At 33.5% G+C, this 251,563-nt stretch overlaps 1 protein-coding gene across 1 annotated transcript; it reads left to right on the forward strand.

The window, feature by feature from the left end:
- The first annotated feature begins 118,789 nt into the window (after positions 1-118,789).
- Positions 118,790-241,147, forward strand: LOC129229495 (chondroitin proteoglycan-2-like). The gene is made up of 6 exons (XM_054863812.1): positions 118,790-118,921; positions 188,700-188,921; positions 199,156-199,443; positions 214,898-214,933; positions 224,700-224,865; positions 241,065-241,147. Exons 1-6 carry the CDS (start codon positions 118,867-118,869, stop codon positions 241,087-241,089), a joined length of 792 nt encoding a protein of 263 aa, XP_054719787.1. The 5' UTR covers positions 118,790-118,866; the 3' UTR covers positions 241,090-241,147.
- The last annotated feature ends 10,416 nt before the right edge of the window (positions 241,148-251,563 follow it).

Consider the following 251,563-nt stretch of genomic DNA (forward strand, 5'->3'; position numbering starts at 1 on the left):
GTAACAATTTCAGCTTCAATATGTTCATGGCTATTTTTTGTTCGTGAGGATGGACCACAGTCATATCGTAACTTCTACACAAATTTTTAATTTCGCTCCCACAATTCTTATGCGGGATTCAAAGTATTCAATCTGGTTTTTTTTTTCGATTTTTTTTTTTTTTTGGGGTTTAAAATGTTGGTTAAAACCCAATTAATAATGTGAAGCAGCATAAATCCCCCCTAGCATGTTTTTAAATTACTCTTTTATGGAATGAGTTATATTCTTTGGGAATAAAATTAATTTTTGAAACTAGTTCTTTTTGGGAAGCAGATATGTCTCACCGTTTCATTGGAAACTATTTGAATTTTATACCTATACGAAAAGCGAGAAGCATAAATGGCTAAATCTCAGTACGTGATAAGGGCATTGGTGATTAGTGATAGTCTCATTTTTATTAGCTGACACGTTACCGCGCATATTATCAAGCGTTTCTGTGTAGTTTGATTGATTTATTTATTTTTGAGCTAAAAGGGTAGCCATGATACCCAAAAAGCCCCCCTCCCCCCGGAACCCCCCCCCCCTCCAGAATTCACATTTGAATTTTGACATCTTGAATTCAAATAATCTTTTTCGCAATCACGAATTACAATAGGCCCCCTACTCGTTTAGTTTTTTTTCTCTACAAATTGAATGGAATGGAAGTGGCCCAAAATTTTGCACCCGTCATATTATGACCGGTGGTTTCCTAGAATAGGTAATACGAGGCATATCCATAAAAAACGAAATTGTGATTAGGAAGCGGCAATAAAGTTAAAATTTATCTGACCGATATACACCAGTACACTTACCATAAATATTATATATAGCGAATAGCGTTATGTTTTTTTATTTCTTATAAATCTTAAATGATGGGAATCAATTTTATGGAATTTTTGTATTCAGATGAAATTTTGCTTTTTGGGATCATCTATGTTGATGTTTTTCCTGAAAAAACGTAATTTTACAACCCTTCGCCCCCTTATATTTAAAGTAAAATTTGCTGAAGTTAAACCTTGAATAAACGCAAACGATTTGTAACCATGCCCATGAAAAATCAGAGTAACATCAACTTTGGCCAAGTTAGGCTAATAAGCAATTCATGATTGCTCAAAAAAAAAAAAAAAAAAAAAAAAAACATTCGTTTAGGACATTGAGTTTTGAGCGGCACTAGCAGTAGGAGTTTGTGGGGCCATTGTACAGTGTCGTCGGCAGATCCGCATTTTGAGAAAGTGCCCCGTGTGTGCAATTGAAAGAGGGGGGGGGGGGGGCAAGCCGAAATTCTTGCACCGGGAGGTAACTTTTTGGAGGAGGAAAATTCACCTCCATACCATTGAAACACGATGTAAAAACTTGTAGGAAGATCGATAGAGTGGCAGTTTTAAGTTTTTGCTCAGTGCAGAAGTTTTCAGAAAAATCGTTGATTCGGTTCTGCTAAACGGTCGCACAGTTTTGACTTGCCTGGGTCGCCATTAGCACTTGGCATAATTTGACGTAACTCAACGCTGCAAATAGCTGGCCCCTCAGGGATGGACTGACCCACCTGGACAAGTCCCAGAACGTCCTCCCAACTGGCGCCCTCAATCTCCTTTTAGTTTCTGCAGTTTTTTCTTTTTTTAGAAAACGCTGTTTTAAAAACATTAAAAAAAATTAATTTGAATTCTAATATTTTTTATTCAAATTAGGTTTTTCGCAATCACAAGTTGCGACAGGACCCTACTCATTGGAGTTGTTGTTTCTACAAACTGCTCCTGTCCCCCAAACCTGACACTTCTCCTGGGCGGTTATGTGTGTAGGCGCTTGTGCATGTGTAGGCTTGTGTGTGCGTAGACCTGTGCATGCACGTAGGCGTGTGTGTCTGTGTGTGTGTGTGTAGGCGCACGTGCATGTGTAGGCTTGTGTGTGCATAGACTTGTGTATGCACGTAGGCGTGTGTGCAGGACATGGACGCCACCGACCAGGAGAAGCAGATTTCAGGGGACATTGCTCAGGACTGGATGAGCCGCGCCTGCAGAGGGCGGTAGACGGGAGTGCTGCAGAGGGAGGCGGGGGAAAATAAAATCAGCGTAACGTCAAGGACAGTCAAATAAAAACACTAAGCAATCATAATTGCTCAAAAAAAAGTAAAATAAATAAATAAATAAAAATAAAAAATAAAATAAAAAATGAGTTAATTAAAATGTTACATTATTTATTTTCTCCTTCCGACATGGCTTACAATTTTCAGAGAGAAACTGCTTTTCAAAAAGAGAGATTCTTTCAAACGATATTCTACCCAAAAGGATGTAAGAAAAGCGGAGGTCAATAATAACCACCGGTTGCAGAGAAGTGACCATCTTCCCACCTGATGCATACAATGCTCCTTGGCTTCGTCTGTATCTACTTTTGGTCACAAGCTATTCTAACTCTTTACTCTCTCCCCCTCCCCCAGCTCATTTAATCTTCTAAAAACACTGTGCGGCAAAAAATGCTTCTGATATAATTATTGCATTCTTTAAAAAAAAAAAAATAACCCTCTGAATCCAAATATGGCCACCCCCTACACGTCCCTCTTTTTGGAAATGGCTCCCCCAAATTTTTTTCAGTTTTCAACAGTTTCATACAGTATTTTTTTCTTCCTCTAGTTGAAGCCTGATTGTTGAATATGCGTCACTTGACATAACTTTTATTTTCGTGGCAGACCGTGCAAAGCCGGGCAACGCAGCTAATAGATGAATAAATATAAATATCAAATGAATTACTTTCTGATAAATTAAAATTTTCACAAACAAGAATTTCTGTTTTGAAGAACTATTCTTTTTTTTTTTTTTTATAGATAAGATAAGATAAGATTTATTAACAAAACAAAATACACATACATAACAGTAAGCAAAATAAAATAAAGTAAAGTTAGAAAACTTACAAATTATAAAACATAAATTACAAACGTCATAAGAAAACATTAAGAAAATCTTGACATATGTTGTCTGTATCATGTTGACTATAGTTCAACATGAGTTAAAAGTAGTAAATTCAACCCTAAAGAGCGCCAAAGGCACTGTCCGCAGTGTTTTTTGATTGGTTTAGTATGGAGTACAAACACAAATATGTATTAACAGTAATATTTATAAATTAATTTTACACAGAACAATTATTGGACTGTTTGACTCCAGAAAAAAAAACACATTAACTCGCATTGAAACATTCAATAGTATAAAAAATACAATACAAAATACCCCACGGTTGGCAAATCAGTATATTTTATCAGCTAAAAGTTAATTATTGATAAAATGTCGTTATTTTGTATATATTCATTGACAACTTGTTTATATTTTTTGAAGTTCTTCTCGTAATAATTTTTTCCTTTATTTTTTATTCGTAATTATTTTTTCACTAGTTCTTTTTAATTATTCCAATATAATTTCACATTAGAAAAAAAAAATCCTTTTCATTAAACTTAGTCTCACATTCAATCAATGACAAAATCTTCAGGTTTTACCTTAATGCCTTAATCTATGACACTGGGATTCTTTTTATTGCTTCAAAATCATGTCGGCAACGTATCCCCCGTTCAAATCACTACTTTCAAAAGAATCTTGTGCCTTATAAAACATCGCAAAAGAAACAAATACCGAACGAAATAATGTGTTTTATATTCATCTATGAAGATTGACTCTTGTGTTCAAAAAAAAAAAAAAAAAAAATCACATTGATTTTAAAAAAAAAAGCAATTTCCGCTTCGAGGCTGTTTACAAATGATATCACACTTTTTTTTTGAGCAATCACGATTGCTTATTGCTTTCATTTGACTGTTTTGATGTGCTATCATTTTATTTTCCCGTCAGCACCCTCTGCAGCTTCACCGTCGGCCGGCTCCTCACGATGCTGCTCCTATAGCGAAAGCCGTCTCCAGGTTGCATCCATATCCTACACACGCACGCATACACAGGCCCGGACTGGCCAGGTCGGCTAGTCGGCGATCGCCGAGGGCCCCCAAGCTAGGAAGGGCCCCCAAATGAAGCGAAAAAAAAAAAAATCTGTAGCAAAAAATTATTTTACAATTCTTTGATTTCCTTGTAACTATTTCAATCTGTTTCCTTATACGTTTTTCCAGGATCAGGGCCTGAATACTGACCAACTAGGCTGTGGTATAGGGCCCTTGCCTTTTAGGGGCCCCCCAATGGCTAAAGTTGTCTTAGCTAATGACTAAAAGTAAGATTTGACTGCATAGTGGCCCAAAATATCTTTGCTTAGAACCTTCCTATATCTTAATCAGGTCCTGCCCGGGATACTTTTGATCACTCTTTCTAGTTTTATACAAATAGCACATTGGGCCTAATTAAAGCCAGGTAGGGCCCCGGGGTAAACATTAATTTTAGGTTAAGGACCCCTAGGGCTTTAATTTAGGAATCGCCTTCGGGCTCCAACAGAAATGTTCAGCCTCCCTGCAAAAAATCATCAGGGTCCCTAACCGCCCACTGAATTGCCCTCCCTTCCCCCGCCCCCTCTCAAAAAAAAGTTAAACGAGTGGTTGTTGTTTGTTTTTGTATGCTTCAATATTTCTACCTAAATTTTGAACTCATTTATTTAAATATTTTTACAAGTTTATTATTATTTTAAGGTTTTGAATAGTTATGTGGGACTTTAAATCCTGATTTTTTGGATGATCATTTTATTTATAAGTTATATAAGCAAGTAAACAAGTTTCTCATGACTTAACAGTATTCTAATTATAACTGTTCTCCTCTGTAAATCTTGGTTTTGAAAAAAGTATTCACGTTGTATGGAATTCATATTGGTTTGGTAAATAATTTCGCTTTTCGTTCTGTATTTCTTAAAAGTTTGAGACATGTTTTTTCGATTTGAGGGTTTTCTTTCAAATGTTTTATTTTCTGTTGTCTGCTTGAAATTTTCGTTGAATTCGTTTTTGTCTCATTAATTAGTTGTATTTCATTTATGTTGATTTTGGCGGTATTTAAAGTTCTGTTCTGTGGTGAACCGAAATTCACAGAATTTTTGTTAACCTGAACTGGTCAAAACATTTTTTCGTGAAAATACTTCGACCAGTTTTCAAGGCATTTTCAGTTAATTTTTGAATGCTTTGAAGCCGTTAAGCATTTCTTCGTTTTTTCACAGTATCACTTATTCACGGTTGTTACGAATAATATGAACAAATTCGTGAATTTTTGACATTTCGTATTAACCGAGTTCAACTGTATTAACAAAGATCTATTTTAAAGTGTGGAATTTCAGAAGGAATACATAAAGGTATTTTTGAATTTCATTTTATTCCTCTATTAACCGGGATTAGAGATGTTATGTGCCTTTTATATAAGTTGAGAAACAAAACATTAACATCAATCTTTTGATCAAGTTAAATTTTTGTTTTCATCCCTATAGAACTGATGAGACTATCATTAAGAGATTCAGGGGTGCCCAGCCCCCCCAAGAGCAAGGGCGCACCTCCCTAAATATCACAAAGACCACCCCCAAAGCAAGACCCACTCCCAGAACAGTGAAAAATACCTCTCAAAACACCCCCCCCCCCTAAAAAAAAACTTTTAGTGGCGCAGTCTGTGCCATGACCCCCCCCCCAGGTGGGCACCCCTGAAGAGAAATTTTAAAACTTTGCGGATATTTCATGCTTTCCGTACATATATTTTTTTATATTACAGACTGAATAGGATATAAAGTAAAAACTGAACGGGCATGAAGACAGCACTACATGATTGTAAGCTATAAGATACGAATTTGTAACTCAATAAAAAATTAAAATAGTTATTTACAAAACGATGCTAAAAAGTTTTGAGACAGTTTGGAGCGAAAGAAGCATCAGGGCACGTTTAGAAGCAAGCCACAGTTTAAGAACGTGCTTAAAGGTGCTCAGACGTCGACGCGTAAACTTGCTCCGTTGCCAAGCTTGGATTTATTTTTAACGTGCAAAAAAAGTTAATAACATTTCAGTTCGTACAAATACAATTCTCAAAAAAGGATAAAATTCTGCTAATTTTTATATATTTGTTCTTTCTTAACTAAATATTATTTATTCAATAAGTTTCAAAACGTTCAACTCAAAATTTTCTCGACTTGATAGAAAACCGATAATTCTTTCGGCATGCTAGATCGAAGCTCGATTGATGCACAAAACCTTGTGAGGATATTTGCTAGGGAGCAGCATCAATCTGTTATGACTGTTGGCTCTCCAGTTATATCAGGGCCGGATTACTAAATAGGCAAAGTAGGCAGTTGCCTATTGGCCCCGAGGTTCTGAAGGGTCCCGGAGAAATCTTAAAGTTGAAAATATGTAAGAAAAAAGTTCCCTCTTCGTCAAAACTATTAAAGTTACAAAAAGCAATTTAAGGATGCCTTATAGTCACCTTTTTAAAACTTCAATAGTTGAAAAAAGTTCTCTTTTCGAGATTCCAACAAATAAAATTTTAACCAACAATCAGGTCGCTAAGTGCCTTTCTCCAAGTTTTTGTAGAATCAATAAGATGAGATAAGACAAGAACTGTGGAATATGGGTATAAATGGCCGTGTGAAAAAAACTGGAACACAAGAGAAATGCAGGTGTAATAAAAATTAGAGTAATCAAACTTAATGACTTGTTCAAGACCCAATGAATTCATGTAGATTGCTTTAGTACCCCATCTCCTTTGGCTTAAATCAGTAAATAAATGGGAAAATACATAAATTTAACTTTAGTTTTATTACTTAACGTATCCAAAAAGAAAAAGCAAAAAGCAGTTTTTGAAACAATAATTTTCTTACATTTTCGGGGGAAGGGCCCCCAGAACCCCCACATCAGGGGGCCCCTTTCCAGTACCTAGCCGACAACCCCAAAAGGAGCCAGTCCGGGCCTGCGCATAAATACACAACTACACACACACATATACACACAAACACATATATCTACACATACATGCACAAACACATACACACACGCATAAATGCAGACACACACAAACACAAACACACAACTACCCACACATTCATGCCTGCACACAGACACAAACACACATGCCTACACACACATACACATCCCCTACACACAAACATATCCCCCCCCACACACAAACACACTCGTGATTGCGAAAAAACATAATTTGAATTAAAGATGACAAAATTCAAATTAATTTTTTCTTTTTAAATTTATGATCCTCTCCTCCCAGTGCCGGATTTAGACTTAACGGGGCCCTAAGCTATTTCAGGTATGGGGCCCCTTTTGTAGTTTGAACAACGTTTCTCTCGGTGGTGTAAGAGGCATTTTTCAAAATTCCCGCCCCACCCCCTTTACTATGTCTCTTTTCTCTGATACATAGAGAAATACTTTTAATTTGTTTATCGTGTTTTAATGTGTTTTCCCCTGATGGCCTATTTGAATTGACCTTAAGAAGAAAAATGGTATCAAGATAGGACTCCCCCTTTCAGTGGAGTAGAGAATGTTCCCAATTGTAGGGGGCCCGGGGGTCTCTCCCCCGAAGGAAATTTTGAAAAATAGAAATAAAATTAAGCATTTTGAAGCCGTATAAGATGTAGTTGGAACTGAAAAAACATCAGGACAGAAATATGCAAACAAAACTTTTTTAAAGTTACATACTCTTTCGAAAATTAAGAGAACGCGCAATAAAAAATGCTTTTGATTCGACAAATCAATGACAGCAGTTGACAGAGAGAAAGAGCGCTGGAAGAGAAAAGACAATGCATTATTACTTGCTCACATTGGCTTTCGATACAATTAGTTTTTAATCACCCCTCCAACCGACTGAAAAATACGATAATGAATAAAATATAAAATGATCAATAGTAAAAAATGCTTTCAAAAAAACGGCCCACAGTTGTAGAAAATATGAAACAAGAGAGTAACATACTGCCCATTTGAACAATTCATAATGTATACACCTGATAAGAAATAAAATTGGAGCCCATTTTGCTTAGGATTTTCAAAGACTTATCTAATTATCTTCAAGGACTCTAGAACAATAAAAATTATTTAAAGCACTTCATTTGTACGCTCCAATCTCTGATATTTTAGTACGTGAATGTAAATTTTTGCTGTCCAGTTCCAACATTGTAAGAAAAGCTATTTTAAATTTAAAAGAAAACGAGCTGTTGTGTGCATCACATGATTTCCTTTTACTCCAATTCAATGTAATCTCCCCAATACTGGCAATTTTAATGTGATTTAATAGTTTACTCTCTAAATATCACCAACAGTGGCCAAATTGAAATCAGATTATTAAAAAAATAATGATAAAAAAATAGTTTCAAAAAATCGCCAAATTAGTCTTCAAGTTGGCGAAAAAACTTAGCGACCAAATTACTGGCGATATATAGCCAAGTGTCCGCTAAATTATAACGCCACTTGAGTTTACATCAAAATTAACAATAATCCCCGTCCCCAAAGAAAGGGGCAAAAGATCGTTTCAGAACCACCCGAATGGAACCAAAAGGAGATGTGCACAACTAGACCCCACTAAAAGTTTACGTACCAAATTTCAACATTCTAGGACATACCGTTCTTGAGTTATGCGACATACATACGCACATACGTACATACAGACGTCACGAGAAAACTCGTTGCAATTAAGTCGGGAAACGTCAAAATGGATATTTCATGTGTCTATATGTTCTTAAGCACTTATCTACGTGTGGTCGAATCGAAAAAAAAAAAAAAAATTAACATTTTTTCGGGGGTGAGTAAAATGGAAATTATGGTCGATTTTAGACTGAAAATTTTTTTGCGAATACAATACTTCCTTTTTTGATCTTCACACTTCGTAAGTTGAAATTTTTGAAGTAATAACAATTTTTATTGTTGCATATGTTTAAGATAAGGTTATAATCTGCACCAATTCTTTCAAATACAATTTACTGATACAGTATGTGAAGTAAGCTACATTGATGTTGAATGCTAATGCTACACAAATATGGCTTAAGTACTCCAATAGTCCCAGGACCTTCCTGATGGCATCCCTGAATACTCAGGACATACATATCATACTTATACAGCTGAATTCGCTTATTACGAGCCCTGATTCTAACGATGGATGCTAAGTCTGTGGGATTATAACTCGCTTGTAACGAACAAACCCAGTTTTAAGTGAGTAATACTTTTGAGATTCATTAAATTTCTATTGACTTTCAGCTGAGTTTATCTTTAATTGAAAAATTCCTTTAACATTTCGACGTCAACCAAAAGTTAGTGATGAATTGTAGAGTAGAGAAGCATTTGAAAATTAATATTTGTTGCGCCCTGAAAAAACTTTTTGGGACGGCGTAAATTCTCAGTTGGTCGTATGAAGCTCCAAATTTTGCAGAATGATAAGATACGGGTATGCACACACAGGGGCGGATACAGAAAAATCTTTTGGATGGGGCTCGTGAAATTGAATAGCACCCTTTCCCATACAAGGTTTTCATGACTTTTATTTTTAAGTGTTTTTTTTTTTTTTGAGCAATCACACCGATTGCTTATTGTTCTCACTTGACTGTTTTTGATGTTCCTTTGATTTTTCCCACCGCCACCCTCCGCACCATCACCGTCGACGGGCTCCTCACGCTGCTGCTCCTATAGCGAAAGCCGTCTCCAGGTTGAATCCATGTCCTACACACACGCGCATATGTACACGCACCTACATACACATACACCTACACACATACACAAACACACATACAAACACATAACACACACGCATACATACAGACACCCACACATACACACACACACAAAACACACACACACACACAACTACCCACACATTCATGCCTGCACACAGACACAAACATATATGCCTACACACACATACACATACCCCCCACCACACACACAAACACACATGCCTACACACACATACACATAACCCGTACACACAAACACATATCCCCAGACACAAACACACACGCCTACATACACACACTCGTGATTGCGAGAAACATAATTTGAATTCAAGATGTCAAAATACAAATTAATTCTTTTTTTTAAAGAATCCCTTCAGGTCTATGAATCTACTTTTAAAAAAGGACATAAATATTAAGTACAAAGGGTTTCCACTCTTCCAGAAGATTAAAAAATAGGGCCTTTATATGCCTCTTTTCCGGAATGTTTTTACCGTTTTGGTCCACTTCACGCCAGGGGTGCAACAAGAAAATTTTCATGGTGGAAAGAGTTTCGCTTAAAAAACATACATAGACACATTTTTAGTCTTTGCCCGTTTATTAAGAGTCGAAGGGTTCGTCAAATCCTAAAAAGTAGAACCTTTTGTTAATTTTTAGGGATTTTGACTGCTAAATATGACTTTCAAAGGAGCCCCCTACAAACTACTTGAAAATAGGGCATTTAGTGTTTGACCGCGGATTGTATGTAATTTGGCAATCTGCCAAGTAAAGACTATTCCATCTGAATTAATATAGCAGGGGAGAAAGGAAAATAACGATGGGATTTTGATGCACGCTTTTTATAATGTAACTAGTGCCTTATTCATTTATTGCATTCTCTAAAATAAAATAAGGGAAAACAAAAATAGTTACCTTGGAAACAACAAAAAGAAAAGAAAATATTTTCACTTTGTTCAGGAACGTAAAAGCAAAATGGTAAGCTCAAAACTTTGTTGTGAATAAATAAATCAATTAATTTTTGCCTTGAGAATATACATCGAATATACTTTAGATTAAAAAAATGTTGCCTGTAAGCAAATTTTCATTTTTACAAAACTATGCCTTAATAATAGAAGGCAAAAGTGCACATCTGTAGCAAATCAACTAACACCCCTATAAACTAATATATATGTTCATTTCCGCCTGTAAACCGGATATCAGCCTTTCCATGTAATCGATGGTCAAACTGTATTACTTTTGAGGGCCCGTGATAACCCTGTAATATCACCGAGATGCTGTACAATGAGCGGTTTTAATTAGGAACATTATCATAATGATTATAACAGCGGGCAATGTTATTAAATAACCCATACCCCATTTCAGTTTTTATGAATTAATTTATATTTTAACTGTAAAATACTATATGACTCAGAAAATCATAGCTTCATAACATATAAGTTTTATTGAAGAATTCAGAAACTAGAAATACATGAAATACACCGCCAGCTCAGTCATTTCCAGCCGAGGACTGCAGTTTCGTGCTTATTAGCACTCATCAGCCCGGCATAGGAAAGTGACTGAGCTGGAGATGGAAAACCTCTTATGGAAGCCAAGAGGGCCAAACAAACTGGTAGCTAATGTAGAATTAGCACAGACCAGCCGAGTGACCGAAGCAATGGTTCGGTTCAACTCGAAAATTGATGGAAATGACTGAGCTGGAGGTGTATTTCATGTATTTCTGCTTTAGTCCTGGCTATTGGGCGATAATTTACTGAATAATTCAGAAACTACTTCTGTGTGAATTTCAAAGCAGTTGCCGATTTGTTTGTCAAGCCATGTTAAAGTTGAGGTAACATTTTGATACTACATGCCAATTCCATTAATATCATGGTTTTGACAAGAAACTACCATATGATTTCTTTCATTTTGCCTTTTTTATAAGCTGTAAAAAAAATCTATTATTTCGCAAATAGCTTCTTGGATTGAAATGAATCTCCTAGGCACACCTACATATTTAAAAATAAATGTTAATTATTGGGTGAATTCCAGGAAAAAGGGGACGTGACACTTGAATTTTAAAAATTAATATTCTGTCAGTTGCCATGTACCATTCCTTCAGAACTAAATGAGTTTCTTGAATCTTTATCAGTTTTTCCCAAATACTTTGATGACTTTTAGAAAACCAAGTGCAAAATCAAGATTTCTCTTTGTTTTTTTACAGAGCAAAGAATCTCTTTTTGTTACATAATGTAACTTCAATAAACTTCTTATCAGCATATAATATTTAGCTTAACTTTTATCTTTTGAAAATCTAGTTAAACCTTTTGGTAAGTAATTTAAAATTCTTTTTTTTTTCAACCATGAAATAGGTTTTTTACTAAGGTGACAATTTGATGTCCTTCCGTTACCTAAATACTACTTCTCAGCTAGTTCACAAAGAATCTACTGTGTATAGAAACTTTTTTATGCAAAGCAGAATTATGTCCCTTGTCAAGGAGGCATAGTTGGAATTTTAATATAGATTTAATTTATATGGTTTTTAATGGCAACGGAAGGACAAAAAAATACGGTAACTGAAGGACATTTAACTATAAGCTGGTGCAGGGTAAAATTTTAGAATGCTAGTACAAAACAAACTAGTCACATTTAAAACATATATAAGTAATATTTGTACAAAAATTATGTGTGCTTCATTTAAAAATTTAAATTTTATTTAATTAAAAAAAAAACTTTTGGTGATTTTATTTCTTCTATTGTATGAGATGAAAATCATAGAAACTACACTCAAAAGCTCCTGAGAATGTGAAAATCATTTTGGTATGACATGTTTGTGATATGAAAAGTCAATTCAAGCAGAAACATTTGCTTAAAAACTTGAAAATTATATTGGAACAGTACAATATTGACTGCTTTCATATTTGTTGCCACAAGTTGCAGGAAAGGACTGTTGAGAGCATTGATTTAACAGTTAAACGTACTGCGAAGAGATCAGTAAATTCATAGATCAACTTTCAAGAAGATAGAGAAAATCCAAAAATATCCATTTTTCATCCTGACACACAAAATATGCGCTATTTGAATTTAAGAACATTTTCCCGAGCAAAATTATCATAACATGGAAGAGTAAATTACCAAAGTATCATAGCGTGGAACCGTAACAGTTCGGCCGATTTTCATGAAATTTGGCAAAGTTAGTTTGTAGCATGAGAGTGTGCACCTCGAAGCGATTTTTTGAAAATTCGACGTGGTTCTTTTTCTATTTCAATTTTAAGAACAAAAATATCATAAGATGGACGAGTAAATTACAAAATTATCATAACGTGGAACCGTAACATGGGCACAAGCCAATTGACGAGATACGAAATTATCATAACGTGGAACCGTAACATGGATACAAGCAAATTGGCAAAAAATTCATCATACATTATTTGTAAACATACAGGCGAACCAAAGGACCTTTTAATTTTTTCTGCTACTGGCAAAGCCGTGCGGGTGCCACTAGTTATTGAATATAGTAAATACTTCAGCAAATTGAAGAGATTTCACTTCAAAGTCAACAGACAGAATTTGAAAGTCAATAAATAATGTTGAACATAATGATACAGCTGAATCAAAAACACCAAACCATAAGAATATGCCAAAGGATTGATTAACGTTTGGACAAGTTTTGCTAGTTGGATGGAAGGGAAAGAAATAAACAAAGAGCAATGTTGCACAGGTACTTCATATAGAAGATGAAGGAACAGAAGTATCTTGTTTGAGAATGCTTAATAATGTGGGAATGATCTTCGTGTTTACTGAGAAAGAAGATAAATTTTCGATGGATTATAATAAAATTATTGAGTATTTAAAGAATTCAGAATTGTCACAGTTGACTCAGGCATTAGATATCATTGTTTCAGACTGCTGTGTTAGCTGAATAAATGTTTGTAAATTGAAATTTATTAAGTTTGTTTTGGACTTCTTGTCCTTCCGTTACTGTCCTTCCGTTACCCTTAAAAAATACATAATTTATACGCTTAAAATAATTATTTTTTAAAACTGGAGGTGAAATTGTTATGATTGAACACTAATGTATGTGCTCTAATTTATACACAATTTTAATTTTTATAGTTTAGCTATTTTTTTGGGGAGAACATGGTGGCTTAAAAATCATGCCGTAAAAATGTCCTTTCGTTACCGTTTTTTTTTAAATTTGATTTTTTAAAAAAAATTACTAACAAAAACTTCTTAGCTTTGGCTTTTTTAGCAACTTACCATGATGTGTATAAAAGTCTATGCATCAGTTTTTGAGAAATAGGTATTTTTATATGCTGCATCGATTTTTTTGTAAAAACTTTTCATAGGTTAGCTGAACTTTTGGGGAGAATATGACAGCGTGAAAATCATGTCTCAAAAATGTCCCTCCGTTACTGTTTATTAAATTTGATTAAAAAAAAAAGTTACTGATAAAAAATTCTTGGCTTTGGCTCTTTTTAGCAACTTACCATGATGTGTATAAAAGTCTATGCATCAGTTTTTGAGAAATAGGTATTTTTATATGCTGCATCGATTTTTTTGTAAAAACTTTTCATAGGTTAGCTGAACTTTTGGGGAGAATATGACAGCGTGAAAATCATGTCTCAAAAATGTCCCTCCGTTATTGTTTATTAAATTTGATTAAAAAAAAAGTTACTGATAAAAAATTCTTGACTTTGGCTCTTTTTAGCAACTTACTATCATGTGTATAAAAGTCTATGCATCAGTTTTTGAAAAAATATGTATTTTGATATGCTCACACACAAAAATAAATCTTTTTTTTTTTTTGTGTAAAACTGTCCTTCCGTTACCGCTGGAATTCACCATTGGTTCTATCAAAGAATAATTAATGGACGAATCGCGATATTACGTTCTCTTGAATTCGAAACCAGTTAGTTATATAATGTGCTCTGCCACTCTGGCTTCTGATTTCAGTATTACTTCTTCAGCAAACAAAAATGCTGTCGTTTGTTAAAGAAGTTTTTTGTTTTGTGTTTTTTTTAAATAACTATAAAAAATATGCTATAGAGAAGTCAAATTAAAAATAGTTCATTATATAGTTAAATTAATTCATCCTTTTTTTAGGGGGGGGAGGCTGCCCCCCTTAAAATCTGTTACTGTGCACACACATACGTAAGTACATCTTATGAAAATGGGCATATGGGGATAAAATAATTGCAGTATTTCAATAATGTCCCCAAATTTGCCGAACCGTCAGATGTAAAGTTGTCAGATGTAAACTTGAACTATCCTCATCAGAATCGATAGCTTTTGATGTGCGGAAAAACTTCAAGCGTTTTTACTTTCTTCTATATCTAATATATAGAAGAAAGTATTGGATTCGTGCAAATTTTCGAATTTCGAATTTTGACGGATTCGAACGTTTTGAGGTGTGCTGAGTCCATTTCGACTATTTTTGGAAAATGTCTGTCTGTCTGTGTGTATGTGTGTGTGTATGTGTTATCTGCAAGTAGCCCTTAGTGGGTATAAGAGCTGATTTTATTTTGGTGTCAACAGCTAAAAAGGGGATAGCGCAATCGCCCGTTCTTTTTTTCCATTGTGAGTACCCTATCTCAAGAAGTAATGCTACGTTCTGGTTGAAATTTGGAATATATGTGAATCCATACGTAAACAGGCTTTGGTTCAATTTTGACGCCAATCGCTCCAAGAGGTGTAGATTTTTTTTTTTTTTTTTGCGAATAAAAATAGCTTTATTAATGCAACAATAAGAAAGATAAATCGAAATAGATTGTCGTCTGCGTATTTCTCGTGATTTTAATTGTATGGAAATGATCGGAAATATTATCTCAATGATTTAAAATTTTTAACTGTTGCCATCTTATGTTTGTTAATAAATAAAATATTTGTAATTAATTCAAGTAAGGCTTTTAAAGTAACTTTCCATTTTCGCTCTTTGTTTTGTTTTTACAATAATTCAGACATTGGGATGGTCGTCAAGTTTTTGCATGTGTAATTTTGTTTTTGTTAGGAATATTGTTTCCTCGTCAAGCATGGGGAGGGATCAGAAAAAGGAAAAATATAGAAGAAAGTTTCGTGATAGCCACAACATACTAGTTAGCTGTTGACACCAAAATAAAATCAGCTTTTATACCCACTAAGGGCTACTTGCCGATAAATTTTTCTTTCATTCCGTTCATTATTTCTTGAGATACAGCAGTCACAATTGACGACAAAAAACGTTCTATAGCTCAACCCCCGTTTGAGTTATTGACACCATAATTGAATCAGCACCTGTTTCTGTTACTGGCAACATATGGACCAAATTTTGTTTGATTCCGCCAGTTACTTCCTGAGGAATAGCAATCACGCGTAACTCAAAAAACGGCCCATTGCTCCACCCCCCTTGGAGGAATTCGCGCCAAAAACCAATGGGCACAAGTTCACATAGGGGCACATATGTGTACCAAGTTTCGTTCGATTTCATGCGGTAGTTTTTGCTGTAGAGCGGCCACAAAAAACTGGTCACACACAGACGTGACACACATACATACACACACACATACATATATACACACATACATACATACACACACACACACAGACAGACAGACATTTTCCAAAAATAGTCGAAATGAACTCAGCACACCTCAAAACGTTCGAATCCGTCAAAATTCGAAATTCGAAAATTTGCACGAATCCAATACTTTCTTCTATATATTAGATATAGAAGAAAGTAAAAAGGGGGTAGCGCAATCGCCCGTTCTTTTTTTCCATTGTGAGTGCTCTATCTCAAAAAGTAATGCTACCTTCTGGTTGAAATTTGGAATATATGTGAATCCATATGTAAACCGGCTTTGGTTCAATTTTGGCGCCAATCGCGTCAAGAGGTACTAATTTATTTTTATTATCATTATTTTTTAGCGAATAAAAATAGCTTTATTAGTGCAACAATAAGTAAGATAAATCGTAATAGATTGTCGTCTGCTTATTTCTCGTGATTTTAATTGTATGGAAATGATCGGAAATATTATTTCAATGATTTAAAATTTTTCACTGTTGCCATCTTATGTTTGTTAACAAATAAAATATTTGTAATTTATTCAAGCAAGGCTTTTAAAATAACTTTCAATTTTCGCTCTTTGCTTTGCTTTTGCAATAATGCAGACATTGGGATGGTCGTCAAGTTTTTTCATGTGTAATTTTGTTTTTGTTGGGAATATTGCTTCCTCGTCAAGCATGGGGAGGGATCAGAAAAAAAAAAAGAAAAATATAGAAGAAAGTTTCGTGATGGCCACAACATACTAGTTTGAAGCTGGGGATGCAAATCATGACGATGCTTTTTGGGTCGTGAGACACAAGAGAATAGAGATACCAGAATAGGGACAATAAGACAGTTCGAAGCAAATTATCCAATGTCTTTGATACTGTACAGAAATAAAGAAGCAAGTATGCCTGAACTTTTATGATTTTTTTCACCACCCCGTTGTTTTACGAGTACTCGATTATAACAAGCAAATATCGCGGTCTTTTTTCACTTCCTTTTACAAAAAGGGAAGTATTGTATTCGCGAAAAAATTTTCACTCAAAATTCGGCCTTAATTTCCATTTTGCTCACCCCCGAATGAATGTTGAGTTTATTTTTCAACCCAACCGCGGATAAGAGCCTTAGAACGTCTAAACACACGAAATAACCATTTTGACATTCCCCGAGTTAATTTCAGCGACTTTTCTCATGACGTCCATATGTACGTATGTATGTGCGTATATGCGCATGTATGTCGCATAACTCAAGAACGGTATGTCCTAGAAAGTTGAAATTTGGTACGTAGATTCCTAGTGGGGTCTAGTTGCGCACCTTCCTTTTTGGTTGCATTCGAATTCTCCGAAGGGGGGTCTTTTGCCCATTTTTTGGGGAAAATCATTGTTGATTTCGATGTAAAATCAAGTGGTGTTATAATTTGGTAGATACTTGGCGATACATCGCCAGTCTTTTGGTCGCCAAGTTTTGTCGCCAACTGAACGACAAATTTGGCGATTTTTTTTAAAAATCTGGTTTGAATTTGGCCACTGATGATGATATTTAGAGAGTAAACTATTGAACCACATTAAAATTGCTAATAATCGGAAAGTGACATTGAAATTGAAGTAAAAAGGAAGTCATGTGATGCACACATCAGCTCGTTCACACTTGTTACAGGTGACTTCGACTGTAATAAGTGAACTATTTTTAAGGGAAGAATAAATAGCTGCAAACCAGTATTCAGGGGCGGATACAAGGGGAGAATCATATAGTCCTCCTCTCTAAACAGTCGACGATATTACCCTTTCACCATAATTGCATATGATCATTAATTCAATAACTGCATACAACATGGATGAATGCAGGATATCGTGCAAATATATTATTTCACATCGTGTTCAAATACTTTATGAATGATATATGTAATCTTTTTTACTTACTAATTATTTGTTTTAGTAAATATTTGAAGTAAGATTTCCTTGCATTGCTTTTGAAATTACCTAATGCAGTCCAAATTAGGAGCTTTATTCCTGGCCGATTTAGTATTTCTTATTGACACCCAAACAGTTTCAGAAAATGTTCATACCCAAAACTCTATACTTTGCTGCATGCACCCCCCCCCCCCCCCCCCATAAAATGTTAGGCTTTATCAGGGGCGGACTGGCCCGCCAGTAAATCGCCCCGCAGGACAATGCGCCCTCCCACCTATGCACCCTTGCGCCTTCAAGCCTGAACGCCTTTTTATATTTTCATTTATTTATTTTTTTGGTGCAATTTTTTTTTTGCACGCTCACAAACCTGTAAGACTTCACTTTGATTTTTTCCCTTTTGTTTAAACTCGTAAACCTGAGTACCATCGGTTTATCTTTTTTTTGAGCAATCACGATTGCTTATTGTTCTCATTTGACTGTTTTTGGCGTGCTATCATTTTATTTTCCCACCGCCACCCTCCAAACCATCACCGTCGATCGGCTCCTCACGATGCTGCTCCTATAGCGAAAACCGTCTCCAGGTGGCATCCATGTCCTACATACACACGCATACATACACAACTACACACATACACACACGCACACACACAAACACATACACACATACACAAACACACACATACACAAATACATACACACACCTACCCACACATTCATGATTGCACACAGACACAAACACATATGCCTACACACACATACACATACCCCCCCACACACAAACACACATTCATACACACAACTACCCATACACTTATGTCAGCACACAGACACAAACACACATGCCTACACACACATACACATCCCCCTACACACAAATACACATACCCCCCACACACAAACACACGCGCCTACATAAACACACTCGTGATTGCGAAAAACATAACTTGAATTCAAGATGTCAAAATTCAAATTAATTTTTTCTTTTTTGTTTTTTGCTTTTCTTTTCTTTTTTTTCAATTGCACCTTTTTTTATTGCACCTTTTTTTGCGCCCTTAGAGGACAAGGTGGCACACTCTTGCGGATCCCAATTTGTCGCTGGGCCGTCCCAGCTAGCATGGCTGCCATATCATACATATTGTTTCAGTTGTGTAGAATCAATTGTGATCGTTGCAATATTTTTGACACTTGAAGATAAAATTTCTGCATTGCAATTAGTTGATAGACTAAATAACTCTCTAACTAACTAAAATAACTCTGACTATAACTAAAAATAATTCTCCTGAAACGTTATAACGATTAAAGTTTTGATATAAAAGAATTGTTTATCGTATAGACCTTGTATTCTATCCAAAAAGAAAAGAATTTGCCTTGAATAGAAAAATCCGTTCTTAACTATACTTTTTGTTAGACATTTTGTCCTTAGCTAGGGTAGTTATCTCTTTTAGTTCCAACTATTTTACTTTAATCAAACCTTATGGAAAACATAATGCTTGCCCCATTAATGAAGGAGACACATAATATCTGCAACCGAAGGATAACACGAAAATTATCGTTTTGTTTCCTTAATCGAAACAACTTCAACCGCAACTTCCTTTCCTAATAAAAATTCACGCCCGGGTTCGTCTGTTCCAAAAGAACGCCTTGAGACACTCGCATAAAATATCTACTGTAAAAGGCGCCTCAAGAACACGATTTTGAATTAAAAGTGATGAGCACTTGATTAGGTGTTCAACGTCCTTGCTTGTAAAGAAATTTTCAATCTAGATTCGCCCATAAGCGTCAAATCCCCCCCCCCCAATAGATCTGCAGATAATATGAAGTTCTGCTTTCTACCGTAAGAGGCGCTTTTGTTGCTGTTATTTTTTCAAGGCTTACCTTCGCGCTCGAATGCGTCTCTTTTAAATGGTTATAATCTTCTAAGTGCAAAACTCATGTTCTTCCCTTTGAATATTTCTATGTAACTGAATAAATCTAGAAGTCATGGCCCTGCTTTGTTCAGGTTACGCTCATGTGCTTGGTGCTGAATTTCTTGACTGCAAAGGAAAAGGGGATTTGCCTCCTGAGTCTACAATAATAAAAGAAGAAAAGGGAAAGAAAATGAAAAGATCTTTTATTCGAAAAAACTTGTTCCGACACCGTAAGTAGTTTAATTTGAGGGTGCATATCGCCTTTGAGAATCTTTTATTTTGTTCAGAGCCATTTCCACTATTAATTAATGTTATTTCAGTGAACTATGACGCTTTTGATCTTCTTGTTTTGGAGGGTTTAATTTATAACAGACTAGCTGCGTTGCCCGGCTTTGCCCGGTCTACCTTGAAAATAAAAATTGTGTCAAGTGACGTATATTCAACAATCAGGCGTAAAACATAAATTTAAAAAAACATCATGTTTTCCTTTCCAAACAATGACGACAGATATTAAAATACTTCTAAGAAATTAAATCCAGAAAGATGGATTTAAAATGCGTAACCATGGAAACACAACATAAAATAAGTTTAAGGAATTCAAATGCGAAAGAAAATGGTTCACAATTTGAATGGAATCGAGATTTCTTAAACTTGATTTAAAAAGGCTTGTAACTTTTTTTCCTTTCGAGATAAAAGCTTATTTCTTCGACCAAAGGTCGAGTTAGATCTGGAGTTAAAAAGGTCGCTTTTTCCAACGGCGTTAAAAAGAAAGCTGTGGGAAAAAATCCTTCACTTTTTGCACATTTGTTTAATGAAGAAAGAAGTTCCTAAATTTCAGCTAAGCCTAAAAAAATTCGAGCTAAAAACGCAAATAACTCCCGCCATAATAGAGTTAGAGCATTGAAACAAATTGCGTAGAACGCGGAAAATTCTGCCCTTTCTAACGATATGTAATATTACTATTTGCAAGTAATTTTTCACCCCCATATTCGGGAATTTATGTGAAAATTGGATGTAAATCGGAATAGAAAAATAACTATTCATGGAATTGTTTTCGAATTTGTCTGCAAACCTTCTCAGGACTTAAAGGAACAAACTGTGAAAATTTCAGTGCAATCGGCCGGGTAGTTCTCGAGTTTTGCGAGTTCAAACACACAGACGCTTTTTGGGGACTTCATTTTATACTATGTAGAGATGAGCGAGCACAAATTATAAAGGGGAGATATGTAAATGAAATTCGAGCAAAATGGTGTCTAACTGCTGTCTTTGGTGGTGTTGAGATGCTGAAAAGGTTGCTTAAGAAACTGAAAGATAAAACAGGGTCATTACACAATCATTATATGGGGGTTATATGCATAATGAAGGAGGTTAAAAGTGGTAAAGGGACAAGTGGATTTCTTGTGACCTATGTCAGATGTTCTGCTTGTTTAAGGGGAAGGATGAGTCTGAGAAGGATTTCATTTGCACTAACTGTGTTGAATTCTCAGAAATCAGAGTTAGGATGCTTACTTTGGAGGGTGAGTTAGCATTAGGCTGTAGGAGTGTAGATGGGGTAAACACTCCAGAGGGAAAGGGGGAAGTTAGTAAAAAGGAGGTGGGCATTAGCTGTGTGTTAGATAGTGGGAAAATTCCAGAGGTAAAGGGGAAAGCTATTGCTGAGGTGACAGACTGGGAAACTAAGGGTATAATTTTTTTTTGCTTACTTAAGGTTTTTTATACAAATGCTCGTAGTATTAGGAACAAGATGGAAGAATTGAAAAGCATAATTATAGATGAGAGGTTGGATATTATTGGAGTTACTGAGACATATGCTACCAAAAGTGATGATGATTTATTATCTATTGCTGGGTATAATTTGTTTAGACAAGATAGAGTAGGTAAAAGAGGTGGTGGGGTTTTATTTTATGTCAGAGACACTTTAACTTGCAATGAATTGGTAATTAATGATAAACCTAATGAGATTGATATGATTTGGCTGGAGTTGATGAGCAATAAGGGAAACAAACTACGTTTAGGGAACATTTATAGGCCACCCAACTTAAGCCAGGGTCAAGATGAACAGATGTTTAGTATTATTAGTGACATTTCAAGCAAGGGGTCAGTCATTATAATGGGAGATTTTAATTTTCCAGGAATTGATTGGAATAATTTTTACTATAGTAATAGCAGAGAAGAGGAATTTTTGAAAGTAATTGGTGACTGTTTTTTAGATCAAATTGTAACTCAGGGTACTCGACAAGACGTGATTTTGGATCTAGTTTTCTGTGATATGGAAGGTTCTGTTCAGGAGTTATGTGTAGGGGAACACATTGGAGACAGTGACCACAACAGTATTAGGTTTGGGATTAAATTTGATACGCACAAAGTAGAGAATTTTAGGTTTGTGCCCAATTTCAGAAATACTGATTTTGTGGCACTTAGGCAGAGTTTGAAAGCAGTTTTTTCTTCTGGATTGGACAATAGCGATGTGAATCTTCAGTGGGGAGAGTTTAAGGAAAAGCTAGAGAAAACGGTTGGGGATCATGTTCCTTTTAGGAGAAAGGGTGTCAACACTAAAATTTGGCCAATGTGGTTCTCCAGGGAAACTAAAGACGCTCTAAATTACAAGCAAGCTGCTTTTCATACGTTTAGAGAAACTGGTCACAGTGCAGATAGGCTCCAATATTGTAAGGCAAGGCGTAAATTTAAGTATTTGGTGCGGATTCAGAAAAGAGAGTTGGAGCAAAGACTGGCAGATAACATAAACAGGAATCCCAAGAGGTTTTTTGCATACGCTAATTCGGGGAAAGTTCGAAATAGTCATATTGGGCCACTGGTTGATGAGCACGGAATTTTAATTCAGGATGATAGTGATATTGCTAATATTCTTAATAACTTTTTTTCGAGTGCTTTTAACGATAACTGTATCTCAACAGTTGACACCAACAAGACACAAGCTATAGTACAGCTTGAGGACTTTGTATTTTCCATGGATGACGTTTTACTTCATTTGAAAAAAATTAAAGAGACTAAGGCTCCGGGACCTGATAATATTTATCCAAAAATTTTAGTTGAATGTGCAGAGGAATTAGCAGATGTAATCGTAAATATTTTCAATGCTTCTTATAACTCGGGGACAGTGCCAGAGGACTGGAAGCTGGCTAACATTACACCGCTCTTCAAGAAAGGGTCTAAAGGGAGTGTGGGAAACCTGTGAGTCTAACTTCGGTGGTTTGCAAAATTTTTGAAACATTGATAAAAATTAAGATAGTAAATTTTCTAGAGACTAATAATCTATTGACTAGTTTTCAGTACGGTTTCAGGAAAGGCAAATCTTGTGCAACTAATTTATTACATTTCTATGACAAAGTTACCATATGGCTTTGGACACTAAGAAGCCTGTTGATGTTGTTTACATCGATTTTCAAAAAGCTTTCGATAAGGTACCGCATGTTGCTCTACTAAGCAAATTAGCTGATATAGGAATAGGAGGGAAAACTTTCATTTGGGTAAAAAACTGGCTGACCGGAAGGAAACAAAGGGTAGTTGTAAGGGGAAATTATTCTAATTGGAGTGAGGTTTTAAGCGGGGTTCCTCAAGGATCAGTGTTAGGGCCTGTTTTGTTCATTGTTTTTATGAACGACTAGCAAAAATACCCGGCGTTGCCTGGGTCAGTAATAATTACGAGAAAAAATCGTTACTTGCTTTTTTTTCTGGTTTAAGTGAAAGAATTTAAAACACATTTTTTTGACATGATTAAAAGTAGAGTTTCTTCTTTACCCATAAAAGTAAAATAGCAATAAGTATAAAGAACAAAATAGTATTGATTTAGAAACGAAAGCACTATATTTAAGCATATACAAATTTCCAAAACATGAAATTATTCTTCTCATGTTTAAAAAGATTAATCTGTTGATACTTTTTTTTTTTAACATGGAGTCTAAAACCTTCTCTGTATTGCTATTGACGTTGCTCGTTATCCCCTTATACTTGCTTTAGTTATTTTGGGAAATTTCAATCATTGTGGGCTCTCGGTGCGATTTTACCGAATTTGCGGGAATCGTTTTGGGATATCTTCGATGATGCTCCCTCCTTCTTTCCTTACTTTGTAAAAACGATACATTAATTTTCGTTACAAAGATATTATCGCCAGGTGCTGAGATACTTTTGGTCACCATAAAATGGCGCTAAAGAGTTTCATTCGAAATGTTTCCAAAATAAGTAGCAAAATTTGGCGATTGTTTGAAATTGTGCAAAAAGGAAAAATTAATGGAAGTTTTTGTACTGTTTATGGATTTGCCTAATTTAGTTGCTGAATTATTTAACACAGTAAAAAAAGTTTTTTAAAGATTCTTTGATTGGCGATATTTTGTTTACATGGTGAAAACTGAGAAACATTATGACGTAGTCTTCGGCTTCAAAAACAGCGACATTGAAAAAAACTGCCAAATGCATCAGCTACGGAAATATTTCTGCAAAAATTTTGGCGATCTGCTGGTTGATTGGATAATGAGTAAGTGTTCAATCAGCATAAATGATAATAAAAACCATTAATTACACTAAAGTTCCGTTTAAATGGAAAATGATCAGCCAAATCATGTATTATTTGCCAATCTTGTGCAAAAATCTTACTTCAAGATTTGACTTGAGAAAAGCCTTGAACAGTCACGAAAAGCAAAGATAGTCAACAATACAACAATAGTCGCTATCGACAGGGAGTTGAGATGATACACTAAATACTGTATTGAGTTTAGGAAAGCCTTCGAACATGGAACTAAAAAGCTCATAACTCGCTTTTTATTCTACTTAGAAATTTCGAATAAGTGCCACCTTCAGCAGAAAAATCAGAGCTTTCAATGGACATATAATGTAAATATGTGCAAGTATTTTTTCATCCCTATATTACAGAATTTATACGAAAATTGTATTTTATTGCTCCCCTAAGGGGGGTTTTGCCCCCCATAAAGAGACGAAAACTACCCTATGTGTTATTCTGATGCATAAGCTATATTATTGTAAAGTTTCATCAAAATCCGTTCAGTAGTTTTTGCGTGAAAGAGTAACAAACATCCATACATCCAAACATCCATACATCCATACATCCATACATCCATATAGACAAACTTCCGCATATATAATAGTAGTAAGATATTCACAAAAATATTTCTGGGAACATGAATTGTTTTGCTGATGATGTCAAAGTTATGGGGACTGTAGATAATGAAGAACAAGCAAAACAGCTGCAACAGGATCTAGATCATATTACGGAGTGGGCTGATAAATGGGGTATGGCTGTAATGTTGGGAAATGTCAAGTGCTACATTTAGGGCATGGAAATAAGTGTACAAGTTATTATTTGCAAGGTTCAGTCATTAGTCAGGCAGACAAAGTTACTGATCTGGGGGTCTTAATAAGTCAGGATTTAAAGTTTAGCCAACAGTGCAGCATTGCTAGTAACAAGGCCAATAAGATGCTTGGGTTTATCAATAGATCTATTTCAAATAAATCTAAAAAAGTTCTTCTGCCCTTATAAAGAAGTTTGGTAAGATTTCATTTGGAGTATGCTGTTCAGTTTTGGTCTCCTTATTTTAAGAAAGATATTAATGCATTGGAAAGGGTGCAAAGGCGGGCTACAAGGCTAATAAATGGACTTTCTCATTTAGAATACGATTCCAGGCTTAGAAGGCTAAAAATGTACAGTCTTGTGCAAAGAAGAGACCGAGAGGACATCATTCAGTTGTTTAAATCTTATACATATAAAATCTGAGTATCTATCTATCTATCTATCTATGTCCAAGCTTCTTCTCCCGAACGACAGTGAACTGGCCATCGAACCAGGTATCGATGGATTCGTAATCCTCCCGTCTTCATGTTTGGCTATTTAACATAATCCTCCGATAATAATTAGCGGAGATATCAATTAAAAACTTTTAATTATGACTCTCAGATTTCAAAATCAAATCCCTATTTTTCGAAGGCTTTCCTCCATTTAAATTATTATTCAGTGCTTCATCTCAACTTTCCGCAACAATGCTTTTATTAAAATGTATGTGAGCGTGAAGAAAATCATTGAGATGAAAGATCTGTTGCCATTTTTTTTTTTTTTGCTCAGGTAAAATTCTTGTTTTTGTTTTGAGGCTTTTCCTGTAATCAGGGGATTTAAAATGTTTACTTTATGGGGGTTTTCCGCAATCTGCCACAAAATTTCACTGACTTTTTTTTTTTTTTTGGTTCAAGCCTGAGTGTTGAACTCGCGTCACTTGACATAACTTTTATTTTCGAGGTGGACCGTGCAAAGCCGGGCGACGCAGCTATCATACTTAAACATAATTCAATTACAATAACGTTGATGAGGTGTTTTGGCAAAAATATGTTTTACTGGTGTTTTGCAAACCTTGCTTTACGCGCATTTATTTATTCCTTAACGCGTTAGAAACTAGTGTCAGTGTACTACAAAAGCATCAACTGGACTGCTCTTACATTTTTTAGGTAGCCCGTGCAACGCCGGGCACGCAGCTAGTATATTAAATGAAAGGCGTTACGGGGCTGAAGTTTAGCACTGAAAACAGGATAAGGGGTCATTGTTTTAAGCTATTTAAATCTCAGGCTAACATGGGTATTAGGAAAAAATATTATTTTAGTAGGGTAGTGGAACTTTGGAACAGCTTACCGGAAGAGGTGGTAATGAGCAAGGGAGTAGATAGTTTTAAGAGGGCAATTGATCTTCACTGGGGATTGTATATTGACTAGGACCAGCCTAGCTGGACCCAGAGCCTGTTGCTGGTCGTCACTTTTGTATTTGTATTTGTATTATTGAACTGAATCCGACAGTAATATAAGTGCGCTAAATACGTTTCACCCTAAGGTTCATGGTCTGCTGTCGCTCATTTATGATTCAATTGGCCCTAGGGATTGCAATACCGGACCCAAAATGCAACACCGGCATTCGGTATTTTTTCAACGTGATACCGGAATACTGGTATTGATACCAGTATTAGAAATTTCCCAAAAAAAGACATTCAAAAACATGTTCCGTTGCCGTATTTCATTGTTTTTTTCTTTTTTTTGCAAAAAGCGCATTACTTACTTATTGTGAACAAATATGAAATGAAAGAACAAATATTATGTAATAAAAAATCAACAATAGTAAGAAACATAACGCATCTATTTAACTGTCACTAAACCTTGTATTTCTTTTAGTGAAACTATTAATAATGCGCGATACACCTCATGTAGCTGACTGGAAGTCCTACATCTTCAAATAATTCGGTCTTTAACTTGTTGGTTTGAAGAAATCATTTTTGTGAGTGTGGGTGATGCTTTTTTTGTATTATAGATTGTTTTTTCTAGTCATTATTATTTACAGCTGAACAATTACTATTTTATATATATGGTAACTGTTCTGAGAACGACAATTCTTTCCCAGTATTAACATCATCTTGAACGATTTCCTCTTGTTCAAAATAGGTTTGGGTTTGCTTTTTATTAACCATTTGGTTAGAAATTTACGTTGCTACAAATTACTGTTTGTTATACTAACATGAAAATTTTTTCTCAAAATTTAGTACAATTGAGACAAATATTAAAAAAATCTATGATAAAGAATTGCTGCAATTGATGGTTGGAATAAATTGTTCATAGCAAACGCATGCGTAATTACACTTCAAACTAGTTTTCACTTGAGGGAAAGTCAAGGAAATGGAGAAAATAAAAACGTGGTTCACATTAAACCATAGACTAATAATAAGAGTAGACCGAGCTATGGCAACCCTTTTGCTGCTCATAAACCAAACCATGTGACTGGTGGATATCCTAGCAACAGCGGGCGTGGATCGTAGCAGACGATCCACGCCCGCGAGAAATAAAATAAATAGAATTGATGGAACACGGAAGAATGATCTTTTATGGAGTCCGATTTGTAAATTTGTTATTCTAAATTGTAAATATTTTGTTAATATAGTGAGTTTTTCGTTTAGATAGTACTGTGCAATTTTTTAGTCAATTTTAATAACTCTCTAAGCAGTTAAAGATACAAGCGCTCAAAAAGAATCGGCAAACGGTAAGATTTTTAACTACATATTCAATTTAAGATACCGATTAGTACATTTTTGCGTTAACGCAAAATGTTTAAGCCATTACGTTCACGCCAACGCTGACGTAGCAGTTCCGAATGAAATAAAAGTTACTGAAAACTGTGATCAAAAACTAATTACTAATATCAAAATAATGCATAACTAAAAAAAAAAAACAGTTCAATCTCTGCACCTGGGAAAAAAATTATAATGAAAACAGATTACGTCTTAAAATACATTCCGAGTGCCAAACTATAGATAATGTTGCCATCTAGCAACCATGCTGCCAAAGTTTTCGCCAAGTCTTCCACCAGTCACATGATGTATCCATGAACCAATTTTTTCATCAGCAAATCTGAGAAAGCTCGGTCTACTCTTATTATTAATCTCTGCATTAAACTCACGAAAGTGCGATTCATCACACCATCTGATGATGAAAATATCCTTTTGCAATATTTCCGCTACTTTTATTCATTGATATGAAGCCAAATTTTTACTTCAGTAAATTGATTTTGGAAATGCCTCATCTAAAATGAAATTTATGTTTAAAATAACAGTAGATATCTGATTACTTACATTGAAAACTCTTTAATTAAAAACTATTTATTATTTTTAGTTAATACAGAAAATACCGGTATTCTACCCCATTTAATACCGGCATTACGAAATTGCAAAATAGCTCCAAATACCGGTATTTCGATCACTAATAAGCACAAACATTTGCACATTCATGAGCTGACTCATTAAAAATTACAAAAATATAATTTTAATTGAAAATTTAAGTATCAATTATGTTTGTCAGCCGTTTCAACAAAGAAAGACAGTTTGGTCTTATTACGAAGATGGCTCCTCAATAAGTCCAACTCTGGGAAATGATAGCTTCAGGCAAGGTTGAAGAAAAAAAAAAAGCCCAATAGTTTATTTAAATTAAAAAAACTGAAACATTCTTTTAATATAAATATAAAAACATATGAAATCACATTTGCTAAACTCAAAGTCAAAAATTTCATGTTTATACTTTAATGGAAAGGAGAAAGATCAGTCGTCACATTTGCGGCACTGATAATTCTTTATTTTCTGTGTTTTTTTTTTTTTTTTTCACTCATGCGCACAGTTCATGCACATACGCGCAGCACAGGACCGTAGTCTCTGCCTGGAGTGCTCCGGTGTCCAATTAATTATTGGACACCGGATTATACATCGGATTTTGTCCAATGAAAATTAAAATTTTAAAATAAAATTATTATTTCGGTTAGGATGTAAAACATTAAATTTCATGTAATTTCCCCTTTAAATGATGAATATAAAAAACATTGTTACAAATAATCGTTGCCAGTACTATTAATAGTAATCATAATGAAAATTTTGTGATAGTGGCTTCTCTGGAGCAAGCACGAAATATGTTCCCTATCATTGTTCTTATCTATGCCTATAATTGATTACGGGGCTAAGTAAAGTGACATATTAGGTTCTTTATCACGGGTGACTTGTATGTTTTGAAACATAAATTAGTTTAGGAAATCTTCAATATTTAAATGGTTGTAGTTAAATTAGCAAACAAATAAATCTCAGAGAGGAACAAGGATTAATTTTTAGTGCCAACTGCTTAAAGTTTTAGACACGTACATATATAGTTTTTTTTCCTTTTTATACGGAGCATTTATAAGAAAAAAAAAGGGGTTAAGTTTCGTGATAGTAACATTATTCTATTTCTGAAATACATTTACACTAAAAAGAATAAAATAATAGAGTTTAAAAAAAAAAACTAAGCACTTTTCATAATTCACTCAAAAGGACAAAATAATTTTTCCAGGTCAGGAAGGACAATGTAGGGCCCCGGAGAGGTAATATGGCGAATTATGGCCATAACTGGCTACAATCTACTTTTCTAAGTTATCAAATAGTAATAAAAAGAACAGTAAGGGAAGGTCGTTTAGTATCGGACAGCGGGTAGTATCGGACAAGGCTGCTTCTTAATTCTGCCGCCAGGGGCAGCACGTACTGGATCAACATAGTGTGCCATATTGGGGAAGGAAGCCACAGACGCCATATTGGTTCAAATCAACCGTTCGTTCTGGTGTGCTAAGCTAGTTGTTTGTTTGTTGAGAGAATTGCAGTGCACGAACTTAACTTCTGGGGCATATATTTACACATAGAGTACGTTATATTGTTTCATTGTTATACCTTTTGACTAATAGTATATTAATCTAAGTATTATGGGCTACAAAAGTTTCTAGCTTAAGTAATAACCTAGTGGTGGTTAAACAACTGTAGCTTTACAGTCGGGTTGTATCTTTCAAACCAATTTCGGGTTGTATTGGACAAAGTTACTGGCACCAAAATAAAATACTGACGGTGTTTTTTCTTAGTCCAACAGGTTGAAATGGAAAAATCACGGCATAAATGGGATGAAACAAATATGAAAGAAGCCATTGAAAAAATTGGACTTAATAAAATGACAATAAGCCATCCATAGGCTATATTTTTCAACTTTGATAAAAAATTATTACTTATTTTAATTTTTAGACTTGTATACTATTCTAAGTAACCAACTAACCAACTACTTTGTTCGTTTCATTTTTTTTGCACATTAAAATGTTATTTCTGCACTATTTGTTTTTATTTCACCATTTTTATGTTTTGTCCGATACAACCCTCCCAAATTTAAAATTGGCCATAGAGTTTGACAAAAATTTGTTTAAAAAATACGACTCCATGTTTTTTTTAACCAAAGTTTACAATTTATGTTAGGTAACTTAGTACAGCATAATTTAGTGTAAAAACTAATTGCTTACAAATAAAACAAAAAGTGTTATGATTGAAATGGCTTAGGTGTCCGATACTACCCGACCTTCCCCTACTTAGCATGTTTTTTTTAAAAAATAAATCGATTAATTCTATAGAAAGTTATGGGGAGACAAACAAAATCCCAAACTTTTGAACGAGAAAAAGGAGCTCAAAAGTTTGCCAAGTGACAAATCGGTCGAAACGTTCTTGACTGCGATAGAATTTCCCCGGCCATATTCGCCAGGCGTATTGAAACGCAGTCAAACAGCCGAAACGTTGCCGTTGATCGGAGCTTTCTATAACCAATCAGAAAGCTTCAAAGCGGTTCAGGTGTCTAACTGAAGTTCTACTCCGCTGGTGAACATGGCCGTTGTAGAGATCCACGTATTTGTCGTTTTTGTGAGCTGTAACGCTATGAAGAACACGTTCCGTACTTACGATGCTATTCGTTTATAAATATGGTTACCGACTATTTTTTATTATCATGTTTTTATTACCTTGGTTTGATTCTTGTCTATTCTTGCCGTGCGGGTGCCACTAGTTACTAATAATTAAGCTGAAAGTCTGGATCTCAATCTGGATGTATCGATGTTTGGATGTCTGTGACCCGCATAGCTCCTAGACCATTCGGCCGATTTTCATGAAGTTTGGCACAGAATTAATTTATAACATGGGGGTGTGCACTGGAAGCGATTTTTTGAAAATTCGATTTTGTATTTTCTCTATTTTAATTTTAAGAAAATTTTACCGAACAAATTATCATAACGTGGAGAAGTAAATTACCAAATTATCATAATGTTGAACCGTAACATGGACGAGCAAAATTAACATAGCAAATTGGCGAGAAATTCATCATCCATTATTTGCAAATATACAGGCGAACCAAATGACCTTTTATTTTTCTACTACGGGCAAAGCCGTGCGGGTACCGCTAGTTTTGAATAAAATGTTACATTGAACTGCATCCTTTTAGAAAATACGTGTTTTTATTAACACGCTTTTATTAGATTCACCTGTATGTATGTATGTATATATGTATGTATGTATCTTGTAACGGAATCTTGCAGCTCAAATTTCGCCCACTTCCTGCGATCGGATTCTTTTGAAATTTGGCACGCGACCTCAGACCCGATGACAATGCAATATTCGATAATCAAATTAATTAATTAACTCATATAATTGTTAGTTTCCTCCAATTTTAATCAATATTTTGGCATAAATCCAACAATGTGAAAAAGGAAAAATTTTAAAAAATACATTAGAAAATGCTCGCAAAAAATATTTAAAAATACCTAGAGAAACCTTTAATTTTTCTGCATCAGACAAAATTTGTTCCAATGTTCGAAGGTAACTAGAACATGAAATATAATTGTTTTTAACTAATTTCATGCCAAAATTTAGGTGAGCCTTCAATTGGAAATTCATTGCTCATGAGACCATTGTTGAACAAAACTTTTATTCAAATGCATCTCAAATTTTCAAAGTAACTAGCTGCGTGCCCGGCGTTGCACGGGCTACCTAAAAAATGTAAGAGCAGTCCAGTTGATGCTTTTGTAGTACACTGACACTAGTTTCTAACGCGTTAAGGAATAAATAAATGCGCGTAAAGCAAGGTTTGCAAAACACCAGTAAAACATATTTTTGCCAAAACACCTCATCAACGTTAATAATCGTTATCAATGATACAAGTTATGAGTACATTTTCAGTCAGCACAAAAGGGGAAAATATATGCATTATCAACTATAATCTTTACTCACGTTAAACTGAATTACATCTGATAGACTATATCGGAAATATTTATGCACAATAACAATCCGCTTTTTACATAAAATAGTCTACTACCCGGCGTTGCCCGGGTGTTTATTAATGCAACATACCACTCAGATAAATATTTGGATGGATTCTATCCACATGGTCGTACAAGAGTTACATCAATCCGTTTTCCAGGTACAAACCCTCAAAGAACTCAAATAACTTGTAAATCACTCATTTACTTTACGACGTGCACGGTCCTCCTCGAAAATGAAAGTTATGTCATGTGACGCGTATTTAACAATCAGGCTTGAACAAAAAAAAAAAAAAAAAACAGCAAAATTTTGCTGCAGATTACGGCAGAATAATCGAAAAGTAAACAACTTAAACACCCTGATTACAGGAAAAGCCTTAAAACAAAAGCCTAATTTTATTTCTTTATATTCGAGAAAAAGAAATGGCAACAGATGTTTCATCTCAATGATTTTCTTCACGCTGTAAATTTTAATAAAAGCGTTCATCCGGAAAGTTGAGTTGAAGCACTGAATAATAATTTGAATGGAGGAAAGCCTTCGAAAAATATGGATTTTATTTTGAAATCTAAGAGTCATAATTAATAATTTTTAATTGATATCTCCGCTAATTATTATCGGAGGATTATGTTAAATAGCCAAACATGAAGACGGGAAGATGACGAATCCATCGATACCTGGTTCGATGGTCAGTTCACTGTCGTTCGGGAGAAGAAGCTTGGACATAGATAGATAGATAGATAGATACTCAGATTTTATATGTATAAGATAAATATGATTTCCGCAAACCTACATCGATGACTCACAGTAGCTTCCCATCGGGGTGCCCTTGTCTTAACTTTAAGATATTACCTCGCACTCGTTTTATAAATAATTTCGTCGCCTGATAATTCCCCAAGAAAAGGCTAAAAAACAGAAAAATAAAATAAAATAGTTTAAAAACTAAAAAAAAAAAAACACGCTTTCGTAGCAAAATGAACTAAAAAGTGAAAAATAACCTTTGGATGATAGTAGTTGACCAATCACTTAATTTTAATCTTAATATATAAAAATCCATGTCCTGAGATAACATATATATATATATATCAACGCACAGCCAATACTGCTGAAGCCTCAGATTTGAAATTTGGTTGGCATGTCCACATGATTATGAAAGTATCCACTAAGAAAGGATTTTTCGAAATCTCAATTAGTTCGAGAGAAATTAATTAAAACCCCTTAATTTCTGTGAAATTAAAACCTGTCATTGAAATTCAAATCCCTTATTTTCGAAGGCTTTCCTCCATTCAAATCATTATTCAGTACTTCATCTCAACTTTTGGTCGATAGCGAATTTTAAATTTGATATTGTTTTTGTTTCTCACGTGGTTCTTCGAGACTTTTCTGAATTCAAATAATAATGTTTCTGGCTTTTGCTTTCATTTTTTCAAAACTAGAAACGAAGTTTTTAAGAACATCATCACAGGTGGACAATCCTTTTGAATTTAGAAGAGTGCAGTTTCCTGCAAAAGTTTGCTTTGCAATAACCGTTAAGAAGTCACAAGGACAGACATTAAAAATAGCATTGATCGATTTAAGAGAAGACTTTTTTTCACACTGCCAATTTTATGTAGCTTGCTCCAAAGTCAGTTCATCAAGCAGCTTAATAATTTTAGCACCAGAAAAAAAAAAAAAAAAAAAAAAACTAAAAATGTTGTATACAAAGAAGCTTTTGCTTAAACATAGGTATAACAATAAAATGTGGATGGCCTGTGTTTGCAAACATAATCAATACTTTATAAGGATCGTTAATAACAGTTAAAGATCTGTTAAGGACAAGGGCATATATATATATATATATATAAGGAGTCCAGGGGCCCCGGGATCCTCCCAAAATTAAAAAAATATATAGGTAATAAGTAATTATTATAGAGGATTTTCGAAACTAGGTGCACCAAGCATTGTTAACCCCTGCTAATTCCATTACCCGAGCAATGCCGGGTACGGGAATGCTAGTGTAATACAAAAAAGCGTGGGGGCTTCTTATCAGTTGTCTTGAATTTCTTCCATTTGTTGTCCAAGCAAAAATGTAAATAGACAGCACCCCACGCTTTTTTGTATCACATTAAAATTAAGTGATTGATCAACTACTATCATCCAAAGGTTATTTTTCACTTTTTGGTTCATTTTGCTACGAAAGCGTGTTTTTTTTTAGTTTTTTAAACTATTTTATTTTCTGCTTAGTTCGTCTCTGGTATACATTTGTAAACATCTATATGTTTCCAGTAAACTCGCACAGAAATAAATGTATGATATTTTTTTTTTAGATTTCCACATAAAAATATTCTACTTGCATTGAACTTATGTTGTACATAGAAATTAAAACGAAGATAAATATTTTTTAGGGTTACAATGCTATTTATGGTGCAGTTTATTGTTTAAACTTATTTTATCGACTGAATAAATTTACTGAACTTCGTCATCGTCAATTTAACTGTCTCAGTTATTCTCTGATCGAAATATGTAAAATCAAATGTGCACAATATTGAAAAACAGAAAATAATTAATGAAGTAAAAAAGTTTTGAAGTACCATGTTTTTAAAACGAACTAAAAAGTATGGAATAATTTATCTAAGCTTCATGTAGATTTGAAACCCCACACAGTTTCAGAATTTCTTATAAATTGTCTGGAATATTTGAGATTATGAGTTTTTAATAGTTATCAAAATACTTGTAAGCTTTAAAAGGAAAAACATAGGACGCATGTACAATAAATAACTTTAAGTGTAAAGAAAAGCTATCAATGAGAAAACTTACAACTCCGTTTATACTATTGGCATTGGCAGACAGATTAGAATGGGGTGGTTTCCTTCAGTCAAAAGTACTACTTTTAGTCATTAAAATGGATAGAATGAGCAAAAAAAAAAAAAAAAAAAAAAAAAAAAAAAAAATGGACCCAGAAAATACTTTTATTTTCCCAACAGTTTTTTTCAATTAATTTATTAAGATGTCCGATTTTTCAAACAAGGCGTGGTCTTGATGACTTCACAAATGATGCAATTTGGCGCATCTTTCTATTACGTTTCCACGTTATGATAACCAAGCAGCGAATTAAAATTGCGCTCTACGCTTGCTATAAACCCTATCGTTGCCAATACACGTGAATAAAGATGCAAATTAAATATTTTGTTCTGTAAATGGCAACATTGAATGGCATTTCATCATTTGTGATGTCATACGACAGAAGTGTAAACACTGAAAGCGCAACGATTTAAGTAATTTTTTTAAAATATTCAACTTAAACAAATTATTTAAAAAATGGTCAGTTCCTATGTTTCTAAGCATGCTCTTTCAGAAAAAAATACTTTTAAAATATTGGAAATGACCCCATTGTTAGTTAAATTATAAATGCATTAATTTTGTGTTGCGCGTGCTCCCCATATTTTTCCTTTTAACGCTTACAACAGAAGTATTTTAATAGCTATTTAAAACTCACAATCACTAATTTTCCAGATAATCTGTAGGAAATTCTGAAACTGTACGAGGCTTTAAATTTACATGAAGCTTGGAGAAATTATTTTATACTTTTTAGTTCATTTTAAAAGCAAGATACTTGAAAACTTTTTAATTTTACTCATTTTTAGCGTTCCGTTTTCAGTGATATAAGACAAAACTGCAGCAAAATTTTCGTGGTCATTTATTTTCTCTAACTTTCAATGTAATTTCATCAATACACTGCAAACGATTATTGATGAACATAATAAACGCAGCTTAAAAATCAGGGGGGTGTTAATAAAGATAATTTTCACTAATGACGATGGCACAGCGGTTTGGGTCTTATTGTTTCACTCATTTGTAATAGGAATTGACAAAGAAGTTATCATTTTTCAAGCAGAATTAGATGACTAACTGAACGAAAATGGTTTCAGTTCAATTTTTCTTACTACCATCGATTTAACAGCCTTATGTAACAGAATTAATAAAGACGGGAACGCTCTGTATCCACTATACATCTTACATGAAACATGTTCCACACCGTAAATAACTTCAACAAGGTAATAAAGCTGCTTGGCGAAACCCAACATTAAAGGATTACAGTTCGGGGTTTTCAGAATTTTCTTCGAAACAATGGACTTTTCTTACCAAGGATAATATGTGAATGCATCAGTGCTACGCTGTTAGCTTACAAAATTCCATCTAAAGATACAAGTTGTGTTTTTATTGTTTGATTTCCTACACTTTTAAACGGAAACATTTTACAACATGTGATTGAAAAAGTTTCATTTATTATTAGAATTATGAATTAGAGTTATGTTTTTAAATAATAACCTTTGAAAGCACGAAACTTAGGAATGTCTGGTTTTAATTCGCAACTCCAATACACTACAGGGGGCGCTGCAGTCACTGCCTAATGGCGGATGAAAAAGGTAAAACAAACACACGCCGTAACTTATAGCTTGCTTTGACACTTAGTGAATGACAGTAATTTTTCATCGTGTGTGGGAAGCTTAATTCTTTTCTATTCTCCTGAAATTACATTACATCACAAATTGTCTGAATCCTGTAATTTACCCCAAAGGAAACACGTGGAATGAAATGTTTTACCTTTTTCTCTAGTATTGTTAATGATCGCAAGGTAGCGTATTCGAGCTCTGGAGTTGTGAATCAGAGAAGAACAATTTCTTAAGTCACTGGGACGATGTAATTCCAAAATCAAGAGGCACGGTGCAAATTTTGGAAATTTAACCCACATAAAAATGCACTTCCGTTATAAATGAGAAATTCTTTTTAGATAAAAATTAACAACTCTAAAACTAAAAATTAAAAAAAAAGACCCTGACTGAGTTGCAACTGTGGAATCAAGAGTGAAATGTGAAAATCCTTTTAAAAAGCCTTATATTATTAAAAATCAATGTCAAGTATTTTATTTGCTATTAAATAGAAACTGGCAATATTGCGTTTTATTTCCTTGTTGGCAAACAATGAATTCGGTTATCCATTGCGTGAATAAAGGCTTAGCCGTTATTAAAATCTGCTTTAAAAAATTCTAAGTCGAATTCTATGAAACATGGAAGTTCCAAACACATTCTATCAGACGCGGAAAAAAATTCTCTTTATTTTGGTATTAAATTTAAAAAATAAAAAATAAAATAACTATGTTTTTAATGCAAAAATCGCGAAAAATCTTTTAGAGGTTTTTAATTAATATCTTCGTTAATTAATGTCATCCAAAGATGCAACCTAGCTAAGAGCACTCTCGATCAACTCTCTTTTCGAGCAAATTTTTTTTTTTCAAAATCGGTCCATCCGTTTAGGCGCTAGAGTGACACAGACAGACACACATATACACAGACACGTCCAACTTAAACCCCTTTCCTTTGTGTGTCGGGGGTAAAAAAATAACAACATTATTGCTTCATCAGACTCTTTATTGACGACAAGGAATCAAAGATCATTCACTTAAAAGTTAATATTTTGAAATTAGTAGTTATCAAAAATTACAGGAATAAAATGGCGGTACACAATGACATTTTTCTTTTTGAACGCCGTCAACTACACAAATTAAGCATCAAGAACAATTAAAAACTTTTTTTTCTACTAGTAAGCTTCAGTGAGTCATGATAGAAACATGAATTTCAGTAAAATAAGACGAGGTTACTTTGACAACACTCTTTTGGTATAAGTTTTGTTGTACTGTTGCCTGGTGATTTAAAACTGCTTGTTGATGACGCGTTATCATCAGTTAGGCTTTGTGACGACGATGAAGTTACGATGTAGCGGATTTTTGTAATACTTCATCAAAAAGGGGATGTTATTTTCATTAGTATTTCTCATTAAAAAAACACCAGCAGTACATTTTCACTGGGTTAAATTTCAAAACTCTTTTGGGTAGAATTACGGTAACTGGGTCGCGGCGATAAATATTTCATTCTGGCAATCCGCTGCCTCACCTTGGCGACGGAGCAATTTTGGTAACCCTACACCAAAACTGATTTGCTATTCATTTGGCCAATCAACCATTTCAGAATTCACCTTTACAAAATTGTGATTTATTTGTTCATTATTTTTTATTATTATTATTCCATAGAATAATATTTTTAATTTTCTCAAAGGTGATTTTTTTCTGAAAATTGGCAACATATTCTGTTTTTTCATTTTTAAATCTTCGAAACATTTTATGAAATTTTATATCGCAATAGGTCTCACTTTTAACTTTTTTAAGTTATAGGTTTAAAAATTAATTATTCATACTCTTTTTGGATTCTTTTTTTAATGTGTTCGCAGTAAGTTGTTTGATCTATGTTTTATTGTTCTATCTTAAATTTAAAATTTATTAATTATCGTAATAACTTATTCAGTAAATTAGAATTATAATCTTAGTTATGATAAAGTTCTCTGAAAGGATCTTTTGAGGTGATTTAGCTTATTTAGTAGATCGTTTTAAGTCTTAATTAAGCAGTAAGTATTTTTAATGGCTTTTTCTCAGATTATTTCAGACTAATGTAGTATTCTATCCAACTTTTACTGTTGTTAGAAATTTATGTTTCATTTTAATGTTCCTTAGGAAATTAAACATGTTGATAAAAAGTGTAACACCATATACGTCATGAACCTTTTCGTTCACATACATCATGATATTTTATTTATTTTCCTAGACCTCCGCTTCTAAATATTTTTTTATTTAAAAAATTCATCAAATTAAAGGAAAAAATGAGTCTAATATTACACTGCAATGGGAACGTAAAGAACAGTATCGGCAAATTTTTATTTAATTTTTTTTCTCAGTTTTGTCAGCCGTTGTACTTTAGCTTTTTTGTACAAACTTGCTTATTTGCATTCCACTGAAGAAAAAAAATGGTCAAATTCCATCATTTTGCTATTGTTCGTATCGAATCCAAAACACGTTTCATTTAATGTCTCAAAAATTCATCTCTGTAGATACTGCGCTTTATCTTCTCACGTTTATGTTACCATCTTAAAAAAAAGTTACCTCTCATTTGTCTTTTCTGCAAACTTAATTTCAAAGTTAAAAAAATAACAGAGTTCTATATAAAGAAAAATTAGGCTTAATCATCTGTTTCTTTCCATATTTTACAATATTTTAAAAAGGAGAAAAGAATTTTAATGCTTTTTTCTTTCTTTCTTTACGGTTGCGATTAGAGAAAGAAACGGTTAATAAACAGTTACCAAGGTGATAGTTTGAGCAATTCGAAGCTCCGCCCCTTTTCCTTGGGTCAACTCTCATTGGATGATTTCCTTTGTTTACATTGTAGTACTTTGTTTACATTGAGTAGTAAGTGCCAAATTTGGCAGTTTTTGAAAACATACGCCAACGCGACCCGGTTACCGTAATTCTACCCTCTTTTGGATCCATCATTCCCCCATTTGCAGTTGAGCTTCAAAACCGAGACTGCCATTGATTTTCAAAACACGTACCACTGGTGCTGTTTCAACATCTAAGTATAATGCTGTGGCAAAAACTTCAAAACCGTGAAACATAATAGCTGAAACAATTTACTTTTAGTATTCATTATCATATTTCCTTATTATATCTGCTTACCGATCAATTAAAGCTGGAATTTAGCATGAAAGAACACAGGCTATTTTTAATTCCGCGTAAAGATATTCGGTTGCAGTTACACCCAATCGTTTTCTGAAAAACACACAATGATACAAATCGCCACGATTATCTTAAAATGAGACTGCCACAAGTTAATCCATTTATTGCTTCGCGAATTGCTCAATTAATTCTCACACCAAGCCGTTTGCAGTGCCATTTTCATGCCCAGATGGCTTTTATCAGATGCGCCCACCTTTCTCTAAGACGGCAGCAAGAGCGCACGATAATTTCTTGGCTATTACGCTTCCATCCAACATTATTATTCCTTTCTTTATCGTTTGACGCAGCATTTGGTTTGGGGTTTTTATTTTCTTATTCTCATTATAAAAGGGCTTGCCTCTTTGTGTGGAACAAGGACCTTAGAACTGTGGTATTTTTCTACATGGCTAATGGCAGCAAGCATTATCTTGATTTATTTTAGCAGGTGTACATGAAGGAGACGTTGGCGCAAAAAAAAAAAAAAAAAAAACTAGTGGCGACAGTATGATGTATAACAAATTTCTATCTTAATTGATAAATATACAAATGTATCAAATAACAATTAAAAAACTAGGAAATTATATTTCCCTCGAGAAAAAAATAACATAAAAGATTAAAATATTTCTCGAATTAACCTTATAATCGTATCCCACGTTTGAACGGTGATCCTAAATCTGCTGACCCCTCCGCCTCCCCATCAAACTGTCGATTCATAGGCAAAAACTGTTATTCAAGTTTTGAAGCTTCATAGGCATTGAATATACAATGGCACAACATTTGACACAATTGTTGACAACATTTGGCACACAAGGCATTGAATATACAATGCCTTGCCATCAATCTTCGAGTTGAACCGAACCATTGCTTCGGTCACTCGTCTGGTCTGTGCTAATTTTATTTTAGCTACCAATTTGTTTGGCACTCTTGGCTTCCTTAAGAGGTTTTCCATCTCCAGCACAGTCACTTTCCTATGCCGGGCTGATGAGTGCTAATAAGCACGAAACTGCAGTCCTCGGCTGGAAATGACTGAGTTGGCGGTGTATTTCATGTGTTATTCAAGTTGTCAGAAATCGAATGCTGATGCGTAAATATTTTTTTAATAAACAATTTTCACATTACATTTATTCATGTTCTACTCAACTACAGAAAGGGATCATTTTCTCCTGTAAGTATGTTTCCTACGCTGCTAATCATATTTTAGTCGTATACATATTGAAATCACATAATGATAATAATAAGCGTAAGTCATTTAAATACTGATTCTGGATTCTGCCGTGGGCGAGTAAAGGGCAGTAACTGCAGATTTTTTTTTTTTCTTTTTACATTTTTGTCATCTCATGAACGTTAGTTTTATTGTACAAGCTTGGTTTTTTGGTTTCCGCTGGAAGAAAAAAAGTCTAACTCCAACATTTTCCTATTGTTAGTACTGAATCTAAAACGCGTTTCTTCATATGTCTCGAAAACTCATTTATGCAGATACTGCCGTTTACCTGCACACGGTAGCAAGGGCGCCCATATGCAAAATTGTAAGGGGGGGCTCAGATATTTTCTCCCATAGGTTAGGAGGGTATTTTCTTCATGGAAACCGATTTCAGCTCAGATTAGAGTGATTAAAATATTTCATTTTTAATAACCTATTCATTAATGACTGGAGAATAAATGTTTTTACATTTTTGCAAAGAAAAAAGTATCAAAAGCAAGGAAGTTCTAATTTCAAAGAGAGGGAAGGGGGGGGGGCTCGAGCCCCTTAATTGCCCACCTATATGGGCGCCCTTGCACGGTAGCGTCGAAGATTTTGGTTTAAATATTTTCCCAGTTATTATATAGAGAACATTCCTTTACAACAGTTTTCACGGAAGAACTTTCGTTTTTTTTCTTCTCTCTTCATTAAGATACGGATCCACCTTGACGGATGATGACAAGGTCATGGTTCGCTATATCTTTGCTTTTCAGTATCTAATCAGTGCATCAATGATTTTCAGTGATTTTCTCCAGTGAACAAAAGAGTTAATGGTCTTAAACCAAGACTTCTCTAAGCTCTGATGTTTCTTAACTTGCTGGAGTCAGTTTTATTCTGTTTTAAGAAATATTTCTTTTGAGTTTGTTTACATCTGGATACATAAGATGACCATTTATATTCCCCCCCCCTAAATTAATACACAGTTTATCAAGAACTGAAACAGAAATGATCATTTAAAAGCGAAGAATCATGTAATTTTTGAATGAACAAAATTGTTGAGTTCATTTGGGGGGGGGGGGGTATTCCGGTGTCCCGGTTGAACATTTTCAGAAATCTGGCAAGTGTATTCATGACATGCAGAAATAAATCTGACACAGCTTATGTAAATAAAGCAATAATGCTCAACCCGTGGACATATCCAGAACGGGGAAGGGAGGGAAGCTGCCCCCTTCCAAAATATAAATTTAAGAAAAAAATAAAAAATAAATAAAAATTAATTTGAATTTTGACATCTTGACTTCAAATTATGTTTTTCGCAATCACGAGTGTGCGTGTGTGTGTGTGGGGAAGGGGGTGTGTGTGTGTGGGGAAGGGGGTGTGTGTGTAGGCATGTGTGTTTGTGTCTGCGTGCAGGTATGAGTGTGTGAGTAGTTGTGTGTATGAGTGTTTGTGCGTGGGGGGGGGGGGAATGTGTATGTGTCTGGGGGGGAATGTGTATGTGTGTGTAGGCATATGTGTTTGTGTCTGTATGCAGACATGAGTGTGTGGGTAGTTGTGTGTAGGTGTGTGTGTAGGTGTCTGTATGTGTGCGTATGTGTTTGAGTGTGTGTGTACGTGCGTGTATGTATGCGCGTGTGCGTAGGATATGAAGGTAACCTGGAGACGGTTTTCGCTATAGGAGCAGCATCGTGCTGAGCCGGTCGACGGTGATGTGCGGAGGGTGCTGGCGGGAAAATAAAATGATAGGACATCAAAACAGTCAAATAAAAGCAATAAGCAATCGTGATTGCTCAAAAAATAAATAATAATAATAATAATAATAAAACACACACGAAGAAGGAATTTCAAGAGAGTGACAAATTGACAGTTGTTACTTCTGCTCGTAGATCTTAGCCAAGTTTTCTCGATCCAGTCGAAAAAAGGTAACATTAGCTTGCAATTCCTTACGTGAAATTTCCTAACTCCCACCTAATTTCCAACAACGCCATTTTAGATATCATTTCGTCTCGCAAATTTATGACTTAGAAATTATAATGATGAAAAAAGATAGATTTTTTTTGAAGAAGACGACAACAAGCGTAATTAATCTCTTCGTGGCAAAATTGATTAAATACCGAACAGCGAATATCACGAGTACGAAGCCAAATAAAATTAAGAAGATATTTCCCTTTTTATTAGTACTTTATTTCTGAATGATGGATCACATTAGTTAGCTATATCGGAAATAATTAATCAATATCGATAAGTAAATCAATTGATCAAGATGTTCATCAATCTCCGTCATCAGCTACGTGATCTAATTTACATATTTTCGCTATTTAATGAAATGGACGAACCGCGTCTACGGAAATATGTTGGAAATGAAGAGCTGAAGAAAAAGATCTTTATTAACTAGTAGAGAATTCCAAGGGGTGCGTCGTTTCAAACATTTTTTTCTCATCTTTTGGAATTCGGTGAGAACAATTAAGTTTTTTTTTTTTTAATATCAAGGTGTGGTGTTGAATTGTTTACGAAATCACATGAAATCTACTGACACTGACGGGAGAAACAATTTGGTTTTGAGCATTGCAAAATACAAAGCTTGAATGGTAGCTTGATGAAAAAGCATTTCAGTTTTGATTGGAGCAAAAAAATTGTGCTTGCAATCAGTTTTATAAGTATTTTCATCGTAAAAAAGTATATTTTTCCCTTTTTTACAAAAGTTCACTCAATCAGATTCTACCTTTGAATTTTTTAAAAGCTACAAATGCAATCGATTCTCAAAGCATGTTAGTATTTTTAAAAATTGAACATGTTTTAATCTACTGGCAAAAGGAAAAAAATTATGAACCTAGAAGCAAAGGGGTGTAAGAGCCAAAAATGAAAATTTGGAGATAACTACAGTACAAAAGATTGGAGAAACTCTCCTCTCTTACGGAGCAAGAGATGGTAATAGTCCTGGAGGTGCTTCTATACAGCATAACTAAAAAAAATAATAGTTTGAATTTTGTCATCTTGAATTCAAAATATGTTTTTCGCAATCACAAGTGTGTGTATGTGTATGTAGGCGTGTGTATTTGTGTGTGCGGGGTATGTGTGTTTGTGTATAGGGGTATGTGTATGTGTGTGTAGGCATGTGTGTTTGTGTCTGTGTGCAGGCATGAGTGTGTGGGTAGTTGTGTGTGTATGTGTAGGTGTCTGTATGTATGTATACGCATATGTGTTTGTGTCTGTGTGCAGGCATGAGTGTGTGGGTAGTTATGTGTGTGTGTAGGTGTATGTATGTGTGTGTATGTGCATATATGTATATGTGTAGATGTGTGTATGTGGTTGTGTATGTGTGTAGGTGTATGTATGTGTGTGTATGTGTTTGTGTGTGTAGGTGTATATATGTGTGTGTGTGTACGTGCGTGTATGTATGTTAGTAGGTGTATGTATGCGTGTGTGTAGGTGTATGTATGTGTGTGTGTAGGTGTATGTATGTGTGTGTGTGTACGTGCGTGTATGTATGTGTGTGTGTGTACGTGCGTGTATGTATGCGTATAAGTGTGGGATATTGACGCAACGTGGAGACGGCTTTCGCTATAGGAGCAGTGTCGTGAGGAGGTGGTCGACGGTGGTGCTGCAGAGGGTGCTGGTGGGAAAATAAAATGATAGCACGCCAAAAACAGTCGAATGAAAGCAATAAGCAATCGTGATTGCTCAAAAAAAAAAAAAAAAAAAAAAGCCTATGAAGTTTTCCTAAGGTTTGAACGCTGCATTCCTTTAACTCATGACTTTCATCTATCCCTTACGTCCTTTTGCTTCACTTCATCAATATAGTTACATTGTTTCCTTTTATATTCAAATTAATGACTAAGAAACTCAAATTTATGAATAAAATAGCGAAAGAATTATCAACAAATATGGAAACCAAACAACCTGTTATGAATTGTTAATAGTCGTAGAATAGGAATTGTGTTCTGGAGTGGGAAGTGATTAGTGCATTAACATTCCTTTATACGTACAACTGTATAAGAATTTTTGGCATAGCTATAGGCCTTGGGCTCTTGGGGAAGAGCGGAGATTGACCCTAAATCACATCACTGGTGGCCTATGTGGCACCATAAAGTAGTGAGAGTAGTTGATCGTCGAAAAATGCCTTCGAATATTTCGGATAGTATGGTATTATACTCGTCAAATAAGGTAAATTTAAATGAATCAGGTCTTGGGTTTTTATTATTGTAAACTGGAAGTAGTTAGGAAATTCTTGTAAGATTACAACAAAGATTTATACTCTGATTGCGCCCATCATTACTGGTGATATTGCTGCTTTGAAGATGCTTCAAAAATTAGGGGCTCACTATTTCAAATCGATTTATATAAATGAACGGAAATTGTTTCAGTTACAGTTAGCAACACTGTTTGTACCGTGCCATATCATCCCAGACATCCAGTGTTGCCAGATTGGGGGAAATGTCCCCATTTTGGGGAAATCTGGTGCTCTTTGGGGAAATTTTTGGGAAATGGGTTTTGAGGGGATTTCTTAGGGGAAAAATTTTTTCTTGGGGAAAACCAGGGGAAAAAAACCTCGGGAAAAAAGAATTTTTTTCGTATTTAGATTTGCGTCAAGAAGTAGTAGTTACATTGTTTGTATCAAACAGCGTTGGTTTAGCTTTGCTCAACTTTATGGCATTCGCATTTCGCATTATGTGGAATATTATGCTACGGAATTCGCATTAATGTTCTGCGTGAGTAACTAGTTGATACGTGAAACGGGTAAAAATAAGTGTGATGAAGAATGTTCTTGGATAAATATATACAAAAATCATAGTTTAAATGTACATACAGAAGCAGAGTAGTAAATGCAAGTAGAAAAAAAACCATTTGGCTATTTCTTATACTTCGGTGAGGCGCTTGTATTTATGACTAGTGGCACCCGCGCGGCTTTGCCCGTAGTAGAAAATTAAAAGGTCTTTTGGTTCTCCTGTGTATTTACAAATAATGCATGATGAATTTATCGCCAATTGGCTTGCCCACGTTACGGTTCCACGTTATGATAGCTTGGCAATTTACTCGTCCATCTTATGATAATTTTGCTCGTGAAAATGTTCTTAAAATTGGAATAAAAAAGAACAAAATCGAATTTTCGAAAAATCGCTTAAAGGTGCACCCCCCATGCTACAAACAGCAGCAGCTACATGCAACAGAGAGATATCCAGACAGAGAGACTTTCAGCTTTATTATTAGTACAGATAAAGAAAGATAAAGATGAAGACCAAAAAAAAAAAAGCGAAAATGGGAAGAAAAAAAAGTTGGGGAATTTGGATTTTTGGGGGAAATTTTTTTTTTTTCAAGCGACAAAAATATTAGAGGAAGTCGATTCATTTTCTGAAAATATTAGTGGAAAAATAATTTTTGAATTTGGGGAATTTCGGTAGAAAACATCGCATTTTGGGGAAAAATTGGAAGAGAATTGGGGAAATCTGGATTTGACCATCTGGCAACACTGCAGACATCCCCCGGTCCTATCTTTTATATGATCTACTATGGATGGGGGAAAGGATGCATAAGGAAGTCCTAGGAAAGTATACATATTTTATCACAATTTTAAAATTATTTACAATAGAAAAAAATTTACATAATTCGCAACTTAAAATGTTGCAAAAATATACTACTTCGCAAGGTAGTTGAAAGACAATAGGTAAAATAACACTGTTTATAGTGAAACAGACAACCTGAGTAGCCTTAAAAGAAGATAAAAGCATTTTAGTTTTTCTACAAATACTAAATCATGAACAGAGCACGACACCCAACTAGTTTATAATTTTCTCATAAGAAATAAACTCTTATATGCTTCGTTACTTGTTTACGTTTCACCATATCCAAAATAATGTAATATTTCCGGAAGATACATTTTTATCGAAAATTTGCTTTAGAAACTTAGTTTCTGTGAAGGTAAATCAGGTATTACCTTGAGTACATGGTCATCGATACTTTTAAAAATGTTTTTTGATGTCTATTAAGAAACAACACTGCAAAAAATTCGAAAAAAAAAAAATCGTTTGGATCATTTTATCGAGGTGGACGATAAAAAGAAGGGGGCCATGCCCCGCCAAAGCTGTGGAGACAACTTGGTCCTTGATGTTTTAAAACTTTTGATTACATTCCTTGTTTAATTAACCGTATGCATAGGGGAGGGTGGCCCAAAGTGGGTAGGCCTTCGTATGCCCCCCCCCCTCCATGGCGTGTAAGTGGCGATGCATACGTATGTCGTGTGAACATGAACATCCCGGAGTTTTCATCAGTTCCAGCGAAGCAGCAGTGGTAGCGGCACGGCACAACCAGGTTTTAAAAAAAAATGATACATTTCTAAAAAAAAAAAAATGAAGTTTTGTAACTTGTGATTAGTCGAATTTATTTTCAAAAATATTACTTTATTCTGACACCGTTCACCTACAAACTACGATTTTTTAAATTTAAGGTTATAATTATTAAAATATAAGATGCGCTTTTACGCAGAGCGGGTCAGGCAAAGCGGGTATAGGATTTAATCATATATTTATTTATAATTTCTTGCCTCGTGTGCTGATTTATATTTTATATTTCAATAGGATAAGTATAACTTTAAAAAAATATTTTTTAGGATGGCAATTAATTAGTCTATTAATTAAATCAGTCCTTTATGTTTAAAAAAAATTGCTGACTTTAAGTTGGATAAGTTCAACTGTTTTATATGTTTTCATAATGGCAGGTAGCTAGTTAACTATTTTAATCATTTATAATTTCATACTTGATCGTCAAATGTACCAAATCACAATTAGTTAAGTTTACCCGCTTTGGGCTCCCTGGTAGGGCAAAGTTGATTTTCAATGGTTGTAAAGTTTGATAATAAATAAATATTGGGTTTGAAATAATACAAAAGTCACTTTCTATTTTGAAGTATAAGAACCCTGCTAGGAAATAAAACCAAAATTGTTGCGATAAAAGTTCAAAAACTACAATTTTCGAGCGTTCATCGAAAACCTACCTGCTTTGGGCCACCCTCTCCTATACATTCATTTGAATGATCAAATGAAATTGCTAGCTACAGAGAAATTGCAGAATATCAATTTCTCCTGAAAAGACTGAGGGCACAATAGTGGCTTATCCTCTTTCAGTTGGTCCCCGGACACTGAGGAATATTCGGCAATGAGTAAAAAAAAGGCACACAGATAGAGCAGTAGATAAGCACCGAGAACTGTTTTCATTTTACGAAACTTTACATAAACGAGCTGATGTGTGCATCACATGACTTCCTTTTACACCAATTTAATGTCATTTCCCCATTACTGGCAATTTTAATGTGATTCAATTGTTTACTTTCTAAATATCACCAACAGTGGGCAAATTGAAACCAAATTTTTAAATTTAAAACAAAATCGCCAAATCTGTTGCCAAGTTGGCGAAAAAACTTGGCGACCAAAAGACTGGCGAAACACCGCAAGGAGTCCGCCAAATTATAACACCACTTGAGTTTACATCGAAATTAACAATGATTTCCCCCCAAAAAGGGGCAAAAGACTCCTTTAAGAACACTCGAATGCAACCAAAAGGGAAGGTGTACAACTAGGCCCCACTAGGAGTGTACGTAACAAATTTCAACATTCTACGACATATCGTTTTTGAATTATGCGAGATACATACGCACACACGCACCTACATACGGACGTCACGAGAAAATTCGTTGTAATTAACTCGGGGGTCGTCAAAATGGATATTTCGGGTGTCTGTAGGTTCCTGGGCATATATCCACGTGTGGTCGGGTCGGAAAAAAACTCAACATTCATTTGTGGGTGAGAAAAATAGAAATTAAGGCCGATTTTTGAGTGAAAATTTTTCGCGAATACAATACTTCCTTTTTTGTAAAAGGAAGTAAAAATCATTTCAGTCTGAAATGGAAAATAAAACTCAATCTCTGTTAGCTGTAAGTCCCCCAAGAGTAGGAATGGCATTTCTGAACAAAAAGATGCAGATAAATCTCGTGAAATGGCTATCTCGGAATTCTCACTTGCAGTGACCACTACTGACTGGGCAGTCACCTACACCGCATTGGCATTTATGACAGCCTATTTTGCCATGTCTGTCAGAAAGACGAGATAATGAACCGACAACCAGGTTCGTCATTTCTAAATTTTCCCGGGGGGGGGGACAAAGGGTTTGTGTTCAATACAATTAATAGGGTAAAAAGTACAAAATGTTTTCAAAGTTGCCTAATTTCATTATGTTTCTAAAATCCAGGCGGTAAGAGGGTCAATTGACTACTCTTCTGATCAGGGGCGTGCACAGAAATTTTAGGGCCCGTCGCAAATGACCTTTCCGAGCCCCCCTCCATATTGTTTGCCTCTATACTCCCCCCCCCTAGTTTTAAAAATATTGGGCCTCCTTCAGGCTCGGTCCCGGGCCAACAGGTGTCCCTTCTCTCCCCCCTATGCACGCCCCTGCTCCTGATTGCTCAAATGACGGGCCTGCTCAAGAAGTGCTCGATTCTGTGTAGTGGTTCCAAAGTTCAGCAATATTGGACTGCCAGACGCCCACAGAGAAATTGATTTTTCTCTTCCTCTTTTCTTTTTTAATGAGATGTTTGTCTTTTTCTCCAACCCTTTGAAAAAAAAAGAAAAAAACTATTTATTTGAATTAATAAAAAGAACAGTAAATACTTACCATATTTTCGAATAAGCTAATCATCGAAGTGCTTAACTTATTTCTAGACAGAGGGGTTGTATTTTGTCGTTGCTTGGTTTTGCAGAAGAAGAACATTTTGTCATTGATATTAAAAAAAATTTCTCAGCAGGGCCTGAAAAAGCCAAAGTGATGCCCAGGGCCTGGTAAAATTTGATGCCCTTCTCAGAAGAACATGAGTGCATTTTCCAAGTGGTAGTGCCAAAAAAAAAAAAAAAAAAGGACAGGACGAAAGAAATTTACTTTAATTCGGTTCCCCTATACTAATGTTGCCCAGGTACATGAACCCGCAGGACCATGCATTAATCAGGCCCAGGGCATCAGGTATTCATTTCACTTTCGGAACTGGATAAAATGCACTTGCTACTCACGTGTGTAGTCATCAGTCATGGGTCAACGCAACTTTACCGAACCATAAACGCTTCAAAACAGAATTCCCTTTTCACCTTGGCGTTGAAACAAAAGCATAACTGCAGCGGTTAACGAACCAATCTAATGTTAGCAACATCACCCTTATTTCCATCAATGCTTTTTTTTTCATTATATCACTTGAAATCGTATACAACTTCGGAATGATCCCTTTTACGCTCCATGGCGCCATTTTTTCTCGTCTCGAAACATCCTGCCCTAATGTCTCAATTTCGGACAAGTGGAACGAAATCTTTATGATGATGGTCAGGAAGTTTGTTTGTGTAGTCGCTGAGGTTGTCACAAATGTCACTCAGGTAATAGTTTGAGAAGATGCTTTTCGGGTGCAAGATTTGGCTTTTAGAAAGTATTTGCGCCTTGTCGCGCTTGATGTGAAATAGGTAGTTTTTGCTGCGTGGGAAATTCGCAGGATTCTTTGGCTACAAGTACGTTTAAACAAAATGCTGTCGATTCCTTTCAAGTTATTGCCCTATCTGGTGAAATGCATGACATATGGCCAAAATAAAGTTTTTCTTTCAGATTTAATCTTAAGTCAATTAGCCAGAAGACATTCGTGTAATTCCAAGCTAATGTTCTCTTTGCTGGACTAGATAAAAAAACTTGGTGGCCCACATGCCCGTCTGGTCCTATGTGCCGCAGTTTGAACACTGCTGCTTTCTATAGCACATAAGCTGTGTCCATTTTGTTTCATCTCAGTGACTTGAAATTAAAAAAAAAAACAAAATAACATAATTTCTTAAACAATATTAAGAGATAGAGATAGATAGATAGAGATAGATAGATAGATAGATAGATAGAGAGAGAGAGAGAAAGAGAGAGCATCTAAATTGTTGTACTAACAATCGTCAAGGCATCTGCTAGATTGCGATTCTCTTATTTATATTGATGTGCTGAAGAATATATCTATGCACATTTAGTGAAATGTTTTGCAAAAAAAGTTCAAGAAAATCAAAACACTTCGTCGAGCAATTGGAGGAATTTAATCCAAGGATTTTTTTTTATTTATTTATTTTTTTTAACAGCTAACGCATGTCTCTCTCTCTCTCTTTTTTCAAACATTCAGGGCAGTGCACAGTAACATGTAAAACTGCTCTTATATTTGTTCAACCTATTATTGTAGTCAAGCAGCAATATATATGAGAATGTCTCTAGCTAATCATTGTACGTTTAGACGCTTTTGTAGGTGCGGATCTTAATGGCTTCGGAGAATGCCCTTGAACATAGAGTCAGAATTATAACACTCCATAATTTTTGGCTCCTTGTTCTCTACTCCTTGATGACAAGAATAAATATGTTTTTATGACACCGTATTAATTTTATTGCTGAACAGTGTTACGCCAAATGATATATACGAGTATATAAAGAAGAAAAAATGAGCATTAGGAATTAAAAGAAAAAGAAAAGCCAGCATTTAAACATGATAGTATGGGAGAAAAAAAGGCACATTTAGCTTCTCAAGAGGTGAAAGAAAACTAGAATATATCATCACAATGGTTAAGATTTGCAGCCATTTTTATCAAAAGTGGATGAAGGTTTTTGATTTGTCTGAAATGCAACAAATGGTTGCTTTTAATTTGAAAAACTAAAAACAAATCCAGAGAGAAGGCAAATCAGAAAATATTGCTTTAAAAAAATATTCTGAACTAATAAATTTTCCTAAGTTGTTTGCATTTCAAAACCTTTGCCAATCTTGCTTCACTAATGACAGAATTTACCGAAAATATTACTAACTTTTTCATTCACACTTACATGCGTATAATTATATTTTTAACCTGATAAAAGCCACCTGAAAAGAATCATTTGGTTGTATTCCACTAGAAAAAGAATACTTGACGCAATTAACTTTTAGATAAAGGTATTGAATTCAAATAATCTGTTCTTGGAGTTTTCAAAAATAAATCTTCAACTTAACCAACAAACTACAGAAAATGGGCCTTTCCGAGGAAAATCAAACAATTTGTCAGGCACATAACTGCTATTATCTTTCAGAAGTAATACTTAAAATGTGTAATAAACAAAAAAGGAATAAGAAATCACACATACATGTGATTTCACAGGCAAAATGTTTTTTGCCAATTTACCTTTTTAACTAATACCATGCAAATGAAATATGGAACATTCATGTGTAGGAAAAAATGTCTGATTTTCGGCGGAATGGACAACTATTTATTTCTTTTTGAAACTAACACTAACAAATAACTAACAAGAAACCACAGTGTATATTTAAAAAAGTTTGCAACAATTCATTTATAGGATTTTTTGCTAGAGTTGAGAATCCTAAAACGGGTGTCCAAAAGTGTGTCTCACACGTAGCAGCTATTATGGTTCATTAAAAAAAATAACATTTAAAGAAGATACTGGAAACAATTGTTTTGCTAAACAAATCATGCAAGTAAAATACTTTTTTTTTGAGCAGCAAATTTTTAAAATTTATTCCTAAATAATGTGTAGATTAAAATCAAAAATCAATGAGAATTCAGTCAAATACTTCCACACATGATGGTGGAATCATCCAAATATGAAATTGAAAGATAATAACGCCATAAACCCCCCTTTTTTTTGAACCAGAGAAAGTGGCAGCACATTTTCAAAGCAAAAAAAAAAAAAAAAGTTTATTATTTTTATATTAGAAAGTCGCCCGTCTCTTCTTCTACATTTTAACGAAGCCATTGCCTGTTTGGTGATATTTTGATAGCTGACACTGTAACCCTAACTCCAGTGGATGAAACCTAAACTAGGGAAGTTACAACCTATTAAGTGTTCATATTTTGGCTATTGGATATTGTTAATTGACCCTCAAAACTAAAAAATTCACCATCGCCGAATTTTAAAACACCGTGGTTGATTTTTAATGAATTTTTAAAAATCCACGCGCAAAAGTGCGCTCTTCTGAAACGTCACAGGGCGCGATGGGCGTCAATGGGCAGTCTTCCACCGAAGATCCCTCGTTTTCGCTACGGAGATTTTGAGTGCGCTGATATTTTTATTTTTTAGAAATTCAATAATCCTTTTGAACACTATGGAGATCGGATTCGTTAAAGCACAATCTAAATAATCTTCCTCATGTAACATCAATGATGATATTCGAATATTTCCGAGAGGATAAGAGGTTTAATGTTCCAGAAACGCGAGGAGTTAAATGCGAGGATATAAGCCTTTTACGTTTCGTCTTCGAAGTCGAATGCGTGACCTTCGGCTTCTCCCCTATCGAAGAGCGCATGACGTCACTTCCTATGCCATTTGACGTCACAAGCGCTTGAACTTTAAAAATTAATTTAAAAAAATAAAACTACTTATCGTATCGCAAAAACTTTTTCACCTATGACGTTCATGCATGTTACTCTATCATATAAAAATAAAATTGAAAAATCGAAAACGGATCGAATTCAGCCTGGTCACAATAAAGCCTTTCCCTGCATGTTGAACATTACCAAAACACATTAGCAAATTATTATGCTGTGGCGCGAGTTTCATTATTAAAACATGCGGGTAACTCGATCATCGGCTATTATATATATGAGAATTGTTCTTTTTAAAAAAACGTCTTACCTTGAAAACTACGAGTACTGAAGATAGTCAAAACCAAAAACTGTAAACGCACTTATTTTCGCGAAAGTGATGATATCGGTGATTTCGCGACCTGAACATTTGAGTATTTTATCTGAACAAAACCAAAAATTGAAGAAAAAATATTTCGCGAGGCTTAAATTTTCGTAATATAGATGGACTTGCGAAAATCGCGAAAGTATTCTCAACTGGCATAACATCCTAATGAAATAAAATAAAAAAAAAATCAGCGTCTAATTTCAAAGCACTCTTTTTCTTTCTCGGCACGAAAATCGGTAAACTTTTCATTTAAACATTATAATAGCATAAATTTACTATCATTTTTTTATTAATATTTGTTACTAATGCTCCTAAAAAGAATATGATTATGATGATATGCATCAATGAACCTCCAAACTACGAACTAATTTCAGTAAAACAAGATCATATCAGGCCTAAATACACAAATACTAAAAATTTGATGCATATCTTATTACTAAACTGCAATTAATGCATAAAAAATGAAGGCGTGACGGCTTGAATGCTTTCTTCGTCGCTTAATCGTCCATAATTATTCTGAATGATAATCGAACAACGGAACATCTGAACACCATGTAAGTGCAATACATTATTCGCCATAATTTAAGCAAATAAATATTTGGGATGCGAAAAAAATCTGGGTTTTGACAAAGATTCCATTGAACAGGTTCGCTGCAAAGTGTAATCTTTAGCCATAAACCAACCTACGCGTAATCACAGCTTCCCCTTAATTATACAGCACCCATTCTACACACAAGATTACGGTTAGGGTTACTGAACAGCACCACCGTCGGCAAATGCCTATAAATTACGATCGGGAGAAAATTCGATTTCTTACTTTTTTTTGTTTATCAGTGACTAATGAATATGTCCTTGACGTTCTACACCCCCCGTTCCTTTTTCACTCCCCTTACCTGAAGGATCGAACCTTATTAGGTGCTATAAATCACTTTTCGGAACCGATGGAACGCGATTTAAGGGCGGCAAGCGTTCGAGGAGAACGTGAACAAATGTTCACCTCACGTGATCTTATAACTGCCAGTTTAACTCCAATTAAAATGATGGAACGATGATTTTATGTGTTTTCTAGCATTGTATGTTTTATGTAAACGGGAATCAATACTACCCGTTGAGTATCAGTACAAGCAATAGCAATAACTTTAACTCTTATTCAACTTAATTCCTGTGGTCCAGTCACGTATGAATGGCCATTCCGTGGCAAAATACGTGAAAAAAATGTGCAGATACTATTCAGTCCAGACTACCAATCTATGGAATTGAAGAGAAGCTCAAGAACACTGTAGGAACTTACCAGGTTTGTGGAGTCGGAGAGAAAGTGGTTGACTCTGACTCCGACTCTCAAAATTTTGTTCAGTTCCGACTCCTTTACCTCCAAATCAGTCCGATTCTGACTCACGGCTTCAACTCTTTATCCGTTACCCTGGTAGATTTAAGGGCTCGGAAGGAAAATGACAGTAAAATAAAAATATTCGTCAGTGGAATCAAAACATATCTGAAAGTTATATCGTGTTGCTATATACTCACATTTGCAAGGGCTAAACGTTAATTTAAAACCTATGCAAAAAAAAAAATAATAATAATAATTTGAACTTGGACATCTTGAATTCAAATTGTTTTTCGCAATCACGAGTGTGTGTGTGTGTGTGTATGTAGGCGTGTGTGTTTCTGTGTGTGTGGGGGCGGGATATGTTTGTTTGTGTGTGGGGGGGTATGTTTATGTGTGGGTATTTGTGTGTATGTGTAGGTGTCCGTATGTATTTGTGTGTATAGGTGTTATGTGTAAGTGTAGGCAAGTAAGTGACGCAACTTGGAGACGGTTTTCGCTAGAGGAGCAGCATCGTGAGGCGGCCGGTCGACGGTGGTGCTGCAGAAGGGGGCGGGGGGAAATAAAATCATAGGAATTCAAAACTGTCAAGTGAAAACAATAAGCAATCGTGATTGCTCAAAAGAAAAAAAAACTGTCTGGAGGAATGTAAGCCACTCTACTATATCTGCAGTGTAAAAATAACAGTATATGGTATTTTAAGGCGAGTAGTTTAATAAATATGTTTACATTGTCTAAATAGTATCGAAATTTTTTGATAAATACTTAAGGGGTGTTCAAATGAAAGGTACCAAACGAGACTGTGGGCCTAAATGAAAACTTTATTCAATGTATGCACCATGGGCCTAAGCACCACGATCCCACTGATTAACTAACTGAAAGATTCCTTGCTCCAGAACTTCTGTGGCTGTGACGAGACCCAGTCCCTTACAGTGTCCTCCAGGTTGTCGTCCGAGTTGAAGTTCTTCTCTTTCAGATGCTTTTTATGGGAACCAAATACTTAGAAATCGCAGGGCGACATGCCCGGGCTGTAGGGTGGTCAGGGTGGATGGTCAAACTGCTCCCAATTGAATGGCCATTGCCGCCTGAATGACCCTGGATAGAGCCGCTATACATATAGGCCGACGGGCCGTGGTGGCCTGATCGGAAAGGCCAGAGGGTCAGACTTGGAGACGGAGGGTCTCGGGTTCGATCCTCGCTGGTCGAAGATCCACCGTCGTCATTAATGGTGACTGGGCGACGTTAAATATGCTCGTGGTCACAATGTCCTCCAAGTGAAACGATACCTCTGGGGGTACCAGACCAGAAAGTTATTCGGCTCCTGGCCTGGTTCTAAATTATCGAACTGTCCATAGATGGCACCACCATCTATTGTGTTGTCTTCTGAAGGCAAGGCGACTGGCACGCAGTCCTTCATAGTTTGAGGGCCAGAGGTCCCTTTGATAGTTGATAAATAGGCCGACGCATCAGCTTTAGTTTAGCCATTTTGGATCGGATTTTTCGTTGTTGTGCTGTTAGGGTTACCAAAGCAAAGTTTTGGATTTCGCTAAATTTGCTAAAAATAATATTTTATTTAATAAACAATCCACGTGCCGCTATTAATTGCTCGCTGGGAAAAATCACCAAACGCGATAACTTACCAGAAAAGACAACCACTCAAAAACGCGCTCCCCTCCTATCATCCAAAATGGCTGATCTTAAGCTCATGCGTCGGCTCGTATATATAGTGGCCTTAAGGGGTTACAGTACCTCAAAAATGATGAAATGATCAAAAAATTTTTTATCGCTTATTTCAAAACTAAAAACTATTCTGAACACGGGAAAAGTTTCATTGCTTTAGTTCAAATATTTAAAAAGTTATGCGTGGTTTTAGGCTATGCTCGCTATGTGTTCTTATGCCAAAGAACAACTTCAAACTGCTTTTTCTCGATGATGTTTTTTTTTTTTTTGTGTTTTCATGTCATTCGAATCCTTAAGGATTTTTTTCTATTAAAGATACAGCTTTAAAGCAATACTTTTTGCCATTGGGATAACATATTTGACAAAATCGTGCATTTGGATAAGCATTTTATAAATTACTCAAATGTTTAGAGCATGTTAAACCTTTAAAAACAAATTTAAAAAAAAAAAAAAAACTTTGATTTTTTTCATAATTAATCACAGAAAATTTTCTAATGAGCTCACAAGCAAATGAATGCACAGATTTTTAGAGATGATTATAGTGGTCATTTATCAGAAAACTTTTGTTAAATTAGTGCAAAAATAAAAAAAGCCTTAGAGATTTTAAAAAATTGAAATTTTCCTCAATTTTTTGAATTTTTTAAAAAAGTAGGCAATATTTTTAAATTTTGAAAATAAATTATTGATTAAGAAATAAATATGCATGTTATGGTTTCAAAGAAATATAAAATTTACTTAAGTTTAAAAAAAAAATGTTTGGAAGGTACTGTGATCCTTTAACCCTGGAGACGTGTGGACGCGCGTCATCACGATGCAAAACCACTCTTCGTGAGCAACCCTGGTCTTTTCTTCTTGATGAACCTACGTCGGCTTTGGAGTGTCTCACAGTCACATCGGAGTTAATGATTCTCTTGTGCTCAAGGAATTCAACAAGGAGCGGACTTCGTACGTCGAAAAAGGCAGTCAATTTGACGGCGCTCTTTGTAAAATTCTCTGATTATCTCCTGTGCTTGTTAGCGTCCACGTATGTTTCGATCCACGCTGGATACTCAAATAGCATCTCTAGTCTCGCTACATTTTCCCACAGCTGCATACGCAAATATATAAATGGTTGCATTGTTGTGACGTTTAGTACCTCTTTATTTGAAGGTCTCTAATAGAAAAAAATGTATTACAGTTTATCTTTTGGGGTTTTATTTTAGTTCTTATATGGGAAAAGAATACGTAATTTATAATGTTTGCGATCTAAAAATTAATCTTCTATTTCCTAAACCAGACGTTATGCTCCTTTTTTTTTGTATGGAAAATATGTGTATTAATTCTCGTTTTTGCAAATTAGTATTATTATTTCTTAAACTAGCAAAAATACCCGGCGTTGCCTGGGTCAGTAATAATTATGAGGAACAACCGTTACTTGCCCTTGTTTTCTGTTTTAAGCGAAAGAATTTAAAACAAACCTTTTTGACGTGATTAAAAATCGAGCTTCTTATTCCTTACTCATTAAACTAAAATAGCAATAAGTATAAAGAACAAAATATTATTCAATTAGAAACGAAAGCACGACATTTAAGCATATACAAATTTTAAGAATTTCCGAAATATGAAATTAAACTTTACATGTTTAAAAAGATTTATCTGTTAGTACTTTTTTTAAATCTAAAACCTTCTCTGTATGGCTATTGATGTACGAACTGTTTTAAAAAATGTAGTCGCCCGTGTTCCCCTTACACTTGCTTTAGTTATTTTGGGAAATTTCAATTTTTGTGGGCACTTGGTGCGGTTTAAAATCTTACCAAATTTGCGAGAATCATTTTGGGACACTTTCGATAACACTCCCCCTCCTTACTAATTTTTATTATAGAAATATTGTTGCCAGATGCTGAGATACTTTTGGTCAAAATAAAATGGCGCTAAACGGTTTCGTCCGAAATGTTTCCAAAATAAATAGTAAAATTTGGCGATTGTTTGAAATCGTGCAAAAAGAAAAATTAATGGAAGTTTTTGTGTGGTTTATGGATTTGCCTAATTTAGTTGTTGAATTATTTTACACAGTATTTTTTTTTAAGTATCTTTGATTGGCGATATTTTGTTTATATGGTGAAAGCTGAGAAACATTATTACGTAGTCTTTGGGCTCAAAAACAGCGACAGTGGAAAAAACTGCCAAATGCATCAGCTACTGAAATCTTTCTGAAAAAATTCTGGCGATATTTCTGCTGGTTGGTTGAATATAGTGAGCAAGTGTCCAATCAGCATAAATAATAATAATAAACCATTAATTACATAAGTTCCGTTTAAAAGTAAAATGATCAGCCAAATCCATTTATTTTTAGCCAATCTTGTGGAAAAACGTTACTTTAAGATTTGACTTGAGAAAAGCCTCAAAAAGTCAGACGAAACGCAAAAATATTCAACAACTAGCAAAAATACCCGGCGTTGCCTGGGTCAGTAATAATTATTAGAAAAAATCGTTACTTGCTTTTGTTTTCTGCTTTAAGTGAAAGAATTTAAAACACACCTTTTTGACGTGATTAAAAATCGAGTTTCTTCCTTACCCATAAAACTAAAATAGCAATAAGTATAAAAAACAAAGTAGTATTGATTTAGAAACGAAAGCACTATATTTAAGCATATACAAATTTAAAAAACATGAAATTAATCTTCTCATGTTTAAAAAGATTAATCTGTTGATACTTTTTTTTTAAACATGGTGTCTAAAACCTTCTCTGTATGGCTAATGAAGTACGAAGTGATTAAAAAAAAGTAGCTGCGCTCGTAATCCCCTTATACTTGCTTTAGTTATTTCGGGAAATTTCAATCATTGTGGCTCTTGGTGTGATTTTACCGAATTTGCGAAAGTCGTTTCGGGGTACCTTCGATGATGCTCCCCCATTCTTTCCTTACTTTGTAAAACGATATGATATTAATTTTCGTTACAGAGATATCGTCGCCAGATGCTGAGATAATTTTGGTCACCATAAAATGGCGCTAAACAGTTTCATCCGAAATGTTACCAAAATAAGTAATAAAATTTGGTGATTGTTTGAAATTGTGCAAAAAGGAAAATTAATGGAAGTTTTTGTGCTGTTTATGGATTTGCCTAATTTAGTTGCTGGATTATTTAACACAGTAAAAAAAGTCTTTTGAAAATTCTTTGATTGGCGATATTTTGTTTACATGGTGAAAGCTGAGAAACATTATGACGTAGTCTTCGGCTTCAAAAACAGCAACGTTGAAAAAACTGCTAAATGCATCAGCTACGGAAATCTTTCTGCAAAAATTTTGGCGATCTGCTGGTTGTTTGGATAATGAGTAAGTGTTCAATCAGCATAAATAATAATAAAAATCATTAATTACATTAAAGTTCCGTTTAAATGGAAAATCATCAGCCAAATCATGTATTATTTGCCAATTTTGTGCAAAAATCTTACTTCAAGATTTGACTTGAGAAAAGCCTTGAACAATCACGAAAAGCAAAGAAAGTCAACAATACAACAATTGTCGCTATCGACAGGGAGTTGAGATGATACACTAAATACTGTATTGAGTTGAGGAAAGCCTTCGAACATGGATCTAAAAAGCTCATAACTCGTTTTTTATTCTACTTAGAAATTTCGAACAGGTGCCATCTTCAGCAGAAAAATCAGAGCTTTCGATGGACATATAATGTAAATATGTGCAAGTATTTTTTCATCCCAATATTAAAGAATTTATACAAAAATTGTGTTTTATTGCCCCCTAACGGGGTTTTCCCCCCATAACGGGACGAAAACAACCCTATGTGTTATTCTGATGCATAAGCTATATTATTGTAAAGTTTCATCAAAATCCGTTCAGTAGTTTTTGCGTGAAAGAGTAACAAACATCCATACATCCATACATCCATACATCCATACAGACAAACTTGCGCATATATAATATTAGTAAGATTGTTACTTAATTTCTAAAATTGTTCGTTTTTTCAAAAGAACACATCAATGTATTCAATATTAATTTTACCATATGGCGTAGAGTAAGTTGAGATATCATGCCCCAACAGGTAAAACGCCCCAGTAACTGCATTTCACTATTTTAGCAACAGAGTGCGCCCGTGTCCATTTTTCAAGAGCATTTGTGAAAAAGAAGTTTTACGCATACACTACAGCCAGTGGCGCACACAAGGGAGGGGTCCAGGGGGTCCGGACCCTTCCCATAGGTTTTGTTTTTTCCCCGATTGATTACGGTTCTATGTATTTTGTACGTAAAATATTTTCAAACAAAAATAACAATAATTTCAGTTCTAATAAATGAAAAAATAAAATGGTTATGCTAAAAGATTTTCAAAAATATTGTGCACTTTTCCTACAACAAATGACCTAAAAGAAGTAGAAAGGTGATTATAAATGAACACACTATAATAACGATGTTTTTAGTTTTGTTTTTATAGATTAAAATGAGAATCTATGAACTTCTATAACCATATGGTGCTTCTACAACGATGAATTTGCTTTGCTGAATCCATTTCTTAACTATAAGAAAAGTAAAAGCGTAAAATTATTTTGCTTTCTGGTAATTTGTTTGAGTATGTTTCATTACAAAATGCTAATTATTTATTCAATAGTTTATTTTTTACTGTTTTCCGTTCTCGCGAATCGACAAAATCAAGTCAATATGTTTAACGACGTATTGGGTCATAATATGAAAATGAGGCTTTCGATCTTGGACCCTCCCCTTGCAAAATTCCTGTGTGCGCCACTGACTACAGCCATTTTCAGAAATTTTTTTAGAGGTAATTACAGCTTTATAGCAAAGTGAAAGGTAAGAGTGACCCTTCTTAACGCGGTTTAAAACCTTTTACATTTTCATTTTCCTGAATTTTCATTTTTCCAGAATAAAATTCATTTAGATTTTTCAATTCGTTGCTCATTTCATGATATGTATTGACTTGCACTAATTTTGTTAATTTTAAATACTTCTTGCTTATTATAGCAAGCTTGATAATGTTATCTGAAGTGGAGCATTTTTGACAGAATGGGACGATTGCCTGACTGTCAGGGCAATATGCGCCAAAGCTGCAATTTCTTTTTACTATAAGAAATAAAGAAATTTAATTCGTAGTTTTTGATCATGATAGATTCTGATCGGGGCAGAGTGATCTTTTATTTTTCGTTAACATAAAATTAAAAAAAAAAGTAATTTGAATTTTGTCATCTTGAATTCAAATTATGTTTTTCGCAATCACGAGTGTGTGTATGTAGGCATGTGTGTTTGTGTGTGTGTGGGGGGGGGTTTGTGTGTACGGGTTATGTGTATGTGTGTTTGTGTCTGTGTGCTGGCATAAGTGTGTGGGTAGTTGTGTGTATGAATGTGTGTGTGGGGGGGGGGTATGTGTATGTGTGTGTGTGTGGGGGGGGTATGTGTATGTGTGTGTGTGGGGGGGGTATGAGTATGTGTCTGTAGGCATATGTGTTTGTGTCTGTGTGCAGGCATGAATGTGTGGGTAGTGGTGTGTATGTGTGTGTATGAATGCGTGTGTGTATGTGTTTGTGTGTGTATGTATGCGTGTGTGTATGTGTTTGTGTGTGTAGGTGCATGTGTGTGTAGGTGTATGTGTGTGTAGGTGTATGTGTGTGTATGTGTTTGTGTGTGTGTGTGTGTGTGTGCGCGTATGTGTGTGTAGTTGTGTATGTATACGCTTGTGTGTAGGACATGGACGCAACCTGGAGACGGCTTTCGCTATTGGAGCAGCATCGTGAGGAGCCAGCCGGTCCACGGTGATGATGCGGAGGGTGGCGGTGGGAAAATAAAATGATAGGACATCAAAAACAGTCAAATGAAAGCAATAAGCAATCGTGATTGCTCAAAAAAAAAAATTTTTTTTTGCTTCGGTTGGGTGTGATACCCTAATTTAATCTATTAAACGTGCCGTATTACGACCTACACAGACGATCTTGATAAAGTCGTTAAAATGTAGGTCTACTACAATTTATTTTAGAATGGAGTATTGTATCATATTCAACTTTTTTCTGTGTTATTTGTAAGTTATTATATTTAATGTATTGTACCCAGTACCCAGTTTTCAGAAAAAAAATCAATATCACACCACTGATTTCAAATGAGTTGGAAAAGAGTTTCCACGCGAACTACGTATTTTAAACCACGATGATCATTTACTGCATCTTCAAGAGAAAAAAAAAGTCCTTTTAGAAAACCGCAAAATCGTAGGAAAACTTGTGGCCTGTTATGATCGAAAAATTGTGCAAAGCCTTTCGATCACATTTATTTGACTTTGGCTATTGAGATCTAACTACATAGTAAAATATTAGGTGTCAGAAAAATTTTTTTAAAGTAAGAAAAAAAAAGAAGAAGAAAGAAAGAAAGGAGGGTAGAAAGAAAGAAAACTCGAATAAATGAATTCACCCCTGAAAAAATTTCAATAGTAAAATTTTCTCTGTGTTACTTATATTGAATATAATCTTCTGAATTTGTTGTTGGAAAAATAAAATACAAATCGTCCAATTAATTTAAGCAACCAGTTTTTTTCTTACCTTATGCTAAAACAAACCACTTTATTGAATATGCCAAATGCCACTGCGAAAATTATAGAATCTTACAAGTGGACAAAAATGACCACAGTATGTTCCAACCCAATTAAAAATTTTGTATCGTAAAATTGTGATAATTATTTTTGGAATAAAAAACAAACCTTCCTATTGATTATGAACTGCTCCGTCATTTCAACTTTTTCCAAGAGGGGGGAGGGGGGCGGAAAATGGTGTGTATTCAATGAAAATTTTATCGGGAAACTTTAAAAAGCCCACTCTTTCAGGAAAAACATTAATTTTTCAAAGGAATCAATTGACCACTCCTGATCATCCTAATGACGGGCCTTAACAACTTGCCAACGTACCACGAACAAGTTCTGGAACTTTTTGGTACTCAATGGCAATCGAATAGTGTTTATTTAACCATGGTGGAAGATTTACCAAATTTTAATTGTTGTAACTATATTCAAACAGAAAAAACGGTCCCTTTCCGCAAACTGATTTTCGTTCACTTATTAATAAATACTCTGTATGCTAGAAACTAAGAGTGTAAGAATTTACACAAATTGATCAATTTTTAATTTTCCTTTATTTTTCAGAAGCAAAACTAGTCATGGCGAAACTTTCATGGTGTGTCAGTAATCCTTGCGCCTCCAAATATCTTTATGGCTGTTCTGCTCATTAGCTTTGATAAACAAGCTTAAAGAAAATGGTGATGAATAGATTTCATAATTCATTGGGCACCTCCCATTTCCCGCCCCCCGAGCCGATTATATCTATGATTTTCTGATAAACATTTAATTAGAGAATATGTATCAGGGCGTTGGGCCTTGACTTCTTTTTCTTCTCTCCACATTGCGTATGATAATTACACTAGCTACCAATTTTTGAAGTCTGAAAATTCGAAATATATCACTCAGGAGGGCTCCAGTCTACAGGTGGAAGGAGGGGAAAGTGCTTTGAGCTGTAGTTAGTCTGCAGAAGCCGCCTGCAGAAAATTGGAAGGCCTGGGTGCAAAGAGGTGGTAGCTCTACGAATAAACTTTTAGGAATTACAAACAACGTATTAAAATGTATTTGTAAAGATTTTGTCTTTGTATTTTTTATTACGCTTGATATTGCCTATACAGTAGAGTCCCGTCTATCCGGCCCCCGTTTATAAGGAACGAACTTGTAGAGTTTAAAAAAGTTTTATGTTCAAACAAGAAGGTATTAATCTTAAATTGTGATAGCTAAACGATAAGTGCGTTAAACACCCGATTTTTATGTTGATTAAATGTACAACCCCTGCATAGAACACGCAATACTGCTCCGTGGGCAGGTAAACGGCAGTATCTGCAGAAATGAGCTTACGGAATATTTGCAGAAACGCATTTTGGATTCCATACAGACAATAGGGAAATGTTGGACTTTGATTTTTTTCCCGAGCTTTTTTTTTCAGCGAAAGCCAAAAAGTGAAAGGTTGTACAATAAAGCTAACATATGCAATCGATGACAAAAATTAAAAAAAAAAAGAAAGAAATATCCAACTTTCAACATTTATTTGAATTTTCACGTCTTGGATTCAAATTAGTTTTTTTGCAATCACGAATTGTTATAGGCCCCTATTCGTTGGGTTTCTTTTTTCTTCAAATGAAACGGCATGGAACGCCAAGGAATTTGCAACCGTCATATTATGACTGGCGATTTTTTAGAATAGGTAATACGAGGTATATCTGAAAATTTCGCTCTCTAAATAAACATTAAAAGCAACCGTTATCATATCAATCTGAAAAATCAGAGCAACATCAACTATGGTCAAGTGCGGTAATAAGCAATTCGTGATGTCTCAAAAAAAAAAAAAAAAAAATGCTGTTTTTTCCATTTATCTGCCCCCAGCAGTATAACAATCTAATCACTGTAGTGTTCTTTTGGTGCCCCAGTTTGACACCACTGCGGCTGAACTATAAATAATAAAGTGTTTGATTGAATAATATAAAGTGTGAATTGTGCGAAACAATCCTAAGTAACTTTGTTAGCTGCCCCCGGCAGTATAGATATTAAATCATCATGGCGTGCTTTTGACGCATCAGTCTAATACCACTGCAGCCTGGCGTAACCAGAGGAAGACAGGGTAACTGCCCTTCCCTAGAAGTGAACCTATAACTCCCATGCTCTTTTCAAATGTCACCATAGATAATTTAAAATTGCAATTTGAAGACTTCAATTTCGAAAAAATTTCGGGGTAAAGACCGCTTTTTCTGCTCTCATCTAATCAAAAATAGCATAAAATGTTTTATTAGGGGGAGACGAGGGCTACATACTTAAACGATTTCCGAGATCCGTACTTGGGGGGGGGGGGGGGGCTACTAAAAACCACTATCATGTTGCGCCTATGCTTGCCTCTTCCTTACGTGAATCCTGGCTACTTCCATGACTGCAGCTCAACTTCAAATAAAAAGTATTTGATTAAATAATATAAAGGATGGATTGTGCGAAACAATCCTACGTAATTTTGTTACAAAGCAATGTTTTTTCGCTGTAATAAAAGGTATATCTGTTTAGTTAAGGATTTGTTTTGCTTGTTTTCCATACTAACCGGATTATGCTCATTTTCGTTTATCTGGATTGCCTTTGGTTTCAGTTAATCCAGATAAACGAGGCACTACTGAATTTATTAAAAAAATGCGTTCTGTATATTTTTGTGTTACGAGATTCATTATTCTACTGGCAAATTGATGACAAAGATTACTCTGAAGTCCGTCGTTTTAGTTCGGTTTGCTTCATTTCGTGAGAGATATTTCTTTCTTTCTGACAGGTCTGATATTCTGTTCTAGAAGGCTAAGATTAGAGCGTATTTGTCCTGTTTTTATCAAGTTGAACTTGAATCATTTTATTTTCATGATGGAAAAATAACTTTTCATAAAAAATGCCCATTTATTGCTTCTCGAAAACGGACTTTGGGAACAGATGACGGTTTCATGCTGCGCAAAAAACGAGCAGTGTTCGACAAGTAAAAAATAAATTGAAAGTACATAATTACATGCTGAAAAGATTCACACGCTTTGGTGGTATGATTACAATGCTGCAGAGAGTACATTATTTTCCCGTTACACTTCGAGCATCCAGGATGCTTTTCTTAAAACACCATCATTATTTCATGTGAGAAGCCATCAGAAGAAGCTACAAACAAAGCATCATTTAAACTAACGGAGAAGAAGAAACCGAGAACACGTTTCTGATTGCTTCTATAACAATCTTTGCACTTCGTCACTGGATGCAATTACGGGATTTTATGTAAGATATTTATGAAAATGATAATCGAAGGAACACAGAGATCTTTGTATTCGAAAGAGTTGAAGAACTGAATGGAAATGAAATCGCTTGCACGAAAAGAGTTTCGCTAACTCGCTCCATGGCTATAATATTTTCATTGGTACTTCGAAATTGCTTCAAATTAGCGATATTTCGTTCAACGTGAGATGCTAACGATTGTAAATGATAAAAATTATTAAGAGTGAAGTACAATTTTCTTGCAATCAGAATTGCTGTTATGAGTTTTCAATCAGCAATAAACATTTTATTTTTACCTTAAGTGAACATAAAAAATTTTCATTGAAATATGCAATAAAATTATGCTATACTGCCGTGATAAGCACAAAAGTCGTATCTGCTCTTTTTATCAAAATTGAATTACGGTCACCGGAACGTTCTTTGCCACATATTTCATCAAAGGACAAAGTTTTATGGTCATTTCTGTACCTTAGAGTCAGATGGACGTAATGTCCCACTATGGTAATTTTACACGAGAGAGGAAAAACTTTTTTCTGACGCATGGAAAGGATGGGACGCGTGCTGTTTTTACTCTAGTAAAAATTGAAAACGATTTTAAAAAAAAATTAGATTCACATAGTTCGATGCGAAATACGCTAAACATACATACAATAAACGAAAAATCTCAATTTTTGGATTTACGTTAGTCTGGCTCACAGGTACAGATTTGTCAGTGGAAAATATTCAAAAAAAAAAAAAACCATTCTGAAATAGTTGCATCTGATAAATTGCAACTAAATAATACTTTTAACTAAATAAATACTTCACCAAACAGTAGAAGGCCTCAATTAATATTTAAAATGTTAATAACAATTACTTTATCATTTAATGATAACAAAAGTAGTTTTTGAATGACAGCAAAATATTACAGTATGAGTACCAATTTTTGAAAATTGGTACTCATACTGTATGCATATATAAAGCATGTTTCTATATTGAAACATGCTTTATATTTCGGCCCTGATTTGAGTAAACTACATGTGCTTCTACATAGTTAAAATATTACCAGATAGGTGGAGTTAAAAGCAGAGTAAATATTTCAACATTTCACTTTGCCCCGCTATTTCGCTTTGCCCCACACTCCCCTACTTCTGTTTTCAAAAAGTACGCCAATGATCTTAGTTTGGAATTTTTCTTTAAAAGAAGAAAGAGAAAGTATAAAAGTCACTTTTATTTATTTATTTTAAATTGTTCAAGAGGGATTAAATCGCTTCATTGCATACATTTTACGTCAAATAAAAACCATGCATTTATATTTTCAACAATATCCATGTTCACTAAAGACAACTTATGATTTTTTTCAAGGAAGAAGGGGGGGGGGGGACGATATGTGTCTGTCAATCTCTAGAGGAAGCAATGGGTTCAAAATGGCTGGGAAACACTGTACTAGAGCCATTGAATGCAAAAGAAGAAAATAAATAAATAAATAAACCTTGAAATATTTTATTCTTCTTTCTTTGGAACAGATTAAAAAACAAAAATAGCGGCACGACACGTAATTGTGACGAACGCATTAAGCTTTCATTCTGTGATGCGAGCTAAATTGAATTAACAAGGGCAAACAGCAGTTGATTCCTGACCTAAAGAATTTTCGATTCTTTTATGCCATTGTCAAGTTGAAGCGACTCTTAAAAAAATAATAAAAACATTCTCCTGGTATGATGGAATTTTAACCACTGCACTCCTCATTTCTGAAGTGACATCAGGTTCATTAGCCCTATGCACTGAAAGGATCAAGAAATAAAAACGAGTTTAGTAATGCCAGGTTCGGAGAGCATTGTAACTAAATAAATCAGCAAAGAAGTAGAATATAAAGCGAAAATAGCTGGAAGCTACCCCCGTGTCTGTCCTGCTGCATAACACACGACCGCCGCCCTCCCAGGCCATGCGTAATTAAAGATCTTTCTGCTAGTCGTTCTTTACGCCTGGATTCTGCTAACATACGTGATTGGAATGAGCTGGCGATTTTTGGCGATTTCTTTATTAGTTTTGAGATGAAATGCAAATAGCGGAATTGAGTTGCTGAAGATTACTCCTCTATTAACTGGATATTAGTACTAGTCAGCACTTAGGAAGATAAAATAGGAAATAACATTGTTTATAATTAAGCAAAAAATTGCACATTACTGCATACACGTGTTTCGGGTTGCAAGGAACACCTTTTTCAATACAAAATAAGTGATCCTGTGGATAAAAAGACTTTGTATAAACAACATAAATATTTTAAATTAAATCGTTCATTTATATCAGGGGTCTCCAACTTTTTTCTCTCGCGGGCCACATTGCAAATTTTTGAAGGTGAGGCGGGCCAGTTCAACAGTATTTTAGTTCAGATGGTCTATTTAGCGCTACCCCCCTCCCCATCCTCCGCCCATACATCGCGAATATATATATATTAATTAAGCGCTCAGCAGTGGGTTTTGAAAATTTCTGGGCTTGCTCCTATGTTGCTATATATCCTTATACATATTTGCTGTTAGCAGGGTTGGCTTTCTGCCGGCAGAAACTCGTTTTTGCCGTGCCAGTGGCAGAAACTGGTTATAACCGGTAAAAACCGGCAGAAACTGGCAAAAACTTAAAAGTGTCTTTAAGACCTTTAACTTTACTTAACTTTTGAAGTAATTACTAAATGATATTCGTTTAAATAAACTGAGATATCAAACATCATTTCATCATTGTAAAAAATAAAATACTATACTAGTGCCCTTGATTTAGTTCAAAAAGGGAACTTTTCTATTGCTGATGCTTGTAATAAAGGACAAAAATTAGATGGGTTCTTGGGAAAGAGGAGTGACATACAGAACTAAAAACAGGAAATTACTGATTGTAATTTGCTCGCTTTATATGCTTCATCTAAATTGCTTGTGATTGAAATTATCACATGCTTCAAGAAGAAAGTGTCAGAATTTTACTTGCCAATATTAACCTAGATTTTGTATGTACCTAATGTCACAGCTTTACAAAATAAATTGGCTCCATTTCTCCAAACTTATTTTTTCAGTCAAATTCCAACCAGTTTGAAAAAAATATACAACAGATGAAAGTTTCACGAATATTGCTTGTTCTTTGATGCATTGCCTGCTAGCTCTTGTGTTGCAAGAATGGTCCTAAGTTCCTCATTTGGGCACATTAAATTGAGAAAACTGTTTGGATTTTCGAAACCACCTTTTCTAAGAGGCAACTGCAGGGTCCAAACAATGTAACATTTGTTGCAAAGTAACAATTGATTGTGCTTTAGTTAACAAATTTATTATTTTTCCCATGTATTTTCTACTGTGTGTCAATTATTAATTTTTTGTCATTTTGTGAGTTTTTGCCAGTTTCAGCCATGCCGGTTTTAACCGGTTTCTACCAGTGGTTTTAACCGCCTTGGCAGAAACTTGCAAACCCTGGCTGTTAGCTAAATTAAATTATATTTTAATTGCCCATAAACCGCTAATAATATAACGGTAGGGAGTCTTGTAAAATTTAGAATAGTTCAGGAAACTGAAATAAAAAGTTTTCTGTGTCACAAAATCAAGTGAAGTTTTTCTTTTTTTTTTTCTTTTTAAAGGCTAATGAGTGAGTGATACAAGACAAAATTATTGCAATGTACTACAAATTTATTTTATTCAATTAATGACGATGACAACGTTGGAAAAGAATACAACACGTGTAAAGCTTTTACAAAAATTTTAAAAAATAATGAGAAGATTGCATTTGTTTGATAAAATTTCAGTCCATTCAGAACAAACTTCGTAGTTCCGATCAGTAAGAGTGATTTTAAATGTTCGTCTAATAAAGAAGATATACACTTAGATTCAATATGCTTCATTTTTCAAAACGTCTGTTTACACTTGTAAGTGGATGTAAAAAGAGGAAACATAGTTTTAACATGAATTTTTAAGTTCTTTAATTTTTTTTCTGGTAGAGAACTGTAAAATGGAACGCATGTTATCACTGGGGCCAGGAAATGCCCAGTGCCAGGAGACTAACTGGAGAATGGGGCATGGAGAAAAGAGATTTGTTCTCGGAAAGAGCAAAAAGAGAGATGGGTGCTGCACTCGTAGTTAATGGTAAAAAATAATTGGAAAACGATTTAAATTAACGGTAAAAAGATTTTAAATAATCATTTGTATTTAAACATTACCTGTACCCGACGCGCTTTGCTACGCCAACAAAAAAATACATTATTATACTGATTTTCATGACAATCGGTTGAACGGGGCAGAAGTTGCTACTCTGCAGTGCCACCTGGTGGCGAGCGGCTTCAATGAGCACCTTCTCCGTGGAAAAATACATTTATATAGCAATTTTCATAATAATCGGTCCAGGTATCAAGTGAAGCCGTGACTCTACTCAAATTTTGTACTCACGCAGTTTGCAAGATCAATCCATCGCTAAAAATATCAAATAGAAAAAGTTTTAAATCCCTCCGTTGCATGAAAAGCCATAAAACAATAAAGAAAGAATTTATCTGTTCAAACTCAAGAAAAATGGCAACAGCTAACTTCTTATCAATGAGATCTTTCACGCGAATTAATTTTATTCGTATTTATCCAATGGATTGTGACTTAAATTGGAATAAAAAAGGAACTATCGATCGGATTTTTTTCGAACTGGTCTATAAACATTCCCAACACCAAAAATAACAAACGGTGAAAGTTTCAGCCAAATCTGCCGGGTAGTTTTTGAGTTCATGGATGACATACAGACAAACCTTCATTTTTATATATATAGATAATATCTCAATTAAATTTCCAACGAGACTGTCTCTGTTCCTAAAAAAAAAAAGTTTGCAAACTTCCCGCGCGCCGGACAAAATCTATTCGCAGGCCGGATCCGGCCCGCGAGCCGTAGGTTGGAGAGCCCTGATTTAGATAAAAACATCCATAGAAATAGTAATTAATTTTACTTTCGTGCAGGTGCACCCAGTCGACGATGTTCCCTAGCCGGGGGAAAAATTGGAACTGCCGCCCTTACTCATTTCTCTTCAAGTTTTTATATCGAGTTTCAAAGAAAAAAAGCACAGAAATGGGGTGAATTTGCCGCCCCTAGAAATTGCGACCCGAGACACGTGTGAAGCTTTTCTCCCCCTAGATTCGATACCCTAATATCTACAACCTGTTAAATTTTCTATAATTTCTTCAAATGAAATGAATGTTCTCCCAGTCAAACTTCTAATTTTCATTCCTAGTATAGTTCGCTTTTACAGCAGTTTACAGTTATTTATTGAATTTATGAACATTTAAGACACTGAGAAGGGATTGCATTTCGAAATTTAGCCTTCCAGTTTGATATATTTTAAAACAAAGCACTTTATTTTGTAATGTAGTTGACATTTTGTCTTTATTTTTTTCCTTTCCTGTCTCTACTTCGGTGCCATTTCTTTTTCAAATTTCGTACATAATATGAGTTATTTTAATTTACATAAAAAGGCATGTACTTTAAACACTTTTAGGCAGGGGCGGCAAATAAGGGGTGCGAGAGGGGGCGGTTGCACCCCCAAATTTTTCACTAAGAATAATATAAAATGGTAAAATTCAATTTAGATAACTTAGAAAATCATTTGCCTGAATTTTCAGAACAGAAAAAACTGATGGAGGATAAGTGTTTGCCTTAACTAAAGAAGTAATCTCTTCATTCATATGGGTTAAATATTTCAAAATTGAGTAATCTATGTTATGATGGTGCATCTTTTATGAGATACCCGTACAGTGTAGAGACTGTGCAATTTTTACGCGTAAATTCCATGTCATTTTACATAAATTTTTATGCTCACATTATAACTTAATGTTCAGCTAGTAAGTGTTTATTGATGTCATGTACTAGAAACACATTTTAGCAACTCGGTGTATCATATGCTTTCATGGAAACATTTTGTAAAGATATGCTATTTTTGAAAAACATCTCACATCAAAAAATACTTTCACATCAACAACTGTATCTTGAGGCTCTTTACTTGACAATCTCTGAGTGACACAAGATGGTCTTCAAGAGTTATAAAAGCACCCTGGATACTGGAAAGCGACCTTTTCATTGATAAAAAATTTGATGTCATTTTAATATGTATGCCTGTCTGAATTTTTTGTTTACTTTATTTATACTGCGGAGCGTTTTTTTGATAAATGCTACACTCTATCATAAAAATTTTAATTCGCTAATTTTAATTCTTGGACTGACAATTGAAACTCTTAGTAATTTTCGCATTAATGCATACTTGAACCAGGTGTGGAACTTTGTGACAGAACTTTTCGTAACAGTTTTTAATGTATGCCAATGTGGAAGAGGTGACAAAACCCAGATGAAGTTTTAGTCGAAATATTAAATCAATATTTTGAATAAACTGATCAATTCAGTTTCTCAAGAAATTGAGACAGGATTTAATGAGATATATTTATTATTGGTCTTAACTTCAATATTATGTAGGTCGGTTATAGAAAGCGAAAAAGAAAATATTACACTTATAAGTAATAGCATGAGGGAAGAGGAATTGTTTTATGAATTGTGACTATACTTTTTAACGACACAAAATAAATACTAGCCTATTTAAAAAGCTTTCTTGGTTATTTTAAAGAGAGGAATCTAAAGGAAATGTGCTTTTTTTGACATAACTTTCTTGCTTCCATTGTTTTTTGACTGTTTTAATCAGGTCAGTCATTTGAAAGATGACTTTCGTGATTAAATTGAAAAACCGACGTAAATAAAGCACAAATTTACACGAAAATACAGCATATAGCTATTTCAAGGTTACAATAATGGAGCCTCTTCATCGGTGTAAAAAACTACGCACACAACCAGAAAGTTGTAGGTAAGTTGTAGTAACGTCAATCAATTTTGACTTTCGTGTCTCAGGAGGTTAGAGAATTGCCTTCGAAGCGCAATGAGGCAAAGCAAGACCTTCCTCTTTAGCTATACTGGCAATAAATTAAGTCATTGGATATTGATTAACTATAGTTACAAAATTTTCTGTTTTTCCTGACTCCAAAAATAGCAGATTAAAACTTTACTAAAAAATAAAAACTATTACCGAGATATTTTGTGAGATAACTTATAACAAAATAAATTTAAAGCTTCGGCCGAAAAATTTTTAATTGTTCTTTACAAACCTAATTATTCTTAACATTAAAACCATTTAATTATCAGTTCTTGTTAACCAATATGTATTTTATACCGTTCTGAGGAAATTCATGTTCAAGAAACTCGACCCCCCAAACGAAATGCTGAAATGCCGCCCCTGCTTTTAGGCACTGTCTACTTGTTTGAAAGTTTTTAGGCAGCGCTTTTAAACAGTTGATATAATTGCTTCGCTTCATGATATTTCGACAAAAATCAGATCCATAGTTGCAATCTGAGCTATCTCAATTTTTTAACACAAATAGATCGTTTTGTTTTTTCTCTGTTCCTTATGATGTAGTAATATTCTTTCCATCCTCTATGCTCTCGTTCTAGCCATTATCAATAATTGAGGCAGTTAGAAGCAAAGGGATGTAAGTGCCAGAATTAAAATTTTCAAGGTAACCTGTACAAATGGTGAGAGCTTCTGCGTTGATGCAAGGGATAGTACTAGTAGCCCTGGTAGATTCTGCTATACAGCATGATTTAAGAAAAAAATTCAATGAAACCCTACCTAGGATCTGAACTTCAAATGCGTTTTTCTCGTAACTTAAAAAAGTCCACTTATATCCCTTTGCTTCTCGCTGCCACAATTTTATATTTAAGTAATTAAAATGTAAAGAAATTCATCCATGCATATTGCAGTTTCTGAGAATTTGCTAAATATTTAGACAAGAAACTTACAGTAAAATTTGGTGAAAAGGGCTTGAAGACCTTTGGAAACCGGTCTTCACTCCATATTAGAAATGTATGGGAAAAATTGACGAAGCCAAACTCTATAAAATAAACCCAGAACTTAATTTTTAATAGAAAGAAGAATTCAGCGAAGGTATTGCATTTAGCTAGCCAGAAAAGTTAATACTGAAAGCAAATGTTCTAAATAGGAATGGCTCTGATCTCTTGATGTCTTAAAAGCTTTCTATGTGTATCTTATCCAAATTTATCCATTTGCGTCTCATTTCTGAAGTTCCGTTTCAAAGTATTTATTTAGTTCTACTGCTACAGAAAGAGATTTTGCTGATACTTCTTCTTCAAGAAGCAAAAAGGAGCAATGTTTTGATGAAAAAACAATTGGGGCTTATTTAAAAAAAAAAAGAAAAAAAAAAAAAAAACAAGAACTGTGTTAAAGTTTGTCCCTTTTTAAAAGTTATTACAACTTTAAAAACACACACAAAAGGCAGGCTTTAAATGAGGGTAGTTTCAACGAAAACACAACAGATATTCCCGAACACAGCTTATTTTTCTTTTTTCTTTCGAAAAGAAAAGGCATTCTTCCCTTTAATGAGTGGGCGTCTCCCCAGTTTCGATGACAGTTTCCCGAGGTTCCCCATCTGGTATGTCACGTCAGTGACAGGAACAGGGGATCCTCGGGGGTAATGCGTAATGAGTTTCGATGACATGAAATTTTATCCACCCTGTTTTTTAGTTTCAATCATACCTTTTAATATATTAAAGGGGGAAAGAAATTTCAAAGTCATCGAAACTAGGGATAAATCAAGGAGCAAAAGATAAATTTAGATGCAAAATTTACAAAAAAAAAAAAAAAAAAAAAAAAAAAAAAAAAAAAAAAAGAAAGAAAGAAAGAAAGAAGAAAGGAAAAAATAAATAAATAAAATGCATTACAGTTTCAAAAAATGATTAAATTTCCTGTCTTAATTTAAGTCACACCAACTTTATTATATACTAGTGGTACACGCACGGCTTTGCCCGTAATAGAAAACTTAAAAGGTCTTTTGGTTCGGCTGTATATTTTCAAATAATGTATGGTGAATTTTCTCGCCAATTGGCTTGTATCCATGTTACGGTTCCATGTTATGATAATTTCGTATCTCGTCAATTGGCTTGTGCCCATGTTACGGTTCCACGTTATGATAATTTCGTAATTTACTCGTCCATCTTATGATATTTTTGTTCTTAAAATTGGAATAGAAAAAGAATTACATCGAATTTTCAAAAAATCGCTTCGAGGTGCACACTCTCATGCTACAAACTAACTTTGTGCTAAATTTGATGAAAATCGGCCGAACGGTGTAGGCGCTATGCGCGTCACAGAGCTCCTGACATACAGAGGGATTTTCAGTTTTATTATTAGTAACTAGTGGTACCCGCACGGCTTTGCCCGTAGTAGAAAATTAAAAGGTCATTTGGTTCGCCTGTATGTTTACAAATAATGGATGATGAATTTCTCGCCAATTGGCTAAGTTCATTCGCTCTCCCATTCCACGTCATGATAATTCCGTAATGTTCTTAAAATTGAAATAGAAAAAGAACAAAATCGAATTTTCGAAAAATCGCTTCGAGATGCTCACTCCCATGCTACAAACTAACTTTGTGCCAAATTTCATGAAAATCGGTCGAACGGTCTAGGCGCTATGCGCGTCACAGACATCATACAGACATCCTCCGGACAGAGAGACTTTCAGCTTTATTATTAGTAAAGAAGAAAAAAAGAACAAAAAAATCGTTTTTTAAGGCACTAAACGAGGCTAGCTTCGACAAAAGAAATCCAAAACCAAAACAGAAACCGAAACAATGCAGACTTGTTTCCAGCCCGTTATTGGGTAAGCAGTAAAAATCTATAATGATTTTCCAACGATCCACAGATCCGTTGTTATATTTATCTCTCGAAAAATCAGCAATTTGCTTTGAGGATTTTGCTAACGGATGTCAAAAGTCGTGTTAAGGGTCATCGTCATCTGTCCGAAATTGCCCACCAGCGGATGTGCCACTTGTTTCCTAGTTGGGCTGGTGGGCTCTTCGACGGACACTCAAGGTTTCAAGCACCAATCATATTGTTTGCCGTTATCGTGCTGAGGTAATGGAAACAAACAATGCGTAACATTGAATGGATTAAAATTTTTTCGATGTGGTTTCATAAAAGAAGAAGTATATGATACAAGTGTATGATACTCTTCATGATCCTATCTCATACCTGATTATTTATTTAAACATAAAAATTCACTTAGGGGCTACAATTTGTCGGTATGTGAATGGCAACAAAGATGTAAGCATAAGCTCTGATTGAAATCTTTTGAAATATTTAGCGATTAGATAAACAATATTTTGCAAAATTTCACAATAAATTAAATAAAAAGGGATTGTTTTTTTAACTATGTTTTAACTATAAATTCTGTAATTATGAGTAAGAACGTTTCTCTGTTCATTTTTTCTCATATTAATTTTGTATTCTTTCAGATACAAAAATGTTTGTAAAAATATAAACATGAAAAAGAACTAACCTCTTTGGTGTTTATTATACATGCCAAAAATATAAAAAGGAATAATTGTGCATTTTAAATTGAAAAAAAAAATCACTTTGACATTATTTCTTAGTTGCAAAAACTCTTATTTTAAGGTAAAATATTCCCTTATACATATTCAAACACGTGCAATGCACATATTCATATCTTTAATTGTACTTGAAAAAAAAAAAGTTTTTTTTTTAAAAATAATTATTACCGTGATTAAAATTTTAACAAATGTAAGAGCAAATTTAAAATGCTCATTTGAACAAGATGTATTTCCACGTTAGGGCAAGAAGCAATGATATATTTGCGCGTTCCCTAGATTTTACGTCAAGCGACTTAGAACGAATTAACTTACGTTCATAGATGCTTGAAAGAACACAGTAAAAGAACACATTTTAATGTATAAAAGAACATAATATTTGATTTTTGTAAATACATTTGGTTGTTTGTATCTTTTAAGTGCATAAACTTTATTCAAACATTGAATGGTTAAAAAACATTAGACACATTTCAGTTATATAGAAGTCAATGCCGTGTGTAGTAAAATAGTGAACGAAAAAAAAAAAAATCTGCGGAACTAGTAAAATCGCTTGAGAAAAGATGGCAACGAATTGTTAAAACATGGTTTTTAGGCAGTTTAGAGTTAAGTTTATTCACCAAGCGAGAACTTAAAAGTTTAAGGGGTTACAGTACCTCAAAAATGATGAAATGATCAAAAAATATTTTATCGCTTATTTCAAAACTAAAAACTATTCTTAACACAGGGGAAAAGTTTCATTGCTTTAGTTCAAATATTCAAAAAGTTATGAGTGGTTTTAGGCCATGTTCCCTATGTGTTCTTATGCAAAAGAAAAACTGCTTTTTCTCGATGATGGTATTTTTGTGTTTTCATGTCATTAGAATCCCTAAGGATTTTTTTCCATTAAAGATACAGCTTTAAAGTAATACTTTTTGCAATTTTGATAACATATTTGACAAAACTGTGCATTGGATAAGCATTTTATAAATTACTCAAATGTTTAAAGCATATTAAACTTTAAAAAACCAATTTTTTTTTAAAAAAACCTTGATTTTTTACATAATTAATCACAGAAGATTTTCTAATAAACTCATAAGCAAATGAATGCACAGAGATTTTTAGAGATGATTATAGTGTTCGTTTAGCAAAAAAAAAACTTTTTAATTAGTGCAAAAATAAAAAAACCTTAGGGATTTCAAAAAATTGCAATTTTCTTTATTTTTTTGAATTTTTAAAAAAAGTAGGCAATATTTTTAAATTTTGAAAATAAATTATTGATTAAGAAATAAGTATGCATGTTATCATTTCAAAAAAATATAAAATTTGCTTAAATTTTAAAAAAATGTTTGAAAGGTACTGTGACCCCTTAAGTACATAACTAAAAAAGTACAATGACCATTTCGGGAAGTCGTCTAAATATCTCAACAATAATTTTACCCAAGCATAGTAAAAAAAATTGTAGCAACTAAATCAACTAGAAGACATGCAGTCGTCAGAAACACAAAACTCATTGAATGCTTCAGTGAGAATTTAAATGGACGCTTTGGCATGTTTCCGAAATGGATTTTTCTCCCTACTTCGTTGTCTTCAGAATGAAAATTCCAAGCACAAGTTTCGACAATGACCGTAAAGTTGAAAATTATTTTTAACGTGAATTAGTTTTTCTTCTTTTTCTGTTCAACACTGCATTCTTGCTTCCTATTGTGAGGTTTAAAGGCCGATGACATTTTTAAGAACACCACAAAGTGAGAAGAGAGCTACTTGGGGATTTTCGGCTACATGAAATAATGTAATGTTCTATGTTATATTACATAGCTGGACAGTGTGTGGTTTTGGTTTCTTTAATGCCCGCAGAATTTCGAAGCATGTATTATTCTTAAAATTCGGATAATGATTGATGCTTGTCGGTAACAACTATACTTAAGTTGAATTATGGCGATCGAGCGCCACTTTCATGGTTTTAAAGCTCACACAAATTTGCTTATTAGAAAATGTAAATTTCAAAAGTTATTGTAGAAAGTATCCATGTGCACTCCCTTATTATGTAGCACAACTTTGAAATTGAGGACGAAAGAGAGAGAGAGAGAGAGAGAAAAAAAAAGAAAAATCAATTTGAATTTTGACATCTTGCATTTAAATTATGTTTTTCGCAATCACGAGTGAGTGTATGTAGGCGTGTGTGTTTCTGTGTGGGGGGTTGTATGTTTGTGTGTAGGGGGCATGTGTATGGGTGTGTAGGCATGTGTGTTTGTGTCTGTGTGTTGGCATAAGTGTGTGGGCAGTTGTGTATATGAATGTGTGGGTGTGGGGGGGGGGGGGGTATGTGAATGTGTGTGTAGGCACATGTGTTTGTGTCTGTGTGCAGGCATGAATGTGTGGGTAGTTGTGTGTATGTGTGTGTGTTTGTGTGTGTGTTTGTGTGTGTGTGTGCGTGCGTATGTGTGTAGTTGTGTATGTATGCGCGTGTGTGTAGGACATGGATGCAGCCTGGAGACGACTTTCGCCATAGGAGCAGCATCGTGAGGAGCCGGTCGACGGTGATGCTGCGGAGGGTGGCGGTGGGAAAATAAAAAGGACATCAAAACAGTCAAATGAGAACAATAAGCAATCGTGATTGCTCAAAAAAAAAAGAAGCTTGACTTCTGGTTTTCAGGCTGCCAGAACTTTGCTTAGGGTAGGATTAAACAAAAGCAATGTTTTACATGAGTAATCTAAAAATGTCAAATTACAGGCTTTGAAGAGGCAAAATACACAGCAGCCTTTTTCTCCCAGGAATATCGTTAAAGATTTTGTAGTTAAAACTGGTACTATTTAGTTACTCAAGTAAAAAAAAAAGTTAAACCAAGAAAGTAAATTGAATACTGCAGCATGAATTTCAAAAATTAAAAAAAAAAAAAAATAATAATGAAAACAATGAAAGTAAATAAACAAATAAATAAAAAACTGCATACGCGTACACACACACACATAATATGAAATAAACAAAATTGAAAACAATGAGTAGCCAAGAAAATAAAATATTAATTATTGTAAAAAGAATAAGAGTGAGAAAAAAGTTCGTTGGTATTTGTAACTAAAGTAGACATTTTTACTTCTTTATTTCAAAGATCAACTACAAAAGTTAAGTAAAACCTGGGAAAAAAAGAAAAAAAAAAAAGAAAGAAAGAAAGAAAGTGAAACCCAATAACGTCTGAAAAACGAGCTGATGTGTGCATCACATGACTTCCTTTTACTCCAATTTAATGTCATTTTCTCATTATCGGCAGTTTTAAAATGATTCAGTAGTTTACTCTAAATATCACCAACAGTGGCCAAATTGAAACCAGATTTAAAAAAAAAAAAAAAACGCCAAATTTGTCGCCAAGTTGGCGACAAAACTTGTTCCGCCAAATTATAACATCACGTGAGTTCACATCGAAACTAACAATGATTTCCCCCCAAAAAGGAGCAAAAGACCCCCTTTGGAGCATACGAATGCAACCAAAAAAGAAGGTGCGCAATTAGACCCCACTAGGAGTCTACGTACCAAATTTCAACTTTCTAGGACATTTCGGTCTTGAGTTATGCGACATACATACACACATACGCACATACATAGGTACATACAGACATCACGAGAAAACTCGTTGTAATTAACTCGGGGATCGTCAAAATGGATGTTTCGGGTGTCCGTACGTTCCTAGGCACATATCCACGTGTGGTCGGGTTGAAAAAAAAAAAAAAAAAAAACTCAACATTCATTTGAGGGTGAGCAAAATGGAAATTAAGGTCGTTTTTTGGATGAAATTTTATTCGCGAATACAATACTTCCTTTTTTGTTAAAGGAAGTAAAAAAGAAAAAAGTAACAAAGTAACGTGAGTTAGACATTATAAATTAAATTATAAGAAATGAACATATGATTTTCTCATCAGCTGAGCAGAACATTTCTGTTTTGCATTAAAAAAATAGTCTCAATTGTCATTTTACAAAAAAAAAAAAAAAAAAAAAAAAAAAACTATAACGGTATAATGAAATAATACTCAAGAAGTCACGTTTTCTGGTACCAAGTTTTACCTGTCAGCTACTGCGTGGCCAGTTTGCAAGAAAATAACACTTATTAAAATACAAAAAACAGCAGTTTTCCCTCAAGATCAATCGACACGAGGAGAAAACCTGTTTTTTAAACTTTCGTATTCGGTTCCATCACCTTGTATTGTAAACGGTAAACTTACTGTATTGATGTTCGGGTAAACTTATTTCAAAATTTCACGAAAAAACATTTCAAATCCTGTAATAACCACATTTAGGAAGTCAACAGAGATATGAATGTTTGATAGCTAATCCGTTAAAAACATATTATATGTTAATTCTATCTACTTTGAGAAGTAAGAGAAGATAGCAAACCACTGCTCTGTTTGCGTCGACTTGATACCATGTTTGTTAAACTGCTTCCAACTTCTTACTTTTTGATAAGAATGGACGAAAATCTTCACGGAAAACAATTTTTGTTTTTCCCACTCATTATGTATTTGATAATATTTATGGGTTTTCTGCATGCTTAAGTCAATAAGTCGAAGGAAATTGTGATACGCGTCAGTTGGGTGGATCAAAAAGAAAAATGCAATTTGTTTTAAAATTTATTATTTCTTTGATTCCACATCAGTGCACTGTAAAATGATGTGAGCATTTGAAAAATATATAATGAAGGAGGTTTTTTTTTTTCAGTGTCCTATAAATATCAAGTACCATCACTGTAAGCCGTATGAAGATAACTTAAAATGCTACCTAAAATTTTGCAGAAGTTGGTAAAAGTTAATTATTTTTAGATCTCATTGGTGAAAAAAGATAAAAATTGATATATGCTCAATTTCAATAGCAAAACCTTCTGCATTATTCTACGAGTTCAGAGGATATATAAATGTTTTCTTTGTTTCAGGACGAAGGGGTGGATTGACTCTAAAAATTTTATTGATAAAACATTTATTTGGTGGTGATAAGGTCTGAACACATAAATTACTTACAATAAAAGATCAGCAACGGCATTGATCAAGTTTTGCTTTCAATCGGAGTATTTTTTAAATAAAGTTTTCTTCTTATAATTGTTTTCTTTATGGTATAAAACAGAAAAAGAAACAGCGGAAATGATCAACTCTAAAATAATAAAAATAATTTCAAAGAGAGTTTTGGTTTATTCGAGTAAAGGTATGCTTCTTAGTAATAAAATTATATTTCTTTCATTTTCTTTTTTGAAACTTTCTTTTTTTTCGATCAGAATTCTCATGCTGTATATTTGATTATTTCACGTTTCTTAAGAGTTGTAACTTTGTATGAATTTCAAATGATCTTTTCAAGTTTTTTATTCGAACTAAAATAAATAATGAAATAGATAAATCTTACTATTTTAAAAACCACTCAATAAATTATCTACACCGTATGCAATGTGGGCAGTTGCAGTTGTAATATCAAACAAAAAGTACCGCAAAAAATATAATGTTGAAAAACATACTTTTTTGTTTTAAAACGACAAAAGAAAATGAAAAACATATTTTGAAAGAGTTCCTTATCACTGGAAAACTGCCGTACTTAGCACAGAAGTCGTATCTGCATTTTTGGACCAAACTGAGTTATTGTCACCGGGTGGTCTTACCTAAATGAAATGTTCTGCGGTCATTCTAAAATGGAAAATATTTTAAAAAATTCTGAAAAAGTGGCACCCCTGAATCAAATATATAGAGGTGTAATACTTTAAAAAGAAATTTCTCAGTTTAAGCTCTACTTCAGATACCACTTTTGTGTTTAGCGTGGCAGTAATAAGCAATTCTTAAGCTAGATGTGCTTCAAAGGATAATCAGGGTTGCCAGGAGCCCAGGTGGGCCCCTTGTCAGTGTGGTCGTCGAATCCCCTCCTTCCATAAAACAATTAAAATTTATACTAACCCGATTCCGAGCCGGGCCCTCCCAAGGACCGGACCCTTAATTTCCGACTTGGCTGACGTGGCCTCTCGTCGGCCCTGAGAATAATCACCCAAAGTTACCTTATCTAATCGTTGAAAATTAAATAATATTGCGAAAACATACAGAAATAATTGGAAGTACATAGAATATCTACTTCGAAAGAAATTTCCTAAAAACACAATAACAAATATAAATAATAAATAATACTGTTACAAATTCTGTAAATAGTAATTATTGTAGGAACGTAACCTGTAAATAGTTTCCCGTAATGAATATACAACCCCTTTTTCATTCGGCTAAAGTATACGACCCCTATTTTCTTTCTTTTCATTGATAACGGTCTACTACTTTACAGAAGCGTGTGGAATATTTGAGAAATTTCTTTTCGGTGTATTTAAGCCGTTAGCGATGGATGAACAGTTTAGTTTCGATTGATATTTCGAACTGAGAAGATTTTCGCTTTGTTTATAGCGAGGCATTTCGCTGTGTTGTTTTCGTATTTGGAAGTAAATACGTGTGTAAACGTTGAGTTTACGGTGTTGTGTGATAATTGCTTAATTGCTGATGAATAATTTAGCAGTTGTTGAAGATCTTTCCTGTACATAGTGTAAATAAATGTCCTGTGCTTTTATCAAGAACTGTGTCTTCATTTCAAGAAAGTGGAAGTCGCACCGAATCCGTTACAATTTGGCGCCCAACGTGGGGCTACTTCAGGACTTTCTTGCAGTAAGTGTGACTTTGGAAATTTTTTTTCATAAAGACTTTTTAAATTTGGACTTTATTTTTATGGTGATTACTCGCGCAATGGATGAACAATTAAAACAACTTCTGGAAGCAATTAATGCTGTGAAAAGTGACTTGACCGAAAGTATGGCGGCTAATCAAGAACAATTAAAAAGTGATCTGACTGCAAGTATGTTGGCAAACCAAGACCAGTTAAAAAGCGATTTAACGGTGCTGAAAAAGGACTTAACGTCTAACCAAGAAGAAATTAAAAACGACCTTATTTCGGTAAAGACTGTGATGGAAAATAAATTTAATGACATAGAGCATCGAGTTGATGCTATTGAAGAAAAATTTGATACCGTTGAAAGCCGATTCAATGCTGTAGAAAATAAATTTGAAGATGAAGATAGAAGATTTCATCTACTTAAAGAAGAGATCTTTAAGGACGTGGAAAGGAGATTGGCGACCGCGGAAAGCAGCTCTGTACAGTTTGGCGCTCCCACATCGGTTGCTCGACCGTCCATTAAACTTGCCACATTTGATGGGAAAACTTCGTGGCAGGTTTACAAAACTCAATTCATGATAGTGGCGGAAGCGAACGGATGGGACTCTGCTACCAAGGCCTGTCATCTTGCAGCATCCCTGAGGGGTGACGCAGCGGACATTCTCCAGACCCTTCCGGACAGCCAGCGCCTGGATTTCGCCGCCCTCACATCTGCGTTGGAGCTTCGCTTCGGTGAGAAGTGCCAGAAAGATTTCAGCCGACTCCAATTGAAGTCCCGTTTCCAGAAAACCGGGGAAACCCTGCAAGAGCTAGCGGCGGACGTCGAGAGATTGTCTCATCTTGCTTTTTGTGACTGTCCTGCGGACGTTCGAGACAACCTGGCACTCAACTACTACATCGACGGGGTTCGAGATCCGGAAATCCAGAAAGCTCTACGGATGGCGGATGTCAAAGACCTGAATTCTGCTGTTGTGTATGCGATGAGATACGAGGCCGCCCAAGAAGCAACCCGTATGGATCGCCATCCAATCCGGACTCAGGAAGCTGATGAGTCGGATTCCAGGTCGTCCCACCTCGCTGAACTTGAGAGACAACTCGGTGACCTGACAAGACATCTGAGCAGCATAACAGCCCAAAAGAAACAAGAGCAGAAGTGCTGGAAATGCGGTAGTGAAGGACACCTGCGAAGGAGTTGTCCGGCTCGCCAAGCTACGCGAGGGAAGGAAATCACCACCACCAGAGCTCTGCAGATTTCCTCTTCTAGTAGTGGCAGTGATGGACTTTTCATTTACGCACATGTAAATGGGAACCCCTGCAGACTGATTGTCGACACTGGAGCCAATGTGACAATCATTAGGACAGATGTGGCTCGTGAATTTGGATTGAAACTGCTGTGGACATCGCCACGCGTAAGTCTCCAGACTGTGACAGGTGACAAAATCGAGATTGATGGTAAAGTGGACTTGGAAATAGTGTTTGGGAATGCCACCTACCATCATACGGCATTCGTCGCTAATATCACGGACCCCTTCATTCTCGGATTGGACTTTTTGAAGAAATATGACTTCACTCTCGACTTCAAGACTAATGAGCTGCACTCGATGAGAGAAGACATAGCCGTTTTCCCCGCAGAAAGTGATGTAAAATCCGCTCATCAAATAATAGCCCAAACAGATTTATCGATTCCCTCAAGGTCAGAATCATTAATACCTGGCTCCCTTGAAGAAAGCAATAGTTTTTGATTTGGACTCATTGAATACCCTAACCTAAGCAATAACCTAAAAGGAGTGCTGGTAGCATCTACGCTTGTGGACCTTTCGAAGGATGTAATTCCTGTGAGAGTCGCCAACGTGAGTGAAAGGCCAAGGAATATCCGGAAAGGTGAAGTGTTGGCAACTTGTACTCCAGTAAACTGCATCATTAGAAGAATCAATTCCCCCGAGACTGTGTCTTCTGCGTCCTTGACATCGAAGTTACTTGGGAGTGCGCCATTATCGAAAGATCAAAGAACTGCTGCGGAACAATTGGTGGAGGACTTCAAGCATCTGTTTTCATCTACATCGGAGGATGTGGGCAGGACGAATTTAACGCAGCATAGGATCTACACTGGAGAACACCTCCCTATTAAACAGCATCCAAGACGACTACCGTTCGCTAAGAAGGAAGAGGTTGAGACCCTCCTGAAAGAGATGAAGGAGAATGATGTAATCGAACCGTGTTCCAGTCCTTGGGCCTCTCCCATCGTCTTAGTCCGAAAGAAAGATGGCTCCACCAGATTTTGTGTCGATTACCGACGGCTGAATGAAATCACCAAGAAAGACAGTTACCCTCTTCCACGGATAGACGATACCTTGGACACTCTTTCCGGACACAAGTGGTTTTCGACCCTGGACTTGAAGAGCGGCTACTGGCAGGTTGAGATACACCCTGAGGACCGAGAGAAGACAGCGTTTACAACTGGACAAGGCTTATGGCAGTTTAAAGTGATGCCCTTCGGCCTCTGCAATGCACCAGCTACGTTCGAGCGTCTTATGGAGACAGTGTTAAGAGGACTCTCTTACGAATCCTGTCTGGTCTACTTAGACGATATCATCATCGTGGGACGCAGCTTCGAAGAACATCTGGCAAATCTTAGGAAGGTGCTGCAAAAGCTTAAGGAAGCCAATCTGAAGTTAAGCCCGTCCAAATGTAATTTGTTCCGCCGGGAAGTGAACTACCTTGGTCACATCATCTCTTCTGAGGGTGTACAAACCGATCCAGAGAAGGTATCTGCGGTCAGGAGTTGGAGTCGTCCCGAAAACATCCATCAGTTGCGAAGTTTCCTGGGGCTCTGCACGTACTACAGGAAGTTTGTGAAGGGTTTTTCCAACATTGCACGACCTTTGCATAAGCTGACGGAGAGCAAGCAAAAGTTTGAATGGTCCAAAGAATGCGAAGATGCATTTCTACGACTGAAGGAGGCTTTAACATCAACGCCTATCCTCGCCTATCCTCAGCCTGAAAAATCCTTCATCCTGGACACTGATGCGAGCAACGAGGGAATTGGAGCTGTTTTATCCCAAGAAATTGACGGAAATGAACATGTCATCGCTTACTGGAGCAAATGCTTATCAAAGTCGGAGCGAAATTACTGCGTCACCAGAAAGGAGTTACTGGCCATAGTGAAAGCTGTAGAACACTTCCATCATTACCTCTACGGCCGAAAATTTCTGCTTCGGACAGATCATGCCTCGTTAACTTGGCTTTTGAACTTCAAGAATCCAGAAGGCCAGATAGCCAGATGGATACAGCGGCTCCAGGAATATGACATGGAGATCAAGCATCGAAAAGGGTTATCTCACGGTAATGCTGACGCTTTATCAAGGAGACCCTGTCCCGAGAACTGCCACTATTGTTCCCGAATCGAGAAACAGTATGGAACGACTAGCCCTACCGCCTATCAGGTGACAGTGACTCCAACATCATCAGAACCTGATCCATGGAGTGATGACCAAGTTCGAAAAGATCAACTTGAAGACCCCGACATAAAACCAATTTTAGAGTTCATGGAAAGTGACAGTCGACGCCCTAGCTGGCAGGACGTTTCCATCTTCAGTCCTGCAACAAAAAGATACTGGGCTTTATGGAACTCACTCCATTTACGGAACGGCGTGCTACACCGGAAATGGGAATCTGACGACGGCAAAACATCTAGGTGGCAGTTACTACTTCCCCGATCAAGGATTTCAGATGTTCTGAAAGAAATACATAGTAGTTCGACTGGAGGACATTTTGGTGTCTTGAAAACCCTCAATAAAGTTCGGGAGCGCTTCTTCTGGAGCAAGGCGAAGGATGACGTGGAGAAGTGGTGCCATCCTTGTGACGCCTGTGCTGCTCGTAAAGGACCGAAGAAGAGAAGCAGAGGGAAGCTACATCTGTACAACGTTGGAGCTCCTTTCGAACGAATTGGGATCGACATCCTGGGTCCTCTACCAAGAACTGCTGATGGGAACAAATACATTCTTGTTTCCATCGACTACTTCACCAAATGGCCGGAAGCATATCCCATTCCAGATCAAGAGGCTACCACCGTAGCAGAGACTCTAGTCCAACATTGGATCTCGAGATACGGAACACCTTTGCAGATTCATTCCGATCAAGGGAGGAATTTCATCTCTGCTGTGTTTAAGGGCCTATGTCAAATTCTCGGAATTGAGAAAACTAGGACAACACCACTACACCCACAATCGGACGGCATGGTGGAGAGATTTAACCGCACAATCCTGAATAATCTCTCTCTTATGGTATCCAGAAATCAACAGGATTGGGACAAGAAGCTACCTTTGTTCCTGCTGGCATACCGCAGTGCTGTCCACGAGACTACCGGATTTGCCCCATCTCAGATGCTCTTCGGACGAGAGCTTCGGCTACCATGTGATCTCGTCTTCGGTCGTCCTCCGGATGCGCCTTCATCGCCTGAGGAGTACATCCAGGATCTCCAGGCCCGATTGGAAGACGTTCATAACTTCGCACGAGAGCGAATCAACATCGCGGCGGAGAAGATGAAGACCCGATACGACACAAGGTCTACTGGACATGAATTCAACGAAGGCGACAAGGTTTGGTTATGGAATCCCATCCGACGGAAAGGTCTGTCACCCAAATTGCAGTCGCATTGGGATGGACCCTACAAAGTCCTTAACCGACTAAATGACGTCGTAGTGAGGATCCAAAAATCACCTAATGCAAAACCTAGGGTTGTACATTATGATCGGTTAGCCCCATACTATGGCCATAGTTCATGAGTATTACGTAAACAACCATGGTTGATAACATAAAAGTTGTAGATAATTTTTGCTTTTAATGTTTAGTAATATTTCTTGTTATTATTGTGTTTTCTGTATCTGTTAGTTATTAATTAATGTGTATATTTGTAAACTTGTGATAGAAGTTTGGCACCCTTTCTGGGGATTGTACTGCCCGGGACGTGCAGTCCTTGGGAAGGGGGCAATGTTACAAATTCTGTAAATGGTAATTATTGTAGGAACGTAACCTGTAAATAGTTTCCCGTAATGAATATACAACCCCTTTTTCATTCGGCTAAAGTATACGACCCCTATTTTCTTTCTTTTCATTGATAACGGTCTACTACTTTACAGAAGCGTGTGGAATATTTGAGAAATTTCTTTTCGGTGTATTTAAGCCGTTAGCGATGGATGAACAGTTTAGTTTCGATTGATATTTCGAACTGAGAAGATTTTCGCTCTGTTTATAGCGAGGCATTTCGCTGTGTTGTTTTCGTATTTGGAAGTAAATACGTGTGTAAACGTTGAGTTTACGGTGTTGTGTGATAATTGCTTAATTGCTGATGAATAATTTAGCAGTTGTTGAAGATCTTTCCTGTACATAGTGTAAATAAATTTCCTGTGCTTTTATCAAGAACTGTGTCTTCATTTCAAGAAAGTGGAAGTCGCACCGAATCCGTTACAATACTATTTTTTTACATGTGCGATAAATGTAGGTGGGAAGATTTATTACTAAAGTAGGTTACCACCTCAATAATTTAGCTTTCATGAATTTCATTCGTCATGAGTGGGAAAAAGCAGTGGATCACTATTAACGAATCATAAAGGGAACAGAAAGAGCGAACGCCCGCCGAGGGTTTAGAAACCATCAATTCTCATAGCTTGAGTTTAAAAAAAAAAAAAAAAAAAAAAAGAAGAAAGCTGAAGAAGACGAAAAGGAGCAGAAAAAACGAAGCGAGAAGAAACGAAAACTATTTGCATTTTAAAGACACATAATTCATGAGATTAAAAGATTTGCGGACATTACTCAGTTGAGGTACTCTAGGTGAGTTACACTGGACCATTGCGGGCCAGCGAGCTGACAGACATGCAATTTTCACCAGTGAAAACGACGCGACGTTTCGTTAAAATTCCTGCAACTTGACGCTAGCTTTGAATAATAACAATGCTCGATTCATCTTCGCTGGAGCATTTTGTTACGTTGAGATAGCTTCGTTATGCTATTCGAGTTTCAAAACCTGAGCTCAATTTACAAAATAAAATAACTCAAGTTTAAGATTTTATGCAGTGTTAAATCTTACCACGGCGACATTTCCAAGCTTTTTTTTTCTTTTGCTTTTCAATCCGTAAATAAATGAAACATAAGTCAGCTGTTAGAAAAGTTTTTCGCTTTTATTTATTTATTTTTGTTTTGGAGAATCGACTCCTTTTACTAAACTATTCTACGGTATACTTAGTGCAGTTTTTCTTTTACGAGAAGAACATTCTAAGTAAAGTTTCGTTTGGTATCAAAATCAGCTTAATCTATTTTCAAAAATTTCACTGGCGAGATTAAAACAAAAACCCTTTCACTTTTTTTGCCCACTTGATTTTTTTGAAGGAATTCATTTTTGTTTGAATAACCTTTTGTGTACAATTGAACTGATTTTAGAACTAAACCTACCCTTTTCATTTATTTTTTCTTAAATATCAATTAATTTCACGTGGTATATCTCAATTTTATTCCGTGTAGTATCCTGTAAAATTATAAAAATGCGAGTATAGTAAGCCGGGGTTTCCAAACATTTCGGATTCCCAGTACTCTTTTAAGAATCAGAATTTTCTCATGTCACCTTAGTCTATATAAAGGGTGTCCCAAAATTAACGCAAAATTTGAATTTGCCACAATTTTTGCTGTGAATTGTTGGCAGTCACGGAAAAAGAACAATTTGACAGCTGGGAGTTTAGGGTTAGTAAAAATGGAGTGTTGTGCTATTATACAGTCAGCGAAACAATTCAATCACTGCATGAGGAATTTCCTGTTCGTGTACTCTCTTGTTTCGGTGATATGAATTGTACCCTAGATCGTGTGATTTTACATCACTAGACTTCTTCCTATGGGGTTATTTGAAGTCAAACGTCTATGTCAGCAATCCCACAACCACCCGCGCATTACCTAATTGCGATATCGAGCGCCAATAGCAGTAAACTGCTTGACCCGCCCAAACTTTCATTATTTTTCAAATAATTGTTCGATAATGAAAACGCATTATGGAATCGAAAACGCTCCATTTGTAATCACCCTAGACCCTCAGCTGCCAAATTGTCCTTTTTTCAAGATTGCCCACAGTTTATTGCAAAAATGGCGGCAAATTCAAATCTTGCGTTAATTTTGGGACACCCTTTACATATATACATAAATATCTAGGACAGTTCGTGGCACTCCTTGCTTCTTCTTGCGGCACCCCAAAGTGCCACGCCACGAAGTTTGAGAACCCCTGTATTAAGCAATCTTTACTAATAATAAAGCTGAAAATCTCTCTGTCTGGATATCTGGATCTCTGTGAAACGCATAGCGCCTAAACCATTCGGCCAATTTTTATGAAATTGGCACAAAATTAGTTTGTAGCATGGGGGTGTGCACCTCGCAGCGATTTTTCAAGAAATCGATTCTGTTCTTTTCCTATTCCAATTTTAAGAACATTTTCCCCAGCAAAATTATCATAAGATGGACGAGTAAATTACCAAGATATCATAACGTGAAACCGTAACAAGGGCAATCCAATTGGCGAGAAATTCAGCATACATTATTTGTAAATATACAGGCGAACCAAAAGACCTTTTAATTTTTCTACTACTGTCAAAGCCGTGCGAGTACCACTAGTTAATAATAATGATTTTGTTGATGTTACGCGTGCATTTTTGCAATGTCTGCTCAATAGAAGCATAGACTGAGCTGGTTTTGAAACAAAACGGGGTTTTGACAGTGGTTTTCGACCTGATTAAAAGGGATTCCTTCCAAATCGCTTCGCGGTTTGAAAGTATCAACCAAGTATCAAATTAAAAAAGCAAAATATGTTTCGAAAATCCTTAAATTGAGTATAAATGCCTCATATAAAACATTATAAATGCTTCTGTAACTTACTTCCCATACTATTAGTCAGTCTCATAAATTTGTGGGATTTTATTTTTATTTTTTACATTAGATATTTAACGTTAAGAAACATTTCTCAATAAATTTATTGTGAAATTTTCCTTGTACAACCACAGGCAAAAGTATAAATATTTTCCTGTGTTATTCATACTTACGTCTTCGGTTAACTGAAAGTTAACATTAGTTAGACAAACATATAACATAATTTTAACTTCTTTGCTAGAAACACAGGGTACAAGGTGAAACGATTTACGCATTAGGCGAATATCGCGGATATAGAAGTTTCAAGGCAATCAATATCTACTGCACACTTAAACCAATACTTCTAGACCAGTGGTGCCCAATTTGCAGCCCATATGCCAAATCCGGTCCATGGAAGTTGATCCGTGTGGCCCATTTTGTTTAACGTTAGAAAATGGATAGGCACGATTATGACAATGCTGGAATGCAAATTTGGAGGCAAATAGTCAGAAATTGGTTTCTAATGAACAGATGCATTTAATGAAAGAAGCATAGTAATGATAACAATTATTACTGTTTTTTATGTTTTCCCCTTTTTCCGTATTTTCCCAAATTGCTTAGAAACATTTTAAATATTTTGAAATTTTATATGAGTTCTGGCCCGCTAGAATGGGATCGTTTTCAAAATTTTAAAAGTATTTTTTTCTGAAAGAGCATGCTTAAAAACATAGGATCTGACCATTTTTTAAATAATTTGTTCAAGTTTAATATTTTTAAAAAATTACTTAAATAGGTGCGCTTTCATTTTTTATGTTTTCTGCCGATGACATCACAAAAGATGAAATGCCATTCAGTGTTGCCAATATCACAGAGCAAAATATTTAATTCGTATCTTTACTCACGTGTATTGGCAACGTGATAGCAAGCGTAGAGCGCAATTTTAATTCGCTTCTTGATTAATATAACGTGGAAACTCGATAGAAAGATGCGCCAAAGAGCATCATTTGTGACGTCATCAAAACCACGCCTTGTTTGAAAAATCGGACATTTAAAAAAAATAATTAAAAAATAACTGTTTTGAAAATGAAGGTATTTTCTGGGTTCATGTTTTTTTTTTTTTTTTTGGCTTATTCTATCAATTTCAGTGACAAAAAGTACTACTTTTGACTGAAGGAAACATCTCCATTTTTTTAATATGAGGTTCTGCCCTCGAGTAGAAAACTGTTGTACTGTTAAAAATTCAGAAAACGTTTATGGTAAATATTACTGTAAAATTGAGTGCTTACAGTACAGAAAAAAAATACAGTAAATTGGACCGAAAAAAATAAACGATTGCAGCGCCAGTTGATACATTACGTGACTCAGAGTGCGAAGCACATAAGACCGTATTTCCTCCCACTCGCTGTGTCCTAACTTGTATGGTGGGCAACAAAGCCGCCTTTCTGTCCGAGGGTCTCGGGATCAAACCTGGGTGGCAGTAGTTTTCGTTTATTCTACCGTAAAATCTTAGAGTAAAATAAGATTTTACTGGAAAAGTTACCGACAACATGGATGTCCGTAACTTTTACCGTAAAATTTCAGGATTTTTTTTTTTTTTTTTTAAACAGTGTATGCTCCACTGATCTAGACTATCGAAAAGAATAAGTTCACCTTAAAAATTGGAGTGAGTTTCTCTGTGTTTAATAGTGTCTGGATTCCAAGAACTGTCAGAACTGAATGTCAGAAGCAAATATGATGCGGTATCTTAGACACATGACATTTCTCGCTATTATTTCTATGCTTTAAATAAATGGACTATCAAAAATATGTTAATGAAGTTTCTTTCAAAATTTATCGCAATTAGTAAATCTTTATTGCATATGAAAAGCAAAATACTTAATTTTTTTTTACTAGTTACAATTTTATTCTTTTTTAGAGAAAGGAACTTTTTAAGTGCCATTAATGGGGAAACTCCTTAAGGACGCCGACTTTTTTGTTTTGTCTCAAAAAGTCGTCCTTGTTCATTGTTGCTTGGAGACGGAAGGTGAAAAGACATTTATGAGTGAAAAGTTGAAAATCCGCTTGTCAATGACACATTTTTAGCACTTTTGAGGAAGACATTTAGAGCGATGATTCAGTTATGATTAGAGCAATTATGGGAAAATGTTAAAAAAAAAAAAAAAAAAAAATGGTGGCCTTTGTTCGATGCAAGAAAGCCTGAATGACACTGAAAACGGAAATTGAAGTTTGCAGATGAGTTTGAATAATGATTTTCTGTCCGAAACTAATTCTTTTAGCTAAACTATACGATTTCACCTTCAGATTTAAGCTGCATTTAAGAAACATTCTGAAAAATATGCAATTACATATTATACATTTAAGAAGCATTTTGAGACATTTGTAATTAAAAATTACATTTACGAAGCATTCTGAAGCAAATATAACTGAAGATTATCACGCTTGTAAATAGTTTTATGGTGTTTTATGCTCTAAAATTATGAATTTCGGTATCAAGAAATGAAAACAAACAAAAGACGAACAATAAAGTAAACAAAAGGAAAATGATTGCTATTGCAAAAGAGACGAAAATATTATTTCTGAAATTTATATTAGCTAATAAAATATATCAATGGAACTTGAATAAATAAAATGTACTAATAGAGAGCTGAAAGTAAATTTAAAAAAAAATTCTGAAAATAAATAATGATAATATGATAATAATAAAAATACTGAAAGAGCTGAAATTTTTTAAAATACATACTAAAAAGTCTGAAAATAACCAAATTAATTGTTCTAATAGTTAAAAATTAACTTAGTATACCAATAAATTTATTTAAAAAATATACTAATAGAGCTGAAAATAAATAAATAAAATTTCGTAATAGAGAGCTGAGGGAAAAAAAGCCCACTGAAAACTGAAAATAAATAAATTTAATATAGTAATAACTTTTTTTAGCATCTTTTTAGATGAATGTTGATCGAGGAGCTACTATAAAAACGAAAGTTATTGTCAGAGACAATATATCCAATAACATATATTTAGATATTGCAACTGCTGCCATAATACACTATCAATCGGTGCTCACCAAAAGGGGGGGGGGCATGATACAGACTGCCATTATTATTTTTTTTTGGGGGGGGGGCTATTTTTAGGGGTGTTTCACTTTTTTTTTGGAAGGTAAAAAAAAGAGTATTTCTAGTGTTTGCCCCCTCCCCCAAATATCACGCACCTCCCAGTGCGCCATTGCTCTTGGGCGTGGAGGGTAGGAGACATTTCTACAGAATCTGTTTCAATAGCAGTTAAGAATGACAGCAAGATCTAGAAAGAATAAAAATGAAAACAATTTCTTGCTAATTGCAAAATGTCTGTTATTACACAAACAAGAATAATAATCAATTCTAATTTCATCCAGATACAAAAATAAATGCACAAAACTATAAAAATAAAAAGCCGAAACTTCTTTTTGTTCTATTTTCTCTCGGAAACATATTTATTATTTAATCGAAGCGTACTATCCGATTTCATGTGTCATTTCATCTTCCTACTTTTGCGGAAGAAAACCTACACTTATGGTATTAAGGCGTAATCCGAAAATAGAGATATGATATTCCTTATAATTATTTTCTTATGCTACTGCTATTGTCAGTTTTTTTTCCAAACGTTAGCCATCGCGGCTTGTTTCATTTTACTACGAGGCATGTTTTTAAAGTAAGGTCCGTTTTGAAATAAAAAAAGAACGAGTACAGGTAGAGCACAGAATTTTTATTGCACAAAAATTTACCATCCTTACGCTATTTTCCAAGCATTTGTCATAGCGTGGTACAGGTTTTTGTATACCTATTCGTACAAAGTTTCCGCCGGTGTAGTCAACCATGAGGACTCTTCAGGGATTTTACTGGGACGTTTTTGAACATCATCTGGTCTGCCCCCACCTTGCTCGCAGCAACTTCAGGGTTGCCACTCAATTTTGGAAAAAAAATTCCCTGTGTTTTCCCTGTATGAAAATAAAACATTACAAACGAACGAGCACTGATTATTTGGAAAAGAACATTAATATCTTGATAATTTCACCACAGGGTAAAAAAACGAAAAACAAATTTCTAAATAAATAAGGGAAAATAAATAAGAATTCATAATAACTGAAATAATAGCATGGTGGTTGAATATATTCAACTTTTTATTCAAAAAAAAAAAAAACTTCTCTTAGCCATCTACCTAAAAGTGTATAAGTGACCCAGAACAATGATTATTGAAGACTAATTTCATACACTCTAAATTATCATGAAATTCAAGATTCTATTTTTATGATAAATATTTTAATATTTACTTTTAAAAAAAATCTTTCAAGCAAAATTACCATTTTTTATTTTATTTTATTTCTGAACTTTATTAATATTCTCATTATAATGATTACCATTTATTTAATTTTTGGTAGTTTATATATTTGGGAACTGATTTTTGCGACTTTAATTTAAGAAGGAAAAAAAATCCCTGTATTTTTCAGGTTTTTGAGGAAAATTTCGAAATTCCCTGGATTTTCCCTGTTTTTTTTGTTGATTTTTGAATTTCCTGTGTTTTCCCTGTTTCTTCAGGTTTCCCTGTGGCGTGGCAACCCTGAACTTTCATTTGTTTCGGCATTTAGTCTTTCCTAGGTGGTCTGTGGCGCAACAGCAATAATGAGCTCAGAGAACATGTTACCCCATGGTCGTACAGACGGCAAATTTCTACGAATAGGTATACAAAAACCAGTACCACGCTATGACAAATGCTTGGAAAATCACGGGAGCAGTGTCGAAATATAGCTTAAGGGTGGTAGATTTTTGTGCAATAAATGTCTTTGCACCGTCGTCATTAAAGGGGACTGGGCGACGTTAAATATGCTCGTGGTCTCAATGTCCTCCAAGTGAAACGGTACCTCTGGGGGTGCTAGCACCAGGTAGCTATTAGCCCCTGGACTAGTTCTAAATTCTCATTAACTGTTCGATCCGGTGATGGTGCTGCCATCTATCGGTATATAAAATAATGGAGGCAAGGCACTTAGTATGCAGTCCTCGACATAAATACAGTTGTAGTCAGTTGCGACTCTGAATAGGAATAGGAATGTGTTTGCTCTATCTGTACTCGCTCTTTTTTTTTATTTCAAAACAGACCTTACTTTAAAAACGTCCCTCGTATTTCAGTATCACAAAGTTGTTCTCATTCATTTCACTAATTTCAAAACAACTATTGCAAACGGTAGAAACCGCCTTCTGTTTTCTTGCAAATGCGACAAAAAATTTTGAGATTTGAGCATCGTCTTGTGCAAAGAGGTTTTAGTGAAGCCTTGACGCGTACAGCGTGGTTTTAAAAAATACATACTATGAAAGTTTCAGTCTGTTTGCCGGATGCAATTGCACTTGCACCCTTTTTCCCCTGAGCAATTTTCCGAAACTGAAAACTGCAACGAGAAGAGCTTCTTACGAGTATGTTCCAGCCGTTCAAGCAGCTGTAGCACTCGTGCTAAAGAACAATCCCAAAACCAACTTCGAAAAGTCGGTAGTTTAATCGGTTGAACGTTCGAAACGTTGCATTGAGTTAAATGGATCCGATTTTGAATAAATGTTAGCTTTAAAGCATATTACCACGATTATTTTAGTCGATCACAAAAAAGTTCGGTTATTTTTTTATCGTACTGAACTTGGCACACGTTTTGTACAAAATGTTACTTTTGTTATTTGCAAACCCTTTCTTCTCGGCCTCATTTTTGCATTCGTTGGAAGTTAAAAGTGCCTTATTCAAAAAAAAAATAATAATAATAATTTGAATTCTGAAATTTTGAATTCAAATTATGTTTTTCGCAATCACGAACTGAGACAAGACCCTACTCTTTGGAGTTATTGTTTCTAGAAACGGCTCCTGTCCCCCCCCCCCAAGCCTGCCTCTCCTCCTGGGCAGTTACGTGTGCATAGTTGTGTGTGTAAGTTTGTAGGCTTGTGTGTATGCGTAGACCTGTGTGTACGCACGTAGGCGTGTGTGTGTGTGTGTGTGTGTGAGTGTGTGAGCGTTCGTGTGTGTAGGACATGGACGCCTCCGACCAGGAGAAGCGGATAGCTCAGGACCGGAGCAGCCGCGCCGCGCCGCCAGCAGAGGACGGTGGGCGGTGGTGCTGCAGCGGCTTCTGGTCCAAGCTGAAAAAAGCACGGAACATCAAAAACGGTCAAATAAGAACAATAAGCAATCGTGATTGCTCAAAAAAAAAAAAAAAAAACCAGTTGATTCGAAAATTTGAAGTCATAAAAGCACGAAATGCATATCATGATAAATAGATAAATCAACACATTTTCTCATGCAGTTTGCTAAGTGCACTGTTGGACTTCTCTTTTTTTGAAAGAGAAACGTATTTTGACGGTAACTGCACTACTTTTTTTTAATTGGATTTTCATATCCCACTTCGGCGAAAAAAAAAAAAAAAAAACCATAGGAGAAAATTAAAGTTTTAAGCAAGAGTAGTTTTAAGCGATTGAGTCTCAAGCATTACAGTACGCGCAAGAAAATTATAATGTAATGTTTATTGGTTAGTTTTTGCTGTCTAAATTAACAATGCGTACTTAAAATTCCAAAATATTTCTTCTAAGTTATGAAATTCTAATGATGTGTCACTATTGATTATATTGTTTTTGTGCCCCCACGCAGTTATGTAAGCTAACTTTGTGCGAGTTTTGGGATCGACAAGATATATAGGCTGACGTTAACCATATTATCATTATGCTCTTAATTAATTAAATTCCAAAATATTTCTTCGAAGTTTTGAAATTCTTATGATGTGTCACTATTGATTATATTGTTTTTATGCCCCCACGCACCATTTATGTAAGCTAACTTTGTGCGAGTTTTGGGATCGACAAGATATATAGGCTGATGTTAACCACATTAACATTATGCTCTTACTTATATCTGCATACTTCCTCGAATAAATAAATAAATAAACAAGTTCATTTCTTAAAAAACTTTTTAAGTAGTTTCTTAGATAATGCAGTTTTCTTTTTTCTAGAAATCATAATATTAAAATTAAGATGGATTGAACAAAAAAAATTGACATTGATAAGATCAGCATCATCATCATCTTCTTCAAGGATTAGGCATATAGTCTGTTCCGGCTTCTTGGTCGCACCACAGCTTCCTGGGCCTACCACGGTCTCGTCTGCCCCTTGGTCTGTAATAAAAGGCAGCTCTTGGAAGTCTCCCTCGTGCCATACGTCGAACATGGGTTTTCGAATCGTTACGGTATTCCGTAATTTTTTCATTGAGGCTGAATATCTGTAATTCCCTTCGAATAGATTCATTCCTTATTTTGTCAAGGATAGTGCAGTTCTTCAGTGATCACAAATACTTCTCTGCTGCTTGAATTCTACTAGTTTCTTGGCTGTTCAAAGTCCATGTTTCAGAGCCGTATAGTAAGGTTGGCACTGCCATAACCTTATAGAACTTCAGCTGTGTTTCCTTTCTCGTTTTTCCCTTTAGGGTTCTTGTAAAGGTTCCACATAAGTGTTGAAACCTATGTAGTTTGTTTTGGACATCATTGTCGTGGTCAAAGGTGATATCACATCCTAGGTAGTTGAAGTGCTTCACCTGTTCAATAATTCTATTATCAATAACAATTTTACTTCTAATTGGCTCTTTACCCCTAAATGCCATTGTTTTAGTTTTCGGGATTGAGATCTTCGTATTATATTCTTGGCATATCTTGTGGAGTATGTATAGGTGGATCTTTGAAGATCGTCTTCATTTGATTGGATAATAATCTGGTCGTCAGCAAAGAGTAATGTATTAACATAGGTTGACATATTTAGGTTAATACCAGCATTAACTAATGCTTTCCAAGTACGCAGGATATCATCACTATAAATATTGAAAAGGGTTGGGGATAAACTACTCCTTGATTAGTTTTGATTTTCTCTGTATCAGGGGCATTCCACGGTATTTTTGACATTTACGTAGAGTCCGTAACGTGATATTTTTTGCCATAACTTTTTAATTTACTGTTTGATTAGCATATTATTTTATTTTGATCTTTTCCTACCAGCACACCAGCTCAAATTAAAATAATTTGCAAATCAAACGGTAAATTAAAAAGTTATGGCAAAAAAAAAGGTCACGTTACGGACTCTACATAATGTCCAAAATACCGTGGAATGCCCCATCAATCAGTATGTCTGTATTTTGATAAAGAGACTGACAGGTCTAGGAATGCCTCTTTTTTCCATTATAGACCACAGTTTCTCTCTATCTACACGATCAAAAGCCTTTTCATAGTCAATAAAAATCATATGTGTTAACGAGATTAAATTCTCGACGTTTCTCAATTATTTGTTTTACTACAAACACATCATCCATGCATGATCTGCCTTTCCTGAATCCAGATTGTTCCTCTAGAAGTAATGGATCCATAATCGTCCGTAGCCTATTGTTAATTATCTTACTGTATAATTTATAGGTGCTATTAAGTACGCTAATACCTCTGTAGTTCCCACAGCAATTTCTATCTCCTTTTTTGAAGATAGACATAATTTTACTAGTTTTCCAGTCCGTGTGAATCTCAAAAATTTTCCAGCAAATATTAAACAGATGGAGCAGTTTCTCATGCAGTAAGCTTCCTCCTTTGAAGCTTACAAGTGTTTAACTTTTTTACATGAGTAAGTTACCGGCCTATTGCATAACCCCCAACCTGGAGGACCAACATCGATTAGATATATCGGCTAGTGTTAATCATATTAATATTGCTTTGATTCATCTCTGTGCACATTCCTCGAATAAATAAATAAATGCAAAAATTCAAACATTTAAAATTATTCGTTCTTAACTTTTTTAGTTTCTTCGTCAAACTTCTTCTTTTCATACGAAGTACATAATTCAGTTTTTTTCTTCTTCTACAAATCATTATACTAAAATTAAGATGGATAGAACAAAAAAATTTGACATCGACAAAATATATCCAGCTGATATCAACCATATTAATATTGCTCTCATTATCTCTGTGTACATTCATCGAATACATAAATGAATAAACAAATTCAATTTTTTATGAGCAATCACGAACTGCTTATTGTTTTCATTTGACCGTTGAATGAAGTCTGTCCTTTGATTTTATTTTTCTATGCTTATAATGCAGGCGCCGATGTGCCTCGGAATATGATTATTTATAAACGACTCCACACAATCCTTTTTAATCGAAAACAGTATCCAGCACACAACATCCAGCATCTAGCCTCTGGCATCTATTTGAATTTTGACGTCTTGAATTCAAATTATGGTTGCGAAATGCCATCTTAGTTTTAATGCTATCAAAATTAAGATGGACAAAGCAAAACAGATTGACATTGACAAGATATATCGACTGATGTTTATCATACTAATTCGGCTTTTATCAAGTGTGAACTCCTGTCTTAGGCCTTTCATCGCACGAAGGTGGCCATCGGGACATCAATCCAGGCATGCCCGTAATGGAATCTCTAAAAGCATCCCCCCGCTTGTTAGCATATGATTCAGCTCAAGCCAGGGTCGGATGAAATTGATTATCGGTCCGTACGAGATTAGAATTTTGATTCGGTCGCACCTGTTTCTGATAGCAAAAAATTTTCATTTTACGATTCATCCCATGACGAGATAATGTAAATTTGCATGGCTAAGTAAATGCTGCCACGGGTTTATGAATTCATTTCGTACCCGGAGTTATTATTTGTTTGAAATAATGTATGCAATTTTATCGTGAGATCTTTTTTCCACGACGTTTAAATTTTTATGACGTCTGGAGTCAGAGAAGAGATTATCGCCAGCTAAAAAGTGGTTTCAGACGTCATAAAATATTTTTTATGCAAAATTTAAGAGAGAGGTTAACCTGAAAAAGTAATTTAACCATGACTTATAGGACAACATTTGGTCTTCGGAGTACCTTTAATAAAAAATTTGAGGAGGCGTACTCTTCTCTTTTTCATGTTTCATCATTTTCTCTAACGAGGACGTGGTTCTATGCTTTTCAACCCACAGAAAAAGTCATAACGGAGAAAGAGCTAAAACTCAAGCATGATAAAGTTAGAATAATCCTTTATGAAGTTCAATGCATAACCACTTTTCGTTCTATACGAGGTAAAACTATAGGAACTTAAAAAATTCTTTAAATTTCAATCTAAGAACAGCATTTGATGACTCAAAATTATAGAAAACTTTCATTTAAAAAACTTCAAAATCATTCAATGAAAATGATTTATCTAAAAATAAAATAAAGAAACAAATAAAAATTGATGCATGTGTAAACTGTATTTCACTCACTGTCTCAAAAGCATAGCCTTCTTTACATAAGTGCATCCTGCTATTTGTGCCTCAGATCCAGACTAACGTAAGTCACATAATCACTACTTTACAGGAGAGAGGGAAAACGTTTGAGTGATGCACATGAAGTATGGGATCTGTGCTCTTTTAACCCTGGTAAAAATTTCAAACGGAGCTTTTTCTTTTCAGAATTACGTTCATATGGCTCGATGCGGAATAGGATTCTACTTACAATGCACTAATAAACGGAAAATCACAATTTTTGGACTTACGGTAATTTTATTCTGAGGTACAGATGTAACGAAAACGCTTAAATCTCCTCATAGTTATCAATGAGGTCGTTTCCAAAAATTTAAAAGTATTTTTTTCTGAAAGAGCATGCTTAAAAACATAGGATCTGATTTTTTTTTAAAGAATTTGTTTAAGTTTAATATTTTTAAAAAATTACTTAAATCGGCATGCTTTCATTGTTTATATTTCTGCCGATGACATCACAAATGATGAAATGCCATTCACAGAACAAAGTATTTAATTCGCATCTTTACTCACGTGTACTGGAAACGATATGGTTGATAGCAAGCATAGAGCGCAATTTTAATTCGCTTCTTGATTATCATAACGTGGAAACGCGGTACAAAATGCGCCAAAGAGCATCATTTGTGACGTCATAAAGACCACGCCCTGTTTGCAAAATCGGACATTTCAAAAAATTAATTCAAAAATAACTGTTGGGAAAAGGAAAGTATTTTCTGGGTCCATGTAATTTTTATTTATTTATTTATTCTTTTTTTTTTTTGTTTATTCTATTCATTTCAGTGACAAAAAGTACTACTTTTGACAGAAGGAAGCAACCCCATTCCATAAAGAACTACTTTTATAAGGATTGAGGCAGGGAAAGAAGAGATGCTCACCAGTTCTTTTATTTCATTTGGAACTGCTACGTCAGCGTTGGCGTTAACGTAATGGCGTAAACGTTTTGCGTTAACGCAAAAATGTACTAATCGGTATCTTAAATTGAAATTGTAGGTAAAAGTCTTATCGTTTGCAGATTCTTTTAGGGCGCTTGCATTTTTAATTGCTTAGAGAGTTATTGAAATTGACTAAAGAAAATGCACAATACTATCTAAACGAAAAACTCACTATATTAACAAAATATTTACAACTAAGAATAACAAATTTACAAATCGGACTCCATAAAAGATCATTCTTCCGTGTTCCATCAATTCTATTTATTTTATTTCTCACTGACGTTGATCGTCTGCAACGATCAACGCCCGCTGTTGCTAGGATATCCACCAGTCACATGGTTTGGTTTATGAACAGCAAAAGGGTTGCCATAGCTCGGTCTATTCTTATCATTAGTCTATGAAATCAGCAGAACCGAGGCCCGACTATAAGATTTTTGAGGACACTGGGTACGAAATTTATTTGGTGCTCCTCCCCTCCCTCCCCTGAGCGTATTTTATATAGATAAGCAATAAAATATCTGGCAACTTTCGTATTAACATATCTGTATTAAATTTGGTGGTATTCTATACTGCAAAATATATGCATTATAAAAAATATAAGTGACATAGTATTACGATAATTAAACATGATAATATTAGATGTCAGTAGTGTAAAAAGGCCGGTTTCGCTGCAGCAGGCGCAGCTGCGCAGCCGGCTGCGCCTGTGACCTCGCCTGGTTGCGCCTGCCGATCCCCCTCCCGACCTTGGGGTTGACCTTGGGGTTGCGCCTGAATCTTGAAGAAGATGACCACCGCGTTTTCGCCCTTCCTCGTTTTCGCTCGCGAAAGGTTACGAATAGTTTTCGCGCGTTTTTGAATATTTTCCCGCGTTTTCGGACTTAGAATATTTTGAACTTGTTGTCATGACAACCAGAGTTTTTAGTTTTCGGTTGGCAACACCTGTTGCTATGCTTTAACTTATGCGGTGTTTAACGTTCATGGCGCCATCTATTGAGAGGTTTATTTTTATTTTTTTATTTCTTCGAATTTAATTATTTTTATTTTTACAGAGTGTTGAAGTTGGGAATCGAACACCCAAACTTTGAGTTAGCAAAAACGTATGCTAACCACTATGCTATATTTTTCATTACTCTTTCAGTCTTAATGTGAATCTGTACCATGACAACGAATATTACAATTAAATTAATTTTAAAACCATCAGTTAATTTACTCTTTAGTACTAATCATGGCATATCATTAACTGAATTTCAGCTCATAATTGAAACTATCATCATTATTATTATTATTTTTCATAATAACAAAGTTTTCACTTAAGTAAAGATTTATTTAAATACAACCCATTCGAGATTTTAGATTTATTTCAATGCTTTGTGGACTTGAAATATATTTTAAACTTTGATTTTCTTTTTCATGCATTTCAAACTTTATCCTTTTTATTTTTTCTAACTTGTTAAATTTTCTTAACTAATTTCTTTTTTCTTTGTCAAATTTACAAATAATTTTTCTAACTTGTAAAAATTTCGAAGAAATAATTTTCTTAACTAATTTTTTTTTTTTTTTTTGACTTTCATACAACAAAATATTTTTTCTTATTTGTTAAATTTTCTAAGAAATAATTAACTTAAATATTCTTTCATACATTTTGAACTTTAACGTTTTTTCCTGTCATTTAGCACTTTGATTTTTTTTTCACTATTTTAGCGTTTTTCAATTATTTTCAGTCTTTAACTATTTTCTTAGCTTTTTAGTCTTTAACTAATTTCAAGCATTTCAGACTTAGATTATTTTTTCGTGATTTCGATTTTTTTAGTATATTTTAGAGTTTGATCATTTTCTCGCTTGTTTTTACTTTATCGTTTTTTTTTTTTTTTTCCCGATATTTTTAAACTTAGAAATTTTTCACAAGTAGTGACAGGAATCGAACCTTCAAATTTTTCAAAACGTTATCATGTCTTCAATTTTTGCAATCATGTCAAACTTGCAATCAATTTACTCGTAGTAGTAATTAACACTTATCATTAACAAATTTTCTCAGATTTTAAAAAATCAACTTAATTAATTTTTTCCAGTAAGCAAATTGCGCACTCAAGTTACATTCCAACACTGCATATATGTTTCAAGAGTTTCATTGAATTTATCACATTCCATTTAATTAACTCTAATAATTACTTTTTCATTAATACTTAACTTAATCATTTTATCATACATTTATTCCAGTTACAAAATTATGCTTAAAAGTTATTTATTTTTCTTAGCACAAGAGATTATAACATGTTCCTACTAAAATGCTTTTCACTCTAGTTTGAGTTTACTAAAATAGCAACTCATTTACGATTTAGATTCATTTAATCGTCTTTGATTCTTTTTTCATTGTTAATATTTTAAATTATCACATACGTTATTATTTTTATACATTTATCCATTTAATTTTCGAAAATCTACAATCAATTTACTTTTCGTATTAATTAACACTTATCACTATCAAATATTTTCATGAATTTTAAAAAATTATCTTCTTAAATAATTTTTTACTGTAACCAAATTTCCCACTCAAGTTATATTTTATCACTACATATGCTTTTCATGAGTTTCACTTAATTTATCGCATTTCATTTAATTAACTCTAATAATTATTTTTTATCATCGATATTTAAGTTAATCATATTTTCCTTTCTTTATTTTTTTTTTCATGCAAACACTCTTGATGGAATAAAACAAAATTTTCAACTTTCATGAATTAAATCCCCTCTGAATATTTTATTTTACTTTACCATACTTTACTATTTTACTTACTGCGTTTTACTATTTATCATTCATTACAGCTTTTCCAAAATATTACTTTACAACCAACCAATTTCATTAACAGAATTTTCATTACAATTTATAAATTTCACTTTTATTTAATTATTTTTACCTACGGTAAAATAAAACACATAACACAAAAATGTTAAACATCAATGAAGTACCCAAGAAATGTTAAAATTATAAGTCGAGTATCAAAACTTCATGTCAGCAAATTTTAAAAATAGACTTACCGAAAAATAACTTCTACTGAAATTCATTTTTAAACTTAGAAATTTTTCACAATTAGTAACAGGAATCGAACCCACAAATTTTTCGAAACATTATCAGGTCTACAATTTTCATCCAACTAATTTATTTTAAAAACTTGCAATCAATTTACTCTTAGTAGTAATTAACACTTATCATTAATAAACTTTCACGATTTTAAAAAAATCAACTTATTTAATTTTTTTCCAGTAAGCAAATTTCGCACTCAAGTTACATTTCATCACTTTATATGCTTTTCAAGAGTTTCACTTAATTTATCACATTTTATTTAATCAACTCTATTAATTATTTTTTTGATTAGTATTTAACTTAGTCATTTTATCGCATAGTGTTTTACTTTATTATTTTTTTTTTTTTTTCATACAAGCACTCTTGTTAGAATAAAACAAAATTTTCAACCTTCATGAATTAGAATCACTTTGGCTATTTCATTTTCCCAATAATATTTTACTTTAACAACTAATTTCTTTAACAAAATCGATATCATTTATTTTAGTCTTTATCCTTTTCGAACGATACATTCAAATGGACAGCTATACGTTAAATTAAGAAACTTAATCTAAATGTTGACAAATTAAGTTATAGCTAAATACTGACTAAAATTAAGTACAAAAGACTAACCTTTTTGGGGTGAAATCCCTCAAGTACCAGCTATCGCGAAGTTATTTAAAAACAGTGAATGAAATTGTAATAAGTGGATTGTTAATTATAACTCAATCTCACAAAATTACAATTACATGCATGTTTTATTTGAAATCGCTGCATACGGCTGGCTGCCCATCGTCGATCTGCAGAACGCATGCCGTGATATCGCAAATCAACTCGGTTGTTGAAAGAAACTACCGTAATCCCACAGCACTTCGGATCGTCCACACACACACATCGAGGCGAATTGAGAAAATGACTTTATCAATATTGCTATCTACCCCTTTACCGATAACAGATAACAAACCCCACGTGCTAGTATTATTCACCACCTGGCCTACGTCTTTCAAGTGATGTCACTGTTTCTGACCAATTAAAATTAGTTCACGTTTCTCAAATATCAAGCACATAGATCGGCAATAGCCTGATGTCAGGTTTTCCAAACAAAATTTTAGATTTTAATTCGTAGTTTCGAATTAATTTCTTTTTCATTTCAAACTTATAAAAAAAATTTCCAGCTTGTAAGAATATTTCTTTCAAAAACAGATTTTTGATTCAAAACAGTATTTTTCAAACTTGTAATATTTTTCTACTTAGGAAATGAAATCAAAAATTTTTGTTTTCTTTAATCATATAAAATGTTTTTAAGAAATAATTTCTCAAACTTGTAATATTTTTCCACTAATTAAAAAAAAAATCAATTTTTTTTTTTCAATCATATAAAAATAAATTTTTAATCTTACAACAGTAAATTTTTCCGCAAAAATATTTTTTTCAAATCAAAATAATAATAATATTTTTGTAACATATTGTTTTTTTTCCTTTCAATCTTTTTTTTTTTTTTCAAAAATTTTCAAACTTACAAAATAAAATTTTTTCAACTGAATCTTCAAACGAAATGCTTTAATTAAATTTAAAACTCAATATCACTTTACTCTTAGTATTAATAACCAATAGCACTTAACCATTTACTCTTTGCACTCTAAGTATTAATTAACACACACGCATTAGAAATAATAATAATAATGTTTAAGATACTTACAAATCATCTACTCAAGCTTTCAAATATCCATCTAGCATGTTATTGTTCATTCGTGTGAGGGAACTTGTAATAAAACTTTACTTATCAACCGAAATTATAAGCGAAAATATCGCATTTTTTAGCACTTAATATAATCCTACAATTAACAAATTGGTTTTAACTTTGAATTTAAGAAAAATAAAAACTATTACACACTTAGTAACATATCTATCGATGTATATTATTTCATGACAAATCACAAATAGGTGAGGATCTTTTATCGATCATGTGACCAACTAAGTTAAGAAAGAGCGTTCTTATCTCATATGAGAATTTATAAGTCTTTAATATTTCTCTTTAATGTAAGTGAATTGATACGTACGAGTTTGTGTATGTGAATATAACTGTGTATTGTTTTCAAACCATTGTCATGTTTAAGCTTTACGGTTCTAATTTTGACTTTCCACTTAGCATTATTTGAAGTCCTTCGCATGCATTAAACTATAGAAATATTACAAAAATTATATTTTCATTCAGTCTTAATTACAAAACCATACAATAAGATGAAGACAACACCGATAGTATAAAGATTACTTACAATAAAGTGCATATAAAAAATATATGTAAGAGTGATTTCAAAGTATAATCCATCAACCATATTCAACAACTCAATCAAAACACAAGTCTCTTTTAAAATGATAAACACAATTTATTCACACACACAGTAAAAGACAATTAAAAAAACTTTCATCTTTAAGTAAAACTCTTCAAAACTTTCAAGCGTATTTTTAACATCGATTGCATCAAATAAATCAGACACATGACATTTTAAACATGGACTATCAACATTCAAAGTAACGAAGTCACGAGTCAAGTTTTCCCAATTAACATTAAAAAGAGCCCGTTCGAAAAAAGTGTCGAACTTTCGACCCCTTGTTAATGATTCACATTCATGCACTCTCATGTAAAAAATGAATCCATTTTTACAATCCACACATTCTTTTTTAGAAAGGTAGTTTATGTTGCATATGAGCTCATCAAATAGTCACTTACGTAGAGAATCAGCCAGTTTACGAACTTCTTGTGATGTATATGTGCTGATTTTATCACATCGACAATCACAGGGATATTTTTTCTCAATTTCCGAAAGGATGTACTCTTTTAGAGTATAAGTCATAAGTTTGTCTTTGACACTACGTGAGATACAAGGGGACGCGTAGCACAATTTGTCAATCTGGCTTTCCAAAAGTAGAACTCTATCAGGCATCAACTGGAACACTTCTCGTTTCAGTTTGAACAATCTTTGCACACTAACACAGATGTTACCATTCGCACTCGACTCTCCTTTTTTATAACAAAAGCGAAATCACGGTCTTCGATTAATTTTTGATTTACATTTTTACGTAGGCTTGAAATAAGTGATCTCCACACATCTGGTTCTAAGGAAATACCATCCATAGTTGGTCGAAAAATACCATCTTTCCCACACGTATATCTTCTAATATGCACGCGTGTACGTTTCCGAAAAGTATTCACCTAAAGTGAAAATACAATCACCCAAGTGTATCATATCATCAGGCTGTGGAGAAGCCTCAATGTTCATTTTCATGTTCGTTGCATCCCATCTGTTCATCTTCAGGCTTCAAAGTTTCAGAATGATTTTCACCAGCGTTAGTCATTCTTAACTCTCATAGGATTAGGAGTCACAATACTAAAACAACTTCCTGTGAACTTAAAAAATAAATCAAACTAGGTTTTAACACTAGCTGGTGAAGAAAAATCCTAAGTACATAGAATAAAATTTCACGATCTCTTTCAAAGCTCAGAATCACCCTGAAAATGATTCTCCAAACATCCACTATAAACCAATGAATATTCACTTTAACCAATGAGAAGTGTACATAAATCTCTTGCTACTGACGTCATAGAATATCACATGAACTTTTGAGCAGAATTGAGTTGTTTTACACAGTATTCAGATTTTTAGAAAATGCCAACACTTTGACTTCCAAATTCATCCTGACCTACTACGAGTAATTTTAAGATGGTAGCAGGTTTTCACATCACATCGAATGCCGATGACGTTTTCGCATCTCACGCATGACATGATCAATCACGTGTAATTGATCATGTCAATTTGCATGAGATGCGAAACCGTCATCGGCATTCGATGTGATGTGAAAACCTGCTACCATCTTAAAATTACTCGTAGTAGGTCAGGATGAATTTGGAAGTCAAAGTGTTGGCATTTTCTAAAAATCTGAATACTGTGTAAAACAACTCAATTCTGCTCAAAAGTTCATGTGATATTCTATGACGTCAGTAGCAAGATATTTATGTACACTTCTCATTGGTTAAAGTGAATATTCATTGGTTTATAGTGGATGTTTGGAGAATCATTTTCAGGGTGATTCTGAGCTTTGAAAGAGATCGTGAAATTTTATTCTATGTACTTAGGATTTTTCTTCACCAGCTAGTGTTAAAACCTAGTTTGATTTATTTTTTAAGTTCACAGGAAGTTGTTTTAGTATTGTGACTCCTAATCCTATGAGAGTTAAGAATGACTAACGCTGGTGAAAATCATTCTGAAACTTTGAAGCCTGAAGATGAACAGATGGGATGCAACGAACATGAAAATGAACATTGAGGCTTCTCCACAGCCTGATGATATGATACACTTGGGTGATTGTATTTTCACTTTAGGTGAATACTTTTCGGAAACGTACACGCGTGCATATTAGAAGATATACGTGTGGGAAAGATGGTATTTTTCGACCAACTATGGATGGTATTTCCTTAGAACCAGATGTGTGGAGATCACTTATTTCAAGCCTACGTAAAAATGTAAATCAAAAATTAATCGAAGACCGTGATTTCGCTTTTGTTATAAAAAAGGAGAGTCGAGTGCGAATGGTAACATCTGTGTTAGTGTGCAAAGATTGTTCAAACTGAAACGAGAAGTGTTCCAGTTGATGCCTGATAGAGTTCTACTTTTGGAAAGCCAGATTGACAAATTGTGCTACGCGTCCCCTTGTATCTCACGTAGTGTCAAAGACAAACTTATGACTTATACTCTAAAAGAGTACATCCTTTCGGAAATTGAGAAAAAATATCCCTGTGATTGTCGATGTGATAAAATCAGCACATATACATCACAAGAAGTTCGTAAACTGGCTGATTCTCTACGTAAGTGACTATTTGATGAGCTCATATGCAACATAAACTACCTTTCTAAAAAAGAATGTGTGGATTGTAAAAATGGATTCATTTTTTACATGAGAGTGCATGAATGTGAATCATTAACAAGGGGTCGAAAGTTCGACACTTTTTTCGAACGGGCTCTTTTTAATGTTAATTGGGAAAACTTGACTCGTGACTTCGTTACTTTGAATGTTGATAGTCCATGTTTAAAATGTCATGTGTCTGATTTATTTGATGCAATCGATGTTAAAAATACGCTTGAAAGTTTTGAAGAGTTTTACTTAAAGATGAAAGTTTTTTTAATTGTCTTTTACTGTGTGTGTGAATAAATTGTGTTTATCATTTTAAAAGAGACTTGTGTTTTGATTGAGTTGTTGAATATGGTTGATGGATTATACTTTGAAATCACTCTTACATATATTTTTTATATGCACTTTATTGTAAGTAATCTTTATACTATCGGTGTTGTCTTCATCTTATTGTATGGTTTTGTAATTAAGACTGAATGAAAATATAATTTTTGTAATATTTCTATAGTTTAATGCATGCGAAGGACTTCAAATAATGCTAAGTGGAAAGTCAAAATTAGAACCGTAAAGCTTAAACATGACAATGGTTTGAAAACAATACACAGTTATATTCACATACACAAACTCGTACGTATCAATACACTTACATTAAAGAGAAATATTAAAGACTTATAAATTCTCATATGAGATAAGAACGCTCTTTCTTAACTTAGTTGGTCACATGATCGATAAAAGATCCTCACCTATTTGTGATTTGTCATGAAATAATATACATCGATAGATATGTTACTAAGTGTGTAATAGTTTTTATTTTTCTTAAATTCAAAGTTAAAACCAATTTGTTAATTGTAGGATTATATTAAGTGCTAAAAAATGCGATATTTTCGCTTATAATTTCGGTTGATAAGTAAAGTTTTATTACAAGTTCCCTCACACGAATGAACAATAACATGCTAGATGGATATTTGAAAGCTTGAGTAGATGATTTGTAAGTATCTTAAACATTATTATTATTATTTCTAATGCGTGTGTGTTAATTAATACTTAGAGTGCAAAGAGTAAATGGTTAAGTGCTATTGGTTATTAATACTAAGAGTAAAGTGATATTGAGTTTTAAATTTAATTAAAGCATTTCGTTTGAAGATTCAGTTGAAAAAATTTTATTTTGTAAGTTTGAAAATTTTTGAAAAAAAAAAAAAGATTGAAAGGAAAAAAAACAATATGTTACAAAAATATTATTATTATTTTGATTTGAAAAAAATATTTTTGCGGAAAAATTTACTGTTGTAAGATTAAAAATTTATTTTTATATGATTGAAAAAAAAAAAATTGATTTTTTTTTTAATTAGTGGAAAAATATTACAAGTTTGAGAAATTATTTCTTAAAAACATTTTATATGATTAAAGAAAACAAAAATTTTTGATTTCATTTCCTAAGTAGAAAAATATTACAAGTTTGAAAAATACTGTTTTGAATCAAAAATCTGTTTTTGAAAGAAATATTCTTACAAGCTGGAAATTTTTTTTATAAGTTTGAAATGAAAAAGAAATTAATTCGAAACTACGAATTAAAATCTAAAATTTTGTTTGGAAAACCTGACATCAGGCTATTGCCGATCTATGTGCTTGATATTTGAGAAACGTGAACTAATTTTAATTGGTCAGAAACAGTGACATCACTTGAAAGACGTAGGCCAGGTGGTGAATAATACTAGCACGTGGGGTTTGTTATCTGTTATCGGTAAAGGGGTAGATAGCAATATTGATAAAGTCATTTTCTCAATTCGCCTCGATGTGTGTGTGTGGACGATCCGAAGTGCTGTGGGATTACGGTAGTTTCTTTCAACAACCGAGTTGATTTGCGATATCACGGCATGCGTTCTGCAGATCGACGATGGGCAGCCAGCCGTATGCAGCGATTTCAAATAAAACATGCATGTAATTGTAATTTTGTGAGATTGAGTTATAATTAACAATCCACTTATTACAATTTCATTCACTGTTTTTAAATAACTTCGCGATAGCTGGTACTTGAGGGATTTCACCCCAAAAAGGTTAGTCTTTTGTACTTAATTTTAGGCAGTATTTAGCTATAACTTAATTTGTCAACATTTAGATTAAGTTTCTTAATTTAACGTATAGCTGTCCATTTGAATGTATCGTTCGAAAAGGATAAAGACTAAAATAAATGATATCGATTTTGTTAAAGAAATTAGTTGTTAAAGTAAAATATTATTGGGAAAATGAAATAGCCAAAGTGATTCTAATTCATGAAGGTTGAAAATTTTGTTTTATTCTAACAAGAGTGCTTGTATGAAAAAAAAAAATAATAAAGTAAAACACTATGCGATAAAATGACTAAGTTAAATACTAATCAAAAAAATAATTAATAGAGTTGATTAAATAAAATGTGATAAATTAAGTGAAACTCTTGAAAAGCATATAAAGTGATGAAATGTAACTTGAGTGCGAAATTTGCTTACTGGAAAAAAATTAAATAAGTTGATTTTTTTAAAATCGTGAAAGTTTATTTATGATAAGTGTTAATTACTACTAAGAGTAAATTGATTGCAAGTTTTTAAAATAAATTAGTTGGATGAAAATTGTAGACCTGATAATGTTTCGAAAAATTTGTGGGTTCGATTCCTGTTACTAATTGTGAAAAATTTCTAAGTTTAAAAATGAATTTCAGTAGAAGTTATTTTTCGGTAAGTCTATTTTTAAAATTTGCTGACATGAAGTTTTGATACTCGACTTATAATTTTAACATTTCTTGGGTACTTCATTGATGTTTAACATTTTTGTGTTATGTGTTTTATTTTACCGTAGGTAAAAATAATTAAATAAAAGTGAAATTTATAAATTGTAATGAAAATTCTGTTAATGAAATTGGTTTGTTGTAAAGTAATATTTTGGAAAAGCTGTAATGAATGATAAATAGTAAAACGCAGTAAGTAAAATAGTAAAGTATGGTAAAGTAAAATAAAATATTCAGAGGGGATTTAATTCATGAAAGTTGAAAATTTTGTTTTATTCCATCAAGAGTGTTTGCATGAAAAAAAAAAATAAAGAAAGGAAAATATGATTAACTTAAATATCGATGATAAAAAATAATTATTAGAGTTAATTAAATGAAATGCGATAAATTAAGTGAAACTCATGAAAAGCATATGTAGTGATAAAATATAACTTGAGTGGGAAATTTGGTTACAGTAAAAAATTATTTAAGAAGATAATTTTTTAAAATTCATGAAAATATTTGATAGTGATAAGTGTTAATTAATACGAAAAGTAAATTGATTGTAGATTTTCGAAAATTAAATGGATAAATGTATAAAAATAATAACGTATGTGATAATTTAAAATATTAACAATGAAAAAAGAATCAAAGACGATTAAATGAATCTAAATCGTAAATGAGTTGCTATTTTAGTAAACTCAAACTAGAGTGAAAAGCATTTTAGTAGGAACATGTTAAAATCTCTTGTGCTAAGAAAAATAAATAACTTTTAAGCATAATTTTGTAACTGGAATAAATGTATGATAAAATGATTAAGTTAAGTATTAATGAAAAAGTAATTATTAGAGTTAATTAAATGGAATGTGATAAATTCAATGAAACTCTTGAAACATATATGCAGTGTTGGAATGTAACTTGAGTGCGCAATTTTCTTACTGGAAAAAATTAATTAAGTTGATTTTTTAAAATCTGAGAAAATTTGTTAATGATAAGTGTTAATTACTACTACGAGTAAATTGATTGCAAGTTTGACATGATTGCAAAAATTGAAGACATGATAACGTTTTGAAAAATTTGAAGGTTCGATTCCTATCACTACTTGTGAAAAATTTCTAAGTTTAAAAATATCGGGAAAAAAAAAAAAAAAACGATAAAGTAAAAACAAGCGAGAAAATGATCAAACTCTAAAATATACTAAAAAAATCGAAATCACGAAAAAATAATCTAAGTCTGAAATGCTTGAAATTAGTTAAAGACTAAAAAGCTAAGAAAATAGTTAAAGACTGAAAATAATTGAAAAACGCTAAAATAGTGAAAAAAAAATCAAAGTGCTAAATGACAGGAAAAAACGTTAAAGTTCAAAATGTATGAAAGAATATTTAAGTTAATTATTTCTTAGAAAATTTAACAAATAAGAAAAAATATTTTGTTGTATGAAAGTCAAAAAAAAAAAAAAAAAAAAAAATTAGTTAAGAAAATTATTTCTTCGAAATTTTTACAAGTTAGAAAAATTATTTGTAAATTTGACAAAGAAAAAAGAAATTAGTTAAGAAAATTTAACAAGTTAGAAAAAATAAAAAGGATAAAGTTTGAAATGCATGAAAAAGAAAATCAAAGTTTAAAATATATTTCAAGTCCACAAAGCATTGAAATAAATCTAAAATCTCGAATGGGTTGTATTTAAATAAATCTTTACTTTAGTGAAAACTTTGTTATTATGAAAAATAATAATAATAATGATGATAGTTTCAATTATGAGCTGAAATTCAGTTAATGATATGCCATGATTAGTACTAAAGAGTAAATTAACTGATGGTTTTAAAATTAATTTAATTGTAATATTCGTTGTCATGGTACAGATTCACATTAAGACTGAAAGAGTAATGAAAAATATAGCATAGTGGTTAGCATACGTTTTTGCTAACTCAAAGTTTGGGTGTTCGATTCCCAACTTCAACACTCTGTAAAAATAAAAATAATTAAATTCGTAGAAATAAAAAAATAAAAATAAACCTCTCAATAGATGGCGCCATGAACGTTAAACACCGCATAAGTTAAAGCATAGCAACAGGTGTTGCCAACCGAAAACTAAAAACTCTGGTTGTCATGACAACAAGTTCAAAATATTCTAAGTCCGAAAACGCGGGAAAATATTCAAAAACGCGCGAAAACTATTCGTAACCTTTCGCGAGCGAAAACGAGGAAGGGCGAAAACGCGGTGGTCATCTTCTTCAAGATTCAGGCGCAACCCCAAGGTCAACCCCAAGGTCGGGAGGGGGATCGGCAGGCGCAACCAGGCGAGGTCACAGGCGCAGCCGGCTGCGCAGCTGCGCCTGCTGCAGCGAAACCGGCCTTTTTACACTACTGATGTCGTCAAACTTTGGCAGTTACAGTAAGCCATTAATATCAAAATTATATGTGGTGTAACTTTTAATAGTGTTGGAAATATAGAACAAACTTGGAGTGGTTTTTTGGAATTTGCGAAAGAGATTAAATTGTTTAATGGATTTTTTTTTCGGGATTTAATATTTACATCTTGCTATAGTGCGATATGGAATGAGTCTAAAATCAAAACTTTACCTACAGATTTTGTGCCCCCCTAGTGTTGGTACCCTGGGCCCGTGGCCTATGTGCCCATGCCTTAATATGGCCCTGAACAGGACTCTTGGCGATACCGTTGTCTTCTTAAGGCTGGGATGATCGAAAACAGCGCCAATCAGATAGGCGAAATCGTCAATCCAACAAGTAATTCATGAAAACGGCAAACTCTGGCGACAATCACGCTTTGTTTACTTCTGCTATCACTTCCGTCTGAATGCAGCACAGCATGATTTTTAGCATTTAAGATGATTAACATTTTTCATTAAAAAAATAAACATTCAAGTGTAATACTTTTCAAATTCCTTTAGTTCTCAATGATGCTAAACTTTTTTTAAAAATTCAAAGCGTGAGAATACGCTCGACTCAATTTCTGAGGGATGTTTCCACTAGTCCCATGAAATATGGTTCTTCAGGCGTTTAAAATATCTTTGCATATGTATCTCACCCCGGTAAGGAAAGTGACACAATTCAAAGGGAAAAAAAAAAAAAAAAACGCAGCATTGGGGGAAAATCAAGGTTTTAGACAACAGTATCAAGCGATTTAGTTCAAACATTACAATACGTGTAAAAAATTTGTAATTTGATGTTTGCTGGTTAGTGTTTGTTGTCTATATTTATAATGCATGCTTGAAGTTCCAAAATATTCCTTCTAAATTATGAAATTTTAATGATGTGTCGCAATCGATTATATACATGTAGTTTTTAGCCCCCACTCTCCAGTTATTTATCCTAACTTTGTGCGAGTTTTGTGGCGAGAAAGAGCATGAAATTTAGCAGTGGCGACGCTACGAAGGACAGGAGGGGAGGGGGGGGGGGTGCACACCACTGGGTGTCACCCGTCTGAGGAGTGACATTCAAAGTGGAATTTTATGTTTTTGAAAAATTTGAAGCTAAAATGCATTTTCAAGGCTACAAATATAAAAATTGTCTGGGGGGGGGGGAACCCCGGATACCCTTCCTCCCATCCCACATCATGGTGTGAATACTATACTCAGGATTGGGTTCATATTATCAATACCTAAACCAAATAGTAACTTTCTCGTATACCAAAAAACTAAACCCCATTTCCTTTCCCTGTGTTTGGGACACGTTTGAAATAGATAAATTGTCATCCATTTCATACACCCCTTACTTTTTTGACCTCTCGAAGGCCTGCAGATTTGCGTCTAAGGCAAGTTACATAAAAAGCTTTCATAATTTTTATTTGTCTTTTGTGCATTATCCCACCTAAAACTTCGTTATTACACATATGTAGTTGTTTCTGAAATTTGTATGAATTTCATGTTTTCATGTTTACATAGATTATTAAAACCTTCTTTTTTTAATGTTTGTACGGGGGGGGGGGGGGCGACACCACACATTACTGCCCCAGGTGTCCCCCATGCTCACTACGCCACTGAATTTAGATTTTAAATCAATAGCTAGTACGCTTTTCCCGCTCTTTGAGTTGTGTCACTTTCCTCGCCGGTATGCGATAGGCTATTTTTAGAAATTACGAAAACGAGAGATAGAGACAGAGATAGATAGATAGATGGATAGAGAGTTAGATAGAGATATAGATAGAAATAGATAGAGATAGACAGATAGATAGATAGATAGAGAGAGAGAGAAAATTTTCTTTTTTGCACCGAATTAATACTCTCATTTCCAAAAACTTCACACAATGGTGTGTTAGTAAAATTATATTAAGATTAAAACTCCTCCCAGAGACCTTGGTTTTATTATCACTGCCAATCCCAATCCAATAATTTATTTTCATGTAAGAATTTTTTGGATCAATTCACCCCCCCCCCCCCCAAGAAGTTCACTTCTGAATGCTCTAGTGGTGTCTCTACCTGCAAAGACAACATCTCGCTTTTATAAATGAGATTTTAAGAGATGAATATAGTTGTGCCACTTTCGCATTGATGCCACGTTCCTTTGAAACACTCAACAGATGAAAAATACCATCCTCAAACTATGAATGAGCTCGGCTCACAAGTGAACGTTTTTTTCCCATTCCGATAATTGTTATCGATGCGATGGTCGATCAAAAGTAAAGAAACAAATCTACATCCATTCTCAACGCTTCAGAAAATCGAATTCTTTACTCGGTAGTGAAAGCGTGATTCGAAAGCTAATAGATTTCGAACGTTGCGCCTGCTCGAGAGAAGACAGCAACCCTTCGTTTGTCATCGGAAAACTTTCCCTTTCAGAACCAGCCAGACCTTCACAAGGTCCTCCGCGCACCGCTGCCTCGCGCACTGGCCACGCCCCCCGGCAAACGACAGACAGCGAAAGTGCGGCCGCGTCACGTGACCGGGTGGCCATCCCATCGCTTGACCTCCAGCGATTGGGACCCCTTCCAGCCCCGAGTTTCGAAGAGCTGCTGTTGTGTTTTCCCGCTCTTCACTTTCACCCGTTCTCCCTTCGAGAGGAAGTCACTTGGTCACTCGGTCTTTAGAAGATTTGAGGAAAAGTAGCTTTTTTTTTGGACGCAGTGCTCCTGCGCCACTGACATTGCGAGTGGCGTTTTCAGTGGCGTTATATGAAAAAATGAAGATGCTGATAATCATCGGAATATTTATAGTTGGAATAGTTTATCATGTCGGTGAGTACTCTAGGTCATTTATTTATTTTATTGTCTTCATAGATTTAACATTGCGTTGTTGGTCTCTGTGTTTTGTTTTTCAATTTTCAAGTCCATGTTAGTAGAAAAATAGGAAGAACAGTATTTGTGTTTAATAATTCATTGGCAAAATTTCATGCCTCGACATTATGACAATAAATAATACATAACTTATGTAAAACTAGTGGTACCGCACGGCTTTGCTCGTAGTAGAAACTATATTTACAAATAATTTATAGTGCATTTCTCGCCAATTCACTTTTCCATGTTACGGTTCCACGTTATGGTAACTTGGTAATTTACTCGTCCATCTTATGATAATTTTGCTTGAGAAAATGTTCTTAAAATTGGAATAGAAAAAGAACAAAATCGAATTTTCGAAAAATCGCTTCGAGGTGCACACCCCCATGCTACAAACTAACTTTGCCAAATTTCATGAGAATCGATCGTACGGTCTAGGCGCTATGCGCGTCACAGAGATCCAGACAGCCGGACAGAGAGACTTTGAGCTGTATTATGAGTAAAGATAATATTTTGTGTAGTTTATTAATCATAGAGAGCTTTAGTATGTTATGATGAAACAATCATTTTAATTTTCTACCTACAAAGCTAATTTTAATGGCCTTGCTTCTACACTCCTTTTGCAATTCATTAAAAGTTTTACATTTTATTAGACGGAACTCAAATTTTTTTATTAATGGATATAAGTGTAGAAGGCCTGAGATATTGCACGTTTTTTTTAAGGCGTGAAAGAACTCCTTGATATATTTTTGGGGGAATGAAAGTCATTTTGGAGGAGTAAAATATACGAAAACGGGGAGGACTATAAAAGTGATCAATTCCATGAAAAAGTTACATTCTAAAGATGAAGGTGGCTGGGAAAGAATAAAAGCGTGCTGTTTTGTTTTTTGACATCAAGAATTTTAGACATTTTGAATTTTAAAAAAGTAACAAAATATTAAATTGTAAAATTTTAAAATGTTATATTGCTTTGTACATTATGCTAAACTTTAACTTATACAAAGCGTAAAAAATAATTGATTAAGTTTTTGAGCAGAATTTCCGATTTTCAATGTGCGAAGCAATCTACTTTTAAAAGTGTTTAAAATTTTTCTGGTGAAGACTGTAGCGGTCCCGCATTTAACTCCGAAATTAAATTCTGGTTACGTACAAACTTTTGTGCGTGCCGATCACTACCGTTTGAGATAGAGTAAAAAATATGTACAGCAACGTTAAAAAGGCTGAAATTTGCAAAACACTGCATGCATGTGCTTTTATGGTTACATACAGTGCTGGCCAAATTATTAGACTAAGACTGTTTTAAAAGCAAATTCTTTATTGATTACATAACTATAGACACATTAACGAACAGTGAAATAATTATCTAATATTTAGTATGCATTCCCTTGTTCTTGATGAGCATTTTAAGTTTTTTTGGCATACTTTTCACAAGGTTTACACCATTTCTTAACTTTTTAAAAAAAGGAGGTAAAAATTGTTTATACTCACTATTATATATGCTCACATACACATACTAACTAATTACCTGAAACTAACTTTAAATATAACAGAACACACCAGAGCCGTGTCCAAGGGGAGGGTTTTAGGGGTTAAACCCCTCCCATTGGGGAAAAAATCTTTTGTCAAATGAAGAAAATTATTGACTTAAATTAACTTTAATGTGAAAGTCTGCGTTTAGCGTTTTTTCCCCCCTTTTTCTGTGAAGTTTTTCTGTAATTTAACTCAGTAATTCTGTAATTTTTTTTCTCTAATTCAACTTAGTTGGACTTAAACGCTTGCATTTCTTTCTTCTTTTTTAACTTAAAAAGTTTTACATAACATTCAAATGTTATGTAATTTACAATTGTTAAAACTTTACCGACTGAAATAATATTTTGAAAAAACTGTAGTGGTAGAACCGCTGAATGATCTACCAATACAAATCATTAATATTGCTTATTGTACGGAGGTAATGATAAATTTGGCATATGTTACAGCTATGAACATGTATTAGTAATTGTGTTTAGTAATGTAATTTGCATCTACAATAAGCTCGTTCTTGTTTAGTTTACGACGAATTAAGTATTATTTCAAAACATAAAATCTGATAAACAGTCTACATTATAAAAGAATTTGTGGAGAGTTTTTAATACTTGTTGCAATAAACCGCATAGTAAACAGATTTAATTAAAAATAACAAACAAGGTTTGAAAAAAGTGAACTTGCAAAATGAAGGAATACTTTGGTCACTTGTGCAGCCAGAATTATCCTTCTAGGGGAAGAGGGAGGGGGAGGTACAGCAGTACTTACAGGTTCATAAACGCTATACTGGGATCGACAATTTGTCGTAAAACTAAAGGTTGTGTTGAGGTTTGAATCCCCCCCCCCCACAGGTAAGATTAAAACCCCTCCCTTTATGTAAATCTGGACACGGGCCTGGAACACACTAATAAAAAGAACTAGTGAACTGTTTAAGCTGATTGAGGTTATGTTCCTGGTAAGTAGATAAACAAGGAACATAAACAAAGCAGACAGTGCTGCCACCTGCAAACATTAAATTATGCTAAAATAACGTAATAATCAGTGTACACTATGTACTGTACTTTAACAGTAAAATAAATAGTATTTTAGTACAAATAGTGTACAAAAAAAAAACAAAACAAAAAATCTCTTTAGTTTAATAATTTGGCCAGCACTGTAGAACGCCTTTTTCGAAGCAAAAATATGTGAGCTAATGGATGTCAAGACATCTGACAAAAGAGTCGGAAATCTCATGCTGGATGCCTTTACACCAGTAGACTCACATCTCTTTCATGCTTTGTAACCCCAAAACATGTCTTCATTTTTTTTCAAAAAGCTGCTGTACATGTATTTTTAACTATTAGGTATACTGTCGTGCTATGCGCGGAAGTCGTATCTGCATCTGAGTTAAAAATGAGAAATTGCCGTTTAAAGTTGTGTGACTCCATGCATTTGATATGGACGCAACTTTTCAGAATTTTCAACCGACTTCAAAAAGGAGGCGCTTATCAGTTCATACCGTATGTATGTTTTTTTTTTTTGTTTGTCCACTCACAGCGTCTCACCTAGTGAACGGATTTTGATGATTCTTTTTTTAATGGATAGGGGCTGGCTCAACTTAGGTCCCATTACTTTGTTTGACCATATTTGTTCCTAAGACAAAAAGTTATGGGCAAAAAAAAAGGAAATTTCATGTAATTTCCCTATTAAATGATATCTTCTTAATATATAAAAATGGAGTTTGGTAAATTTGTTCCCTAAGATCTCAGAAACTACCCGGCAGATTTGGCTGAAACTTTCACCGTTTGTTCTTTTTGGTACTGGGGAGGTTTGTAGACCAGTTCAAAAAAAATCCGATTGTTAGTTCCTTTTTTTATTCTAATATGTCCAAATTTTCGCATAAATGCCCCAATATGACGGTGAAAAAATATGTGCACATGTTAAAATTATGTGTCCATTGAAAGCGCTTATTTTTCTGCTGAAGATGGCATCTGTTAGAAAGTTCTAAGTTGTATGAAAAACGAGATATGATTTTTTTTTGTTCCATGTTCGAAGGCTCTCCTCAACCCAATTAATTATTTAGTGTATCATCTCAACTCTCAGTTGATAGCTAGAATTGTTGAATATTTTTATGTTTCGTCTGACTGCCTCACATGTGAGGCTTTTCTCAAGTCAAATCTTAAAGTAACGTTTTTTCCCCAAGATTGGCTAATAATAACTAGATTTGGCTGATTATTTTCCATTTAAACGGAACTTTAGTGTAACTAATGGTTTTTTTTATTATTTGTGCTGATTGGACACTTAATCATTATCCAATCTAACAGCAGGAACCTCGCCAAAATTTATGCAGAAAGATTTCAGTAGCGAATGCATTTGGCAGTTTCTTCAACTGTTCGCGGTTTTTGAATTCAAAGACTACGTAATAATGTTTGTCAGCTTTCACCATGTAAACAAAATATCGTCAATCAAAGAATCTTTAAAAACTTTTTTTACTGTAAAATAATCCAGCAACTAAATTAGACAAATCCATAAACAGAACAAAAGCTTCCATTAATGTGACTTTGCGCACAAATTCAAACCATCGCCAAATTTTACTACTTATTTTGGAAACATTTCGGATGAAATTGTTTAGAGCCATTTTATGGTGACTAAAAGTATCTTAGCATATGGCGACAGTATCTCTTTAACAAAAATTAGTAACATACCGTTTTACAAAGTAAGGAGGGGGAGCGTTATCCAAGGCATCCCAAAACGATTCCCGCAAAGTCGGTAACATTTTATATCGCACCAAGAACCCACAATAATTGAAATTTTCCAAAATAACTAAAGCAAGTTAAAGGGGATCACGGGCACGCAGCTACATTTTTTAATCATTCGTCCTTCAATAGACATACAGAGAAGGTAAAAAAAAAATAAGTATTAACTGATAAATCTTTTTAAACATGTGAAGTTTAATTTCATGTTTCGGAAATTTTTCAAATTTGTATACGCTTAAATTTCGTGTTTTCGTTTCTAAATGAATACTATTTTGCTCTTTTTACTTACTGCTACTTTAGTTTTATGAGTAAGGAAGAAGTTAGATTTCAACTAACGTCGAAAAGGTATGTTTTAAGTTCTTTCACTTAAAACAGAAAACAAATGCAAGTAACGATTATTTCTCATAATTATTGCTAACCCAGGCAACGCCGGGTATTTTTGCTAGTTAAATATAAAACCTATTGTTATAAAAGTTTGGTGCCATATAACAGTAACATTAATAGTAATTGTAATGATGATTTTGAATGAAGGCTTCTCTGAAGCAAAACAGTGATATAGAGACGAACTTCTTACTAGGTAACTTCTTACTTTTACTGAAACATCTACATTTACACTAAAAAGAATGAAATAAAAAAATTTTGAAAAAAAAAGAACCGACTTTAAAATTGCTCTAAAAAGTTAAAAATAATTTTATTCTTTAAACACCATCGACAATACTTTTAAACAAAATTTTTGAAGTTGGCGCAAAAACGATAGATAAGATCATTCACAGCCATAACTCAACTACAACTATAAATTTAACCAGCCCTAGTTTCTTCACTACCACATACATTATGCATTGATAACAGCATATTTGAGTAACGATATAAATGTTTCGTTCCTAACTTTGGATGATTTTGTGAAAAAAGTATGAACGAAGCATCGTTACACTGGATTTCACTTTTTGTTTTTGCGCCAACTTCAAAAAAATTTGTTTAAAAGTATTATAGATGGTGTTTAAAGAATAAAATTATTTTTCACTTTTTAGAGCAATTTTGAAGTCGGTTCTATTTCTTTTTTTTTCAAAATTTCTTAAAAAATATTTCTCATTCACAAATAACCATAAAACATTGTATTTAGGTAAAATATGTGACAAAGAATCACATGGTGACAGCAACTGAATTTTGAAAAGAAGACTGCTTGACTTAATTACGACTTTTGTGCTTAGCCCGGCAGTTCTTTTTCGACTAAATAAATGAAGAAGGATAACAACGTACAGGGAAATGATAATTTCCACTTCTCTTTATTCTAATCAAAAGTATCGATAATGTAACCTCAATCGCTACAGATATTTACAACGTCAACACATAAATTCCTGAAGAAAAAAAGTGTGAAAGGCTCATTCTCTAAAAAAGGACAAAATTTATCGGAAAGCACCAAAAATTAACCCCCTTATATGTAAAATAAGTTTTTTCCCAAGCCTCTGCCAAGGCTGTATTGGTCCTCCTTGATTCCTCTAAATGAATTGCCTGTATAAATTTTTTATAACTACAATAATGTTTAGTTTAGTCTCTCTTAGCTCTATTTATCTGCCTCCCTTCCATGAATAATAACAGTAACTTAGGCGAGAGTAATGTATGTGAGAATATTCTAATAGTGCATATTTTGGAAAGATGTGAACTATTGTTAGTGTCACTTTTACATCACGTATATATGTTGCTACGTGAGTAACATTTAAAGTAGAATCTTTACTAATAATAAAGCTGAAAGTCTCTCTGTCCGGAGGATGTCTGGATGTCTGTAGGATGTCTGTGACGCGCATAGCGCCTAGACCGTTCGGCCGATTTTCATGAAATTTGGCACAAAGTTAGTATGTAGCATAGGGGTGTGCACCTCGAAGCGATTTTTCGAAAATTCGATGTGGTTCTTCTTCTATTCCAATTTTAAGAAAAGAAATATCATAAGATGGACGAGTAAATTACGAAATTATCATATCGTGGAACCGTAACATGGGCACAAGCCAATTGGCGAGATACGAAATTATCATAACGTGGAACCGTAAGATGGGTACAAGCCAACTGGCGAGAAAATTCACCATAAATTATTTGCAAATATACAGGCGAACCAAAAGACCTTATGATTTTTCTATTACGGGCAAAGCCGTGCGGGTATCACTAGTAAGTAAATAAAATATTTTATTGCCCTTATGAAAGCGGTAATGGATGGGAATATCTCGAATAGCCCAACATACTTCAATTTTGTTTGAAAAGTTTATTTGGTGATTCTTGACCCTTTCAAACCGAGGAGACTTGATTCAGGGTAAAGTCTCCTTTAATATGACTTTACACAGAAGCGTATGATATTGATTTTACTTATTGTTTATGCCGCTGCACTAAAACATATGGCTTTTAGCTATAAAGTAAGCCAATTATTAATAACGAAAGTTTAAGAAAAAATGACTTGGGAGAAGTGTTACGTTCCCACATTATAAAAAAAAATGCCCACACAAACTTTTAAAACTACTATTGAGCTTATTGGACGCTTTTCTTTTCCAAAAACACTGTTGAAATTCGAAAATTAATGTTCTTTTTTTTGTTTGTTTCTTTTCTTTACAAACCAGTAATTTCAGCTAATTAGTGGAGTCAATTTTGAAATATTTTTACAGTTTATAATTCGGAAACACCAATTTTGTTCCTCATTTGAAGCATATTCGTTAAATTTTAAATGTGTTTTTAATTTATTTTCTTAGTTTTCACTGAATTCTTTATCAAGACCGATTCAAAAGCATAAGTTTCTTCAGCAATGTTAGATATTTCCTATTAAACAGTGGTTTTGTTTGTTGAATAGTAGTTTCAATCTCCACTGTTTTTGCTTTGTTTCATTCTGAAATTTGACATGAACAATTTTTTTTCTTAAGAATAAATTAGAACTCGGATCAGAACCGGGGAACAAGTCGCATGAGGTCAATACTTCACCACTACTCCACCCAGCCGACAAATTTAGCATAATAGAAAATGGGGAAAAAAGTGTAATGGGATATTTTAAAATATTATATTTGAATATTTTGTTGTTTTTTAAAATAAAACATTTCAAACATTCTGCATGTTAAAATAATCAAAATAGTACACTTATCTACTTTTCCTGCAATCTTTGATTTCATCCTCAGAGAACTAGTTTTTTTTTTTTTTTCACATGGCATTGCTCACTATAATATATACTAGAAAACAGCCCGTCAAGGTATGACGGGTGAAAATTTCTTTTACATTTGAACGAAGCAATTGCCTGTTTGATGGTATTTTGATAGTTGAAATTTTAACCATAACTCCAGTGAATTAACCTTAAACTCCAGTAGATAGCTTTCATTGCTTTCGTTTCTTCATTCCTCTGAAATGAAAGTTTTACGAGTAAAACAGTTAAGTTACCGGATCGAGTACTTCCTTGTCACAATAAAGCCTTTCCCTGCATGTCATACATTACCAAAACACATTATCAAATTATCATGCACGAGTTTAATTGTTGAAACACGTGGGTTACTCAGTCATCGGCTTAAAAAAAAAAATGTTGAAAAGAAACAAATGTACTTTGGTACAAACTGTAAAATAAGGATTTTGAAGATAATCCAATAAATGATTTTATCTATTTTAATAAAGTACAAAGGTATCATGAAAAACATTATGCATGCAAGGTTGCAAATATCCAACCCCTATAGCTCTGATCTTCTCATGTAAAGTTATTGCAGTGATAAGCGTAAAGGTAAAAAGGTTGGGAAAATTCTAGCGCTTTCGGAACTAAATATATGTTGAAATAAACTTATAAGACGCTAATCCGAGTATTTGTTGTTGCAGTGAATATTTATAACTGTAGATCTCAGACCAGATCGTTATTTATATGAGTTTATATATTTTTTACATACTAAGTTTTTGCTTGTTATATTAAAAAGAAAAAGAAACTTGACGCCCTGAAATCTGTAGTTTAGGCACGTTTGAAAATTAAGTTATGTCAGATCGTGCGAACTCTTACTTCTGCTCTGTTTATGTAAATCTATTGCAGTGATAAGAGATAATATTTAAGGCGCACAATCGAATTTTAAGTGAATATATGAGCTTATAAGAACGGGTACGAAACAAAAGTTGGTACAGAAAAGGAAGCCTTTTTGTAGACAATAGGTCATTACCTGCATAAAAGAATTATGTATCCGAAGAAAATTTATAATTACGTTGTAACCTGCAGTACCAGGGTTTTTTTTGAGATAAAAACATATTTTGTGCTCTGTATTCTATAATTATGTCACGTCTAAAAAAAAATATCCAACGCCTAAGCCTTAGTTCTGATCTTCTCATGTAAAGTTATTGCAGTGATAAGCGTAAGTATTTAAGACGTACAATCAAAATTTAAGTGAAAATATAAACTTAAAAAAGTGATATTACACAAAAAATGGTTTAAAAAATGCTTTTTTGAGGACAATAGATTGTGATCCAAATGATTAAATTGGTGTAACTGAAAAAAATTATAATTATGTAGTAACCTGCAATACCAGGGCTTTTTTTTTAAATTAAAAAAAGTATTGAAGATCTGTATTCTATAATTATGCCACGTTTAAAAAATAACTACGATTTAGTTCTGATCTTCTTATGTAAAGTTATTGCAGTGATAAAGCGTAAATAATTAAAATATACAATCAAAATTTAAGTGAAAATATGAACTATAAAGACTGACATGGCAGAGGGCTATTTAAAAGTTGATTAGGTACTGTAAAGCATTAATTTTCGCGAGCCGTAATTTTCGTGAAAATGAAGAAATCGGTGATTTTGCGAGCTGAAAATTTCACGAATTTTATATGAACATAAAGAACTAATGATGAAAAATATTTCGGGAGGGTTAAATGTTCGCGATTACAACTGGTTCATGAAAATCGGGAAAATTGGAGACTCGCGAAAATAATAGTGATTTTTACAGTATTTAATAGTTCGTTTTTGGTAGGCGATTGATTACGAAATACCGCTCTGTTGATAGGAAAGTGGCACATTTAAAAATTATATTTTGCCGGTTACAGCAATTTAGAAACTTTGTAATGGAACAGCGTGTAGATCAGGACAGCGAATATGAATAAAATACTTTTTTTTCCTGTTATGCTTTCAATTATAATGTATTCTTAAAAAAAGTACTTTAATGAAAGGGCTTTACGAGACTTTTCATTATGCTAACTATAAAATGACAATTTTTAGCCTACTTTCCCAGTAAAAGTCAGAAAAAGAAGAAAAAAGCATGAAAGAAGGCTTAATGCATCTCAAAAATGTCGCGAAAAACAAAACAAAACAAAAAAAAAAAAAAAAAAAAAAATCAAAAATAAATAAAATAATTAAATAAATATCGAAAAATTAAAAATTGGAAAGTAGGGTATTGAGATGGGGAAAAATGTCTGTCGGTCTGTCTGTCTGTCGGTCTGTCTGTCTGTCCCCCCCCCCCCTAATAACTTTCGAATGAATAGTCCGATTCGAACAAACTTTTTTTTTGTTCAAAAGATCTCGGCGAGAACACCTCATTCCCATATTTCACTTTTTTATTTGAACTATTTTTTGTTCAAGTTTGAACAGTTCAAAAAAAACTTAACATTAGCGCCTACGGGGGAACTGAAAGTCAATGTAGATTCCGTACTTGAAGGCGGATTTATTTCAAACACATTTTGTTGGAAATATCTCTTGACGACAAGCTCCAGACTCCAACTCCGAGAATTTAGAGGCACCTGACTCCGACTCCGATTCCTGTGCCCGACAATTAATCGGACTCCGACTCCCCGACTTCGACTCTGACTTCGTAGCTTTGGCAAAAATTTATACACGGAGGACAAATGACTGACTCCGATACTTGGATATTCGTCTCCGACTCCTTTATCCCAAAATGAGATTGACTCCGACTCCTACTCCGCAGCTATGGTTTTCACTGTGAAATAATTATTGTTGATATGATTTGTTTTTATTTTCACGCTAAAGTTTTAATTTAGGTATTCAGTTTTCTACATAATAATATGCGCAGACGATTTTTTTTTTTTTTTTTTTTTGACAATGAAAAGTATTCGCAACTCCAACGAACTATAGGGGGCTCTGCAGTCACTGTCTAATGGCCGACTTAAAAACTAAAACAAACGCATGTGGTAACGAAGAAAATGCTAAAAGTGTTGTGATTTTTGTTCGTATGTATGATTTTTTCGCATTATTCATTTGAAAAGATTTTTCAAAGTCTTTTGGTTATTCTGACCCATATAGAAAGAGATTAGAAACCAAAAAGTATTACGAAAGTAAACAATTAATGCAGAACACACAGTAAGTTGTTCTGAAGGAGCCATTTTCACGATGTTGAATTCGGAATTCATAAATTTTTGGTTCGCTTCGAACGGCATTTTCATTTTGTACCGTTTTTTCTATACATTAGTACATATTAAGTTCAGTTTTGGGACATTTCCGGCATTTGTTGTCATTTTTGTCACATAGTGCACATACGTGGCAGACTGTCAAGAGTAACGTTTAACACTAGATAATTTATTTCTATGACTATATGATTGGATATCCAATGAAATCATGCATTTAATTCATTCGTCATGGAAATGATTTACCTGATATGCGAAATCTTGTCAAGATACATTATTCTTTCACACAATTTTAAAACCATAACCCTATAAACAGATTTTTGGCGAACTTTTATTTTTTATTGTTCAAATTCTTAACGCTCTTTCTGGATTTTTCAATCTGTTCTGCGATAAATATTTTCAATAAAATTTATTTGCATACTGTCTATTTCAGTAGGATACTGTAGTAACAAAGGTTATTTAAATCATTTATGTGGAATTAGGTTACGGAAAAGTGTCCAGTCAATGTTGTTAAGTTCGTTTTTTTTTTTTTTTCATCGAACTGAAAAACTGATATTTATTCAAATTCACTCAGAACAAAATAAATAAAATGTGTACTCACAGTTTATATATGGTGGTAGTTTTCTTTTCAGTTGATTGACCATTATTTCTTTTTACTTATCGAATTCTGTAATCTTACTATCATTTTATTCCACTCATGATAAAAATTAAAAATGGTTTAACTAAAAACGCGAAATCTCGTCAAGGCTACTTTGCTCGCACAATACTAAAACTATAACCCTAAACAAATTTGGCGAAACCTTTCAGCTGTAAATAAAAGGAATAAAGTAAATTCTTTCTCGGTTAAACATTTTTCATTTTGTTCTACGATAATAAATTCAAGAAAATATTTTGCATACTATCCATTCCAACTAAATGCTGCTGTAAAATATGATTAGTTAAATTAATTTAAGATTAAAAAAAACTCATATTCTTACAAATTCATACAAAACAATAAAAAAATTTACCTGGTATAACGTTATTCAATTTTGTTAATCCAGAGTTTTCTTGTTTACGCTTCCACCATTTAATACTTTTTTGAAAGAAATAAAGAAAACTAACATTATTTTGAGAAGCTCGAGAATACTACTAAGGGACGAATTAATTTCTGTAGCTGAAAGCAAACTAAGACACATCGATTGCGTTAATAAATACTCAGAACAAACTGCCTGTGTTTACATCAACAGACACACGTGGAACGCAACGTGGCAATGTTTTAGTTTCAGCAGCTGTTTTGTAAATCACCGCAAGGTAGCGTATTCGAGCGCTGGAGTTCCGAATTTCTTTGGGATAACATTTTATTGTTTTTATTTATTTTGGTAATTGCATTAATTCATTTAAAAAATTATTTTTGGCAACAGGGGAAAAAAACGAATTTTTTTTGATATGATGTATTTATTTTAATAAGCTTATTAATTTTAATTATTATTTTTTCGTTTTGAAAGCTGTTAAAGAATTTTTTTAAAATGAAAAATGTGTATTAGCTGCTTTGTTTAAAAAGTGCTGTTTTTTTTTCTTCTTTTTTTTTTCTTCTTCATTTTTTTTTACGCATCTAATTTTTTTAGATGTGTGAGGAATACTTTATTCCTAGAAATTAGCAAAAATATGTTTGAAACAACTTGTGATTTTAGCTATTTTTGAGAATATTGATCAGGTACTAGAAAGTAGTATGGGTATACGGGAAAGTAGGCTCGTCTAGTTCTAGACAGAACTTCTTGTTTTTTTTAATGTAGTTAGCGGAGCTTGGGTTATATGTTAGAAATATCATGATGTTTTCCAAAAGATCAAAAATACCCGTATTTTGATATGTATCGGATGTTTTTGCATATATGGTGAATGATTATTTACGGGCACGCAACCAGTAATGGTCATGTATTGCCGATATCAAGTTCGTCACCGATATTCCAGGAACACCAATAGTGTGTTCTCAAAATAGAATCTTTCAAGAACACCCCGACCACATTTTTTCAAAACATAAGTTTTTTTTTTAAATCTTGAGTGTAATTTATTGTTGTAAGGCTTCTCAGTCACCAATAGTGATTTTTCTAAGTTTTTAAAGGGTTTCTTTCTTAAGGACCTGAGATTGTTGCTGTTTTTTTTTTAAATAACAGATTGTAGTTACATCTGTACGTGCTCATTCTTTAGCTTTTTTGTATCATATAGGTACATTTTAACCCAAAGTAAGGATGCTAAAAAATCTTTTCAAGGTACTGTGTCCATAACTAGGGAAGTAGAAATAAGTACGGGAACGAGAAACATGTGGTAATTTTTTTAATTTCTTTATTTTTAAAAGAAATAATATCAAATTTTGGAAGCAAAAATTAATGCGTGATTCAATGTCTTTTCGTTGTGTCATAGAATTTTTTGAAATTCAAAAAAAAAAAAAAAAAAAAGTTTTTACTCTATGTTATTTTGAAAAGTTATTTTCAACTGTACAAATGTTCTCCAAAGGGGGGGGGGAGGAGGAACGTATCTGAGCAAACCTGGATCACATATCAACACTATTAAAAATGCAGGACAAGCATAATATTTCAAAAAAAAAAAAAAAAAGTATTTAATATGAAAAATTTACGTATATACTACCACGTAAATTGGTATATATACTTACGTATATATACCAATTACATTGAACACTTTGTAACCTATATTCTGTCAGTTTACTTTTTATAGTAATAATGTCATCCAGTAAATTTTTTCCCCAAATATGTAAACCTATCACTGTTAAATTTTAGAGGTTTGGTCTATGTTCCGATCATTCGGTAGACAAGGAAAAAAACTTAACTGTTGATCAGCTATTTAGTAAAAAAAAACTAAAAGTAATAAAATAAATAAATCAATATTTATTTTATTACTTTAAAATAAAGTAATAATAATAATTAACTAAAATTTTAGAAACTGATTATAGAAAAATAATAATTTTATGAATATTTACTAATATTGAAACACTTATCATATCCTACACTAATATTAATATTACAGAAAGTATATTTAAACAACTCACATGTTCTCCTATAGATGTTGTGTTCACAAGTGCCCCATCATCTACCTTAGAAATAGCTTAAAAAATAAACAAATCTCAATTTAATGAAGAAATGTAAACATAGTCATAAATTAACTTGAATATTCTTATAATGGTTTGTAATAATTAATTTTAGCTCATTAGTTAATTTAAAATATGTTTTTTTCACAAAAAAGGCAGTAATATATGTACTTGCTATAATAAAGAAGTTGCCGCAGCAGAAGTATAAGCATTCATAGCTCTAAAAGTTTTGCCAAAAGGTAAAACTAGTACTGCCGTTACTTGAGAATTTTTCAAGGTTTTTTGCTTGAAGTTATCTTAGTAAAACATACCATACTCACCTGTTATTTTCTCTTATTCGTGTTTTGGGCACATATGACAAATAAAATTTTTGGCCATTGTTGCTTAAAATTATTATTTAGGATGGATGATAAAACAAAAGCTAAATTGGGCAAATGATAAATAAAAATGCAGGAGTAGAATAGTTTTATTTATTTATTTATATAGTAAACTGAATTTATCCAGAGAATATCACCTTTTAAAATTCTAAGGGATCGTGACTATCCCGAACATGTGGAGCATAATTCATTTAAGCCGTTTTAAGCTCATCTCATTCTACAGTATTTAAAAACAATGATTTGTACATGTACTAAAACGACGTATTTTTACGTATGTATGTTTTAAGCAAAAGTTTTTCTTTAGAATGACTTATACAAATAGTTTCTTACATGTAAATGTATTTTTTTTTAAGGCCGAAGTTTAAAATTCTCGGAATAAAGTACAAATAAAATTCGAATAAAATGACCCACCAGCGCATCTTTTAAAAATATAAAGATACTAGCAAAAATACCCGGCGTTGCCTGGGTCAGTAATAATTATTAGAAAAAATCGTTACTTGCTTTTGTTTTCTGTTTTAAGTGAAAGAATTTAAAACACATCTTTTTGACGTGATTAAAAATCGAGTTTCTTCCTTACCCATAAAACTAAAATAGCAATAAGTATAAAGAACAAAGTAGTATTGATTTAGAAACGAAAGCACAATATTTAAGCATATACAAATTTAAAAAACATGAAATTAATCTTCTCATGTTTAAAAAGATTAATCTGTTGATACTTTTTTTTAACATGGAGTCTAAAACCTTCTCTGTATGGCTAATGAAGTATGAAGTGATTAAAAAAAAGTAGCTGCGCTCGTAATCCCCATATACTTGCTTTAGTTATTTCGGTAAATTTCAATTATTGTGGCTCTTGGTGCGATTTTACCGAATTTGCGGGAATCGTTTTCGGATACCTTCGATGATGCTCCCTTCTTCTTTCCTTACTTTGTAAAACGATATGATATTAATGATATATCAGATCGATACGATATGATGTAATATGATATTTCGTTACAGAGATATTATCGCCAGGTGCTGAGATACTTTTGGTCAATATTTAATTTATTAAATTATGCCTAATTTAGTTGTTGGATCATTTAACACAGTAAAAAAAGTCTTTTGAAAATTCTTTGATTGGCAATATTTTGTTTACATGGTGAAAGCTGAGAAACATTATGACGTAGTCTTCGGCTTCAAAAACAGCAACGTTGAAAAAACTGCCAAATGCATCAGCTACGGAAATCTTTCTGCAAAAATTTTGGCGATCTGCTGGTTGTTTGGATAATGAGTAAGTGTTCAATCAGCATAAATAATAATAAAAACCATTAATTACATTAAAGTTCCGTTTAAATGGAAAATCATCAGCCAAATCATGTATTAATTGCCAATCTTGTGCAAAAATCTTACTTCAAGATTTGACTTGAGAAAAGCCTTGAACAATCACAAAAAGCAAAGAAAATCAACAATACAACAATTGTCGCTATCGACAGGGAGTTGAGATGATACACTAAATACTGTATTGAGTTGAGGAAAGCCTTCGAACATGGATCTAAAAAGCTCATAAATCGTTTTTTATTCTACTTAGAAATTTCGAACAGGTGCCATCTTCAGCAGAAAAATCAGAGCTTTCGATGGACATGTAATGTAAATATGTGCAAGTATTTTTTCATCCCAATATTAGAGAATTTATACAAAAATTGTGTTTATTGCCCCCAAAGGGGGTTTTGCCCCCCATAATGGGACGAAAACTACCCTATGTGTTATTCTGATGCATAAGCTATATTATTGTAAAGTTTCATCAAAATCCGTTCAGTAGTTTTTGCGTGAAAGAGTAACAAACATCCATACATCCATGCATCCATACAGACAAACTTTCGCATTTATAATATTAGTAAGATTTTGAAGAAAAATCTCAAAAAATTTCATGACAAAAAAAAAAAAAAAAAAACTATTCAATCGTGCAGGTACTTGATAATAATTTTTGAAAAAATGAAGAAATGAAAAAAAAAAAAAAACTTTCACATGCGCTTCCCTTTCACCTCCATACTTTCACATGACCATCTATGAACACATTAGTTTAAGTTAATTTTAATTATGTGGCAAAATATACCCATATGATACAAAAAAGCTAAGGAATAAGCACGCACCAATATAATTGCGTTTTATTATTTTTTTTTAAACAGCAATGTCAGGTTCATGAGGAAGAAACCCTTCAAAAACTCCTATGCAATGAAAAATCACTATTAGTGACTGAGAAGCTTTAAAATAACAAACACAGGCAATGGGGTTGTTTCCTTCAGTCAAAAGTAGTAATTTTAGTCACTAAAATGGATAGAATAAGCAAAAAAAAAAAAAAAAAAAAACATGGACCCAGAAAAATTCTTTCCTTTTCTCAACAGTTATTTTTTAATTAATTTTTTAAAACGTCCAATTTTTCAAACAAGGCGTGGTCTTGATGACGTCACAAATGATGTTATTTGGCGCATCTTTCTTCCGCGTTTCCACGTTATGATAATCAAGAAACGAATTAAAATTGCACTCTACGCTTGCTATCAAACATATCGTTGCCAATACACCGTGAGTAAAGATGCGAATTAAATATTTTGCACGGTGAATGGCAACATTGAATGGCATTTCATCATTTGTGATGTCATCGGCGGAAGCATAAAATACGAAGGCGCGCCGATGTAAGTAATTTTTTGAAATTTTTAAACTTAAACAAATTTTTCAAAAAACGGTCAGATCCTATGTAATCAAGCATGCTCTTTCAGAAAAAAACATACTTTTCAAATTTTGGAAACGACCCCATTGAGCATATGCCTACATGCCAGCTTCATTACAAATAGTGACCTTGAATTAAGCTGTAGTATATGTAGCAGTGTTATCACGTCATAGTTAAATATTATTATGTTTCTTAGTTTTTATATAGTTGGCGCGTGTCCTCCAGGGTTAAAAGCTAATATGCTGGCAAGTTTCAATGACACGCGGCGAGAGTTCGCACTTTCTCTTCGGAATGTGACAAGATCAGAAAGAAGCAAAATTAGAATCTTGTGGCATCTGCTCGTGAGCCATTCCACGAGTCGCCATTATCCCGAAGTCATTTGGAGATCCAAACGTGACCAGGGTGCCTACAAGCTACTTATGTCCCTCCTGTTTTCCCCGCTATTAATACACACAACCCGAGCACGTTGGAGAGCGGCTTAGTTTGGTTTGGAGAAATGATTTCAGAATAATGAACTGTAATCTTGGCATTATCTTAATCCGTAAATGGATTAAGTAGTGTCTATGGATATTACTCGGAGATAAACACCATTCCTCGGGTTAAATCCTTTTTTGTGTTTTGTAATTTGTATTGTTGGGAGACTGTGGTGAGTGACAGCATAAAGCGATTTTTTGAAATAAATGTGTTATTTAATACCTTCTGGATATCGTAATATTCCATTCTTTCAGGATAAAAACGAACCTTGTTTTGTATTGATTAAATCTTTTACTTTCAAATAAAGGTCATTTTTGATAGTTATCAGATTGTGGGATCACGTTCAGTGTGAGGAAGTATGATTGTGCACAGAAGTAAAAACAAACAAGTATACTTCAAAATGCAATTTGTAATGTTTATTGCCAATGTTATCGACAGACGCTTTTTAAAGGCCGTAATCCGTTGAAGTTTTTATCTAAAAGTAATATATTTATTGATTAATATTCAAAACTGACAGTATAATAACGCATTTCAAAGTCTTTTGTCTTTGAAATGTGTTATTACGTATCTGTTTTTCAAGGTATAAAGTAATCAATATGCAGCATACTGACTAAACTATAATCACGGAATGTTTAAAGCAATTGAAAATTGTATGTTTAATTCCGAACTCGGTTAAAACTCAGAACAAAGTTCCTGCAAAATCTTTATTATGTTGGCATGCGTTTTACATGGAATATAAGGCACAAAATTTTTGCTATTTTGCATTCGAACGAAACAAGGAAAACATTTGATTCCTGATTACTATAGGAAGCGTTTTTCATACTCACCAAACACATTCGTAATCTATGTATTTCGATAACAACACGAATACTTATGTGCCGCACAATTCCTTATGTGCCACTTCTTTATTTTACCGTATGAAATTATTAAAGATTGCTTGTCATCTTAGATAAGTTTCGGAATTTCTTTACCCTACAAATAACTATCACTTAATGCAAATGTCACTAATAACTTTGACTTATCAAAAATAGTACTAACGGAGTCAAAAAAGTTAATAAATAAATGAATGAGTAAATAGTAGTTTATGGAATAATTAGCTCAAAATTTGTACACAGATTGCTCTTTTGAAATAAATGATATCTGACAAACATTAATAAGAAATGAAACCACTTTAAATGTTTTATCGCTGATAATATTAAACAAGCACCAATATTTTTTGCTCATTAAAAATAAAAACGTAAATCAATTCTAAAGTATTAATCGATTTTTAATACATCAATGTTTAAAATTAAAACATCGATGGTATCGATACATCGGCCCAAAAACATCGATGTTCTGATTGGTAGAGTTGCTTGACCAGTTTAATACCGAAATTCCTCTTTATGTTTACAATCTATGAGTCGATTTAGAGATGTGACACGGAGTAGAATCTTGCTGAAAGATAAAATGTGTCACTAAATGTGTAACTGCTGTGCCTCAGATGAAGTATCATGCAGTATTACTGATAAAGAGCGGAAGTCACGCATTGTATTATTTTAAGATTTATATAACTTCTCAGTTCCAGCAGCCCTCATGCACCCACAAACCAAGAAAGATGTGTCAAAGTGGAGAGAACGTCTGACACAAGATTTCTCATACGCTTTTCTTTTTAAACGTCAAACCTGAAGACTTTTTTTGTTCACAGATTTTTCAAAAAAAGATTCATCACTGAATATAATACTTTTCTAACTTTGGTGGCCCTGTTTGAGCTTCTCTTTACTCCAGGAGAGTCGTGCACGTTTTTGCTTCATGTTTATCTTTGGTCTTACTTCGTAGATCCGCAATTAAAACTGCAGTTTATGCAACCGCCCAAGTGTAGTTGGCGTGGATGAGATAACTATATATTCTGTCCAACACTTATGGACGTAAGAAGCATTTTTCAACGATTATTTTGGACAATTTACTTTAATATGGGTTCATCTCTGCCAGGTGTTACAATTTTTCTACCTCGTTTACTTCGATTACTTTTTAATTGGCCAGTCCTTCTATATGCCTTTCAAATCTTACATACCATAGATTGTAAAACGTTCATTTGAATTGAGTTGGATAGTTGTATTTAAAAATTTAAGAAATGATACAATATGTAACTTCGTTTTTTTCCTATTTATCACCTTGACGACTCATTTTGAGCAATAAAAGACTTAAAAGAGCGTAAAATTATCCAGGTGCCAAGCTCCATACTTGTGACAAACTATACGGTAACATTTATGCAAATATCTTCGCTACTTTTAAAAATCACATTGAGTGAATAGATTATTCTAATTTTTTAACCCATAAAAAAATCTATATATTTTTTCAATGTGTTTATGATCCATAAATTGTTAAAATAATATCTGATAAGTTATTTAAATTGATTTACCCATTCATGAATAATGAGTTTCAGTCTTTTAAATTTGCATGCGTTCAATTTTCCCGACTCAGAGACAAGTTTTGTTCAAACAGTTCTGATATTCTATTATTTTGAATTTGGGTTGTAATATTAAAACGTAACAAAGTGCTTTTTTTTTTAATGTTTTTTACTAATCATTAAGGAATAAATGTGATGAAGATGCATTAATATGAAAGCATTTTGCGCCATTTTGTGAAACACCTTTTATATCATTTCGTTCATTAAAACCAAATGCTACCCTAGGCGTTAAGGAACTCCATAAAAAGCATTGTAAAAATAGAGTAAAATGCGAGTTTTAAATTTAAAATATATACATGAAAATTCAGAAAAAATATTAAAATGTGGAAGTTGTTTAAAAATGCCAGAAAACTAGATATTCACTTCGCGTTGCCTTTTACCCACTTTGCGGCCTTCTGTAACTAAATGGCTCTTTTATTTGTACCTTTAATTACTAATGTTTATTTTATACCCTTTCTGTATCAAAATATGTATGACAAAAACTAAATTTATTTATCTTAAAAATTAAAATCAAAAACATCATTCTAGCAAACGCTGACTGCTGGAATTCTTAAAAAACAATATTAAAAAAAAAAAAAGTAATAAAGTATGAGAACTAAGTGTCATAGCCAAGATTTTTCGGCTATTTTTCTTTTTTTCAAATTGAACTGTTCCCTCAGAACTTACTGGGAGAGATATGATCAGGGGTGGAAACAGGCCACTATTTCAGGGGGGGGGGGGGGGGGGTCATGTGGAAGAACCCCCCCCCCCCCCCATGAATGAACCTACGGTTTTAGGTACGAAACATTTCTGAAGCTGCTTGAGTGTCAATTAAAAACACCAAATCAGCCAGGAATAAGGCACAAACGTTACTAATTAATTTTATCAGCAATGAAAAGAAATAGTACGTAATTCAAATAGCTACAAAAAAAAAAAAAAACATCAGTTAAAACGATTACTGTCTGACCACGGATTGTATGGAAAGACAAACATCCGTTTTACAGCCGGAAATGGACGAATCCATTATTTTTTAGCGATGTCAGCTTTTGTAGAAGCAGAGTCTCATTCATAAGAGCGGAATACGCGCATCGAATTTTTACTTTTCTCCCTTATTCATAGATTCGTCTTATCTGAACATTTGGAAATTCCACGCAATCCGTGGTTGGACAGTACTGAATTCGTTTGCATTTTATTCATAAACTTTTTGAACACAATGTGGACTGATAATATTGTCGACTGTTAAGGGAGGGGGGGGGGGCATGATCCCCATGCCCTCTTCTTGTATTCGTCCCTGAATACGATAGAGTAGACCGAGAAATCGATAGACACTCATTTCTTCATTTAATAAACGGTAATTCTAATTTCCATATTAAAAAAAATCAATATTTGTCAAACCAATATTTATTAAATTTATTTAATCAATTCTTCAATATTTATTTTGATATTTCTTTGCTTTTAAAGGTATTTTTACAATACAGTCAACCTTTCTTAATGTTACCCACCTCCAAAACTTTTACCGGAAAGTAGGGTTAGAAGAACCGTATTAACAAGGGAGGGGGGGGATGAAACAAAAAATGACTGACAAAATAAGTGAATACAAAAACAATTAGGTACTCAAATTAAGGGAGAAAAAAATCACTTCGCCGACATTTGCTACAAAAATCGTTATTAAAAAACAACAAATCATATTTTTGAACGTAGCCGTTGAAAATTTGTTTTATTAATTTCGGCCAGTACAACTGAAATTGAACGAGCATTACATCATTATGACTATAAGCAAGAGTTACAGATTTTGCTTTTTGAATTAAACGAAGACTCTTGATTGCTGCGAAGAAAAGATCCACTTTCTTGAACTTATAATTACTCGTAACTCTGACCAGTTTCGTTTTTTTCCTTCTTGATGATGCGTGTCAAAGGGGGCGGACTTCATTCACAACGAACGTCAGCAGATGTATTCACCGTTGAAATATTTTGCCATTTTCTTCTATTATTTTTCATCTCATGAAAATTTCATTTTAAGAGTATGTTGACACTTTAATTGAACTTAAGACGAAGATATATTGACAGGTAACTCTTGGAATGTGGTTAATGACTAATATTAAAAGCTTTAACGTCGAAGTTCATTTTTCGGGATTATCTACGTCTTAATACGAATAAAGCATTACCTTGATACAAAACTGTAAGTATAGGGTATCACGTGACGCAGTGTCGACGAACTAACTATAATTAAATAATGAAGGATCAAAGTGCAGCATTTAGAAATATGAGTTTTGATTTTGTAAAAATCAGAGTAATCAAGAACAAACTTCACTACGATTGTGATGTTTTTTTCAATAATGAAATACCCTATTATAGCATGTTGTGTAATTTCAATAAAACCACGAAGTTTTGTTACTGTTTATAAAGACTAGCGGATTTCAAAATTTGTCTACTCGGAAAAAGTTTCATTCAGGCGGGGGGGAGAGAAACCCTTATTATCTTTGAAAATGTATTTAAAAAGAATATTTGAAGTAAATATATTTTGGTATTTAATGCAAAACGATTTTTTTGAGTGAAAAACTCGAAGTTTACTATTACTGTTGCTTTCAGTTGCATTTTTTATTCAACACGAGTAGACGTTTTCTTTATCTTCTTTACTAATAATAAAGCAGAAAGTCTCTCTGTCCGGAGGATGTCTAGATGTCTGGATGTCTGTAGGATGTCTGTAGGATATCTGTAGGATGTCTGTGACGCGCATAGCGCCTAAACCGTTCGGCCGATTTTCATGAAATTTGGCACAAAGTTAGTATGTAGCATGGGGGTGTGCACCTCGAAGCGATTTTTCGAAAATTCGATGTGGTTCTTTTTTTATTCCAATTTTAAGAAAAAAACTATCATAAATTACGAAATTATCATAACGTGGAACCGTAACATGAGCACAAGCCAATTGGCAAGAAATTTCACCATACATTATTTGTAAATATACAGGCGAACCAAAAGACCTTTAATTTTTCTATTACGGGCGAAGCCGTGCGGGTGCCACTAGTTACAAATAATAAAGCTGAAAGTCTCTCTGTCCGGAGGATGTCTGGATGTCTGTAGGATGTCTGTGACGCGCATAGCGCCTAGACCGTTTGGCCGATTTTCATGAAATTTGGCACAAAGTTAAGTTTGTAGCATGAGGGTGTGCACCTCGAAGCGATTTTTCGAAAATTCGATGTGGTTCTTTTTTTTTCCAATTTAAAGAAAAAAACTATCATAAATTACGAAATTATCATAACGTGGAACCGTAACATGGGCACAAGCCAATTGGCGAGATACGAAATTATCATAACGTGGAACTGTAACGTCGGTACAAGCCAATTGGCGAGAAAATTCACCATACATTATTTGTAAATATACAGGCAAACCAAAAGACGTTTACTTTTTCTGTTTCGGGCGAAGCCGTGCGGGTGCCACTAGTAGTAAATTAACTCAAAGATTCTCATCTCTGAAGAGCGATTGCGCATCTTACACGAATGCTGCGGATCCCTCACTCAAGAACAAGAACACCTCTAAAAAAACACTGGGCTCCCTTATGACAATCCCCTAAAAATTTAAGTCACAGTCTGAGTTCAGCTCATCCCCCTGACAAACATTATTGAAGCTGGACCACGGAGAGATGGCGTATGACCTTGAAGCGGAAACCTCATTTGAATCATTTGTAATAGGTTGGTTGTTGAATTCACTGACCGAGTGACGCTCTGATGTCCTCAGTATTGAAACTCGCGCCACGACATGATAGTTTGCTAATATTTTTTTTAAACAATGTTTGACATGCAGGGAAAGGCTTTATTTTGACAAGGCTGAACTGGATCCGGTAACTTAACTGTTTTACTGGTAAGACTGTCATTTTAGGAGAATGAAGAAACGAGAAGTATAAAAAAGAATAATGGAGGCAAGGCACTTAGTATGCAGTCCTCGACATAAATACAGTTGTAGTCAGTTGTGACTCGGAATCGAAATCGAAATCGAAAAGAAACGAGAAAGTGGTCAACAATGAACGCTATCTACTGGAGTTCAGGGAAAATCCACTGGATTTAAGGTTAAAATTTCAACTATAAAAATATCATAAAAACGGGCAATGGCTTCTTTCAAATGTAGAAGCAATATTCACCCGACCATACCTTGACATGCGATTTTCTAGTTTTGTAATAGTAATAAATAGGATTAGCGAGAACTAGCCTCTTACTACTGGGTGCTTTCTGGCTGATTCTGCGTACTTCAAATGATACAATTTGTACCAAATGCATGGTACAATTTGACTTTGAAGCGGAAACATTATTTATATCATACAAACAATTCAAGGTCATCCACCATTTCTCGATGATCAAACTTCAGTATTATAGGGTTAGTACTTATAGTTTCCGGTTTCGATTTTGTATTTTGATGAGGTTTCTTTTTTACTCTTATTAATGTTGCATTTTTTGAGCAATCACGATTGCTTATTGCTTTCATTTGACTGTTTTTGGCGTGCTATCATTTTATTTTCCCACCGCCACCCTCCACACCATCACCGTCGACCGGCTCCTCACGATGCTGCTCCTCTAGCGAAAACCGTCTCCAGGTTGCATCCATGTCCTACACACACGCGCATACATACACAACTGCACACACACAAAAACATGCACACACATGCATACATACAGATACACATACACGCACACCTACACACAACTACCCACACACTCATCACACTCATGCCTACACACAGACACAAACACATATGCCTACCCACACACATACATTCCCCACCACAACCAAACACTCATTCACACAACTACCCACACACTCATGCCTGCACACAGACACAAGCACACATGCCTACACACACATACATACCCCTCTACACACAAACACACGTACCCCATACACCCATAAACACACATGCCTACATACACGCACACACTCTCGTGATTGCGAGAAACATAATTTGAATTCAAGAGGTCAAAATTCAAATTAATTTTTTTTTTGTATATTTTACTATGTTACGCTCAAATTAAACTTTATATAATTAGCATTGCAGTAATTCCAATGGTTTGAAACACAAAACTAGATGAAGGGGGAAAGAATGAAGATAACCATTATAACACAATTAGACAATGAAAATACATTAGTAGTTTTACAGCCCATTTCATCAATTACTAAGAGAACTTTCTCTACATAAAATGCTTTATGGGCACTTCCAATGGAAAGAAAAAATCTTACAGCCAAAGTTTTACTTCTTTGCGAACATGGATAATAAAAGATAGTTGATTTTTTAAGACTAAACGCTGACTTTAAGTCATCAGCGAGAATTCGTTTCAACGGTGATCAAATTTTAACTGACGTCGTGGAGACAAATGTACAAGAAAAAAGAAAGAATTAGAGAGCGGGAGAGAGAGAAGGAGAGGGAAAAAGAAATCAATTTTCCCATACAAACGGTAACTTTAAGGGAAGGTTTAACCGTTCCAGTTCTTTATGTGAGCTATAAGAACAGAGATATAATTAACTATTGTCATGACCTTTTTAAATTGTGCTATTAAATACCCTAAATGTAGTAATAAATTAGCCTCACAAAAGGATCTTTAATAACGTTTCTTCCTCCTATTAGTATTTTTGGATGATAAATTGGCAAGGTCTCTTACAAAAAGGATTTTTTGTTTTGCTTCTCAAAACTTGTTTTTGCGCATATAAATAGCATAACTTCCTTCGGATATTTAACCATTATTATCACGATGCGAATCTTCTTCAATTTCCTTCGAATTTATTGTCTTGATTTCAGTATTAACTCCAGATTTACTGTTTTACTACAACAGACTACCTTATATTGCTAGTTATTTACTGAACTGCATTACATTTTGATGAAACATATAAAATAACTTAGGAAATAGATAATCCAAATATTTTTCACAAATTCTCTGCTGAGCATTGCAATTGATTGAAGCATTTATTTTCCGAATTCTTCTTACTATAAACATCGTTTCGAAAAGCATCGAACCGCCAAGCTTTATCAATTTCTTATGTGAATAGAACAACCCAGCCAACCGTTTCCTGTCAAAATATCATCATCATTTACTTTGTAATCCTCTTTCAAGTGACTGCGAACAAGAGTAATTTCAAAGTTATGTTTTTTTTATATTTTTATATATAATAATCAATGTGTATAAATAAATATTTCATAGGATTACACTATTGTACGCCATAAAAAAATTCCCAGAAAAAAATGCTTGCTTAAATAATCCACCAAGTTAAGCCTGATTATCCTATTATTCTTTCGGTACATTAAGAACTCAAAATCATCATTTAGTCTGATATTCTAAGCTGAATGATGATAGTTTAACATTCTTGAGTGAGCATAACGAGAATGTTGAACTATTTTCAAATGTTAAATTATAGTTGGCATTTCTTGGGAAATACATTCTTAATAGTCACGTTCTCATCATACTGTGAAAACTTCGGAGAATTTTGATCGTTTTACATATGAGCGGATTGGAATAATAGTGAGCGTAAGCAGGGCCGACGAGAGGCCATGTCAGAAGAGGCGGAAACTGGAGAGACCCTTGACTGAACCCGGCTTGGAATTGGATGAGTATAAGTTTTATGGGGAGAGGGGAGCTCTCAACTAAATTTGACGAGGGGCCCGTATTAGCTTTTGGCAGCACTGGGCGTTTGTCAAAATTAGTCAAAAGTTGACATTTGGGTTAAGCATGGATTTGAGTTCCTCGGGTCATCTATTATGTGTATGGTCTGTAGGGCGGTTCAAAAATACATATATAAAAAAGTTTATCCTAGACAACAAGACACCTCTCAATATTTTTAGACTTGTGGATAGTAATATACTGGAAGAATTTTAACTTCCTGTTTCAACTGAAAGGGGGTGCTCAACCCCCTTCCACAAACTTCAGAAGTATGGGGAAGGGGATTAAAAAAATACATTGAACTGAAAAAACAGTGCTACGTATTATAATATACGCTAGTACTGTCTAACCATCGATTATATGGAAAGGCTAATATCCGGTTTATTGCGGAAATGGACGTATCTATTAGTTTACAGGGATGGTAGTTTGTTCGTTACAGATGTGCACTTTTGCCTCTTAATTATTTAGACCCACTTTTGTACAAATGAGAATTCGTTCACGGCAAGCATTCTTTTAAATCTAAACTATATTCGATCTATATTCTTGGTAAGCTTAAAATTATGTAATAATTTTTGTATATTCTTACTACAAAAATTATTACATAATTTTAAGCTTACCATTTTGATTTTACATTTCCTGACGAAAAGAAAACATTTTCTTTTCTTTTGTTGTTCCCATAGAAACTCTGATTCCACTCTTTTTCAACTTGGAAAATGCAATAAATTAATTAGGCACTAGTGACATTATAAAACGCGTGCATCAAAATCCCATCGCTATTTTCCCTTCTCCCCTGGTAGATTTATTCAGATGGAATCCACTTAATTTGGCCGATTGCCAAATTACATACAATCCGTGATCAAACAGTAATATGCATATACATTGCAATGAAATAATTATTTACAAAAAAATCAGCTGGGAAAATTAATAAATAACACATTTCTAAAAAAAAAGTGGAGTTTTGTTTCTTGTACTTGACCAGCTTATTCTTTTGATTGTCAATAATATTGCGTTATTCTGACGTGATCCACCTACAAATTACGGTAGTCATTTCGTTTTTTTAATTAATTTTATTTATTTATTTTTTTAATTTTTAATTCAAAGTTATAACTGTTGAAATAAAACACACGCCTTCGAGTACAGTGGGTCGGGCAAAGCAGGTATAGGATTTAATCATATATTTATTCATAATTTCTTGACTCGTTTGCTGACTTAGATTTTCTATTTCAATAGCATAAGTATATTTTTAAAAAGTTATTTTTAGGATGGCAATTAATTAGTCTATTAATTTAATTAGTTTTTTATGTTTTATAAACAAATGACTTTAAATGGGATAAGTGCATCTGCTTTATACATTTTTTTTAAAATAATGACAGTAGGTAACTAGTCAACTATTTTAATCCTTTATAACTTCATATTTGATTGGCAAATGTACCAAATCACAATTAGTTAAGTTTACCCGCTTTGTGCCCCCTTGAAACGCAAGTGGGTTTTCAAGTGTTTGCAATGTTTGATAATAAATAAATATTGGTAGTTTGAAATGATACAAGAATCACTTTTTATTTTGAAGTTCAAGAACCCTGCTAGGAAATAAAACCGAAATTGTTGCGATAAAAATCCTAAAACTGCATTTTTCGAGCGTTCTTTGAAAACCAACCCGCTTTGGGCCACCCTTTCCTATAGAAGCGATTTTAATTTTATCATAATCTCTACATAGTATAAAATGAAGTCCCCAAAAAGCGTCTGTGTGTTTGAACTCGCAAAACCCGAGAACTACCCGGCCGATTTCGACGAAATGTTCACAGTTTGTTCCTTTAAGTCCTGAAAAGGTTTGCAGACCAGTTCGAAAAAAATTCGATGAATAAATCTTTTTTTATTCCAATTTAGGCCCATTTTTTTCATAAATTCTCACATATGGGGGTGAAAAATTACTTGCACATATTAATATTACATATCGATAGAAAGGGTAGAATTTTCCGCGTTCTACGCAATTTGTTTCAATGTTCTAACTTTATTACGGCGGGAGTTATTTGCGTTTTTAGCTCGAATTTTTTTAGGCTTAGCTGAAATTTAGGCATTACTTTCTGCATTAAATAAATTAATAAAAAGTGAAGGAATTGTCCCACAGCTTTCTTTTTGACGCCATCGGAAAAATCGACCTTTTTTACTCCAGATATAACTTGACCTATGGTCGAAAAAATAAGCTTTCATCTCGAAAGGAAAAAAAGTTACAAGCCTTTTTAAATCAAGTTTAAGAAATCTCGATTCCACTCAAATTGTGAACCATTTTCTTTCGCATTTTAATTCCTTAAACTTATTTTATTTTGCGTTTCCATGGTTACGTATTTTAAATCCATCTTTCTGGATTTAATTTCTTAAAAGTATTTTAATATCTGTCGTCATTGTTTGGAAGGGAAATCATGATGTTTTTTTATTTCTTTTTTACGCCTGATTGTTGAATATACGTCACTTGACACAATTTTTATCTTCAAGGTGGACTGGGCAAAGCCGGGCAACGCAGCTAGTTCCTCATAAACTATAAAAAATTAAGGTGAATAATCTTATTGAAACTCTCTTACTAATTTATATGCAAATCGCGTTTCACGAAAGAATATAAATTAATAAGAAAAATAACTTTCGAATGTCTTTCTGAACACCCAGTTTTACAGAGAGTTCAAGAAGGAATTATTCTTATGTATTCAACCCACTAAAAACCTCATAAGGAACATTTTCTGTGAACTAAAGTTCAGGACATATTGTTTCAAATGCGTTTTGCTACAGGACAGTGCACAACCGTATCTGAAAATTACTTACATAAATTTATGAATTCCAGAAGGAAATAACCGCTTATTTATACACTCCTCAATCCCAGTTGACTTGAGGGATTTCATAGTGACCTGAACTGAGTTACCTTTTCCTGCTTACTTTAATTTTTATGAGGAAATCTGTCTAAAGTGGAATAAAATCTCAATGAACATGGAGATTTGCTTAAAGTTCGATACACAGAAAACTTCGATATGAGGAAGTTCCGATACATGGAGGTCCGTTGCATCACTTATATTAACATGCAGAATGACAGTGATGTAAGCCATATAAAGTTACTTTTAAAGTTACCAGGAAAAATAAGAAAGAAAAATACTTATGTTAAAATACAAATCCTTCTATTGGAATTAAAATTTACAAAGTCCTGATATTTTTGCAGATATTTTTTACAAAACTTTTAATTACTCAAAAATGCATTAACGTTCCCCAGTCTCTCTCTCTCTCTCTAATCACGACCAACAACTATGTAAAATCATTAATGATATCATAATTTATAATATCGCACCGCGGCAAGGAAAGAAGTGACACAACTAAAAAAAAAAAAAAAAAAAAACCAGCATTGGAGAAAATCAAGGTATCAAGGTTTTACGCAATAGTAGCTTTCAGTGATTTAGTCTCAAATATTACAATGTTCGGCAAAAAATTATGATGTGATTTTTGTTGGTTAGTTTTGTTGAATAAATTAATAACGCGCACTTAAGGTTCGAATTTTGTTCTTCTAAATTATGAAATTTTAAAATGGAATGTCATTATCGATTATATCGTTTTACGCCTCCACGCACCAATAATGTAAGCTACCTTTTTTAGCAAGAATGAGCATAGACTTTTGATTATTAATCAATGGTTAGTACGTTTTTTCAAAATTTTAGAGTTGGGGTCTTCAGCCTTGCCTGGTTTAATGCGTAGATATAATTAGTACTTGTTGAATTTTAGATGGAGGGGGAGTGACGTTGGTGGAGGTAATATTCCAACATTAACTCAAATTTTTAAATTGTTCCCAACAACATACAACGGAATTCGTTTTTTTTCTGTTAAAAAATGTGTTCCTTACTTTAGCAACAAAATTATTTTGGCCACAACGGGATTCTTTATTGGTTTGCACAATATTAAACTTTTTATGCATACATAATCAGCTATTTAAGACATTGCATAAATTCCTTACCCCCACACATTACGCAACGAAAACCAGACCTTTTGTTTAGTAAGGTATCGAGGGAAAAACTGTAGCCAATTAAAATGCAGCATTGACATTTTTTTTGTCACTAGAATATTCTGCAACGTTAAAAAAGTTCTGAGTATCAATTCTTAGTGCTCTTTTTCTTTCAGTGTTCATAGAAGCGTAAAAAGACAATTATTTCCATTTCTGTCTGCTAACTTAACGTTTAACCGCAACAATAAAATCTGAAACGCACTAAAATGGCCATTTGTCAGCAGTCCGCGTAAAAAAGCGATAAAAAGACTCTGTTCGAAATCTATCTATACATCTAAATCATTGTAAATGGCTCATATCCCGTGCTGCGTAAATGATGGTCTACTAAAAGAACTTTCAATACCAATAATAAAACCTCTTCATTCGTTCCAGAGGGCTACCTCAGGCGATTTACGCTGACAAAAAGCGGATCGAACTGATAGTTCGGGCACCATATTAGTTCAAAAAGAAATGTTGCTGAAAGAAAAAATGGCGTAATAAAATGCTGCATTTTAGGAAATGTATTAAAATATATTTTCCCCGTATAGATATGATTTTATTGATTCTAATTATAAGGGTTATTGCTATATGTCTTGAACTAAATTAGTTACTTGCATTCTATTCATGATTTGGCCTTGGTACATAATTCAATAATGTATTATTAATAACATAGACTGCCTGTACCCCGTTTCTACCTACTGATTCTTTTCAATTAATGTTCTTGTCAGAACATTTATTATAACTAATTAGTCTATCATTAGGAAATATAATTCTTGTAATTACATTGAAAGTTTCACTTATTTAGTACAGTGAAATATTAAATGCTAGGTACCTACAAATATTCGAGGCATTTCTATTTATCACATTTTCCACATGGTTACTTATGACAACCAATTTCTCTTCACAGCTATCATAGCTGTATAAATTGTTTTTTTGACTTTTTTTTTTTAAACAAGAGGCATGTAAAGTTATGACACTCTGGTACTTTGATTCTAACCCAAAGGTAAATCTGGTCAATCTGGACTATCTGGTAAATTTATATCTGACTAAACTAGCCTCGAAAACTTGAAGTGCTCCTAACTACCGCTAGAGGGACATACATAGCTTAACGCGGATTACGAATTACAAGGGCATGATCAGAAAAACACAACAGCGATCGAAATCATCCATCAAAAACGTATTCAAGGAGATCGCTTTCAATTACTTGTATAGTTTTAGACGCTTCAAATTCCAATTTGAGCTTCATAGTTTTTGTTTATTTTATGTTTACCGTGTAAAAAATGGGCGGGGGGGGGGATGTTGCAAGTCTAATCGTTACTCGTCTGTCGTCGTAACTGTTGCATGTCTAATCGTCGCTTTTCGATTTCTGTCCGTAGATGAATGATAAAAACTGTTGACGAAAGTAATACAATTGGGTTCAAAACCTCGAAAGTGTTCCTTGTTTCATTTACCTACTAGCAGGGTAATTCAATTACAGATATTTAATAAAAACCAGATTTTGAAAACAGACAAACAAACAGTTAGACCGACAGAAAAAAAAAACCTTTCACACTTCATATGTGTGTAGAAATAACCGATTTGAGTTTCTTAGTTTCAAATGCCCGAAATGCTGGAGTTGTTAGCTCTCGCTACTGAGTAATTGATTCCTTCCAACCCCCAAATCAATCACAATATACCCCCCCCCCACCCCCAACTATAGATAAATACTGGAATTTTGAGTTTTTTTCCGTGCTATATTTTCAGCGGAAACCGATTAAGCAAGCTTGTGCAATAAATTTAAAGTACAATTGATGACAAAAATGCAATAAATAAATAAATAACAAATTTCAGATACTGCGCTTTCCCTTCCCACGACAGTATTATGCTTCAGCTTTACTGCGCAAGCTTGTTTATCAGATTTCCGTTGAAAATAAAGGACGAAAAAACGCCCAAGTACAATACTTCCCACTGGGTTCGTTTCTGAAATTTTAAAATTATCTGAAAGAGCATGCTTAAAAAATTAGGATTTAACCATTTTTAAAATAAATTGACAAAGTTTAATTTTTTGAACAATTATTTTAATCGGTACGCAGATTGAAATTCATTTTTTTACGCTTCTGCACATGACATCACAAGGTATGAAATGCCATTCACTGATGCCATTAACGCACAGCGCAAATTATCATAACCTGGCAACGTGGTTTACAGCAAAGCTTAAACATATAGTGCGGCACTGGAGTAGCTCGCTTAAGTACATCAATTGGGACTTCATAAAGACCACGCCTTATTTCCAAAATAGGATGTTTAAAAAGATTAAATAAAAAATAACTGTTGGGGGAAAAAATTCTGGCTCCATGTTTTCTTTATTATTATTATTTTAATTCCATTGATTTCAGTGTAAAAGTAGTACTTTTGACTGAAGGAAACAACTCCATTGTTAGTATGGAATCCGAAACGTGGTTCTGCTAATATCTCAAAAACTTCTTTCTGCACATACTACCTTTTGCTTGCTCACGGCAGTTTTTCAGTTTTATGTAGCAGCGAGAAGTAAAGGGATGTAAATGAACTTCTTTAAGTTTCGAGTATAACGCGAGCAAAGTTCCAAATCCTAGGTAGGCCTTCATTCGTTTTTCTAAATCACGCTGTATAGCAGAACCTATTTGGGCTTCTATTATCATTTTTTGCCCCTGAACAGATGAGAGTTTCTTGTAAAATTTGTAACAGTTATTTCCAAAATTTTAATCTTGGTACTTACAATCCTTTTGCATCTAGGTGCTTCATTTGTACTTCCTTGGGCAGGTAAAGGGCAGTAACCGCAAATTTTGCATTTTTATTATTTTTATTTTTTGTCATTTATTGTACTTTAGCTTTATTGTACAAACTTGCTTATTTGGTTTCGCTGAAAAAAAAAGGGGCGAAAAAAAGTTTAATGGGGTTGTTTCCTTCAGTCAAAAGTACTACTTTTATCACTGAAATTGATAGAATGAGCAGAATGAGCAAAGGAAAAAAAAATGACATAGACCCAGAAAATATTTTCATTTTCACAACAGTTATTTTTTAATTATTTTTTTTTAAATGTCCGATTTTGAAAACAAGGCGTGGTCTTTATACGGTCACAAATGATGCATTTTGGCGCATCTTTCTACCACGTTCCACGTTATGATAATCAACAAGCGAATCAAATATTGCGCTCTACGCTTGCTATCAACCATATCGTTGCCAATACACGTGAGTAAAGATGCGAATTAAATATTTTTCTCCGTGAATGGCAACACTGAATGACATTTCATCATTTGTGATGTCACACGACAGAAATGTAAACAATGAAATCTCACCAATTTAAGTAATTTTTTAAAAATTACTTAAATTTTTAAAAACTTAAAAACTTTTTAAGTTTTTAAAAACTAATTTTTTTTAAGAACTTGAACAAATTATTTAAAAAATGGTCAGATCCTATATTTTTAAGCATGCTCTTTCAGAAAAAAATACTTTTAAAATTTTGGAAACGACTCCATTCCAGCGTCTTCCTGTTGTTAGTATTGAATCCAAAACGTGTTTTTTTTTTTTTGAGCAATCACGATTGCTTATTGCTTTCATTTGACTGTTTTGATGTCCAATCATTTTATTTTCCCACCGCCACCCTCCGCACCATCACCGTCGACCGGGTCCTCACGATGCTGCTCCTACAGCGAAAGCCGTCTACACACATACACATGCATACATACAGGCACCTACACATTCACACACAAAAACATACACACATACATACACACAACTACTCACACATTCATGCATACATACAGACACCTACACACACACAAAATATACACACAACTACCCACACATTCATTATCAGCACACAGACACAAACACACATGCCTACACACACATACACATACCCTCTACACACAAACACACATACCCTCCACACACAAACACACACGCCTACATACACACACTCGTGATTGCGAAAAACATAATTTGAATTCAATATGTCAAAATTCAAATTAATTTTTCTTTTTTTTTTTCAAATATCTCGAAAAGTCATTTACACAGATGTTGAAGTTTACCTGCCCACGACAATGCAAGCAAGCCTAAAACACCAGAAAAAAAACCCTCCATACCGTTAATTATGACAGCAATGTAGTGGCAATCGAAGAAGTTTCCTTGGTGCAATAGTTGTGACAGATCTGCTTTATAAAACAATGCTTCACCACCAATAAAAAGTATAAAATTCGGCTTGTTAAAGTGCAACAACCTAGCGCCCAAACTGAATCCTTGACCAGCCACCAAATTGAAGCGTATCTCTCTAAGAATAATCCATCTTCCCCAAGTGTCTAATGAGAGCATCTTCAACACGCGAGGCGCCTGATCGAGAATGACATGCTTTAAGCTCCTACGATTGATCACAATGAGGCAAACCATTCTTGTTTGTTTCGAATCGCGTGACAGAGTTACAAAAAAGTGGAGAAGTATTTCCTCTTGTCACCTAATGCGGATTCTCCCGACACAACAGAACGCATTTGATACTGCCAACTCGAGTGGAAATGAATGGTTCGTCTGCAGAGGGGAACTGATTTGACTTCTGGTGTGAAATGCGCAAATCAGCCATTTTCTTTTTTGTTAACCTCTTCAGGGTCATTATCAAATAAGAAATAACTAATTGTAAATTAAGAACTTTAAAAGAAATCCAATCCCCAGGGCCGCCCCTTATATTAAAGAGAATTCATGGATCAAAACGTATATGGAATTTAAATACATTTATTTATTTTTTCTAGATAGCATGGAAAGAATAGGAGAAAGTGCACGGCGTATTCAACAGCAAATGTAATGCATTAGAATTGAATTTTTGCACAGATTGTGTTATGTGATCTTTCAGGTAATTGAGGTTTGCAACACCTTCAGAGTACACACTAAAGTACCCCCAAAACCAAAAAATCACATAGCGTCATATCAGGATATCAAAGTAACGCTATATGAAAATACCGGCATACATATTACTCTATCGTTAGTAAAATGCTGCCGTTACAACTCTTATCAATCTTGCGTAAAAAGTCTCTGAATAAGGACTAAGAGTGAATTTGGAAATGAGGATCAGGAAAAATTTCTGCTTCCCAACTTCTATCATGATTAAAAGTGTTTGAACTGGCAGCACAATCTGTTGTAGACTGCAGAACCACCTGTTGGCGATTGTGGCAACTTCTTTTTATTTATTATTATTCCATTCTTTTTAACCTTTCCTGATTAGTAAATGTACCAATTTTTGTTTCATTCGGATTATTTCTTCAAGCTTCAGTTAGCTCCAAATAGAGATACTTATTTTCTTACCACCCTGTATACTTATATCAATAAAAGTTACTGTAGTTACTGTTTAGAGCTTTGAATTGGAACACTTCGCTAAAAATACTCTGCCTGAATTAGTATCTGTATAAATAATACAAGATTAAAAAACAACTTTTCAGAATACATTAAAAAATCTTTACTACTAATAAAGCTGAAAGTCTCTCTGTCAGTCCCGATCTCTGTCAGGATCTCTCTGACGCGCATAGCGCCTAGACCGTTCGGCCAAATTTCTTCATGAAATTTGGCACAAAGTTAGTTTGTAGCATGGGGGTGTGCACCTCGAAGCGAATTTTCGAAAATTAAATGTGGTTCTTTTTCTATTCCTATTTTAAGAAGAAAAGTATCATAAGGTGGACGAGTAAATTACAAAATTATCATAACGTGGAACCGTAACATGGGCACAAGCCAATTGGCGAGAAAATTCACCATACATTATTTGTAAATATACAGGCGAACCAAAAGACCTTTTAATTTTCTATTACGGGCAAAGCCGTACGGGTACCACTAGAGCATAATAAAACGAAAAAAGGTTCAACAATTTTTTCGTTAAAGGAAATAAATATGCGAGTCCCAAACTTAACTATCTTAACTTTCTGCAGAATATGAAGGCCATCAATTTTAAGAAATCGACAAGAAAAGTAAAATTTTACGCTATAAAATGCATATTTGGGCCATTCCACGAAAAAGTGAACCCTTTGTCCCGTACATGACGGTTCATATATTTCACCTAAAAGTAATAATTTTAAAGGGTAATGACGCAATTTTTCGCTTAAGATATCAGACATAAGTTTGTAATTTGTTAAGCAGAAAATACTTGTTCAGTAATATTTTAAGTATTTTTGAATGACATATATGAGGCGTCACTTGCGGAACAAAGTAACCGTTTTCCGTGGAATGTCCCACTTCCAAATTACAAACCTTGCTTGATTGCTGTTGAAGGGATGCTTTGAAACTGTGAAAATGGAGCAGTTTTCTCCTACATGTTTTTACACCTAGCGTTACAGCAAAGATAATTGTCAATAATTTATGTATATTAGTGTTCATATCTTGTCATATCTTCAATTATTAATGCACCCAATAAATTTCGTATCGTAGTACAATTCCGCAAACGAACCCATCAAAGTAACTGAAGTTATATCTTTTTATTTTTACTTCCTTTTACAAAAAAGGAAGTATTGTATTCGCGAAAAAAATTTCACTCAAAAATCGACCTTAATTTTCATTTTACTCATCCCCGAATGAATACTGAGTTTTTTTTTCGACTCGACCACACGTGGATAAGTGTCTAAGAACGTTCAGACACGCGAAATATCCATAATGACGTTTCCCGAGTTCATTACAACGAATTTTCTCGTGACGTCTGTATGTAAGTATGTATGTATGTGCGGATGTATATCGTATAACTAAAAAACGGTTTGTTCTAGAAAGTTGAAATTTGGTACGTAGACTCCTAATGGGTTCTAGTTGTGCACCTCCCCTTTTGGTTGCATTCGGGTATTTTTAAAGGGGTCTTTTGCCCCTTTTTGGGGGGAAATCATTGTTAATTTCGATGTAAACTCAAGTGGTGTTATAATTTGGCGGAGACTTGCCGATATATCGCCAGTCTTTTGGTCACCAAGTTTTGTCGCCAACTTGGTGACAAACTTGGCGATTTTTTTTATTTTTTTAATCTGTTTCAATTTGGCCACTGTTGGTGATATTTAGAGAGTAAACTATTGAATCACATTAAAATTGCCAGTAATGGGGAAATGACATTAAATTGGAGTAAAAGGAAGTCATGTGATGCACACATCAGCTCGTTATTAAAAATATTTCGGAGTATTAATTTTTTCTTCAGACACTTTGTAACATCTTTTACTCACACGTCATCACTTTTCTTTTTAAATGTTGCTAAGCTTTGTTACATCAATTCCGTGACGGTTCTTACACTGGACAAGCGGTCGTTTGGAAAAGTACGCAACGACCTGTTGCACTTGAAAGCACGATGAGTGAGCGCCGTCCCGCATATCAATGAGCTCTTCTTTCTAATAGCCTTAGAAACAATTCCACATTGTAGTTTAACGTATCACACTTACGTCATAAAATCTATTACGTTTCTCATTGCGTTTTAATCTATTTGTTCAAATAATGCGTTGTTCACGCGCGTGATTAGCAGTTTCTTAGGTGTTGTCGGATTGGAACTTGTAAATGAACTTCGTTTTCTTCAATAATTATTTGTTCTGTGAGGGGTGTTTCGCATGCAAATTGGTTTCAAAGCTTTCTATTTCGGTGTGCGTTTAGAGAAAAACCTATTTAACACTTTTCAAGAGTGTCTCCAAGCTTTGTAGCGTAAATAAAAATTTAGCTTGGTGGAAATTATGAGGGAAAAAGCAATTGGAATTTTTTAAATTCTTCATATGAATAGTTTTTCTAAGAGTCAAAAGTCAAGTATTTTAAATGTCAAAACTCTAAATAGTTCACCTTTTCTCTTCTCCTGCAAGTCTAAAACTTCATCCTTAGAAGTCAGTTTTTTTTAATCACTTCTATGGTCTGTTTCATTCCTCTAAAATAAATTTGACTCATGGAACAAATTACAAGGAGTATTTTCACGCTATGAAAAAAAATAAAATAATAATAATAATTTGAATTTTGACCTCTTGAATTCAAATTATATTTTTCGCAATCACGAGTGTGTGTGTATATGTAAGCGTGTGTGTTTCTGTGTGGGGGGTATGTGTGTGTGTGTAGGCATGTGTGTTTGTGTCTGTGTGCAGGCATGAGTGTGTGGGTAGTTGTGTGTATGCGTGTAGGTGTGTGTACGCATATGTGTTTGTGTCTGTGTGCAGGCATGAGTGTGTGGGTAGTTGTGTGTATGTAAGTGTGTAGGTGTGTGTGTATGTGTGTAGGTGTATGTGTTTGTGTGTGTATAGATGTGCGTGTGTGTAGTTGTGTATGTATGCGCGTGTGTGTAGGACATGGGCGCAACCTGGAGACGGCTTTCGCTATAGGAGCAGCATCGTGAGGAGCCGGTCGACGGTGATGCTGCGGAGGGTACTGGCGGGAAAATAAAATGATAGCACATCAAAACAGTCAAATGAAAGCAATAAGCAATAGTGATTGCTCAAAAAAAAAAAAAAAATCTTGCTGTATCTTTCTACTACATTTAAATGACATTTCACTTGTATGGCCATCACTGTTTTTGCATGCTTCACTCCTTCGAAATAAATTTTACTCCTCGAACAAATTGCGAGGAGTATTTTCAGGCCTTGAAAGAAAAAAAAAACTTCCCAGCTATATCTCTGTGCTACATGTACATGATATTTCACCAAATGTTACTAACAACTGAAGGGCTACGGGGAAGAACGATCCCCGTAGCTGAACGATCAAAGTCCATACAGTTCTGAAAACTTCTGGTTAACCAATGGGAACACGTAGATTATTACAGACAGTATTTAAGAGAAGTATTATTCAGCCAAGAATCATCATAGTGAGTGAGTTTTAACTGGGAAGAACGAGGCTAACTCGGAAAAGATTCGAGGTTTCAAGCTTAAAAACGCACTGAGGAAAATTTGTGTATGGTGGCCTACGATCCTTCTTCCCTGCGGCCCTTCAACTGCTTAAGTTCTCTTTCATGGTGTGTTTTAACATTTTCGAACGTGACTTCTTTTTTTTCTTTCTCAAAAATATTGTTCGCCTTTTGTGGTTCCCTTCTGATTTTCTTGGTTTCACACTGTGCTAAACGCAGTAATGGTAAATTCATAGTTTGGGAAGGATTTTCTCCGAAATGTTTTCCTGAATCAAGTTTTATAGCAGCAACTACTTGGGCTGATACAGTGAAATCCCGTTACAACGAACTTCAAGGGACAGCAAATGTTGTTCGTTGTAACGGGAATTTCGTTGTAAAGGAATTCAAATAATGGAACGGCAGTTATATAGGGACTAAAAGTGTAGTTCGTTGGAACGGAAATTTCGTTGTATTAGTATTCGTTGTAACGGAATTTCACTGTATTACAATCTCTTGAACCAAAACTGAGGGGACTTTTTCCTACCAATTGTTCTTGTTTCTCCAAGATCTTATTCTTTTTTTTTTTTTTTTTTTTGGCACTTACCGCTTTACTTCTAGGTGCTTCAAATAGGGATTGAAAGTAGTTTTTTCCTCCGTTTAAAGACCATATATTTCTGTCTAACTCCCCGAAAAACTACCTTTTGTTATAAGGGGCTGGAAATATTGCCGTAAAGAAGTTTCCACATTTACTTCTTTCCAGCAAGTCAAAGAGGCCGAACCTAGTTTCTATTTCAAGTGAGTAATTCTTACTAGATATAACACAAAAGTAAATAATTTGTTTTAAGCAATCAAAGAACACGTTAAAAGAAAGTTTATGAATCATGGATTATTCAAATTGCTGTAACTTTAATCAATCCTTCTTTTAAAGCTGCATGAAAATGAAATATATTAAGTTAATTTAATAATAATATTCTGTGGTACGAACTGCATGAAACTTAGTTTTACATATCACCTCTATTCATAGACCACCCCTCTAAGAACAATTTTTTCGTAGTCCAGTGGATAATCTATGTTAAAAAAAAAGGTGTCGCTGTAATTTGATCACTTCCATCAACTAAAGAAGAAGTTTTTATTAACTACGTGTATACAATTTTCATTTCAAATATACGTCCTACTAACTGCGTTGTCGGGTGTTGTACGGTCTACCTCGAAACTAAATATTGTGTCAAGCGATGCATTTTTAGCAATCAGACTTAAATAAATGGAAAAATAGTGTAAAAATTCCCGTCAATGTCAAAAGAGCAATTTTATGATTCAAGATTTAAATTTGTGCCTCTTTGGATTTTATCTAAAATTTCACAAGTTCGGTCAAAAAAGCGTAAATTTTCAATTTCACGGATTTTCTGGTGACAACCCCCTGTGTAAATTCCTGGGCATCAAAGAATCTCCGTGCCGAATTTGATAAAGATCCGACATAAACTGGATTTGTATAACCCCCCCCCCCCCATGTGAATTCTGGAGCATCAAAGGACCTATGCGCCAAATTTAACAAATATCCGACATTAATTGTGGATTTATATAAGGAACTATACACACACACATGCAATCATTTTTATACATATAGATTACTCTGCCTTTCCTCATCCTATCACAAATACTGCCGTGTGCAGGTAAACGGCAGTATCTGCAGAAATAAGTTTTCGAGATATTTGAAGAAACACATTTTAAATTCCATACTAATAATAGGGAAATGTTGGAATTATAGACGTCTTTTTCGCGCCTTTTTTTGAGCGGAAACCAAATAAGCGAGCTTGTACGATAAAACGTACTGTAGATGACAAAAATGCAAAAAAATGAAAAATGAAAAATGAAAATTTTGCAGTTACTGCCCTTTACCTGCACACGGCAGAATACCTCACTGCAATTACGTCAACGCAGGCTCTGTTCAGATTTTTTTTAATGAATTGATGGGTATTGTGTCCAGCAATGACACGAGTATCACGCAGAGGTCATATAGCACCACTTTCCCTTGACAGCTCCAGCTAGACGGTCGAACGCTTTGAAGCGTATTAACGAAAACGTTTAATAAAGCCATGACACGCCAGACCTTACACGACCTTATTGTGCTCCACTAGCAACAGTGGGTTCAACCCAGCGGAACTGCATCGCGAACCTCCTACCTTCAAGAGCAGTCTTTGATGGATCAAGGATGAGTTATTTCATACATTGTGTGCATTTCCAAAGTTTGGGTGAAGATCTATCTTTTCGTTAGGGCTCATAACCTCTGTTATAGGTCAGCGTAATCGCATCATTATACGTCCGCATAATCGGGTGAATTTGAGCCTTGGTTAAAAAAAAATGTCGGAATTAATTACTGCGGAAAAAGATAGTAACTGGTTGTATTGCATTTCCGATGTGTGTATCATGAATAAAACAGCCATTCCGGATATGTAAGCGATTATAGAATCGCCTTCCGGGTAATTGATTATTATTTTGTAACTGTTATTTCCGAGACTCGGACGGGAAAAAAATGTCTAGTCTCATTTAAAGTTATCTTTCACTTTAGCATATTTAATTTCATTTTGTGTATATTTCTTTGGAGCTTCAAAAAATAAATAAATAAATAAATAAATAAAAATAAAAAAAAATAAATAAATAAATAAATAAATAAATAAAGAAAAAAAATAAAAAATAATAATAAAAAGAAAATATTTTCGAATTTTCAAAATTAATTTGAATTCTGAAATTTTGAATTCAAATTATGTTTTTCGCAATCACGAGTTGCGACAGTGCCCTACTCATGGGGGGCTACTGTTTCTAGAAACAGCTCCTGTCCCCCCAAGCCTACCCCTCCTCCTAGGCGGTTACGTGTGTATAGTTGTGTGTGTGTGTGCAGGCGCGTGTGTATATGTAGGCACACGTGCGTGCATGTGTAGGCATGTGTGTGTGCGTAGACCTGTGTGTATGCACTTAGGCGTGTGTGTGTATGTGTGTGTGTATGAGCGCGCATGTGTGTAAGACATGGACGCCTCCGACCAGGAGAAGCGTATAGCTCAGGACCGGAGCAGCCGCGCCGCGCCGCCTACAGAGGCCGGTGGGCGGTGGTGCTGGTGTCCCTGGTCCAAGCTGAAAAAGGAACCAGACGCCAAGGAAAATGAAAGCAATAAGCAATCGTGATTGCTCAAAAACACACTCAGATGATAGCTTTCAGCAAACTTGTTGAACTCTGGTCTTTCTTGAGGTGTAAAACGTCATTTTCCTCTTCTACATTGAAATTTCAGCATTAAAATGCCTGAACTTTGTCAAGCAAGCGCCCAACTTTAAATTAAGCTTAAAAAAGTGCATATACAGGTTTTATTTTTGTGTATTTTGTTTTGAAATATAAACAATAACGTTTTTTAAAAACATAAAAAATTATTTTTTCCAATTTATTTTTCTGTTACTGGAGTTACAGGATAATTCTCTGTGAGGAAATAAGATTTTTTAACGGTGGTTTTCATCCGGTCTGAATAGGTTATTTCTCAAACACTAGTTTTATTACTGATGGATTAAAATTCGTAAGATTTGATAATATAGGTAAGAACTTCTTTATCACATTTAAGTTGATTTTTTCCTTAAAATTAGAACATCCATACTGCTACTTTTAAGCCTGAAGTAGGTATGTTTAAATACATAATATTACGAAATGTGTAGTCAAAATTACAACCATCGCCAATAATTCTAAAGCAAATTTAATATACATGTTATTTGAAAAATAACTCCTCTATTTTGAAATGACATAACAGCAAAAAGTGTGAACTAGAAAGTTGAAATAAGTTGTATGTTGCACCAGCGCTCTGGTATTTCTTATATTCCCGTTTTTAAAAATATTCCAAAAACTCAGAGACCGCTGTAGTCAAATGTTTTTTAATTGATAGTATCTGGACGACCGAGCCTTGCTCGGCTTTAAAAGAATTATTCTCTGTCAACTCGTGTTTTTCTAAGGTTCGATGCTTTTTCAAATATACTCGAAAAGCATCACGTTAACGAAATATTAAGGTTTTCGATGCTTCCTAGAAACGAGAGATATACATGTAAACACTTCATCAACATTATAATCATTTCAGCTATAAGAAGCCAAAATAAAATAAGACGGCCAAGCAATAGTTTTGATTTTAAAAAAAGTCTTACATCCACTTACATAGTGCGTTTGAATTTGTTTTTATTCAAGTGTGATTGAAATGAGCCAAAGTGGCTAATATCAGCCAAGCCTGGCAACCCTAAGCAAGTTTAAAATTTTACAGCTAGAAGAAACAAATTTTCATTGTTATGGTTGCAAATCGTCTGCCTTATGTGTCATTTCACCATTTTTTTTCAAGGCTTAACTCAATTAGACTTTATATTAAAAACCTCTTTTTTGTAAAAAAATCGCGTTTTTACAGAAAAATCGCTGATGTAGATGAACTTAAAATGCTAAACTACAATTAAATCCAAAATTCCATCCAAATCGTTAGAGCCGTTTCCGAGATAAGAAATATATATATATCCACAAGAATTGCTCGTTTGAAGATATAAGATAAGATATGAGAAAGGACTCCCCTACTTTGAAATGACTTCACATAAAAACCATGGGATATAGAAAGATGAAACAAAAGGTATACTGCAGCAGCAGGTCTGGAATTTTTTGTACACTAGTTTAAAGGTACTAGTTCGAAAATTGGACATCAGAGAGCGCTGTAGTCAAATGTTGTTTTCTTAGTACATGAAAGTGTGCGTGAACAGAGGTCAAATCTCATTGCCCACATCGAACCCATTGGTTCTACTGGCTACTTTTCACAGTGGCAACATTAAGCAATCTAATGGTCTTATTACTGCTGTGAAAGGTGGCCATATCAAACAGATCACAATTAGATTTGACCTCTGTTCAAAAATCATTTTCATACACTAATTAAGGAGTCACAGTACCTTTCAAACATTTTTTTAAATTTAAATAAATTTTATATTTCTTTGAAACCATAACATGCATACTTATTAATCGATAATTTATTTTCAAAATTTAAAAATATTGTCTATTTTTTAAAAAAATTCAAAAAATTGAAGAAATTTTCAATTTTAATTTTTCAATTTTTCAAATGAAAAAATTTTCAATTTTTTGAAATCCCTAATTTTTTTTTAAATTATTTAATTTTTTTTTGCTAAACGATCACTATAATCATCTCTAAAAATCTGTGCATTCATTTGCTTATGAGTTTATTAGAAAATTTTAGTGATTAATTATGTAAAAAATCAAAGTTTTTTTTAAAATTTGGTTTTAAAGGTTTAATATGCTCTAAACATTTGAGTAATTTATAAAATGCTTATCCAATGCACAGTTTTGTCAAGTATTATCCCAATTGCAAAAAGTATTACTTTAAAGCTGTATCTTTAATAGAAAAATATCCTTAGGGATTGACATGAAAACTCAAAAATACCATCATCGAGAAAAAGCAGTTTAAAAATTTTTCTTTTGCATAAGAACACATAGCGAGCATGGCCTAAAACCACTCATAACTTTTTAAATATTTGAACTAAAGCAATGAAACTTTCTCCCTGTGTTCTGAATAGGTCTTAGTTTTGAAATATGCAATAACATTTTTTTGATCGTTTCATCATTTTTGAGGTAATGTGACCCCTCAAAAAACATTTGACTACAGCGTTCTCTGAATTTTTGAACTATTTTTGAAAACTGGTGTAAAAACATTTCAGAGCCCTGGTTGAGCATACAACTTGCTTTTTAAATTTCTATCTCACACGGTTTTGCTGTTATGTCATTTCAAAATAGGGGAGCTCTTTCTCATACACCCTGTATTAACTAGATAAAATATATCTAAATCTTTATCATAAAAACACTCATAATCTGAGCGAATAGTTTTCAAGACATTTTTTATTTTAGTTGCGAAGTCATTAACCTATTATCATATTTGTACATCTTAAACAACACCTTTAATCCACTCTCGAAAATTACTCACATGCGAGGAAAAAAAAGATTGATTACGGTGAAGAAAAATAATGATTAATCTACAGATATCGATTAAATACTGATCTAAAATGCGATATAATGCATCTTAGAAAATGAAACCCAAATATTTTTATACAAAGCAAATTGATTACTTTAAAAGAAAAAGCAATTTATCAAAATGCGAAGATAATCTGTATGTAGACGTAGTAAATGAAGAAGTGTTAATTAAAAGGTGTTATTTAGGAATGCCTTTTTCAGTTTCTCAGAAATTGGCAAACACGATAATTATCTTCTTTTTCACACCGATAACTTTTGCATGATAGTTTATTTTATTTATTTTTTTTTCGTTTAAATATCAGATAATAAAGTCTTTTTAGATTAGCAGTATTAAATTTAATGAGGCGAAAACTTTTATGAAAATAAAGAATAAAAATAAATAGAGGGTAAGACCTTCTTTAAAAAAAATGTAAATTTCTTATTAATAATCTACTTGTGTGTAACTGTGTTTTTAACATGTTTGATCAAGTCTCATGTTCGAATTTTTTTCCTTGACGTATTTTACCAAGTGCCGGATGTAATAGACATTTATCTGTGTAAATATTAATAACATAACGATATAAAGAGGTTAGAAATGGATTGCCTTTTCTTGGAAAATGTTATCGAATTTTTAAAAGTAATATGCAAAATTAAATGCAGTCCAGAAGAGGAGCTCAATAATGACTGAGAGAGAGGAGGGTTTTACACAACTAAAGAATCCTTAGCAAGCTTTTTAGAATTAAAAAAGTTTGGTAGCCATGTCATAACTTTGTCAAATTACTACAAGAGCTATAACGGCGGAAAAAGACAGGCACACATTTTCGCCTTTTCAAATACACATTTTAAACTAGATATTTTACCAAAGCTCCAGTCTCTAAGTTTTCTTACGTAATGGAACATTTTTTGCGAATTTTCAAAAAAAAAAAAAAAAAAAAACTATATTTATTCTGAAAGATTAGATGTTGGACCAATAAAATTTGACTGTTCTTTTTAGATATATCATAAAATAAGTATTTTAATTAGGTTATTTCACTGAAAATATTTGCGTTACATTAGTCATGAAAATGTACTATTTTCTCTTTAAAAACTAAACCAGATAATTGTACCAGTCAACACTTTTTATTTTCTGACATGTGCATCATATCTACTTTAAAATTGCAAAATATTTATTTTAGATACAGAAGATATAAAATAATTAGTGTGGCTAACGTAACATTTAAGCTGTGACTAACGTAACATTTAAAAAATGACTGCTATTATTTAAAAATTATTTAACTTAATGTACATTATCATTAACCATTTTGAATAAATAGACATTATACATTGATTAAAAATATTTGGGGTGAAAAATACCCCTAGAAACGTTACAATGTAGAACTTTTGTCTACTCAAAAAATACTTTTTTAAAAATGTTCTTTAAAAAGAAATATTTCCAATTTAAAGAAGAATTATCTTTTTTTTTTTTTTTGAAAAAGAAGGGTGAGTAAAGCAAAATGAGTACTCTGCTGAATAAGCTTTCAACACAAGAATCCAAGCTAAAGAATTAAGAAAATAGAAAGACACTCTTAAAAAAAGGGGAACATTTATTATTTTTTTAGAAAATATCTTCGCTGATTATTAAAAGGAATAAATGGCAGCTCGTTGGAAAAACATTTGAAGATGTTATATTATACAGTGAAACAACAAACACTGCTGCAGCATACTACAGAAAATGCATAAACGATAATTTAGAAATTTAAACACTTGCGGTGATATCTGGAATTAAAATGCAATCTGCAGAACTTATTGAACATTTTTTTTTTTCAATATTACATTTTAAATCAAGGTATTATACAACACTATTCGGTCGATGAATCAGTAAACCTTGCAGAATAATATGTCGTTGAAAAGTACTAAGGAGTTTCTTATAAAGTGTATTGACAGAATAGAACTTAGTGAAACTATCAACTTGTATAAAGTTATTTTTTTAAAGAGGTATTTAGGATTGAATTTGCTCAAAAATGAAGTTATAAAGTTATAGTTATGATAGTCAGTAATAGTCAGTAATAGTTATGAGAAACAATCGTTACTTGCCCTTGCTTTCTGTTTTAAGCGAAAGAATTCAAAACAAACCTTTTTGACGTGATTAAAAATCGAGCTTCTTCCTTGCTCATAAAACTAAAATAGCAATAAGTATAAAGAACAAAATAGTATTCATTTAGAAACGAAAGCACGACATTTAAGCATACACAAATTTGAAGAATTTCCGAAATATGAAATTAAACTTGACATGTTTAAAAAGATTTATCAGTTAGTACTTTTTTTTTAACATCTTAAACCTTCTCTGTATGGCTATTGATGTACGAACTGTTTTAAAAAATGTAGTCGCCCGTGTTCTCCTTACACTTGCTTTAGTTATTTTGGGAAATTTCAATTATTGTGGGCACTTGGTGCGGTTTAAAATGTTACCAAATTTGCGAGAATCATTTTGGGACAATTTCGATAATACTCCTCCTTCTTACTAATTTTTATTACAGAAATATTGTCGCCAGATGCTGAGATACTTTTGGTCAAAATAAAATGGCGCTAAACGGTTTCATCCGAAATATTTCCAAAATAAGTAGTAAAATTTGGCGATTGTTTAAAATTGTGCAAAACTAAAAATTTATGAAAGTTTTTTTGCTCTTTATGGATTTGCCTAATTTAGTTGCTAGATTATTTTACACAGTAAAAAAGTTTTTTTTAAAAGATTCTTTGATTGGCGATATTTTGTTTACATGGTGTAAGCTGAGAAACATTATTACGTAGCCTTTGGCTTCAAAAACAGCGATAGTTGGAAAAAACTACCAAATGCATCAGCTACTGAAATCTTTCTGCAAAAATTTTGGCGATATTTCTGCTGGTTGATTGGATAGTGAGTAAGTGTCCAATCCGCATAAATAATAATAAGAAAACCGTTAATTACATTTAAGTTCCGTTTAAATGGAAAATGATCAGTCAAATCCATTTATTTTTAGCCAATCTTGCGGGAAAACGTTACTTTGCGATTTGACTTGAAAAAAGCCTCAAAAAATCAGACGAAACGCAAAAATATTCAACAATACAACAATTCTAGCTATCGACTGGGAGTTGAGATGATACACTAAATAATGAATTGGATTGATGAAAGAGTTCGAACAGGGAACAAAAAAAGCTCATAACTCGTTTTTTATACATCTTAGAAACTTCGAACAGATGCTATCTTCAGCAGAAAAATTAGCGCTTTCGATGAACACATAATGTTAATATGTGCACGTTTTTTTCCACCCCCATATTGGGGCATTTATGCGAAATTAGGACTAAATTTGGAATTGGTCTATAAACCTTCCGAGTACCAAAATGAACAAACGGTGAAAGTTTCAGCCAAATCCGCCGGGTAGTTTCTGGATCTTAGGGAACAAATTTATCAAACTCCATTTCTATATATATAGATAAACAATTACACTTACCACTATAAATGATACATAAAAATAAGGATAAACTGTCAAAGTGTTTTTGAACGTACGACGCACGTAACTACTTAAACGTGCACGTTCCGCACTAGCGCAGCCAGAAATTCCTTCCGAAAGGGGTTTTTTTGGTCACAACAGTCCTTACACGTGTTTTAACTAATGTATTAGGATTGGCAGCAATGTTAAAACAGTGACCTCTACGGGTATTCCCTCCCCCCCCCCCCTACTTTGCTGCGCCACTGATGTTCTGCAACGCTGGATTGGCCCTGCAGGTGATGATGATTTGCCTTTGATGCGTTATCCGGCCAGATCCCTAAACCTAACCCCATGTGTTTTTTTTTTTAATTTTTTTTTGGGGTTTTCGTTAAAGACAATGTTTACACACCACCATCGCCTACAACATTGCAGGAACTGAAAGATCGCATATGTGTAGCATAACGAAAAATTGAGAGTGAACACAATAAAATGTACGTTATAGTTACAAAAGGCGCACACGTCGAACATTTGTAAGTGCAAAAAAAACATTAGTTTATCTTTATTTTTATGTATCATTGGTAATGGTAAGTGTAATAGTTTGTGAAATATAAATTTTTAAAACCGGGCTATTCTTTTATGCTAACACTGCATTTCATTCTTAATTTTCACATTATTCAGATGAATAATAAAAAGATGTTGCGGAAGTATTTCAATTACACTGCAAAAAAAATCCGGAAACGTTTCTGAGTATATCGTGCAGCTGTGGTTCATGAAAGATTCAAAAACGTTTCTGAGTATTTTGGAATCCTCTTTCTGTAATGTCCAGAAACGTGTCTGAGTATTTCGGAATCCTTTTTCTGTAATGTCCAGAAACGTGTCTGAGTATTTCGGAATCCTTTTTCTGTAATGTCCAGAAACGTGTCTGAGTATTTCGGAATCCTCTTTCTGTAATTTTCAGAAACGTTTCTGAGTATTTCGGAATCCTCTTTCCGTAATTTCCAGAAAAGTTTCTGAGTATTCTGTGCAGCTGTGGTTCATGAAAGTTTCGAAAACGTTTCCGAGTATTTCGGAATTCTCCAAACAATTTTCAAAAACGTTTCCGAGAATTTCGGAATCCTTTTTCCGTGATTTTTTCTAAAATATAATTCTTTATCATAGTATTGCATACCATATCAGTTTCAATTCTTTCATATCTAAGAGCAATAATACAAGCAATTTTAGAATCATTCGTGGATTTTTTTTTTTTTTTGAATTTCTAATGACAAATAGCATGGTTAACAGCATAACATATGCACAGTTATAATTTTTTGAAAAATTGTGAAATAATCTTGTAGTTTCATTCCTAATCACAAAATCGTCGGGGAATTGGAGTGGGGGTACCTTCTGAAAAGTGGGGATTGTTTGTTAAACAATCTTAAACTTCAGTTTTTCTCTCAATATTTTCAAGACAAAACTATCAACATATTGTATTTTTAATGCAGAACTTAAAAACATATCTTGTATCAAACTTGATAGCTTTTATCTACGGATAAAATTTGACAGGACTTACCTACCCTTCGCGTTCCGGAATTCGTTCACCTCAAGTCAATTTCTCTGACGAACAAAGTGTACCGAAAAGTACCAACAGAGAAATTGATGAATTTAAATATGACACCAAGTCCCCCTGCTGGAACCATTCGGGTTGATTCTTCTGTTCTTGCCCTTTTCCAGCTCATCACAAATATAAATACTTATTCAAAATAGGTTACTGATTTTATTTTTACAGTGTGCGCAAAATGCATTATGTATTTTATTTATTAAAACATTGAACTCTATTACATGATTATTCCATTTCATGTATACGAGAATCCCCCCCCCCCCCCACCATAAGTGATGGTGCACCCATAAAATGCTATGAAGCGCCCACCCCCCCTTGAAAAAGCAACATCATATACATTATAAATCAAAGTATCATATACATTATAAATCAAAGTATCATATACATTATAAATCAAAGTATCATATAAATTATAAGTCAAATACTTTAATATGGAGTAAAAATACAAAATTATTTTATTAAGTCTTTTTTTTTTGCTTTTGGTAAAATTGAGGCTCGTAAAACGAAAAAAATGAAGACACTTTTAAATACAGTAAAACCTGTAAAGTTGACCACTTTTATAAGTTGACCACCCGTCTATTGACCGCTTTTGTCAGGAACGGAATTAGTCCTATCTTATATAATGAAAGAAAACCTCTGTAACTTGACCACCTCTCTACCTTGACCACCTGTCTATCTTGACCACTAATGAACCCCAAGTTTGGTTTGGAGTATTGTAAAAAACCCTTTGTAAGTTGACCACTTGGTTTATTTTTTAAAATTTTATTCAACAAATTATTATTTTTTATTATTTTTTTATAGCTTTCCAAGAATATTTTTGATGCCAGACCAGCATTTTACCAACTAATGAAACAGCAGCATAACTAAACCTCCTTTTGAGTTTAACCACATGGGAAAACTACTAAGAACCCTTTTACTCTGCAAACTTGTTTTTCTTTTGTTGTTAAACGAAACAAATTTTATTTTTTGATTAGCTATAAATTTTTAGGAACTATTAATATAAAATGAGTAACTTTTCATAAACAATAAGACTTTTTTTTTTGATCAATTTACTGAAATTTTAAATTTGCATAACATACTATACATCATTTTGGGAAAATAATCTCTAAAAATATTTGAATAACATTTTAAATTATTGATTCAAAGTAATGCTAAACAATGAAAGTGAGTTGAACAGAAAGAGTAAGTGTCAATTAGTCAAAAAATGAATGCATGGTGCAAGACTGACAAAAAAAAAATAATGATAATCATTACCCCCTTTATAAGTTGACCACCTGTCTAAGTTGACCACCAAAGTATTGCACCGCAAGTGGTCAACTTACACAGGTTTCACTGTACATATATGTATCTATTTGTTAAAGAAATTAATACACATTTAACTAATTTAAAGCGTTTCGCTAATGCAAATATTTAAAGAGATATCGTCATTTAGATAATACTGAAGCACTATGTTCCTAATTACAAGAGATAGTTTTTTTTTACTTCATACAATCTAGTTACACTGTTTACAAGAGAATGAAAACATGCAACCTTAAAGACGAACTATCAAACCGGACAATTTGCATATTATAACATTTAATTCATAATGCTTGGTACATAAATGTTCAGCCAAATATTAACTGAGATTGACACATAAAAACTAAGTACACAATAACACTTATTTAAAGTTTTTTATAATCTTCAATTCATAAATTTTACAGAATAAAACTAGACACACTTGCACTTTAAATATGTGTTCTATGTAATGTAAAATATTTTCAAATTGCAATAGTTCACAACGACAAAATGATACTGAAGAAAATAGTTTTTTTTTTTAACGAGATTTATATGAACTAAATCTCTTTAAAGTAATAGAGTTGCAAAGCGACTTACCTATCCGTCGGTGGTGGTCTTTTGCAGGCTTTGGTCACCAAAAAGGTGATTTTTATGACAGAATAAAATTCTGCCAACAAAAATTACCCATTTGGTAGAAAGAAGGAAAGTATCCAAGAAAAAAGTAAATTACCTACACAAGTTATGCAACGCAACGAATTTACATGGCGTCCTCTCGGCAGTTATTTGGTTTTTAATTTCAGTTTGTATTCCTTCCGCGAGCATGCGTCGAGAATTTGCACTTCGTACTTAAAAATAAGTGACATAGCTTCAAATTCAATCTCATGACGATACATAAGCAAGAAAATATAAGACTTTAAAATTATCTTCAGTGAATTCATGCGAGGAACAAAACTTCTACTAATCCCCTTGAGGAGTGTTACTTCGCATACATGAGTCAGCACTTGTTTTCATTGCGTGCTTTCGAAAGTTTCAGTTTGGATTTGCTCGATTTGCTGCTGGACTATAAAATTGCCGTGTGAGCTGCGCATGCGTCGACTCTTACTTTCTTGCTAAACGGGAAAAGTGTTTGATTATAGCAGAAAACTGCGGAGGGCGTACGAATCTGTGTATTACGGAAAACTTTTTTGTATATTCAGAGAGTTTTCCGAGATTTTTTACAGTGTAGTTTGATTAATATTTTAATGTTTTGTATTTAAATAAATACTTGCATCGGGTACTAATCCCGTTGTATAATTCAATATGAGATTAAAATATTTTCGATAATTCATTTTTATTATTACTGTTATTTTTGAGTACTTTTGAAATTGGTATTTTGAGTACGTTACTATTAAAAAACCTAACTTTGGTTATAAGTTAGTAAATACAGAAACAACAAAAGAATTCATATCTGCGATAAATTGTTAGATGCTACTATGTGTTTTTATACATGTGTGTGTGCACTTTTGAATGAAATTTGAAAAAAAGAAAAAAAAAAACATGCTGCTTTAGAACATTGTTTTTTTTTTTTTTTTTTTTTTTCAATGTATCAATGCCATCGATATTTTGAAACATCAATGCTTTGTCATTGTGGCTACATCTCTACCCGGTTATCAGTATCAACACTTCGAGCAATATATCAATAATGCTATTATTTATCCTATGTCTTATTCTGAATCCACGATTCTCCAAAAGATAATGTGACACATTGAACTATTAATTAAACGCAGTTTGAACATTAATCACAATGCTATTTAAGAAATAAACTTATCAGCATGACATGCAATCAATGCCATTAATTACTTCTCTGAATCTTCATTAATCATTACGATTGTAGAATCAGTCATCTGCAAGCGCAGTTGATAGCTAACTTCATCATGTAGCTTCGTCTAATGAGCATTGAAATGTGCAATAAAAAAGTATCTCATTCTAAACATATATTTATGTTTGTTTCTCTGTAAAACCTCTCAAAGTAACAGAATATACATACAAGATATTTAAAAAATAAACTGCAACAAGTCGGGGTATCGCACCCTACCTAAATAGAAACTTTAGAAAAAATTTATTTCAACGAAAAATAAAAGATAATTCCTCCTAACGCTCTTAATGTAGGTCCAGATGCTGTGTAAAATCTGTCATGACCAAATACAAATCAATTTTAGTGCAAATCAATGCAAATTATAATATGAGCAACAAAATGAAAAATCTGAAATCAATTTTATTCTAGCAAGGTGAAAGTAAAAGGATTTAAACTGCGTTAAAAAGTCACTACTATCTTTTAATTTTGCTATAAAGCTGTAATTACCTCTAAAAGTTCACTGCAAAGGGCTGTAGTCAGGGGCGCGCGCAGTGGCGAGGGGGGGGGGAAGAAGGGACACTTGCTGGCCCGAGCCTGAAGGGGGCCCAATATTTTCAAAACTAGGGGTGAAATATAAGGGTAAAAAATACGGAGCGGGACCCGGAAGAGTCATTTGTGACGGGTCTCAAAATTTCTGTGCACGCCCCTGGCTGTAATGTCTGCGAAAAACTTCTTTATACAAATACTCTTGAAAAAGTTGACACAGGCGCACTCTATTTAGTATGCTGATAAATGAGGTATGGCTGTTAATGTTGGGAAATGTCAAATGCTACATTTAGGGCATGGAAATAAGTGTACAAGTTATTGCAAGGTTCAGTCATTAGTCAGGCAGAAAAAGTTACTGATCTGGGCGTCTTAATAAGTCAGGATTCAAAGTTCAGCCAACAGTGCAGCATAGCTAGTAACAAAGCCAGTAAGATGCTAGTAGAGGGAAAAGGACAGTTCTGCCGCAGGAGGCGGCTCTGCGGCTCATAGCCGCCTCCCACGTTCTGGGCCAGGAGGGGGCTCTAGGGCTCATAGCCCCCTCTCACTCCGCCTCCCACTTCCTCCCCAACCCCTAACGATCTTCCTCCGACCTCCACTTCCTCCGACCTTGGGGTTGCGCCGCCTCCCCCTCCCCCCGACGCCGTCCCTCCCCACAACCGGGGCCGCCGCGAGAACCCGTAGAAGGTGATGAGGTTTTTTCGCGCGCTTTTTTTTTTTCGCGCATTTTTGGACTTAGAATATTTTGAACTTGTTGTCATGACAACCAGAGTTTTTAGTTTTCGGTTGGCAACACCTGTTGCTATGCTTTAACTTATGCGGTGTTTAACGTTCATGGCGCCATCTATTGAGAGGTTTATTTTTATTTTTTTTATTTCTACGAATTTAATTATTTTTATTTTTACAGAGTGTTGAAGTTGGGAATCGAACACCCAAACTTTGAGTTAGCAAAAACGTATGCTAACCACTATGCTATATTTTTCATTACTCTTTCAGTCTTAATGTGAATCTGTACCATGACAACGAATATTACAATTAAATTATTTTAAAACCATCAGTTAATTTACTCTTTAGTACTAATCATGGCATATCATTAACTGAATTTCAGCTCATAATTGAAACTATAATCATTATTATTATTTTTCATAATAACAAAGTTTTCACTTAAGTAAAGATTTATTTAAATACAACCCATTCGAGATTTTAGATTTATTTCAATGCTTTGTGGACTTGAAATATATTTTAAACTTTGATTTTCTTTTTCATGCATTTCAAACTTTATCCTTTTTATTTTTTCTAACTTGTTAAATTTTCTTAACTAATTTCTTTTTTCTTTGTCAAATTTACAAATATTTTTTCTAACTTGTAAAAATTTCGAAGAAATAATTTTCTTAACTAATTTTTTTTTTGACTTTCATACAACAAAATATTTTTTCTTACTTGTTAAATTTTCAAAAAAATAATTAACTTAAATATTCTTTCACACATTTTGAACTTTAACGTTTTTTCCTGTCATTTAGCACTTTGATTTTTTTTTCACTATTTTAGCGTTTTTCAATTATTTTCAGTCTTTAACTATTTTCTTAACTTTTTAGTCTTTAACTAATTTCAAGCATTTCAGACTTAGATTATTTTTTCGTGATTTCGATTTTTTTTTTTAGTATATTTTAGAGTTTGATCATTTTCTCGCTTGTTTTTACTTTATCGTTTTTTTCCGATATTTTTAAACTTAGAAATATTTCGCAATTAGTGACTGGAATTGAAACCTCAAATTTTTCGAAACATTATCAGGTCTACAATTTTCATCCAACTAATTTAATTTAAAAACTTGCAATCAATTTACTCTTAGTAGTAATTAACACATATCATTAACAAATTTTTACGGATTTTAAGAAATCAACTTAATTAATTTTTTCCAGTAAGCAAATTTCGCACTCAAGTTACATTTCATCACTGCATATACGTTTCAAGAGTTTCATTGAATTTATCACATACCATTTAATTAACTCTAATAATTACTTTTGCATTAATACTTAACTTAATCATTTTATCATACATTTATTCCAGTTACAAAATTATGCTTAAAAGTTATTTATTTTTCTTAGCACAAGAGATTTTAACATGTTCCTACTAAAATGCTTTTCACTCTAGTTTGAGTTTACTAAAATAGCAACTCATTTACGATTTAGATTCATTTAATCGTCTTTGATTCTTTTTCATTATTATTATTTTACATTATCACATACGTTATTATTTTTATACATTTATCCATTTAATTTTCCAAAATCTACAATCAATTTACTCTTCGTATTAATTAACACTTATCACTATCAAATATTTTCATGAATTTTAAAAATTATCTTCTTAAATAATTTTTTACTGTAACCAAATTTCCCACTCAAGTTATATTTTATCACTACATATGCTTTTCATGAGTTTCATTTAATTTATCGCAATTCATTTAATTAACTCTAATAATTATTTTTTATCATCGATATTTAAGTTAATCATATTTTCCTTTATTTATTTTTTTTTTCATGCAAACACTCTTGATGGAATAAAACAAAATTTTCAACTTTCATGAATTAAATCCCCTTTGACTATTTTATTTTACTTTACCATACTTTACTATTTTACTTACTGCGTTTTACTATTTATCATTCATTACAGCTTTTCCAAAATATTACTTTACAACCAACTAATTTCATTAACAGAATTTTCATTACAATTTATAAATTTCACTTTTATTTAATTATTTTTACCTACGCTAAAATAAAACACATCACATAAAAAAGTTAAACATCAATGAAGAACCCGAGAAATGTTTAAATTATAAGTCGAGTATCAAAACTTCATGTCAGCAAATTTTAAAAATAGACTTACCGAAAAATAACTTCTACTGAAATTCATTTCAAAACTTGGAATCAATTTACTCTTAGCATTAATTAACACTTATCATTAAGAAATTTTCATGGATTTTAAAAATCAACTTATTTAATTTTTTCCAGTAAGCAAATTTCGCACTCAAGTTACATTTTATCACTACATATGCTTTTCAAGAGTTTTATTGAATTTATCACATTTTATTTAATTATTTTTTGATTAGTATTAAACTTAGTCATTTTATCGCTTAGTATTTAACTTAATCATTTTCTTGCTTGTTTTTACTTTATCGGTTTTTTTTCCCGTTATTTTTAAACTTAGAAATTTGTCACAATTAGTAACAGGAATCGAACCCACAAATTTTTCGAAACATTATCAGGTCTACAATTTTCATCCAACTAATTTATTTTAAAAACTTGCAATCAATTTACTCTTAGTAGTAATTAACACTTATCCTTAATAAATTTTCACGATTTTAAAAAAATCAACTTATTTATTTTTTTTCCAGTAAGCAAATTTCGCACTCAAGCTACTTTTCATCACTTTATATGCTTTTCAAGAGTTTCATTTAATTTATCACATTTTATTTAATCAACTCTATTAATTATTTTTTGATTAGTATTTAACTTAGTCATTTTATCGCATAGTGTTTTACTTTATTATTATTATTTTTTTTTCATACAAGCACTCTTGTTAGAATAAAACAAAATTTTCAACCTTCATGAATTAGAATCACTTTGGCTATTTCATTTTCCCAATAATATTTTACTTTAACAACTAATTCCTTTAACAAAATCGATTTCATTTATTTTAGTCTTTATCCTTTTCGAACGATACATTCAAATGGACAGCTATACGTTAAATTAAGAAACTTAATCTAAATTTTGACAAATTAAGTTATAGCTAAATACTGACTAAAATTAAGTACAAAAGACTAACCTTTTTGGGGTGAAATCCCTCAAGTACCAGCTATCGCGAAGTTATTTAAAAACAGTGAATGAAATTGTAATAAGTGGATTGTTAATTATAACTCAATCTCACAAAATTACAATTACACGCATGTTTTATTTGAAATCGCTGCATACGGCTGGCTGCCCATCGTCGATTTGCAGAACGCATGCCGTGATATCGCAAATCAACTCGGCTGTTGAAAAAAACTACCGTAATCCTACAGCACTTCGGATCGTCCACACACACACCGAGGCGAATTGAGAAAATGACATTATCAATATTGCTATCTACCCCTTTACCGATAACAGATAACAAACCCCACGTGCTAGTATTATTCACCACCTGACCTACGTCTTTCAAGTGATGTCACTGTTTCTGACCAATTAAAATTAGTTCACGTTTCTCAAATATCAAGCACATAGATCGACAATAGCCTGATGTCAGGTTTTCCAAACAAAATTTTAGATTTTAATTCGTAGTTTCGAATTAATTTCTTTTTCATTTCAAACTTATAAAAAAAATTTCCAGCTTGTAAGAATATTTCTTTCAAAAACAGATTTTTGATTCAAAACAGTATTTTTTCAAACTTGTAATATTTTTCTACTTAGAAAATGAAATCAAAAATTTTTGTTTTCTTTAATCATATAAAATGTTTTTAAGAAATAATTTCTCAAACTTGTAATATTTTTCCACTAATTAAAAAAAATCAATTTTTTTTTCAATCATATAAAAATAAATTTTTAATCTTACAACAGTAAATTTTTCCGCAAAAATATTTTTTTCAAATCAAAATAATAATAATAATAATATTTTTGTAACATATTGTTTTTTTTTCCTTTCAATCTTTTTTTTTTTTTCAAAAATTTTCAAACTTACAAAATAAAATTTTTTCAACTGAATCTTCAAACGAAATGATTTAATTAAATTTAAAACTCAATATCACTTTACTCTTAGTATTAATAACCAATAGCACTTAACCATTTACTCTTTGCACTCTAAGTATTAATTAACACACACGCATTACAAATAATAATAATAATGTTTAAGATACTTACGAATCATCTACTCAAGCTTTCAAATATCCATCTAGCATGTTATTGTTCATTCGTGTGAGGGAACTTGTAATAAAACTTTACTTATCAACCGAAATTATAAGCGAAAATATCGCATTTTTTAGCACTTAATATAATCGTACAATTAACAAATTGGTTTTAACTTTGAATTTAAGAAAAATAAAAACTATTACACACTTAGTAACATATCTATCGATGTATATTATTTCATGACAAATCACAAATAGGTGAGGATCTTTTATCGATCATGTGACCAACTAAGTTAAGAAAGAGCGTTCTTATCTCATATGAGAATTTATAAGTCTTTAATATTTCTCTTTAATGTAAGTGTATTGATACGTACGAGTTTGTGTATGTGAATATAACTGTGTATTGTTTTCAAACCATTGTCATGTTTAAGCTTTACGGTTCTAATTTTGACTTTCCACTTAGCATTATTTGAAGTCCTTCGCATGTATTAAACTATAGAAATATCACAAAAATTATATTTTCATTCAGTCTTAATTACAAAACCATACAATAAGATGAAGACAACACCGATAGTATAAAGATTACTTACAAGAAAGTGCATATAAAAAATATATGTAAGAGTGATTTCAAAGTATAATCCATCAACCATATTCAACAACTCAATAAAAACACAAGTCTCTTTTAAAATGATAAACACAATTTATTCACACACACAGTAAAAGACAATTAAATAAACTTACATCTTTAAGTAAAACTCTTCAAAACTTTCAAGCATATTTTTAACATCGATTGCATCAAATAAATCAGACACATGACATTTTAAACATGGACTATCAACATTCAAAGTAACGAAGTCACGAGTCAAGTTTTCCCAATTAACATTAAAAAGAGCCTGTTCGAAAAAAGTGTCGAACTTTCGACCCCTTGTTAATGATTCACATTCATGCACTCTCATGTAAAAAATGAATCCATTTTTACAACCCACACATTCTTTTTAGAAAGGTACTTTATGTTGCATATGAGCTCATCAAATAGTCACTTACGTAGAGAATCAGCCAGTTTACTAACTTCTTGTGATGTATATGTGCTGATTTTATCACATCGACAATCACAGGGATATTTTTTCTCAATTTCCGAAAGGATGTACTCTTTTAGAGTATAAGTCATAAGTTTGTCTTTGACACTACGTGAGATACAAGGGGACGCGTAACACAATTTGTCAATCTGGCTTTCCAAAAGTAGAACTCTATCAGGCATCAACTGGAACACTTCTCGTTTCAGTTTGAACAATCTTTGCACACTAACACAGATGTTACCATTCGCACTCGACTCTCCTTTTTTTATAACAAAAGCGAAATCACGGTCTTCGATTAATTTTTGATTTATATTTTTACGTAGGCTTGAAATAAGTGATCTCCACACATCTGGTTCTAAGGAAATACCATCCATAGTTGGTCGAAAAATACCATCTTTCCCACACGTATATCTTCTAATATGCACGCGTGTACGTTTCCGAAAAGTATTCACCAAAAGTGAAAATACAATCACCCAAGTGTATCATATCATCAGGCTGTGGAGAAGCCTCAATGTTCAGTTTCATGTTCGTTGCATCCCATCTGTTCATCTTCAGGCTTGAAAGTTTCAGAATGATTTTCACCAGCGTTAGTCATTCTTAACTCTCATAGGATTAGGAGTCACAATACTAAAACAACTTCCTGTGAACTTAAAAAATAAATCAAACTAGGTTTTAACACTAGCTGGTGAAGAAAAATCCTAAGTACATAGAATAAAATTTCACGATCTCTTTCAAAGCTCAGAATCACCCTGAAAATGATTCTCCAAACATCCACTATAAACCAATGAATATTCACTTTAACCAATGAGAAGTGTACATAAGTCTCTTGCTACTGACGTCATAGAATATCACACGAACTTTTGAGCAGAGTTGAGTTGTTTTCCTCAGTATTCAGATTTTTAGAAATGCCAACACTTTGACTTCCAACTTCACCCTGACCTACTACGAGTAATTTTAAGATGGTAGCAGGTTTTCACATCACATCGAATGCCGATGACGTTTTCACATCTCGCGCATGACATGGTCAATCACGTGTAATTGATCATGTCAATTTGCATGAGATGCGAAAACGTCATCGGCATTCGATGTGATGTGAAAACCTGCTACCATCTTAAAATTACTCGTAGTAGGTCAGGGTGAAGTTGGAAGTCAAAGTGTTGGCATTTCTAAAAATCTGAATACTGAGGAAAACAACTCAACTCTGCTCAAAAGTTCGTGTGATATTCTATGACGTCAGTAGCAAGAGACTTATGTACACTTCTCATTGGTTAAAGTGAATATTCATTGGTTTATAGTGGATGTTTGGAGAATCATTTTCAGGGTGATTCTGAGCTTTGAAAGAGATCGTGAAATTTTATTCTATGTACTTAGGATTTTTCTTCACCAGCTCGTGTGATATTCTATGACGTCAGTAGCAAGAGACTTATGTACACTTCTCATTGGTTAAAGTGAATATTCATTGGTTTATAGTGGATGTTTGGAGAATCATTTTCAGGGTGATTCTGAGCTTTGAAAGAGATCGTGAAATTTTATTCTATGTACTTAGGATTTTTCTTCACCAGCTAGTGTTAAAACCTAGTTTGATTTATTTTTTAAGTTCACAGGAAGTTGTTTTAGTATTGTGACTCCTAATCCTATGAGAGTTAAGAATGACTAACACTGGTGAAAATCATTCTGAAACTTTGAAGCCTGAAGATGAACAGATGGGATGCAACGAACATGAAAATGAACATTGAGGCTTCTCCACAGCCTGATGATATGATACACTTGGGTGATTGTATTTTCACTTTTGGTGAATACTTTTCGGAAACGTACACGCGTGCATATTAGAAGATATACGTGTGGGAAAGATGGTATTTTTCGACCAACTATGGATGGTATTTCCTTAGAACCAGATGTGTGGAGATCACTTATTTCAAGCCTACGTAAAAATATAAATCAAAAATTAATCGAAGACCGTGATTTCGCTTTTGTTATAAAAAAAAGGAGAGTCGAGTGCGAATGGTAACATCTGTGTTAGTGTGCAAAGATTGTTCAAACTGAAACGAGAAGAGTTCCAGTTGATGCCTGATAGAGTTCTACTTTTGGAAAGCCAGATTGACAAATTGTGTTACGCGTCCCCTTGTATCTCACGTAGTGTCAAAGACAAACTTATGACACGCGTCCCCTTGTATCTCACGTAGTGTCAAAGACAAACTTATGACTTATACTCTAAAAGAGTACATCCTTTCGGAAATTGAGAAAAAATATCCCTGTGATTGTCGATGTGATAAAATCAGCACATATACATCACAAGAAGTTGGTAAACTGGCTGATTCTCTACGTAAGTGACTATTTGATGAGCTCATATGCAACATAAAGTACCTTTCTAAAAAGAATGTGTGGGTTGTAAAAATGGATTCATTTTTTACATGAGAGTGCATGAATGTGAATCATTAACAAGGGGTCGAAAGTTCGACACTTTTTTCGAACAGGCTCTTTTTAATGTTAATTGGGAAAACTTGACTCGTGACTTCGTTACTTTGAATGTTGATAGTCCATGTTTAAAATGTCATGTGTCTGATTTATTTGATGCAATCGATGTTAAAAATATGCTTGAAAGTTTTGAAGAGTTTTACTTAAAGATGTAAGTTTATTTAATTGTCTTTTACTGTGTGTGTGAATAAATTGTGTTTATCATTTTAAAAGAGACTTGTGTTTTTATTGAGTTGTTGAATATGGTTGATGGATTATACTTTGAAATCACTCTTACATATATTTTTTATATGCACTTTCTTGTAAGTAATCTTTATACTATCGGTGTTGTCTTCATCTTATTGTATGGTTTTGTAATTAAGACTGAATGAAAATATAATTTTTGTGATATTTCTATAGTTTAATACATGCGAAGGACTTCAAATAATGCTAAGTGGAAAGTCAAAATTAGAACCGTAAAGCTTAAACATGACAATGGTTTGAAAACAATACACAGTTATATTCACATACACAAACTCGTACGTATCAATACACTTACATTAAAGAGAAATATTAAAGACTTATAAATTCTCATATGAGATAAGAACGCTCTTTCTTAACTTAGTTGGTCACATGATCGATAAAAGATCCTCACCTATTTGTGATTTGTCATGAAATAATATACATCGATAGATATGTTACTAAGTGTGTAATAGTTTTTATTTTTCTTAAATTCAAAGTTAAAACCAATTTGTTAATTGTACGATTATATTAAGTGCTAAAAAATGCGATATTTTCGCTTATAATTTCGGTTGATAAGTAAAGTTTTATTACAAGTTCCCTCACACGAATGAACAATAACATGCTAGATGGATATTTGAAAGCTTGAGTAGATGATTCGTAAGTATCTTAAACATTATTATTATTATTTGTAATGCGTGTGTGTTAATTAATACTTAGAGTGCAAAGAGTAAATGGTTAAGTGCTATTGGTTATTAATACTAAGAGTAAAGTGATATTGAGTTTTAAATTTAATCAAATCATTTCGTTTGAAGATTCAGTTGAAAAAATTTTATTTTGTAAGTTTGAAAATTTTTGAAAAAAAAAAAGATTGAAAGGAAAAAAAAACAATATGTTACAAAAATATTATTATTATTATTATTTTGATTTGAAAAAAATATTTTTGCGGAAAAATTTACTGCTGTAAGATTAAAAATTTATTTTTATATGATTGAAAAAAAAATTGATTTTTTTTAATTAGTGGAAAAATATTACAAGTTTGAGAAATTATTTCTTAAAAACATTTTATATGATTAAAGAAAACAAAAATTTTTGATTTCATTTTCTAAGTAGAAAAATATTACAAGTTTGAAAAAATACGGTTTTGAATCAAAAATCTGTTTTTGAAAGAAATATTCTTACAAGCTGGAAATTTTTTTTATAAGTTTGAAATGAAAAAGAAATTAATTCGAAACTACGAATTAAAATCTAAAATTTTGTTTGGAAAACCTGACATCAGGCTATTGTCGATCTATGTGCTTGATATTTGAGAAACGTGAACTAATTTTAATTGGTCAGAAACAGTGACATCACTTGAAAGACGTAGGTCAGGTGGTGAATAATACTAGCACGTGGGGTTTGTTATCTGTTATCGGTAAAGGGGTAGATAGCAATATTGATAAAGTCATTTTCTCAATTCGCCTCGGTGTGTGTGTGGACGATCCGAAGTGCTGTAGGATTACGGTAGTTTTTTTCAACAGCCGAGTTGATTTGCGATATCACGGCATGCGTTCTGCAAATCGACGATGGGCAGCCAGCCGTATGCAGCGATTTCAAATAAAACATGCGTGTAATTGTAATTTTGTGAGATTGAGTTATAATTAACAATCCACTTATTACAATTTCATTCACTGTTTTTAAATAACTTCGCGATAGCTGGTACTTGAGGGATTTCACCCCAAAAAGGTTAGTCTTTTGTACTTAATTTTAGTCAGTATTTAGCTATAACTTAATTTGTCAAAATTTAGATTAAGTTTCTTAATTTAACGTATAGCTGTCCATTTGAATGTATCGTTCGAAAAGGATAAAGACTAAAATAAATGAAATCGATTTTGTTAAAGGAATTAGTTGTTAAAGTAAAATATTATTGGGAAAATGAAATAGCCAAAGTGATTCTAATTCATGAAGGTTGAAAATTTTGTTTTATTCTAACAAGAGTGCTTGTATGAAAAAAAAATAATAATAATAAAGTAAAACACTATGCGATAAAATGACTAAGTTAAATACTAATCAAAAAATAATTAATAGAGTTGATTAAATAAAATGTGATAAATTAAATGAAACTCTTGAAAAGCATATAAAGTGATGAAAAGTAGCTTGAGTGCGAAATTTGCTTACTGGAAAAAAATTAAATAAGTTGATTTTTTTAAAATCGTGAAAATTTATTAAGGATAAGTGTTAATTACTACTAAGAGTAAATTGATTGCAAGTTTTTAAAATAAATTAGTTGGATGAAAATTGTAGACCTGATAATGTTTCGAAAAATTTGTGGGTTCGATTCCTGTTACTAATTGTGACAAATTTCTAAGTTTAAAAATAACGGGAAAAAAAACCGATAAAGTAAAAACAAGCAAGAAAATGATTAAGTTAAATACTAAGCGATAAAATGACTAAGTTTAATACTAATCAAAAAATAATTAAATAAAATGTGATAAATTCAATAAAACTCTTGAAAAGCATATGTAGTGATAAAATGTAACTTGAGTGCGAAATTTGCTTACTGGAAAAAATTAAATAAGTTGATTTTTAAAATCCATGAAAATTTCTTAATGATAAGTGTTTATTAATGCTAAGAGTAAATTGATTCCAAGTTTTGAAATGAATTTCAGTAGAAGTTATTTTTCGGTAAGTCTATTTTTAAAATTTGCTGACATGAAGTTTTGATACTCGACTTATAATTTTAACATTTCTCGGGTTCTTCATTGATGTTTAACTTTTTTATGTGATGTGTTTTATTTTAGCGTAGGTAAAAATAATTAAATAAAAGTGAAATTTATAAATTGTAATGAAAATTCTGTTAATGAAATTAGTTAGTTGTAAAGTAATATTTTGGAAAAGCTGTAATGAATGATAAATAGTAAAACGCAGTAAGTAAAATAGTAAAGTATGGTAAAGTAAAATAAAATAGTCAGAGGGGATTTAATTCATGAAAGTTGAAAATTTTGTTTTATTCCATCAAGAGTGTTTGCATGAAAAAAAAAATAAATAAAGGAAAATATGATTAACTTAAATATCGATGATAAAAAATAATTATTAGAGTTAATTAAATGAAATGCGATAAATTAAATGAAACTCATGAAAAGCATATGTAGTGACAAAATATAACTTGAGTGGGAAATTTGGTTACAGTAAAAAATTATTTAAGAAGATAATTTTTAAAATTCATGAAAATATTTGATAGTGATAAGTGTTAATTAATACGAAGAGTAAATTGATTGTAGATTTTGGAAAATTAAATGGATAAATGTATAAAAATAATAACGTATGTGATAATGTAAAATAATAATAATGAAAAAGAATCAAAGACGATTAAATGAATCTAAATCGTAAATGAGTTGCTATTTTAGTAAACTCAAACTAGAGTGAAAAGCATTTTAGTAGGAACATGTTAAAATCTCTTGTGCTAAGAAAAATAAATAACTTTTAAGCATAATTTTGTAACTGGAATAAATGTATGATAAAATGATTAAGTTAAGTATTAATGAAAAAGTAATTATTAGAGTTAATTAAATGGTATGTGATAAATTCAATGAAACTCTTGAAACGTATATGCAGTGATGAAATGTAACTTGAGTGCGAAATTTGCTTACTGGAAAAAATTAATTAAGTTGATTTCTTAAAATCCGTAAAAATTTGTTAATGATATGTACTAATTACTACTAAGAGTAAATTGATTGCAAGTTTTTAAATTAAATTAGTTGGATGAAAATTGTAGACCTGATAATGTTTCGAAAAATTTGAGGTTTCAATTCCAGTCACTAATTGCGAAAAATTTCTAAGTTTAAAAATATCGAAAAAAAACGATAAAGTAAAAACAAGCGAGAAAATGATCAAACTCTAAAATATACTAAAAAAAAAATCGAAATCACGAAAAAATAATCTAAGTCTGAAATGCTTGAAATTAGTTAAAGACTAAAAAGTTACGAAAATAGTTAAAGACTGAAAATAATTGAAAAACGCTAAAATAGTGAAAAAAAAATCAAAGTGCTAAATGACAGGAAAAAACGTTAAAGTTCAAAATGTGTGAAAGAATATTTAAGTTAATTATTTCTTTGAAAATTTAACAAGTAAGAAAAAATATTTTGTTGTATGAAAGTCAAAAAAAAAAAAAAATTAGTTAAGAAAATTATTTCTTCGAAATTTTTACAAGTTAGAAAAAATATTTGTAAATTTGACAAAGAAAAAAGAAATTAGTTAAGAAAATTTAACAAGTTAGAAAAAATAAAAAGGATAAATTTTGAAATGCATGAAAAAGAAAATCAAAGTTTAAAATATATTTCAAGTCCACAAAGCATTGAAATAAATCTAAAATCTCGAATGGGTTGTATTTAAATAAATCTTTACTTAAGTGAAAACTTTGTTATTATGAAAAATAATAATAATGATTATAGTTTCAATTATGAGCTGAAATTCAGTTAATGATATGCCATGATTAGTACTAAAGAGTAAATTAACTGATGGTTTTAAAATTAATTTAATTGTAATATTCGTTGTCATGGTACAGATTCACATTAAGACTGAAAGAGTAATGAAAAATATAGCATAGTGGTTAGCATACGTTTTTGCTAACTCAAAGTTTGGGTGTTCGATTCCCAACTTCAACACTCTGTAAAAATAAAAATAATTAAATTCGTAGAAATAAAAAAAATAAAAATAAACCTCTCAATAGATGGCGCCATGAACGTTAAACACCGCATAAGTTAAAGCATAGCAACAGGTGTTGCCAACCGAAAACTAAAAACTCTGGTTGTCATGACAACAAGTTCAAAATATTCTAAGTCCAAAAATGCGCGAAAAAAAAAAGCGCGCGAAAAAACCTCATCACCTTCTACGGGTTCTCGCGGCGGCCCCGGTTGTGGGGAGGGACGGCGTCGGGGGGAGGGGGAGGCGGCGCAACCCCAAGGTCGGAGGAAGTGGAGGTCGGAGGAAGATCGTTAGGGGTTGGGGAGGAAGTGGGAGGCGGAGTGAGAGGGGGCTATGAGCCCTAGAGCCCCCTCCTGGCCCAGAACGTGGGAGGCGGCTATGAGCCGCAGAGCCGCCTCCTGCGGCAGAACTGTCCTTTTCCCTCTACTGATGCTTGGGTTTATCAATAGATCTATTTCAAACAAATCTAAAGAAGTTCTTCTGCCCTTATATTGAAGTTTGGTAAGACCTCATTTGAAGTATGCTGTTCAGTTTTGGCCTCTTTATCTTAAGAAAGATATTAATGTATTGGAAAGGGTTCAAAGGCGAGCTAAAAGGCTAATAAATGGACTTTCTCATTTAGGCTATGATTCCAGGCTTAGAAGGCTAAAAATGTAGTCTTGAGCAAAGAAGAGACCGAGGGGACATGATTCAGTTGTTTAAATTTATTAAAATGAAAGATGTTATGAGGCTGAAGTTTAGCACTGAAAACAGGACAAGGGGTCATTGTTTTAAGCTATTTAAATCTCAGGCTAACACGGATATTAGGAAAAATTATTATTTTAGCAGGGTAGTGGAACCTTGGAACAGCTTACCGGAAGAGGTGGTAATGAGCACGGGAGTATATAGTTTTAAGAGGGCCATTGATCTTCACTGGGGATTGTAAATTGACTAGGACCGGTCTAGCTGGGCCTAGAGCCTGTTGCTGGTCGTCACTTTTGTATTTGTATTTGTATGGTTGATATCAGGAAATACAATTACTGGGGCGTTTTACCTGGCGGAGCGCGATGCCCAGCCTTACATTTTAAAGTACAAAAGAAAATTCTGAAACTGACTTTTGAAGAAATAGGCAGTACCTATTTTCCTGTAGCTAAAGCTGTTTACTTTGCCTACATCATTTTTCATAAAATTTTAGATGTTTATAGGTTTATGAACTGGGATATTTAAAGCCTCTACAAGTGTATTTAATGCGTTGAAAAATCTAAAATACTCCTCAAAATTTCAGTCAAGCGTATTTTTAGTCTTAGTGTTTTAAATACAAATTTAGCATCGTAGAAAAGAATGGAATGTTGAATGTCTTTTATATTTTTATTTTCAAATTATTCAATTTGTTAAACAATTTGTTTCAATCTAAGAATTGAAAATTAAAACAGTAGCTACACATGTTTTTGTAAAAAGTAATTTCTTTTTCTGCGTAAAAAGTGAGCTTATGGATGCAAAGATAGCCGACAAAAAGTAAAAGCTTTCGTCAGATGTATTTTCTTTTACTGTAATTAAGGTCTCTGATATTTTGCATTTTTACTGCTAATTTTGATACCCTTACATAATGAGTTAATCTTTACATTTTAACTCTCATGTTTTAGTACCGTTTATATTTTGTGAGTCAAGCAACTTTGTTCGCGAAATTAAAGTTAGCTAATCAATAGGAAATTTATCCATTTTACAATAAAAGTACGTTTTCTGGAAGATGTTATAGTAACATAGAGATTCGAAGAGAAAAAATAAAAAATAAAAATAATTTGAATTTTGACATCTTGAATTCAAATTATGTTTTTCGCAATCACGAGTGTGTGTGCGTGTATGTAGGCGTGTGTGCTTGTGTGTGGGAGGTATGTGTGTTTGTGTGTAGTGTGTATGTGTGTGTAGGTATGTGTGTTTGTGTCTGTGTGCAGGCATGATTGTGTGGGTAGTTGTGTGTATGAGTGTTTGTGTGCGTGGGGGTGGGGTATGTGTATACGTGTGTAGGCATATGTGTTTGTGTCTGTGTGCATGCATAAATATGTGGGTAGTTGTGTGTATGAGTGTTTGTGTGCGTGGGAGCGGGGTATGTGTATGTGTTTGTGTCTGTGTGCATGCATAAATATGTGGGTAGTTGTGTGTGTGTATGTGTAGGTTTCTGTATGCATGCGTGTGTGTATGTGTTTGTGTGTGTGTATGTGTAGGTGTCTGTATGTATGCGTGTATGTGTTTGTGTGTGTGTGTGTATGTGTATGTGTTTGTGTACGTGTGTGCTTGCGTAAGTGTGTGTATGTATGCGTGTGTGTGTAAGATATTGACGCAACCTGGAGACGGTTTTCGCTATAGGAGCAGCATCGTGAGGCGACCGGTCGACGGTGATGCTGCAGAGGGTGCTGGCGGGAAAATAAAATGATAGGACCTCAAAACAGTCAAATGAAAGCAATAAGCAATCGTGATTGCTCAAAAAAAAAAAAAAAAAAAACCTTAAAAGAAGAGCTTCCAAAACTGGTTACAACTTCTGATTGCGAATACTATAATTGGTGAGGAACAAGTTATCATTGTTAAAATTTTCATTCCTTTTTTTCCTCTTCCGCAGAGTGCCAATCTTCGCTCAGCCTTCCAGAACCTCTCTTTTCTCGTGGCTGCAGGGCACAGAGGGGGCAGTTCGCTCACGAGACCTACTGCTGGCAGTACTACAACTGCTGGGACGGAAGGGCGACCATCGAAGAATGCCCGGGCAGATTGCACTTCAACCAGGTCATTGGCCAATGTGACTACGCCGAGCAGGTCAACTGCGGTAACCGCCTCAGAAACCCAGGTATGTTTGTTTTTCGTGTTTTCCGCGTTAATATTTGTACTTCGGATTATACTATACGTCTTTATTTTGAAATTTTTAATCTAATACACTTTTGCAAGGTTAACCCAGGTAAGTTTGTTTTTCGGGTTTTCCGCCTCAATATTTGTGCTTTGGACTATAGTACATGTTTTTCTTTTGAAATTTTAAATCTAATATATTTTAACAAGAAGAAATTGTTTATTCTGCATTGATTATGCCAACTCTTTTACTCAAACCATTGGTTATATCAGTTTTTTTCTCCCATGTTCCCTAAGATATTAAATTGAAAGCTTGCATTGCGTAAATTAGGCTTCAAAAAACTATCAGTTAAAGTACATTAAAGCGTTTCCATTTGCTGCCAATTAGTATTTTTTAATTAAAAACACCAGTTTTACTATTTTTCGACACACATTCCCCCCCCCCCCCCCATGAAATTAATGCACTGTTTTTTTCAACACCAGTTAAAAAATAGAAAAAAACTTTTACAGATGGTCTATTAGGATGAGGAACTTTCAATCATTATTGGCTGAGTGTCCACATCGAAATTAAATGTTTCTTGACTCTGACAAAAATCTTTAAACAAAACTCGTACGGCTAAACAAAAAGTTTGGAACTGATTAGAAAGGCAATATTGCACGAGTAAAGATCCTTAAATCAGTCCTTGCACCTGAATCATAGTACAAAATGCAAATAGTAAATTGAATTCAGTGTATCATACGGTGGATTAACTTTTAATCGATTGTCCGTATTTTTAAATTTTGAGGTATAAGCTTGGGAAAATGTCGAATTTATCGCTCAAACAGGTCTTATAATAATTTATAATAATGAATATATAGTGCACTTTAGAGTGATGTGACACAAAACGTATGTTAAAAAAAAAAAAAAAAACAACAACATTTCAGAGCAATAAATTTTATCAAGCAAGTACGTATCAAAACTGAGCCTTACACTAGCTTCCGGGTGAATATTAGGAAAAGTGCCAATTTGATAGTGGAAATTTTCGATTTTTAAAGATACTCAGAAGTTAATGTTAGTAGAGTAGTTTAACTACACATCTGTTAGATTTTTTTTTTTTTTTTAAATTAGGGGCAAGGTCAAAGTGAGCATGAAACCCCATTTTAATGGGGTTTGTATTTGATTGTTACAGATCTGATGCGAATGTTACAGATCTGATAAATATTACAAATTTTTATACTTAATGGGCATGATACATTACCTGTATAATTTAGATGAGTAATATAACATAAATATGTAGTAAATATATGTAATTTATATTGATAGCTATTGAATTATACATTCATAATATATCACGTTGAAAATTTCAATTAAAAACTATTTTTGAAATCGAAATTAGTTCTTACAGATTGAGGTAAAAATAAGCCAGCAGTCAGCAGTTAAAAAAAAAATAAAAAAAAAAAACATTCTTAAAATAAGATTAAAAACAAAACTAATTCGATACAGTCAGAGTTTGGAAGGAGAGAGTTAGATTTGCACAAGTAAGCAAATTTACTTTTGTAAAATCAATTATAGCTTGTGGGGAAGTAGTTACGAACGAAGGTCCGAATATTTACGTAAACGAGGAGGGGATGAAAAAAGAAGATGACATTTTGTTAGAGAACACAAATGTTTGGGAGCAAATAACGTTTTAGAAGCGTATTTTAAGAAGTTAAACTACTTTTCAATTATAAGATAGCCAGCAAACTCATTACACAAAGAAAGCATTGCGGAAAACATCGGTACCGCACGCATCAGTTCAGTAACAAATGGTATCTACGTATGGGCTACCAACATAATTATTGCTGACATGACGAATTGCCGAAAAAGTTGATGGCTGAACACCACTAATTAAAGATTTGAAAATTAAAAAGCATTATTATTTTCATCGCAGAAAAATTATTTCCTATTATGAAAAAATGGTTTGAGGAATTAATTTATTTTTCGTTTTAATTTGCGCTGCCGACATGACGTTTCATTTGGTAGAAACTTTCGACCGGAACTTATACATCACATAAAAGGCTTCATCCCGCGCAATCCATTGAAGCCAAATAAATGTTTTTTTACTAGAAATAACCATCCCGGAGGTTTGCGCTCCAGACATGGTATGAAAATGATTTTGGAGCAATTAAAAGAGTTCGAGCGTCATATATTAAAGTAAAACCTCAAAATTTAGTCAGGGATTGAATACGCGACGAAGTTTACTATATGATAATAAATGGATTTTTAGTTTTTGATTGGAAGTGCTTGAGAAATTCACCTATGACTTAACACGTTTCCTAATATTCACCCTCCCACACAAAATTTAGCCTAGCCCAAATTACTATTTCCTGTAGGAAAAAATATTTATATGTATAGAATGTTAAAGAATTATATATTTAACACATATAAGGTAGGTTTTGTTTCCAAAATTCTTTATATTATCGAAACAGATTTGTGACTCTGTGGCTGAAATATTAACTTGTATCAATACCAGCAACATAAATGTAAAGCAGCCATATTGCACCATTCACATGGCACTGGGCAATAAAATAAAAGCGCTCCGACAGGGAAATATAATGATGAAATTTTTTGTGACATCAAAGTCACGGTGGGAAATAGAGGATTAAACTAAGATGAGTTAATTTGTTTGAAAAAGTTAGACAAAAGAATTATTTTTAATGCGCAAAAATACTTTGACTTTCACTTCATTTGCCTTTTTTGTTGATTGTATGGAATCCGAATCTGTGAAAAACTTTATTTGCAAGACCTGTGATCAGACTATAATTATCTAAACCCAGCTTCCCGAAGATTGGTTGTGTGAAGATTGTTGGGATGATATAATGAAAGTCGTTAATGGTGCAAGCCAACGAATTCATTAACAAGAAAACCTGTTTTTATATTAGTAACAACACGACTCATTTTCGTTTGAACAAGAGTCTGATAATGATATCTGTCTGAAACCCTCAAAAATTTCAAACACACAATCATTAAGATTTTGTCGCATCAACTAAAGGTATTTTTATGCAATTAAGTAATACAAATAATAACATACCATGACTGAGAGCTTACCAATCTTCACTGAAGGTATTTTTACACAATTATGCAACGCAAATAATCACCTAGCAGATGAGTAATAGTTCTCACGGACATACTAAGAGGTATTTTATGATATGGAATCCAGTTGTTTTTGAAAAACTTAATATAATGAATTTATCAGCGGCAGTGAAAAGTAGACTGGCTTACTTTGCCAATTGTACTTTTAATTAAAGGCGCATTGTTTGAATGAAAAGCAAAAAACTCTTAAAATTATAACATGAAAATGGATGGGGGGAGGGGAGGGGGTCAACTGCCGTTGCATAAAGAGGAAATGATTCAGCTTCTGTTAAGCTTAGTTATAAGCTAATGAAATATCATTTATAAATAGAGTATTTACAAACTGTTTTCTGCTATTCTTTCGTTGGCATAGTGCTTTAAGATTGCTTTAAACTTTCATCTTTACTAATAATAAAGCTGGAAGTCTGTCCGGAGTATGTCTGGATATCTGTCACGCGCATAGCGCCTTGACCGTTTGACCGATTTTCATGAAATTTGGCACAAAGTTAGTTTGTAGCATGGGGGTGTGCACCTCCAAGCGATTTTTCGAAAATTCGATGTGGTTCTTTTTCTATTCCAATTTTGAGAACAAAATATCATAAGATGGACGAGTAAATTACGAAATTATCATAACCTGGAACCGTAACATGGGTACAAGTCAATTGGCGAGAAAATTCACCATACATTATTTGTAAATATACAGACGAACCAAAAGACCTTTCAATTTTTCTATTACGGGCAAAGCCGTGCGGGTACCACTAGTAAATAATAAAGTCTTGGATAAAGTGACTACTAATTATAAAAACACAACTGATAAATTAAAAGTGTCTACTGACCAGGGGTAACTGTCTAAATATCTGAATTTTCATGTAAAATAAATAAATAGATTAATTTAAAAAGGAAATGGCTTACAGAATCTGAATAAATTTTTTTAAATATTATTTTTTAAAAAAGGCATGAAAATCGAAAAAAAAAAAAATCATTAGTCATAGAAATAAACAGGCTACTAGTTAATTCAGAAAATTCCAATCTAATAATTAAAAAAAAAAGAAAAAGGTGACTGAGAAGTTGTAATTGTATCATCGTAACTAATTGCTTGCCGGTTAACTCGCCATCTCACGATTTTGACAATTTCACTATCAAGAAGCATTTAAATGGAAAAAATTGATGTGGTATTCTAAAAAGTAAGGAGGTATCTTTATTTTAATCTACATTTCTTATAAAAAAATTAAATTAAAACGCATCTTCAAAATTTATTATATATTTTCTCAACACATTTACTCTTTACGAAATTTTTGTAAATAGTTTTTTTTTTATTTTAATTCAACAAAAAAGAGATTAAAAAGTAGAGTTCTGCTGTAAATATCAGCTTTTAAGCACAAGAAAATGTGGGTAGTTTAGAACCGAAAAGAATAATGTGATGTTTTATACTTACTTAGAATTCACATCTTTCTCCTTACAACCCTATTTTGGCGTTCTCAACTTGTTCTTGAATAATTATTCCCTGGAAAACTGCAACTTCAGGTCAGTAGGTTCAAGGTTCTTGTTAAAATTTCGAACATAAAAATCAAAACCACACACGTATTTAAAAGTTTGAAGTTCCTTTTTTCTTTATTTTAATGATGATAACCTTAAAGTTTTTTTTTATGGTAAGAGAGAGATAATCAAAAGATTTTTTTTAACGCAGAGAATAATATATTCACGAGAATTGCATACCACCAGAACTTATTCCGCTAGACGAGAGTAGTTTTTTTTCCTTCAATTTATTGTTCATCTAAATGAGGTTTGTGACGGGTGATTTGTAGCAGACATTCCTTTTTTAAATCATTAAAAATCTTGCGGCACTGCGAAACAATGCTTTAATTATCATATCTTGAATAATACAGTGATCTTTAATAAAGCATGAAAGAAAACTAGTTCCATTTAAGCAAAGAAGTTTAGGGGAAGATACATTAAACAGTGAGGCATTATAATAGCTGCAAATGATAGAACAGACCGCTTTTTTTTTGTAGCCAAAGCGTGTAATACCTTTCCTGGTTATTGCTCTGCTTTAAAGCCCCCCCCCCACACCACACACCCATTCTTTAAGCAATGATAATAGTTTGCTCTGTGTGTAAACACCTCCAATATTTATTTTGTTATTTATAGTTATATTTATCCATCTGTCTTGTAGAGGTATTTTTTCTTTGTTCGAGCAAAGATAGTTTTCACTGTACATAAAAAAGAATACTAATTATTATTTGGCTATTTACTTACATTTAAAATATGAGAGATGTTTTTACACAAGCTTTCTTAAAATAAATGTATATTTCGAGCTTTTGTTAAAGTGATTACTGCCACAAAGTCATTATTTGAGTTGATATTATTTTACATTTAAGATAGTACAAAACTTTCAAGTTCAAACGCAGTCGTACAGGTAAGATTTCGTATAGGGTAAATGCTCCAGTTGTCGGCCATTTAAGAGATCGGTTGTTGATTTTTGTTAACCTACAGATTTCAGCAATCAATGCAACAATAAAAACATTGTGAGACTTTCTGCTATACCTTTCTGATAATGATTCAATAACTTATTTCTGGAATAAAAACATTTTTATTTTAAAAACCAATCTGGTGCTAATACGAGTAAATGCTCTAGTAGTCGGCCATAGAAATCCAGTGTTCGGTCATGCATGACCCAGTAGTCGGCCGTTTCATTTTCATTACTCTTATAGGATGTGAGTGAATAAATTTAAACAAGATCCAATGCAAAACTTACAGCACAGCAGTGTACTTACAAAACTAATTATTCCAGTAATTACGAAAGCATTTTGCCCTCTTGATGTCTTCCTAACATTTATCTTTATATTATCTTCCAAACTGCAATCAATTTGAATATGCATCAAATGCAACATGCAATAATTTTGTTTATTATTTATCTTCTACATCAGCGGTTCTTAACCTAGGGGGTTCGCAGAGAGGGACTCTACAGGGCTGATGGCTCCATAGTTAGGTTCTAATGCACTGTGAAAACTTAGGCGCATTTTAAAGAAAATATTACTGTAAAACAGAGTGCTTGCAGAAAGAGAGAGAGAGAGAAAGTATTACGGCAAATCATATCGAAAAAGCAAGTGATGGCTGCACCAATTGAGTGCTGGTTAAGATTTTTACCATATTTTTTTTCTGCGAAGAGATATTTTACAGGGAAAAGTACTGGCAACATGGATGCCAATACATTTTACCGTAAAAAGTACTGGCCACATGAATGAATCTACTTTTTACCATAATAGTTCAGAATTTTAGATTGTATTCCTTTTTAGCTAGATCTTTATGTTTACAACTAAGTTTTGTACCGCGTGACGTGAACTGCTGACGTAGATAAGATGGTTGACAATCCGCGTAGTTTTTAGAAGTGTTTTAGAAAACTTTTAAGAAAGAGCAACCAACCAAAACAGACCTGCTCTATAATGGATGCAAAAACTTATCGTGACGAAATGCTTTACTTTCCATGCATCCGTAGACCGTCTTTACCACTGCATCTTATTAATAAAGCATAATTAGATTAACCAACAAATCGTCCAAATTGTTAAAAGTCTTGCATCCTTTTATCAATTACTACGTAATAAATATCTCAAATGCCGTACTTCATCTGTTTAATATGTATGCAGATTTACAAATTCTCAAATCTGCATTCACAGCTTCAATCTATCGTCAATGTACTATATCTTCGCATCCTCAAGCGTAGATCGCGGTAAGTGATATGATAAGGAATATACTTATTTATGAATAGTTGCAAAAAAAAAAAAAAAAAAAAAAAAATCTAGAAGCATACTTCATACTTTTTCTTCGAAATGTTAGAGTGCTTTACTAAACTTCATTTATCACAGCTAAAAACTTCATTTTTCACTCTTCTTTTTGCCTAGATAATCTAATGCATTGCTGATAAAATACGGTCGTAAAAAGGACTTTGGCGTACGTCATTAGACTCGGAAAATGGAACCTTTGGCCATCCCCAAATTAAGGCTGTTTATGCATGCATGGAACGTATCTACCAGCAGAATTCAACGCAAAATTCTTCGAGAAACGCAAAGCAGTCCGTTTTTTATTTTTCGCATTTTTTCTACGTCACGATGTTTTGAAACGAAAATTCTTTTAGGATAATAAGATTCATAAGAGGAGGTTGTAAAAGTTCAGTTTTAATTTGACTGTCACCTTTTAACGGTAAGGGACTTTAAACTAATGATGCGAGTTTTTTTAAAGGGCAGTCAAATTGTCAAGGTCGTATGGTATGAATATAAGAGCTAGAGCTTATTTGAAAAAGTATTTATCCAATTTTGTAGCGTTTTTCTTTGAACTCTGGAGGAGGTTACAGTTTTTTGAGAGACGAACCTAAATTCACGTTTGAAGTGAAAATTGGCAGTACGTGCTTTGGTGATGCGAAAAATTTATTCTCCTGTGGATGGAAATTGAGTACAGGGTTCGATTTACAAATCATGGTATCCTGAGCACAAAGCCGTTTGGGGGCCTCCTAGCAGAACCAGCTAATGAACATGACATGGTTAGAACCATAATATCAACCTTTTTTTTTACGTGATAGAAAACTAAATGGTAAATCTAAACTCTTGGGAAAAACTGTAAGGAGTGTTCGACGGGACAATAAGAAGCAAGAATCAGTAGAAACATGTGGTCGCAAACATAATGCTGACGCGCTACATGCACACAAGATGAAAGCACGATCGATGAAAGTTTGACAAAAGAGCTTGCTGTTGTGACAGTGAGTGCTTTGTCATTGCAACACATGCATACAACTGCAGGCCACAAGTTTCAACAACCACTTCTTCCTTAAAAACTAAAATGGTCTGTAAAATCGTCCTTCTTTATACTTATACTAATAATAAAGCAGAAAGTCTCTCTATCGGGATCTCTGTCTGTCAGGATCTCTCTCTGTCCGGATCTCTGTGACACGCATAGCGCCTAGACCTTTCGGTCGATTTTCATGAAATTTGGCACAAAGTTAGTTTCTAGCATGGGGGTGTGCAACTCGAAGCGATTTTTCGAAAATTCGATGTGGTTCTCTTTCTATTCCAATTTTAAGAACAAAATTATCATAAGACGGACGAGTAAATTACGAAATTATCATAACGTGGAACCGTAACATGGGCGCAAGCCTATTGGCTAGATACGAAATTACCACAACGTGAAACCGCAAAATGGGCACAAGCCAATTGGCGAGATACGAAATTATCATAGCGTGGAACCGTAACATGGGCACAAGCCAATTGGCGAGATTTGAAATTATCATAACGTGCAATTGTAACATGGGTACAAGCCAATTGGCGAGAAAATTCACCATACATTATTTGTAAATATACAGGCGAAACAAAAGACCTTTTAATTTTTCTATTACGGGCCAAGCCCTGCGGGTACCACTAGTGTGTAGTAAATTTGTGATTTTTTTTGCATTCATCAGCTTCTGACTTGTGTGCATGTAGCGCGCCAGCATTGTGTTTGCTACTGTATGTTCGTACGTGATTCTTACTTCTTATCCTCCTCTCTAACACCCTTTAAAATTTTATCCTCACCTGGTATTATTAGCTTGAGGGATTTTTTTATAGTACGCGATATATACATTCAACCGTTAACTTAGCTAAGTTCTAAAAACAACAATAATAATATATAACTTGTATAAAGTTGCTAATGAGCAGGATGAAAATTATATAGGAAATAAGATAATTATACTAAGTAATTGTATATCATTTGTAATTTGCGGAACCCTATAAGTTGAGTGCCCTGAGTACGTGACCAGAATGCACTCCTGTCTATCAGTCTCTGATTGAATCATATGAACTAAATACTCATTTCTGCTTAATGATGAGTTGTTTTACAAACATATATTCACATACATGAAATACACCGCCAGCTCAGTCATTTCCAGCCGAGGACTGCAGTTTCGTGCTTATTAGCACTCATCAGCCCGGCATAGGAAAATGACTGAGCTGGAGATGGAAAAACCTCTTATGGAAGCCAAGAGTGCCAAACAAACTGGTAGCTAATATCGAATTAGCGCAGACCAAACGAGTGACCGAAGCAATGGTTCGGTTCAACTCGAAGATTGAAGGCAAGGCATGGTATATTCAAGAGTGCTAATAAGCACGAAACTGCAGTCCTCGGCTGGAAATGACTGAGCTGGCGGTGTATTTCATGTATTTCTGCTTTAGCCCTGGCTATTGGGCGGTAATTTACTGAATATATATTCACATACTTCTGCGATAATTTTACAAATTTCATAGATGAATCAATGCGATTTAAAGCGCAACAAGAATCTAATTGGTTAGAGAAGTTGCACATATATTTATGTCTTTTCGGGAGTCTTCATAATAATGCATAAAACAGATAAAGTATTTAATTTATACTTTTTCACTATTTTTGTTCGGACAATTTTTTCTGCAATTTTCTTTTCTTTTCCCCTTCACTTTTAAGTTTTGCCATTATGATTGAAAAAATATTAGTAATTGGATATGAAACGAATTGTATCAATTAATTGTCTAATTTTAATTTAATTATATCTCCTTCAAAATGAACCTTTCTGAGTGCAATATACATACTTAGGCACACAATTTTCCAACCCTCAAATCCATGCTTATTGTTTCTTCATGAAACTCTATTAGAATTGGTAAAAATTTTCTTTGAATGAATCAAGACTCAAAATGGCGATTTTTAAGAAACAATTTCATCTTCAGAAATAAGAAAAACTTCTACGATGTCATATTGGGTGAATTAAGACTTTATGGAGTCGTTTTTGTTGAATTATTCTCTTTTAAAGTTCGGAGTGATAATGGTTAAATGAAGGTGCATTTTATAATGATACAACGTTTGCATGAGTTTTTTTTTTTTTTTTTTTTTTGTATACGATTCATTTTTTTTTTCATCGAAGCAACTGCAATTGCTGAAAAAGCACGTGTTTTTTTTATTGATAATTTGATCAGAGCCTGAAGTAAATTTATAATGCCAGCGAGAGGGTTAAAGGCGAATTCGCAGTCGCAACTCCAAACATAATTTGTTCTGTTTTGTGGCAACATTTCAATTGATATATAATCTCATACAATAATGATATTTATGGCAATAAACTAACGACGCCGTTTTTGTAATCACGACTGTTTCCCCTTTTCAGATCCATCCGTAACTGCAGACGGTCGCTGCTTGAAGCAGTTTGGAATTTTCCCGGATCAGACTGATTGCACAGCGTTCTACGAGTGTTCCTTCGGGAGAGCCTATCGACAGGTGTGCCCCTATTACACCGCGTTCGATGAAAGGTTCTCCGTGTGCGTCCACGCTCACGAAGTGGACTGCGGAGGTCGCGGGGGCATCTATGGAACGCTCTCCCCTCCCCTCTATGGCAACGATGTGGGAGGAAACTTGCCGTTGATAAATCTGCCTGGATCGGGTCCGGCCGCTTCTGGTAAGTACGATGGGATGAAAAATGATGTCCGTGTCATCACTGAGTCGTATATTTTATAAAAAGCATCATTAGCGTGGAAAAATCCTTCAAGACTCTTTTGCATGAACTGTTAAAAGAGAGAAAGAGAGAGAAAGAAAAAAGTCTTCTTTTTGCGCATTTTATAAGTGAATCTCTATATAGTATAAAATGAAGTCACCAAAAAGCGTCTGTGTGTTTGAACTTGCAAAACTCGAGAGCTACCCGGCCGATTTCGCTGAAATTTTCACAGTTTGTTCCTTTAAGTCCTGAGAAGGTTTGCAAACCAGTTCGAAAACAAATCGATGAATAGTTCTTTTTTTTTTTAATTCCAATTTACGCGCAATTTTCACGTAAATTCCCGAGTATGGGAGTGAAAAATTACTCGCAAATAGTAATATTACATATCGTTAGAAAGGGTAGAATTTTCCGCCTTCTACGCAATTTATTCCAATGCTCTAACTTAATTGCGGCGGGAGTTTTTTACGCTTTTAGCTCGAATTTTTTCAGGCTTAGCTGAAATTTAGGCACTACTTTCTTCATTAAATTAATCAATAAAAAGCGAAGGAATTGTCCCACAGCTTTCTTTTTGACTCCATTGGAAAAAGCGACCTTTTTTACTCCAGATCTAACTCGACCTATGGTCGGAAAAATAAGTTTCTATCCTGAAAGGAAAAATAGTTACAAGCCTTTTTAAATCAAGCTTAAGAAATCTCGATTCCATTCAAATTGTAAACCATTTTCTTTCGCATTTTATTTCCTTATATTTATTTTATTTTGAGTTTCCATGGTTACGCATTTTAAATCCAGCTTTCTGGATTTCATTTCCTAAAAATATTTTAATATCTTTCGTCATTGTTTGGAAGGGAAAGCATGATGTTTTTTTTAATTTATTTTTTACGCTTGATTGTTGAATATACGTCACTCGACACAATTTTTATTTTCAAGGTAGACCGGGCAAAGCCGGGCAACGCAGCTAGTATTTTATAAGGGCGACCAAAAAGAATTATACTGGCAGGTATATGGTCCTGTTTCTTTTAGAAAATAGTGTATGTCTTTTAATTTTCATTGAATTTGATGTTTTATTTTAGAGATCTTTTTAAAAGAATAGTTACGTGAAAAATATCACATTGCAATGTAAGATAGACATAAAGCTTTATTTTACTAATTTCATTCTTATCATTTACTTTTCTTTGCGTAGTATTATTTTGCAGTCTCTAGACGAATATGCATCTCGCCTTACTGTATGGAATGTATTTCCAGAAGGTTTTTAAAATCTTTTGATCTTAGTTCCCTGTCATCTTTATACAAAAGTCTTAACATACACCCACTTTTTTTTAAAACTTATATACACTGTACCTTCTGCAACTTTTTTCATTGGCACAAAATAGGTTAAGACTGGTCTATACGGAATGGATTCATCGGAAGATATGTTTAAAGCATAGTTAAAAAATACAGCGACATTCTCGTACTGTGTGGGAATAAGTTATCTAACATCCAAAATAACAGAAGTTGGTGAGGAACTGGTTGATTTGTACTTTACACTTTTGGTTGATCAATATGTGTTTACATCAAACTTTAATCCTAAATCTCATTTTTCTCAAAAGATCGTCTTAACACTTGCACTGCTATTGCTCCTCAATTTCTAAAAGGAAAGAAATACTTTCAAAGGAAAAAAATTACAAATCGCAAAATTTGAAAATATGTTATAAGAAAAAAGATAAAAAGACGATAAATAATATTGAGTTAGAAATAAATACATACCGAACTATTTTTTGTATTATTTTGCTGCATAGTAGAAGTCGCAATTTTGGAGATAATATCGTGACGCAATCCTGAAACACACATATATTATTTATTTATATCGAGAACGCACAAAGATTCTAAAAATGCAGAGTAACTTAAGTATTAAAGTATCATAGAAGAAAAGAAGAAGTAGTGAAACAAAGTGAAAGTAGAAGTAATTAAAAGTGCTGTTTTCAGAGGGATAGAAAAGAAAGCTTTCCGCAAACACGATGAGAAACTACTGTCGTTCGCTAAGCTTCAAAGCAAGTTATAAGTTACGGCATTTGTTTGTTTTACCTTTTTCATCCGCCATTAGACAGTGGCTACAGGGCCCCTATAGTTTATTGGAGTTGTTGCGAATAGTTAATATTATGGATTTTGAAAGAAAGTATTTTACAATACAGTTGGGACATTCCATGTGACGGGACGGGACATTTGAAGTAGTTTTGTCACTATATTTTGTTTTATAAATACAAATTAAATAAGCTTGAAATTTTATTTTTGATAGCAACAGTAAAAATTTGTCATAAGAATCACGTAGAACATTAAACGTTATTATTTTTAATAAAATAACTGCAAAATATGCAATAAAATGCCCGTGACGGAACGGGACTCGTATGTGTCCCATTCTGTCGCAGGCATTTAAATGCGCGTCGTTCAATTATTTTCTTCAAACTGACTTACTTTTGATCTTCTACATAGCTCTTACGACAAATCTTAAATGTTGCTATCGAAAATAAAATTCCTATCTTGTATTACTTGCAATTATGAAACACAATCTAGTGACAAAACTACTCCAAATGTCCCGTTCCGTTACATGGAATGGGCCAGTTAAAAAAAAACTTTTGAGGGTGAATTTATTTTTAATTTCATTGTGAATAGAAAACACACCAGCATTCGAAATATTCATTTTAATTGTGAGGCTTCTTCACATTAAATATTCAGACTGTGCCGTTGAGCGCACCATCAACGTGCAAAACCTATTTCAGTAGCAATTAGCAGCTAATTATAAAATTTTCTTTGTCCTTTGTCAACCCTTTCAATCATAAAGGGAAAACAAGACAACTCTATATATCTCACTAATAACTAATCAATACTCATTAAATTCTTCACATCATTCCGAACAACCTTTCTCTAGAGTCAAACCTCAACTAATGACTTTTTGAATGGTTGGAGCCACGGAAGAGAAATTCCCAATTTCCTCAAGTTCCAATCAGCGCGAATGAAGTTCAATTAAAACGGGTGACATCGAATATTTCTTCGACTGCTCGTCGATTCCCGTCATGCCATCTTCTAATTTCCCCCACCCTTTTCTTCGCTCACTGTTTTCCAGGTGGTATGACCCTTTCCACTCCGAGGTCATTTTTTTCCTCGTAACATACCATTAATAAATGGAACTGCCATTTGTCACTTGTCTCCTCGTGGTTTCGGAAGCTTTCTTGTCTCAAATCCAGTGTAAAAGCGATTGGATTCATCTGTGGCTCTTAAAGGGAAAAATTATGGTTCACTGCTTTGATTGTCGGAGCTAGAGGGGCTAAACTAGTTTTTCCATAGAAACAACTTGGTGATTTAAACCTGGAAAGACCACACGTATAATACCTCACAAGTTATATGTTCGCATTAAGTTCTGTTCCAAATCAACTATTTCCTAGCATTGCTTATTTATGGAATGCATTTGGTCAAGTCCAGATTCCACGGACTCGCAACGTCCGTGGTATAATAAATCATGTAGTTATTCAATGCATTTGTGCTAAGATTAATGATCTTTACAATTAATAAAGCTGAAAGTCTCTGGGAAAGGATGTCTGGATGTCTGGAGGATGTCTGGATCTCTGTGATGCGCATTGGCTTGACCGTTCGGACGATTTTCATGAAACTTGGCACAAAGTTAATTTCTAGCATGGGGGTGTGCAGGTGCACTTCAAAGTAGTTTTTCAGAAATTCGATTTTGCTCTTTTTCTATTCCAATTTTAAGAATATTTTCCCGAGTAAAATTATCACAAGATGGGCGAGTAAATTACCAAGTTATCATAACGTGGAACCGTCACATGGCGAGAAACTCACCATACATTTTTTGTAAATATACAGGCGAACCAAAAGACCTTTTAAATTTTCTACTACGGGCAAAACCATGCGGGTTCCACTAGTAATAAATACAAACAAAAATCTTTATGAAGCAATTTGAAGGCATAATTACTGTAGCAAAATTCAGAAAAATAAAGTTTTTTGCGAATTTGAAACACTTAACAGAAAACTGTCATAATGGCCCGTGCGACTACCAAAATTTCCGAACTGTTAATTTGAATAACAATTGATATTCAAAACGGAAAAACCATTATGTTAAAACCCCAATTAAAAACGAATACTTCACGACGACAGTCCAATCAACGACACTTATTCAAAACTGCTCTTCAATGAAGATTCTTGATCATATTTCTCTTTGAGTCATTGTTGAGGTACCCAGGGAAAGACTCTTGTTGCAACCACACTCGTTTAACTCACCAAAATTACCCAATCGCAGAATAGCTTAATTCGAGGTAGAGTTTAGCTCTTATGAGTTTTTGCATATGAAACGCGATGCAGACTATTTAAAAATAAAACTATGGTATGTGGGGGGCTCCCATACTTATTTTCTCAAAACAAGCGAGAAAAAAAATAAGTATGTCTATCTATGACCGTAGTGAAGTTAATCAACAGGTAATTGGTAACAACAAACTTAACGAAGAGAATGGCAGACTACTAGCGGGTTTTGTAGTTCCAGAAATAAATGAATAACATTTTTGAGCAATCACGATTGCTTATTGCTTTCATTTGACTCAGTTTTTTTGGCGTGCTATCATTTTATTTTCCCGCCAGTACCCTCTGCAGCACCACCGTCGACCGACTCCTCACGATGCTGCTACTATAGCGAAAGCCGTCTGCAGGTTGCATCCATGTCCTACACACGCGCGCATACATACACAACTACACACACACACACGCACACATACACCAACACACACATACACCTACACCTACACACACATACACCTACACACACACAAAAACATACACACACGCAAAAACATACACACACGCAAAAACATACACACACACATAACTACCCACACATTCATTCCTGCACACAGACACAAACACATATGCCTAAACACACATACACGTACCCCCCCCCCCTTGCACACATTCATACACACAACTACGCACACACTTATGCCAGCACACAGACACAAACACACATGCCTACACACACATACACATACCCTCTACACACAAACACACATACCCCCACACACAAACACACACGCCTACATACACACACTCGTGATTGCGAAAAACATAATTTGAATTCCAAATGTCAAAATTCAAATTAATTTTTCTTTTTCTTTTCTTTATATTGTTTTGTTTAATTTAAAGATTTAAACATTGTTCGTTTAGCAATGGACAAATTGTTGTATTAGTTTTCACAGTAAAAGCTGAAGCCTCGTTACAATAAGGATAATGATGAACGCTTTCCACTGCACTTGAAAAAAAAAAAATCAGTAACATTGCTTTTACGTAACAGTATTTCGGAGAGAAGTTTAATTTAATAACAGCAGAAAGTAAATTTATTCGTTATCAAAAATATGTGGTGAAAATCATGTTTTGGTTTTGATTAAATAACCCCCATCGCATGTTATTTTATGTAAATACTTAGCTTTTATTGTATGCTGCTTTTTAGAAACATGTTGCATCAGTCAAATATCTAAGCTTACGCTACACATAACAGGCATTTCAGTTTCGAATGCAGAACAGCGACTGTCTCATCTTAAGAATGAAGCTTCATCAAAAACCTCTAAACAAGATCACTTCTTTTTCCCAAACCTGCAATTACCTCACAAATTATACTGACAGCTTACAACTTAAAGTTATGAAATATTACGAAAGTAATTGATATAAAATGTTAAGCAATCGCTTAAAACAGGGCTTCAACAAAACCATCAACTACGTCCTTTTTTTTTTTTTGTATGATGTACATGATGGTTCTGCCTTTTTTTTCGTTATTTGCGATGTAATACGCTACTATTTGAATTTATCATTATTAGTTTTTAAAATTTTACAGTAATTTTGAGTGATATTAAATTCGTTTTCAATGTGAGTATTTTTAATGCTACACGGAAATTTAAATTTTCTTAAGAAACTTTCCATAATTTAAAGATTTTTTCTACAAAATTCTTTTTATTTTCATTTGTGGTACATCCGAACAGCATTAGTATATTTTCCCCTTTGTTTTTTTGCGTTTTAGATTAAGAATTGATTTAATTGTTTTGCAGAACATTGTAGGTCTTATTGAGTGCCAACACTGAGTCTTTAAATTGACAATCGTTACATAATTCGAAAAATATATTTAACCTACGATTTTTCTTCATTTGAAGAACAATTTAGTTACGACGTACATCCAGGGGCGCCCTGAAAGGAGGTCTCGGGAGGACACTGTGATCTCCTAAAATTTCCTTATTTGGAAAATTTAGCCTGGCGATTCGGCAAAATTTGGAGTTCTATTCGGCAAAGTTTGGAGTTCTATTCGGCAAAGTTTGGAGCTCTATTCGGCAAGGTTATTGTTAGTCGGCAGTTTTGGGTGTTCCATGTGGCACGATTATCATCATTTGGCAAAATTTGGAGTTCCATTCAGCAATTGAGAATTTCTGCTCTCCCAAAAAGTTGAGTTCGGGGCGGCCTGCGTACACCACTGTCATTCTCATCTGAACAGCAGCTCAGATTAGTGGACAATTTTTGTGCAAGCTTCTAGTGGCCAACATATTTTAATTTTCTTTTCTGTGCAGCTGGTCCACTTAATATAGGAACAAAAGAAGACCTCATATAATTCCATGGTTACCCTGTAAAATTTTTGACCTACCCCACTGTCATTCTAAGCCTCCCTAACTAATCCTCCAAATTGAGCAGTTAATCCGTAATTTATCCCGTACTTAATAAAACTGAACGGATAATTTACACTGGTTTTGTATTAAGCAGTAAGTTAAGCTCAAAAGTCAGGGCTAAAGAAGAACAAACATGAAATATAACCACTTGCTATTGGATGACGTCTGCCTCCAGTTCGGTTAATATCTATTCAAGACTGATGAGTCCATAACAAGGACGAAACTGCAGTATGTGGATGTCATAACCGGGATGTCGGTATTTATATAGCATGTACTAACATTATATTTATGTTAAACCATATGAGAATTTAAAGGTGCTAAAGCTAATCGGCAAACATTTAATTCTTTCTCCATGTCACTATTACAAATGCTGTTTAAAATCAAAAATCTCGTTTTTAGCGAAGAAGCCATTTTTTCCTCCTGTAAAAGTTTTATGTTTCTTCAGTTATATTAAGCGTTATATTAAGTGTTTGCAAAGGGTCGTATCGAACTTCCATTTTTGGGGAGGCAGAAATTCTCAACTTGCCAAATGGAACTCAAAATTTTGCCGAATGATAAAATAAGGGTATGCACACATCAGTACATCTAATGAAAAGGGATATTTAAATACTGTTTGACCGCGGATTGTATGTAATAGGGTGGAACGAAAAAAACAAAGTTTTTTTTTTTCGAATCGTAATAGTGCGGAAAAGTTGCGATTGGTGAAGACTTACAAAACAAAACAAGGATTTTTAAAATCGGATAATATCTTCCGATCCCGCAACGAGCCTGAATATTTGAAAAAATGGAAAATTTCGTGTTTTCTTAGTGATTTTTCAAAAATTTTGTTTTATGTTTCTTTTTAAGGCTCTAAGACGGAAAAGTTACGATTGGTGAAACCTTCAGAAATAAAAAAAAAATTTGAAATCGAATAATACCTTTTGATCCAGAACCAAGCCTAAAAAATCGAAAAAGTTGAGAATTTCAGGATTTTTCCGAATTTTTAACATTTTTTGATCAATGTACTTTTTCAGGCTACAGAACGGAGAAGTTACGTTTAGTGAAGACTTCAAAGCGAAAAAAAAAATATCTTTTTGCCGAATCGACAGAAAAAATTTGCTGGATAAGGAAAATGCTTGGGAGGTCACAGCGACCTCCCTGATCTCCCATCGGGGTGCCCCTGGATGTGCACTTGCGTGGATTTGCAGACTTAATGCGCTAAGATTGCGCTTCGTTTTCTTTGATAACTGAAACTTTATCCAACTTTCATGGAAACTCCTTCCGAACGAAATTCCTCTGTGTATTTAGGTTATTAGACCACCCATGGACTTACGTCACAGTTTGGGAGGTCTTATGAGGACTTATAATCACGCTATTAAACAATAGACGAAGAAGACGTGAAACTGGTATTATCTTACCCACAGATGCCTCTAATAAAGCTATAATTCATGACCATCTTTGAACAGAAGAAATGATTTTGAGAGATTAGACACACATTTATATCAATTTGATATCTTGATCACTGATAATTAAATACTTAATTAGTTTCGATTGAGTAATGTCTTGATGAGATACCGCATTTTAGTAATTGTGTGGCATTAACTCTTGTGTTTTTTTCTCATGTTAGGACACGTTTTTTTGATGTTAATATAAGGTATTATGTGTTCTAAATGGATTCTCTGTTTTGCTTCTTTTCTGAACGAAGGAGATAATAGCTGACATGCTATTTGAAATAAAGTAACGGCTACTGTTTTTCAACTAATTTTTTAAGCTTAATTTCCACATACATGTAATATTGGTTAGTTTTCTTCTTTTTTTTCAACATTTCTAAATAAATTACATGCATCGTGTGCAGTTTTTCCTTTTTTGGATTATACTTTTATTAACATACGTCGAGTAATTTAACGCACTGCAATAAGACTGATGAAAAACGTGGTGAGATGCGAAATTCTAAATTTTTGAGTGAACAGCCGTGGTTATACCTAAGACAAATTCATTAAGTACGCATTTTGCAAACTTCTGTAATGTCAATGCAGTGATAGGTTCGAAGTTTTGTTGCGCATTTTTCTTGACTCTAACTAAAAGATAATTTTGTTGAATGCTAAATCATTCTGCGAAGTTTCTACGGATTTACTTCCAGAAAATTGCAAAAGAAGCCGCTCCAAATGTTTGACTACTTTTTTTTAATGTAATAGATGTAGCGATTTATATGTTTTAATCAATTTCTACTCCTTTTGCACTTTCTTATGTCCACAAACTGTTGGCACAATGAAATGATCACAAATTGCACAGTGGCACTGGATCTATGTTTTGTGGAAACTGAGTTATGGATGAAGCACGTGTGATGGCACTGATTTCAAGCATGGCACTGCAAATGGCACCACGTTATCATGGACGCTCAACGTTCTCATTGCACTTGCACATTTGCACTCAGCAGTTCAAATGTGTCACTAAACGATTATTCATTCACAGGGTTTGGCAGAAGACCAGAACCGCAAGGTCCTACTCCATTTTCTACGAGCATCCGTCGATTATCACCTTCCCCAAACCTTGGCATAGGGAATCGTAGAAGTAGTGCTGCTGTTGATGATGCAAACAGAGACAACCGAAGGTCTGAGAATGATTTAAGAAGTGGATATCGTGGGCCTGTTGAGGCTACAACTAGAGTGCAGGACACGAGTGGTGTTGCTGTTGAAGTCAACAATACCGGTGTGGGCATTGAAAATTATGATGACATTGGTTTAATCCCTCTGACTGAAGATGTAAGAAGTCGAGGAATTGGTGATACTATTGCTGGAACTCGTGGACCAACTGATATCGGAAATAGGTACCGGGGATTAGATACTGGGAGTAGGATTCCTGTAACGATTCCTCAGAGAGGTCGAGGAGGAACCCAGCAAGATAGTCGTACTAGTGGATTTGGTCCTGGAAGCCGCACATCTTCTGGAGGCCGTCGTGGCTCAAATGAAATTAGTACTAAGTTTTCAGGTGAAACTGGACGAAGATCGAGTGCTGGGACATTTGGTAGGCAACCAGGTTTTAGAGATACTAGTACTGATGCACGGTCAAGTGCTGGTGGCAGAAGAGGTGGTACCGATAGTTTTGATACAAGATACCAGGATAATACAAATCGCGAGCGAAGTGAAACAGATAGAGCAAATAGATTTGGTGCAGGAAACTTTGGTGTTAATAGACTTGATACTCGGAATCAAGGTAACATAAATCGAGTGCAAGGAGGAGATAGAACAAATAGATTCTTTACCTCAAATAGAAGATCAAACGGAACTTCCGAGGGAATAAGTACTTCAGGTGGTAATGTTCCTGGGGGACCATCTTTGTATGGTGTTGGCATAACTAATCGTGGGCCAAGTGAGATTAGCAGCGGGTATTTGGGTGCAAGAGCAAGAGGATCCGATTTGGATTATGGCGGAAGGTCAGCTGGCGACGATGTTAAAATAGGTGGCAGTGGAACTGGAATTCAGATCCCCAGCACGGTATTTGGTGTTCCACAGACAGCTTATACTGAAAGTTTGAATTTAAACACATTTGCCAACTCAAATGTAAAATTCGATACTGAGAATACATTGCAGCCAATAAGCGGAGGCTTTACTTTGGGAAGTAGTGAACCCACAGAAGAAACATTTAGGCCGAATAATATTTATGATAGAAGTGGCGGAGGAATCGGTATGAGTGTTTCAAATAGTGGTAATCGCGACACTGCTTTTGGTGCTGGAGTAATCGATTCAGGTCGAGCTGTAATCAGTAATCTCGGTCGAGTTCGGGGATCTTCTGAAAGCATCGGTGGATACAGAGGAGTAATTGGAGCTCGAGTAACACCAGGAGTAGATAGCAGCAATAGAAGCGTTGTTGGAAGTCGTGTTGGTGTCGGTGGAACCTGGAGTAGAGTTGGCAATCGTATTAGTGAAACAGTAGGAGCAACTGGTGATAGAAATCGAGAACAAACTAAGACAGGAATTGGAAGTAGTTCTATTTCTGGAGTTGGCAGAGGATCTCTTCCTATCATTCGAGGAGATTCTGTTTCTGAAAGAAATGCATCACTATCAGGTTCAAAGTCTAATTCCGAAAGAGTTCCATCAAGGGGCGGTCACGCTGGTATTACTGGAATAGTTGACAAAGACATTTCTCCTACTGGTATGTTTTCAATGCTTAGAATTAAATTTATAATTTCAGCTTGGTAAAGTTTCTAGTGTTAGTTAGGAAGCCTATTCTAGGATAAGTTGCCATTCCCACAGTACATTGCTGAAATAGTGATTTGCAATTAGTGAACATATTTTACGGATATGTTTTCCCCAAACTGTCTCACACTCTCACAAATACTGTGTTATTTGTACAGTAACATTGTTATGAAAGAAGCAATAAAACAATCATGAGGACAAAAACTTAAGCAAAAGGTTTGGGTTCACAAATAATAAAAGTCGTCTGGTGTACATTCGCAGAGTAGGTTTTAAAATATAAATTTTTTTCCAAAATGTTTTTAAGATAAGGAATCGAATTTGTGAATTTAATAAAATATTTCTTATTTTACTGATTAAAAATATGCAACGAACACATTTTTCAAAAAGAAATAAAACCTAAAAAAATTACAGCATTTTCTAAATTTTCAAAAATAAAATAAAAAATAAATAAATAAATAAATTTTTGATGCCGGGGGAAAAAACACCTGAATCTATCTTTGTTGAAGTAAAATTTCTCTTTTTATTTAGCAAATGATGTAATTTGAAAGTGCTATATCTATTTCTCCCTCTCTCTCAGATATTAAAAACGTAGTTCGTCAACTATCCAAATAAAGTTTTGTTATTACATTTCACAGGATTTTATTACTTAAATAAAATTCATTATCCATATTGCAAGCACTTTTGAAGTTTTAGTTTTCACAACTCGGAAACTGATCGCCGTTGCAATTAAGAAAGGGAAACATTGTTCTACCTCCTCTACTCTTGTATTAAACTTAATACTTACTACATATGTGAAATACACCGCCAGCTCAGTCATTTCCAGCCGAGGACTGCAGTTTCGTGCTTATTAGCACTCATCAGCCCGGCATAGGAAACAGACTGAGCTGGAGATGGAAAACCACTTAAGGAAGCCAAGAGTGCGAAACAAACTGGTAGCTAATATAAAATTAGTAGACCAGACGAGTGACCGAAGCAGTGGTTCGGTTCAACTCGAAGCTTGAACGCGAGGCAATGTATATTCAGTAAATTACCGCCCATTAGTGCTAATAAGCACGAAACTGCAATCCTCGGCTGGAAATGACTGAGCTGGCGGTGTATTTCACGTATTTCTGCTTTAGCCCTAGCTAATGGGCGGTAATTTACTGAATATAAACTTACTACATAGTTTATAGTTTCATACATTTGCAAAGGTTTGATGTAGTTTATACTTTTTTGGTAATTGCAAATATCTCATCGTTTCTTTAAGCAGGAACAGATACAGAAATAATTTCTAGAGGAGGCAAAATCTGCTTCTCTCTAGAAAGAATTTTTCACAACAATGTTCTGAAATGAGTTTTTGCAACAGCTTTTTAGGATCCCTGTAAGTCAATTAATCTACTTTAAAGAAAAGCTATATGCTAATTTACTTCGAATGATAAATTAAAGTACACGTTATTGCTATACTCCGTACTTAACTTACCGATAATAACCACTGTTGTAAAAATTAGCACGAGTATATTAGGTCAGTCTTGCTTTACTTCCCCGGTTGGGCATGGTTGACTCAGCTGTTCATCCTTTCAGTGGGTCGATAAAATGAGAACGAAGTGTATTTGGGAACAAACACTGGGGGTTCCGCGTTAGGTTGACCACCTAACCGGAACATCTGCCTTGCACCCCAGAGCAATCAGGTCAGGAAAACTGAGCTTGGTACAGTAGGCTTTGGTTATAACGGGTTGTCGTGCCACAGGGTTTGAGTTTTTTTTTTTATATTAGGTCAGTAAATTGTCCCATGGCCTTCATGTTGAACTTTTAGAACTTTGCTCAAACCATAAAAAGAAGCAAATGGTAAAAGTGCAAAAATTGAAAATTTGGAGATAACTAGTACTAATGATGGAAGAAACTGCCAGATATTTTGGGGTTAGAGATATTACTAATAGCCCTGATAGGTGCTACTATTCAATATGACTTAGAAAACTTTTCAATGGCAGTCTAACAAGGGTTTGTACTTTACGCGTGTTTTGCTTAAATTATGTTTTCCTTAAATTCAATAATAAATCTTGCGTATCAAAACTGTTTTTTTTTTCTAGAATGGAAATAATCGACGGAACACCATTTAAAAACGAGCTCTTCAGTTAGTCCTATCAAAGGAATAAAAGTTATTAGGGTTAAGTGAGCAAAATAAACTCTTTTGCACAGACCTCCGAATACAACACTATTGCTTGGTGGCTACTACTAATAACAAAATTGATTTTATTTAAATTATATTTTTATGTAATAGTTTCAAAAGTTTTATTAGTGCTACCAAAAAAAATGCTTTACTAATATTTTATAGAATGTTAAAATTTTATTTTACCTCTTTAGAGAGGCAAATGTCATTACCTCCCTAAACTCTCCGCTTGTTTTTTCACAATAAAAACTGTTGCAGGAATTACGTTCCTAAACTTAATTTTTTTTAAATTTTTCTCCTCCTTAACTTTGACTAAAATTTTAACGTTCTCAATTTCTTTTACAATTTCTTACTTTTGTAATTAGTAAAACCTACTTTGTGAAGCGGTATCTAGTACTGAAGAATAGAATTGTAGATTTGCATGAAAATATGGTTAATTTGTTTTTGAAAATTTTAAATAGGTTACGAAGAGTAAGTTTTTATTCTCGTTTCAATGTTGCGCAAATTTAAATTAAAATTCATTTTCTGTTTTTGGTGCCTTGAAACAGTGTAAAACGTGAAAGGGTGCGCGAGTTCTTTCTACTCCACTGTAGTGAGTTTGAATTGTAAAACTTCTTAAAAAGGTAGCATTAAAGAAAAAAAGAAATGCCTTTAAGCTTCCACCAAATACCGAATTATTTTAAGATCTGAATTTTATGAAATTTTTTCTGAAGGTTTCTGCTCTAAATATACCTGCTCCTTCTCCAAAATTCAGATATTTTTCTTTTCTGACCATAGAAAAGGACTCCAACTACCCATACTCCCCCCCTCCCTGCGAAATGTAATTATATCCCCCTTCGAAAATATTTCATGGCTACGCTACTGCTTTGCATAACCACCTGTAGAGTTAGTATATTTTTTTTGTCTCCTAGGCAGGTCATGTAAATTATATAGTTTTTCTGTAACTTGTGAATTGAATTGAAACTTGCCAATTTAAAGTAATGTATATATAATGTTAGAATACATTACTATTGCTATTACACAGGGCAACAGTGATTTTGGTGCTGGTGTTTTAGGAACTGATTTCGTATGAATTTGTTACCCTGAGTTCAAATGTGACATCAGTTTTTGCCCAGAAGCTCTAATTTTTAAGGTATAACATTTAAATATGCATAAAACAGGTTTAAGTTACATCTATAGATCAAATAAAACAAACAGGGATTTTTTATTTCTATTGTATTGTAGAAATAATAATAGATTGATTACCAAACAATCTAATCAGGCTCTTGGACATGGGTCCCTAATTTTTAAGAGCCTCAAAATGACTAAAATTGTAATAGTCTTACTTAAGAAAACTTTATCTTAATTTCCTTTCATTTTCTTAAGTTTACTCCTATATTTATTTACCTTTTTTAGGTGTACTTAAGTGTGGGATACTCTGCCTCCCAACAAATATTTTGAACGAGTGGTAAAACACCTCAACACCCTTGACATGGTGGTTCCCCATTAATATTTATGTTTATAAGATTTGACTTCAGAGGACCCCCCAAAAAATATTTATTTCTGGTCATCCGCTATATTAATCAGGCCCAGAAAAATATTTTATACAAAGACCCACCTCATCACACATCGCACGAAGCGAATATATGCAAGCCAAGAACTTACAAATTGACCTTAACTTGTTGACGCGTTATTACTAAACTTGTCAAACTTTTACTGCATCTGGTGAATTTTCCTTTAAGTTACTAGACTGCAGGCTGACAATAGGGAAAATATGCCAGAAGCAATCCTTGTTTAAGAAGCCTACACTTGCTTTAGAAGTGCGCAAAATGTAGTTTAAACTGCACATTTTGAGTAAAACAGCAGCACTTATCTAAAAAAGTAGAGCTGCTAGAGAAAAACTAATTTCATATTTCGATTCAGAGCCCCAAACATATCTAAAATCAGTTCTTAAACTCTGGGCACCATAGAAAAAAAAATTTTTGTTGGCCTGTGTTATATATCCACTCTTTTTGTAAAAAGATTAGTCTGCTTTATAAATGCCTAAAATGCCGAATTTGACATGTTTATTTTTCAAATATGCGGTAAGAATATTTTGTCAACGTTTTAAAAGTAACAGTCGGTTTTATTTTTAACTGAAAACTTGGATGATAATTTCAATTCTTCTAATCATAAGTTAAGAATTATAAATGCATTAAATTTTGGTTTTGATTTGAATGAAGCACTCTTTAAATCATATTTTTACAAACAAAAATTTGTCAATATGTTTATCTGAAAACTGTAAGTTTATAAGCTTAATGTTATAAATTTATCATAACATTATATATAAAATTTTGATTTGAACTTCTTTATGGGTTTATATTGCTTCAAATATGTATATTTTTATTGAATATATTTGTAAAATATATGATATTAATCTGAAATTCAATTCTGTTTAGATCTAGAAAGGCAGTATGAAAAACCAATCTCACCAGGTAACTATTATTTTTATTTACAGCAATTGTTTTTGATAAATGAATTATTAACAATGCAAAGAAAGTTACAGGATTAATTTTTCTATTAATTATTGAATATAAGTGCGTGTACTCATGTACTCGCGTTAGAAGTTTTACTTCCTAAATTTATTATATTTTTTTAAAAACTAATTATTGCTTTTTTTGAGCAATCACGATTGCTTATTGTTCTCATTTGACTGTTTTGATGTCCTATCATTTTATTTTCCCGCCGCCACCATCTGCAGCATCACCGTCGACCGGCTCCTCACGATGCTGCACCTCTAGCGAAAGCCGTCTCCAGGTTGCATCCATGTCCTACACACACGCGCATACATACACAATTACACACATACACACGCACACGCACACACCAACACATACATCTACACACATACACACACATACACCTACACGCACATACACAAACACATACACCTACACACACATACACAAGCACATACACACAACTACCCACACATTCATGCCTGCACACAGACACAAACACATATGCCTACACACACATACACATTCCCCCCCCCACACACACATTCATATACACAACTACCCGCACACTTATGCCAGCACACAGACACAAACACACATGCCTACACACACATACACTTACCCCCTACACACAAACACACATGCCTACACACACATACACTTATCCCCTACACACAAACACACATACCCCCCACACACAAACACACACGCCTACATACACACACTCGTGATTGCGAAAAACATAATTTGAATTCAAGATGTCAAAATTCAAATTAATTTTTTTATTTTTTTTTTCTTTTAACGAAATTTTAGAACGATACTTTTAACGAATAAAAAAAAAATGGTAATGTTTGAAATACGCTATTGCAATAACACTAACTAAAGGGAATAAAAATACAACAAAAAATGCTTTAGAGTGAGAACAGTAAAATTTAAAAGGCTACTCATTTTAGTTTGCTGTGAACCGATTTAAAAGAGAGATTTTTAACTTGGTGATCGATGTTTTTCTAATGGTTTATAAGGAGGTTCTATTTTAAGCTGGTCAAAAAAGTATCGCTAATATTAACCTATTGGACTGTTTCATGTTGAACTTCATACCTTCATCTTACAGAACGAAGTATAAGTTTAACAATATTTTTTTTCATAATACTTAATCCATACATTTATGTATGCCTACGTATAATGGACAATTATGATGGATAGCTCTCATTGTGACTATTTGTTATTTCATTACACATATGGCAGGGGTGCCCACCTAGGGGGGTGTCACGGCGCAGACTTCGTCATTGAATTTTTTAGGGGAGTGTTTTGAGGGGCATTTTGCTCTTTATTTTTAGGAGGCTCGCTCTTCGAAGGGTCTCTGTGGTATTTAGGGTCGTGCGCCCTTGCTCTTCGGGGGTTGGGCACCCTGCAATTTATTGCAATTTCAATGCTAGCCATGCTGGACTATTGGTTCATTATAGACTGAAGTACAACCATTATAGATTATTCCTTCCACGTACAGTACATACTAGCAGCTATGTCTTGAATAAATTAAAATTAGTTTATATTTGTTCTAAGCATTATTTCTAGAGTCACGATTAAATGCTTTTAATTACAAAAGAAGTAATTAAGAAATTTCCTAAGTTGCAATACATTATGTCTCAAATATTTTCACAAATAGGGAAGTTTTCGATTTTTCAATTTTATTTTTATATGATACAGTAACATGTATGAACATCATAGGTGAAAAAAAATTGCGATACGATAAGTAGTTTTTTTTAATTAATTTTTAAAGTTCAAGCGCTTGTGACGTCAAATGGCACAGGAAGTGACGTCATGCGCTCTTCCGCCGCGGGAGAAGCCGAAGGACGTGCAGTTGGCTTCGAAGACGAAACGTAAGGCTTACCTCCTCGTATTCAACTCCTCGCGTTTCTGGAACATTAAATCTCTCGTCCTCTTGGAAGTATTCGAATACCAGCATTAATGTTACTTGAGGAAGATTATTAGATTGTGCTTTAACGTATCCGACCTCCATAGTGTGTTCAAAAGGATTATTGAATTTCTAAAAAAAAAAATATCAGCGCGCTCAAAATGTCCGTAGCGAAAACAAGGGATCTTCGGCGGAAGGCTGCCCATTAGTGCCCTGTGACGTAAGCTCGTGACGTTTCAGAAGAGCGCAATTTTGCGCGTGGATTTTTAAAATTTCATTAAAAATCAATTACGGTGTTTTAAAATTCGGCGATGGTGATTTTTTTTTTAGTTTTGAGGTCTATTAACAATATCCAATAGTCAAAATATGAACATTTAATAAGTTGCAACTTCCCTATTGCAAATGGTGAACGTTACCATGTTTATTAGTTTCCAGAATTACCTTCCGAGGAAGCTCCCCTCCCTCCCTTCCCTCCCCCTAACTTCTGCAAAATATTTTAAGTCCTATTTTCTCAAAATGTCACTATGTCATTACCATTACAGAACACCCATGCACCATATTCATTCTAAATCAAATGAAAATTTTGTAATTAAAAAAATAAAAAATAGAGAAATTTTTATACTTTAATTTGGGGCATAAAAAGTTTATATGATAAATTTACGTCCCTAAACCCCCCCCCCCCCATTATCTACGGCCTTGAAAATTATTGACATAGTTAAGGCCAAAATCTTTATTTTTACTTATTCTACTTGTATACTTTTTGTACAGACTCCCAGAATTTTAAAAGTTTTCTGTGTGTGTGTGTGTGTGTGCTTTTTTCTACTTATATATTTTTTCTTTCAAATGCATGCCTTAGAACCCTATTCATCGTATCAAAACTTTCATAATCAGCAGCTAATATTATTCACGGACTAAATTTTAATTTCTGGTTTACATCACAGTAATACTGTTTTTCACACGATGACAAGGAAATTTCTACTCAAACACTCTATACACTTTTGCCATCGTTGCTTCGACAGAAAACACTGAAAAACAAATTTTGACGAATTTTCTGTTCTGAAAAAATATATGTTTGCAAAAATTTTCTATCACACACCCTCCAATTTTATGAAATTTCATTTACACGTTTTGGATTATATAGGTTATCTTATAGCAGTTAAACGTTTACTACATTTTTCTTTTAGCTGCATTTGATCCAGAGACATATTTTTTACTCATCACACAAAATGAATATGTAACAAGAGAGAAGAATTCAAATACACTTTGATACGTGTTAAGTTGGCGGCCTTGAGCAGATGGCATATCATTTCGGTTTCACACAACATCGCGGTAGTTGAAGTTGTCTTTCGACGCGTGGAATGCCCTGCCTTCGGTTTAGATAGCCTTTTTTTTTTGGATATCGAAAGAACATTACGAAAATATGAAGATATTGCTTCATGAAATCAAGTACTCACATCATAATTGGAGCATATGTAAACTTTTTAAAGTATTCGCCACTCACATTAGTCTGCAACTCGATTATACAAAATACTGCTATTTTCTAGGCAAGTAGAACAGCAGGGCAGAACATGAACATTACATCAAAAAGAAATGGCCAGAGCACAAACAATATATTGCACGTGAAAACAAAAATCCAAAACGTTCCTCTAATTGATAAAAAAAAATAGTGCCCCACCTTCACACATAAAGTTGGCATTAATGAAGAATTTCGTTAAAGCAATGGATGAAAAAGGGTGTAGATTTCAATACTTGTAGGTAAAGTTCCTATCACTCGCAAGGGAGGTATTTTCATTGATTCACAAATTAGAAAGCTTATGAAGGACCAACATTTAGAAGCTAGTTTAAGTGATTTAGAAAAAAACAGCATGGCTTGATCTTTAAAATGCTGTGACACAATTATCAGGAAGTAATAGAAGTCTTAAATAGAATGAAGAAGGAGGTTAAAGACTTGTTAAAAAGTTACAGTAAATTAAGCTGCTCAATGTCAGTTTTTTTTTTTTTTTTTTTGCATCTCCCTTAAATCCCCCCCCCCCCCCCTGAAAGTGTGGGAGCTGTGAGCGACGAGCATGGGAAGCGCTTCCACCAGGATATTTCTGCAATTGAAGCACAATACGAAGGACAATTCACTCCTAATATGCTCGGGATTACAGTTGGAATCTTATTAGAGAAGTTTGTGATAGGGCCTATAAGAGAGCATCCGCAGTTAAGGCATTTCCAGTACGAAATTTAAGAATTTTTTTACAAATATCATTATTTTTCTTAAAAATCTTTTATTCTTCTACAACTTTTTAAACGGTATATATGTTTTGTGTTTTACATCAGTTTTAAGCTTTATTATTGTTTATATAAAATGGTAAATGACAAAAATATTGTACATGTGCTGAATAAATTTCATTAAATTGAGATTTTGAAGATTTTGGATTTTTCAAAAATCTGTGGGTGATGGAATATTTTATTGTCATATTCTTTTTCAACACCTCCTGAAATATAAAAGTCACCACTTACTTACAGAGGAACAGAATCCTTGTTTACCAGTGTAATTTGTGATTTCGGAAAAGTCCTGCTGTTGTCAATGTAGCCAAATGTGCCAACCAATGAGAATCTTCGAAAAATATCAGTGGTTCTGCGTTAGTTAATCATCACGCGTTCGTGTTGCCAATTGGCGGTCATTAATTCCACCATTTATAATTACGTTCACGTAACTGAAAGAACGTGAGATGGAAAAGGGTGATATTTGTTATTAGTGTGAAGGTCAAACCAGTAATCTATTAAGAAGAGAGTATTTTGTTAATGTCGCTGGTGGTCTCCGTTAGAGATGCAGCTTTAATTTTGTTTTACTACATACATACACAGTAATAACTAATATATGTTTTATAAGAGACTAGCTGCGTTGCCCGGCTTTGCCCGGTCCACCTTGAAAATAAAAATTGTGTCAAGTGACAACGTAAAAAATAAATTAAAAAAAAATCATGATTTCCCTTTCAAACAATGACGACTGATATTAAAATACTTTTAAGAAATTAAATCCAGAAAGATGGATTTAAAATGCGTAACCATGGAAACACAAAATAAAATAAGATTAAGGAATTAAAATGCGAAAGAAAATGGTTCACAATTTGAATAAATCGAAATTTCTTAAACTTGATTTTAAAAAGCTTGTAACTTTTTTTCCTTTCGAGATAAAAGCTTATTTTTTCGACCATAGGTCGAGCTAGATCTGGAGTAAAAAAGGTCGCTTTTTCGAATGGCGTCAAAAAAAAGCTGTGGGACAATTCCTTCACTTTTCATGGAAAGAGATGGAAAGAGAATGAGGAAAGTAGTACCTAAATTTCAGCAAAGCCTAAAACAATTCGAGCTGAAAACGCAAATAACTCCCGCCGTAGTAAAGTTAGAGCATTGAAACAAATTGCGTAGAACGCGGAAAATTCTGCCTTTTCTAACGATATGTAATATTAATATGTGCAAATAATTTTTCATTCCCATATTTGAGAATTTATGTGTAAATTGGACGTAAATTGGAATAATAAAAAGAACTATTCATCGAACATTATTCGAACTGGCCTGCAAACCTTTTCAGTACTTAAAGGAACAAACTGAAAATTTCAGCGCAATCGGCCGGGCAGTTCTCGAGTTTTGCGAGTTCAAACACACAGACGCCTTTTGGGGCCTTAATTTTATACTATGTAGAGAAGAGGATTAATTTGACATTGGATGAGTTTATTAATTTATAAATAACATTGAGCTGGATTAAATTATTGCTAGAAAATGAATAAGAGCAGTTATCTTCTGTTTTCAAATTGGATGATATAAATCCAACCGCACAAAAAAATGAGTATGTAGTAAAAATATGAAGTTTAATAAAAATATTTAAGCATCAAATTCAGTAGTAAGAACATTTATGTGACATTTAATTTTTCATTTGAATACTTGAAACAATTAAGAAAAACTCAGTAATAAAATTTTTTAACAGCAGCAACTGTGAAAGAATTCTTTTATTTCTTGACTGAGCTATGCGAAGGAATGATTAAAATATGTACCGTGCAGTGATATAATATAATTAAAATTGTACATTGAGTTATTGTACATTTGAATTTGAATAATATTAATTGAACATTTGAATGATATAATTCAAATTGTACAAAAATAATGTGTGCTTAATGAAAGTATACGTATATTATCTAATTGAAATGCTAATTAAAATATTCAAGAACAAATTTAAAAAGTCACAATATTTAGGTGAAATTCTTACTCTTCATTTAAATGCGGCAAATATTTTTTAAAAAAATCTCAGTAATGCCAGTTATTAAGAGCAACAAGTAGAGATGAACTTTTTAATTTCCCAACTTAATTTTATGCGAAAGAATTATAAAAATTATAACAATGATTTGAAACATATGTGTCACAAACAATGATATGCATTAAAGCGATCAATTTCTAATTAAGAGTTCTTTTCATATACTTAAAGTGAAAATCAATGCTACTAACTAATTTCTGTTTCCAAGAGCCAGAACAACGTAAGTCACATAATCGCTACTTTGCGTGAGAGAGGAAAAACGTTCGTCGCTTGAAAAAGATTCTTTTCACACTGGTAAATAACTGAAAAGGATTTTTTTTAGCATTGCATTCAAGGGCCCGATGCGGAATTAGATTCTACATACAATGCACTAATAAATAGAAAATCGCAATTTTTGAACTTGGTCAGACAGGCTCAGAGGTACAGATTTGTACTCGGTATATTCAATTCAGTTTTCTGAAAACCCAAGTGTGCTTTTCTCTTCCCAGGGGGATGTTACATTGCCTTTGGTGTTAAACTATTTCTCCAATTCTATTAAGTTAGTAATTATACATGCATTTTGTATAGTTACAAATCAAACTCAGCAAGTTTGCGCCGTCACTGGTGTTGCCATCACTAGTAAAAGTTTTATTAGAATTGTATTTTTATGAATATAATTGTCAGATTTTTATTACAGTCGACTCCCGCTACAACGCGATTCGACTTACGCGAAACGGCTATAACGCGAATTTTTCACGAACCAAGAGTTTTAGAGCTAACCCGAATTTTACGCCCACAACATGAACTTTTTTGGGAAGAAGTATTAGCTTCGTTACTGGCTACTAAATATTGATTTCATTAATGTTATTACATTCCTTTAAGCATCACTGACAGCCAAAGTTCCCACACCAAACTAGTCTAGTGCATCAAATAACCACTCAGTATCTTTCATTTATTTATTTTTTTCATCTAAACATTAAAGTTGATGAAATATGATGGCACCGTAGTGTCACCTTTATCTAAAGTTTGTGAAGATGGGGAAAAAAAAGAAAGTTTCCGACAATTTTTTTTAAAAAGGCTAAGATTCTCGATATGCTTGAACAACTACAAAACGTCAACGGTAGCAGAACAATCAGTATGAGTGAATCTTTCAAACGTACAATTAAATGTCAAAACTAAAAGATATCCTTAAAAGTTCAGGATATCCTTAGTTTCATTCATTTTGTGCAACTTAAAGTATTTCATGTTGTATAACAGTCTTTTATTTTTTTAAATACAGTAAAAGTTCGGTTCCTTAGGCAAGAAACTGTAGTATATGGTTAAGAAATGCTTTAAGGCTGTGTGAGAGGTGTTTTTAAGTGTCTAAAAGTATTTGGCATGATTTAAAAAATTTGTATGCATATATTTTTCCACAGCGCGAAATTTCGACTTACACGAGGAGTCTTGGAACGCATCCCTCGCGTAAGTCGGGATTCGACTGTAATCGAATACAAAATCATAAAAACACGGAGCGCAAAATGTATCAAAAGTAAAAAAATAAAAAAACCACGTTGACCCTACTACATCAATCCTAAGAATATTAATGTTGACATCTTGCGAGCAGTTGTAGTTGTGTTTCTTATTGAATTTTCGGAATACGGTATTGGTCTCAAGTATTTTAAATGGGAATGTTATAAGTCACATATCTGTATTCTAGATGATAGGTGTATCACATAATTTTTCCTAATTTCAATACTTATAATTTTAAAAGATACGGAACAGTTAATGAATTTACTTGTCCTTTGTTTTTGAAAATGATGATTAACCAGCATTGTAATATCTAACTTAAAAAATACATTTTGTAATAAAATGCAGACTTTGAAATTATTTCCAGCGCCGTATTCATAAATAATACAAAACAAATAACATAGCTGTTTTTATAATGTTTTATTGTAACTCTTGTTGCATTGATTTAAAAATAAATCACGATAGAGATAGTACAAAATAAACATTTTGTGCAGTTTCTGTCAGTTTTTGCGCTTGGAGTTCTTATAACAATAATAGAAAATGCACTCTCCTCATTAACACAATAATTTAAAGCGAAATTTTGGAAATCATTACAAGAAACGAATTTATTCATTCAATTTCTCGAACAAAATTTATGTGAATTGAAAGTGGATAAAATAATGTTACAATGGGGTCCTTTCCAACATCTTAAAAGTTTTTTTTTCTGAAAGAGCATGCTTAAAAAACATAGCATCCGACCATTTTTAAAATCATTTGTTTAAATTTAATATTCATTAAAAAATAACTTAAATCGGTGAGCTTTCATTATTTATGCTTCTGCCGATGACATCACAAATGATGAAATGCCATTCATTGTTGCCATTCACAGGTCAAAATATTTAATTCGCCTCTTTACTCACGTGTATTGGCAACTATATGGTTAATAGCAAGCGTACAGCGCAAATTTTAATTCGCTGATTCATTATCATAACGTGGAAACGTGGTAGAAAAATGCGCCAAAGAGCATCATTTGTGACGTCTTCAAGACCACGCCTTGTTTGAAAAATCGGACATTTAAAAAAATTAATTAAAAAATAACTGTTGAGAAAATGAAAGAATTTTCTCGGTCCATGCTATTTTTTTTTTTTTTTTTGCTCATTCTATCAATTTCAATGACTAAAAGTACTACATTTGACTGAAAGAAACAACCTCATTGCAATTAGAAGGGCTAATGGGGTTGTTTTCTTCAGTCAAAAGTACTACTTCCGGGGCCATGTTATTATTATTATTTTCTTTTTGCTTATTCTATCAATTTCAGTGACAAAAAGTACTACTTTTGACTTAGGGAAACATCCCGATTGAGAGAATAGTCCTTATATCCAAGTTATCCTTTTACAAATTAACCCCTTCTCAAATTGAACTTTAACTGGTTGTAAGCATAAGGGGGGAAAAAACTTAAGTCCTGACTCGTGAAACTTTTATCTGTCGTTTCTTCACAGTCAATTAGGAGACACTCAACGTGCAAAAGTTGACAAGATTTGCTTACACTAGGAAGCTAATGACTAATGTGACCAGACGTCCCGCTTTTGGCGGGACAGTCCCGCTTTTTGTCTTACTGTCCCGCCAAAGTGTCCCGCTTTGTCAAAACAGTCTCGCTTTTTTTGTTTAAATTCCGTCACACAAGAAATATAACATACAATCTAGATTTTTTAAACGCTTTTTCGATTTTTTGCAGTCAGTAAACGTAAGAACGCCATGTAAAATGTTATTCTTTAATGTTTAATGCACTGAATTGCCTCCACCATGATTTGGATTGAAGAGGAGGAGCTGTTAAGCGTCAGGTGTTGGCCGCGAACGGGGGAAAATAAATTCTTTTCATTCAAATAAATTATTTTCAACTTGAGTTCTTTATTGGTACATTTGAGTTATTTCTTGGCATTTTTCTGTTACCTAAAATATTAAGCCTGAAGAGAAAAAAAAAACTACTCTACCCCCCCCCCCCCCGTCATGTGTCCTGATTTTTAGCTTGAAAAATCTGGTCACATTACTAATGACCGTTTTTTTCCTGACAGAGGCTACTTTCCGGTGCCCTCAACCTCGTGGTTTGTACCCGAGTGCCGTGGATTGCAGTCGGTTCTGGCTTTGCAGGGAGTACAAGCCTTCTCTACTCAAATGTCCGACGGGACAACTCTTCGACTTGGCTTCTCTAAGTTGCACTTATCCGGAAAAAGCGCAATGGTAAGTATTTAAAACTAGTGATACCCGCAAGGCTTTGCCCGTAATAGAAAAATCAAAAAGGTCTTTTGGTTCGCCTGTATATTTACAAATAATGTATGGTGAATTTTCTCGCCAGTTGGCTTGTACCCATCTTACGGTTCCACGTTATGATACTTTCGTATCTCGCCAATTGGCTTCTGCCCATCTTACGGTTCCACGGTATGATAAGTTCGTCATTTACTCGTCCGTCTTATGATATTTTTTTTCTTAAACTTGGAATAGAAAAAGAGCCGCATCGAATTTTGGAAAAATCGCATCGAGGTGCACACCCCCATGCTACATACTAATTTTGTGCCGAATTTCATGAAAATCGGCCGAACGGTTTAGGCGCTATGCACGTCACAGACATCCTGCAGACATCCAGACATCCTCCGGATAGAGAGACATTCAGCTTTTTTATTAGTAACTAGGGATATATACCTGTTTTCTCGTAGGACATTGTTTTATTTGAGCACAAAACACACTAACCTAAAACGTGATATTAGTGTCCTACGGTTACTAAAAAAAATATGGTCCTGTGGTATTGACAACTTTGGAGTGTAGGACCAGAAAAGCATACCACGCAATTTGTAGGACAATGTGTCTCAAATTACATAAATATTAACTAACTGACCAAAAAAAAATTCAGCTGGTTAGTAATTATATTTCATGTCTTCGTAAATAGTACATGTTGCAAAAGTGGGACATCTTTGATCGAATCGTGCATTTTGCAGGATAACTTTTTTTTCAGCTAATTTAGATAATTATTATGAGAATTATAAAAAAAGAAACCAGTTAGTTATAAATATTTGACAACCGCCAAATCAACAAACTACGTCCTTATTACCCCTGTTAGCTACCACTTACAAAATTTTTGTATTGGCTAATGTTGAGCGTCTCGACAAAATGAAGCTACGAACGGAAAATTAGCTTGTTAGTCTTCTTTACTAATAACTAGTGGCACCCGCGCGGCTTCGCCCGTAGAAAAATTGAAGGTCTTTTGGTTTGCCTGTATATTTACAAATAATATATGGTGAATTTTCTCGCCAATTGGCTTGTACCGACGTTACAGTTCCACGTTATGATAATTTCGTATCTCGCCAATTGGCTTGTGCCCATGTTACGGTTCCACGTTATGATACTTTCGGAATTTATGATAGTTTTTTTCTTAAAATTGGAATAAAAAAAGAACCACATCGAATTTTCGAAAAATCGCTTCGAAGTGCACACCCCCATACTACATACTAACTTTGTGCCCAATTTCATGAAAATCGGCCGAACGGTTTAGGCGCTATGCGCGTCACAGACATCCAAACATCCTACAGACATCCAGACATCCTCCGGACAGAGAGACTTTCAGCTTTATTATTAGTAAAGAAGAAAAGAAAAGAAGAAAGTTAAAGAAGTAAAGAAAAGAAAGATAATTTTCAGAACAAATTCTTTCCCATTTTATTAAATTTCTGTGAAAAATGGGCTTAAAATTGGAATAGAAAAAGAACAAAATCGAATTTTCAAAAAATCGCTTCGAGGTGCACACCCCCATGCTACATACTAACTTTGTGCCAAATTTCATGAAAATCGGCCGAACGGTTTAGGCGCTATGCGCGTCACAGACATCCTACAGACATCCTACACACATCCTCCAGACATCCAGACATCCTCCGGACAGAGAGACTTTCTGCTTTATTATTAGTAAAGAAGATACCAAGTAGATTACTTTAAGTTACAAAAAACATATCTATGCCTACATCCTGGACCCAATCTACGTAGGAGCGCACGAGGGTTCAGCCCCAGTGCTTCTTTCATTTCTTATTGGGAATTTGTGCTATATGAATGTAGTATTGAGGATGCGACATCGATTTCGATGTTTTTGCTAAAACATAATTGTTAATTTAACATTTTTTCTAATTTAGCTTTCATGAATTTCATTCGTCACGAGTGGTAAAAACATTGCACCCCGGATCCGCCGCACCGTTTTCTTGAGTGGTAAAATGCAATTGATTTGCTATCTATTTGTGGTGCGACATCGATGCCGATATTTTCGAAACATCGATGTTTTCACTATCGATGTTTTCTTCATCGATGTTTTCATCATCGATATTTGAGGGTCAATGTCTTTTCTAACATCGATGTTTTCATCATTAATGTTTGAGGGTCGATGCCATTTCTAACATCTATGTTTTGCATTCGATGTGTTTTCGGTGTCGATGTTTTATATTTGAACCAAAAATATCCTTAAAAAATAAGAATGTGTTTACAGTTTACAGTTATGATGAAGGTATATACGCGGCTTTGCCCGTAGCAGAAAAGTAAAAGGTCATTTGGTTCGCCTGTATATTCAAATAATAGATGGTGAATTTCTCGCCAATATGCTATGTTAATTTGCTCGTCTATGTTATGGTAATTCGCTCGTCCATGTTATGATAATTTTCTCGGTAAAATGTTCTTAAAATTGGAATAGAAAAAGAACAAAATAAAATTTTCAAAAAATCGCTTCGAGGTGCACACTCCCATGCTACAAAATAATTTTGTGCCAAATTTCATGAAAATCAGCCGAACGGTCAAGGAAATTTGCGTGTCACAGAGACCCAGCAGACAGAGATACTTTCAGCTTTCTTATTAGTAAAGATTAGTTAATGGAAAATATATCACACCGGAAGTAGATTTTTCTGTTGTTAGTTGCCGTTTAAACAAACATATGTTGCAGAAAGTTAAAAATCTTTTTTCCAGCACACTGTTTCAAAGAATATTGAATGTTTCTAAAATTTTCCCCAAATACAAACATAAGTGTTTTTATTAGTTTTTCTCTAAGATGTATATGAACTTATTATTATTGTTCATCACTCTCAATAAGTCGTTAATTTAAAAAAACTAATTTCAATTTAAATCTGTTCTTAGTATGTATTTTAAGTTGAAATAAATACATATTCTAATCTTTGAATATAATTCGAGTTTGATACATAATTTGTACAATTCTTCTATGTAATCCCGTTGGAAGTAAGTATTTTAGAACAATTTTTTATGATGAATTACGTTTCTTTTTCCTCTTCTTGACTTTCTTTTTTTTTTTATTTTGTGCGTGCATATTGTCAACTTTGAAAAAATTTACAAATTTTTCTAATTGTTTCGCGTTAATTCATTAAATAACTTACTTTCAGTTTTTGTACTATGCAGTTTGAATCTACGTAATCATTCTTATAAATTAGTTTTTACGCTTCATTTTTTTGTAATGTATAAGTTATTTTTCATTACAAAAAAAAAAAAAAAATGAAAATTTTAGAAAAGTAACTTATAGCTACATTTTAAATGTATAAGATATTTTTCTCTTTACATTATTTAATTTGGAATGTTAATAGTCAATTATTATTATTATTAACTTTTCTTTGACAGTTCTAAAATTTTCTAAATCAATAAATTGATTACTGTTAATTTAGTTTTAGCAGTAAAACAATTCTTTTAAACATACAATAAAAAGCTCGATGCTTCAGAACATCGATGTTCTTGGAACGATGTATCGATACCAACGATTTTTTTAATTTTGGACATCGATGTTTTGAAAAATCGAAGTTTTTTATCGATATCCCACCAATAGTAAGTATCTGCGTTTGTGTTTCAATCTTAAATAAATAAATTTATATTATAATAGTCAGAAAAATCAAAACAATTAAATTATCGGGTAATAAGAAGGTTCTCGAAAGGGGAGGGGGGGGAGTATCAATAGAAACAGCTACTGCGACCGGAAATCTACTCTAATATCAGGAGGGGGTAAAAAAATATATTGAGCATCAAACTATTATTGCTTTACACATTATGAATTGAACAGTTGTTTTTACAACTTATTTATCATAAAAACACTTAGTTTTTATTTCTGAAAAGAAAATTGTGACATTCATAATTAATTATCATCTTTGTTCACTTATTTCTTAAATAAAGTTTTTATTTTAAAGTACTGAATGGCATTAAAAATTCGTGTAACCCACAACTTATTGACACTTAAAATTCGAAAAATTCCCTACATTTAACATGAAATGAAAACTAAATTTTTATGGGTATTCAATTGAGTTTGACTGACTTAAAGAGAAGATTTTTTCACATTGATACATTTTTTAAATCATATGAAACCTACACGTTACCTATTAGTAGTGTTCGGTCAATCTAATCCGGTCATTAAAAAAATTACGAGTGATATTACATTACAGTACAATACTAACTCATACATCCATGTATTAAGATCATTTAACAAAAATTGATTGCAAAAATTTTACTTATAGAACTTTTTCCTCACATTTTTTTATTTGTTATGTTTTATTTTGATTTCCAAAGAGGAAAGACGAAGGATAGAGGGTGTATTTAAAAAAAAGATAAAATAAAAAAATAACGCAGTTTTCACTTGTTTGTCCAGAGAATCAGATTTTCAGGGATTGATAGGATGGATTCTGGTACCTCCGAAGAAAGCATATTATACCAATGAAGGATTAGTTAGCATCCTACCACTAATTATTCGACCACTAATAAGTTCTTTAATTTATCAATGAATGGTTTTGCTTCTAAGGACTGAGTAGTTTTGTAGTTTTTGAGACGGTGGATCGAAAACTGGAAAAAAAAAAAAAAAAACGCACCAAGATGGCGACCCACGTTTCCCCTTCGTTCCAGCTATATTTTGACTGGCAATTCTGCAGAAATATATTCTTCTAATCATAATTATCTACAAAAAAATCGTTTTTTGTTCGAAAAACCGTTAGGGTTGGTAAACTTCCGTGGGATACTGAACTATAAAAACATAATTTCAAATCCAAGCATCTTTGTGAATGAGGCTTTTATTTTCAGTTCATTGGTTCTCAGTAGCGTAACTAGGGGTTAGCTGGAGTGGCTCTCGCCAGGGGCGCAGCAGCCAGGGGGGCGGCAATTCGACTGATTATTATTTTTTTCTTTTTTTTAATCATAGGATTTGAAAAATTATTTAAAAAAAAAACTCTTAAGAAAAAGAGCTAGAGGGGATATATATATATATATATATATATATATATATATATATATATATATATATATATATATATATATATATATATATAGATACATATATATATATATACACACACACACACACACATAACATCTGCTGAGAAGGAACATTGGGCATCATTAAAAAAATGTTTAAAAAGAAAGTAAGAAAAAGAATTACAATGCTGCCTCATATTTGTCAAATTAATTAACCAAAATGTTCCACAAAAAAAAAAAACAAATTTTTCTTTGGAGGTCACAATGACCTCCGGCGACTTCTCATGTGTGTGACCCTGGGGGGGGGGGCGCAATTTCTTTAGTTCACCAGGGGCGCTAGACCCCATAGTTACGCTACTGTTGGTTCTATTGGTTTTTATGGCGCAAAAGCCTTAATAGGCTGAACTGCGCTTCACTCTTGAAGTGCGTAGTCGGTGGAAATAGATCCGATCATTAAGATAGATTCTTATCGAAAGTTTTTGCGTGACCCAGGTTTACCGGATGAATAAATTGTAACAACACTCAAAAGCATTTAACACATTCCTTGCATCTCTGTGTGCAGGTTATGTTATGTAATTTAGGGAATACTTGTTTAACATTGCTTTGATTTTCATTTTTAGCTCCCTGGTATTCACTATTTGGAATTTTTCCTATATATGGCTCACATATCTCTGTATCCTCTTTGTTTTTATCATTTACTAACAATCATACATAGTGGAAAAACAGTGTTATTGAAACAAAATAAGAAAGAAAAAGAAAAAAAGAGAAGAGAAAGAAATGGGGGGGAGGGATCATTTTTCATTTTTTTCTGACAAATTAAAGTTTTCTTATACAAGGACAGGTTTTGTAGTTTTTTCTTAGTTTCCTTTTTGATTTTTTTTTTCTATTCGAATGTCGATGTTCTGTAGCTTAACGTTTCTAAAAGTTATCATTTTGCTTTAATTTCAGACTATTTTTTCAGATTTTATACACTAAATTTCATACGTAAAGAACTCTAACAAATCGGAGCACTTCAAAAGTTATACCATAATACACACAGCAATTATCAGAAAAAAAGTTAATTACCTATGCAGAAAGACACATGCATATTTGCAATATTGAATACATCATGCAGTCGAAAAATTTGCGGGGCAAAGTGAAATTGTGAAATCTTTACTCTGCTTTTAGCGCCACCAATCTAGAGACATTTTAAGTATGTAGGAACGCATTGTAGTCTATTCCAGTCAAAAATAAATTCCCTCTGAAAATCAAAGAATATGATAATTCAAGCAATTGTCAAAAATGGATACTCATATTCTAATATTTTTTGTCAGTCAAAAATGATTTTCTTTTTTTTATTAAATAATATTAATATTGTTCTTAACATTTTAAATATTAATTAAGATCTACTAATATTCAGTGCAGTATTTATTTGTTTAATATTAAGCTCATTTGTATTTAAAATGCTTTGTAGAGTTAGTCAAGTGCATGCGGGGCAAAGTGAAATCGTTCATTTAATTTACGTATTCAAGATTTTATCAAATCACTTACGTATTCCTTTATTATTTATGTCATTTAAATTACTTCATTTTATTACTAGCAAAAATACCCGGCGTTGCCTGGGTCAGTAATAATTATTAGAAAAAATCGTTACTTGCTTTTGTTTTTTGTTTTAAGTAAAAAAATTTAAAACACATCTTTTTGACGTGATTAAAAATTGAGTTTCTTCCTTACCCATAAAACTAAAATAGCAATAAGTATAAAGAACAAAGTAGTATTGATTTAGAAACGAAAGCACTATATTTAAGCATATACAAATTTAAAAAACATGAAATTAATCTTCTCATGTTTAAAAAGATTAATCTGTTGATACTTTTTTTTAACATGGAGTCTAAAACCTTCTCTGTATGGCTAATTAAGTACGAAGTGATTAAAAAAAAGTAGCTGCGCTCGTAATCCCCTTATACTTGCTTTAGTTATTTCGGGAAATTTCAATCATTGTGGCTCTTGGTGCGATTTTACCGAATTTGCAAAAGTCGTTTCGGGGTACCTTCGATGATGCTCCCCCATTCTTTCCTTACTTTGTAAAACGATATGATATTAATTTTCGTTACAGAGATATCGTCGCCAGATGCTGAGATATTTTTGGTCACCATAAAATGGCGCTAAACAGTTTCATCCGAAATGTTACCAAAATAAGTAATAAAATTTGGTGATTGTTTGAAATTGTGCAAAAAGGAAAATTAATGGAAGTTTTTGTGCTGTTTATGGATTTGCCTAATTTAGTTGCTGGATTATTTAACACAGTAAAAAAAGTCTTTTGAAAATTCTTTGATTGGCGATATTTTGTTTAAATGGTGAAAGCTGAGAAACATTATGACGTAGTCTTCGGCTTCAAAAACAGCAACGTTGAAAAAACTGCCAAATGCATCAGCTACGGAAATCTTTCTGCAAAAATTTTGGCGATCTGCTGGTTATTTGGATAATGAGTAAGTGTTCAATTAGCATAAATAATAATAAAAACCATTAATTACATTAAAGTTCCGTTTAAATGGAAAATCATCAGCCAAATCATGTATTATTTGCCAATCTTGTGCAAAAATCTTACTTCAAGATTTGACTTGAGAAAAGCCTTGAACAATCACGAAAAGCAAAGAAAGTCAACAATGCAACAATTGTCGCTATCGACAGGGAGTTGAGATGATACACTAAATACTGTATTGAGTTGAGGAAAGCCTTCGAACATGGATCTAAAGAGCTCATAACTCGTTTTTTATTCTACTTAGAAATTTCGAACAGGTGCCATCTTCAGCAGAAAAATCAGAGCTTTCGATGGACATATAATGTAAATATGTGCAAGTATTTTTTCATCCCAATATTAGAGAATTTATACAAAAATTGTGTTTTATTGCCCCCCTAAGGGGGTTTTGCCCCCATAACGGGACGAAAACTACCCTATGTGTTATTCTGATGCATAAGCTATATTATTGTAAAGTTTCATCAAAATCCGTTCAGTAGTTTTTGCGTGAAAGAGTAACAAACATCCATACATCCATCCATACATCCATACATCCATACAGACAAACTTTCGCATATATAATATTAGTAAGATTCCCTTATTTCTTCATTCATTCGCTCATTTCCTAATTCATTCACTATTTTTTAAATTGATTTCTTGTTTCTCATTTATTAACTTATTTGTTTATTTATTTAATCCTTTATTGTTTAATTTCCTTTTATATTAATTCAATCTATTAATTACTCAAATAATTGATCAAAAAAATCTTTAATAATTGAATAAAAAATATGTCATTGAAAAATAATTTATATTTCACTTTGCCGCTTAAAAAAAAGTCAAAAATTTCCACATTTTTTTGGAGGAATAAATTTACGGCCAAAAATTAGAAATAATGCTTCAATGTAAGTTTCATGATAAAATATATTGTTCTTTCTTTATGTACGATAATTTTCAGAACAAATTTCCAATTTATCCATTTTGAAAAAATGAATTATTCAAATCATTTTACTTTGCCCCACATTCCCCTACTATATTTTTTCAAAAAATTAATAAATAAATAAATTAATGTCTAAACAAATAAGATATAAATTCAAAAAAAAAAGTTAATCCAACTTAGGTCAAGTTTGCTCCCGTTTGTGGAAACCATATTTATATTGCTTTAAAACTTAAATACATTTAAATAAAAGCATTGTTCAACAACAACCATGACAACAATGAATTTTTAAATAAAAGCTCACCTACGTTTTGGTATGAAATTAGTTTAAAACAATTATTCACGTTCTAATTACCTTGGAACATTGGAACAAATTTTATCTGATGCAGAAAAATCAGGGGTTTTTATTCTACTTTTTGCGAGTATTTTCTGGTCCTCATATTGGAGTATTCGCACAAAAATATTGATTAAAATTGAAATAAACTAATAGTTAATTAATAAACTTAATTATAGAATATTGCATTGTCATCGGGTCTGAGGCCGCATTCCAAATTTCAAAAGAACACGATCACAATAAGTGGGTGAAAGTTGAGCTGCAAGATTTTAATAAGATATATAAGGAGATAGTCAGCTAATAGTAGGAATTGAAAAAATGAAATCATTAATGGGTAGTACAAAAAAGCGTCTTTTTTTTATCGTCTGTAAACTTCAACAAAATATTGAAGTTTGACAAATATTTTTAAACCCTTCGTATCTGTGAGTTCAAAAATAGCCAAATTAGCCAATATTAGCCAACTCTGGCAACCGTGATGTGATCTTTACAATAGAATGTTATTTAATGGTATTTGTTGTCTAACTGTTGCCACAGTCAAGGGAGAAAATGTGAGTTGGACTGTAAATGGAGAGGATGATGGATAAGGTATGCCTCCGGTAAACTTCGGATTACGCATAGACATATTATTTTCCACTATGCAGTTGTTAGTTGACTTAATGATACATTAATTATGTTCCATTTGAATACTTGAATGAGTTGTTTTGGAGGAAGATAACAATTATTGAGTTCAAGAATCAATGACAATTATACAATGGTTTCGAAAACTTTTTTCGTTTCTAAATGCTTGATGGACTTCTATTTCCATTTATTGCATACTACTGCAACAATACAGCATACTGCATAGTTGGATCAAAGGGGAAAAAACCATAATGCTTATTTTAACGGAAGGTTTTTTTTTTTAATTTAATCTTTGCACTATTGAATAATCAGGTTTCAAAAGACAGCAGAAGGAAAATCGCACAAAATTGCGTATGCCGTAAGAACCTCATGGTTTTATGATTTATCATAAGGAAGATTCAATTTACTCTAAATAAACTTCTAATAAGTCTTTGGTTTTGCTCAAATTTTCTTAGCAAATAACAATGCGGAATGCCCTTCTGTGCCATGTTTCATTTTCTTCGGTACAAAGAACTTCTTTGTAAAAAGTATTAACTAATATTTGCTTAAACGAGAACTTTAGAATATCGGGAAAAGGGGTGTAGATAGAGATCGATTTTATACGTCTAAAAAAATACGTCAAAAAAACTTTTTTTGCTTGTTTGTTTCACGGTATTTTTAAGGTCTATATTCTGAGTCACTACATTATATTACTAGTGGTACCCGCACGGCTTTGCCCGCAGTAGAAAAATTAAAAGGTCATCCTTAAAATTAGAATATAAAAAGAACAAAATCGAATTCTCGAAAAATCGCTTCGAGGTGCATACCCCCATGCTACAAACTTTGTGCCAATTTTCATGAAAATCGGCCGAACGGTCTAGGCACTATGCGCGTCACAGAGATTCAGACATCCAAACAGATATCCAGACAGAGAGACTTTCAGCTTTATTATTAGTAAAGAACAAGTTTTCCTTTTTAAACCCACAAATTACAATCCAGTAATACAAAAAGTGGTGCAACATCGATGAAAAAACATCGTTATTTCAAAAACATTGATGTTTAAAAGTAAAACATCGATTGTATCAATACATCGACCAACAATCATCTATGTTTTGGTACACCGATGTTCTGAAACATCGAATCTTTTTAAGGTATATTCCATCACAATAAACTAAAAAATATTTTAATGCTAGAATTAAATTCACAGAAGTCCATTTATTAATTACAAAGATTTTTGAACAGTCAAAAAAAAAAAAAACTAATAATAATAATAATTTGTTATGTTCATTCTCAACTAAGTAATGAAAGGGGATAAATAATTTACACATTTAAAATTTAAAAAGAAGAAAAATTCAATGAAAATAAATTAGGATAATATCATAACATTCTTTAAATTTCCACCTGAATAATACAAAAACCAAAAGTAAGTAATTTAGTAATTAATGAAAATCAAATGGAGAAATTCATAAAGTTTTTCAAAGTTGATAATATACGTACACAAAAAAGAAAAAAGAAAAAGAAACTAAAGAAGAGAGAAGGAAATATGGTCCATAACAAATTATTGTTCTAGTGCAGTTACTTCCAGCGGAACTATATGGAAGAATTGCCCAAATTATGTTTAAGGTAAAATTACTTTCAAAGATTATAAATTTTTACAGTGACTTGAAATGCATACTGAGGAAATATTTAAAGTAAAATTATATATTTTTTAAATAAATGAATTATTGAGAAAGGGGGCAATAATAGGTTCATTTATATTATATTACAGGAAAACTGTAATGAAAAAAAATGATTTTTATATTTGGGGGGGGGGAGATTTATAAACACTCAATATTCTTTTTAACAGTGCGCTGGAAAAAGGATTGTTAACTTTTCTGCAATATGTCTACTTCTATAGACAACTAACAATAGAAAACTCTTTCCAATGTGATATATCTGGCAATCACTAATTAATAATAGAACTTTCATCATAACTGTAAGCATATATTTACATTTTTTTAATGTTTTTAATTTCCTTTTTTTTAAATTTTTGATCAATTTACTGAAATTTTTAATTTGCATGACACATTATACGTTATTCTGGGAAAATAATCTCTAAAAATATTTGAATAACATCTTAAATTATTTTTTCAAAGTAATGCTAAACAATGAAAGTGAGTTGAATAGAAAGAGTAGGTGTCAATTAGTCAAAAAATGAATACATGGTGCAAGAATTACAAAAATTAAAAAAAAATCAATACCCCCTTTATAAGTTGACCACCAAAGTACTGCAGCGCAAGTGGTCAACTTACAGAGGTTTCAAATACTTCATTTTCTTTAAAAGTGGTATTTTGTACTTTTCGAAAATTTATCATCCAGATATGGAATGAGTAAGAGGTCAGTTGCAGATGCTTGATCTCTAAAATTGTAATTCAGGAAGAGGATAAAACTATGAATGACGTTAATAGATTAAAACAAGCACCGATAAGAAAACTTATTATTCGAAAACAAAACATTCAAATAAGGAAAAGTGATATCGTGCAGATTTAAGCAAAGGATTTTCTTTTGAAACCTAAATGCTATGACTATTATTGTTGCTAAAAGTCTTTTGTAGCAACAAGGCAAAATTTAGCATACTACCTTGGATTTTTTATTCGAAAGATGCCTTGTATTAAGTGTCCCATTTTAACGAATTTCTTGTTGAATTTTTAAAACCAGAAATATTCCGCGTTCAATTTGCTATCTTAGAAGTGAATTTCCTGTTGTATTTTCCATTTCGAAAAGTCTCTATGCTTCTTGCGCTATAGAGAAAGCTTCTGAACAAAGTTTCGTGATGCGTTTTTTACTCATTTGTTAATTTTTTTAAGTTGCAAATGTTCCGGGATCAAAAAGCTTGAAAGTTTTGCTGTCGTAAGATTAAGATACAATAGACTATTGTTTATGTAGGACAGATACTCAAATGATTTTCCTGTTGAATTTTCCGTTTCACAGAAGCTTCAGATTAAATTCTTCATAGGAAATTTGCATTTATTCCACCTTAACAATATAAGACAATGAATTTTTATTTCATTTATATTTACTTTTTTTTTTAATCTAAAAATGAATTGGGACTAAACATTTTGAGAAGACTTATCAGACTACAATTGAAAAACAGTAAGGAATTGTTTTAGTGGTACATCATTCTATAATAGTTTTCAAAGCTTTGAAAACCTCGATAATACATTGTTTTAGTTTCATTTCTGTGACCTTTTGCAAACACAAGTCTCTCGGGGATGTGATTTTGTTTGACCCAAATTAGAGAATTAAGTCAGCAGAAATTCTTGTATCGCCCTTGGTTCTTTTATGGGAATGAAACTAGGCGTAACAGAACTGTTTTCGAGATGTCCAGTCTCTAGAATGTAAAAAACCTTTAAATAGGAATATGAATGTTTAAAGTCAAATCATGAATGTCAGATGAAGTTGTAGTAATTGTTTCAGAACAACTTAGAAAAAAAATCATTTGTGATGTACACTTTTACACTATTCATATTGGAAACTAAAAAAAAGAAAAGAAAAATAGTTTCTACTAGAAAAAGAAAAATAGTTCGAAAAAAGTAAAAAGTTCGCTGAAAAGAATCGAAAATGTTTTTTTTTTGAGCAATCACGATTGCTTATTGCTTGCATTTGACTGCTTTTGGCGTGCTATCATTTTATTTTCCCACCGCCACCCTCCGCACCATCACCGTCGACCGGCTCCTCACGATGCTGCTCCTATAGCGAAAGCCGTCCCCAGGTTGCGTCCATGTCCTACACACACTCGCAAACACACACAACTACACACACACACACATATACACACACACATACATCTACACACATACACACACGCATACATACAGACACCTACACATATACAGATAAACACATACACACACATACACACAACTTCCCACACATTCATGCCTGCACACAGAGACAAACACATATGCCTACACACACATACCCATAGCTCCCACCACACACATTCATACACACAACTACCCACACACTTATGCCAGCACACAGACACAAACACACATGCCTACACACACTTGCACATACCCCCTACACACAAACACACATACCCCACACACAAACACACACGCCTACATACACACACTAGTGATTGCGAAAAACATAGTTTGAATTCAAGATGTCAAAATTCAAATTAATTTTTTTTATTCCCTGTTCAATGCTGTTATTACTAAGCAAAGTTAACCATGAAAGTGGCAGTAAATAAAAACCCAAACTAAACTTAAATAGTAAACATGAATATGAATAAAGTGAAGGATACGGTAAATATTTTAAGAAGAAAATTTGTGCCAATGAATTTTCTCTGCGTATTTTGAAAGGAACTGTTGTAGTATTTTTTAACCTGATTTTTTTGTTCCGAAAGTCATTTTGATCAAGTTTAATTATTTTGGAAAAAACTTTATAGCAATTAACTCTTTTTTAAAGTAGGATTTTTCCACCTGACATTTTTCTTAGAAAAGTAAGGGAATATGTAAAATGGTAAAATATATTTCACCCAGTTGCAGCGTTATCCGTATGACAATATTTTAACCATATTATTGAACATGTAAGCGCATTCCAGTCAAAAAATAGTTTCGCCTTAAGATCGTGGTATGTTTTAACACAAGCCATTTACAAAACTTTCTACACATATTGCATCATTCTAAGGAACATCAAAAATAATTTTTGTATTTTAAACTGATTAAGCTCATGCTATTGACATTTCAAATAATGATTGGAATCTACTGACGCTCAGTACAATATTTTTTAAATTTATTATTGGGCATATTTTGTTTTAAATGCTTGGTACAATTTTAGTGCATGCGGGGGCACAGCAAATGTTATTTCATTTATTTATTTATTAGTTGACTAACACATTTATATTCATCCATTTATTCATTCACTTACTTATTCATTTATTCACTTATGTATTTATTCATTTACTTATTTTCTTATTCTTACGTTAATTTATTCACCTATTTATTTATTCATCGATTTATTAATTTAACGTTATTTATTTATTTATTTAATGTTTCATTCATTCATTCATTTATTTACTTATTCATTTAAATAAACATGTTTTTTATGATTAAATCAAATTAAATCAACATGAATTTGATAAAAAGAAATTTTATTAGTAGTGAAACATCAACAGAGCAAAAGTTGTCCTATTAAGTTAAAAAAAAAAAAACTATGAACGAAGAACCATTTTTTTTTTCGCTAAGAAATATTCTTGTTCCATCGTTGCCATTACATTTTTTAAAAAAAATTAAATTCAGTTTTTAAATAGAACACAATTTTAAAGATTAAATTGAATAAAAACGAGCAGGCAAAGGGTAAATAAACATAGTGTAAGAAGACAACTCCCCATGTGATTTTCAAACCCTGCTGTCAATTGTCAATATTATTATGTTCTTCTTTTTTCTTTTCTATGTTTTAAAACTTTGATGCTTCTAGCCGCGTGTTCCGTGTTTAGCTTTTCGCGCATGAATGAGAACTGGCCTGAGCCAGCGTAAAATTCTATTGTATTTCAAGTTTTGTATTCTTGGCAACTAATAAATTGTTAATAATGTAACGTGGGAGATAAAGAAGACAACAGCTACACGAAAAATCCCACGTTTTGAATTTAAAATCGAGCTTTGTGCATTCTTTTGCACATTCAAATTCCTTACCAGTAGGGTTCTCGCAAAACCGAGAACGTTTCTAGAATGTTACCCAAGCTTTCTAACAAAACGTATTCACTCTCTCGAAATTCAACCAGGATACGTTTTAAGCATTTAACTAAGAGATTGCGCTTTCTGTTGTTTCTTATTTAACTATGGAATCGGAAGTTTTTTGCCATAAAAAATATGTTAAAATAGGTATTTTTTAAAGCAATCAACGAATTGATTTTTACTCTTATTTGACCAAAGTTGGTGTTCCATTGATTTTCGAAACCGGGCTTCTGCGAGCATGACCGTCCACTTGACCCTGCAGGTGGTACTCCTCTGGTCCTGGGTTTCCACCAGCGGCGCTCTCCACCGGAATCCGCTCCTCCCGGGCGGCGGTTTCTATGGGTCAGCGCTGCATTTATGCTGAAATAATATGCGAAAAATTATTTCTAGCATGTCCAGAAGCAGCTTTACACTCTTGCTCCTGTATCCTATATTTAACGAGCAAGCTAAAATAATTTTTCACATTCTATCTAAGCATTAATGCAAAGCTGACCCATTCCTTCCAACTCTCCCTCAATTTTAACGGAGATTTCTTTAAAGAGTAAATCAGAATTGATTATATTTTCGACACAGATGACATTTTTTGGAGAAACAGTGCCATTACCCTGACGGGAATACCTCCTCCAGCAAATTTTACACTTGGGTAGTTGATTTGGGGAAAAAAAAAAAAAGAGATCCGTATCCGTATCCGCGGATCTACTTTTTTAACGATCCGGCACATCACCAGTCCTAACGCAATTCGTGATTGCGAAAAACATAATTTGAATTCAAATTAATTTTTCTGTTCTGTATAATTTTATTTTATTTATTTTTATTTATGAAAGAAAAGAAAAATTTATTTAATTTGCACAACATATTTATTCACGGAAAACATTTTAAAAACCTAACCTATAATGCAAGTACACCGGCGTTGTTTTATGGACACCACTGGCCTTAACAAAAAGAAAACGGAAATGTTATTTTTTTTATATTTTTTATTATTTTTTTTTTTTTAAATTTCTGATGGCATACATTATTTATCATTTTATAGATACTAAGAGTCTGTATTTTTTTTTATCATTATTATTATTTTATTTTTATTTTTTACTTTCTTTCCAGTTCCTCTTTGATTCCAAGGACGTGATGTCATTGCTATCCTGCTTGTGATTATGACTAGTTCCAGATTCAGTCTTTTGGTGTTTAAGACAAAAACAAACACTTTTAGAGACGTAATGGGTATTATAATTCCACATCGCTGTTGAACTGACGTGAAGCAAATATGACAAAAAATGGGATGCTGAACCTACTCAGCACAATCATGTTATTGTTGGAAAATCCTTCGAACGATATTGTGTTTAGATCGACGATTGTGATGGAAAATGTAATAATGACGCACACGAGCATATTTTTTTTAATGAAAAAATAGAGTTAAAGCGAAACTAAGAAACAAAATACCCCCTGATTGAGCTGAATGTCAAGGACTAAGAAAATATGCAGCTTAAACTAATCTTTCAATTATAAAACAGAAGAAATGAAAAAATTAGGATTCTAAATTTTCATTATCTACTTCATTTAATTAGTTTTTTTTCGTGAAATTTTAACTGAAGTGAAATGAACGAGGTAATGCAATTTGGCGTTAAATATTTCAAATCTTCTATTTATCCTCAAATTAGAGTAATACAGTTTAGTCATTCGACTCAATTATTTTATTCGTCGTAAAAAAGAGGCTGTAGAAATTTACTGTGACCAGAAAGTTCGACCATCCAATTGGTGGTTGATACAGAGATTTCAGCCTACCGTCGTTGCTGTAAAATTAATCGATTCTGAAGTCTTTTTTTTCCCTTCAAAATTTGAATAAACTAGACATCTGTATTTCAACCCAACTTCGATGTGAGAAAAAAGTTAACTTTTTACTGCAGAATGTGCTGTTATATTTGCGATTTCTGAATAAAATTGGGTGTAAAGTTGCATTGAGTTGCAAAATTTTTTGCCAAAATGTGAAAAAGAAAATAAATTTAAATTATTAATGCTGAATAAACTGATTTGTAGAAAAAAAAATGAAAAAGGATCATCGTCAAGATTCAGAAAGAGATTTTTTTTTTTTTTTTTTAATATTTTTAATATTCCTTTAAATACTCTAAAGGATTTATACCCCGCATCTCATCTATAAAAGTTCTGCAACATTCAAAATGTTCAACTGAAGATTGACTCAGAGCTATTAAATTTAATCTTTCCAGTGTCTAGCAAAGAACCATATCAAGCAACAAGAGAAATTCGGATCCAAAAGCAAAAAGAAATTGCAACCTATATTGATCACAATCACTTTTACAATGATACGGTTAAATTTCCTTAAAATGAAGCAATCAAATGCGCAAAAATGAAAAGGGGTAAGAAAATTCAACTCGCTGCTCGTTGACGTATATTTCGCAACGGGAAAAAGACAAGAATTATACGCCATGTGAATCCAAAGAAAATAAAAACTGATTGTGCTCTAACATGGGTACGTACTCTTTTCATGTGAAACATCTTTTACCAAATTTATATGTGATCTTTACATTAGCTTACATAAATATCAACTTTTCAACTCATCTACACGAATAGAATACCATCAAATAGTAACCCTAAGGGTATTAATAATCCCAGGTACTCTTTTCCTGAAATTTTGAAAGCATGATGGCCAATAAAGCAACAAAGGGCATTAAGTTTTATGAAACAGCCTAAGCAGTAAAAAAATAGAGCCAACACTGCTCCTTATATTTTAGTTTCCAGGTGTGTTTATATTTTTTATAGTGAAATTAATTTTCATGATTTCGTACTACCTCTATTGTACATGATATAGCCAATTACTGTATATTTTCATGATGACATTTTATAGATAACTTCTGCTCTGTTAAAATTTTAAAATTATCGTGCTTCAATCATTCTTTGTATTTTTGACGACTTTTCTGTGTGGCGAGAGTAATAGTCCAAGATAATACTATGTAGTTTCAGAGAAAATGTACCTAGTAGTTGAAGAAAATAAGGTGTGCTAAATTAAGTTTAGCTACCAGTGTGCAGGTAATCTCTGTTTCAATGAGACGGCATCTGCATCCAGCTCGGTTCCGAACTGTTCCAGAGTAACGAGCCCATGATCTGGATGTCGTAATCGGGCTGTTGGTGTTTGCTTACAACTGAAGAAAAGTCATTCGTTCGTAAGGGTGAAGAAATAAATTTTGGTAATCAGTCTTGGGATTTTTCCAGCAGTCATGTGACTCAGAATGCTACACTCAGGAACAATGGTTTTCCATTCAATTAGCGCCTTACGTAAATACCTCATCGGTTTGTGTCCTTTGTTACGTCTCATATGAAAGTGGAGGAATTGAAAGATATGAGTACGATTGAGTATGATCATAATTGCGAATGTTTTGATAATTGTGAATCTTTTGAATGAAATCGATCTCAAATTTAGACTTTTCGTTTGAACTTTCCTTCTATGACTTTCGTGCAACTGAATTTACGATTTTTTTTTTCTTCCAGTGAAGACGAACTAAAATGAAATGCAAAGGAATGAAGAGAAACTTTTTCAATGGATATAACGGGGTTCGAAATTTGACTTAAATTTGGCTACTGAGCATTGATTATTAAATTATCTCTGAAAGGTTTGAATGCTTTAAAAACTGGCAAAATGTATTGCTGTCTTCTAAGAGTAGTAAAATAAATATGATATGATTTGACTTGTCAGGAACAGTTGATACTTGCGCATATAAACTGAATCATAAAACTGCTAATAGATGGCAGCACGATCGTTCCTTTAATGCATGACATGTTTTCTCTTCTTCTAAGAATATTTTAAAGCTTTTGTTTTACGTATCAATCCCTTTTAATACACAAGTAAATTTCAAAACTAAAATCGAGCTATATATAGGAAAAGATGAAAGATATAAATCATTGATTTTTAAAACTATCAATCTCCAATCTGGAATATCAGAATGAAATCGACCGAACCATTGAAGCGCAAACATTTAAAGTATCCGAATACAAGTAAAGTTTTAGCTTATTTTTCAGTAAAGGTTTTGCATTAAGCACACAATATATTTAGTTCAATATGTATTTCATAAGTCAATATTATTTCTGTATTGGGAGTGGATATTTTTATCTTGCATGTGCATGCTTTTTGAGCTCGATTTGGTTATTTTAATGACCTTTCAATTTGTGGAGAAAAAAATAATTTTTGATTTTTGATTTTTCAAATGATATTTAATTTTCAAACCGAGTTTGGTTTTGGTTTGTTATTCGCTTTAATTTTTGAAAGGAATCCATATTCATGTAGTTTTCAGAATATGGTTGTGCTGCCATCTATTGTAAAACCATGGTACTTTACCTATTCTTTATTATTAATCGCATTAAGCAACGAATTTAATTAAAAATTTGAACAAAGAAGAAATTATTGTGAAGTACAATCAAATAAATATAATTTGTTTTATCCCTTGTAATATTACCAAAAAATTAAATGCTTCGTATCCTACGTTTGTGCAATATTTGTCTGAGAATGGAAAAATTGTCTTCATCTTTCTGCATCTCATTCCGACACATTCGTTTTTTTTCCTTCTCATTTTCAGGAATGTATTGTTCTTTGTAGATCTTATTGTTTCATTGTTACAATCATTGTTTGTATATTTATAATAAACACTTGTCTCCATGATTTACACTCGTAAGTTTTTGATATTGCACTTGATGACATATTGGATTATTATAATTGATAAGAGCTGACAGCTGATGTAGCAATGAAAATAAATAAATAAATAAATAATAAAATTTCAGGAAGACATTCCTGATTTAAACTTCTGAAACTACAGATGTTTTCTGTATATTTAACCAGGAGTTTAATTAAGGGTTTGGTTTTTACAGTTCAAACCCCCTCCGAAGATTTTTCAAAGCTGTTCCAAAAAATACTCTTTCTTATGCAGTTCAGGGTGCGCCAAAAAAACTCGGACAAAGTTTGCATCATTGAATGGAAGTAAACTATTTTATTTTTAATTGATGTCTTTATTTATTTTTGTCTCTCACTTTATTATAAAATAATTTACAATATATATCTCCTAGTTTACGTATTGTTTTCGGCTTTCTTACAATTTTAAGCAAAAGACATGCTATTTTAAATTTGTTTTACCAAGGAGTACGACAGTTCGTTTGCTTGTTGTGCCTCGAAAAATAGTATTTGGATGCAGTATGATGCCATTTCTAATGGCTTGGAAATGATAGCCGACGTCCAGGAAGTGTACAAAAATGAACAGTGAACATTTCCGTTAACAGAAGCTTTACGAGTTCCAAAAAGTGCAGCCTTTTTCTAAAGAAAACAAATTTGTATGACTCCAAAGATGCCAGAAACGTTTGAAGAGGGCCGCAAGTCCGCGCTGGAAGAGATACCTTTCACTGATTTTACCGTTCAACCAATTCAACCCTCAAAACGATCGGATTCGGTCTATAGACACTCCAACCACCTTAGAAAATATTGAACATCGCCAAAATCTGAAGTCAGGCTTGTTGGTCTGTGATGGAATCAGCACAAGCGACAAAAAATCTCTGGTCTTTTGTGGATGAGGGCCATAAAATGAATCAAAAAGTGTACCAGAAGGCCATTTTAGGAGCCGTCGTCTAAGAGCACTTCATAAGAATGTAGACTGAACATTTCAATTAGACTCGACACCAGGTCATATGGCCAAAAAGACAAAAGTGGTGCAAGGCACATTGTTTTTGACATGATATCATCTGTAGAATGAACGCTCTACTCTACTCGCTAGACCTCAATCCCATTTGTTACACTGTATGGTCTATTTTAGAGTCAAAGTTCTACTCTAAGCTATACAAAAGTTTGGAATATCTAAATCAATTTCTTTAGAGGGAATAGGATTGATTAAAGGCAAAAGACTTGCGGCCTTTGGCTTAAAATTTCAATAAGCAGTTGCACCTCTGTATCACTGCAAAAGGCGACCAGTTGAAACTAGTTAAATTTAGTGATTGGTAAGGGTCTACTCATATTATTCTTCTTTGTGTTACCTTAATTAATTTATTTTTGAAAAGGTAACATGGAAAATTGCTTGTCCGGGTGTTTTCGCCGCATCCTGTTTTTTTTTTTTTTTCAGTTTTATTTGAAAGTTGAAATTATTTTATTGAAGAATTGTACAAACTCGGTGATTTATTTGTGCTATTTATTCTTACTATAGTTAAAACAGCGAATATCATTTCTTACTAATTAATACAGAGTTTTCCCTCAGATTTTGAATATCGGTGGTAACAAAAACATCAAAATTCTTAAAATTTGAGTCAAAAAAATATGGATTTAAGAAGTGTTATTTTTAATGCGTGCTTATACAGAGCGATTACATACATTTATTATTTTGGTTGAGTTATTGAAAAGACGCCTATTATTTAATAGGGGTGAAGTTATGCATCAGCTTTTTCTTCTTCATTTTATAGATAGTCATCTTTTTAGTCTGCTCATGTTAATGCCTTTAAAACAGCGCCCTTACATTTAAATAACTTATTGTAACCAAATCAATAGAATATACGAATGAGATCAAATTTTATTGATCACATAGAATTCACAATATTTTGTAAAACCCTCCCCGAAATAAAATCTGGCTACGACCCTGTATTTAACTCACCAAGAAAAAGGACTAGTTTTCATATATCACTTCTAGAGTAATACAAATCGGTAGTGTCGAAAGACGGTGATACTACGCGCATAATTAATAGAAATGAAATAATATCCAAGATCACTGGAAGCTTTTGGTGTACCAATAGCTTCTCAAATAATAATAAGTAGAGACCGGATTATATACAAATGTACATGCAATTGCATATTTTTGTTTATTTTGACTTTAATTCATATACCTACTAACATGAAAACCTTAAGATTTCAAAATTATTGCATATTGCAAAGTTTTTATCACTCAAATATTATTATTTTTTCATTTAAAAAAGATTTTAAAAACTATTTTGTTCTTCATAAAGAACGAAAAATTAGGTAACCTGTGGATTTTTCTCCGGTCGCGCAATTTTTTGTACATACTGTTAATACTCATACTATTTTTAGCAATTATTACTATTATTATCGCAAATAATGAGAATTTATCGCAAAAAAAAATAAATAAATAAAAAATGCAAGAACCGAAAGGCCCACAGGTGACTCGTATGGAGGAGTGGGGGCGAGGGGGCAACTGGTACGTCACTTTTAAAGTAAAGGGGCATTGCCCCTCTACTTTTTAAGTTCAAAAACTAACGATTGATCAAAAAATGATAAAATTGATCGATTCACGGTCAGTAACGTTAGATCACGTGGGAATGTCAACTGACCAATGGCTAGTCTACCAGGCAACGTTTAGACACGTTACAGTACCGGTCAGTAACGTTAGACCACGTGGGAATGTCAACTGACCAATGGCTAGTCTACCCCTGCCCTCGCAATTTTTGAGTTTGTGTCCCTAATCTTTTAGAGATAAATTTATCAAGCATAGCATTAAAAATTCACAAAAAAAAGGGGGTCAGCTGTAGGTGTACCGCCCACCTAACCCGCTCCACTTTTCCGCACCGTCTTTGACCCCTTCCCCCTTTTTTTTGGTGCACCAGCCGCCTATGGAAAGCCCAGTCGTGTTTTAATTCAGATGTGAAAACTTTTATTTGCGTGAATAAAAATTTTTTAGTCCATATCGTTTGAGTTTCAAGCGCATATTTGCAGGCTCATTTTTTATGATTGTATTGTGCATATAATCCGGGCTCTAAAAAAAGAAAAAGATAAATTTTATAAATGAATAAATAAATAAGAAAAGTACACTGTCAATAAGAATAGAAAATAGTTTAATAAATCAATAATGTTTTTAAAAAATCGACAATATTGGGCACAAAAAATACCTTCATGCAAAAATTTTTCAGTATTATAAAATTTTTAATGAAACACATTTAAAAAAATAATATTCATTTAAAAAACTTTTTAAGGTGTAGTTCTGTAAGTGAGCGATGAGATTTTACCGAAAATCCAGCCTTTTTTTTTTTTTTTTTTAATTGTGGTCCCCGTTTTCTTTAGACTTTTAGCTTTTCGTGCCAAAGTGCCCTGTTTAGGCTAAATTTGCTAAAAAAAATTTATCACACCTGATGCATGAAATTTCTGATGCTTGAATACATTTATTTTGGCTGTTAGTACAATCAATTATTTTTGTGAGTTTGAGCTTATTACATTTTGTGTACCACGCATGTAAACTCGTGAAAAAGCGCGGTGGGAATTTTTTTTAAGTAGTCATAAAATCTGAACAAAAATAATTCAAAGGTTGGTACTTCGTGATTCTATTGTCAAATAACTTGTTTTTAATGGGTTACAGTTACAGAGCTTAAATATCTTTTTTCTAAAAGATATTGTCATCCAAAGTGTCTATTATAATTGTTCAAATGGAAATTAACCAATTTCCAATGCGCTGTAGCTCAAGTTTGCTACCTAATATCTCCTTTTCGTTAATACTATTAGAAATAACAGATTTTGTCCTACCAAAATAAGTGTTTATTTATTTATTTATTTATTTATTTTTCTTTGGTTATACTCTCAGAGAAAGATGAAAAAATTGCTCGAAATTCTGTCTGTCGTAACGAATTTCCATCTTTAAAAACAGGTTGCGGAAAATTTTATCACACTGGACGCCTGAAATTTTAGGGGCATAGAGTACTTTTGGTTGTCAATACGTTCTAGTATTTTTATGAATTTGAGTTCATTAACTTTTGTGTAGCACGCATGCAAAGTCGCAAGAAAAACGCAGTGGTGCATTTTTCTTTATCTTAGAATGTCATAAATTCTGAACAAAAAGGATTCAGAAGCTCGTACTTTGTAATTCCATTGTCAACACACATTATTTAATGGGTTACAGTTTCAGAGCGTAAATATTGATTCTCTAAAAGATATCATCATCCTAAAGTGGCTATCAAAATCGTTCAAATAGAAAATAGCCTATTTTCAATGCGCTGTAGCTCAAGTTTGTCATCGTGCATCCTCTTTTTAACCGACTTCAAAAAGGAGGCGGTTATCAGTTCATACCGTATGTATGTTTTTTTTTTTTGTTTGTCCACTCACAGCGTCTCACCTAGTGAACCGATTTTGATGATTCTTTCTTTAATGGATAGGGGATGGCTCAACTTAGGTCCCATTACTTTGTTTGACCATATTTGTCCTTTAGAAAAAAAGTTATGGGCAAAAAACCATAAATTTCATGCAATTTCTCTATTAAATGATTAAATATTGTAACGAAGTTCGCGCTTACCTTCCGTGGATAACGGTGGCTCAGTAGTAGAATTCTCGTCTTCCACGCGAGCAACCTGGGTTCAAATCCCGACTAAGACAAAGTGAATTTTACTAAGATTTCGTTTCAACTGTTTCTCGTATTTTCTCGAATGTTCCATTGATTTCTGTATCTTTCCGATTCTGGAAAATTCCGGCATTTTCTCAAGTGGTAAAGATACATTTTTAGTGTCAATCGCTTAAAGTTTAAGATGTGCTTATAGTTTTTTTTTTTTTTTTTTTTTTAGTATGTAGCATTTTTAGGAAAAAAAAAAGTAAAGTTTCATGGTGGTAACTTCTTACTTTTACAGAAATATATACATTTACACAAAAAAGGATGAAAAAAAAAAATTTTGGAAAAAAATAGAACCGACTTCAAAATTGCTCTAAAAAGGGAAAAATAATTTTATTCTTTAAACACCATCGATAATACTTTTAAACATAATTTTTGTAGTTGGCGCAAAAACGATAGAACAGATCATTCACCGCCATAATTCAACTACAACTATAAATTTTACCAGGCCTAGTTCCTTTACTACCACATACATTATGCATTGATAACAGCATCTTTGAGTAACGATATAAATGTTTCGTTTCTAACTTTGGATGATTTTCTGAAAAAAATATGAACGAAGCATGGTTACACTGGATTTTACTTTTTGTTTTTGCGCCAACTTCAAAAATTATGTTTAAAAGTATTATCGATGGTGTTTAAAGAATAAAATTATTTTTCCCTTTTTAGAGCAATTTTGAAGTCGGTTCTATTTTTTTCCAAAATTTTTTTCGTTGGTACCATTTGAAAGAAAACATTTTTTCCTACAAAAATAGTTTTTCTTTCCGATGGTGTTCTTTGAAATAAGCATGAAAAAAAATGAGTTTCAAACACTATCTGTCTTTCACTATAAAAATCTTGCTCTGCAATGAATAAAGGATGGTGGCCATAGTCAGAAATAGTTTTTGTTTCTCTTTTACAAAAGTGTTTTTAAAAACTAAATATGATAAAAACGTAACAATATCTTGTTTTGAAAAGAGACTGATTCATCAGACAGAGCAAGATGTTTTGATGTTTCTCTCATATTTAATTTTCTAATTAACTTTTTGAAAGAAGGATAAAAAACTATTTCTGACTAGTAATAGCTGTAAAATTACTATGGTTGGATTCGTTGAGCAACCAGTAGCTTACCGGTTGGTTGATCACATGACAAATAATAACGTCAGCTCCAATGCTTTAACATACGCTGACGTCATTAGCTGTCACGTGATTTACCGGTCGCTACCGGTCAAGCTCGTCAAACGCAAGCTATAAACCAGTTTCCAGGATAATCACCATCCGTTATACATTGTAGAAAAACCTTTTCTGGTGAACGACAGGCAGTATTTCAAGCTAATTTTTTCCATCCTTATCCGAAACACCATCACGATAAACGACTTTATTTTAAGGGGAAAAAAAGCTGTTCTTTCTAGTGGTATTAACGAAAATAATATGCAAGATGACAAACTTAAACTACAGCGCTTTGAAAACAGGCTGTTTTCAACTTGAACGATTTTGCTAGCCACTTTGGCTGACAATATCTTTTAGAAATTAGACATTTTAGCGCGGCAACTGTAGCCCATTAAAAACCAGTATTTTGACAATAGAATCAAGAAATACCAACTTTTGAACTATTTTCGTTCCGAGTTTACATACGTGTCACAGAAATTCTAATAAGCTCTAACTCACAAAAATACTTGAATGTATTAACAGTCAAACGTAGTCCATGCTCCCAAAATTTCCGGCTTCCAGTGTGATAAAAGTTTTTTCAAACTTATCTTAAACATGGCACTTTGACACAAAAATTTGAGTCTCTACTTTGGATCACTTTTTTGGGAGTTCCTAGATCGTTAGGATTTAGACCTCGGAAGCTGGAAATTTGCATAGGTTAGTTTCAAAGGCATCTCTACACCTCTATAAAATGTCATCCAATTTGGAGATGGTCGAGTGGGGACGATTGAGAAAAATGGGTGAGTTGACGTGGAATGGCTCTATTAGTAAATATGGCAACCGTGACTGTTCTTTTGACCCTGAAATTATATTATGAAATTGTGTTGTTGTTGTTGTTGTTTTTAATCTCCCTTTGGTCTGACGAAGTCAGACCAAATCGATAAAGCCGTTGACCCTTATGAAATCTGACACTAGCAGTGGACTGTCGAATATGTCGTTCCAGTCCAATCCCAGGCAGCTCAATATATGCTGTGGTGATGCCTGGTCTTGTTGGCATTTAGGGCAGATGGGGAACCTCTTGGCGCTTCCAGAGAAAGTGAGACTTTTCAGATGTCCACT

The sequence above is a fragment of the Uloborus diversus genome, chromosome 9 (assembly GCF_026930045.1).
Source record: "Uloborus diversus isolate 005 chromosome 9, Udiv.v.3.1, whole genome shotgun sequence".
In the NCBI taxonomy this organism is placed as follows: Eukaryota; Metazoa; Arthropoda; class Arachnida; order Araneae; family Uloboridae; genus Uloborus; species Uloborus diversus.

What these genes read in the sequence shown, in the direction of transcription:
- LOC129229495 (XM_054863812.1), top strand. Translation starts at nt 118,867, where the DNA reads ATGAAGATGCTGATAATCATCGGAATATTTATAGTTGGAATAGTTTAT. An exon ending in TAACCGCCTCAGAAACCCAG is followed by an intron (nt 188,922 to 199,155) that starts GTATGTTTGTTT and finishes TCCCCTTTTCAG; the next exon opens with ATCCATCCGTAACTGCAGAC. An exon ending in TATCCGGAAAAAGCGCAATG is followed by an intron (nt 224,866 to 241,064) that starts GTAAGTATTTAA and finishes CTTTCTTTCCAG; the next exon opens with TTCCTCTTTGATTCCAAGGA.